The sequence below is a fragment of the Phacochoerus africanus genome, chromosome X, assembly GCF_016906955.1.
Source record: "Phacochoerus africanus isolate WHEZ1 chromosome X, ROS_Pafr_v1, whole genome shotgun sequence".
In the NCBI taxonomy this organism is placed as follows: domain Eukaryota; kingdom Metazoa; phylum Chordata; class Mammalia; order Artiodactyla; family Suidae; genus Phacochoerus; species Phacochoerus africanus.
The window spans coordinates 94,828,390-95,116,747 of NC_062560.1; the positions used below are offsets into that span (position 1 = coordinate 94,828,390).

Genomic DNA, 288,358 nt, shown 5'->3' on the forward strand with positions numbered 1-288,358 from the left:
CATAGGCCACAGTTCTGACTTCAAATGCACGTTGACCTTTTCCTTTCGACCAAACATCCTCCTCCTTCCCCATTGCATTGCATCAGAGGCTCCTCAAGCCTGTTGTCTTGCTCCAGGCATCCCCTTGCCTGTGGCTTGGGGTTAATATCTGGTCCTTTCCAATCCCACCCCATGTGATTGTGTCTTTGTTTCAGATCCAGGAGAGTAATCATACTCAGACTGGGCCTCCACTAGCCAAAGCAAAAGAGACATTTGAGGAAACAATTGGCCATTCCCTGCAGAAGGGGGTTTTGGGTTGCCTGACAACCAACTCATTGCCTCAATTCTCCTTTCTGCCTGACATGACCTTAGGGCCATAAATGGCTACTTTCCTTGGCACTAACAAGGCAAGCATACAATGACTTTGGTTGCTTGAGAAGAGGCCATATTGCAAGAGGGATATGCGACTCCAGAGAACTTATTTTCTTGAATTACCAAGTAAGAGGCTCCTGAGAACTGGGTTAAAAACTTTGCATCTGCCTTTCTCCAACTTCTGTCTTACTGCCACCTAGTGGCATATAAGGAGCGGTGGGGTGGAGGGCAGGTGCAGTCAATCAGTGGGTGCATTGTCTCTGGAGAATTTGAAAACAATAACAGAATCGCCTAAAAATTAGTCGGACTTATTGTCACCATGCTCCAGCAATTCTAAACAAAATGATCAAACAATTCTCAGTTTGATAGGCCACTGCCCGCACAGCCCCCATTCCAGCACCTAAGCAGTCCCCTCCTCCCCCAGGAGAGCCATACTAATGCTGACTTTTCAGGTAATACTTCAGATTTATATCTTTTCCTTCATCAAAATTTCCCTATCTTGTGCTTAGGGCTCTGCTATCTACTTTCTTTGGTGGAATTTCTTTCTTCTTCTTCTTTTTTTAAAGTATCTATATATTTTATTAAGGTATAGTTGATTTAAAATGTCGTGCCAATTTCTGCTGTATGGCATAGTAACCAAGTTTATATATAAACATAATCTTCCATCATGTTTTTTTTTTTTGTCTTTTTAGGGCCACGCCCACAGCATATGGAATTTCCCAGGCTAGGGGTTGAATCAGAGCTATAGCTGATGGCCTAAGCCACAGCCACAGCCACAGCAACTCTGGGTCCTTAACCCACTGAGCGAGGCCACGGATTGAACCCATATCCTCATGGATACTAGTTGGGTTCGTTTCCACTGAGCCACAATGGGAACTCCTCTTCCATCATGTTCTATCCCAGGTGATTGGATAGAGTTCCCTATGCTGTCCAGTTGGACCTCATTGCTTATCCGGATGTCCCTACCAGAAGCACCTACATTGTAACAAGGGTCACCTGAAGAATCAATGCTCTAGTCCACTGCTAATTCAAATTCTTTTAAAGCAGTGACACCTGGGAGTTCCCGTCATGGCTCAGTGGTTAACGAACCCGACTAGTATCCATGAGGATGTGGGTTCAATCCCTGACCTCACTCAGTGGGTTAAGGATCCAGCACTGCAGTGAGCTGTGGTGTAGATCGAAGACGCAGCTTGGATCCCGCATTGCCGTGGCTGTGGTGTAGGCCTGCGTCTACAGCTCCGATTAGACCACTAACCTGGGAACCTCCATATGCCGAGGGCGTGGCCCCAGAAAAGGCAAAAAAAGACAAAAAGTAAATAAATAAATAAAGCAGTGACACCTGGTTTTCAAACAAAATATGGTGTGGAACCCCAACCCCTAAGTCTTCTTTGACCCCCTCCTTTAATGTCATTTCCTCAAGGACATCTTTGCCCCTCTATGATGAGAACAAGCCCCCATGACCTACACTCTCATAGCACCTTGGACTGATTCTTTCCTCCCACCCATCAGATTTGGAATGACTAGTTCAGTGTCGGGATTCTCTGGTAGATTGTAACTTCAGTGGGTGCAAATGCCAGGTATCTTGTTTACTCTTGAAACCCCAGAACCAAACGTGGCCCTCTCTAAGTGTTCTGTAAATAGCTGATGAATGAAGGACTCTTCCCGTTGGACCCCATAAGCACATGAACACTGGAAATAACCAAGTCACATGTCACACTGTGGCTTTTATTGACATTATGGCCAACAACAACTCCAGACCATCTTTCAGGACCAAAAAAATGGCCCACTGGTGTTTGCTACCTTGTAGTCAGGTGATGACATCTGAAAACTAAAGGCAGCAACCACAGCTCTCAATTTCTAGTGGGTATACTTATTCTTCTGCTCCTTGGCACCAAAATCAGGTTCTTTCTTTCTTTCTTTTTCTTTCTTTCTTTTTTTTTTTTTTGTCTTTTTTAGAGCCGCACCTGCGGCATATAGAGATTTCCAGGCTAGGGGTCTAATTAGAGCTATAGCTGCCAGCCTATGCCACAGCCACAGCAATGCCAGATCTGAGCCGCATCTGCGATCTACACCACAGCTCACGGCAACGCTGGACCCTTAACCCACTGAGGGAGGCCACGGATTGAACCTGCAACCTCATGGTTCCTAGTCAGATTCATTTCCACTGCCCCACGACAGAAACTCCAAAATCAGGTTCTTGATCTTACTAAATCCTGGCTGATGTCCTATGGGGACATTCCCTGTCCTTTTCTATACCCTTTCTGTACCAGGGCATCCCCTCTCCTTTTCTCCTTTTAGCTCTCTGGGTGGGCAGTTCCTTCAAAACCAGGTTCTGCTCCACTTCCTGAAATAACCTGAGCATCTACTGCTTCCCCCTTTCTTTGAACTAAAAGATCCAAGAACAAATGGTTCATCTAAAAAAAAAAAAAAAAAACACCTGGAATTCACTGTGCATTTGTTACATGCCAATCATGATGATGGGCCTTTTACGTGCTCTCATTTAAGTCTCACCACAACCCCAGGAAGGAGGGATTCTTCTTACTCCCATTTTACAGATAAGGCAGCTGAGATTAAGAGATGTAGGAAGCAGGGAAAAAGGGAAGAAATGTGCATTGTTCACGTGTATTAGCTCCCTGTCTCCTCCTGGTTTCCTGATGGAAGTAGATCCCAGTAAGGTTTGAAATTCTTTTATTTCATTTTCTTTTTCATTTTGTCAAGTCTTTGAACAGAGGTAAACATCTTGATCACAGGATGGAAAATGGCTCAAGCCCTTCTTTAGTGTTTTCTCAGGCAGATACTCAGACAGGAAAGGTAGAAATAGGCTTGCTTGCTTTGTGCCACTTACTTCTCCCCCCCCCAACATCACCCCCCCACACACACACACACCCAACTCCCTCCTACTGCCTCCGTTGCCAGAGGTTTACACTTACCCAGCCCTCTGCCTGCAATTTTGGGGAATTCATTTCGAAGGTGATAAAGAGTAATAAAGTCTCCCAAAGTGAAAAGCTATCCGAGGGTTAGGCAATTCTCCCTCACTTCGCTGAACCTGCTTCCTTCAAAGACCCACCTCTGCTGAAGGACCTGAGGTTCTGATTGCTGAGTGAGGCTGGTAATGGTGGAACCTAAGGTTCTTTGAGGGGCAAAGCAAGCCTGGGTCTGGGATGGCAAAATGTGAAGAGGGGATGACAGGATGGGGGACCCAAAGAGTGCATGTGATGCAAAGAAGAGAGAAGGCTGGCAAGTACAGGCTTTACCTTCCTGGAGATTTTGCCTGGAGCCTGACCTTTGCCTCCCTCTCACCCATCTCACCCAGAAAAGGAAAAGGAAACTGCCTGCTTTCTCCTTCCTAACCACCTGTCCTTGCCCCAGGACAGAGCTTAAGCAGGTACCAATCAGTGTTCTACGTAACTTGACCAAATGCAGGGTTCAAGAGCTTGCGTGGACTGGCCTGGGGATCTTGAGCGTCAAATAGAAGGATGTTTCTTTAAGCGAAATGCATGCTGGTCTCTAAATGTGCGGCCAAGGAGTTCCCGTCATGGCGCAGCGGAAATGAATCTGACTAGGAACCATGAGGTTGCAGGTTCAATCCGTGGCCTCCCTCAGTGGGTTAAGGATCCAGCGTTGCCATGAGCTGTGGTGTAGGTCGCAGACGTGGCTGGGATCCCGAGTTGCTGTGGCTGTGGCGCAGGCCGGTGGCTACAGCTCCAATTAGATCCCAAGCCTGGGAACCTCCATATGCCGCGGGTGCGGCCCTAAAATATGCAAAAGACAAAATAAATAAATAAATAAATTTGAGGCCAATATTTCATTCCTAGATGGGAGACCACTTATACTCGGAGGCAACTCAGAACTCCTCTTGTCTACGTTAATTCGAAGCCAGGCCTTGGGTCTCTCATACTGTACTGTCCATCTTGTGAAGGCTCCATATTTGGGAGTCTGATTTTTCCAGCACACACAGAGAGGTAAGTTTTATATGTACTACAGTGATTCGAAACCTTGCATTGCAATATAGATAGTATATATAGAAATATAGATACTGCTTATCATCTATAATATTGACACCGAAGCAAGATCCTTCACAGCTGTGAGGTCGATACCACAAACGCAGGGACATCTTTCTTTAAGTACTAAAAAAACCCTGTGTGTAAATCCAATATTTATCAGTGATTTTAAAAGACACCTCATGGGAAATTGTTTTGCAAGGCAAACAAGCGCTTTTTCCTTTGTATTCGTTAACCCAGATTTGATTCCTTTTCCTTAGGGACAGAGAAAATGTCCTGAAGGCCGGCCTCGCCCCTGGATATTTAAGTAATCCCTGGACTGCTTTCCTTCCCAACTGGAGAAAGAATCTCATCACATTGACTATTCACTTGGCAAATATTTATTGAATGTCTGGAAGTGCTGGGCACTGGGTTCCTGCCCTCTCAGAGCTCTCCAGGCTCAGCAGGGAGATTGTGGCTGAACAAATGCTTCACATTTTAACACATGAAGGCATGTAAAAGGTGAATGCACTCTATGTCCTCGTCTCTAAAATAGGGGCAATCATGGGACCTATCACGTAGGGCTTTGGTGAGGCTTGACTGGGAAAACATGCATGTCAATTGATGACCACAGTGACTGGCACGGGGTAAGTGTTTTGGTTGTTATTTCCTAGGGGACCAACTAACTATGTCTGAAAGAGGTGGGCGAGGTCTGAGATGAGCAATGTGGAGTATTAAAAGACGAATCGGTGTTCGTGAAGTAGAAACATCAGAAGATGAATGTTCCAGGCAAACAGAGCTATGTGCAAAGGCACAGAAGTACCAAGGACACAATCAGTACCCAGCAAATGGATGTGGCCTGGTTGGAGGATACAGTGCATAGGGAGAAAGTGAAAATGGTAGCAAACCAGAAGGGGAACAGGCAAAGCTCCAAAGAGGAAGGGACATTTGGACTGGGTCTTGAAGGATGAGTAGGAGTTTGCCAGACAAAAGAGGGAAGATTATTCTAGTGATGGGAAAGCACAAACAAAGGCAGCAAGTTGTAAATGTGCATGAAATATTTGGGAGACAGTGTGCTATGGCTGGGCCTCTGCATTCAAGGACTTCTCTTTTCTGCTTGGAGGTTTCTGAGGTATCTAAAATTGTCTGGCAGACTGATGGGGTGGGCCCTCTGAAGTCAATTTGCATGAGGGATTCATTGGGGAATAAAAGTAGTACATATGCACCAAAGGAAAGAGGGCTGAGGGGAACGGCTCCACATCTGTCTTACAGGCTTATACGGGCAGACCTCAGAGATATTGCCAGTTCGATTCCAGACCACAGCAATAAAGCAAATATCACAATGAAGCAAATTACATGGGGTTTTTTTTTTTGTTTGTTTCCCAGTGCATATAAAAATCATGGTTACTCTATACTATAGTCTATTAAGTGTGCAATAGCATTATGTCTAAAGAAACAATATGCATATCTTAATTTAAAAAGACTTTATTGCTGGAGTTCCCATCATGGCTCAGAGGAAATGAATCTGACTAGTATTCATGAGGACGCAGGTTCGATCTCTGGCCTTGTTCCGTGGGTTAAGGATCCGGCGTTGCTGTGAGCTGTGGTGTAGGCCAGTGGCTATAGCTCTGATTGGACCCCTAGCCCGGGAACCTCTATATGCTGCAGGTGTGGCTCTAAAAAGACCAAAAAAAAAAAAAAAAAGACCTTATCTAAAAAATGCTAATGACCATCTAAGCCTTTGGTGAGTTCTAATCTTTTTGTAAATTACAAGTAATACCAAAGATCACTGATCAAAAATCACCACCACAAATAAAATAATAATGAAAAAGCTTGAAATATCATGAGAATGACCAACGTATGACACAGAGACACGGCATGAGCAAATACTTTTGGAAAAGTGGTGCTGAGAGACACGCTTGAGATGGGGTGGCCACAAACCTTCAATGTATGAAGTAGGCAATAGCTGTGAAGCGCAATAAAACAAGGGTGCTGATGTTCACCAGAGCGTCTCTATACCGGCAATTGAGCCCTGAGAAGAGCAGAGCATGGAATCTAAAAGGTTAGTTAGGGCTTGTTTCCGTGAAAAATTCCGGGAGACTCCGAAGCACAAGAAGACCATGCTTTGGTCGACATAATACGCACTCAACATCCATGCATTCGCTGGTTTAATGTAAGAAGGCAGAGGGTAGCATCGCAGTGGATGGCCATTTTCTCCAGCAGTGCCTCTCACGAGGGCAGCAGAGCAAGAAAGGAACAAAAAGGTGGGTAATGTGGTAGCAGGCGGGACTTGTCCTTGAGCCCGTAAGAGATGATCTTGGGTGCGTCCTGGGAATCACTTGGGGGGCGGGGGAAGAGACCCTAGGGAGGAAAAGCTCATAAAGAGGAAGATAAGAGCAAAAGGCAATACACACGGGCTGACCTTTCCGAGACCAAAGTGAAAGGATTTGGTGAAATGTGGATGTGATAATCAGGGAAAGGGAAGCGTGCCAGAGGAGCGAACGTGTCTGGTTTATGTGTGCTTTCCCCAGTGGAGGCAGAGTGATATTGGGATTTACAGCCATTATACATCATTCCAGAAGAACGTATGCCAGGTATAAAGAGGGACCAAGCAAGGAGAGATGACCAGAACTAGGTGCAGCTAATTACAGTAAGGGATTGGCAACCAAAGGCCAAAAATCGGCCCAGGTTGTCGGTCAGGAATTGTGGTTGGAGGGCTCAGCGTGGGGGCTTGGCTTCTTATGCACCCCACACAGTAGCCTAACCCTCCTTTCCCCTCACCTTCCATCTTTTCCTCTTTATAGGGTCCCTCCCTTTGGTATTCAGACATGGCCAAATAGCTCCCGTATTTATGACAAAACTTTCCTCTGACCTCCTCCTTCTCCAGCTACTTCCTTCATCTGCTCACTCCACTCTCGGTAACCGAGCCTCTCCAAAGGGTCTCCTCGAGTTTCCATCCTTCCGCCTCCACTTCTTCAAGTCCCCACTCACTTCTGGCCTCTGTGCCTATCACTTTCCTGACATTGTGCCACCAATGACGTCTGTGTTGCTAACACCAAGGCCTTCTTTTCTCGTCCTTATATTATGTGGCCTTGTAGCTCTCTTAGATGTTGGCTTCTGGGATAGCATACATTTAGCTCCTATTAGGGGTTTGAGGGAATTTAGCCTGGATCAACATACGTGATGACACTTTTGCCCTGCTCCGTGTGCAAAGTTGCCCCTGAGCAGCAGACCAAAACTCAAGCTTTTTTGTCTTTGCTAGGGCCACTCCCGCGGCATATGGAGATTCCCAGGCTAGGGGTCTAATCGGAGCTGTAGCCACCGACCACAGCCACAGCCACAGCAACGCAGGATCCGAGCCGCGTCTGCGACCTACGTCACAGCTCATGGCAATGCCGAATCCTTAACCCACTGAGCAAGGCCAGAGATTGAACCCGCAGCCTCATGGTTCCTAGTCGGATTTGTTAACCACTGAGCCACGACGGGAACTCCAAAACTCAAGCCTTCTTGAAATCCAAGTCTCCTTGAAATCCAAGTCTCCTTGAAAGCCAAGCCTTCTGTTCCCAAGCTCTTAAGGGGCTTGGCCTAAAGGGAGGCCAGAAATCAATGGCCATTCTCAGTGCCATGACATTTTTGAATATCCGTGGTCATGAGTGAATGTTCACTATGCACCAGACACTATTCTAATCACTTAACATGAACTGAGCCAATTAAATCTCGCTGCAAGCTTTTAAGAAAAGGGCGACAGCCCCACTGTTATCCCCATTCTACCGTCAGGGGGACAGACGCAGATGCTAAGTGTAGAGCTGGGATTCTGACGGCCAAGTTCTCACGCCTAAGCATGAGGCTGTAGTGGGAGAAGGATGTCAAGCTGAGCGTGCAAAAGCCAGGCCCGCCCGTCACCTGTGACCCAGTCCAAGGTCAGCAGTGTCCGCAGTCAAGCACTCACGCCACATTCCTGCACGGGATTTTTCCAAATTAACTTTTTTTATTAATTTAAAAATCCAGAAATGCAGTGACTACATAAATAAGTACCCCATTTAGGTACATGTCCTGTGAGAAGAGTGAGAGGGTAGTACTGTTATGTTTACTCTTACTTGTTTACATGCGTTAACTATAAAGTGGCTACGACTGCTAAATGGTGCTTATGGGCTTTGTTGTTCCAAGTGCTTATGGTACAAATAAATACACAAGAAGAACCACATCCAATCCTCTCTACTCACTACAGGCGGCTGGGCCTCTGTTCTCTATGTCCTACTCCCTACACCACACCGAACACTGGAGGGTTTCCACGGCGGCCTAGCATGGCTCCCCAGCTCCCGCTTCACACACACGCTTTGCAGAGGTGTGTCCAGGCACCTGGGGGCAGGAGTCTCTCTAGGGGAGCTCCCTGGGGTTTCCCTTTAGGTCGAGCTTTCAGAGAACACCTGGGTGGGAAGACTTGGGGGTGAGTCATCCAGAAGGGCGACATCACCGCTTCTCTTCTGGATCCGGTGGCTTGTTTCCACAGTATGGAAACACTGCCCCTCTGGGGGAGAGGTGACAGCTAAACATCCTCCACCCTCCTTGTCCCCAGTAACGCTCTGTGGCCTTTCAGCCTTGTATGTCCTGCTTCCTTTTCCCCAGGAGAACGTGTCTGAGGGACTGGTGGTTCCACGAAGGCCTGGTCATCAGGCCCCTGTGTCTCTTTTAGGAGGACAGACTCCTTTGTGTCAGGTTGCCATAAAGACTGAACGGTCCATTGTCCCCCACTGGTGTCAAATTAAGGAAGAACGGGACCTGTGGTCCCAGAGTAGGAAACATGGGATCGCTGGGTCCTTAAAATCTCTGAAGCCCTCACTAGAGTTCATTTCTACCTCTTCAGAGGAGATAAATCTAGAAAGCAAGCTTGAGATCCCTGCTGGGGAGAAGTCTATAGTTTCCTCACCAAGATGATTTCTAAAGCCAGGCCTCAGACTCGGTCGTGTAGGGCCCTGGCAGGAGGGCTGCAAAGAGACTTTTTCGGAGCAGCCTTCTCTGGGACTCAGGATTCAAATCCATGCTTGGTGGACGAGATGAGAATGGTAGGAAGGTTTAGAATTAAAGATGGTATCGGGACCCCCATCTGCCTAACCGAGCAACCATTCTCCTAACTGAAGCTCACGAGGAATGGAGCCCTTTTGCCAAGTAAAAGGCAACTCCGTTCACTGGAGGAAAAGAGGAAAATGCCTTTTTAAGAAGCTTCTAGGCTGTCATCACTGACCTGAAGTTTTTGGACTAGAGAACAGGAGCGAGGACTGAACTGTTAATGGGTGAGTTTTACTGACTTGAAAACACACGAGTGGCCTGGTTGACTTCCATCAACTCCTTTCCTCACCAATTCTTTTGTCACATACGGGTTCGGGTTCTGACAAATCTCCCCAACTTTGACTTCTTGATGGAGGCCCCAGAGGTTCAGCGAGAAACGGGAGGTGGTGTCACTTGGGGCAAGTTCTTTCCCGCCTTGAAGTGAAAGTGGCCATGACCCGGTGCGCTTCATCTTCGCCAGAACTGGTGACTTCCAGCAACCACACCACAGACCCAAGGGCACAGCCTTCCACTCACGAGTCCTGATTTACCCCCAGGGGTACCAACTGCCCCCAAACTACTTGCGCGCCAGGCAAGGCAAAAGCGGGGAGACTCTACACTGGCTTGGCCTCAGAATGAAGGCTGTAGTTTAGTGTGTGTGTGAAGACGAGGAGTTAATGTTTTATAAAAAAAAAAAAAAAAAACCCAAGACATTCTAAAATGTGAAGAGCATAATTTCATACAAATATTTTCTCTGCACTACAGAACTCCTACTAAGCAATTCCCTTCTCGTTCTTTCATCGGAATAACTTTCTAGACAGAAACCCGAGGGTTTTGTTAACTCTTTAACCTGTAAAGAAATGTGATTCTCCCAGAAACTAGAGCGGTGCTGTGGTGTTCTAGCCCTCTGCCTCCCGCAGACCATTCAAGACTCCTCTAAGTCTTTCTGGAGGAGATGTTTAAGGGCTGACACACCACTCCGATAAAGGAGCAAGTTATGCTGTGCTGGGCGTGAATAATTGACTGCATTTGAGTTGGGGGGTTTAGGGCACTGTTGACTTAAGCAAAGTAAGCCTGCAGTCCAGCTGCAGCTTGAATTTTCTTGCGTTACCCTATCCAACACGGTCTGTCTTGTCTAACAGTGGCCCTTTTCAGACCTTTCCAGGTACAAAACCTTGACCAAATCTTCGAGCTCTGTTCTGCACACGCGACTTGAACACATCTGGCTGATCTGGGCTTCTCCTTCAGTGAAGATCTTCCACTGGCCTAAAAGACAAACAGAAAGTAGCCCAGAGATGTAAGAGGAGAGCAGAGCCAATGAGGAGTAGACCCAGCATCCGCCGTCCTTCCCCACTGATGCACAGCCCCCCACCCCCGGGGGAGCTGGAATACAAGCATCCCGGACTTTCAGCAAAACAGCCCCCAAAACACTTTTCTGGGGACACACGTGGAAAATGGGCCATGGAGTCTTCTGCACGTGGCGTTTGTAAGCATCCCAAGAATAACACAGGCCTGTCTCCCCCAAGAGTACAACCTAAGTATTATTCTTGGGATGTTTACAGTCTCCTTAGCGTTTGCAAAAGTCTCCACTGTCAGGTTGTTAGGTTAGTATGGGGCTCACTGGGCGCCAGGTCAAATAAGGCGCTTTGGAGAACAGTACCTGGTACATTACTGGGGTTTTGCCTCCTCTTCGAGGCCTGGATATCAGTCTGGGCTACTTGATTATTTACTGCTTTTCTCCATTCCTGCTGCCCTTCGTTAAAAACTGCTCCCCTCTGCTTTCTCTTCTGCCCACACACTGTCCTCCGACCGCCTTCAGCAGCCCTACCCCACCCGGGCCCCCTGGCTCTTCAGAGAGGTCCACCCTCTCTGCCCTGGACGAACACGGCTGCCCCCCTTCTGTTCCCTGTGCCACCTGCTCCTGTCCCTTTCCAGGCCCTGTTTTCTCCTCCCCCTGGCCCCACCATGGAAGTTTCCATACTTCCTATCTATCCCTATCAACTTCCCTATCCCTCCTCCTGTCACGCTGACTGCGCAGTTTTTTGGTTTTGTTTTTGTCTTTTTAAGGCCGAACCCGAGGCATATGGAGGTTCCCAGGCTATGGGTCGAATCAGAGCTGCAGCTGCCAGCCTACGCCACAGCCACAGCAACGTGGGATCTGAGCCACGTCTGCAACCTACATCGCAGCTCATGGCAATGCCGGATCCTTAACCCACTGAGCGAGGCCAGGGATCAAACCTGTGTCCTCATGGATGCGAGTCAGATTTGTTTCCACTGAGCCACGACGGGAACTCCAGTCTGAGCAGTTTTTGAATGCACACCCCATGCTGAGCACTGGAAACCACCCGATATTGCTGAAGCATCCCTCCTCTAACTTTCCTGGTCCCTCAGCGGCAAGAGCTTCCTTCTAGCATCCTGCTCTGTCAAAAAGCCCTCCTAACAAAATACCCACCCCGGATGCCCTCTTCATCTCCCTTTTATTCCCGTGCTCATGATGTTGCAACCTGGAGAATGCCTAGTCCAAGGTCAGCAAGCTCTTCTTAATCCAGAATTGATGTTGAACCTCTTTTCTTTCTCTCATCACAGGAGACCATGACCCCTTCCTTGCAGCCTCCATCTGTCTGCTCTCTTCTCCCTGGGATTCGGCACCTTTCTCTATTCTCTGGGATCCCATGTGTGTGCCAAGATCTAATGGGCATGTGCTATCCAGGTGTCAGGCTTGTTCTTCTTTGTCCCCAGGTGACCCTGCAGATCATCTCATGATCCCCTTCCGTCAGCTGCACACCGTTAGTGTCACACACCATCTACTTACGTTATACACCCCAAATCCTGACAGTGAGGGGCAGAGTTGGTTTAAATCATCTTTCAAGTCCCCCCAGGGCCTAGTACGGCACCTTGCTCAGAGTATGAACAAAAACATGGTCTTTGAAGTTAACTGGTAATTTCAAAAGTCACATCATTGTAGCCGGGGATCCTAGACTCCACCTCCTTTATTCCTTACTCATAAGAACTCCCAACTCCTCCGTGCGAATTCTCCTAATGTCCAGTTAAGTGTCTACCCATGTCCTGCAGAATAATAATTGACCTCATTGACCCTATGTCCAGCTAGCTGCCTATTAGATAACCACTCAAATGGCCTTCAAGCATCTTAATCTAAACATGTTCCAAGTAAAACTCATTTTTTTTTCACCAGTACCTGCTCCTTCTCCAGAGTTTCCCACTGGTGAATGGTATTACTCTTCGGTCCATAAAGTTGTTACCACTGGAGTCACTCCAAACTCATTTCCTTCTTTGATACTGATCTTGATGATGTGACCTCAGAAATGTCCCTCACAGGGACCCCACCTCCCCTGTCTAACCGACTTAAGGCAGTATGACAGCTTCCTACAGACTATCACCAGCTCTCGCACTAAAAGCCCACCTTCCACTCCATACAGCAAGTACCGCTTTCTAAAACACAGATCTGAATGCATCATTTACTTGCTTAAAAAAAACCCACTGGGGTTCTCTGGCCTGGAGATCAAGTCCAACTTCTTAGCTTGGCATATTGGGCTCTTCAGAATATGGCTTCGTCAAAGTAGGTGCTTAATAAATCCATCTGACCGCCAAGAGACATCTTTCGGTAGCATCATTTTGATACCGATACGTTACATGCAGCACAACAACTGCAGCAACTACCCATGCGACTTGCCTTCTATGGGAACTTCTCACCAGCTTCTTCGGGGCCCCTGACTACTTCCTACTTCCAACTCTTCTCATCTTGCGGTGCACCCTATGTGGCCTTTGTAAATCTTCCTCACCCACACCCACACACTCACCCGCACCCACGTTTCTTGTTTGCTCCTGTCTGAGTCTTCTCTTAGGCTGCACCCTCTCCCTGGACTGATTTCCTGACCTGTTGCCCAGTCACACCCTTCTCTTTCAAAACTCACCTCCTCCCCGAAGTCTTCCCAACTAAGCCCACCTGGCTGTCATCTCATTGTTCTTTGCAGAGTCCCCTGAGCACTTAGGCATTTCACGCTTCAGAACTATACTAATTCAGAAGGAAGGCGTTTTCATGTTCCGTCTCGCCCATTAAAATTCCCTGTGGATAGACATTCTGTGCCTTTTATTCCTTCAGAAATGCTCCCCCTGCCCCACACCCCACGGCCCAGTGCCTAGCAGGATCTAGTCCCAGGCTCCATCTAGCGTAGAAAGTGGGAGAGCTGCAAGTATGTCTGAGTGTCTGAGTGCTTCGGAAGAAATGTCACCACCCGGGGCAGTCCCAAAGAGTAAACAGAGCTTTTTTTAAATTGTTAAAACCTTTTTGTCTTTTTAGGCCACACCTATGGCATATGGAAGTTCCAGGCTAAGGGCTGAATCGGAGCCGCAGCTCCCGGCCTACACCACAGCCACAGCAATGTCAGATCCCAGCTACATCTGCAACCTACACCACAGCTCACAGCAACGCCAGATCCTTAACCCACTGAACGGGGCCAGGGATCGAACCTTGGTCCTCATGGATACTAGCTGGATTCGTTTCTGCTGAGCCATGACCGGAACCCCTAAACAGAGCTTTGATACAACCCAAGAATCGATGTGCATCCATTTTTCTCTCTGTGTCTCTTGTACCCACCACTGAGAACACAGCCAAAATGTGAAGGCTCCACACACAGACCAGACCTCTGACCCTCTTGAGACTCTGGGGTTAGTCACCCAGACAGGAGAGAGACCATCTAATGCTGACATTGAGGGTTGTTCCTGTTCAGTGAGAACGTGGCAGGTACTTTATTTGGGACGCTGCTAACATTGAAAAGTAGATATGTTCTCCTGGGAAGAGTAAAGAGAGTCACCACTTACTCAGTGTTGTCCTGGTCACCAGCTTGAAGTGATGGAGCTCCTCAAACATCCTCTTGGAGATCTTCTCAATATGGAAGTGCTGGAGGATGCCTGGGGCCAAGCACAAAGTGGGGCAGGTGGTCAGGCGCTCTCTATTTGGAACCATCAACCCCTTTTTCTGCTCGGGCTGAGCATATCATTTCATTAGTGGGGCTTAGGAGTCTCGAGCTGGGCTGGGTAATGTGCTTAACCAGGAACTTGGACGGCTCGGGGGTTATAATTGACTCCATTTGGTTCCTTGGCTCACTGGCCTCCCCACTGGTTCTCCAGAGGATGGAGATAAGGGAGACAGAGCTGCTGACCGTGGGACCCGTTCCTGGGAAAGCCACAGGGAATCAAGCATGGGTGCTGGCTGGAGTTTCCTGCAGCCAAAGGCAGGATTAGACATTCTGCCTTTGCCCCAAGCCTGGGCAGACTATGTCCCTGCCCAGCCACTGGGCTGCCACCCACCCCTTGATTCAGCAGTGAGAGCCAGCCGTGGGCCTTGCAGACAGGTTGTTTGTGTAAATGGAGAAGCCATCCCTATTCTTTTTTGTTTGTTTGTTTTTGCTATATTTTTTTAGGGCTGCGCCCACAGCGTATGGAAGTTCCCAGGCTGGGGGGCAAATCGGAGCCTACACCACAGCGACAGCAACACAGGATCTGAGCTGCATGCTCAACCTACACTGCAGCTCAGGGCCATGCCGGATCCTTGACCCACTGAGTGAGGCCAGGGATCAAACCCGAATCCTCATGGATACTAGTCAGGTTCGTTTCTGCTGTGCCACGATGGGAATGCTGCCATCCCTATTCTTGAACTCACCCCAAAGCATGGTTTTCCTTTTGCTTTTCCTTAGAAAAATGGGCACGATGAAAATAAGTGGGCTCTGGCAGTCTCAACTTTGCCTGAATAACTTTAATCAAAATAACGTATGAACCACTGAAAACTGCCTTGCAGTTGAGGGGGCAACATGTTGCCAGCTCACTTAAATAATCCTCAAGAGGTCTACAGTGAGCAATGGGAGGAAGCCTGGATTTACTCTCTGTCTACTACGCACAGATTCCCCAGGGCTGGGAACAAGAGGTGATTTAGGGAGTTGGAGATGGCAAATCAACATTCCTAGGTCTAGAGCAAAAGTCATGAGATGAGATATATATGCGTGTGTTCTAGCATATTTTTAAGGAGCAGGGGGAACTCTTTCTTTCAGGAAGAAAGGTTGGTGTGAAAAGGGACAGAAAAAAAGGCCCACACAAATCTAGAGCAGGGGTTTCCCCAAGGAAGGGTCTAAAATGCCATGTGCCGGAGTTCCCTTCGTGGCTCAGTGGTTAACGAACCCGACTAGGAACCATGAGGTGGCGGGTTCGATCCCTGGCCTCACTCAGTGGGTTAAGGATCCAGCGTTGCCATTCGCTGTAATGTAGGTCGAAGATGCAGCTCAGATCCCGCGTTGCTGTGGCTCTGGTGTAGGCCGGCGGTTACAGCTCCGATTCGACCCCTAGCCTGGGAACCTCCACATGCCAAGGGTGCCGCCCTAAAAAGACAAAAGACAAAAATACATAAATAAATAAAATAAATGCCACCTCCATGAACATCACCTGGCTATTTGCTAGAGATGCAAATGTTGAGACCCTACCAGAGGCCGCCTGAATTCTCATTTCTCGGTCAGGCCAAGCAGCTGGGTTTTAAACCGGCTCCCTGTGTGATGCTGAAACTTCCTCAAGTTTGAGCACTCTCGAGCCTTAGGTGGGAGCCGGCTGAAAAAAGATGTGTACTATTTCCTCCTTGAAATCTGACCTCTCCCTCGGATTCCTAGCAAACTTGACCAGACTAGATCAGCCCTAGTCTCGTAGCTATGGGATGGCTTGAACAACTGTAGGTGCAGAGGACACAGAACGTGGCTTGCTGTGGCATCAACGTGAGGAATCAGAAAAGGAACTGGACATCATGACTGGGGTTGTCCTTCCAGTAAGACTATAATCTTTTTGATGACAGTGTTTTCAACTTGAGCAACTGCAAAGTACCGAGCATGATTTGAGAGACGCAGCTTCTCACTGAGTGAATGCATTCTCATGTTGTTGAGCTTCGGTCTTGGAAACCACGGTGGACTGCAGTTTGGTAGTTTACAGCCCTTGACTGCCCATTAGAATCACCAGTGGAGCTTTGAGACCAAACACTGTAGCCCAAGCCTCACGCCTGACCAATAAGTCAGCCTCTCTGGGGGTAGGCATTTGGTATTTAAAAACCTTTCCAGATGATTCTGATGTGCAGCCTGCATTAAGAACCACGCCACCAGCCCTGGTTGTTTGAGAGAAAGACAACAAACCCCAATGGCCAGTACTTACTTTTTAGCCCAGGCCATGGTTAAAGTTAAAAGCCACGATAGCAACTGTGTGAGTCATGTGTTAGTTTCTAAGCAATCAGGAAATCTTTGACCCAAACAGAGGAAAAAGTTGAAGCAAAGCGAAGGTGCCTTCCCTTCCTTCTCTGTGTCCCCCTTACCAAGAAATAACGGGAAATTAATGTCTGGCTCACCCTTTCGAATGGTCCAAACGTGGACCTCTACCTGAGGTGGTCTCTCTGTCTCCAAGGCGATTTTTCTGGTGGTCTCCCCATCCTCCATGAACACAGACTCATACACAGGCATTGTTTCTTCTCCACAGAAGTAGCCTTTGCTGTCAAGGCTTTGGCTGGGAAGTTCTTCTGGAATCAGGAAGCAAGTAGAGAAGTGTCATGGTTTTCCAAAACTAGAAGCAAACTCCTGCATTTACGTATCTCATGTATCATAGCACCTCACACGCATCCAAAGTGGACAATCAACAAGAACATTCCTACAGGGATGGAAATCCCACCCATATTTCACTGGTTCAACTTAGGCTGCCCCGGTGACAGCCACCAAGTCACAAAGGAGTACTTGACTTCTAAGTCCACGAGATGCCTGAATCCATGGTTCTACAGAACGCTGGCCCCAGAGCTATAATGGATCCGCCACCACCGCATGAGAGGTGTTCTTTCATGAAGAGGAGGAATGGGACCAACTACAAATCTGTTGGGCACTTAAGGGAACTTAGGATTTTCCATGCTCATGATTTGTCTAGTTCAACATTGCCAACAGAGACCCAAGGAATGGGCCGACAGAAGGCTTCGGTTAACTTCCCTGACGTCACTTAGGTATACTTAGAAAACATTTATGACACTCATTGATGTGCATATACTTGCCCAAAGGATCTCTCCAAATTGGCTTGACATTTCTGAATGCTCTTTGATTTGTTTGTAAGGGAAATGCTAATACCGGATCAACGTCAATGCCAAAACCTAGATGTCAGATTAGTCATATGTATGCTATGCCAAATGAAAGGTTGGAAGACACAAAAAAAAATTGGTCAAATCCCTCAACTATGGATCATTTAAAGTATGAACTAAATTGTTGGATTTCAGCTGCCAGGCATTAAAAGTACCAGTCCCCTCTTACTCCCCATTCTGCTTCACCCTCCTCTTTCCTCAGCCTCCTACTGAAAGAAGGTTCCCTTGGTTGGTTCTCTGTGAGTTAAGTTCCTTTTCTGGCCTTGTAATCAGCACCCTCTTCAGCTATGGGTGTAATGTTCTCACGGTTACCATGAGGGAGGGAGTGGGATGGAAAGGGAGTTTGGGGCTGGTGGATGCAAACGATTACATTTAAATGGATAAGCCATGAGGTCCTGCTGTACAGCACAGGGACCTATATCCAATCTCTTGGAATAGACCATGATGGAAGATAATGTGAGAAAAAGAATGTCTATCTATGTATGACTGGGTCACTTTGCTACACAGCAGAAATTGGCACAACACTGGAAATCAACTATCCTTTAACAAAAAATATATTAAAAAATAAAGTGTAATGCTCAAATCAGGAACAACAAAGAGCAGCTGAGAACACCCTAAAAAAGTCTGAATATGGACAGAAGCCATCTGGAAGAATATCTGTGGAAAGCATTGGGTGTTGAGTGCTTTGGACCTGTGACTCTAATTAGGGGGACTCACTGTTCGCCAGCCAGACGCATTTGGACTAGAGGTTGTCATCAAATTGCTATTGCATGTCTCTTGCTGACCTGATTAGCTGTCCCACCCCCACCACCATTTTGGCACCGTAAAGACAAAAATCCTAGTCTTCTCTGCATGATTCCAGGGCGGATCACTCAATGTGTAGATTATCCTAGAGTCAAGCTTTCTTTGTCTTTCTTTTTACTTATTTAATTACTCGGTGGGCCAGTCTTTTTTGGTGCAATGTTAGGTAATTAAGGGAAGTGTGCTAGCATTTTTCAAATGGGTGGGGGAGATGACTGAGTAAACAGGAACCTCTATGTATTTAATTACCAGAATGAGAGCCGGGGTGCATGTATTAAATCTTGCTCATCAGCCTAATCCTAGCTATAGCTATAATGGCCATATGAAATCCAGAATGATACTGGAAGTACCCAAATTATGCTAAATGTTGTCCCAGTGTCCTGAAGAGCCGTCCTGCACCATCACCCCTCCCCTCTAAGAGCTTGATTTACTCACCAGGAGGGATCAACCAACAACAAAATCCATTAGTGACTTGACCCCGGCTGGCACATGACAACATTACAAGTCAATACACAGAGCGTGTCTCTCAAACTACCTACTCGGGAACCTCCTCCATTCCACACTCTCCCCTTCAAAGTGCTTCCTGATCACTCCATGTTCACCTATTTTCATCTCCGTCTAGGGAAGCAGGCCACGCCTGAAGTCACTTCTGGCCATTCTCACTTCCCCTGAGAATGCTCCCATCCTGAGCCCTCCAGAACTAAGAAAGTGAGAAATCATTCCTTTTCATGCTGTAACCAAAAACCGGTGTCATTACAGGAAATCCAGGTATTGGGGTGGTATGACGGGGATAAGAGGTGAGCTGGGGAACTTTCTTACACAACCCAGCACATGGCCACTGATACACACAAGGCAAGGCCAGCCTCTCCCAGAGCAAATAGAAGAGGGCGGTGTGTGTGTGTGTGTGTGTGTGTGTGTGTGAAGCCCACTTCCTTTATTTTGGCCTTTGTTTGTTACTGGTGGGGCCTGCAATCTATTGACGCTCTTGGCTGCATCATCAGTGAATTTTAGGTATCACGTTTCCCTTCTCAACATGAAGAACTGAATTTGCTGTTCTTTTTCCCATCGATCTTCTTGCCACGCTTCTTTATTCCTCTTCCTGTGTGTCATTTTCTGAGCAACTGAGGATGTCATGACCTTTCTTTCTCACCCCTTCACATCATTCAGGTCTCGACTCAAACAGCCTTCCTCAGAGAAGCCGTCACTGACCAGTCTTTTTTTTGGGTGGGGGGTGGGCGCACACGCAGCATAGGGAGGTTCCCAGGCTAGGGGTCGAATCAGAGCTACAGCTGCTGGCCTCCGCCAGAGCCACAGCAACGCGGGATCCGAGCCGTGTCTGCGACCTGCACCACAGCTCACGGCAATGCCCGATCCTTAATGCACTGAGCAAGGCCAGGGATCGAACCTGCAACTTCATGGATATGAGTCGGACTTGTTTCCACTGTGCCACAACGGGAAAGCCTGACGAGTCTTCTGAAAGTGCTTCACCCTGCCTTTCCCACTGACTATCAGCGGATCCTATCTGTTTTTTTCTTCACAGTACTATCTCAACTGAAAATGTACCTTATTAGTTTAAGTTCGTTGTCTTTCTTTTCCCATTAGAATGTAAGGAGCATGCTGGCACGTAGCCTGTGTCTGCCTGCTTTATGTCTTTAGTCTCAATGCCTGGAACAGTGTCTTGAACACAGCAGGCACATAATAGGTGTTTCCAGATGGAATGCTGCACGAACAAGTGTACGACCCTTGAGGTACCCGGGCCTCTGTGGACAGTGACTCTTACAGGGCAGCATGGTCGTCAGGAGACTTGCAAATTGCAGACACCCATGAGTGGCTCACTGAGAGACAGGTGCACAGAATGGGACAGCCACTCTCTCCTTTCACATTGCCCAGGAAGTTCTCTCTCTCTACACCTCTGAGCAGCCTGAGAAAGTGGGAAAAGTCATTCTTCCAGAGAAATAGTTTTAGTCAATGAGACTCTTCAATATATTCCCAAGTGGGACTCTGAGGGCAGTTTATTAAAATAATAAGCTTTTTTTTGTTTGTTTTGGCCACACCCACAGCATACAGAAGTTCCTGGGCCAGGGATCGAACTTGTGCCACAGCAGCAACCAAAGCCACTGAAGTGATAACACTGGGTCCTTAACCCACCGTGACACAGGGAACTCCTTAAAATAATAGCTTTAATTACTTTTTTCTAATAACAAAGTAATACATGTTCATTGTTGGAAATTTAGAAATTATAAAGAAGAAAATAAGAATTACCCATAATTGAACCACCCAAAGGTGGCCACTGTTACATTCTGCCAGATGCTCTTCCAATCTCTCTCTCTCTTTTTTTTTTTTTTTGGTCTAAGCATATTATTAATGCTTAAAAAACACACACACAGGAAGTGGGATCATAATATACATATCGGGGTTTTTTTTGTCTCTTTTTTTGCTATTTCTTGGGCTGCTCCCGTGGCATATGGAGGTTCCCAGGCTAGGGGTCGAATCAGAGCTGCAGTCACCGGCCTACACCACAGCCACAGCAACGCGGGATCCGAGCTGCGTCTGCAACCTACACCACAGCTCACGGCAACGCCGGATCATTAACCCACTGAGCAAGGGCAGGGACCGAACCCGCAACCTCATGGTTCCTAGTCGGATTCGTTAACCACTGCGCCACGACGGGAACTCCCTACATATCGTTTTGAAGCTTCTCTTTGGACTTAGATATACTGCAAATACCTTTCTGTGCCATTAAATCGTGTTCTATGGTGATTTTTAATGGCCGTATAATACACCACAGTACAGATATACCATAATTTATTTATTTCCATACTGGTGGACTTTCATTTCTTTCCAATATTTCACTATTGTAAACAGCACTGCAACAAAAATCCTTGTCTATCTCTGCATGTCTCTGATTACTTTAGCCAAAGAGTATGATCATAAAGTTTTTTGGCTTTTTTTTTTTTTTGTCTTTTCAGGGCCGCACATATGGAGGTTCCCAGGCTAGGGGTCGAATCAGAGCTATTGCCGCCAGCCTACGCCACAGCTCATGGCAATGCCGGATCCTTAACCTACTGAGCGAGGCCAGGAATCGAACCCACATCCTCATGGATCCTAGTGGGATTCGTTTCCACTGTGCCATGACGGGAACCCCATGAACGTAAAGTTTTTAATAAATACCACCAACCTGAAGGATAATACCTATTCTGTGTCCTGTCCCCACAACTTTTTGATTCATTCACTCTTATTTGTATGACCTACCCCCATAGGATCCTAACCACGCAAAGAAATGGGATTGGGTCTAAAGGTCTGAGATAACAAATTGGGGTACTATACAGTGGGAGGGCTTATCTTACCTGGGTAGCTTAGGTAACTATGAGTTTGTGTCTAGAATTACCTTGTTGTATAACTTTTATGATTACAGGCGTTAGACCCCTGGCAGAAGAGAAAACTGTGTGGCTGGATCTACTTCTAAGTGAGACCGCAGACTCAGAAGTTGTAATAGGTCATTGGGGCTGGGTGGCCGCCATGTCCGTATCCTCAGAATGTGCTCTCCCGGGTCCTAGTGAGTACATTTCCTCATCACTTTTAATGCCCCAGTTCTCTCCTCCATATCAGATAGCTCCTGCCCTTCCTATCCACACCCTGCCTCCTGTTTACTCTGGAAGATGGTCGTAATGCTTGATTACCAATCCAGTACTCTGTCAATCCCATACTACAGACTGTATTTTTCTCTAGCTCGTGTGGCACAACCACCATTTAGCTAAGTTATTTTCCTTTTTTTTTTTTTAATCAGTCAACATTTTCCACTGGCCTGGAAAAAAATGGGCAGGAAGTGACCTGGGTTCCAAGCCTTGGTTCATCATTTATTTCCATGACTCTAAACAAGCCATTTCACTTTATATACAAAATAGTGATATTGTGATAGGATTTTAGTGTTGGAAGGAAGCTTGGAGATGAACGGGTCCAAACTTTTCATTGTACAGATGAGACTGATGCAGCCCAGAGCAGGCCTGGGTCACACAGCAACTTAGTTAAGACTACATCTCCTTCCACTGTACTGCACCTGTCCTGTCTCTAGTCCTGTCTGAAAGGGGAAATAGAGGTGATGGTGCTTTGATGAGTTAAACAGTGATACAAACTGAAGGTGCTACTGTCCTTCCTAATAATCACAATAACCTAATTTCTCGACTATTTAGAAAAGCAAAGCTTAAGTTCAGCTGTTAGGGCTACACGGGGTCAAAGGTGCAGGAGACACAAGCAAATCCTCAGCCTATTTCTGAGTCGGCAATTTCTTCCAAGCAACCATCTTATGAGTCCTTCAAGAGAGGAGTGAATGTAGTTCGTTATTAGTTATTAGTAGAGCTATTACCATTACAATTATATGGTAGGTTGTGATTACGTTTCTGATGCTCAAGGAACAGTGAGAATGACTATGTGAGGAGCTCCTTCAGCCAAAGGCAGGGCTTCCAACCAACGCACCTTTTGCCTTTTTACCTGGACACACCTTGCAGCACTTTCCATCTATCTTTTGAGGATACTTGCAGGGGTATCGATTGGGGCAGTGGATTTTCTTGCACTCTTGCTTGGTGACATTACAAGTGCACAGCACACACTCCACAATGCCAAATGCCCGGAGGTTTGGGTGCCAGGACTCGCCATGAGAATAGGTCTTTCCATTGGAAACACACACTGGAAGAGAACGCAGGACTGGAAATTAAAGGCTAGGGAGCTGAAACGGGCCTCTGTGCTCAGAACCCAAGCCCTGAACCCCTTAAGACATCAGGCATCCTTTGTTCTTGTCGTGGCCAGGGAGAGATGTTTACAGAGCAGCCTCTGTAACCAAAAGACAGCTTGGGCCTTGTTCGACTGTCAGCAACTATTCAGGTTCTTCGGCCGTAGCCTCTGGGTGCCCACAATGCCTGGCACATAGTAGGCCATCAATAAATATTTTTTAAATGGAGAAAAGAATGGATGCATGAAAGCAGAGTTCTATCTGTCCTGGGTATCTGATAAAGAACCTCTCTTATGGAGTTCCTGTTGTGGCTCAGCAGGTTAAGGACCTGACATTGCCTCTGTGAGGAGGCGGGTTTGATCCCTGGCCTTACCCAATGGGTTAAGGATCTGGCGTTGCCACGAGCTGCAGCATAGGTCACAGATATGGCTCAGATTCAGTATTGCCGTGGCTGTGGTGTACGCCAGCAGCTGTTCGATTCGACTCCTAGCCTGGGAACTTCCATATGCCACACGTGCAGCCGTAAGAAAAATAAATAAATAAATAAAAAAGAACCTCTGTTAGAAGGTAGTGTTCATACCTGCAGTTCCATAGTGGATTGGGGTGGCCCAAGTGGATGAAAATCTCACCGAAAGGTCTGCTGCCAGGGAGCCTAGAGGCAAACACTACTGCTCTTCTCAAAGGGCCAGTTTTTCCAGATCCTAAAGCAAATCCACTCAGAACGTCAAATGCCACGAGAATCAGATCTACTAACACAGATGGATAGGGAGCTTCATGGTGCCGGTCCACCCTCTGGCGTGGGAAGGTAGATGCTAAGACAAGATTGAGAGGGGAAGGACCCACACCTCCCAGGCAAGTGGTGAAAAGTCACCTTTCATGCCTCTAATCTGTAGGTAAGGTCCCGTGTCCTCATAGTGGCGGTAGGGATTTGGCTACAGCGAATCACTGCCTGCCCCACAGATACCCTTTGGTGGTCTCACACCTGTTTAGTGAGGAGAGGTCACTGGCTCCAGGGTTTCTGAGGGGCCTTGCAAGAGCAAGTGTCTGGGCTGCGGGCTGAGGGGTCTATGGAGAGATGCAGCCACGGGAACATCCTTCGCTGCAAACCAACCAAAACATATCAGGCTCCTATGGTCAGACCCAGGAGCTAGGCTCCAGCATAAGACCTGCTGCAAACGGGGAGGTCTGAGAAGGAGGTCTCTCCTTTGTGAAAGTGCTGAGACATTCTGGAGATTCCAAGCCATGACGGGCACTGGGTGTGTTTCTCATTATTCCCATCACCTCATCATACCCGGGGAGACCTGTCGGCCTCCCGATCAGCGACATCTCTCGGGTGGGTTGTATCACTTAAGGCGGGGCGAGGGTGGGAGAAAGAGCCCCACTTGGGGCGTTTCTAAGAACTGACTGATTTGGCTGCGAGACAATGGCCTCAGAAGGATGAATCATTGGGCTATTTCTTTCTCATCAAGTCCACTGGGTCACATTAGGAAATATGGACGATGTTGGCTCCCTTTTCCTGTTCCTTGCAAGAACTGCTAGAGTGCTAAGCACTCTAACAGGTCAATCCCTGTCCAGATTTCCAAGAACCTAAAGCAGAGAAGCTCCCAGTCTTACAGGAGATCGAATAGGGACCTGACATCGAAACTGTGGCTGGAATCCCAAAACAAGACAGACCAGATGTGTTGTTCTCTTCCTGCCCTCTCTCTCTTCTCTCTCCTCCCCAGACAGTGGCACTCCTTTCTAGAGAATGCGATCAGGTGGGTGCAGAGTCTGCTTCCAGAACATTTAGGCTGGACTCAAGTTAAAAATGGCGGGGTCCCCCTGCTTCTCCTCTTGGACTCTAGCAAGGGACAAAGTAGATGTATCCCAGAGGAACCCATCAGGCACAGGAGGGCTAAGGAGTGGGGCTGCCAGGACCCCCAGTGTTATATAGCCAAGTTCCCTCTCCCCTAAACATGTGGACCAAGGGAATAATCTGGAATGGGTGAGAGTCTCCTCTCTGAAGTGCAATAGGGTGAGAGCAATTCTCTAGGGAGAAACACAACCTTCTCTCCATCAACGAAGCCTCAAGATGATTTTGAGTCACCCAGCTGGGGCGGTGGGAGTTGGAGGTGGGGACAGTAGTAAGGTCAGGAGAGAGTGGCTGTATCCAAATCAGTGGGGCCAATGCATAAACATAAAGCTGGGGCTTTTGACGTGGAGAAATCAAGGGATACACCTCTGCCCTGAAAATGCAGAGGCCTGTGCAAATTAGGGGATTTGGGATTTTTTTTTTTTTTTGGTTTTTTAGGGTCGCACCCGTGACATATGGAGGTTCCCAGGCTAGAGGTTGAATCGGAGCTGTAGCTGCCGGCCTACACCACAGCCACAGCAACACGGGATCCGAGCTGCGTCTGCGACTCACATCACAGCTCACGGCAATGTCGGATCCTTAACCCGCTGAGCGAGGCCAGGGATCGAACTCACGACCTCATGGTTCCTAGTCAGATTTGTCTCTGCTGAGCCACAATGGGAACTCCATGGGATTTAGGATTTTCGAAGTCCATTTCCCCACACATTTTGTAAGGCTTTGAAATCCTTTCAGAGCAAATGGAATCTATTGGAGGCAATTTAGGATTGACAATCAAACTGCATCTTTACCCAACTCTTCCTCCTCATTTCATAAATTCATATCAAAACGCCTTGGAATTTAAAAATAATAAATTCCAAATCAAACCCAGATCGATAGTAAATATTTCCAATTCCTCTAGAACGTTACCATTTTTTATTAAGAGTTTTATTTTGAATGTTCCTCTTTTAAGCCTGTTAGTTTCAAAAGCAATTTAATTTTTTTTATCTGTAATCTGAAATTTACATCTAACTCATAACAGATGTGATCAACTAGCTTTGGCCTGACTAGCGTTGCTGAGATTTATAGTAGGAGTTCTTTGTAACGGATTGTTTTTCACCCCTGTTATTCAATCATTTGGTTTAATAATTTATTACTTTTAACCCATTCAGAGAACTGCCTTTGATTTGTTTTTCCTTTAAAGGAAACAAAACATGTTTGTGGTTTCATAAAAAGGTACCAGCTGAGCTTTTGCTCTGAAGAGCTGGTTGACACGATGCCTAAAAAAGTAAGAAGCAGTCAATTGTCTGATTGAGTTTCTCCTGCCCCACCCCTGCTACTGGAGGCCGGAGAACTCTATGCAGGAAGGAACGGCCGGTGGATGTGTGCGGGTGCCTGCTGCAGCCAGCTGGTCAGCTGAGTGGGCTGCATGGTGCCCAGCCAGAAGGTTTCTGGATTTCTTACTGGATGGCTCATATCAAAGGATAATCTCCCGCTATGAATGAGCATCTCTGAGCGTGGGGCCCGGAATCAGGACCTTTAGCAAGAGCCCCGGGAGCATCTGGGGTGCAATGAAGGCAGAGAATTGCTATTCCTAAGGTTTGGATAAGAGCTTTAGAAGCGTTGAGCACTGAGTACCTTTAACTATTGGGTGTGCTCCTGGAGAACAAACCACCTTTCATTCTGTTGAAGCCCCAGCCAACGTTCCCAAACGATCTTCAACCCCCAGGGGTAACTGAGAAAACGTTCGCTACTTTCTTGCCATTTGTCCAAAGTAAGGACAGATAGGTGTGAAATAGAAACGAGGCTCTCCGGGCTGTATTTAGGGAAGTTCTAAGAGTGCCCTGGAGTCACTTGTCCACATTGGCTTGCTAGATCCAGATGGTGAGTGATCCACCTGTGAACGTATGCTATGCACGGGACAAAGGGTCCATGGCCAGCTCAGCCCTCCAGAAATCAGGGCTGCTGCAGCCACGAGGTGGGTGTGGTGCCAAAGAAGCAGCCCCTTACCTTGTCCATGCTTGTGCTTGTTATTGATGACGATCTGAACGATGGTGCCCGACGCTTGCTGTGAATCCATGAGTGCTCCCCGGTGACTTCTGGCTCCGGGAAAGCGGGGCAGACTTCCGGCCGGTCGGCTTGGTGGAGGATCATAGTGAGAACGGTGGTAAGAATGTCTCTGTAAAGGGACAAAGGACAAATTCAGCCCTGCCTGCAATCCACCAATGAGAAAGCTGTTGGGTGATTTTCGGTGATGAGCTCTGATCTCGAACTGCTCGTCTGCCCACACCAAGAGGGACCATTGGAATGGAAAGGGAGAGCAGTGCTGGCCACACGTTGAGATTCTTCTCTCTTCTTGAAGAAGGCTGGATTCCCAGATCAAGCTCCTGAGGGAGAAAATAGCCCCAAAGGGTAAAGTGTCTTTCCTACTCCCCCGAATCTCACCTTCAGGCTTAAGAATTAAAGGAATCACCTGCAACACAAGGCAGACGGTGATAGAGACCACAGGAGAAACAGAAAATGCTGCGCAAATCAGGATGAGACAGACAGCTTCCGGCTGGGAAGGGTTTGTGACCTGGGCCACGAAGGGTGAGTAGACTTTTTACAGGCAGAGTTGGTGAGGAATATTCCAAGCAGAGATTTCCAAGTTGAGAAGGTGTAGCAGAGAACATAGAGTCCATAAAAGGGAAGAGCTGAAGGATAACATTCCAAAAGTGGGCTGGAGCCAGATCACGGAGGGCTTGAAACGACAGGCTAGGGGTGAGGACTTTATTTGGTAGGCAATAGAGGTGAGGGTGCAGAAGCCTTTGAGGGATTTTTTTTTCAAGGGGAAAAAAATCAGAACTGTGTTTCAAAGCATTGAGCCCGGATAATGTGCAGGGGGACGTGGATAGAAGGAAGAGGCTGCAAGTCTGGTCTAGATAAGAGGTACTGAGATTCTAAGAGCTGCCATCGTGGCTCAGTGGTTAACGAATCCGACTAGGAGCCAGGAGGTTGCCGGTTCGATCCCTGGCCTCGCTCAGGGGGTTAAGGATCCGGCGTTGCCACGAACTGTGGTATAAGTTGCAGACGTGGCTCAGATCCCGCATTGCTGTGGCTGCGGTGTAGGCTGGCAGCTGTAGCGCCGATTGGACCCCTAGCCTGGGAACCTGCCTATGCTGCGGGTACGGCCCTAGAAAAAACAAAAAGACAAAAACAACAACAACAAAAGAGGTACTGAGACTCCCAATGCAGTCCATAAAAGGGAAGAGCTGAAGGATAACATTCCAAAAGTGGGCTGGAGCCAGATCATGGAGGGCTTGAAACGACCATGGAGCAAGGTCACAGAGCATGGCACAGCCACCCCCGACATTAAATAAGCAGAAGGATGGGCCGTGCCGGGTGCTACTAGGATTGTCAGCTCCACAGAGGCAAGGGCTTTGTTGTTGTTCTTGGGCTCAGGGTTGAAAGGATCACTGCTGGAGCTCCAGTGCCTCCAAGAGGGCCTAGCGCCTAGAAGGTGCTCATCCAAGTCTTGCTGAAAAAGCTGTGGTCCCTCATGAGAGCTGAGAGTCTTGTAGTACAAACAGCCCATCACTGCTCTCTCTGCAATGGTTCATGGCACACGATGAGTCCACTATTCTGCTACCCACCCTTTGCTCAAGAGCTCAAATAGAGTGGGGTAGAGGAGGACCGCTCAAAGCCAAATAACGTTGTGTTTTAGGGGTAACTGTTAGGGATAAAATGGGGGACCCATGAAAAATCCTTTTACAGGCAATTAAAAAGGAAGATCTTTATATTCGGTGATAGAAATGGCAGGGAACATTGAGAAGGTAGTTATGTGGTCCCCTGACCCCATCATGCCATAAAACATCTATTACAGTTATGTTCCATAGACACATATGTTGCAAATTTAGCTCTGGGGATTATTGTTACTCTCCTGGTTGGGAGGGGGAGGCCTGGGTGGGAGAAAGGGAGAGTGAATGGGAGCTGGCCTGAGAGAAAGAGAACATTCTATCCAAGAAGATCCCATGCGGGTGCCTTGCTCTAAAAACTCACACGAATAAGAATTTGCATCCATTTATTATCATGCACACAGACAGGATTCTCAGTGCAAATATTTTTCATTCCCACAATGGCTCATATGTCTTTTTCGGCCATAATCACTCACATTCCACAAAGGCCATTACAGACTGTTCTATCCTTTCTGGAGTTTGGCAGAGTTTTGCCAAAGGAACACAGAGAGGATAGCTGGGCTGGTGGGTGTCCTACTGATGCTAAAAGGAGGGGGTTCGGCGGGGCTAGAATTTGAGAGGAAAGGTTGCTGACCCAGGATAAGCTGCAACGTACAAGGAGTTCTCTGATTCACGAGAGTGACCACAAAATGAAAAACTGTTCTTTGGTACCAAGGACTCAGATCCTGGACATTTGATAAGGGTAGAAAAATGATTCAAGGAGTTCCCGTCGTGGCTCAGTGGTTAACAAATCTGGCTAGGAACCAGGACGTTGCAGGTTCGATCCCTGGCCTCGCTCATTGGGTTAAAGATCCGGTGTTGCCGTGAGCTGTGGTGTAGGTCGCAGATGCGGCTTGGATCCCACGCTGCTGGGGCTGTGGCGTAGGCCGGCGGCAGCAGCTCTGATTAGATCCCTAGCCTGGGAACCTCCATATGCTGCAGGTGCGGCCCTGGAAAAGACAAAAAGACAAAACAAAAAAAGAAAGAAAAAAAGAAAAATGATTCAAGACAAAGAACTCAGGGGTTTTGATCAGAGGTCAAACCAGCCCTCCCCAAGCTTCACCTGAGTTAAATCTTTTGTTTTACAGACCGAGAAACTGAGGCCAGGAAGGAGAGGGGTTTGATCCAGGGTGACAGGTGAGTTTTGGGAGATGGCAGGAGGGTGGGAGAGCAGAGAAGGAGAGAGGAAGACGAACAGGAGGAGGAAGGGGAGGAGGACGTGGGAAAGATCACATCTGGTCAAGCTCAGGGGTCCATGTATATTTTGCTGGAGAGCTGCTCTAAAAAAAAAAAAAAATTCTCTGGATACAGAAGCCTGCTGCGGTGCTCACAAGCACACGCACAACTTCTCCACCTCTGCTACACACAGAATCGCCTGGGCAGCCATAAACACACTGACCCCACCCCCAGGGATTCTGATGAAATTGGTGTGGGGTGAGGCCCGGCTATCAGGATTTTTATCTCCTCCTCGGGGGACCCTAATTTGAAGCCAAGGTTGAAAATCACTGACATAAAGGATCTTCTGTTTCGGCCCTGGGGCTGGGGGTGGTGATGTGTGATTTTGATTTAGGAGTAATGGCTCTTTTAGAATCACCTCCCTGAACCAATGAAAGAGGTTTACCAGGGGCTGTTCAGACCTTGAAACTTACAGCGAAGGAGGAAAAGGCATTAACGCCTTGGAGTTGTAAGTGAAATTGGAGCTTATCTTTAAAACCAGCTGTGAATGGGCTGCTTGAGAGAGCAGGTCAAAACCAGTTAGGGAGAAACAATCATATAGCTGGGCTTTGTTTTAGTCTGCTCAATATTTTGGTATTATTTGGTTTACTGACTTAAAGGACTGACAAATATCTCAGGCTTTTGACATCGCGGTTACACAGTTCTTTTCTGGTGTTGGAAAAAGCCCCACCATTGCAGGCGTCACCCAGGAACTGCTTCTTGTTCTAAAGTTGAAGATATGAGGGTTTTATAGAGATTAGAAATGGTCTTAGAAGTGCTTTCATGGTTCTGATCCTGGGCTACAATTCTGCAAAATGTTGCCTTTGGGGGTAACTGGGTAAAGGGAACATGTCTTCGCTCTTACAACTGCAAGTGAATCTACATTTATCTCAGAATAAAAAGTTTAATTTTATTTCTTTATGTATTTATTTTTACAGCTGCACTTGTGGCACATGAAAGTTCGTGGGCTCAGGGTTGAAACTGAGCTGCAGCTGCCGGCCTACACCGCAGCCACGGCAACACGGGATCCCAGCTGCATCTGCAACCTACACCGCAGCTTGTGGCAACGCCAGATCCTTAACCCACTGAGCAAGGCCAGGGGTCGAATCCTCATCCTCACAGATATTATGTCGGGTTCTTAACCCACTGAGCCACAAGGAGAATTCCAAAAGTTTAATTTCAAACTTGTCTGTACATATATATATATATTTCTCCCGAAACTCATATATACATGTGTGTGTATATATGAATGACTGGGTCACCCTACGATACAGCAGAAATTGGCACAGCACTGCAAATCAACTATATTTTAATAATAACAAAGAAAACAGGAAAAAATGTCTTCAGAATGTGTTCTAATCCACTCAGCGATAAGCACCTCATATCTTAGTCGCAAATAACCCAGGACTATCCCTGTCTGGGAGATACTTAGGCCAGCTTCCTATCCAGGGTATTGTTCTGACAATGTGAATGAGACATGGATTTGTATCTGTTTCATATTGTTTCTATTCCAAATTCTTTCACTTTTCTAATGGTAAATCTCTGAGTAATCTATTGGGGACAAAAATCAGAATTTGGCTATTGTCCAAAACAAAATTATGCTTGCTTTCATGTTTTGGCTTTCCACCCTGTGCCTACTTCTCTCTCTCTCTCTCTCTCTCTCTCTCTCTCTCACACACACACACACACACACACACACACACACACACATTTCCCGCAGTGGTACAAGGAACAGTACATATGAAGTTATGAACTGGAAATCAAATAGAAACTATTTCAGGTTTTTACAAAGGAGTCATCATTGAACCACTGATTCTCGTGCACTTGGTAAAACTTGGTAAGCTGATGGTTTTCAGGCCACTTGGGAAAATGAATCAATCAACTGGGTTTCTGTTGACCTGAGGTTATGATGGTTCCCTGGGAATAAGAACAGTGTACTAGAGAGACCATCTACTGAGTTGGAAATGTGTTGTTAGGACTGCCCTTTTTTATTCCCACGTGGAAAGTTGGGCCGGCAAAGGATATTCAGAAGGGATTCACTTACCTTCTAATAAGTTTGAAGAATTTCTCTCTGATTTGGGACTAAGTGCTGTGCATTAATGTTAAGGAAACCCCCCCCCCACCCCGCTTCGCAACACACACATACATTTCATTCCACCTTTCACATCCATTCATTCAACATGTATTTCCTGGGTGCCTACTATGTGCCAGGTACATACTTTTCTATTACTACAGATGCTATTTATTACTTAAATCATATCCCACAATATCTATCCCTTGTAGAACAAAGGAAAATATTTATTTATAATAAAGTGGAACCATCTGGACATTTTGGCCTACCAGGCCCAAATGTTTGTTTCTAAAGATAGGCCTTGAACTCCTTTGAAAATCTATAACTTTTTCAAGGCCCTGCCTTCTATACCTGACCTCTTTTGCTAGGGAAAGTATCAGATGAAGTCCAGCAGTTTAGGAAGGACAGCGAGGCTGAAAGACAATAGTGGAGATGGAGGCAGCATGAGACAAAGTCCAGAAGAAAGGCTAATTCATGGCATTACCAGCAAGACCACTGAGATGGCCACGGTGCTTAGTGTTGGAGGCTAAGGCCCCCAGTTTAAGGTAACCGAGACCTAAATTTGGCTTCGAATGCCCTCTGATTGACAGCTACAAATTCAGCCACTTTTAACATCCTACCACAATTTAAAAAAAGAGGGCTGAGGAAAAGAAGAAATTCACAACACAGAACACAGGATCTGGAAGGAATCTCACTTAGTACAAAGCAGAGAGAGCTAGATGGAGAAAAATCTTTCCTTGAGATCTATATTAACCCACAACCTGGGAAGCCCAGCCTCTCTTGCGGGAGTGTTGTTTTTTGTTTTTGTTTTTGTTGTTTTTGAGATATCCACAGTGTTATTCTCCTCTCCAGCCACAAATCCTTCCCCCCTCATTCAGAAACAGTAATGTCTAGAAAAGAATATCACTAGAGAATAAAACAAACCAATCCTTTCATCTCATTGGGAGGGTGCTGGCCACCTGGGGGCATGCAAGTCAGAAGTGGCACATGTGATGGCCTTAGCCACACTGTGATGTTAGTACCAGTCATTCTATTAGGTCCTGGATCGACATCTTCTCCACATCCTTGCTATTCTCGGACCCGACCTATAATTCTGTAGACTCTTGCTTTATATCCAGTGTTTGTTGAGAACTAATTCCTCAGGTTTTAAAATAATTTAAATTTGATTTATTGCAAAAATAATTCATGTTCACTGGAAAACATCAAATAGCACACCCCTCCGAGAGTGTCACTCTTAACACGTTGGTATGTGACCTTCGAGGTCTTTTCATATGCATTTACATACATGCACACACAATTTTTACTTGAGGAAATGATAGTATAAATTGTATCCTGCACCTTGTTTTGGAAGGAATCTCACTTAGTATAAAGCAGATAGAGATAAATGGAGAAAAATCTTTCCTCGGGGAAAAGCATGTCTTGGCCATCCCTCCACTTTACTACATTTCAATGTACCACATTCTTTTTAACAACTGTATGGTGTCCCGCTGATTGGGTGTGTTTAACCCACTACTACAAAGAGCATTTAGGTTGTCTCCATTTGCCTTGCTTTTATGAAAATAATTCTACATCGAATGCTCTGTACACTTCTTTTGTACGAGGGTGTGATGAATGCCCATTTATGTGCAATGAATGCCTTGGTATACTTTGTACTTCTTATACTCTTGCCTAATTGAAAGATTCTTTAAATCCTATAGTGCTTTCCAATTTTCAAATGTTTCACATGCAGTTGCAAATACTACTGCAAGGAATATACAGCCAACACATGGTAGCAACCTAAAAGTCCATCGACAGAGAAATGGATAAAGACGATATGGTATACTATCATATACCATATGGATATATGGAATACTACTCAGCCATAAAAAAGAATGAAATAATGCCATTTGCAGCAACATGGATGGACCCAGAAATGATCATACTAAGTGAAGTTAGGCAGCGAAAGACATACATCATATGATAACACTTACATGTAGAAACTAAAAAAAGGATACAAATGAACTTATTTGCAGACTAGAAACAGACTCAAAGACTCTGAAAAACTTACGGTTACCAAAGGGGGAAAGTGTATGTGTGGGAAGGACGGACTGGTGGCTTGGGATTGGCATATGCACACTGGGGTATATGGAATGATTGGCCAATGGGAACCTGCTGTATAGCACAGAGAACTCTACCCAATATCCTATGACAATCTATGTGGGAAAAGAATCTGAAAGAGAATGGATGTGTCTACATGTGAATCACTTTGTTGTACAACAGAAATTAGCACAACCTTGTAAATCAACTATACTTCAATAAACTAAAAAACACATTTCACACACATGATTTCACAGAATCCCATATGGACTCATATAAAGTCCTTTAAATATGATAGATCCTTTGAACTGAAACATCTATCTCTTTTCCAGATCTCCTGAAGTTTGAAGTGTCACTCTACTTAGACCTATATTTCTTGGAGGGATTCTATTTTGTTAATTACTTCGAAATAAAAAGGAACAAGAGATGCTATTACGATATACAGAGAGACACCTACTCGAAAGGCTTATTCTGAGATTAGCACCTAGAATGGAAATGAGAAGATGCTGCAGGTTGAGGAAGGGAATTTCGCTGCTACCCGTTCTCTTTTCCAGCTGTGTGACTGAGAGCCTAAAGTGGAGGGTTTGTGTGGACACGTCCAAAGTACCTGGGCCAAAAGGATGAGCTGACCCACCTTCCAATTCCACAGAAGGTTCACACTGTTGAGGCTAGAAGTGATGGCTTGCCTTCCTTATAAAAGACAAAGATTTGGCAAGTCATCCTGAAAGGGTACCAACTTCTAATCTAGATGAAGGGCTACTAAGGGCTGGGCTATGATTTCTTTGTGTTTGGGTCCTGGCCCTGGTCACCAATGATACAATGTGCTTAAATGGTTACAGGTTGGTGATGATGGCATTCACAGTTCTGAGGAAAAGGGAAGAAAAATGGTGTTAGAAATGGGCCTTTTTATGGAGTTGCTGGGACAGTATCCATGGAGAGAGGGAGTCTGGCCTGATGCCGTGGCGTATTGAGTTATTTGAGCTATTCACACTTACTGCTTCTCTGTTGGCAGGTTGTCTGAAGATATCACCGTCAGAATGTTCCCACGACAATTCTCCATCCCCTGTTTATTAAAAAGAAATAAAGAAAGAGTCATACATACACAGAAGGGGAGAACATCACCCTTATGACCCAATAACACTTTGGGTTCAATGATCCCAAAGCTCCTTAGACATTTTGGCTGTGGTAGTTGTCCTTTAAGCAGCAATGCTAAAAGATTTCTCCCTGGGTGTGCCTCTTGTTTCAGGACAACTCCAAAGAAAGTTGCCACTTTCTAAAATAGACCATCCAGCCATATTACACAGAATCTGGAAAATAAAAGGGAAAATAGGAGTTCCCATGTGGCGCAGCAGAAACGAATCCAACTAGGAACCACAAGGTTGCAGGTTCCATCCCTGGCTGTGCTCAGTGGGTTAAGGATCTGGCATTGCCGTGAGCTGTGGTGTAGGCTGAAGATGTGGCTTGGATCTGGCATTGCTGTGGCTGTGGAATAGGCTGGCGGCTACAGCTCCAATTACACCCCTAGCCTAGGAACCTCCATATGCCATGGGTGCAGCCCTCAAAAGACAAAAAAAAAGGGGGGGATATTCACTTTCACTGTCATGTAGCCATCATTGTCGTTTTTGCCTATTTTATTCTGAAGATAGTTAAGTATTTTACAGGTCATGTGGAACTTGGGTTTAGACGACCCTTAAAAATGAGAGTTTTGTGGATTTGGTCTGTCAAGATTTATTAAATTCACCATTATGTCTCTGAAAAGTTATGACTTAATCTGAAAGTTAAGGTCAAACTTGTTATAGTTGGAGTATTTACATAACCAGTATCCAAGATGTATGCTTCCATTTTTGCCTGAGATGCCTTTCTCTGGGTCTCTATGACCCACTGTTTGAACACTAAATCCCTATCATTGCTGTCTTTCAGAGTAACTGATTTTAGGAGGAGAGTCTTCTTTCAACCTTGAGAAAAACAAACACAACAGATATGGATTTTCTTTAGATGGTTAAAGATAAAAAAATAAGAGGATACTCTCCAAAAATACTGCCTTGTATTATCTATGACCAAGCAAGAAGATGAGAAGAGGTTGGTCTTAGAGATATTTGCACCACTATAAATGAGTACACTGTGTGACTGTGTGTGTGTGTGTGTGTGTGTGTGTGTGTGTAGCTGGTTGAGAATAAACCCAATATCTATTCAACCATGTATTTCACAGGACAACAAAGAATACAAAGATGTATAAACATTAAGAATTTTCTATTCTAACTCACCTTCCAAGCTTTCAAAACCTAAATCTAAACAGTAACATGTTACTGGTTCAAGTACCGTTACTGATTTAGGGCTTGAAAAAGACCTCAAAATTAATTTGATATCAATATTATCAGGCAGTGACATAAAACAAAGCATGGCTTTAAACGTCCATGATTCAAAGATCATCTTATAGAAAAAAAATTGTGAATTTTGAAGATTTAACTCTGGTTGCTAAGTTAATCTTCCTAAAACACCACTTTGATTGTATAATTGCTATCATTTCCTGATCAAAACCCTCAGTGGGTTCCCATCTAAGACTCTCTATAATCAGCCCCCACATCATCTTCACTGAACACCTACCTCCTACCCAACTATCTCAGCTAATCTACAGTGGAAACCCTTCAACCTCCTTACTCTTCATTGAACATGTGGCTCCCATTCTTGCTTCCATGTTTTTGCTCATGTTATTCTTCTTCTGAAATTACCTTCCTCTCACAGCCCATAGCTCCTGTATGACTGTGAAAACCATTCAGTTTTCCTACCCTTACATATTTCCGATTGCCTAAAAGAATTAGCATCCTCTGGAGTTAGAGATGCATAGGACTTCAGGCGTAACTTGGTCCAACTGTTCCATTTAACAAGTGGAGAAACCAAGGCTCAGAGAGGCCAAGGAGCCAGTCACTCACGTAATGAGTTGATGAGAGTAAACACCCCAAATCCCAGATTTCCTGACTCACATTAGTGTATCCATTCTATAAAGACAGCGTTTATTATTTGTGTTATTTGTGGCTATATCACCATGATCTAGAACAGTGCCTGACACATAATAGTTACTCAGTAAATATGTATCAAATGATGGAACTGGGAGACCTTCTCTGATCATCTAAAATTTCAAATCCCTCTGATATTCCGTACCTCCCTTATTTGCCCTTAGCATATTCTTGGGTACATATCTGCTGCTCAGTATATGTACTCATTCGAAATTCAGTAAAAAAAAATACAGAATTAAGTGTTTAGCCAATAGCAGACTTGCCTCTTCCTGGTTATTCCATGTCTGAATAAGGATGGTAGACGAAGACTACATGCATCACATTTAGAATGGATAAAAACCAGGTCCTACAGTATGGCACAGGGAACTATATCCAATCTCCTGGAATAGTCCATGATGGGAAAGAATATGTTTAAAATATATATATATATATCTGAGTCTCTTTGCTGTACGGCAGCAATTGGCTCCACATTGTGAATCAACTATACTTTAGAAAAAAGAGCGACTACACAGAGACTATCTGGAAACCCTGACTAACCCTATAAGAGTTAAGATGCTTTCACCTGTGTTTGTGTCAAAAAATAATGTCCAAAAGTCAGTTAACATACATTGAACATTTCTTGGGTGGAGAACCTGATACTAAGGCAGACAGAGAAGAGAAATCAGGGCTGGACTCTTGCCCTCAGGACATGGAGAACCTGTTTGGAGGTGACAGGAACTCAATTTAGAAAAGAGCCTAAAAAATACACACTCAGAGCAGCAACTGGAAACACGAAGGGAATGTATGTGCTTAGGCAACAATGAACGTGTGGAGTGAGCAGTCATATGTAATCGTGGAAAGCATCCCCAAAGGACTGTTAGGTCGTGTTTTTAGAGGTCGATACAGCAGGGTATAAACATAGTGATACGGGCAGAAGGTACCTCAACGGGAGGGCATGACTTTTGCAAAGCACCAGAGCTTCGGAGCAAGTCACACACTGGACACAGCAAATAAGGTGTGGCTTGAGTAGAAACTTCAAGTGTGAAACAAGAGAAATGGGGCTGGTGGAGAGAGAGGAAGGGAGGGTGATGGGTTACTGAGGTAACATCGTGGTAAATAATTCCTGTATGGACTTGGAAAAGAGGCTGAAGAATTCACATTTGAGCATGTTACCAATTTTGATCTAGAGGTGCCGAAGGTAAAAATGATATTTGTGGAAGCTTATCCTGGCAATGGCGTGTTGGGGAGCAACTGGGATCTGGGAGGCCAACCAGGAAGCTGTGAGATTCACTACAACAATGGAGGAGAAGGGATGAACTAGACTACCACAGATAACAACAAGAAGATGATAAGACCCTGGAGTTCCCGTCATGGCGCGGCGGAAACGAATCCAGCTAGGAACCATGAGGTCGCGGGTTCGATCCTTGGCCTTGCTCAGTGAGTTAAGTATCTGGCCTTGCTGTGAGCTGTGGTATATAGGTTGCAGATGCGGCTTGGATCCTATGTTGCTGCGGCTGTGGTGTAGGCTGGCGGCTAAAGCTCCCACTCGAGCCCTTGCCCAGGAACCTCCATGTGCTGTAGGAGTGGCCCTAAAAAAAAGAAAAAAAAAGAAAAAAGGAGAAAGAAAATGATAAGACCCTGAAGGAAGATGTGATAATGGAGGAAGGAGTCAAAGGAAAAAGTATAAAATGATGCTAGAGCTGCATATCTGGAGAACTGGGGAATGGCGCTGCCCTTAACAGTAACCGAGTGGGGATGAATTTGGGTTTACTTTTTCCATTTTAAGCAGCAGTGGTGGGTCTAAGCTATGTCCTGAACCAAATGAATATAGGGGACCAGAGGGAAGATTTGAAACCAGAAAACATTTGCTAGCAAATGGCAAAACAAAACATAAATACTATAGTATGTGGTTTCAAGCCTAATCAAAGCAGCCGAGAGAGAAGGAATTATCAAAGAAAATGTTGGATTTAGAATGGATAAGCAATGAGATCCTACTGTAGAGCACAGAGAACTCTACCCAGTCTCTTGGGATAGAACACGATGGAAGATAGGATGATAAAAAGAATGTGTATATATGTATGTATAACTGAGTCACTACGCTGTACAACAGAAACTGACACAATATTGTAAATCGACTATAATTTTAGGTAGACTATAATTTTAAAATATTTTTTAAAAAATTGGAAGAAAAGAAGAAGAAAAAAAGAAAAATGATAGAATAGCTCTCCTCAGCAAATGCCCTTTTTAAATGTAGATTTAATGATTGGTATTGACATGTTTATTCAGCACAACCTTCTAAGAAGTTCAATTTATTGCATTTAAATCCTAGAGTCTTAAAAAGGCTTTTATTTATTTTTTAATTAATTAATTTATTTATTTATTTATTTTTGCGTTTTACGGCCACTTCTGCAGCATATGGAAGTTCCCATGCTAGGGGTTGAATTGAGGCTTCAGCCTCTGGCCTAGGCCACATCCACGGCAATGCCAGATATGAGCCACGTCTGCGACCGACACCACACCTCACGGCAAGGCCAGATCCTTAACCCACTGAGCAAGGTCAGGGATCGAACCCGAAACCTCATGGTTCCTACTAGGATTCATTTCTACTGCACCACGATGGGAACTCCTTAAAAGGGCTTTTAAAGAGTCTCTTTTATCAAACTGACAAGCTTTCGCACAGCAAAGGAAACCATAAAAAAACCCAAAAAGACAACTTACAGAATGGGAGAAAATAGTTTCAAACGATGCAACTGACAAGGGCTTAATCTCTAAAATACACAAACAACTCACACAACCGAACAACAAAAAAGCCAACAACCCAATGGAAAAATGGGCAAAAGACCTGAACAGACATTTCTCCAAAGAAGATATACAGATGGCCAACAAGCACATGAAAAAATGCTCAACATCACTGATTATTAGAGACATGCAAATCAAAACTACTATGAGGTACCACCTCACACCTATCAGAATGGCCATCATTAGTAAGTCCACAAATAACAAATGCTGGATAGGGTGTGGAGAAAAGGGAAGGAACCCTCCTGCACTGTTGGGGGGAAGGTAAATTGGAACAACCACTATGGAAAACAGTGTGGAAGTACCTTAGAAAACTATACATAGAACTACCATATGACCCAGCAATCCCACTCTTGGGCATATATCTGGACAAAACTTTCCTTGAAAAAGACACATGCACCCTCATGTTCACTGCAGCACTATTCACAATAGCCAAGACATGGAAACAACCTAAATGTCCAAAGACAGATGAATGGATTCAGAAGATGTGGTATAGATACACAATGGAACACTACTCGGCCATAAAAAAGAACAAAATAATGTCATTTGCAGCCACATGGATGCAACTAGAGACTCTCATAGTAAGTGAAGTGAGTCAGAAAGAGAAAGTCAAATACCATACGATATCACTTATATTTGGAATCTAATATATGGCACAAACGAACCTTTCCACAGAAAAGAAACTCATGGACATGGAGAACAGACTTGTGGTTGCCAAGGGGGAGGGAGAGGGGGTGGGAGGGACTGGGAATTGGAGTGAAGAGATGCAAACTATTGCCTTCAGAATGGATAAGCAATGGGATCCTGCTGTATAGCACTGGGAACTATATCTAGTCACTTACGATGGAGCAGGATAGTGTGAGAGAAGAGAATGTACACATGTATGTGTGACTGAGTCACCTTGCTGGACAGTAGAAAATTGACAGAACACTGTAAATCAGCTATAACGGAAAAAATAAAAATCATTATAAAAAAGAAAAGAAAAGAAATAAAATAGTCTCTTTTAAATACTTAATAGTCCAGTCAGAATCTTACTTATAGCAATACAGAATCTGAGAAGCACAATCCCTGTTAAAAAGCACCGAGGCAAAATGGCAAAGTAAATGAGGCAAATCATTTATCAAGCAGACTATTAAATACCCTGAATGTCACAATCACCTAAGCATTTGCAGTTATGTGTACCTAAATTTGAACTATTTCATCTCATTTTGTCGCCTATGAGCTTTCGAAGTCATTAAAAATGGCATTTTCTACGCTTGAATGTCCTACAAGTAGCTGCTAAAGGTTTCAACATTTTAGTGATTCTATGTATGAATCATAGTTCAACTTGAGTTATCTTCCTAGATGTTCACATTTTGTACAGCCTTAAGCGGGGCAGGGTCTGGCTGGAGCACTGAAAATAGGTTTGTCCATTTATAGTCTTAAATATTATACCTTAGACATTATAACTTAAATATAGCTAAGAGATAAAATATATAAAAGAAATGAGTACCAAAGCCCTAAAAAACCTGTTTCTTCGCTCTTTTCCCAGATTCACTGGACAAATTGTCTTGAGTGAGAGGAAGCTCTTTTTTCAGCCAAGACTTTTAAAAACAAACAAAACAAAACAAAAACAAAAACACAACAACAACAAAAACAGCGATTCTAATGGAGACAGATGGATTCTAGTTAATTCCGAGAAGCAACAAGATGTAATTTTAACCAATTTTTAAAACCAAAATGAAAAACAACTCTAGTGTACTGTATGTCAAACAATATTCATTTAACCTTAAAAGCCACATGTGTTGTTTATTCAAACCTCAATTATGCTCTGAGTGGTACCCTATGGAGATGGAATGGTTTGGCTTTCTGGTAATGGGAGAAATGGAGAACAAGTATTTGAAAAATGGTCAAGAGCTAGGCTAAAATTCAGACTGTTTATAACTCCCATTGCGCCCATTAATTTCTGGTTGGCCGGAGCAGGTCATAGAAGTAAACCCTGTCCTCGCACAAGGACCAAGTCTCCAATGAGATTACGAGATACCCATGAAGATAAACCTCAGACAGCAAAACTACGCCAGCATGTGGCCACTTCTGAACCACACACAGCATCACAAATAGGATGCTCATCAGTCCTGATTTATGTAGAACAGCCCACTTTTATGCCTGTTTTTCTGGCGGCCTTAAGTATTAAGACTGCCTCCCTCACTTTCAAAAGTGTCTCAGTTTGGACAATAAATTATATGGTTACCCTAATCGTAATGCAAAGAGAAATTTTCAATGAATCCCCGAGACAAGGGGAAGTGATCTCCGTGACAAGGAAAACTGATCTCCATATTTTCAGAGGAACAAGTTGCAATCAGCAGAATCAAGGCAAATAGTTAGGGGCTTTTGAGGGAAAGTGGGAGAAGGCAGAGAGGAAGAAACTGATAATGAAATCTCCACCCATTACGTGCCAGGTTCCCTGGTGGGCCACTTTATAGCCAGTACTCCATACCCAAGTAGGAATGAAAGGGGGAATGGAAGCAGATGACTCTGGGGAGGCTTCTGCCAGACATCTAATTGTACAAATTCTGTGGAAAGAGAGCAAGGCGCACTGAATTGGAGGAAAGCTTTACACAACACTGGCATACAGATTCGCCATGGATAGACATGTGAGCTTCCAATAATGATACTGCAAGAAGCCCTCCAGTGTCTTATAAAGTGGACAGTTATTTTGGTGGTGGGGGGGGAATACTTTACTGTCAAATAAAGCCCTTTATTGTTTGGGTTGTCAATACAAGTTCTTAGCATTTTAAACAAAATATCTGCTTGAGAAAATACTAAGACACAGACAAGGGGGGGAGGGGGACTCCTGCCAACAGTGGCAAGCCAAGTCTAAAGAGGAGTATAAAAATATTTATCCGGAAAAATCAGAAATATGTACTCTTTGAAACATGCATTTAAAAATGTTCCCTGGTGGCCTAGCAGTTAAAGGATCCGGCGTTGTCACTGCTGGGGCTCAGGTCGCTGCTGTGGTATGGGTTCAATCCATGGCCCGGGAACTTCTGCATGCCACAGGTGCAGCCAAAACATAAAAAAATACAAATAAATAGTGCATTGTGAGAGTGCACATGTTTGCAGGAAGGCATCATGGGAGAGGGAATAAAAAAACTTAGATGGTACCCACAACCCACACTCTGCTCTTTCAATGGAGATGTGGTTAAACAGATCCAAATTTACGCTTAGAAATGGGGTCTTTGTACCCCAGAGTAGTCTCAATGGATCTGCTGCAAGTGTTACCATATCTGGTCCCTGGGAGAGGCTTCAAAAAGTCTGCTTCTCCCAGTAGCCTCAGAGTTGCAAGCCTGAGTCCATCCCCGAAGTTGCTTCACATCCCTAAGCTGAGAGGCAGCAACGATGGCAAAGAAAACAGCCTGGAGCCAGACTGCTTGGGTCCAAATCCTAGCTCTGCCCCTTCTTACCTGTGTGACTTTGGACAAGTGAATGAACCTCTCTGTGTCTCAGTTTCCTTCTTGCTAAAAGGGAGAAAATAATACCTACCCAGTAGGGTGTGAGGATAAAATGAATTCGTATTTGCAAAGGGCTTAGAACAGTGCCTGGCACACTGTGTTATATAATTGTTAGCTATTATTTCCCCTCCTTCTTCTTCCCATCCTTTCCCTCCATTTCTTCCACCCTCTTCTCAAGAATAGCTCATATATGAGGAAAACCCAATCTCAGGGACCCTCATAAGTGTGCTATGCATTTAACAAAGGAAAAAGCCTGGATTAAATAAACAATAAATGAAGCTTAGCAGAAAGGAAAAAAAACATGCCCACACGTAGAAAACGAATAATTTCGCTTCTAAACCCAGGGTCCTGGAGACACCAAAACTTTTAAAAATAAAAATGGTTGCAGAGATTCCTTCAGCTTATTCCTTCTAAACTAATGGTTAGATTCTCTCGTCATTATGCTAGCCCTTTCCTTGTTTTCATCTTTATTTAGAAAAGGAGTTTACTTTTTAATTAAACCTCTTTTTCTCTCTTGGCTTAAAGTGACATTGGGAGGTCAGATATCTGCTTCTTTGGGAGACAGTGCAATTTACACAGTCATAAAGTGGAGTAGCGAAAATCCAAGTACCTAAATAAAAGCAGTCAGGGAACCTTCCTTCACTGTTGGTGGGAATGTCAATTGGTACAACCACTATGGAAAACAGTATGGAAGTACCCCAGAACACTAAATATAGAGCTACCTTGTGACCCAGCAATCCCACTCCTGGGCATATATCCGGAAAAAACTTGCCTTGAAAGAGATACATGCACCCCTATGCTCACTGCAGCACTATTCACAATAGCCAAGACATGGTGACAACCCAAATGTCCATCAACAGATGATTGAATTAAGAAGATGAGGTACATATACACAATGGAATACTACTCAGCCATAAAAAGAACAAACTAATGCCATTTGTAGAAACATGGATAGAAATAGAGACTCTAATACTGAGTGAAGTAAGTCAGAAAGAGAAAGACAGCCACCATATGATATTACTTATATATGGAATCTAAAATATGGCACAAATGATCTATCTACAAAACAAAAACAGATCATGGACATGGAGGACAAACTTGTTTTTGCTGTGGGGAGGGAAAGGGAGTAGGATGGACTGGGAATTTGGGGTTAGTGGATGCAAACTACTGCATTTGGAGTGGACAAGCACTGAGATCCTGCTGTGTAGGATCCAGTCACTTGTGATGGAACATGATGGAGGATAAGGTGAGAAAAAAACGTATACATATACACGTGTATAACTAACTGGGTCACTCTGCTGTACAGCAGAAATCAACTATAATTAAAAAATTAAAAATTAAAAAACTAAAAATAAATCTAAAAAAAAGCAGTCAGTTTAAGGTCCTTTTTCTGTCCATGAATACCACTTGGGCTTCTAGCCCTGTCCAAAGAGAACCGGACTCCTTGGTGGGAGGAAGGGATGTGGCTCTTGTTTTAATGGCCAAAGCCAAGGGGAAAGTGGATGTTGTCACCCCAGCAATTTGCTTAAACCAACTGAACAATTGTATCAACTGTCCACTTGGTCTGGGCTATGGAGACCTGGACTTTGTAAGTTCTTAGCTATAGTATAGGTAATATGCAAATATGATTTCTCTGCCTGACTTCGCTCCTCTTTCTCATGTTTCTTTTCCCTCTCTTTATACTGTCAGTCAACAAATCAGATTAATTTCCATAAATGTTGAAGTCTAGGCTCATGAAGACAGTTCTAATGAGAGTAATGGACATAGGCAGTGGTGTGTTTCTGGGGGGAGTCAGGGCATCCCTTGAAGCAGTTAGAAGGCTAAGGTTGAAAGAAGAGTAGCTTTAACCACCCGTGAAGAAATAATTGCTATGAAATGCTTCACTGGGAATTTCTTATTTTTATTATAGAACCAGACTCATATACACATGAAAAGCCCTCCAACCCAGCAGCAGGATGGGGCATTATTGACCTTGACAGGATATCCCAGATGGCCAATTAGGAATCATCACTATTAATTTGTTAAACTCAGTATGAAAGTCAATGCTGTGCCATCTACTGTCTGAAGAGCTTTCTGTCTAAGAAGAAACATTATAGACATAAAAGACATGCCAAGATGGAACTTGATAACCTCAGAGGAGTGGAAGTTGTGGGACAGTCAGCAAGCACATGGAGATGAATTCTAAGCACAAGGGATGGTGAGAGAACAAGAACAACCTGAAAGTTTCCATGGAAGAAGAAAGCTTCCAGTTGGGATTAGGAGGAGGAGAGGTAGGCCATCCTGCTGTGGCGCAGTGGGATCAGTGGCATCTTGGGAGTGCTGGGACGCAGGTTTGATCCCCAGCCCAGCACAGTGGGTTAAGGATCCAGCATTGCCACAGCTGCAGCTTAGGTTGCAACTGTGGCTTGGAACTGATCTTCGCTCCAGGAACTCCATATGCCTTGGGGTGGCCAAAAAGGAAAAAAAAAAAAAAGAAAAGAAAAAGAAAAAGAAGAGGCGAGGTAGACAAGGACAGAAAATCCCTAAGATGATCCCATATTCATGAACATTAATAATTCACTTTTTTTTGTCTTTTTTTTTGCCATTTTTTTGGGCCGCTCCCGTGGCATGTGGAGGTTCCCAGGCTAGGGGTCGAATCAGAGCTGTAGCCGCCGGCCTACACCACAGCCACAGCAACGTGGGATCTGAGCCGCGTCTGCAACCTACACCGCAGCTCATGGCAACGCCAGATCCCTAACCCACGGAGCAAGGCCAGGGATTGAACCCGCAACCTCATGGTTCCTAGTCTGATTCATTAACCACTGAGCCATGACGGGAACTCCCTGATTCACTTTTTGAAAAGGAATTACTAGTGGTGGTTAGATTCTTCTACAGCTGTGAAAAGATCACAGTGTTTTGATACATTTTTATATCTAGGTGAGAACATGCAAACTCAAAGATTATTGAGTTAGTTTTCATTTTTAAAGTAGTGATTCTCATTAGCAATGCTTCCTTCTTATCTTTATGACCAGGATATGGTAATGTTTCTGCAGAAAATGTGGGCAAAAACAATAACAGCTCTAGACTGGGATGTGAGGATCTATATCTGGAGTTATTTTTTCTCGTTTCCTTTGATTTTGAAAACTTTAGTAAAAATTTTCTGATGTTAAAACAATAAAATATCTCACATATCGCTTTCCTCAAAATCTCTGGGTTCCAGCCAAGATGGCATCTGAGGTCTAATTTTGCTGATTTTTGGAGACAGAAATCGAGAGTCTTAGGTAAAATGGCAGTTTTACCACTTGAACACTGACAAATTGCTTTTAAACACTTGCTCCCAATTTCAGTTACCTTGAAGGAGTTAGCAAAAATATCTCAATTTCATAACAAAGATTCGATTTTCATCCTAATCTCATGGGAGAGGTGTTGGATAAATGAGCGTGGGTTGAGTAAGTTGTGAGGTCAGTCATTTCTCCTGCCTCCTTAGCCAGGACTGCACTTGGAGTGCTTGTTGAAAGCTTTTCATAACTGTGGCTCTCTTTCCTTTTAACAAATCCATCACAGGCTGAATGCTTAATACTATGCTATGGGAAACAGAAGAAGATGGTTCCTTTCCTTATACAGTTTCCCAGTTGAGGAGCCAAGACCCATAAGACAATGAAACAACAAGAAAATACACAGACATATTTAAAATTTACGGCCCCATCCGTGGCATATAGAAGTTCCCGGGCTAGGGGTCAAATCGGAGCAGCTGCTGTGGCTTACACCACAGCCATGGCAACACCAGATCCAAGCCACATCTGGCAACCTATGCCACAGCTTGTGGCAATGCTGGATCCTTAAGCCACTAAGTGAGGCCAGGGGTTGAATCCACATCCTCACAGATACTATGTCAGGTTCTTAAGCTGTCAAGCCACAATAGGAGTGCCAAGAAAATACTTTTAAATGCTGTATTCTACAACCAGATCTAGCCCTGAAAGTGGTCAAAGAAGGAGGCCAGTGAGGACTGGACTGATCAGATAAGGCTATTTCAAAGAGGTGCAACTTTAGCTGGGGTCTTAAAAGATGTGTAGGAGCCTAGTTGGTAAAAGAGAGGTAAGAAGCTATTTCAAGCTTAAGACATAACAGGCATACAACAGAAGGTAGGATCAAGACGGCAACATAGGAAGATCCTGAACTCACCTCCCAAGGGCATACCAAAATTACAACGACTTACAGAGTAACCATCGCTGAGAGTGACCCAAAGACTAGCAGAAAATATTTTCCACAATTAAATATATAAAGAAGGCACCACGATAAGACAGGAAAGAGGGGTGGAGATGCTACCTAGTCAGGACCCACATTCCCAGCAAGGTGACCCGTAAGTGGGATGGATATAACCATGAAGGTCTTTCCCAAGGAGTGAGGGGTCTGAGCCCCACACTGGATTCCCCAGCCCAGGCGTCCTGCACCAGGAAGAAAAGCACCCAAAAATATCTGCCTTTGAAAACCAGTGGGGCTCATATTCAGGAGAGGAGTGCTATAGGTAACTGAGACTCCACTCTTAAAGCGTACACACAAAAACTCATTCACTCCAAGTACCAGCACAGAGGCAGCAATCTGAAAGCCATCTGACCCAGACCAACTTGCTGATCTTGGAGAACCTCCCAGAGAGGAGAAAGCAACTGGGAATTCCCTGGGGACACAGATGTCGATGTTAGCAATTTTTGTAAGCTCATTCTACTGTTGACACTGGCGCTGGCAGACACCATTCTGGAATCCTCCCTCTAGCCAATTAGTGCTAGGGACTGCCTAACCACCAGTACAACCATAGCAATTGTGAGCCACCATGTCATACAACCAGCCATGCCTAGGATCTGCTCTACCCACCAGTGAACTTGTAGCACTGAATATCACCAGGTTTCACAGTCATCCAGGCCAGGGGCCAGCCCTGCCTACCACTGCGCCAGCAGCAGTCAGCCTTGCCACAATAGAAGGGTACATACAGCCCACAGAGGGGACACCCCAGACCACCTGGCTCTGGTGACCACAGAGGAGCATGCTGCTGGACCCCACAGGACATCTTTTGTATAAGGCCACTTCTCCAAGATCAAGAGACATAAAGAGCCTACCTAACACATAGAAATAAACACAGAGAATTAGGCAAAATGAGGAGACAAACACGTATGTTTTAAATGAAAGAACAAGATGAAAACTCAGAAAAAGTAAATAAATAAAATAGATATAAGCAAGCTACCTGATAAAAGTTCAAGGTAATAATCATAAAGATGCCCACTGAATTTGGAAGAATGGATGGACACAGTGAGACCTTCAACAAAGAGTTAGAAAATGTTAAAAAAAAAAAACAATAAGAACTCAAAAATACAACAACTGGAATGAAAAATACACTAGAGGAAATCAATGGTAAATTAGATAACACAGAAAGATCAGTGACCTGGAAGAAAGAGCAGTGGAAATCAACCTAGCAGAACAGAAAATGAAAAAAGAATTTTTAAAAATAATGGTAGTTTAAGGTACCTTTGGTACAACATTAAGCATGCTAAAGTTTTCATTAAAGGGGCCCCAGAAGGAGAAGAGAATGAAAAAGAGGAAGAAAACTTATTTGAAAATATAATGGCTTCAAAGATCTTTGAAGATATAAAATTTCCCTAACCTGGAGAAGAAAACAGACATCCAGGCACAGGAATCACAAAGAGTTCCAACCAAAGAAAGTCACACCAAGACATATCATAATTAAAATGGAAAAAGTTGGGAGTTCTTGCTGTGGTCCAGTGGGTTAAGGATCTGGCATTGCTGCAACTGTGACACAGGTCACAGCTGCAGCTTGGATTTGATTCCTGGTCTGGGAACTTCCACATGCCATGGATGTGGCCATTAAAAAAAAAGAAAGAAAAAAGTTAAAGAGAGAATTTTAAAGGTAGCAAAAGAAAAACAACTAATCACATACAAGGGAAGGCTATCAGCTGAATTTTTAGCAAACTTTGCAAGCCAGAAGCAAGTGACAAGATATATTTAAAGTGCTGAAAGGAAAAAATTTACAACCAAGAATAGTCTGGCAGACAAGGTTATTATTCAGAATTGAAGGAGAGATCAAGTGTTTCCCAGACAAGCAAAAACTAAGAATTTATCATCACTAAATTGGACTTTCAAGAAATGTTAAAGAGTCTTCTTTAAGTGGAAAAGAAAAGGCCATGACTAGAAATCAGAAAATATATAAGAGAAAAAAAAGTCACTAGTAAAGGCAAATAAATAGTACAAAGGATCAGCCACTGTTAGAAATGACAAAGAAGGCGTTACATATGATAAAGGGGTCAGTTCAACAAGTGGATATAACATTCACATGTATTTATGCTCCCAACATAAAAGCATGTGAACATATAAAGCAAATATTAACAGACATAAAAGGGAGAAATCGACGGTAATACAGTAACAGTAGAGGACGTCGACACTTACCTTACATCAATGGATAGATCATCCAGGCAGAAAATCAATAATGAAACATTGGTCTTAAATGACACTTTAGTCCAGATGGACTGAATAGATATATCCAGAATATTTTATACCAAATCAGCAGAAAACACATTATTTCCAAATGAGCATGGAACATTCTCCAAGAGCAATCACATGCTAGGCCACAAAGCAAGTCAATAAATTTAAGAAGATTGAAATCATAACAATCATCTTTTCTGACCAAGCAGCATGAAACTAGAAATCAATCAGAAGAAGAAAAATGGGGAAAAAACACAAACATGTGGAGGCTGCACAACATGCTACAAAACAACCAATGGTTCAACAAAGAAATCAAAGAGGAAATTTTAAAATACCTTGAGACAAATGAAATTGACAACACAACTTATGAGATGCTTCAAAAGCAACTCTAATAGTTTACATGCCCACCCCCAAGAAACAAGAAAGTTCTCAAATAAACAATTTAACCTTACACCTAAAAGAACTAGAAAAAGAAGAACAAAATCCAGGGTTATTAGAAGGAACTAATAAAGATCAAAATGGAAATAAATGAAATAGAGATTTTAAAACACAATTTCAATTTGTAAAAAACATAATTATCTGTGAAAAACAATAAAACAAAGTGCAACAGGGAGTTCCTATTGTGGCTCAGTGGGTTAAGAATATGACTAGTATCCATGAGGATTCAGGATTGATCCCTGTCCTCGCACAGTAGGTTAAGGATCCAGCATTGCTGTGGCTGTGGCATAGGTCGGCAACTGCAGCTCTGATTTGACCCCTGGCCCGGGGACTTCCATATGTCGCAGGTACAGCCATAAAAAGAGAAAAATGATCTTTTGTGTGTGTGTGTGTGTGTGTGTGTCTTTTTGCCTTTTCTAGGGCCACTCCCATGGCATATGGAGGTTCCCAGGCTAGGGGTCTAATCAGAGCTGTAGCCACCAGCCTACGCCACAGCCACAGCAATGCGGGATCCGAGCCGAGTCTGCCACCTACACCACAGCTCATGGCGACGCCAGATCCTTAACCCATGGAGCGAGGACAGGGATTGAACCTGCAACCTCATGATTCCTAGTTGGATTTGTTAACCACTGAGCCACGACAGGAACTCCCAGAAAAAAACGTTCTAAGAAATGAGCAAGGGACTTGAGTAGACATTTTTCCAAGGAAAACATACAGATGGCCCACAGGCACATGAAAAGATGCTCAACATCACTAATCACCAGGGAAATGCAAATCAAACCACAATGAGATATTATCTCATAGCTGTCAGAATGGCTACTATTATCAAGAAGGTAAGAAATAGCATGTGGTGGCAAGGATATGGAGAAAAGGGAACGCTTGTGCACTGTTGGTGGGAACATAAATTGGCGCAGGCACTATGGAAAACATTATGGAGGTTCCTCAAAAAATTAAAAACAGAACTACCATATAATCCTGCAATTCCACTTCTGGGTATTTATTAGAAGAAAAACAAAAACACTAATTAGAAAAGATACATGCACCCCTTTGTTCACTGCAGCATTATTTACAGTAGCCAAGGTACTTAGTGATTGCTCAACAAATGTTTGCTGAATGAAAGAAGGTAGATATTTACACTCGGGCCTTTCTAAGCTTAGATGGAGAGAAGGTGTACCCCTGTGGTTGGGAGTGGGCAGGTTGAGGCTTTGATGGAGAAGGATGGGCAGTGGGGGAATGCTCTCGGGTTTGGCTGCCTATGTCAATGTGCCACGCATTGTCCTCGTGTTCCCTTTACTCCCCTGCCTTAGGACAGGCCCTCGTCACACCCCTCTGGATGGCTCCCACCAAAGAGCGGAACAACTTGGAACTCTAGAGCCAGGCCAATGATGTTAAATTCTAACTCTGCCACTTACTACCATGTATCCTTGGAAAATGAGTTCTCGGTCTCCATTGACTCATCTGTAAAATGGGGATAATTATAGTTCCCACTTTGTTGTGAGGATCAAATGAGCTACTACACATACGAGGGCTTAGACGACTGTTTGGCACAGGGTAAGTGCTACATGTGTACACGGTCTACCAAGCACACGCTTGGCTCTCGATACAGCCAGTAGCTTGCCCCAGATTTGTCTCTCTTGTCTAGACTCCAAGAACATAGCCTTCCCCTTTACTTTGGCAAGATAAGCAGAAGACAGGAAGCAGAAATGATAAACGGTGGAGGGAAGCCGGGACTGGGTTTGGGGTTGACGCCTGCCCGCCCGGAATGTGGCCAGAGTACAATCTCTGAAGAGATTTTTTTTTTTTTCTTCTGATAAAGTTTCCCTTCAGGTTCCAGTAGCTGTTTGTGCGGTGCTTCCAGTCCAGATGAGGTTTGCCGAAGTGCCAGCAATGACACACACCCTGCCAACACTCCCCTGACTGTCCTAGCCTCAAAGACACGTCTAAATGACTGAGGCTGGGGCTGAGATTCAGTCCACGGCTAAGACTGCCGTCTGACCCAGGAAGAAAAGAAAGGCACACATTAGTGTTCGGTGACAGTGCAGAGAGCCTGGTTCAATGGGGCCCTTTATTTTGAGGCTCGCAAGTTCAGCGCTCAAAAGGTTATTTCTTCAGCAGTATTTTGCTTGCAATTAGGGTGGCCAGCATAGGGGCGAAGTGTGGCTGGGTTCCCTGCTCTATGAGTGATACACTTATACAAGGTATACGTTTAGAAAAACATCATTTCAACAGAAAAAAAGAACCGGGGGCTTCACAAATTAGAACTTCAAAGGAGATGCAATCACATTATATACAACGGAAAGATGTAAAGAAATTAAAGGCAGAGGGGGAAAAAAGCATCAATTTTATGAAAGTGTAGGATTTAGTCTTTAGAGAGAAAGATGAAAGAGGGGTGTTTATTTTAGGCTGGAGAAGAGATGGCAAAGAAAGAACTTACTGAATTGTCAAGTATGTGAAGAGACAATAACTGATCAGGAATAACTAGCTTTTGTCTGCTGCGTCTGAGGACATAACAAAAAGGAAAGAAATTTAAATCGTGACAAGAGAACCGTTGAGAAGATGGTTAGTCCCAGGATCTGTTGGCACAGGAAGGACTGGAAATATAGCTCTGTATGTGGGGATTAAGTAAATTAAAAGGCAAGACTATGGGAGATAGCCAAGGTACAATTCTACTTAACCTCAGCATAATAAATGCAGTAATTATTATGTAAATATAATAATTATCACTTATTAAGCAATAACTGTGCTAGACTTTCTCCTAGCTTTCCATGTCACCTCGGTTAATTTTTACAACCTTTCTATCGGTTGCAGATATCATAATTACTATTTTCGCAGCTGAGAACCAAAGTCCTGAATAGTTAAATCACTTGCCCAAGGTAACATCACGAGTCAGCGGTAGCTCTGCCAGATCAAATCTAGGTCCTTCTGGCTTCAGAGCCTCTGTCCTTCGCACTACATTTCCGCTATCGATGCAATAATATGTCCTTTTGCCATTTCTTCTCTTTTACTAATTGTTCTTCAGTTTAGATTTCACATATTTTTCCCCAAACAAAATCACTTGCAGATACGGAGGGCCTGATGTATTTCAAATTTGTCCAGTTTTCATTATTGCACTCCATGCAAGACAGTGTCCTAGATCCTTTTCCCGCATTATCTCATTTAAACCTCATAACCATTTGAAGGTAGGTGCTAACATTGTCCTCACTGTAAAGATTGTTAGAAACCTGAGTACGTTCTGGCTCATGAGCATCCGAGCTAGCAAGCCGCAGTGCTGGGATTAGAATAGAGGCAGCCTGGCTCCAGGGGCCTCTAGTCTGAACCACTACTCTGCACTGTGTCTTCAGACCAGGGACCAGCCTTCTCATCCTAGAGAGATTGCTACACTCAGCTTCCTGGTCTCTCCTCTTGTCTCTCATATTTCCTCCCTCCAATCTAGTCTGAACACAAGAACCAGTGAGACATCAACTGGATCATGTCATGCCCCTGTGCACAGCCCTGCGATGGCATCCTGATGCCCATAAAACCAGAAGTCCAGGAGTTCTGGCTGTGATGCAGTGGGCGAGAATTGACTGCAGTGGCTTGGGTCACTGCGAGAGTGAGGGTTCTATCCTCAGCCCCATGCACTGCGTTAAAGGATCCAGCATAGCTGGAGCTGCAGCAGAGGTCGCAGTTGTGGCTCGGATTCAATCCTTGGCCTGGGAACTTCCATGGAGCCATAAAACAAAACAAAACTAAACTAAACTAAACTAAAAAAGCCCCATAAAAAGATGTGGTATATATACACAATGGAATACTACTCAGCCATAAAAAAGGACAAAATAATGTCATTTGCAGCAACATGGATGCAACTAGAGACTCTCATTCTAAGTGAAGTAAGTCAGAAAGAGAAAGACAAATACCATATGATATCACTTACATCTGGGATCTAATATGTGGCACAAATGAACCTTTCCACAGAAAAGAAACTCATGGACATGAAGAACAGACTTGTGGTTGCCAAGGGGGAGGGAGAGGGAGTGGGAGGGACTGGGAATTTGGGGTTAATAGATGCAAACTATTGCCTTCGGAATGGATAAGCAATGGGATCCTGCTGCGTAACACTGGGAACTATATGTAGTCACTTGTGATGGAGCATGATAATGTGAGAGAAATAATGTATACATGTATGTGTGACTGAGTCACCTTGCAGTACAGTAGAAAATTGACAGAACACTGTAAATCAGCTATAATGGAAAAAATAAAAATATTAAAAATATAAATACATACACACATACATACATACATACATAATAAAAAAGCCCCAGAAGTCCAAAGTCTTTCCCATGACCTTAAAGGTCCTGAGTGGTCTGGCTCTCCTTCACCTCTCCAGTCTTATCTCATGCCAGTTATGACCACAATCTCTATATTCCTGCCACACTGGTCCCTAGGCTCCTTGAATGCTCTAAGCTCATCCCTGTCTGGTCCTTTGAATTTCTTTTCTTTCTGCCTAGAATGCTCTCCCCTCAGGACCCTTGCATGGATGACTCCTTTTCATCTTTCAAGTATGAGCTTACTTTTCTTTATTTTTTTGGCTATGCCAATGGCGGGCAGAAGCTCCTGGGCCAGGGATCGAACCCACACTACAGAGTGACAAGGCTGTATCCTTAACCTGCTAGTGCTGGGCCACCAAGGAACTCCCAAGTCTGAGCTTAAATGTCATCTCAGAGAGGGATTTCTAACCCCTCAACCTAAACACCTTCACCTCTTATTTTCCAGCTCTGTCCTTTATTTTCTTCACGGTAGTTATGTGTTTATATTTAGATATTTGTTTGCTTGTTTTGGTCATTATGGGTTTCTCTGGTAAAATGTGAGTTCCACAAGAGCAAAGAACATATCTTGGCTGCTATGTAGGCCATGTATGGTTGTATAGGTTGTGTCCTGCACAAGGGTGCCTCAGCTAAGGAGGTATCTTCACAAGGATTTTCTGGTGAATGGCAGTCAAGTATCTTAAGTAAGGGGACCCTTTTTGAAGTTCACATAAAGATGCCCTGTATGTCTGCTATATTTACTGATGCTTTTTGGAGCTCACATAGCAGTGCCCTGTTATGTCTACTGTATTTAGCGATACATATCCAGCTTGTAGTACAGTGCCAAGCATAGAGTAGACATTGAATAAGCATGTCAACTGGATGGAAGGAAAGAAGACAAAAGTAGGATACTGCCAGAGGGAAAGTGGAAAAAGGGAGGAATACAGAGGACTGCTGACAGATTTGGGGAATGTGAAAAGAGGCAATAAAAGAGAAATGAGGGGAGTTCCCGTCATGGCGCAGTGGTTAATGAATCCGATTAGGAACCATGAGGTTGTGGGTTCGGTCCCTGCCCTTGCTCAGTGGGTTAACGATCCGGCGTTGCCGTGAGCTGTGGTGTAGGTTGCAGACACGGCTCGGATCCCGCGTTGCTGTGGCTCTGGTGTAGGCCGGTGGCTACAGCTCCGATTGGACCTCTAGCCTGGGAACCTCCATATGCCGCAGGAGCGGCCCAAGAAATAGCAAAAAGACAAAAAAAAAAAAAGAGAGAGAGAAATGAGGGGCGATGATGTTTGATCTTGGGGAAACTAGAGTAAAAAAAAAATTAGTGCATTATCAAAGAAATGGAACCCAAAGAAGAAAAAACTGGCTTGAGAAGGTGACAATTCCATTTGGGATATAATTTGAGAAGATGCGGCGTTCCATGTTGCTTGTATTGTGTTTGTCACCATTTTACTGTGGGAATTTAAAAACACACCTACATTTGCCCTGCACAGCCTTCAAAATGGCCACAGCAATGCTTTGTGAGGCCCATCCTTCCGTTTAAGGCTGTGTATGGAAATGCCCTGTGTTTTATGATACCATAATGTAGGGGCCAAGCTAGAAGGGATTAAGGAAGGAGAGATAAAGTCAGTCATTTTCACATTAGAGGGCTCTCACCCTGCTTTCCCTGTTGCCCTCCAGTGCAGTTTCTTTCAGGCAGTGGCCCTTAAAAACGGAGCTTTTATTTTTTCTTGTGTGATCCAAAGCACCCTTAAAAACTAAGGCTACCAGAGAAAATGCTCTTTCCTAGGACACTGGACAGGTATTTTTCCCTTCTAAATTCTGCTAGTCTGGATGGCGGCACCTGGGGTCTTGGGATACAGGATACCTACCTCTGCACACCCGGCAGCAGGAATCCGGAACGGAGACTGGGAACGCGCAGGTCAACTTGGGGCAAGTCTTGAGACCACAGTACACATTTCCCTCCTGCCAAGGAGAAGACAACTAAGGTCAGAAGGTGCTGGAATACTTGTAAAGGCTTTAGCTCAGCATCTGGGATGAGTAGGGGCTCAAACACGATACATCCTTTCCAGCTGCCCTTCCATAGCCTGTTCTAAGTAATTCCTAAATGTTATGATGCAGTATTTTTTTCTCTTTACTATTTCTCCATGCCAGAGACTAAGTCACAGAAGAGCTGACCATCCTTGTCATGTATCCTGGTCTAAGATGCAGCCAAGTAGTCGATGTGAAGGCTGCCATGAGCCTCCACACCACCAACTACGGTCTTGGCCCTCTCGTCTCTGTCCATTCTACACCTAGGTCCCCATCATGCCTGAACAGGATATTGGGGATTTGAGGGGAATGCAGATTTGCACAACAGGTGCCTTCTGTAACACTCACTAGCGTCTCCCTTCCAAACCCAGCAGAGGAGCTCTTTGGTGTGATACCAAACTATACAAGATGCTCTGAATGGACAGCTCAGTCCAGCACCCGGCAAGGCAGAGGGTCAAATTTATGTGTTGGCTATGTTTGCCCTTGCACGATGTTCATTCTCGAAAATTAATTCTGTGCTCCAAACATTATTCCTTAAACCTGGTTCTTAGTTCTTAGAAGCATATGGTTTGGGGGCTCGAACGGTTCCTGAAAGGCCATTAGGAAAGCATGGCTACAACCAAAGCCTCCCAAACTACTGAAAGTCTGTATTTTTACTGAAAATCCCTAAGCAAAGAGATTTTTTAAATCCAGTTAATACTGGCTTTAATACTCTTTCTAGGCACAAACGCTGTTTCTACATCTAACTTTGCCCCCTCATACGTCAGCATAAACAGCCATTTTACTCCACTTTCTGGTTCTATCTATGAGAGTCTCTGGACTGCATGGTTAGACCTTCTTCATGAAGTTATCAATTCTCGGCAAGTAATGTCACAGGAATCATCATGCTCAAGCATTTGTCGAGAGTGTTTTCATCGCAGGGCACCAAGAATGAACCGGTTGGTAGACTATTTCAGAAATAGGAACCAAGAGACACCCCGTTTTCTTGTGAATTGGACTGAGTGACCCTTGACGGTGCCAGTGGCTTTTCCATTCACCACATTTCCAAGGCTTCAAATGATTGAGTTCTTCAGACGAAGGCTTTGGTGGTGTCGTTATTGTGAAAAGGAGCACAGATCAAGACCATCAGCTCATCTTTGTCTTTTTAAGCAGTCCAAAAGTTTGAAGACCAGGATATAATGGGGTCTGACCTCTTCAACAGAGTTGTTCAGGGTGGATAAAGATCAGGGAGGCTTATGATTGAGATGCAATTCATCTTCCAATCAAGCCCCCCCCCCCCCCAGGGTGGGTTCAAACAAAAGATGCAAGTATGGAAGCGCTCTTATTTGGGCAAGGGATAGCAAGGGCATTAAGATACATGGTCTTACCGAACAGCTGCACTGGGTGCACTGGTTGGGTTGCCGGTTCTGAAAAAGCCCTTCAGCCATGAACAGCTCACCGTGTTGGTAAGTGGTCCCATTGTACTCGCATGACTTGCTGGTCACTTTATTGTTCGCTGGGGGTAAGGAGTCTTCTGGGACAGGGTGGAGAAAAATCACACGGAGTATTGGCATCATTGCAAAGAATTTCATAAATCCCAACAGCAGATGGGGCTGTACCACATAGAGGGAGGTAAAAATAGTCCCTAATTCAGTAGCTGACGGCTTAGATAATGTTAAAGCAGCCAGACAGGAATAACAACTGCCATGGTCATCCGTCCATTCCTTCCCTTGTTGGGCATTCATTGAGCACCTACTATGTACTAGGTGTGTGATAGGCACTACAGAGAGATCAGTGAAGAAGGACAAGGCCCCCGCCTTGGTAAAGCTAACAAGCTTAGATGAATAAAGAATTAGCTTGCCTGGAAGGAGGGAGTCCTTTCAGATGAGGAACCACCTATTACAACTACCCTGGTAACTTCACCCCCTCTCACGTTTTATATCACTTGTATGTTTGTATGCTTGTTCCAGCCTCCGAAGTCTTTGCTTATTTTTAATCCCTCCACCAAGATTGCCCCCACCTTCCCACTCTTTTCTACCTATTGAAGTCCCGTCTGATTTTGAAGGCTCAGCAAAAGTATCCTTTCCTCCGTAAAGCAATCCCTAACAGCTCCAGCCTATGATCTTCACCTCTCAAAGTGTCCGATGTCTGAAGCACGCAATTTGGCCCTGGAATACTACTGTAACTCATATTTGTGAATTATAGCCACCGAGCCAACAATTTACAAAGAGTTTTCACATACATTATTACAATGGAGCCTCGTAACAATGCTGCGAAGCAAGTAAGGCAGAGTCTTATCTTCATTTTTCTTTTGTTTCCTTCTTTTTTCTCGCCACAGCATGCAGTGGCTTGATAGGAGATCTCAGTTTCCAGACCAGCTGCAACCCAGGCTGCAGCGGTGAAGGTGCTGAGTCCTAACCACTAGACAACCAGGGAACTCGCTTTATCTTCATTTTTCATTGAGGGTGACAAGTCTCTGAGATAGAATGACTTATTTGAAGTCACAAAGGAGGTAGTCAGTGATGAAAAAGGGGAAATCTGGTCCCCTGCCTCTAAATTCCATCTTCTTTCTACCAACCCATGCATTCGTGTGTACTGTTTTTTTCAAAGACTGAGACTCTGCCTTATATGTGTCTTTCCCTGTGGAGTCTAGGACAGGGCTGGCATGCAGCAAATGGTCAAGGCACTTGGTGAGTTGATTCTAAGTGAGTGGTCTCAAGAAGTCTTTTCACTGGGCTGCCTTAAAGTGCATGCTATGTACAGACATATACCCACCAAATATCAACGAGCAAGAGCCCAGATTAATCGTCAGTGTACAAATTAACAACAGATACAAGCAGAGCTTGGAAAGCACCTGCTGCAAGGCAGCGGAAGAAGAGAAATTAGGGGAGTCGTGTGCTTCATGGGTGGGAGGTGCTTAAAGAGTTAGACCATCCTGGCATCCCTCTGTTGGTGGGAATATAAATTGGTGCAGCCACTATGGAAAACAGTATGGAGGTTCCTTTAAAACCTGAAAACAGAGCTACCACATGATCCAGCAATCCCACTCCCGACCATATATGTGAAAAAGATGGAAACTCTAATTTGAAAAGATATATGTACCCCTATGTTCATAGCAGCACTATTTACAACAGCCACGACATGGAAACATCCCAAGTGCCCATCAAAAGATGACTGGCTTAAGGAGATGTGGTGTATATACACAACAGAATATTACTCAGCCATTAAAAAGAACAAAACAGTGCCATTTGCAGCTCCATGAATGCACCTAGAAACTATCATACTCAGTGAAGTAAGGCAGACAAAGACAAATATCATGATGTATCATTTATATGTGGAAGCTAAAATATGATACAAATGAATTATTTACAAAATATAAACAGACCCATGGACATAGAAAACAAACTCATGGTTACCAAAGAGAAAAGGGAGAGAGGGGAGGGATAAATTAAGAGCACAAGATTTACACACACAAACTACTACACACAAAACAGATACGCAATAAGGATTTACTGTATAATACAAAGAACTATGTTCAATATCTTGTAACAACCTATAGTGGAAAATAATCTGAAAAAATATGTATATAACTGAACCACTTTGCCGTATACCTGAAAATAACACAATCTTGTAAATCACCTATACTTCAATTTTACAAAATTTAAAAAGAAGCCATCCTTTTTTTTTTTTCCCCATCACACAAAACTATAAGGAAAATGAGTCCATTTTATAGTGGGTAAATCATACCTGAATACAATGGTTTAAAAAAACAGAATGAAATTGTTCTCAGGATGTAGGTGAAAATGATAAAAGCTAATCACAATAACGTCCATCGTCATCATCATCAAAGAGTACTTACCATTTATCGAGCCCTACATAATACACTAGACACAATGGTGAGTGCTTTTCAATACATTATTTCATTGGCTCTTACTAATAACATTCTGGTGTAGATATTAAGGTTAGGCCCATTTTGCTGGTGAGGACACTAAGGCTTAAGAAATTAACTGACTCGCCTAAAGTCACACAACTTGGTAATGGTAGCACCAGGATCTGAGCTGATGTCTGCCCGATTCAAGAATCTTCCCCCCCAGGGAGCCAATCACTCAACCCTGTCACAGGGAAAGGACCATTTAATTTAATTTTTAAAAATTTTTATTTTATTTTCTTTTTTGTCTTTTTAGGACCGCACCCACGGCATACGGAGGTTCCCAGGCTAGGGGTTGAATCGGAGCTGTAGCCACCGGCCTACGCCAGAGCCACAGCAGTGCCAGATCCGAGCCACGTCTGCAATCGACACCACAGCTCACGGCAACGCCGGATCCTTAACCCACTGAGTGAGGCCAGGGATTGAACCCACGTCCTCATGGATACTAGTCAGATTTGTCTCCACTGAGCCACGGTGGGAACTCCAGGTCATTTAATTTAAAACTACAACCAACAACGTGAAGGCTGTGTTGTCCCTGTAAGAATGGCCTAAAATACCCACAACACTGACACTGCATTTTCTTTGGCTTCAGTGATTTGGGTAACTAACATAACTCTATACTTCGCTAGGTGAGTTGATCTATTTTCAATTTCTGAGTAAATCACTCCTTGGGTGTTAAGTACTTATTAATGACCTCTTGCAGGATACAGAGTAAGTACCTTAATTTCGCCTTAAAAAGAAAAAGGCTTAGCTCCTAGAGAGATTTTCACTCATACTAATTGGCCCTCTGGCCTAGGCTGAGTTCCTGCTTCTGCCTGCAAGTACTCACAACCAGACATCTGCAGCTGGGTTTCACAGGAGTGAAACCCAGTGGAGAAAGTACATGAGCAGGACCATTTGTCCCCTGGACCCTAATTACACCACATCTCAGCATTCTGTGGTAAAGGAAAACTAGGATGGCCTACAAAATACTATTTGCCATGACTTTTACAGGAGCTGGTGATTCTTTGGAACACTGAAAGAAAAAAAAAAAATGGGGATTTTTTTTGCTTCAAAAAAATGAAGACTGGAAGTTCTTGTGGTGGCTCAGCAGTAATGAGCCTGACCAGTATCCATGAGGATGCGGGGTCGATCCCTGGCCTCACTCAGTGGGTTAAGGATCCGGCATTGCCATGAGCTGTGGTGCAGGTCACAGACATGACTTAGATCCTGCGTTGCTGTGGCTGTGGTGTAGGCCAGCAGGTACGGCTCTGATTTGACCCTTAGCCTGGGAACCTCCATATGCCACATGTGTAGTCCTAAAAAGACAAAAAATGTGGACTGAGTTTTGAATTGTGTCTTCTACTGAGAGATCAATGGTGAGGCAACTGCAGGGTGAGGCTTACCAGTGGACCTTGACCCTTGAGAGTCTTTCCTGTAATAGTCTTCAGAGTAACCTGGAGTTGTAGTCTATCTACTCAATCAATAGGAGATGAGGAGGAAAGAAAGAGGAAGACAAAACAGAAAAATCTAAGAAAAGGCAGCCAACCATGGTCATGCTTAATGCTAGTTTTACACAATAAACTTATCTTAACATCTTTCCATTTATTATTAGTTCATTCTTCTGATATCCCTAATGGGGTAGGGGAGAGAATTATGAAAATGAGACTACTGCTACCTCAGAAGATTTGATCCATGTCACACAGCTATTAATAGAAGAGCCAACTCAGAAATATAGTTTTCCTGCCTTGAAGTCCGTGATCTTTTCGCACAGTGGGTGTTAAAATTGGAGGGCAGAAAGGAAATAAAATCCCTGGAAGAGATATCTGTGTTTCTGTGTTTATTGCATCCCATGTTTTTTGCACAATTATTCACAAGAGCCAAGACAGAGAGTCAACCTAAGTGACCATCCCATATCTCACATCCATATCCTTGGATGAACAGATAAAGGAATTGTGATAAACACACACACTCATAAACACACACACACATTATACACACACACAGTGGAATACTATGCAGCCTTAAAAAAGAGATTTTGCCATTTGCAATAACATGGTTGAACCTGAAGAACATTATGCTAACTGAAATAAGCCAGGTACAGAAAGAAAAAAACTGCATAATCGCACATATATGTGAAATCTAAAAAAGTCTCACATGTAGCAGCAGGTCTAGGCGGTTACCAAGAGCAGGGAGGTGTGAGAAATGGGGAGGTTTAGGGGACAAAGTTGCCGTTATGTACGATGAATAAGTCAAAAGGTCTAAAGTACAGCACAATGGCTATAGTTAATAATACTGTATTGCATACTGTAAATTTACTAAGAGAGTGGATTTCTAGTGCTTTCACTATAAAATAAACGGTAACTATATACGGAGATGATTTTAATTAGGTTAACTGTAGTAATCATTTCAGTATGTCTATGTATATTAAATCAGCTTGTTGTCTACCTTAAATATATACAATTTTTACTAAAGAAAAAATTTTTTTAAAAAACGGAGGGGGCTGGAATCACTGAGTCACAATCCCAGCTGGGAGATTCACCTCTCATAACCTTGCATGAGTCCCTTTACCTCTCTGGGCCTCGACTTTTCCAAGAATGGGTATGGAACTCAAATCTCTCCTGGCATCTTTGGAGAGCCAACAGAGCATGCAAGGAACCACAAAGGCAAGGAAAGCCACCTTGGACCCTGTGCCCTCCCTTCTCTGATTTTCCAAAGTGGCTGCGCTTCTAACCAACTATCCTTGGAACACATTCCGTATTCCTGGCCGAAACTGGCAGAAAATCAGACTGAAGCAAGGCTGGCTTCAGGGCCCCTCGGGGGACTGCTACAACAGAAGTGACAAGGCAACAGGGTTTCTAGCCTCCACCACCACCCGTTTCCAGTCAAATCCCACACGGCGCTCTGAGGAAGCAGGGAGGACGGGCACTGTCGGATGAGCAGATCAGCATTAAGCCACTGACTACAGCTGTGCTGCAAAAAGGAAGTGGTCCTTCAGCCTTGGCAAGGGGTGATCTTACATGTAAGCGGAGCTATGATTTCTGGGATGCACAGAAAACACCCCCTGATCCTGAATGTCTCTTACTGTCTTTTTTTCTCTCACTGCCACCTAAAATGCCATCATTAGAAGTCCATTCCTTTGGGTTAAGTGGTTGCCTTTGGACAATCAGATTTTATGATCCCGAAACTTCTCCGAGAGGATACATATTGTCCGTAACATCTTAGTGTGAATAACTGTGATGGGTTTTTTTTTCCCCCTCTTCAGAGCAACTGGCAAATTTTACCAAGAAGTCAGTGGTCCTTTCCCACTGTCTCTGGTACACCATTGCCTCCCCTCATGGCACTAGCCCTCTTCCCACCCTCCGGAAGCCAACGTCCTCATGCTGGTGGCTCTCTTCTCCATTCTCCCTACCCTCAAATTTCTATTTCCTTAGCAGACCAGCTCTTGGCTAGTCAGAAAGGCCACTGGTAAGTCAGGAGACAAATCAGCCCCAGTGGCTATGAGATAAACACAAACCTCTCCAGAGCTCCAAGGCTTGGTTGATAATCTCCTCGACCCCGAGCCCTCCCATCTTTCGCCATTGCTACTGTTACTCAGGTTCCAACTTTATATTTGATGGTTGAGCCTGATGCTCATGTTTCTGATCCTGTTCTCTCATTCTAGTGATATGATCCCAGCACATCCCTGGGCCATTTTGGAAGTGGTGGTGGAGGCCGGATATGGAGGTTAAGGTAAAAGGCTTAAAAGAAGATGTTAGGTTCCTTTAATTCCCTTGAGACAGACAGATAGACAGACACACACACATACACACACACACACACAAACACACACACACACGCCCATCAAAACAACTGGGTGAATGATTGTCCAGAAACACAAGGAAAGACCAGCACAAGGGTTGGAAACAGAAGCACTGTATTGGATGCTATTTGTAGGTATTGGATGCTATATTCAGCTCTGTATCTCAGTGATCCAAGTGAAAAGAATTGGGCCTGGTCGCTAGGGTCTGCAAACATTAGGTGCAAGGCCCAGCTTTGGCATGTCTTTGCCTTGGGATCTTTGGAGAAATACTTAATCCCTCTGCACTTCAGTGTCCTCATCTTCAAAATGAGCCATCTACCTTACCTGGCTCTGGGGTTTAGAGATAATTTCTTTTACACAGCCCCAAAGTATCTGGTACGTAACAAAGTTCAAAAGAGATGGTAAATGGTGTTGATCTAGAAGAAAGGCAGATAGGAGAAAGCTATCCACCTGAAGAACATGAAAGGATTTTCCTTGTCTCCATGAATGACTGGACAATTAATTAAAAGGTGTTCTCCTTGTGCTTTTGTGTATAGTTGGAGCTGTGGGGATAAAGACAGCTAAGGCGCCGTCTCCCTCTTGTGTTCTTATTCATTCAACACTTATGAAGGTCTTTGACTACACCGAGCACTATACCGTCATATACTGTCGTTGACTATACTGTGACAATAGCTGGTACTATGGTACGTTATAACTACAAAGGTAAAGAAGACATGTCCTGGACTTCAAGGAGATGGCTGCTCTCATTGGAGGGGCTGGCACCAAAAGGTATGAAATGGTAACATATTGAAATAACATGTAGAGGTTGAGAATGGAAGAAAGGTCATATTTTCACAAATTGCCAAACTATGTCAAGTGTGAAGGAGTATCAACCTCATTATGAAGGACCCAGATTAGACACTAGAAACTATTCCAAGCTGAAAGTGTTATTAGAAACTGAAGTCACCGGTCAACCAGCCAGGTAGGGCAGTCATTTTCAAACTGTGTTCTGTGCTGCCTTGAGATTTCTCAGAGGTGCCAGGGAGGCCTAAGGAAGGAACTCCCTTCCTCATTTCCACTTCAAAAGAGCAGCTCCAATTTTACTGGTGTATGTGTTTTATGATTTTTATGATTTCAATCTAGCAAAGAGCTTTGGGGCTAATAGACACTAAAACCACTGGTATAGAACCTCTTCAGAGAGTTGATTTTTTAAAATTAAAATCCTGTCTGTAATATATAAAGGGCTCCTAGAAATTGATAAGAAAAATACTGATAACCTAACAGTAAAAAATGGGCAAAGACTGTAGAGAGTTGACAGAAAGACAACTACAAATGGCTCTGAGAGATAAGAAAATATGCTCAACCTTATTCATAAGAGAAATGTAAATAAAGACCACACTAACTACTATGAAAAACAGTGTGCTCTTTATGTCCATGAGTCTGGCTTACAGGGAACTATATCCAATCTCTTGGGATAGAACATGATGGAAGGTAATATGAGAAAAAGAATATATATGTATGTATGACTGGATCACTATGCTGTATAGCAGAAATTAACACAGTACCGTAAATCAACTATGCTCTGATAAAAAAAATTTTAAAAACAGTGCGACAGTTCCTCAAAAATTAAAAATAGAACTACCATATGATCTAGCAATCCCACTTTTGTATATGTATCTGAAGAAAATGAAAAAAACGAATTCAGAAAGATACATGAACTTCCCCCCATGTTCACTGCAGCGCTATTTACAATTGCCAAGATATGGAAACAACCTGTGTCCATTGATGGATGAATGGATAAAGATGTGATGTGTGTATATACACACACACACACACACACACACATACTAATAGATAAAGACATGATGTGTGTACACACACACACACACTAGAATACTACTCAGCCATAAAAAAGAATGAAATCTTGCCATTTGAAACAACATGGATGTACCTCGAGGACATCATGCTAAGTAAAATAAGTCAGACTAGAAAGACAAATGCTGTATGATCTTGTTTATATATAGAATCTAAAAAAAAAGCTCCTAAATACAGAGAACAGGTTGGCAGTTGCCAGAGGCAGGGGGATGTGAAATGCTTAAAGGAGGCCCAAAGGACTTATGAAATAAATAAGTCATGGGGATGGAGTGCACATCATGGTGACTTTAGTTAATAATACTGTTTTGCATATTCTAAAGTGGCTAAAAGATTAAATCTTAAAAGTCCTCATCACAAGGAAAAGGTTTTGTAAATATATATGGGGCATATATTAACTAGACTTGTTGAGTTGATCATTTTGCAATATACACAAATATTTAATTATTATATTGTACACCTGAAACAATAAAATATGTCAATTACACCTCAATTTTAAAAAAATTTACACCAAGGAGTTCTCGCCGTGGCGAAGTGAGTTAAGAATCCAACTGCAGGAGTTCCCGTCATGGCGCGGTGGTTAACGAATCCGACTAGGAACCATGAGGTTGCGGGTTCGGTCCCTGCCCTTGCTCAGTGGGTTAACAATCCGGTGTTGCCATGAGCTGTGGTGTAGGTTGCAGACGCGGCTCGGATCCCACGTTGTTGTGACTCTGGCGTAGGCCATAGCAGCTACAGCTCCGATGAGCCCCCTAGCCTGGGAACCTTCATACGCCGCAGGAGTAGCCCAAGAAATAGCAACAACAACAACAACAAAAAAGACAAAAGACAAAAAAAAAAAAAGAATCCAACTGCAGCAGGTCGGGTTGCCGTGGAAGCATGGGTTTGAGCCCCAGCCTGGTGCCGTGAGATGAAGGATCTGGCATTGCCTGATTCAGGCCCTGGCCTGAGAGCTTCCATATGCCACAGGTGTAGCCATAAAATTTTTTTAAAAATTACACTAAGATACCATCTTTCTTACCACATTTGAAAAAATCCAAACATTTGATTAATAAACTCTCTCAGCAAGGCTGTGGAAAACAGATAGAAACACTATGGAGGGCAAGTTAGCAATGTCTATCAATTTTAAAATACATGTATTTTTGACCCAGAAATCTTACTTTTAAGAATTCATGCTACAGATATACTTGCACATGTAGGAAAAATCTAAAAGTTATTTCATTGCAGCATTGTCTGTGGCAAAAGACTGGAAACAACTTCAGTGTCCATCAATAGACAGCTGGTTAAATATGTGCTGGCTCATTAATACAATGAAATAGTATGCAGTCGTATAAAGAATGAATATGCTCTCCATGCACAAATACAGAAAGAGTACTAAGTGAAAAAATTCACAAAGTGCAAAATGATATGCATAATATATGGCCTTTTATGCAAAGAGAATATATTTTTAAGAGTGTATATTCATATTTGCTTATATTTTCATAATGAAAATACAGAAGGATACATGAGAAAATACTAAAAGTTATAGGAGGGACTTCATCTTGGGAAGAAAGGTAATAATTGGATGGCTATGGAAAAGGGGTGAATTAAACATCCTACTGCATACCTTTATAGATACCTTTATGTATATAAATATATATAACCATTTATACACATACATTCAGATTCTTTTGTTTCCTTTTTACAGCTACATGTGGCATATGGAAGCTCCCAGGCTAGGGGTCCAATCGGAGCTGCACCTGCCAGCCTACACCACAGCCACAGCAACGTGGGATCCAAGTTGCATCTGCGACCTACACCATAGCTTGCAGCAGTGACGGATCTTTAACCCACTGAGCAGGGTCAGGAATCGAACCCTTATCCTCATGGATACTAGTCAGGTTCTTAACCTGGTGAGCCACAAGGAAAACTCCTATGCATTCAGATTCTTGAATAATACAAATGTAACATAAACTTGAGCTTATATTTGAAAAAGAAATGCTACTTTAAGGTCAGGGGCTAGACTAGATGACCATTTTGGGTCCCTTCCAACCACAGAAAATAAATCTTACAGAGCTGTTCCAGAAGCCCAGCTCTATTCTTACTACTGGGACAGACCCTACCTAGGACTCCGTGTTCCCAGCATGACTACAATGAGGTAGTTCTCCCCTACGGACACTATTCAGCCCCTGTGGGGAGAGTGGGGGGCTAGTACATTGCTTTCTGAAACAAATTGTTTTAAATAAAGTGTGTAAATTTAGGCTGACATCTGGGCCTTTGCCCAGCTGGGAAGAAAACAGGCAAAGAAGGTTGCTAATGGGAAACCTCCTGTGCTCCACCGAGGAACACCGCTGTAGTGGAGGGAAGAACAGCTGGGTGCTGCATCTTGGTCACGTTAGGTCAAAGCACAGAGCAAGGACATGGCGCATCTTGCAGAGTCAGTACATCCAAAACAGTGGGTGTCTACAGTTCCCCTCCAAAAAGGAACACTGCTCACCCTCTGAGGCCATGTGGGTTCAGATGAGTTTTTCTTTAGGATGCTCACTGAAATCAAAGGCATTCCTTCAAATGGGTCCATCAGCTAAAGCAATGACACCTACTATCTGTATTTCCCCCTTTCCGTGCTCCAAACACTATCACTTCTTTTTGCCCTGAGTTGCTCAAAATGATGACTTGTCTAGATCTGCTTTCCTTAGGCAAACGTCTATGATTTCCCGATCTTCCCTCAAACTCTCCTCCTCCATAAAAACTTAACTCTTTTATGTCCCATCACACTGAGGCCCTGCTATGGGGTTTCGTGCTCAGTTCATTAACTAATTCATGCCAAGGTGCCAATGGAAGACAACGTTTGGAGATAAGTTCTTGCTCTAGATAAATAAATGGTAACTTGGGCCTTTCATGCTTTATCCATAATGAGGCTGTAGAGCACAGGGCAAGGAGTGTGAAACTTTCCAGAACTTAGGGCTCAACATGGGGGAGCTCACTGGAACTACAGCCTCTAAGATCTTTCCTACTGCGAGGCAAGGCCTTACTTCATTCAGGGTGTCCAACTTGTGCTCAAATTCCAGCTCCACTACTAGTTAGTTACCACTGGTTAGCTGAGCCAATCATTTAACGTTCCTGAGCCTTAATTCACCCACCTACAAAATGGGGCTGATAACAGTACCGACCTCATAGGTATTTGTGAAGATCAAATGCGATGAGACCCATAACATGCTCAGCGTAGTGCCAGGTGAATATGAGTCCTCAATAAATGCTGTTATTATTATAGTACTATTAGGTCTAAATGATGGGGATTTTGGAAGACAGAAAGTGGGTTGGTAAGGGAAGAGATGTGGGGCTGCCTAGTCTATAACAGTGCCTGTTAGAGACTGAATGTTTGTACCCCCTTTACCAAATTCATACGTTGAAAACCTTGGAGTTCCTGTCGTGGTGCAGAGGACACGAATCCGACTAGGAACCATGAGGTTGCGTGTTCCATCCCTGGTCTCGCTCAGTGGGTTGAGGATCCGGCATTGCTGTGAGCTGTGGTGTAGGTCGCAGATGCAGCTCAGATCTAGCATTGCTGTGGCTGTGGCGTAGGCTGGCAGCTGCAGCTCTGATTGGACCCCTAGCCTGGGAACCTCCCTATGCCACGGGTGTGGCCCTAAAAAGACAAAAGACAAAAAAGGAAAGAAAAGAAAACCTAATCCCCAATGTGATGGTACTCTGAGGTGGGGTCTTTGGGAGTGGAGCCCTCACGAGTGGGACGAGTGCCCTTATCAGAAGAGACAATGGAGAGATGATCTCTGCTCTCAGCCACACGAGAGTGACTACAAGTCAGGAAGTGATCTCTCACCAGACGCCAGATCTGCTGGCACCTTGATCTTGGACTTTCCAGCCTCTAGAACTATGAGAAATAAATGTTTGCTTTTAAGCTATAGTCTATGATATTTTTGTTACAGCAGCCCAAACTGACTAAGACAACGGTCTTTTACTGCCCCGTGGAACTTCTCAAATATTGCCAGGTTCTGAGTGGTGTCTTGAGAGTCACTGCTGAGCCATCATGTTCACTAAGAATCCTTATTTGCCTCAGCTCCCAGCTGACTCCACCTGCCCTATCCACCCATCCCAGTGGAGAGCCCACCAGGAGAGATTTCTTTAGCCAAGCTGGTGAGTTCGGGCCAGAGCCATCTACCAAACCTATAGTCTCTGCTTTGGATTTCCTGAGGGCCCCAGACAGGCGGATTTATGGGTCAGAAGGGTCATGAGTGTGTTTGTGATTGGGTAGTCCTACAGGGCAAAGAAGGAAATCTGAACTCAGCCAATTTTTCTATTGCATTTTGGCCATCATTTCCAGCCTCCTCTCCTGCTGCATGTTTTCTCGAGCTGCTAAACAAAAGTCATTGTTGATTGGTTTGACTTTCATCTCTGCTTTGGGGCAATCTCTGAGCTGTTCTCCGGAAAGAATTTCATATTTTTCAGTTTCGAATGCCTCTCCCCTTCCCCTTGCCTTCATTTTCCCTCTGCCCCCTTTATGGCCCAGCTCTCGCCACATGTTTTCAAGGAAGACTTGTCTAACCCTTCCGCACTCAAAGGTCTTTTGGGGGGAAGGGAAAAAGATTGATAGAGCAGACTGCTCCTCTATGGTAGAGTTTCCAAAAGTGGCAAGTTCACTCTGTCCCTAAACTCTCTTCTCTGCTCTGTCAGAGTGCCTGACATGGCCCCAACTTCAAGCATTAGTTAGAGTAGGGCCCTGTCTCTCCCAGAGGTTTAATAAGTTCACAGTAATGAATAATGAAGACTGGAACAGTCCCCCAGTAGAGAGCATGTGGGGGGCATGAAGACCACAGTGAGGCACCACTTCGCACCCACTAGGTCAGTTGTGACAAAAAAGAAAATAATAATACATGTTGGCAAGGACATGCAGAAAATGGAACCTTCATACACTGCTGGTGGGAAAGTTAAAATGTAAAATGGTACAGCTGCTGTGCAAAAAAAATTGGCAGCTCCTCAGAAGTTAAACACAGAGTTACCATATGAGCCAGTAATCCTACTTCTAGGTATATACTCAAGAGATTTGAAAGCAGGGACTCACTCATACAGACCCTTGTACACGAATGTTCAGAGCAGCATTATTCACCATAGTCAGAAGGGGGAAACCACCCAGTGTCTATTAAGGGATGAATTGATAAAGTCTGGCGTATCATACATTGCAAAATAATTCAGTTAGAATGGATGAACCTTGAAAACATTATGCTTAGTGAAAGAAGCCAGACACAAATACCGTATGATTCTCCATTTATGAAAAATCCACCATGAGCAAATCGATAGAGACAGAGAGTAGCTCAGCACATGCCAGGAGCTGAGGGGAGGGGAAAATGGGGAGTGACTGCTATCAGGTAGGGGGCTTCTCTTGGGGATGATGAAAATATTCTGGAATTAGACAGTGGTGGTGGTTGCAATATCTTGTAAATGCACTAAAACCAACTCAACTGTACTCTTTAAAAGGATAAATAGTATGCGAATTATATCTCCAATAAAGCTGTTACCCCAAAACCTAAACCACTAAACATCCTCCAACGTGGACACAAAGGCTGAGTATCAGTATGGCACAGGAGGGGGCGGGCCTGGAGAAAATGAAGATTCTGGGAGTTCCCGCTATGAATCGGTGGAAACAAACCTGATTAGGACCCATGAGGATGCCAGTTCGATCCCTGGTCTTGCTCAGTGGGTTAAGGATCTGGTGTTTCTGTGAGCTGTGGTATATAGGTCGCAGACACGGCTCAGATCCCGCATTGCTGTGGTTGTGGTGTAGGCCAGCAGCTGCAGCTCCAATTTGACCCCTAACCTGGGAACTTCCATATGCCATGGGTGTGGCCCTAAAAAGCAAACAAAACAAAACAAAACAAAAAAACCCCTCTATTGTACTGTGATGACAGGGAGGCAGGTAAAAAATAGAAAAGTGAATGAAAAAGAAAGGGAGGACCATAAAAGGGTCAAGGGGGTCAATCCCCAGTCGTAATTTCGTCCATGGGTACCCACCTTGGGAGATGGGGTTGATAGGTCGGCAGAGAGCTGAGCTGAAGGAGGGGACCACTGGGGGGAGGACTTTCTCTGTTTGGAATCTTCAAGGAGACTTTTCAGCAGGACAAGTGGCCTCCCTACTCAGACCCCCGGCCCAACCCCCAGTGGGGTCCCAGGCCAGGAAATTCCTGCAGCAGATTCAGCCGATCACTCTGCGGCTAAACAGACAGACACAACACTCTGTCCCAACCAAGAAGGTGCCGAGTGAGAGGAAACAGTCATCGGCTGGTCCAGCTGGAGAGTAGAGCGGGGCAGAGGGCTCTGCAAGCTCACACCCCCGTGTAATCCCATCACGTCCCCTCCTCAACCGGAACCCATCTGCGGGCTGTTTTTCATCCCACTTCCATTAATGTTTCAGCTGCCGTCAGTCAGTAGCTGACCCTGCCTGGAAATGCCATCTTGTGAGACAGATGTGGAGAAGCATGTCTTGAGGAGAGGCTATGTGCATGCAAGAGGGGAGCACGCCTCTGGGAGGCGAGGGGTGCTGCCAGGATGGGCACTGGATCTGGGGGAGGAAGCGGAGCCCGTGTGCTCTCAGCTGGGTTGGGTCACTGAATTGCTATGTCATGAGACCAGTGCCGCTCTGCATCTCTGGGCCTCAGTCCCAAAAAGGCTTTCTGCATCGGCGAGTATGTGTCTGCTGGGGACAATGGTTTCACTTGCTTCTCCTTCACAGGGACATAGAAGGGACACGCAGGATTCTATTTTTTGAAAAGGCCTGGGGAAAACTCCGAGAAGCTATCTGTGGCACAGACAATTGATTCTGATTATCTTCAGCTTAGCAAGGGCAGTCCATCTGAAGGCACAAAGAGGTGAATAATTGCGTCTGCTCCAGCAGTCCTGAGTCCAGAGCATACACATCCCATGAGGGTTCTACCAACTCAGAAAAGACCCCTCAGTTGGTGATTCTCAGCCTTTTGGGTGAGAGTTCTAGCCTCGCCACGTCAGTTGCCTGTCTGCAGGCAAGCACCCAGAGCCAAAGCTCTTATGTGTGGAGCAGCATCGCGGCAGGGCCCAGCCGGGGTGAGGAAGTGCATCTCAGAGACGCCCTCCTAGACTTCAGACCAGCCGGTCCTCGTCCCCACTGTGTCCCTTGCCAGCTCTGCCCTGACTCATGCTAGACCCACCCACCCCCACAGACTACCCTCTGCTTACTCATACGCTACCCGGCCCTCGCCAGCCGTCAAATGCACTCTGATTTCTTGCAGCAACGCCAACGCTCTTGCCTGTCTGTTCCCTACAGTTCTCTATGTCCTTTCCTATCCAAATGTCTAGCACCTGCTCACGAGCGGACTGCTTGCTAAGTGATCCACAAGTGCAAAGGAGGCAGCGTTTATGCCTCGGCTTGTCTACCTCCTCCTAGTTCTAGCATCAGAGGACAGGAACAAATATTCAAGTAGGAACATATGCTCGAAGGTTGAGAGTCTATTATTAATTTTGTCAAGCTATAAATGTGCACATCCATGGGCGAGGTGGTTCTTCATTAAAGTCCTGGCAGAGCTGGACAGAAATAAATATGACTCTCGAAAGTGATTCTGAAGTGAGTTTTGAGTGTATGAGAGTACATGCATTCTTCTGGGAAGAGGGTCCGTGGGTTCCATTAGATTCTCAAAGCATTCCACGACCCCAAAATAGTGCTGCCACTATTTTAACACAAAGCAAGGGGCCTAGGGTTTCACTTCAGCAGCATGGGATCTCTGCGGGCAGCTCAGTCCAGTTTCTGGGGCTCTAGGGCTACTATGCACGCTCATTTTCAGCTTTCTGTGTGCTGAGAGCAGTTCCTGGTAAAAGCTTCCCACAATCCAATCTTTGGAGGGAGCCTCTATGTTCTTCCCTGTCAAAATGTCTTCTTCCTCTTTAGCGAACAGCTTCATCATCAGCTCCATTACTCAGCCCATGGACCATTCCAATCTCATTACATAAGCCTTCCAGGGTCTCCCATGTATATCTCCAGGAGGGAACCGGAAATGGCCTTCTCTTCTGATGGATGGAGACAAGGCCCAGAGCTTCCAAGGGGACACCCTTATTTAGAGCCAAAGCCAAGATTCAAAGTTAGGATTCCTAATTTTACACCGAGCCACAAAACATGAGGGCATGAGAAGTCCGCTAAAAATCAAGTCCAACAATTGAGGAAGAAGATAAAACATAAATCCCTCTGGGTTTCGGGGCTAATTCTAGAATCTCAAATCTTCATCTGAACTTGGATTATTGTAGCCCAACACCTCCACCCATAAAAAAACGCTTCTGCGGTGGATCTGATGGGTTTCTCTTATTTTTTTTGCTACTACGCTATGGGTTTGTTTGTTTGTTTCTTTAATTTTTAATTATCCAGTGGTGTAATAAAGGGACTTCCAGTTGAGACGAAGATGTTAAATCAACTCTTCCACATGACACCTAATTGTTAATGACAGGTTTTGTGGTAGCGTGTATGTCACTCACTGCCCTCCCCTTCTCCCTAAATAAATTAAGAATGAGTTCTGCCATTACTTGGTTAGTTCTAATCCTTTGGGAACCAGACTTTTTTTTTGAAGGTCAATGACCCTTTGAAATGGACAAATTAGTCACTACCCTCAAGCAGCATTTACAGAAACAATGTGAGGCATCTGGCTGAGACAGTGGGGAGTGCGGTCAAGCATTCCTTTGTATTGCCTACACCAGCATTTCCCAAGTCCGCTCTGCAGAGCCCTACTTGTCCACAAGATGCTCTGTGAAAACAAAATTCTGTGCTTCAAATAAAGTTGGGAAAAGAGCCACAGTCTCTGCTCACAGTATCCCTTTCAGCGCGTTCAAGGAGCTTGGAAATCCCATCGTAAAGAAATCTGTTTAACTACCACCCAGCATTTTCTCCGACTTTCGTGAACCACCAGACTTCTTTTTTTCCTTTGTCTGTGTAACAGTTATGAACATCCCAGGAACAACCTTTGGGAAGCACTGCCCTGCACCATATCCAATAACTAGATATTCTGAGGATCTGGCTATTTGCCATCTCATGGACATTCTCAAGTTCTGAATTCAAGATGCCGAGCCCCCTTCTGGTCACTCGACCTTCAGCTGAGACCTAGCAGGTTTCTCCTACCGGGCTGCACAGCATCTCCTGCATCTTTGCTTTTGTTCACGAGCGAGCTCTGTAAACCAAGAGAAAACGCCCCCTGTGAAATACTGTAGAGTGCTGTTGACGTGAACCATTCAGTCTGGCCCCTGGATCTACAGCCCCATGACATTAGGCACTGGGAATACGCAGAAGTCAAGCCTAGGAGTTTGGACTGTTCCCATATTTGATGAGAAGCCAGTGAATTGATTTGAGCAGTGCGGTTCCTTGATGAGATTTACATTTCTGGAAGACTGTTCTGGGGTAACTAGAGGAGAGACCGTGAGCTTGGAGGCAAGACCTGTTAGAAGGCTAGTGAAAGAGCCTATTGCTAGCACATTACCCATCCAAGGAAGAAAAGAGGCATTCAGTACTTGAGGATTAATTGAGAAAACTTATCCCCAAACACGCTTTGCGTTGTGTTTGGAAAAGTGTTAGCAGCAGGCTTCAGAAAGTGGTCCCTGGGGGCCATTGGCAGAGGCTGCAGGGAAGGTGGTGGCAAGTGAAGCCTCCAGGCTGCTGGAGCAGCCCCGGGCTCTTGGGAAGAAGCGCTCCACCTCTTCCTGGAGACCAGAGGAGGCAGCGCATCTGCCATGTCACAGGACTATTAGAGGAAAAGAGAAAGTGTCATGTTTCTCCTCCTGGGAAATCTTTTAAGCACTGAAGCCAACATCCCTCCTGGGCAAAGAGTAACTTAGGTAAGTATTCATGATACAGAGCACAGAAAGGATGTGTTAGGGAGTCTAGATTTGAAAGGACTCCACCACTGACCGCCCTCGGGAAATGGGGGGGGTGAATAGTAAAGAAATGTCAAGGATTCATGCAAATTTCAGTTTGAAACGAGGATTCTTCTTTTGGCAACCAGGTGCTCTCGTATGATGGCTCCTCTCCTCCTTGTAAAGGGACGAGAAGGAAAGGTGATTGGAGGGGCCAGAGATTAAATAAGTAAATAAGGTTTGCTACCACCTTCAGATTTGCCAAGGCTGGAGAAGCAGTCTGAGGCTCAATCATTGCTTTGGACCCGAAATTCTCAAAACGGGACCTCAGTTCTCAAGTGGACCCTGGTCTCTGGTGGGAGAATTTCAAGTGCCACACATCAACCCACCCCAAGTGGGAATCACTGAACAGAGTGAGGGATGTCACTGATGAGAATGAGGCATACACAGGCAATTTAGAGGCAGAAAAGAATTGAGAGCCACAGCTCCAATAACTGCAATAACATTAGCAACTGATTCATTCCTGACTCCCTCTGAGGTAGGGACTCCCTTCCCAGATGAGGAAACTAAAGTTAGGAAGTGGTCAAACAAGAACAGGAGCCAAGATGTCAGACCCAAGAAGTGGAGCTCAATGGCACTGCTCTCAAGATCTAGGCTGCGTCATCTGAAACTACGTCTGAGATAAAATAGCCACCCATACAAAATCGTTTTTGTCACTCGAATTGATTTTCCTAAGTTCTTCTCCCTGTTGCCTGGGAAAAGGAAACCACTCTCTCTTTCACACACACAGGCACATAGAAGGTCTTAAAAAAGGAGCTGATCAAAAGGAAGCACTTGCCTACCTCATCCCACGTTTGCCTCGAATGGTGTGGAAGAGTAAGGGTGGGTGGGGAGGGGAGACTAGGACCCTGGCTTGTGCTTTCTTAAGACTCGTAGAAGGAGGGAATGCTTTAAAACCTCAGACTATCTTATTATTTACTGGGTCCATGGAATCTTCTTGGAACAGAACAATTCCCTCTACAGAACCTGAAGATGGCATCGGATGGCTAATTCCTCTTCTCTGAGACCACCAACCCTCTACTCAGACATGGTATGGGGAGCAGCAACATTAGTGTCACCGAGAGCTAGTTAGAAATGCAGAATCTCAGCACCCCCTCCACCAAGACCTCCTGCATCAGCTACCTGTCTTCCAATAAATTCCCAGGGATTCATCTGTACATTAAAAGTTTGAGAGGCACAGCTTTAGGGCTTCTAGTTCTAGAGCTCATTTTCTTCAGAACCTTCAGTAATGCCCTAGAAAGGAGATCGCTTCTCAAGATGAATGAGCATTGAGAAGGCTTTTTACTCCTAGTTCTGGACGTATGCAGATGGCGCTTGTTCCACGCTGCCTCTATCTATGCCCCACAGGAGGACAAATGCAAACAATCCTAAAACTGTGTTCCCTGACACCCATAATTTTTGTTTCCAACTCCCATGTCTACGAGAAATAGCAAAATACACCTAATTAAAGACCAGGATCCTGGGGAAGGGAGGGTATCTATGCAAAAATCACAAATACTTTGGGACTATGGCACTGGTTCCCAACTGAGTGTGATTTCCCCCCCAGGGGACATTTGGGAATGTTGGAAGACATTCTTCATAGTCATTAGTTGGGGGGATGCTACTTCAGAGCCCTCCCTCCCCACAGCACCCCGCACGTGGTGTCTAGGCACTGAGATGTTGGGATTATTAGAGCAATTCGCTTACCCTAATTTTTTGTCTTTACCCCCTCCTCTAAAATCATGACCCATAAGTTTCACATTAGCCTCTAATATTGAATTAATACCACATCATATCACTTCCTACCTTTCACTTTCCAGCCTCCTGCTTTCATCTTGACAACTGCTCTCCATAGTGCGAAGGGCATGGACTACCTAGAGTCAACATGCCAAGTCCTTCCTCTCATATTCAAGTTCCCATTAAGAACAAACCCAAGGGATTGTTATGATCATTATACAGCTACAGATGTGATAAATTCATTTGAGTAATAACAAAAAATTTTTAAAAAAGAACAAACCCAAGGAAAATCAAACCCAGAGGCATGACGGGCCCCATTGTTCTCAGGTCTGCCGCCCAAGGGCAATCTATCCTAGGATCCAATAGCACGAAGGACCTGGCTCAGGGTCTGACTTCATGGTCATGGCTAGTCTCCACAGGATTTCATGGAATGATTACCGTCCCGATGCTTTAGTTCATGAGCTCCCCACCCCCCCCCCACCCCCGCTATGTGTCAATGCCAATGACCAGCAGGGCTGAGGGAAGCCAGGCAGGGTTGGGCAAAAGAGACACTTGGGCCAGATCACCCCAAGTGGGGCCAGGCAAGGAAGGACATGAAGAAGAAACCTAGGAAGGGGTTCCTGGCGTGTATGGTGGTCATTAGGGCTAGTCGTCGATATTCCAATGCTCCTCCAGCCAGGAACAGGGCAGCACTGCACTCCTCTGTCCCCTAGAAGTCAAAAGCATGGCCACGTGGCTTGCTCTGGCCAATGACGCATGAGCAGAAGTAATCTGTGTCACTTATGGGCAGAAAGAAGTCTTTAAGAGCCAGGGCACAACTTGCTGTGTTCCCTTCCCATGCCACTGGAACTAATGGCCAGATGGCAGGGCTCTGTCAGCCAGGGTCCCTGGAAGAGAATGACATGTGCTCAACTGAGACACACCTGGAGTATGAGGAGGAATAAACCTTTGTTGGTTCAAGCCACTGAGATCTGTAGGATGTGACTACATCATAATTTAACCTATTCTGATGGTTACAAGGTATCTAACATTTGGTCAAGAATGGACTTTCATGTTGAAACTGGGATATATGAAAAAAGCTTACATCTCTTCCTCCAAAGAACTGAGGATAAAAGGGTAGGGTCCTTCCCCAAAGTGAAACTCATAGGCCCTCCAGTAACTGAAACCAGGTCTCCCTGCAAACTGGGCTTAGTCCATTGTGTCTAGAACAGAGGTCATGGGCCAAATCCGACCTGCCATTTGTTTGTAAAGTTTTATTGGTGCTGAGCCCTGCCCACTGCTTTCCAGATTGTTTGTGGCTGCTTTCACACTATAGTGGAACCGTTGTTGCAAGAGAGACTGTATGGTCCACAAAGCCTAAAATATTTACTACCTGGCCCTTTGCAGAAAAAAAAAAAAATTCCTGACCCCTACTTAGAAGAAGTCAAATGAAAATGGATCCATGCAGGGTCTGGAAAAGAAATCCAACACGCATCACCACTCAGAGTAAAGAGTGTGTACTCTTGGTAATTGTGGAGCCCAGAGCAAAACACAGAGCAAGAATAGGTACGGGTAGGATTTTAATTAGTACTCCAGGCCTTTTTGGAGCTAGAGGAGCAAAGGGAGCCCTGATACCAATGACTTCCAATAGGCGCATCTTTACAGCTCTGTTGTTTGGCATCCCCTCTCCCCCAGTATCGGGATGGGGACAGGATCAGAACAAAGGATATACACAGTATATGTCAGGATTAGTGAACCTGACAGTCCTCAGGATGACTCAGTGGAAAGTTGCTTAAGTGCTTGTTCAAAATGATTCACTGCCTAGAGATTCCAGAGCAAGGGAGATTCTTATGCTAAACTGGGCGGTACGGTTCGTCTGCCTCCCTGAACTCAGCATAGGGCGAGCTGGCAGGCCTGAAGTGAAGGAGCAGGCTCTTGGAGGGGCTGATGAGGGTCTCGGCCCGCTGGATGCAGCCTCTGCTGTGGCCACTGGCTGCCCTCTGGGGGTGGGGGTGTATATGGCGTGGCTGGAATGCTAGGAATTCTAGGCTGGCTTAGCAGGCACTCCAACTGGCTTGGTGTTCTACATGCTCCAAAGACTTTCTCCAGTGTCCTTGGCATCCAATGACTATACTTGGGCTTCAGATTTTTAGGGCTGGGTGGGTCCCTGGAAGCCTTCTATCTCAGTACTGGATCACTCCCTCTTTAGGTGGTACCAGCAAACGAGCTGGCCATTCCACTGCAGATGGGACACAGGCCATTTGCTCCCTTCCTCGGTCTGGCTCTTGGCAGGGTTGCCTGGAGGAGCCAGCTGCTTGGCTGCAACTCAGCTCTGGGTGGCTGTGAACAGGTTTTGCTTCAGTTCAGCTATTGCTGAGCTACCACTGGTGGCTCTGGGTTGGGGACAAAGGCCTGGGGTGGGAAATAGGGAGAGAAGAAGGGAGATGAATGGATACTTTGCCTGAACCTATGAGTTGAATTGTCTTCCCTTTCAGCAGTTGATTCTGAAGTGAGTTTGGACTGGGGGGTTTTCCTTCCATGTCTAAAGGGGACCAGTAGGATATGAGGCCCCAGTCCTACTCGTGGGGCCTTTAGTTCTTAGATAATTGTGTTTGGCCAGAGAAAAAGGGGAGAAGGAAAGGAGTTATTCCCAATGTTCCTGGTTACTGTGAAGTCTAGAGAATTCAGAATGCCTGGAGCCCAAAAGAGCTGTAGCATTTTCACTAGCCTGCCAGGCAGTGTCCAGAGGCTCTCTAGTCCATACGTGAACACCTGCTCAGGTCACGGCCCCATCCGCAGAGCAGAGGGCCCCGTCTCCCTGGACCGAGGCAGCCTGGGCACTGGCTAACTCAAATGCTAGGACCGAGACAGAAACCGATTTTCTTGGAAAATAGAGCATAAAGGATATTACATCACAGGAAAGACTTAGAGAACTAATTGATTCCACAAACATTTGTCCGGAGCCTACATTGTGCCTTGGCACATGAAGAGATAAAGACACTTGGGTTCCAGATCATTTTCAAAGATCAGGGGTTTATCTCGGTTATAAGCAGTGAAGAGAGTGCAAAGGAAATGGTTATTGGCTCTTTTGAAACTTATCTGCAAGGGAGATGGGCAGAAGCGCAGTCCGGGAGGCAGAGAGACCTTGGTTCCAGGTTCCCCTAATTATAACAAGCACTGTGATTTCGGGTAAGTTAGAGAGGCTTTCTCAATCTCCTCATTGTCAAATGTGAGGGGAAGGGGCTGGACCAAAAAAAAAAAACAAAACAAAAACAAACAAACAAACAAAAAACCTCTTCAGCATGTAATTTTCTATGGTTATAGAATATATGAATCCTGTCCTCAAACAAGTTTAGTTGCAAGACACAACAGACAGATGGACGGTACAAACTTAAATCCAAAGCAGCAGAAAAGTGGCCAATAATTGGTGCGGAGCCATGCCATCTACTCCAGAAGCCACTGGTCACATGTGTCTACAAAATTTAAACTAATTGACATTAAGTAAAATATACATCGCAGTTCCTCAGTCATACCCAAGTGGCCAACAACCAAGGGTGCCAGTCGCTGCCATATTGGACAGTGAAGATGCACGATGTTTCCACCCCTGCAAAAAGTTCTACTGAATGAACAGCACTGGGATAGACATCAGGTACCAAGGATGTCCAGCGAACACAGAACTTCCGTTCCCTGCCTCCCAGGCCCGGGCTCATGGTGGCTGTTCGGCTGTGACCAATGCTGACCTTCCCAGACAGAGGGACTCTGCTCTTCCGATCGTTCCCCAGGGCCCACGGGGAAGTCACAGCCACTCAGCCCTCTTATGAAAAATTCCCTTTGAAACAGTCCTATGAATAATCTAGATAATCTAGCAATTCGGGCATCTTTGAGAGCTCCGCGGGGCTTTTGCCCCAAGAGGTATGGTGTGCAAAGTCTGACAAAGGTCCGTGTGATTGATCACTGAAAGTCACTCTTGTATTTATCCGATGCGAGCAGCAAGCGAGGCCAGGACTGAGGAGAAAGTCCTTACATGCTCCCTCCACAGCGCTATTAATAATATGAAAAAAAATTATCCAATTTAATCCCAAAGACTGATTTCAAATCAAAACAAAGCAAGTGAAGGAAAGCAAAACAAAAGAACAGAGAGACAGGCACAAGGGCTCCCCAGGGCTCCTCTAGCTCGTGGGCTGGGTGTGGGTGTGAGTGTGAGTGTGTGCCTGAGTGCGGTGGAGTGTGTGCTGAGGGTCACGGGTGTGTGAGGGGGGCAGCGGGGAGGGCGGGCGGGCTTGGAGGGTTTGGGGGCGAGGGCTTTGGCACACGTGCCCTGACACGGAGGAGGGCTCTCGGCTTGCTTCTCTCTGTGGGGAGAGGAGAATTTAACTCGTGTCAAACAACCTCATGCCCAGTTCCTCTAAAGGGGGGCAGGGAGCACAGTGTCATAACACAGAGAGTGTTAATGGCTGCTATTTTAACAATCTAAACTCACCGCCCCAGGGCGCCAGCAGAAACTAAACAGTCTTAACTGCAAAGGGTGCAATTGCAAAAAAATCAAATAAATAGCTGAAGGCACACTCACACTGAACTTGTGCCCAACTCGGTGTCAATCAACAAGTTTCCACTGAATGCTGGACAGGCCACCCCCTCTTCCAAAGAGAACACAAAAAACATTGGAAGTTCAGTTTGGCAGCAGCTGGATGATCTTATGTATCCTGTCCTTCCCGGTTTTGTTGGGGTTTTTTTTTCCCTTTTGCTCCTTCCTTCTCCAGCTAAGACTTTTGTTCCCTCATCCAGCCCCTCCCAAGTTAATTTCTTTCTAATGCATCTTGCTGGCTCTGGCCCTCAGCGCTGGGCTGCTTCTATTTCATGTTCCCACACTTGAGAACAAGCCTGCTTCCCACCTGCCATGTGCCCCCGGCAGAGATGGAGAAAACACACCCAAATGGACACCAAATAATGGCTCCCCTTGCCAAAATGTACATTCTGATAAGCCACATGCTGGAAAATGCTGTTGTTCCAGGTCTAGGATGGAGCCTAGGCACATATTCGAAACTAGCCAGACAGGGCCACTAAGCCCTAGCATAAAATCCTCATCTCCACCCTGGCCAGTTTCTCCTCACTGAAGCCCCGGCCCCACACCCCAGCCCCCAAAGAATGATGAGAGCTTGCATTTATGGAGGCCTTCCTATGGGCTGGGCCCTGCGCTAAGCCCCTGACATGTACTAATTCATTTAATCCTCACAGCCATCCCGTGAGGTGGGAACAATTGTTATTCCTTCCCTTGCCCGCTCAGACACACACCTCACACATGCTCACGCTCGCACGGTGTGTTTATTGAGCGAAGCCTCTGTGCCGGCTCCCCCGTGCTCTGTTCTTCAAAGGCCCCTCCCCAACGTCTCCCCAACTGGCATCTAGAATTGTATCAGTTGTGACTTCTTTTAGTTAAGCATTCACCTTATCTGCTGATAAAGAAAGAAGCCCCCTGGAAGGGGTAACCCAACCTCCTTGCCATCAGGCGACAGTGACAAATGTGAGGGTTGGGTGGCTGGGAGAGGCGTGAGGAGGTGGGGGACTGAGAGAAAGAGGAAAGCGGCTGCAAAAAGATGTGTGTGGGTACTCAACACCAGGGTCACCTCCTCCCCATGTTTGCGGTGGGCTGGGTGTACAGAGCAATGCCTGGGCCTCCATCACCCTGACCTTTCCGGCCTCCTCCCTCCCGCATGGCCACGGCCACACCAGTCATGCCCGCCCGCGCCCCCGTCCCCACCACATGCTTTTGCGCATATGCCCCCCTCTGCCCCTTTCTCCACCTGGCAAAGTCCCATTCCACTGTCAGAACCCAGGTCTGATGTCCAATGTGGACTCCTCTCTGAGGGCCCTGGCTCCTGGCTCTCGCAGAGTGTCTCTCTCCCATCTCTGCCTGCCTGGTCCTCGTCCACCCCTCTACCTGAGAACTCATCACATTATGCTGTACTTATCTTGTTATGTCTGTCTCCCCCCAGACTGTGAGCTCCTCAAAGCAGTGACTCTGAAACCTCAGCACCATACATGGGACTTGGTCCAAAGCTTATACTCAGTGAACGATTGTGAAATGAATGAATGAGACACTGAGTGAATGAATGAGTGGACGTGCATCATCAACTCCCTTTCCTGGGCTTCTCTGGGTAAGGGTGCTGTCCAATGTTTCTCAATAGGGTCACCACTGGAATTTGGGGCGGGACGCTTCTTCACTGCATTGTGTTCCTCCTCGTTGTGGAACATTTAGCATCCCTGGTTCCTGCCCACTAAATACCAAGGATATTCCCCAATCACTGCGATGACCAAAACGGTTCCCCAACACTGCCGAAGCCCTGAGAGAAGTGGTGGTGGGGTGACCCTCCCTGGTTAGGAAGCAGCACTACAGCAATGGTTTCTTCCCCTAATCCCAGGGGTCTGTGAAGGCCCCCTGCAGTAGGGTCATGCTTCGCTCCTGCAATGAGGGGCTGGATGATGGACTCCAGCCAGAAGGTGAATTAGCAAGAAAACAGGGAGTGAAGCAGCCCTGGCCTGCTAACCGGGAATTACGGCAGGCTAATCAGCACACAATAGTACAGAGCAAAGAATCCTGTTCAATGTTTTTATGATGGGGACAGGTCAGGCCTGGTCAAAAAAAAAAAAAAAAAAAAAAAAAAAGAAAATCCCCATGCAGCTTTCAAGGCAGCCCAGAGAGTGTTACCTCGTCTCTGAGTACACTCTCAGCATTACCCCCACGTTTCTGCCAAGGGCTCGTTCTGCTATGAAAACATTACCATTACGGACATCACACTCACTCAGGGCACTGCTGACAATCTAATCGGGAAGAAATAGAAAAGAAAGGCAGAGGTGACGCCATTCATTTTATGCCTTCTGCCTGACACTCATTAAACCTGTCATCTGTTTCCCTTAGACGCCCCCGACACCCCCACCGCCCCGCCACAACTATTCCCTGAGGCTGGAGACAAACGGTCAGGGCCTGGGCATGGGGCTGCTGTCATTAGGATCTGCGGGGACAGGTACCAAAATGTCAGTTTCAGGCTTTGCCTGCATTCCCTTTTTTTTTTTTTTTGTCTTTTTGCCATTTCTTGGGCTGCACCCACGGCATATTGGAGGTTCCCAGGCTAGGGGTCTAATAGGAGCTGTAGCCACCGGCCTACACCAGAGCCACAGCAACGTGGGGTCCGAGCCGCACCTGCGACCTACACCACAGCTCATGGCAACACCGGATCGTTAACCCACTGAGCAAGGCCAGGGATCAAACCCTCAACCTCATGGTTCCTAGTCGGATTCGTTAACCACTGCACCATGACGGGAACTCCTGCATTCCCTCTTAATGATACAACCTGGGGACTTGGGGTCTACGTTCCTCCTTTCCCCTGATGCACGCTGCCTTGTTTCTACACACCTCTTTATACTTTCCAAAGCAATTTCTCACATCGACTTGCTTTTCACTGTCAGGGCAAGTGTTAGGAGAAGGTAGAAATTATCTCCTGCGTTTTACAAGTTGAGAGGACAGGCACAAAGATGCTAGCTGGCTCTGTGAAAATCCCACAGTGATTTGGAGAGGGCGGAGATCAGGGTTAGACCCCGTGTCTTTTCTGTCCCTGGGCCTTCCTTCTCCTGTGATAGCACAGCACAGCCTCACCTGGTGGGGACGGAGTCCCGGAGTGCACACCTATGGGACCAACAAAGCTCTCCCTCCTTCCCAAATGTGGTCCGGATTCAGGAAGCCAAAAGGGCCCTCTGGTGGGTGATACAGACCTGAAGCCAACATACTGGTGCACTCTGCAGCTTAGAAGTCCAAGTCCCAAATGTCCCCGAATGCCTTCTTACTAGTTCAAGGCATTTGTCCTCAAGGGCATACCTGGAGGACAGAGAGCATACCCTTCTCCAGGCTTCAGTACTTGTCTGTCTTGTGCAAAAACAGAAAAAAAAATACGAGGCCAAACCAAACCAAAGACCCAGAAGACCAAAACAATATAAACAATTAAACAAAAACAGTAGCCTCCAAACAGCCATATGCACATACACAATCTCATGCTTGACTGTAACATTTAAAGTTCTTCTAAAAGATCCCTTGCGGTGCAGCAGATTAAGGATCTGGCCTTGTCACTGCAGCAGTTCGGATGGCTGCTGCAGTTCAGGTTCAATCCCTGGCCTGGAATTTCCGCATGCCATGGGTATGGCCAAAACTTTTTTAAAATTTTTTAAAATAAAGGCCTTCTGGCCACCTTTTGCCTCTAATCATAATCATCCAAAACCAATGAAAATGTAGCATCATTTAAAAATACGTTATGCTGGGAAATCTAAACTGACACACCTAAAACATAAGTGTACAGGTGAACTGATAAAGCAGACACCCCTATAACGACATGCAGGTCAAGAAAGACAGCATTTCCAAAACCCCCAAAAGGCCCCGTCCCTCCCCACTGGAGGTAGCCACAATTCTGACTCTGGGGACGATCATCGCCTTGCCTTTCATTATAGTTTTGTCACGTTTATGCACCTCCCTCAACCATATAGTTTTGGGAACCTCCTATTAATAGAATTGCATTCTATGCATTTGTGCATGTATCTGTGTCTTGCTCTTAGTCAACATTAAGCCTGAACTATAACAGGTTGACTTTCATGAGACCTCGGCTCCCCTTATGTTTGCCTCAAAGTCCTTCCCTGTACCTAACTTTTTGATGCTGAAGCTCGTTTTTGCCCACTCTCCCCCTTTGGGGATGGAGAAAGCTGAGCAGCATCATATGTGACCATTTATCTTTCTCAAGTTTGTCGAAGTCCCTTCAGTCTCTCTTTTACCAGGCTGGGTAATTACACTTTTCCTCCAACGTTGCCGCATAGGTTTGATACTCTAATCCCTTAACAATCTTTCTAATAAAACCATACCGAATAGCTCCAGACATGATTGCCCTCGGAAAACAATCTCAGAGGAGGCCCTTTTGGAAATGGAGTTCTCCAGATAAAGGGAAACAGGGATCCAGTTCTACCCCTATGGATTTCTCCAAAAGATAACAGAACCTGCCAAGAATCAGTGCCTAATAGATGATGCTCTCTGAAGCTCCCTGGGAAAATTAATAAGCAATAGGTCTGTCTCTCTGAACCCAGAATTTCACACAGTCATTACTGCGAGTTACTGCTTGTCAGATCTGTCATTGTCAAAGACAATGTGGTCTCTGGAGTCTCCCTCCTCCAATGAGAAATATGCTCTGAAAACCCAACATTTGTTAGACTCTTCTAAGACCCCCCTCGATTATCTCCTGACTTCGCTTTCTCATCTCTACCAGCAGCCTCTTCTCAAATTTCCTTTCCATTCACTCCTGTATTTTTTCAAAAAGGCACGCTACAACAGGGATGAACTTTGAAGACATTCTGCCAAGTGAAATAAGCCAGGCACAAAAGGAAATATACTGTGTGACTCCACTTATATGAGGTACCTAGAGGAGTCAAATTCACAGAGACCGAAAGTAGAATGACAGTGGCCAGGAGCTGGGGGGAAGGGGGCATGGGGAGTGGTTTTTAATGGAGACAGGACGGAGTTTCAGTTTGGGAAGATGAAAAAAATTCCCCGTGATGGATGGCGGTGATGGTTGTACAACAATTGTATTTAATGCCATAGAAGTGTGCAATTGAAAGTGATTAAAATGGGAAGTCTTGTAATGTATACTTTACTCCAGTAAAATGTTTTAAAAATTAAAAAAAGAAGGAAAGGGAGTTCCTGTTGCGGCTCACCGGTAACGACCCCGACTGGTGTCCATGAGGATGTGGGTTCGATCCCTGGCCTCGCTCGGTGGGTTAAGGATCTGGCATTGCTGTGAGCTGTGGTGTAGGTCGCAGGCCATGGCTCGGATCTGGCATTGCTGTGGCTGTGGTGTAGGCTGGTAGCTGTAGCTCCGATTCCACCCCTAGCCTGGGAACCTCCATATGCCATGGGTGCAGCCCAGAAAAAAAAAAGAAAAGAAAAGAAAGAAAGGAAGGAAGGGAGGAATGAGGGGAAACAGAAACAAAGCAAGCCAGATTTCCCTGCCCCTCCTTCTCAACCCCCATTTCTCTCCTCTTAAAACAATAAAGGAACATAGCTTATGAAAGGTAGGGTCGGGAGCGTAGACTCTGATTTGGCTTTAGATCCCTGAGGGCACCATCTCGTGAATGTGAAGAAATCAAAGCTGCAGGAATTTGCGAAAGGAAAGAAAATAGAGTGCGTAGGGACACTTACGTTATCTCTGTTTTAAAAGTAACCTCTACTCCCAAGTTCAATGTCTTTCCCTTTCTCCCCGATAAAAAATATCCAACCAACGTTCTTCCTCCCCCTCCTGCAGACGACTGTGATTTATTCCTTTCTTTAAAGAATTAGTACATATAACTTCATAGCCTCTCTCCAATTCAGAGAGTACCGGTCTAAAAACAAAAACAAAAACAAAAAACCTGTTTGAGCGGCCACACATCTATTGCTGAAGCACTTCCCACTCTCTGGGTCTTAGCATATACGCAGGAAAGACAAGAGGCAACACATGAAGATATTTCTAAAACAGACTACTCTGATAGCCAGAAAAAAAAACAAGAGTCCTATGAGGAAGTGGATTTTGGAACAGATTTCAATATCTGACACCCTCAGTCTGCCAGTTTCTAAAATCACTTTTAGGGAATAGCTGACCGTGTAAAAATCTAAATACAAAAATCAGACAAAAATCACTCTAATAAAGACTGCTATTTATCTTAGTGGCTGCAAATGATCTGGTAAACCTTTTGGGTTATAGTTATTTTGCATCCACAACCCTCAAGTGAAACCCTTTGGCTCTAGGCAACAGATAGCAAGGATATTTGGTTACTCCTGGAACATACTGGTTTTAAATTAACAGCTCCAAAGTGAAAAACTTGAGAGCTGACAACTCATCCTAGAAACCACTGTGTCTTCTGCCATGAATAAAGAACTTATCCTTGACATTTGTGAAGAGGCTTGGTCTCCGCAGGACTGTGGGGAAGGTAAGGTCGGATTCCCTAGGCTCCTCCTTCAACCTCCCCCCACCCCTGCCGCTGCATAACTCTTCCAGGTACTCAGGTTAGTGGCCTGGGGATCTCCCCCCAACCACGAACCCAGCTCCCTACCATCAAACTCTTCTTTCTAGATCCTGTGCACTGCTTATATTAAAAATGATTAAGGAGTTCCCGTTGTGGCACAGCAGAAACGAATCGGACTGGGAACCATGAGGTTGCGGGGTTCGATCCCTGGCCTCGCTCAATGGGTTAAGGATCTGGCGGTGCCATGAGCTGTGGTGTGGGTCGCAGAGGCAGCTCGGATCTGGTGTTGCTGTGGCTGTGGCCGTGACTGGCGGCTACAGCTCCAATTAGACCCCTAGCCTGGGAACTTCTGTGTGCTGCGACTGCGGCCCTGGAAAAGACAAAAAGACAAAAAAGACAAAAAAAAAATTAAAAAGCATGATCACTTCTGGAGTTCCCTTCGTGGCTCAGTGGTTAACGAACCTGACTAGGATCCATGAGGTTGCGGGTTCAATCCCTGGTCTCCCTCAGCGCATTAAGGATCCAGTGTTGCTGTGGCTGTGGTGCAGGCCAGCAGCTATAGCTCCAATTCAGCCCCTAGCCTGGGAACTTCCATATGCCATGGGTGCAGCCCTAAAAAACAAAAACAAAACAAAACAAAAAAAAAGAGTTATCACTTCCAAAGAGAGATGAATTTATCAGGAATCAAAGTGTGAATTGAAAAGATGAAGCTATCATTGTAACCAAATTTCAGGTATCAAACAACTTGGCAGGGAAGTATGGTGGAGGGGGGAGGCTGATTGGACACGTCTCGGAATCATAGGTCACAGGAAATCAAGGTAATAATCTCCCGCTCTGCTTACTCAGAAAGCCAGCCCTGGCTATGGCTCAGCCTTGCAACCAGGCAGAAAGCTCACTAAAGGACGCTTTACTAATCCTTTCCTTAAAATACCCTGGATGTGACTCTTATTTCAAACTAAGTTGAAAACAGACTAAGCTGAAAACACTGATTTTATTTCAAACTATGTTGATTGCTTTTCCCTTTGAGAGTTTCATTTGTTTATCAGCATAAATTCCTGGGCCAATTCCGAGAAATGCCATTCATTTCTCGCCAACAACAAGTCATGGACAATGGGTGGGGTAGACGGGTGAGCTCCCCATGGAGGGGCCTTCTTTCTGGATGTGACAGCCAGGGGCCCTGAATGTGGAAGATGGCAGAAAAGAAGGGCTCTGGGTGGGAGCTCTGAGGAAGCAGGGAGGCCAGCCAGAGGGAACAGTGAGTACGTGTTACTGCAGGGTGGGTCCCGGAGAAGTGTCGCACAGGCAAAGAATGTTTCTGGGGGGCCAATGCACCCCTTTATCAGAGAATCAATATTGCCAGGTTGCCCTCCAGCCCTCTACTCCAATGCATCTGCACAGGGCCCTCTACTCCAAGATCTCTCTGCAGGCAGCGCTCGAGACCTCCTGTATCAAGATCTCCCCTGGGTCCTATCACCACAGTGCGGTCCCCAGTCCAGCTGCATCAGAATTACTTCAGGTGCTTGTTCAAAATGCAGAATACCGAACTATAGCCAAACGGAATCAGAATTTTTAGTGTAGGGCCCAGGAGTCTGCATTTTATCAAATCCCCTTAAGCACCCTGAAGTTTTAGTAACATTAATTTAGGGTCTAGTTCTAAAAGGGCTCGCTGCCTTAATGAATTTCTCCCAACTTAGATGCTGTATTTATCCAGAGCTTATTGCTACAATATAAATAACTTCTAGAAACGGAATGGCATAATCCATGTCTTCCTAAAACATATACTAGAGAAAACTAACCCACAAAAAACAGGTCCCACGGCTGAATAAGTTTGGAAAATACTACATGCCATCTACCCGCTTATAGATGCCTAATGCATATTAATATAGTAAAGGCTCTGAGAAGTCCTGCATTAAAAGAAACCTGTTTCACGTTCTCTCACCCAGAAACTCTAAGTTTATTTGACCATATAAATATTTTTTCATTAACCCTATTATTTATCCCATGAAATGGTGTCCCTTGCACATGGAAGATTTATTTGGGACGAATGGGGGTTTTCAGTATCCCTCAGTGATGTGCCACCTTCTTCACCTTGGCACGGGGCCAGCTTTGATTAAGTTCCATTGAAAGAGACAGAAGAGTTCTGCTGCACCATAACAGAAAGCTATGGTCCTCCTACATGCCTTGTTCTTGTATGGCATAAGGGCTTCTAGAAGACTAACAGGAAATCACACTCTTTTACAAAAACCAACTAAACACCCAGGGTTTACCTGAGACAAAGATCACCTCTCCTCGAAGAACGCAAGTGGGGGGCTGCTTTTCCGAAGAAGTTTTAACTCTTTATACTCTGCTCAGTGTTCAAGGACCAAGTGTATGAGGATGACAATGGAAATAGAACATGGAAAACAGTGAAAGAGATCTAAGTGGGAAGAGGGAAGTCAGTATAGACATGGAGGGTCTACTGATCACCAGCAAACCTCTCTGTGGCTACCTCTCAACAGTCAGTAGAAGAATACTAACAATGATAAAAAATAATAATAATACAGTAAAACCTCTGCTATCCAGAGACCCACAGTCCAGAATCCTCAGGCTTTTGGATAGCTGTGGACCCAGAAAGATTTTTTTTTTTTAAATACACCAATCTTTTGTGGGCAAAAAAAAAAAAAAAAAAAGCCTTTGATTGATCATCTTGTAGACTACGGTTTTTGTAGGTCCCTTACTGAAGGAAAAGAATATGCTAAGTAGCTGTGATCATTTAGAAGCAATTGCTTTTTTTCAACCAAATCCAAAAAGTGAACACAGAATTCAGAAAAGAGCAAAAGGAGCGAGCAGAGAGCAAGGGAGATCAGACATGGACGATAGCAATGGCAGCAATCAGAAAGAAGATGGCATGGCTTTAAATTTAAAAGAGAGGGAGTTCCCACCGTGGCTCAGTGGTTAACAAACTCGACTAGGAACCATGAGTTTGCAGAGTCGATCCCTGGCCTTGCTTAGTGGGTTAAGGATCTGGCGTTGCCCTGAGCTGTGGTGTAGGTCACAGACGCGGCTCGGATCCAGCGTTGCTGTGGCTGTGGCAAAGGCCAGCGGCTGCAGCTTAGATTCGACCCCTAGCCTGGGAACCTTCATATGCCGTGGGTGCAGCCCTAAAAAGACAAAAGACAACAACAACAAAAAAATTTAAAAGAGAATCCTCAATGAGTTAAACAGAATTACCATATGACTCAGAAATTCCACTCCTAGGTATATACCCAAAATAACAGAAAACATATGACACACAGAAACTTGAAGTCGAATGTTCATAGCACTATTCACAATCATCAAAAGGTGGAAACAACTCAACTGTCCATCAACAGATGAATAGATAAACAAAATGTGGCATATCCATACAATAAAATATTATTCAATCATAAAAAATAATGAAGTACTGATACATGCCTCGACATGGATAAATCTTAAAAACATGACGCTAAGTGAAAGAAACCAGATGCAAAAGGCCACATATTGTACTGTTTAATTTATATGAAATGTCCAGAATAGGAAAATCCACAGAAATAGAAAGCAAATTAGTGGTTGCCAGGGGCTGGGTTGGGGAGGTAATGGGGAGTGGCTATTTAATGGGCACAGGATTTCCTTTTGGAGTGGCAAAAAATTTCTGGAACTAGGTTAGTGGTAAGGCTTGCACAATATTGTGAATGTTCTTAATGACACTGAATTGTACACTTTAAAATCATAAGCTTTATGTTATATGTACTTTACCACAACAATAAATAAATACATCTCTCCCTTGAACTTTTGACCCTAAAAAAACACAGTGAGAAGGGGGAAAAAAGGCCTGTCTACTTGATTCCTATAACACTGGAAGTCACAGATTTGCATGCAGACACAGATGGGGTCCTAGAGCCAGACCCCGTGTTTATACACATGTACGGTAGCACAATGTGCAGACAGGCCAGCGATTACAGACCACGAAACAGATTCAGAGTGGTTGAATGACTTACAACCCTCACTCTGAACTGTCCAAGGCTACAGGCCATCTATCTACCGTCCATCTTCTGCAGTTTGCTTCTGCTGGAGCATAGGTTTGTGTGATCCAAACATTAACATGCGAGAGGTAGGTAAGGGAAGGATGTTGGTATAAAATAGAAACTGCAGTGGTTCACACATGATTGTCCCCAGCAAATTAATATTTTGCACCATCAAGTGACAGCAACGGAATGCCAAGTACACGAACACAACTGAAATCAGCAAACCATGAAGGAACGCAGTGCTCTATTCCTCTTCCTGTTCACCTTACACTCTTCCTTTTGGCTCCCTTATTAGGCCATACCCTCTGTCTTCGAAATGCTTACCACATGATTCTCTCTGGAGCTCCCATCGTGGCTCCGTGGGTTAAGAATCCGACTAGTGTCCCTGAGGACTCAGGTTCGATCCCTGGCCTGGCTCAGGTGGTTAAGGATCTGGTGCTACCATGAGCTGCAATGTAGGTCCATAAACGGCTCTGATCTGGCCTTGCTGTGGCCATGGTGGAGGCTGGCAGCTGTAGCTCCGATTCAACCCCTAGCCTGGGAACCTCCATATGCCGAGGGTGTGACCCTAAAAAGACAAAAAAGCAAAAAGCATTATTCTCTCTGATCTTTGTGCATTTTTCTCTTGTCTCTGTAACTCAGTAGCCTCAATCCTCCTTTATACCCCCTTTCTTCAAGCTAATGTCACCATTTTAAAGGATGAAGTCTATACTTCCTGTAATATTCTTTTATTTATTAGAAATCTAAAGATGCCTTTTAAAACCATGCTAGTAGTCTATTGTACAGGTGTTTTGTACGCTGGTTACAAAGCCGCATACATTTAGAGTTGTTTTCTCCAATCCTATTTTTTCCTTAAGCCCTGTTATTTTTCAGTGTACAGTGTTGCAGAATGGGAGGATTTTCAGAAAATGCACATATTGCATTATAGCAAAGATGCCCATTTTTCCTAGCTAGCTCACTACCCAACTCCGGTTGAGAGAGAAATGGCATAGGTCTTCCAGCATCTTCTTACGGGAGCACACACACTATAGCGCACCAGTAGAAAGGTGGTTCCCTTAACCTACCTGGAATTTAAAAGACTGGAGTGAGGAGTGCCCCTCTTGGCAAAACTAAACTGTCACCCTCCCTGTTAAAACCATATCACAGAACTAAACCTCTTCACATCTAGCCAAAAGGAAATACCGGCTTAAGGTCTCTGGTAACAGATCAAATCAGATAGTTTGGTAAATTTATAAGAGCTCTTTAATGACTTGGGCATGTTGGAATACCTCTAAGGGAACCCAAATGTATTAATTCTGAATAGCAGATTCTCAATGGAATGGCCATTGAAGAAAACTGTTAGATAATATTGTGATTTAGGCTCCTGGCCACTATAAAAGTCTTCTTTTGGTGAAAAAATTATACATAAAGAAAAAAAAGAAACAAGTCATATTCTTTCTCTCCCCTTCCTTCTCTTACCATGCTACTCCTCCCGAAAGAGGACATAGAATTCCATTCCTACAAATCCCTCATCAAGGACAATAGCAAGTCTATTAGCGACTGGGATGAATTTCATGACCTTTCTGACTTCCGTGTGGTCTTGACTTTTGCATTAAGAATGTGCTAGCCTCCATGTAGCACCGGCTTCTTTGGGCTCAGTAGAGCCCTGTGATATGTGACCAGGACTTGACCTCTACCATGGAGACCTGAGGAAGTGCTGGAGAAAAAAATTTTTCACTTGCTTTTCATGGGAATTGGTATCGATTTCTCTCTGGTAATTCTGGAAAAGCAGTCTGCATACCCTGATTTCCATGGTTCAGCAGGAGACAACTTCAAATGCAGGTGAGAACCTTAGAAATTTCTGGGGTTAGGGAAAGCAAGAGCCATGGGATACACAGAAACAAATCAGGGGTGTAGTGTCCACTGTCTTGTCCAAGGGAAGATGAGCTCTAGGCATGGCAGGTGGGACCTTCTCACCAAGTCCATCACAACCCAGTAAACACTCCTTGAAGTTGATACTGCTATAGGATCGTACATAAAACCAAACCTTGGATATATGGCTTCCTCATTTGTTTTCCCTTTTTGATATAGAACATGTTCATCATCTTGGCTTTAAATATTTTATTTTCAAGTGAAGACATTTTCAGCAGGGTGCCTTCCATTGGGTTAAGACAGAAAACTAGAGCCCCTTCTTTTGACCAAACATTCCTGTGGCCCTGAAGGCATGAGTTTCCTCATGCCTAATAATCATTGGGGTGGAAGGAATACAGAGGAGTCATCACATCCATTGCCCTGTCTCAAAGCAAAACTGTGCCAACTCTATCTCAGATGGGTGGGTACCTTTTTATTTCCAGAAATATGCAGTAAAGAGACTAAAATTCCCCTTAGTCATTTAGTCTAGGATTTAACAACCACTGTGTCCCAAAGTTCTCTCTTTTATCAAACTCTATGCTTCTCTGCTATGGTTTAAACCTGTTTATTCTTGTTTTATCTTCTCCAGAAAGAAAGAATAGCTGGTTTGCATTCCAGTTCAAGATGGCAGAGAGAGCACATGGGAAAACTCCCTGCTATTTTCCAAACAAAGACGAGAGATGAAATACAAAACTAAAAATAAGTAAATAGATCAAACTTTAAAACTGCAAAACCATTCTCAGAAACAAAAGGAAACTCACTATGAAATAAAACAAAGATGAAAGTACAGCAGTAAATATAGGCCAAAGCCATATGGTCCACTGGCAGCTAGGACCCAGACAGTTGGAGCCAACCAGCTGAGCAAGAACTATGGCCTACAAGTGGCTTCCTGTGTAAAGCTGAGGGTTAGGGTCACGCTCTTTACATGCAAAACAGGGGCTGACATAGCTCTGCCCACCCAAGGTGGTTCCCTAAAATGGACTGATTGCCCAGAATAACCAGCTGCAGCTCAGATCCCAATATAAGATCATTATCATGGACTAGCACTGCACAAGAAAACAGAGGTAGAAACAGACCATCTATCCAGGCATGAAGGCAAAAACCCAAGGTGGAACATCGACATATGACGTAGTTTAGAGCTAAATGAACTACAAGGCCTGAAACAATGCTACCACAAGAAAGGAAGGGCTTGTGCAAGAGAAAACCTCTGTGGATGATAAGCTTTTAAACAAAAATTTTAGAAGACAAAGGAAATTCAGACCTAAGAAAAACTATCAAGAAATCCAGCAAATGTGAGAAAGCACTTGGAAAATAAAAGGATATTTCTTAGTTCCCTGGTGGCACAGCATTGTCACTGCAACAGCTCAGGTTGCTGCTGTGGTGCAGGTTCAGTCACTGGCCTGGGAATTTACATATGCCACAGGCACAACCAAAAAGTTATATATATGGATATTTGAACAATCAGAAAAGGACTTTAAATAAATATTTAAATAACTTGAAGAAATAAATAAGAGAGTAAGACCTGAAGAAACAACAAGAGGGGTTTATAAAATGGCAACATGTAGATATTTTTAAATATAATTCAAAAAATAAGGGGAAATATGGTTAATAAAAATAAAACAACAAATAAAACCTAACATGCCTAAATAATAGGCATTAAAAAAAACTGGAGAAAGAATTCATGAATTGGATGACAGAACTGAAACAATATGTCATTACAAGGAGTATACCAATATATCATTATGGGAAAAAAATTAAAAAGACATTAAGAGACACAGAGTGTAAAATAAATGAGCTACAACGATATTCACCAAAGACAAGGTTAAGAATGAGAAAAAAGAAGAAGTAATCTTCACAAAAATAATGACTTAAAATTGAAGAGAAATTCGAGTCCTTCGGCTGAAAAAAAAAATCATGTGCGGAGCCGGCTAAATAAAAATAAATCACACATCCATACACCTCATTGTGTGCATCGAAGAAAAAGAGAAAAATTTTAAAGCTAAAAGAAGAAGAAAACAAGTTACCTATGAAAGAACTACCGTTAAAGAGCAGACGTCTTATTCAATGGCAGAGGAAGTCAAGAAACCATTTATTCATCTCCTCTTCAAAGTGCTGAGGGAAAATAAACTGGGCACTTCTAGTTTTATACCCAGCCAAATTATCATCCAAACATGAGGGCAATGGAGTTCCCTTGTCGCCGAGCAGTTAAGGATTCAGCATTGTCACTGCTGTGGCTCAGGTTCTTCCACACGCTGCAGGTGTGAGAATGAGGGCAAAGTAAAGAGATTTTTGCATCCAAGGATTAGGGAACTTTAGTACCACTACCCATAGAAAGAATGGTTAAATATTATAGTTAACAAGCAAAATGAACCCACAAGGAAGTGACCTGCAGGAACAAGAGGGCCAAGGAAATGAAGAGCTGGCTTCTGTGCTCCAGAAAATGGGCTTTTTAAGTCTTAAAGATAATGGTGTTGATTTCATTCCATTGTCTCTTTTCTGGGACTTATGACCTCAATGCTTCTAATACTTTATTCTTCTCTCAAGAGAATTGCTAGCTTATACTTTACCCTTTTCTCAGTACTCATTTCCTGTTATGAAGCTGGTGTAGGTGACAGCCCTCTTCGATGACTCCATGCGCTTCCACCCTATGCTCTGTGTCTGGGCCCTGACCCAACCTCCTTCCCAGGAAGAACAACTTCTACATAGTCATTTAGATAAATTCCTATGCCATTAGGCCATTTTTAGAGTCCTCTGGGATAAGAAATTTCTATAAGTCTATTTCACAGGAAACTTGGCAGATGAAAAAAAAAAAAAAAAAGAATCCTCCCGTACTACCTCCTTGTAATCCAGTTTATACAGAAGCAGCAAATAAACACAGCAATAAATAGTAAACCTCATTTAGGGATTTATTCCAAAAAGCTAACTTTTAGGTTGATCACAGGCTAGTCAATCTCTCATATCTTGAAGCACACACTATCGTCACCAACACTCAGAGTGATAACCTTGTGACATGGCATGATCGTCTGCCATCTGGGAAAGGATCTCAGATGTTCACTAGAGTGTGTTTATCAATGTAGGAAAGTATACACTATAAAGGCGGTGACCAGAAGGGTTTGGGGGTTTCTTCTTCGTAAAACAAAATCTCCATTCCTGTAACAGTTCAGTGAACTGACTTGTCACTGAAGTGCCTTCTTAGCCCCATTCCTGCTATTTTTGCCCTGACACTTTTAGTTTGTCTCTGAGAAGTTCTGGAAATTCCTCACTACTTTCCGAAAGCACCATTTATGGCAGAGACTAGTGGTTCTTTTTGAGGGTCACGTACACCCCTTTAGGAATACAAATAAAGCTACGGATCTTCTCTAAAGGAATTTACACATCTACATAGTTATGCCCCCCAAATGAAAACCGTTTTAAAGGGTTCACTGACCCCCTAAAGCTCACCCATGGGCCCCAACTCAAGAACCTCGGTCCACAAGGGAAACAGAATTGACTTACAGGGTGGCAAGGCTTCTGCCCAGAGGCCAAGAGGGTCGCTTAGCTTTCCCTAGGACTGCTGTGGGGCCCACAGGCATTCTCTGAATCCTTCCAAGCTTGCACGCCTCTGGTGCGGGAGCCAGGCCCCGGGTCCGACGTGAACAAAGTGTCATTGAGGTAACCCCTGCCTCAGACGAACAGCCTAGCCGCAAACCATGAAGGTAGACATCCTAATAGCCTTGTGAAAAAGTCTCTGCCGCCCCCTTAGAGCCGCTCTGAACAATGTATACATAATAACTGTACCGTCTGGAAGACGTGACCATTCAGCAGGCAGGCAGCTTTATACTGTCATAAACCTCCTTTGATTTATGAACAGCCCCTCATCATTTAGAAGCTATGCTCGGATGCAATTCCAGCACTAATTGCGCAGGACACGTGCCTCCTCGCTGCACCTCCCCTGGTGTCTGCTGCCCACGGCAGGAAGAAGCTGTTTACGGCAGAAAACTCTCTGGGCCACAGTTCCCTTCCCCCAGTTGACATCCACCTTCGAATGATTAAAAGCCCAATGAAAATCTGGTACCGGGTACCCAGTAACCTATTAGAGCCTAGAATGTGCCCCACTGGGGCTATAAACAGTATTTAGGGGCCGCTGCGGACTGCCTGAAAGTGTCCTATTGTTATTTCTGTCTGGAAGTTTCCCTTCTGGGGAATTAGGGAGATGGAGCGGGTTGGGTGGAAGACGGAGGAAGGAGAACCGCAGCTGGGGAAGAAAGAGGCGAACTGGTTTACCTGGGCAGCGAGGGCAGCAAAGATGAGGAACGTGCACGGGAGAGAGGCAGTGAAGGCTTGGACATCGGACTCGGCTGCAAAGCACATTCCCGTTCTGAAAGAGAGGAGGCAACAACAACCACCACCAAGTAACTGTCTTTGAAAGGTCTCTGGGATCGTGCCAGTTTGGGAAACAAGCCATGGAGGGACTCACCCAGACAGTGTATAACGCATTCCCAAGAAACTGAATGAAATCAGCATTTTCTTTCCTTCTCTCATCACTAGCGCCTCCACCGGGTTGGCTGATCTGCTTCCTGGCATATTTTTCTAACGCAGAGATCACTACGGCCTCAGTTTTCCAAGCCTCCCACAGTTACCGGGAGGCTTCTTCTGATGTGGCTCTGGGACATTTTTACCATTCCCCAGCTCTGCCCATCTTTTCCAAGAGCCTAGTCTGATTTCAAAATCACCTGTCTGACACCATGGAAGGAAGGGATAAGAAGCGATGGGTCCCCTGAGCTTCTAGCCAGCCTTGGGCAAGGAGATATTCCGAGCCCATGGATCCTGGATTCCACAGAACTCTGCCTTGATCCAGTAGGTTGAGTGCTTCCTCTCATTTCCCTTTCAAGTCCAAATTTTTCTGACAACAAGCTAGAGTTTGGAATTGAGCTGAATAGCTAGTCTGACTTGTGGAGGGGGTGACTGGGTAGCTGGCTGCTTGATTTACAATTACGAGACCCTTAGCTCTGACAGCTTTCAGCCATTGCTAGAACAAAGGAAGACTTTGGAAATCAATTCTCCATTAACATGTTCCATCTATAATTGATTTGAAGCAGGGGTTACTTGTATCTGTCAGGCTTTCGTGGGGAGAGGAAGATGAAGAGGATGAAGACAAGATGCCTAGCACTTGAGCCACTGGCCTTGGGATCATATTAACATTTTCACTGCCCCAGAGACAGTAAAGCCTCAGCCCCCAAGGGTTAGCTGTCCATTTCCAATGTGTTGGGTCAAGAATCTGACACAAGCATGCCATACCAGGCAGTTAATCAGTCTCCAGATGCTCTACGTAATAACTACCCTAGCCATTTAAAGAGGCAGGCTTCTTTTATCCGAATTTGAATCACCTTACCACAAATCTTTTCTCATGTACTTTCCAGAATAAATGTTTGGAATGTTGCATTTGAAAACACCAGAGAGCCTCCTGACACATCACACTCCTCAGAGCCAAGTGGTATCATCTTGAAGCGAGATCACCAAAACACAGCACAAACCACTCCACCTGGCTGAGATCTAAACATGTTCCTCCTTAGTGCTTCATACTGATTTCTGTCTTAAAGAAATAGAGTCATAAAAGTAATGATAATAAATAATAACCATAATGATAGTGATGCTACAACAGTTAGCATGTCTCAAATACTGACTGTGGCCAAGCACTGTTTTAAGCGATTGGGACGGAATAGCGAATTGAATCCTTACCATAACTCTATGAAATAGGTAATCTCATTATACCACTTTAAAGAGGAAGCTAAAGGACTCTCAGAGAGGTGAGATAATTTGTTTAATGTAACATGGCTCATAGGTGGCAGAGCCAGGGCTGGCAACTTGGTCTGTTTTGATTCTAGAGCCCTGAGCCTCTGAAGACCATCCGATGTTGCCTGAAGGTTAGACTTCCACATGCTCTAAATTCTGAAAGCCCCATTTTCTGTTCAAATGGCAGAAGAATCAGGCTTGCAAGTGACTGTTCCTCTTCCACCTGGGCACTAGCGAGGAGTTGCAGTTCCTCCATGAGGTCTCAAGGGAGAGGCTAGTCTTGAAAATTCTTTCTATGTGTTCAGAATTCTCAGTGCTCAAGGCCTAGGACAAGGCCTCCTTTCCCAGTTGGCCTAGTGCACTGATTCTCCATCAGGGGCCATTTTGCTCCCCAAGCAACTTTGGCCATATCTGGAGACATTTTTGGTTGTCACAACTGGGGTTGGTGCTACTGGCTTCTAGTGGATAGAGAACACGGGTGCTGCTAAATATCCTACAATGCACAGGATAGCTCCCCATGACAAGAAATCATCTGCGCCCAAATATCACTAATGCAGAGGTTGAGAAACCCTGGCCTAGTATATGACAGTAGGTAGGGGCTTACTCAAAAAGATGGACCATAGCTGTGGTCCTGGCTCAGGGCCACGGAAAGAAGAAGGGACCACCTGCTTTGTCTGTTGCAAAGATGGCTTTTAAGGTATCCAAAGGCTTCTTTGAGTGACTGGACAGGAGTTAAGGGCAAGCCAAGAGAACTCTAATCCTCACCAAGTACAGGCCAAGGTTTCACATCCTCAATCCCAATTACAGTTATCAGCTTAAACAACATAAAATATACTCTCCCAATGAACCAGTTTATAATCTGTCCTAATCTCTTCTCTAAATGCCAGTCTTGAAAATGGTATTCAAAAATGATGTTGACTTATAATCCAGGCATTATATCGAGCTTTTTCCTCTACTCCACTTTTTCCATGTCGTATATCATTTGGCTAAGAGAACAAAAGTATCTGTCTATAGCAAATACTCAGCAAGATCCCCTGAAAACCAACCCAAAAGACTACAGAAGAAAAAGATAGGAGATGTGTCTTTTTCTTTACTACCTGCTTCTTCTTTTAAGCTTTTATCATTCATGCTCCCTGGCCATCTAAGGATTTGAAAGCATCTCTGCATACTGAGAAGCAAAGTGGGAAGTCACATGCCATCAGGGATTGTACCTCTGAGCAGATGCAGTTCACACAGTAAACCAACCCATAAGGTTCCAGGTAAGGATGCCATCTCTCACCCACTCTGTACTTCTTGTCTTGAAACACACAGTATGTCTCTGAATCTGTGAGGAACGAGATGGAGAATATGCCCGTTAGAAAACATGGACAAAATCACAAAATCTAAAGGCAAGGACAGGTTTCATCCATTTTACTCTGTACATCAAGAGAAGAGGCATAGGAAATATTAACAGAACCCCTGTGACAGGCTCAGTGTTTTACATGATCCCTTATTTGATTGTACAATGACCCAGTAAGACAGGAGCTACTATTAGTCTCATTTTATAAATGAGACAAGTCAAGAGTCATACAACTAGTTAGTAACTGACATGAGACTCAAACCCAGGTTTACCTGAGAGTGAAGCCAAAATCTTGATTACTGCTCTATTATAATGGTAAGATAGGAGAGCATGCTGTGTGTCCTGCTGGAACATGCTGTGCTCCCTTGCTTTGGAAACACAAGCTAATGTCTGAAATGCTGATCTATTGAAACATTCGCAGAGCTGCCTGGTGGTGGGTAGGTGTGATGAACCAAATGTATTGTGTTAGGTCCCTATAAATGGCTTGGCTCACATATGCTAACATCATTCAATCATTAAACAACTCGGGATCCGAGCCATGTCTGCGACCTACACCACAGCTCATGGCAAGGCCAGATGCTTAACCCACTGAGCAAGGCCAGGGATCGAACCCTCAACCTCATTCATTAACCACTGTGCCACGACGGGAACTCCCAATAAAAATTCTGATAGCTCATCTTGTACTGTAGTTACTTCAGCACATATTGTGTTACTTGTCTTATTTTACATGTCTTATTTCTCCATTAAGGCAAAAGGTCCTCAAACGTAGGCAACATTTATTTTTCACTTTCCATCTATCACGTGGGCCAGAACAGTGTGGCCAATAAACATAAGCGACTGACAAATGGCTAATAAATGAATTTCCAAATCATGTGGTTTGCCTTCCAATACCATCCTCTTATATCTCCTGCTTCCCATCCTCCTCCCCATTACATGAGGTCAGAGTAAACCAAGACTTCTCTTGTTGCAAACACGTTAATTTCTCTCCATACTCCCCAGCAGACATTTTCCTGATGATCAAAATTGAAAGAATAAAGAAAAGACACAAAAGCAAAAAAGAGGGAGAAGATATTTCCAACAAGCAAAATACTAGTGTAAATACAGTATTAGTATCTGGAACATTTTCTAATCATTCAAATCAGTAAGTAAAGGATCAACCAATCCAGTATAAAAATGACTAGGGACATGAATAGCAATTTAGAAAAGAAATGAGAGCAGGCAATAAACAGGAAAAGATGTTCAACCTCAATAGTAATCAGAGATTCAAAATAAAACTACACTGAGATAAATCCCTCAAGTTGCTTACTGCTTCAAGGACCCTCTATGACTCTTTCCAACTTCCCGCAAGATAAATTCCAATTTACTTTTCAAATCTGTATTTCCACCTTCTTCAGGATGATAAACTGGGAGTCAGAAAGCCTTGGTTTGAATGCTAACTAGCTCTAGTTGTGTGGCATTGAGAAAGTTATTTAACTCTGTCAATCTTAATTTTCAACATCTATGAAATATGGATTATACATTTCTCAAGCAAATGTCGGAGGATTAGATAAAAGCTCTTTGTAAGTAATAAAGTGCTACAAAATGTAGAGTGTTATTTTATATGAACTGTTTGTTTTAATCAAAGGCAATGCATGCTCAGTGAATAAAACTGGAAAGCACATGCAAACACAGAAAAAGAACACAATACATAAAGGTATATAGAAAAAAAGAAATATTCCATTCAAACAATTCTAGCACAAGAAGAAACCACTTTTAATATGCTGGTGATTTATAAATATCCTGTGGATTGAAGGAGAAAATCAAAAGGAAAATCAGAAAGTATTTTGTACTAAAAGAAAATGAAAATACAGCATATCAAAATTAGCAGAACTCAGCTAAATAAGTGCTTAGAAGGAAATTTATATCACTAAGTACCTAAATTAGAAAAGAGGAACAGACTCAAATCAATGCCTTAAGAAACCAGAAAAAGTAGAACAAAATAAACCAAAAGAAAATAGAAGGGATGAATAACAAAAAAAAAACTGCTATCAATGAAACTAAAGACAGAAAATAATAGAAAAAAAATCAATGAAACCAAAACTTGGTTCTTAAAGATAGTCAATAAAATTGATAAACTTCCAGCAAGACTAACAATTGAAAAAAAGAGAGAAAATGACAATTACTAATATAAGGACAAAAGAGAGGACTTCATTATAGATCCTACAGATATTAAAAGGATAAAAAGGAGATATTATGAATAACTTTATACCAGTTAACATCTTAGATGAAATGGATGAATTATTTGAAAGACACAATTACCAAAGCTTACTCAAGGAGAGAGAGATAACCTACATCTTCTAAATAAAGGCAAAGGAAGTAGAATAGCCAAAACAAATTTTGAGAAAGACAGATACTGGAAGACATGCACTATGTGATTTCAAGACAATATAAAACTGTAATTTTCAAGACAGTTCAGTGTTGGCAAATGGATAGACAAATACATCAATGGAACAGAATGCAGAGTCAAAAAATAGACAACAGACCCATACAAAGGTTCAAAGGTCACTCAATGGTGCTGGACCATTTGGGTAGTCATATGCAAAACATAAAATGAGCTTTAATCTACATCTCATACATCTACAAAAATTAACTCAGGATGGATCACAGACATGCTTCAATGTAAACCCTAATATTTTAAAACTTCTAAAAGAAAATATAGGAGATTCTCATTGTGATGTCAGGTTAAGCAGAGTTCCTAGATATGATATGACAAGTACAATCCATAAGAGAAATTTTGAAAACTAGGACTTCAGCAAAATTAAGAACTTCTATTTTTGAAAGACAGTGTTAAGACAATAAAAAGAAAAGCCACCAACTGAGAAAAATTATTTGCAAATCACACTTCTGATAAAGGACTTTTATCCAGAATATACAAAGAAATCTCAAACCTTAAAAATAAGGAAACTAATAACCCAATATAAGGAAACTAATAACCCAATTTTTAAAATGGTGTTATAATTTGAATAGACACGCCAACAAAGAAGATACACAGATTTCACACATATCATTAGTCTTCCGGGAAATGAAAATTGGTACCGCTGCGAGCTGTGGTGTAGGTCGCAGACGCAGCTCAGATCCCGCATTGCTGTGGCTGTGGTGTAGGCCGGCAGCTACAGCTCCAATTCTATCCCTAGCCTGGGAACCTCCATATGCCATGGGTACGGTCCTAAAAAGACAAAAAAAAGGAAGGAAGGGAGGGAGGGAGGGAGGGAGGGAGGAAGGAAGAAAGAAAAAGAAAAGAAAGACAGACAGAATTGAAACCACAAGGACATATCAGTACTGACTTAATACAATGGCTAAACTGAAAATAATCTGGCAATACTAAGTGCTAATGAGGATGTGAGGCATGTTAATATACTTTAATAAGACAATAAAAAAAAAGAAATAGAGGAAAGAAAAATCACACATGATTCCGCCACCAGAAGACAACCACTTTTAACATTCTGAGAATACTCTTCTAATCTATATTTTCCTTTTTTAAATTAATAGACTTTGCTTCCTAGAGCAGGTTTAGGTTTACCAAGAAACTGAGCAGAAAGTAAACAAAGTTCCCATATATCCCCTCTTCACATCACCCCTACTTTTTCCTGGCACTAACATCTTGCATTAGTGTGGTACATTTGTTACAGCTAATGAACTGATACTGATATATTATTATTAACTAGAGTACATAGTTTACATGAGAGCTCACTCTTTGTGTAGCTCCACGCATTATGACAAATGCAGAATGACATATATCCACCATTATAGTATCATACAGAATAGTTTCACTGCCCTAAATACCCCATGTACTCTGCCTATTCATCTTTTCCCCCTTCCACTCCCACAACTCCTGAAAACCATGACCTTTTACTGTCTCTAAAAAGATGACTTTTGTCTTTTCCAAGATGACATCTAGTTGGAATGATAGGGCATGCAGTCTTTGTAGACTGGCTTCTTTCACTTAGAAATATGCATTAAAGATTCCTCTAAGTCCTTTCATGGATTGACAGCTCATTTATCATTGAATAACATTTTCTTCGTACGGGTGTACCCCTTGCTTATCAACTCACCTTTTGAAGGATATCTTGGTTGCCTCCAATTTTTAGAAATTGTGAATAAAGCTGCTAAAAAACTTGTGTGCAGGTCTTTGTGTGGCATATGTTTTCACCTCATTTGCAAAATACCTGGGAGTATGGTTGCTGTATTTTACAGTAAAGCTATGTTTAGCTTTTTAAGAAAGTGCCCAAGTGTCTTCCAAAGTGACTGTAGGAGTTCCCATCGTGGTGCAGTGGTTAACGAATCCGACTGGGAACCATGAGGTTGCGGGTTCGGTCCCTGCCCTTGCTCAGTGGGTTAACGATCCGGCGTTGCCCTGAGCTGTGGTGTAGGTTGCAGACGCGGCTCGGATCCCGCGTTGCTGTGGCTCTGGCGTAGGCCGGTGGCTACAGCTCCAATTCGACCCCTAGCCTGGGAACCTCCATATGCCACAGGTGCGGCCCAAGAAATAGCAAAAAGACAAACAAACACACAAAAAAAAATTCAAAGTGACTGTAACATTTTGCATTCCCACTAGCAATGAAGGAGAGTTCTTGTTGCTCCACATCCTTATTAGTATTTTGGCGTTGTCTTTATTTGGGGTATTAGCCATGCTAATAGATGTGTAGTGGTATCTAATTTGTTTTAATTTGCAATTCCCTAATGACATGATATTGAGCATATTTTCATATACCTATTTACCATCTATATGCTTTCTTTGGTGAGGTATCTGTTTGGCTCTTTTGCCCATTTATTGAGTTGTTTATCTTCTTCTTGTTGAGTTTTAAAAATTATTTGTATATTTTCAATATGTCTTCTATTAGATATGCATTTCCCAAGTATTTTCCCTCAGTTTGTGGCATGTCTTTTCACACTCTGTTAACAGTCAATCCCTGGTCTAGGAACTGAGATCCCACATCAAGCCGCTGCAAGCTGCAGCAATAAATAAATAAATAAATAAATAAATAAATAAATAAATAAATTTTAAAAATTAAGAAGTTAAAAAAAACAATGTCTTTTGAATAGCAGAATTTTTTACTTTTAATCAAGTCCAACTTATCAATTTTTGCTTTCATGGAGCATACTTCTGGTGCATCTGAAAACTCATTACCAAACCCAAGGTCATCTAGATTTTGTCCTATGTTATTTTCTAGAAGTTTTACAGATTTGCATTTTACGTTTAGGTCTCTGATCCATTTTGTGAGTTATTTTTGTTTATGGTCAGGTCTTCATTTATTTTTTGCATGCAGATGTCTAGTTGTTCCAGCACCATTTGTTGAAAAAAAAGTATCTGTTTTCCAATGAATTTTCCTTGCTCCTATTGTCAAAGACCAGTTGACTACATTTCTGGGCTCTCTATTATGTTCCACTGATCCATCTGTCTATTCTTTCAACAACATCACATTGTTTTAATTACTATAGCTTTATAGCAAGTCTTGAAGCTGGGTAGTGTCAGTTCTCTAACTTTGTTGTTGTTCTTCAACATTGTGTTGCCAAATATTGTATCTGGGTCTTTTAGGCCCAAAATTAAGGTTCCACATAAACCTTAGAGTAATCTTGTTGATTTCCACACAGTAAATTTCTGGGATTCTTATTGGCACTGCATTGAATCTATAAATTAAGTAGTGAAGTACTGCTATCTCAACAATATTGAGTCTTTCTATCCATGAACATGGAATCTTTTTCCAGTTATTTGATTTCTTTCCTGAGAGTTTTGTAGTTTTCTTCATATAGATCTTTTACACATTTTGCTAAATTATACCTAAGTATTTCATTTTTTGGTGCTAATATAAAGGCATTGTGTTTTCAATTACAAATCCCAACTGTTTATTGATGGTATATAGGAAAGCAATTGATTTCCATATATTTAATTTCATATCCTTCACCCTTTCTATAGTCACTTACTAATTTTAGGAAGGTTTTTGGTTGATTCTTTGGGATTTTAAAAATAATCATGCCATCTGCTAGCAAAGACAGTTTTATTTCTTCTTTCAAAATATGTATACACTTTGTTTCCACTTCTCATCTTAATACATTAGTTAGGATTTCCAGTACAACACTGAACAGGAGTGGTGAGAAAGTACATCATTTCCTTGCTCCTGACCTTAGGGGGGAAATAACTAGTCTCTCTCCATTAAATATGGTATCAGCTGCAGATTTTGTGTAGATGTTCCTTATAAAGTTGAACAAGTCCCCCTCTGTTTCTCATTTGCTGATAGTGTTGGATTTTGTCAAATGGTTTTTCTACGTCTATTGATATCATCATATAGTTTTTCTTTTTCAGCCTATAGATGTGATTTTTGAATGATGAAACAGCTTTGCATACCTGGAATAAATAAATCCCATCTGACTGTGGATTTTTCCTACATTGTTGGATTCAAAATATTGAATTCAAAATATTGCTAATATTTTGTTGAGGATTTTTGAATAAGAGATATTAATCTGTAGTTCTCATTTCTTGTAATGTCTTTGCGTGGTTTTGGTATTAGGGTAATGCTGGTCTCAGAGAATGAGTGGGGGAGTGTTCTCTCTGCTTCTATCTTCCAAAACAGACTGGAGAGTAATGGAATTATTTCTTCCTTAAATGCCTGGTGGAATTCACCAGTTCATCAACTGGGCCTGGTGCTTTCTGCTATAGAAGATTATTAATCTCTTTAATAGATATGAGCCTATTGAGATGGTCTATTCCTTCTTGTGTTAAGTTTTGATTGGTTGTATCTTCCCAGATATTGGTCAGTTTTTTCTTAAGTTATCAAATTTGTGGGCATATGTTCATAATATTTTTATTATGCTTTGGTAGTAGCGATGGTCTTTCTTTCATTTCTTTTTTTTTTTTTGTCTTTTGTTGTTGTTGTTGTTGTTATTGTTGTTGTTGCTATTTCTTGGGCCGATCCCACGGCATATGGAGGTTCCCAGGCTAGGGGTCGAATCGGAGCTGCAGCCACAGGCCTACGCCAGAGCCACAGCAACGCAGGATCCGAGCCGCGTCTGCAACCTACACCACAGCTCACGGCAACGCCGGATCATTAACCCACTGAGCAAGGCCAGGGACCGAACCCGCAACCTCATGGTTCCTAGTCAGATTCGTTAACCACTGCACCACGCTGGGAACTCCTCATTTCTGATATTAGTAATTTGTGTCTTCTTTTTTTTTCCTAGTTAACCTGGCTAGAGGTTTATCTATTCTACTGATCTTTTGCTCTTCTTTTTCTAGTTTCCTAAGGTAGAAGCTGAGACTACTGACATTAGGTCTTTTTTTTATATAATAAATTAGTTCTATGTTATTAATCCCCCCCAAGCACTGTTTTCACTATATCCCATAATTTTTATAAACAGTATTTTTATTTTCATATAACTCAAAATATTTTACAATTTCTCTTGAGATTTATCTGGCTTATGTCCTATTTGGAAGCACATCGTTTAATCTTTAAATATTTTGAGATTTTACAGGTATCTTTCTATTCTTGATTTCTGGTTTAATTCCAGTGTGTTCTAAGAGCATACTTTGTATAGTTTCTATTCTTAAATATTTGTTAAAGTGTGTTTTAGTACCCATGAATGTGAGCTTTCTTGGTGAACGAGTTGTGTGTGCTTGAGAAGAATGTGTATTCTATTGTTCTTGGATGAAATACTCTGTAGATGACAATTAAATCCAGTTGATTGATGGTGCTGTTCAGTTTAATTACACCATTACTGATTTTCTGCCTGCTGCATCTGTTAATTACTAATAGAGGGGTGTAAAAGTCTCTAATTATAATGGGGGATTTGTCTGTAACTTCTTTCAGGTCTATCAGTTTTTGTCTCATATATTTTGATGCTCTGTTATGTATTTACATAATTTTCCTTGCTCTGAAGTCTGCTTTGTCTGAAATTAATATAGTTACTCCCACTTACTTTTTATTAGTATTTATCAGCATGCTATATTTTTCTCCATACCTCTACTATTTTTTTGACTTTTTAGAGCTGAACCTGCAGCATATGGAGGTTCCCAGGCCAGGGGTCCAATCAAAGCTGTAGCCGCCAGCCTACACCACAGCCACAGCAACCTCGGGTCCAAGCCACATCTGAGACCTACACCATAGCTCACACAACGCTGGATCCTTAACCCTCTGAGCAAGGCCAGGGATCAAACTCACATCCTCATGGAGGCTAGTCTGGTTCGTTAACCGCTGAGCCATGACAGGAACTCCCAAACCTCTACTTTTAATCCATATGTATCTTTACATTTAAAGTATGTTTCTTATAGACACCATGTGGTTAGGTCTTGTATTTTTTAATACACTTTGATAGTTTCTGTCTTTTAAGGTATACATAGACCATTAACATTTAAAGTGTTTACTGATACAGTTGGATTAATATTGACCATATTTGTAATTATTCCCTATTCCTTGCCCTTGATTGTTTTTGTTTAGTGTGTCTGTGTTCCACTCTTTTTCTGCCTTCTCTAGCTTTAGTTGAGCATTTTCCATTATTCTATTTTCATTCTTCTCTTAGTATATCATTTATACTTTTTTTAATTTAATATTAGTCTTAGAATTTGCAATACACATTTACACTAATCTGAGTCTCCTTTCAAATAGCACTATACTGCTTCACAGGTACTGCAGGTACTTTATAGCAGAGTAGCCCCAACTCCTCTCTCCCATCCTTTATAAAATTGTTGTCATTCATTTCACTTTCGTATAGTCATTCAATATTGCTATTATTATTCTGAACAAACTTCTTCTGTTAGGTCAATTAAGAATAAGAAAAATGAAATATTTTATTTTACCTTCGTTTATTCCTTCTCTACTGCTCTTCCCTTATTTATGTAGATCTGAATTTCTGACCTATATCACTTTCCTTTTTCCTGAAGAATTTATTTTAACATTTCTTGCAAGGCAGGTTGATTGCTGAAAAATTCCTTCAATTTCTGTTTGTTTGAGAAAATCTTTATTTCCACTCACTTCTGAGGAATAATTTTACTGGATATAGAATTCTAGGTTGGTGAGTTTTTCCTTTCAACAATATAAATATTTCACTCCACTCTCTTCCTGCTTGCATGGTTTCTGAAGAGAAATTGAATGCAATTCTTATCCTTATTCCTCTATAAGTAATATGTTTTTTCTCTGGCATCTTTCAATATATTCTCTTTGTGCATTTGGAGTGAATAAGCAATAAGATCCTACTGTATAGCACAGGGAACTCTATCGAGTCACTTGTGATGGAACATGATGGAGGATAGTGTGATAAAAAGAATGTGTGTGTGTGTGTGTGTGTGTGTGTGTATAACTGGGTTACTTTACTGTAAGCAGAAATTGACAGAATATTGTAAATCAACTATAATTTTAAAAAGAAAAGAAAAAAAGATATTCTCTTTGTAGTTTAAATATAATATGCCAGGTGTATGTTTTCTCATATTTATCCTGTTTTGTGTCTCTGAGCTTCCTAGCTCTGTGCTTTGGTGTTTGTCATGGGTTTTGGAAAATTCTCAGCCATTTATTACTTCAAATATTTATTTTGTTCCTTCTCTTTCTCCTTATGGCGTTCCTGTTATATATATATATGCTACAACTTCTGTAATTTTCCACAGTTCTTGGATATTCTGTTGAATTTTTTGTTTTTTTTTTCTTTGTTTCAGTTTGGGAAGTTTCTCTTGGCATATCTTTAGCTCACTGATTCTTTCTTCAATCATATCCAGTGTACTGATGAGGCATTCTTCTTTTCTATTACAGTGTTTTTGATTTCTCACATTTCCTTTTGAATCTTAAGAATTTTCATCTTTTTCTTTACATTGCGCATATAGTCTTACAATGCCTACTTTTTCCATCAGAATTCTCAGCACGATAACATATTTATTTTAAATTCCAAATCTGATTTCAAAATATCTGCCATATCTGAGCCTGGTTCTTATGCTTGATTTGTCTCTTCAGATTGTGTTTTTTGCCTTTTAGCATGCCTTGTGATTTTTTGTTGTTGTTGTTGAAAAGTTGGACATGAAGTACTGGGTAAAAGTAACTGAGGTAAACAGAGCAGTAGTGTGAGATTTTATGTTAATCTAGCTAGGAATCAAGCTATTTTTACCCGGGGTTTTTTGTAGCTAGGGTGTCAGAGGCTAAAATCTGCCTAGTGCCTTTGTATATCTTCTCCCATTGTTTTTGAATTTCCCTAGATTCTCCTTCTTAAATAGTGTCTAAGGCTTGCAGTTCTTTCAATCTCCTGCTACTAAACATGCGCCCTATTGATGTGGTAGTAAATGGTGGGGGAAGGAGAAGTGTTCTATAATCGTTTAATTAGCTCTCAGTCCTTTAATGACCCATATCCCTGATATGTGACCTTCAAAAGTGCTAATTAACTTTTCTCTTTCCCACTGGTGTAGGTGAGACAGGAAAGCTAGTGGAGTTGGGTACATATTCCTTCTTCCAGGTTGGTTAGGCTCTGATAAAACCCAAGTCAATTAGGCTCTGCTAAAATCATTTCCCTTGAGGCCAGGCCTTAGCTAAGGAAAACAAAGAGCTCTGGGCTTATTTCAGAATGGTCACCTTTTCCATTCTCTGCCTGAAGCAGTTAGGAATTTTTCACTAAACCTGAAAACCTGAGGAATTTTTCACCAAAACTGAGAACCTGATGGGGATCCTGGAGGTAAAACTCACTAAAGAAAAGAATTTTTCTCTTTCTAGCCAGAGCATGCTCCTTCTCCAATAATTAGTCAATTATCCTTTTAGTGCTCCTACCAGGGTCAGTAGTGGTCATTGTATTCGTCTGTCTTTCCAGTTTTCAGAGTGAAAAACACAAGGCAGTTTGCCCTGTGACCTTGATTTTCTGACTGATTTAAGAGGAGTTATTGATTTTCATTTCCTTCGGCTTTTTTCTTATAACAATGGAAGTGACAACTTCTGAGCTCTTTACATGTCAGCCCAGAAACTGGAAGCTCTTTCCAATCTTTTTTCTATACATAAAAGTATACAAAGTTTTTTCATTATAAAATTAACAGCATATATAGTACACATTTTGTAAACTACATTCTAAAATTAACACATTGTGGACATTTTTGTGCCATTAAATATTTCCCCCATAGCACATGCCTAATGACATGATTCTACACTAACGCAGTTGAGCCATAATTTCTCAACCAATCCCCTATTTGGGGGTATTAAATTGTTTTCTTTTCTTTCTTAAGAAAATTCCATGATAAACACCCTTGTAATAAACCTCTGTATGCAACTCTGGTTATTTTCTTAATCTAAATTCTTAGAGATAGATTTATTGGGTCAAAGGTTTTGAATGCTTTTAAATTCTTGATCTATATTGTCAAATTGCCTTCCAGAGAAGTTACACTAATTTGCTTTCTAATTGCTATGTATGAAAAAGTCCAACACTGGTTATTTTATTTTATTTGGCTACTTTAATTACTTAAAACTTTGCCAATTTGATGAGGAAAAATAGAAGAAAATTTTTTCTTTATCAGAAAGGTTAAATATATATTAATTTTAGTAACTATTTTTATTTCCCCTGTTATGATATTATTATTAATATTGTTATATTAAGCTATATTCTTGGACTAAGTATAAATGTTCAAAGCCATTTATTAATTAAAAGAATGCAGAAAATGAAAATTACTTTGTGTAATGAACTTGTAAATCTTTCAGCCAAGTCTTAGGAATACAGTTTTCTTGGTATAAACACAAATTAGACTTCTTCTCCATGATGTTCTAGACTGGAGTAAGAAATATTTTAACAATCGCTGCATCTTTAACTGAGGAGAGATAATCATGAATTTCCCAAAACAAACATCTAAATGAGGTACAGTTTGCAAACTTCCATATGTTGGTGAGAGGACAGTGATTGTTTCTCTACAATAAATTTATAATCTCAATGACAAACACCTAAGTTATTTGTATTTCATATATACAACTTCCCTAGTCATTTCAGAAGGAATCTGAGTATATGCTTAGGAGTCTAGCATAAACTGTTCTACTTGTATGGCTCTGCAGCCATTGATACTTAAATGGAGGTAAGCTAGAAATTACTTTGTCGATTTAAATCCACATTGCAAAGTAAGATGGAACACTGTGGGAGTTGTCACCACAGCACATTGGGTTAAGAACCTGACTGCAGCAGCTCAGATTGCTGCAAAGGCACAGGTTTGATCCCTGGACTGGAGCACTGGATTAAAGGATCTGACATTGCCATAGCTATGGTGTAGGTCGCAGCTCTGGCTCGGATTCAGTCCCTGGCCTGGGAACTTCCATATACTGCAGGTGCAGCCGTTTAAAAAAAAAAATGGAACCTTGTGTATTATGCATTTGATTTGAATTATATTGCCAGAAATAATTAGCTCACTCAGAGGTTGACAGGAGATCTACCTACTTAAAATATGAAATTGGGTGAGCTTTCACTATCAGCTATGTGACTGCATGGTTAGGTGACTTATTCTTTTCTTGCTGAAAATGAAATGGCATATAAAAGACAAAGGCCTCTGAAAGAGGCCTTTTAAGCAAGCACTAAAATAAGACAAGCTATCAACATGTGGACTTCAAGTGCATTTACATATTTTTAAAACACATCCAAATTGTTAAAGGTTCTAACTTGTAGGAAAGCCTGTTTCCAAAGGAACAGTATATACTGATGCCACAAGGAGGGTATTCTTTACATACAGCTTTTAAGCAAGTTGCTGTCACTTCTCTAAAATATCTTTAAGACAGGTTATTTCATGGACACTATTAAATGGATCCTTCCAATATATCTGAGCTCACCATTATTTATCAAAACCACAGATGATACAAATGACTTGTTTCATCCAATAGATTATGTTTCCCCCAAATTCAGCCTCTAAAGAGTATTGCCAGACAATGTGTGAAAATTGAGTGATCTGAATTTTCCTGCTCCAAATTTGGCTCAAAGGCTGAAGAGGTGGATGATAAGTGTAAAAAGAAGCCAAGGAACCACATGCTGAAAAACATAGAGCCAAATGAGAACGATGACAATAGTAATAACAAAAACAACAAAATGTGTTGAACACTTCCTATGAGCTGGGCTCTATTCTAAGGGTTTTACATCTATGAACTCACGAAATTCTTCTAACAACCCTACAAGGTAAATTCCATTATTAGCCCCATTTTATATGTGAGGAATCTGAGACACAGTGAGGTTTGGTAACTTGCCCAAGTTTACATGACTAGTCAAGGCATGGTGGTGGGATTCAAACCTAAGCAGCCTGGCCTCAGAACCAAGGACTGGAACCACAACAGAATTTTGCCTGTCCTGCTATAAGATGCATGCCACCCACTTATAGAACTTGGAAGATAAAGGGCTTCCAAACATTCTTGCCTAACTTTCTCCCAAAATACCCTTCCACCTCTGAAACACAGCTTTGCTCACCTTTTAAAGAATCAGGTGTTGTCTGTAGTGAAGTCAAGTCAGCCTCAAATAGACTATGTGAAAGGACACAGCTGGCAGACTTCAATTTGCGTTTTTTAGTATCTATCACAGGGATAAATCAAAGTATGAAATAGTGCCCATGCTCTCAAGGACTATGAAATCTAGCTGGGAAATCACAAGTAACCCAACCACAAGTTCTTCATTTTTTTTTATACCTAACAACACTTTCTTCATAATACTCACATGCCATTTATCTGATATTATGGTACCAAGGTCTTAAAAACTATGCATCTAGAGGATGAAAATATCTTACCTAAACACTAACTTCCAATATATATCTGACCATAAGTCCAAACACAATGGTCTTTCACCAAGTACATTGGTCCTATTACCTCAGCAATATGGGATTTGGCTAACAATGCCCCAGACAGAAATTTACACATTTCTGGAAGAAGCAAATTCAGGAATGAAATGCAGGGATAAGAAGCTAAACATTAATGCCACTGGTGCTATTAAACAATGCTTCTGCAATTACTGACACTGATTTTTTCCATTACATAACAAAAGTAAACACTATAATCTAAGATATGTTTTCCCATGGTTGTCCAAGATTGAGTGGTTAGCACAATTACAGCTGATTTCTCCATGAATACACTGAACAATTATCACTTTGCAGAAACAACAATACAGTCCGTTTCAGCACATGCTTATGAGTCTGAACTTTTAAAAACTTTTTGACATCACCCAGGAGTGAGTTTCATTGAGTTACACAGCATCACTGACCACACCTAAAGTTCCAGTATATTGTCTTGGACAAGAAGCACAAATGAGACGATTTTAATGAAACAATGATGCCTCACCAACTTCAAGCAGATACAGGCAACAAAAACAGGCTTATTACTTGCCAGGATCTGAGAGATACCAGCTGGAGAATTCCTGATATACCACTAACTAATGGTATCTGCCGAGATGAACGTGGTCCCAAGGGAATTCCAACTAACATTTGAGATGGACCTTCAACCTGCATCATCATAGCTATTTTTCAATTGGTTCCGTTGGTCCTAAAAGCCCTAGAATTAAAAGTGGAAATCCCTGCTACTTTAGGGGCCCCTGTTAACAGAAACAATGACGACAAAAAGTAAGCAACAGAGATGTGCCACTGTGCCATCAATGCTTTGCCCAACCATTACTGTCCAGCACCCAGGGATAGGTCAAAAAGTCAGTAACTTTATCACCAGTCTAAAGGCATGAAAACATTCCCATGAACTCTTTTTGAGAAGAGCTATTACGGCAGAGACATCATCATGTAAGTACTACAATAATATTTATTTTATTATAACACATTCAGTGAGTAGAAAAGGAGAGATGAATTTTTGCTGTTCATTATATGAATGGACAAATCAAGCAAAAAAATTCCTTTTTAAGTATTTATTTTTTTAAAGGGCTACTATAATAGTGAAGACAAATGAAAAGCAAAAGTATTTCTCTTCTGGAGTTCCCATTGTGGAGCAGCAGAAACAAATTTGACTAGGAACCATGAGGTTGCAGGTTCGATCCCCGGCCTCGCTCAGTGGGTTAAGCATCCAGCATTGCCGTGAGCTGGGGTGTAGGTCACAGATGCAGCTCGGATCTGGCATTGCTGTGGCTGTGGCATAGACCGGCAGCTACAGCTCCGATTCGACCCCTAGCCTGGGAACCTCCATATGCCATGGGTGAGGCCCTAAAAAGAAAAAAAAAGTACTTCTCTTTTGTCATTTATCAAACTTGAAGCAGACAGAGGAAAGGTAAGATGAAGTAGTCACTACAGGGGGAAAAAAGTGCCCTATTTCTCTGGAAATTGGGTTTCTAGAATTGATGTCTCAGTCAGATTCCCTTGGGGCTTTAAGACTTCATTTCCAGGCTGTGGAAGTCAGTGAAAAAGGAAAGCCAGGAAAAAGCAAGTTTTCCACTTTGGGTATACAGCTTATTCCTCTTTATCTAGGACTTAATTATCTTATTCCTACTTGTTGGATCATTTTCCAAGATTAATTCAACTTATACACTGAGTGGCCAATGCACAACATGGCCCTCCCACTACCTGCCGTGTGTGTGTGTGTGTGTGTGTGTGTGTGTGTGTGTGTGTGTGTGTGTGTCTTTTCTACGGCTGCACCCGTGGCATATGGAGGTTCCCAGGCTAGGGGTCTAATCGGAGCTGTAGCTGCCAGCCTACACCACAGCCACAGCAAAACAGGATCCCAGCCGCGTCTGCGACCTACACCACACACAGCTAGATACCTAGGTACCGCCAGATCCTTAACCCACTGAGTGAGGCCAGGGATCCAACCCAAAACCTCATGGTTCCTAGTCAGATTCGTTTCCATTCCACCAAGACGGGAACTCCAACTACCTGCCTTTTCTACTAGCTTTTCTACTAGCAAGTAGGCAAACTCAATGAGAAGAAAAGGGTCCATATTTCAAAAAGTTTTGACAGTTGAGCAAGGCGACCTCATTGGCTAAGATGAGAAATGGAGATTTTTCCATGAAATTTCAATTCATTGTGCCCTTCAATCTCCCATTAGCATGGGTAACTGGGACTTGATGGTATTCTCATTAGTCTTTACTATGAGGCCATGGGAGATCCTTTTACAGAAAGGCTGCTCAGCTGGTGAAACCTGATCTGAATATTTTTCTGGCTAAAATAATCTCTTACTTGTCATCTGGCATAGGACTTTGGGCAAAAATCAAAGTGCTTGTTTGGAAAAACAAATTGTTCTTTCTCTCAGCACCTCAGCCGCACAAGTCTCTGCTAAAGGAGGTTGACTTTCCATTTGGTCAAGAATTCAAATCGTGCTCTTGAACTTTTCACAGCATGCCCTGCAACTGGTCTCTAAAATGTCCCGCTTTCACTTCAGACAACATGGGCTATATCTCCACCACTGGTGCATTTTAGAGAATCAGTTGCAATTGACATAATAAGCCAAATGGGTTACAAGACAGTGCTTCTTTTTTTTGGGGGGGGGGTGGCCACACCTGCAGCATATGGAGGTTCCCAGGCTGGGGGTTGAATCAGAGCTGTAGCTTCCAGCCTACGCCACGGCCATAGGAACACAGGATTTGAGCCATGTCTGCGACCTACACCACAGCTCACGGCAACGCCGGATCCTTAACCCACTGAGCAAGGCCAGGGATCGAACCTGCATCCTTGTGAATGCTAGTCAGATTCGTTAACCGCTGAGCCATGACAGGAACTCCAATAGTGCTTCATTTTTATAAAATAACATGTATGTATAGCTGAGATGGGAAAAAAAAAAAAAAGGACTAGGAACTCCTGTTGTGGTACAGCAGAAACAAATCCAACTAGTATCCATGAGGATTCAGGTTCAATCCCTGGCCTCACTCAGTGGGATAGGATGCAGATGCGGCTCGGATCTGGCATGGCTGTGGCTATGGTGTAGGCTGGCAGCTGTAGCTCCAATTCAATCCCTGGCCTGGGAACTTCCATATGCTACAGGGACAGCCCTAAAAAGCCAAAAAAACCCAAAGACTAGAAGTTTATATGCCTCCTTACACAAATGTTGAGATTACCAATGACTTATGTTTTCCTAATATGTTTATGTCCCTTCTGAATGTTTAAAAATGAGCATCTGGAGTTCCCATTATGGCTCAGTGGAAACGAATCTGACTAGCATCCATGAGGACACAGGTTCGAGCCCTGGCCTTGCTCAGTGGGTTAAGGATCTGGCGTTATCATGAGCTGTGGTGTAGGTCACAGACACAGCTCAGATCCTGTGCTCCTGTGGCTGTGGTGTAGGTCAGCAGCTACAGCTTCGACTGGACCCCTAGCCCGGGAACCTCCACATGCCTCAGGTGTGGCCCTAAAAAGACAAATGGACAAAATAAATAAATATTAAAAAATTTTTTAAATGAGCATCCGTTTTTAAATTTTAAAAAATCATGTTAATATAAAGTTTGCTTAGGGCATCTGATAAATGACTGTCAAGTCTACCAGTCATTTGTATAATATGTCCATGTTCTAGCCTTCAATGAACTTACATCATCCAGAGGGAAACTATCTGGACCACATTTCCTTAGCACTCGTAGAAAGACTTTTATGGAGTTTTTTTTGTTTTGTTTTGTTTTTTTTTGTCTTTTGTTGTTGTTGTTGTTGTTGCTATTTCTTCAGCCACTCCCGCGGCTATCGAGTTTTAATACTTGTCCTCTTCCTTTACAGAGGGTCAATAAAGAAATGCTGAGGTAGGAAATAAATCTCTGTAGATGACACTCATTTTCTCTTGCCAACAAATGCAAAGTCTCTCTCTCTCTTTTTTCTTTTTAGGGCCACACCCATGGCACATGGAGGTTCCCAGGCTAGAGGTCAAATCAGAGCTGCAACTGCCAGCCTACACCACAGCCACAGCCACAGGGGTTTGGAGCCACATCTGCGACCTACACCACAGCTCATGGGAACATCGGATCCCTAACCCACAGAGCGAGGTCAAGGATCGAACTGACATCCTCATGGATACTAGTTGGGTTTGTTACCGATGAGCCACAAGGGGAAGTCCCAAAGTTTCTCGTTTTATCTTTTCAGGAAACATAAGGCAGTTTGGACTGTGAATACTCTAATGCACTAACCAAGTGTTTAAAAACATCCACGCTTTCTACTTTTGTCAGATGGCCTCTATTTTTTGTTTCTTCTTTGAAAAAAGTTATCTTGCAACTGTCCTTTCATATATAACCTGAATCTGATCTTTTTAGAAGCAGGCAGGTTATAAACCTTAAATGAATAAAAATACCCTTAGCAATAATCTTGTGACAATGATAAATGTCCAGTTGTACTCCAAATATCTAAAGCCAGAGCCTTGGTTTCCCTTGTCCCATCTCCCTAGCCCCTATTCTGGCACCCTTATTTTGCTGTCCAGAAAGCAAGAATTCCTCTCCGTTCATAAGCAGAGAAACTTGAGTTCAGAGAGAGCATGAATGACTCAACCAATACCACACAGCGAATAACAGTACTGACCAGAAACCAAGTCTCCTGACTTAAAGCACAGTCCTCTTTCCATTAGACTACGAGGACATTCCGATCCTACTGAGATGTCAAGAGAAATCTAAGAAGCATGGACATAGAGGCACATATTTTAAACCTTCCTCACAGATTCCCTTTGGCTTAGCTTATTTAGGTTCCTGAACAACTTTGGTCCTAGTCTCTGCCTCTGGAGTCCCAAATAGCCTTTTGCCTCTCTTAGGAATTCCAGTGCCAAAGTTCTTTACTCATTCACCCGCCTTATCTGTTCTGCGTTAAGTGGCTGCCATGTGCAATGGACTGGGCTTCTGTTCAAGAGAATGCACAGGCTTCCTCAGAGAACTGCCAGAGCAAACCGGTGTAATGAATAGAACAATGAACTTGGAGACCTGGGTTTTAGTTCTGACCCTGGCTTGGACTTGCTGTCGGTCCTTGTACAAAGTCACTTGGCCTCACTGGGTTTCAAGTTTCTCATCTGAAAACAAAGGGGATAATATAGCTTGGCTTGCAAGACTGTTACTCTAGTGACTACCACTTATTAAAAACTGTGTGCCAGGGACTGTCGCAAAGCCCTAAGTGTGCACAATCTCATTATTCTTCAAATGACCATGTTGACATTGAATACGCCATTATTCCCCCAACTGCACTGATAAGAGCACTGAAGCTGGAGAGGTTCAGCAACAATCCCAAGGTAAATAAGAAAGACGTGGCGCTGGGGTTTGGATCTATGTGGACTCCAGGGCTTCTACACCCAACCTCACTGGCCCCCCAACATAAAAATCATTAAGAATATACCTTGAAAAGCATTAAGCTATCTCATTTTAAGGTATTCTTCATTTATCCTACTTCCACCTATTTAAACTTCTAAGACACGAATAGGTCTAACTTTTGCTCATTTCCTTTTGTTGTCAAATAGTCACCTTGAATGCGAGAACCTGGAGGTAGAAAACCCAAGGCTTTCTGGTTGGCTTTCACAATGAAGAGGCTCTGGGTGGCTCCCTTAAGGCCATGCTTCCCATGTCTCCAATTTTCTAGATGTTTTCTTCCTTTCCTTCAAACTTTTAGGGACTCGCCCTTCCCGGGAAGTTCAGAGGCCCATTTTCAGCCAAATACAAATGTTGGAAGCTTTTCTCCTAAGGAGAAAAGTGAGTGAGAATCGAGTTCCTTGGAAGATCCTGCTAGCTCACCTTATAAAGCAGGAATGGATGCCATGAAATACACTTTCTCCCCCCAGGATGTCTGCCAGCCTTGGCATAGGCTGGCCCATTTGAGATACATAATTGAACATCCTTAACGACTCAATTCTTCCACCTCACTTTGATTAATAGCTCATTACCTAAGTCAGATCTGCCAAAAGAGGCAAACTCTGCAGCCTGTTTGTCCTATATTTGTACGAATATCATGCACTGAATGTTACGCTCCTTTGAACTTCAAAAGAGCTTCCTGGCCTCTTTTGACTACAACTTTAACACCAGAGCATAATGGAGTTACAGAAAGAACTTTTCCCGGGTAAGACCTCAAACCTTGCTGCTTCTGGACAGTAACAAACTTTTATATAAGCCATAAATGGCCCATTCATCCACTGCAATGCACCAGCAGTATTTCCTGGGTTCCTAAGCCTGTTTTCCCTCCTGTGAGAGGCAAGGTCACTCTAGCTAGTCAACAACTGAGCCAGTGGCAGCACCCACTCCTAACTTTTCTTGTGAAAACAGCTTTCTGCAATTAAAGCGTCTTCTCCAGACCTCCTCAGACGTGACACCAATCGAGTGAGCATCTTTGCCCATAGCGGCATCCCCCCCTCATTCCACCCTGATGCCTAAAATAGGAGAGCAAACAGGCTACAGAGCAACTGCTTTGACCTAGAAGCTTCTATTCGAACCAGCTTGTGAAGGATCAAAAACCTTGGCTTCCTTGAGTAAAATGGTATCAGGCAGCAAGGAAAACACAAAGGTTTTTTTTTTTTTTTAATTAGAGTAGAGTTGATTTGAGTGTTATGCCAATTTCTGCTGTACAGCATGGTGACCCTTACACTTACCCATTTTCTGAAGTTTCTCTTTCTCCTTTCTCCACTCGCATACCCCCCTTCTCTAGAACTCAACAGCAGAAATATGGTAAACATGATGTTCTTTTACTTTAAGGGACTTTTCCCTGTTGTAAAAGTAACACTTGCCAATGATGAAAACTTTGGAATAAATAGAAGTGTAAAAAATGAACAAAAATAACAGTCATGAACCTACCACCGAAAGATAAAAAAATTAGTTTCCTATTGCACACCACACATGAATATAAATTTAACATGGAAACGAGAACTATAGGTAAAACCCCAAAGTATGGAAGCCATAGAAGAAAAAAGTAAGAATACAGAGTGGAGGGAGTTCCCTCGTGGCTCAGCAAGTTAAGAACCTGACATAGTGTCCATGAGGATGTGGGTTCCATCCCTGGCCTCACTCAGTGGGTTAAGGATCCAGCGTTGCTGCAGGCTGCGGTGTAAGTCACAGATGCTGCTCAGATCTGGCATTGCTGTGGCTGTGGCAGAGGTCTCAGCTGCAGGGCCAATTCAACCCCTAGACTGGAAACTTCCATATGCTACTGGTGCAGCCATAAAAAAGGGAAAAAGAAAGAAAAGAAAAAAGAATGTGGAGTGGGAAAGACCCTCCTAAGAAGAAGAAATCAACCAGCCATAAAGGACATGAATGACAGGTCTGACCACACAAAATTTAAAACTTCTGTATGGGAAAATACAACTTATACAAAGTTTAAATTGAATGGCAGTCTGGGAAAACAATGTATGAAATGCAAAGGGTTAGTAGCTCCCAATGTGGTGCAATGGGATCAGCAGCATCTTGGGAGCACTGGGATGCAGGTTTGATCCCCAGCCTGGCACAGTGGGTTAGGGATCTGCCATTGCCACAGTGGTGGTTTAGTTCGCAGCTTCGGCTCGGATCTGATCCCTGGCCTGGGAGTTCCATGTGCTGAAGGGTGGCCAAAACCAAAACAAAACAAAAGGTTAACAACAACATTTGAAATAACAAAATGATAATAAATAAGCTTTTGTAAATCAATAAGATAAGCACCCAACTGAAAAATAGCCAATTCAGAGAAGAAATATAATTGAATTAAAAATAATTGAAAAGACACTCCCAGAGTTCCCACTGTGGCTCAGTGGTAACAAACCTGAGTAGTATCCATGAGGATGCCGGTGCGGGTTCCATCCCTGGCCTTGCTCAGTGGGTTAACAATCCAGTGTTGCTGTGAGCTGTGGTGTGGGTTGCAGACATTGCTCAGATCTGGCGTTGCTGTGACTGTGGCAGGGGCCAGCAGCTGCAGCTTCAGCTCCAATTCGACCTCTGGCCTAGGAACTTCCATGTGCCGCACGTGCAGCCCCAAAAAGCAAAGAAAGAAAGAAGAAGGAGGGAAGAAGAAAAGACACTCCAGCATTAGGAAAATATTATAGCAAAACCGAAATATAATTTCTCTTAGTAAACTGTCCCTAAAATACAAAGATTAATAATATGTTTAGCGAAGGAATGAGGAATGGACACATGTAAAAAGATGGTGGAAATATAAACTAATAAAATTTTTTAAAGGACGATTTGACAGTTCTGACCAAAATTAAAACTGAACATACATTCTTACTAACAATTACAAAAACTTGCCTAAGTGCCATAAGGTGTTCATGAATGCCTTCCTTATCGTAATGGCAAAAACTGGAAATAAATATCTACAAATAGGGACTGGTTAAACAAACCATGGGCAAACGCACATAATTGGAAACTATGTAGGCATTAGAGAGAATATGGTACTGTTACACTGCCATGAATAAAAGCAAGTTTCAGGGAGAAAAAAAAAAGGTAGTATCTCATTTTTGTAAAAGAAAAAGATCCTATAGCCTTGTATGTATGTTTTTATAACACACAGAGGAAAGAGTTTGGAAGAACACATAACAAACTACTATGAATGATCATCACTGCAGAGTGGGATGAGAGTTGAGGGTTACACATACTCTATGAAGCTCAGATATTTTCACACCACTTTGTTCAACAAGTATTGTTAATTTTACAATTTAAGAAACTTTAAAAATAAGTCAATATAAGCATTTTCTAGGGCTCTCCAATTTTCAGGAAGCAGTGTCTGAATGATAGCATGATAGTACATTACACGGATCATTTATGTAACCATTCCTCACCGCTTCCAACTTCTCTTAGAGCTGTAATATCAATCTCTGCATGTGGTGTGTGTGTGTGTGTGTGTGTGTGTGTGTGTGTGAAGGTAACATACACAGGGCATATTCTTTGAGAGTTTCCTTTTATTATTATTTTTTTTTTGGTCTTTTTGCTATTTCTTGGGCCGCTCCCGCGGCATATGGAGATTCCCAGGCTAGGGGTCCAATTGGAGCTGTAGCCACCGGCCTACGCCAGAGCCACAGCAACGCGGGATCCGAGCCGAGTCCGCAACCCACACCACAGCTCACGGCAACGCCGGATCGTTAACCCACTGAGCAAGGGCAGGGACCGAACCCTCAACCTCATGGTTCCTAGTCGGATTCATTACCCACTGCGCCACGACGGGAACTCCGAGAGTTTCCTTTTACTGGAGATAATTTTGTAAATGTCTTTGCGACAGTTCGCTTGGTTGTGGCCACAAAGAATGATCCTGAACAGCTCATTCAGGGAATGACCATGACCTTAGCCTCATTATCTGACTATAAGCCTGAAAGACTAGACCAGAACCAGTCCCCTAGGCCATCTGTTACATAATCATTTTGACACCAATTGAATATCAAAAGAGCTTGGGACAAACTCATAGGCAGCAGGAAATGTTAGAGAGTAATAGTTTGAGGTCTGTCAATCGTTTTTCGATCGTATTTTTCCTTGGTTTGTCAATTAAGCGCTAAGTTGCTTGGACAATATTCCTTAGTTCTCCATGAATATGGAAGGCTTCCCAGAAGAGATAGTCGTCTAAGAGTTACAAGCTTCCCCGTGATGCCATAAGGCCATAAGGCAAGTTTCTCCCTGAGAGGGTGGATTTTTTTTTTTTTTCTTTTTTGTCTTTTTAGGGCCACACCCGCAACATATGGAAGTTTCCAGGCTAGGGATTGACTCAGAGCGGCAGCCAAGGGCCTACACCAAAGCAACACGGGATTCAAGCCTTGTCTTTGACCTACACTACAGCTCACAGCAACATCAGATCCTTAACCCACTGAGCAAGGCCAGGGATGGAACACACGTCCTCATGGATACTAGTCAGGTTCTTAAACTACTGAGCCACAGCGAGAACTCTCGACGGTGGTTTTTAAGTCCAGCTGCTTGTGAGCTGAGCTAAGAATGGACAACTTTGCTATCACATCCACTTAAATCAAGGAGGACTTCCGGAAAAGGAGGGTTCCGAGGTGGACAATACATTCAAGCAGAAGGAGAAGGAGATGGGTTGAGGACTACGAGAGGTGAGGCTGATCCGAGCTTCCTTGCTGATGCGGGGTCCTGCTAAACTTCCCTTTGTGTCTCCATCATCCTAACTATGACCACAAATCACTCCTGTTTAAGAGCCTAATCAAAGGCCCTATTCAGGAAGGAGACTCCCCCTACTATGAAAATCACAGTGGGATGGAAAGCCATGTAACAATGGGATAGGTTTGGCACTGTTCTCCCTGTCAGCAAGCCGCATGCCTGATATATTCAACTTATGCTGACCAAGGAGATAAATGTTTAAGTGATGGACTTCAGAGGCTGTGTCAGCTCCTACCAAGCATATTTTCACAGTTCCTTCTCATGAATAAGTGCAGTGGAGCAGAGAATGCCCCTCTTGGACCAGTTCCACTTGGTGCTTCTTTTCATGCAGCCCCAAAAGGGGGAACTAGAGCTGTGGCTTTTCCTTCAAATGTAGAGCAAAGGTCCACCTCCGAGGTGGCTGCAAGTGGCCCAAAATAGGTGAGGCTCGCACTGTGTGAAGGGCAGCAGAAAGCTCCTAACAGGAGCAGAGATGTCAAGGCTTACTCATAAAGCTCCCGAATGGGGCCACAAGGAGGGTTAATTACCCCCTCTCCTGCCACTCTGCTCTCCTCCAATGTCTTAGCCCATCACACGGATCGCTGACTTTCTAGAAATATTCCCTGGCTTTGCGGGGACGTTCCTTTCAATAAATGGCATCCAATTTGCTCACGGTCCCTGGAATCTCAATTTCCTCAAAGGATTTTTCATCTGAATCCTGTTCATGGGAAGGTTTTTTTTCCTTCTTCGTTTTTCAGCAGAAGGGACTAGGCAGAGCCTGCTTGATTTTTGCCCCCCCCCCCCTTTTTTTTCTTTTCTGTGTTATTCTTTTTCATAAACTGAAAACCTTTGCTGAAGAGTCTGAAATTTGGGAAAAAATCCAGCTCATCTGTCAGATATTTCTAGAATTACGTAAAATGGAATGAGATTTGTACAGTTTAGAACAGGAAAAGGAAAATAGGCTAATGTGTCATGTGTTCTACGAGATGAAAACTATATGATAATCAGAAAAACAGCCGCAAATTTAGTTGGCCCCATTCAAAGCTTTTATTCCTTTATCAACTCACTCATAAACCAGTAACATTCACTTTCTTCTCTTAGAATAATGGCATGGCCACATTTGGGCTAAATCACAATTCCTACAGATTATAACCACATTTTCAGAGAAATCAGAAGAAAATATCTTGTTTTTTAAACTCAAGACACTTACGTTTAACTTGCTCTGTCTTGCTTCCTTCTAGGAAAAGAAATAACAGCAACAAGGAAAAAATATAGCTCGTGCCTCCCATTTTCCACTTTTTTCTCATTCTGGCCACTGCAAAAGGCAACTTGGAACTTTTAGGACCTGGTATATTCAAGCTGCTGGGAAGAAAGCAGAAAAAAAAAGACTTAGAACAGATCCTCTGGAACTTGCAGTGGAGGGGGGGGATGCTGGAGAATTTACATAAGTGTAAGCATTGTTTTCCTGCTAAGAAAGAGAACTTGCCTCTCCTGTCCTGCAAAGATTGTGGGGGGAAATTCAAGCACATGAACATACATTCCTATCCAATACTAAGGGTAAAATCCTTACAGACAAGTCCTAGGAAAATAAAAATAAATTTTGAAATCCTCGTTTCAAAGGGAATTAAAGTTGATTTCTCAAGAGATTTTCTTTGGGAGAAAAGGGAAACTGGGGTTTGCAAAACGGCTACTTTGGCAAACACGATAAAAATAATAGGCAGTGACCCAAACAATTTCTGAAATGAAAGTTAACTGATCTTAGCTTCGAGACTACCGTTATTTGCATGTTTCAGGGATGAGGCACGAGCTGATCGATGTTTCTCCTGGGTCTCTTATGAAATCCATAAGGATCTTCAGTTTGGCTACTTAATGTTGGAAAAGATAGATGTAATTAGCAAATACATACAATTTAAACACCTGAATGGTTCAGACATGTTCCTCTCACATGAAGCGCCTAAGGAAATGGAAATTGAAAATGGGCCCATTTTTTTTTTGTCTTTTGTCTTTTTAGGGCTGTACTCACGGCATATGGAGGTTCCCAGGCTAGGGGTCGAATCAGAGCTGTAGCCATTGGCCTATGCCAGATCCAAGCCGGGTCTGAGACCTACACCACAGCTCACAGTGACACCAGATCCTTAACCCACTGATTGAGGCCAGGGATCAAACCTGCACCCTCAGGGATACAAGTCAGAGTCGTTTCCACTGAGCCACAATGGGAACTCCTAAAATGGGCCCTTTTTAAAAAGCTATTAGGCAAATTTAAATAGGTAGTGTGTTCACATTGCATCACCATGCAAAAGACCATCCAGAAAGCAACTACAATTCTTGAAAACATGAGATTTGCACTTCCAGTCTAAGGAGTGGAAATCTTAAACCTCTTGAGCCTTAAAACACAGACGGTTTGCTAGAACTCATACCGGCCACGGGTCATTTCCATAGACTTTAGAGCTGGTAGGACTCTTCCAATGGGTGATTTGAAAAGATTTAAATAATTCGAGAAACATATTTCAACCTGGGGTTAACCTGGAATGAGAACGGAGCGCATCGGTCTTTTCGGAGGGTCCAACCTAAATATTGAGGATGGAGAGCTGGACAGAATGGCAGATGCTCAATCTGGAGAACTGAATTGTCCTTGGGCCATGACGTGGATGCCACGGCTCTACTTTCAATGCCGTGAAGTTGGCCAGATAATTTGAAATCTATGGTTTCAAATTATGAGTATGGAACCAAAGAAGAACTGAGCATTGAGCATTGAGGAGAAGGCAGCACTGGTCTGCCTTCTCTACCTCCTCCCTGCTCCCGACCCAAGGACAAAATTCTCTGAGGACAGGTTCCTAGCCTTCCGAAGGCCTAGGTTCTGAGGTCTCGGTCCCCTCTGTGAGCTTTTGGCCCAACTTCAGTCACTCTGTCCTCTGAAAGCTACCAGGTTCCCTTGAAGCAAATCATTTCCATGAACAGTTTAATACAGCTCCCCTCCCCGGTGAGGTTCTTCCTGAGCCTACTTTAATAAGCTTATCCTCCAAAGCTTCCAAATGAGAAAGCTTTTTTTTTTTTAACTGCTGAACTCTAATGTATCACAATCACATATGGATCTCAGAGGCTATTTCCGAAACCACCGTTTTCGGGTCTCCCCATGTAAGAACCCACTGGGCTGTTTATCTTTTACAATGGTTGGGTGATTGGGTGAACAGTAGTATTGCTTCATAACTCAAGCTGGCAAGAAAACGGCTCTTAGAACTTCTTTGCTTTTCTTGAGTCTCGACTAATGGTATGAGCAAATAGAAAGTTGGTGACTAGAGAGCAATTAATCTCTGTTGGCGATCCTGTCATCTACGTGGCCTCCCAGGCTGTGGTAGCGAACATCAGAGAAGGAATCGCTTTATAAATAATCACTTTAGATTTACAAGATCCTCAAGTCCTGCCTTTGTATTCCGTGCAGAACTATAAACCCTCTCCAGGTCTCTGTTCAATCTCTCGTTATCCTTTAAAGGTTCTCTTTTGAGGGAGGGGGGCAGTTCAAGACATTTGTTGGGGTTGCAGCAATAAACACAAGCAAGCATTGCTCAGCAAACATGCCGACTCTTACACTTGCACAGAGCCAAACTGTCCTTAATTTTTCAAATTATACTTTGACCCAGTTAACTGGAGTTATTTCAGCATTAACTCTCTGTCTGCTTCACACAGGCCGTTGTGCCATTGAACTTGAACTGGCTCTTTTACAGGTTACTCGGAAATGTATCCATTGACATATTTTGGGGGGATCCAGGCCCCAACGAGAAAACAAAACCCCGGGACTAACACTGCGGAGTGAGGGAGGGTGAGTGGGCTTTATAAGAGCACCAGAAACATGTCCGAACCTACAGAAATACATGGATTAAGGTGCCCCCGTGAAACGAGCTTTCACATAGTACATTTCCATCAAGCAAAGGGACTAAGGGCTCCTCGCCCAGCTGAAACTGCAAGGCGTTCTGGGCCACCAAGTGTCAGGGGTCTGTTCATTCTCAGAAGAGGTCTCCCCGAGTAGAACAGAACCAGAGACATTCTGAAAGGAAGGCTAAGGGATGAGCATGTCAGCCAGCTCTTCACGCCCCACAGTGTCTCTTTAATCCTCCCGAGAGGCTTCACTGCCCTTGTAATCTCACATTCACTATCATCTGTGGGACAGCCCCCAGGGTAGTAATTCTCTTTCCAACACACAATAAGAAGACACTGGCATCTCAGGCCCATGTCCACTAGCTAAAATCCTCTCCCCAGACCTCTACCCAACAAGAAAAACTCAGTTCACTGGTGCTGGGTTGCCCCCCAAAAATGGCAGCTTCAGGCAAGGGTGTCTCTTATCAGAGTCCCGCGCAATGCCTTCTTTGCTGCTATGCTTGAGAAACAATGCCTCCCATTGGGTTTGCAAGATGCCTTGCTATCTATCATTTCATTTTATTCCCCACAACAATTCCACCTTCAAAATGGGCATCCTGGAACCCAGAGACCTCAACTGCCCATTCTCATAGTTAGTGGCAGCGCCAGCAGGGATTAGAAGGCAGGTTTCCCAGGCCCTATGTTCAGGGAATCCCACGTTGCTCCTGGAGCCTAGCGTCTCCAACTCTGACCCCAGTGGTCCCCGGGTGGAAAATGAGGCAGATGTCCGGAGGATAGAGGAGCCTCTCGCCCGCCCGCCCGCCCGCCCTGCTTCCTTAACTTTAGCACGTATGAACCACCCACTGGTCCAGGGCACTTCGGCAAGCAAGCAAAAAGGCTCCGGACACACGCGATCACCAAAGGAATCGCTGAACCCGTTAGGTAGCTACGAAAGTGGCCTCCCCGCAGCTCCAGAGCGTGGAGCTCTGCAGGCCGAGCAGGAGTGGCGAGTGGCGAGTTCGAATTCCGACCCCCGGTCCTCCCCGGGTCCGGCGCCCTGGGCCCCACCTCCAGCCAGGCCGCGGGCAGCTGGACCTTAGAGCGGGTTGGGGTGGCAGGTCGAGGGAGTTCGCGGCGCCCTCGGGGAAGATGGCCCACCTGTGCAAAGGCTGGAAAGGAAGGGAGGGGAAGCGGGCGCTGGGCACTGCTCACTGACCTGGCCACCGGCCTCCTCCGTGTTCCACGCGTGCGAGCGCTCCGAGCTCCCCGGGGCGCTCCTCCGAGGTCTGGGGCTCGCAGGTTGTGGCGAGAGCTAGAGTGCGCGCGAGGGGGGAGGGGGGACTCAAAAGTGGGTGGGAGGAAAAACATCACCGCCCTCACACCACGAGGGAGCAGCGGCTCGCTCGGCTCCCGGGGGCAGAGCCAAGGCGCGGGAGCGGCGGCCCGGGGCCACCTGCCCGCCCGCCGCCCGCTCCCCACTTGGCCCGAGAGGCCGGCCGCTCGGCGCGGGCGGGAAGTCGGCGAGCACGCAGCCGCTGCAAGCCCGCACCCCCTCTCCGCTCCGGCACAGCCGCTTTATCCCTGCTCCCCCGACCCGAAAGTTAAGAAATCGGGAGAAAGTGTGAGGCTCAGCCGGCGACTTTCCCATCACGCAGCGCCCCCACGGCACCCCCCTCCTCTGGCTAAGCGAGCGTTGGGGTCTTAAAGGGACCGCACATCTCCTCCGGCCCCTCCTCCCCCCTCTGCGCTGGATGCACCTAGGAGCTCCCTACCGTTCGCGCACCGTCTGAAGACCCCGGCCACCCTCTGACTTCCCTGCTGGAAGCCCGCAACCCCTGTCCTCCCGCACAGCGGGCCTCCGTGCGTGCACCCGGTCTGGTTCTAAACTGGTGCGCGGGACGCCAGATGAGCTGGCCTCGAAAAATATGCACTAACAGGCTGCTTATCATTTTGGGGCGTCTCCCAAATCCACTTCGCGGCTAGGAAAGTGACAAAGTGTTGGTGTTCTTAAAGGCAGGATGAAGATGCGGGGTGGGGGGGGGGGGCTGTTTAGAGGGAGAGGGGACGACTCAGAAACCTGCTTTCACCCTCAAAGAAGATTCCTAAGCCCCGCCAAAAGGGCCTCCACTGTTAGGGATCTTGAAGAAAACTTGCCATGGCTCTCCATACCCACCCCTGCTTCGGCAGTCCCTAGGACTCTGAGATGGGCCAAGAACTCAACCTTGAATTCCCAGTAACGCTGCTGATGGCTTGGTGAGCCTGAGACAGACTCATCCAAATGTGTGTTTATTCCATGAGCTTTAGTTACAAAGAATTATCAGAATCCTCTAGGGGCCTGAAAGTGTTGCCTTGACAGAAGGTACCCATTTATATTTTAAGCCCCTACATTTAGAGGAGAGCTGCAAGGGCTTTTTTTTTTCCACATAGACCTGCATGATATTGATATTCCTAACATCTATATGCCGCTTTACGGCTTACATACTTTCATATATATCATCATTACTTTTTAAACTCTCACAACAAACTGAATTATCTCTGTATGGCCTCAAGTGTTAAAGTTGGGAGGAGGGGGAGACCTTCTGGACCATTCAGCTCAACCTCTTCAGGTCACAGAAGAAACCGATGGAGGGAGGGGCCAGGGAGGTGATGTATCCAAGGTCACACAGCTAATAAATGATAAGTTTGGGATTCCGGTTCAGATTTCCTGACTTTCCATCCACTACTCTCTGGTTGTTATCTTCAGTCTATAGATGAGGCAATTGATGCACAGGGAAATTGTGGCTTGCCAAAAAAAAAAAAAAAAAAATCATGAAGAGAGAACAAAGGAAAATTAAAACAAGAATAACTGTCCCTGGAAATTACCTCCTTTTTCCTTCTCCACAAGTGTTAATATCATCCAACTAGCCCCTGAATTGCTGGAGATGTTTACTTCACTGTTAACAAAGAAAAGGGGGCCCTTTCTGAAATGTTGCCTTCAGGGCCCAAAATGTCTAGCTCCATCCTGCTGCTTGGGTAGCCATACATTACCACATGCATTCAATTTGTGCTGTACTGTATTAGTTTGAACTTGCTGATTTGTTGCCTTATAACTCTTCTCATGCCATTTAATGCACTGATGATTTGCCTCACTACACTGTGAATTCTTCAAGGGCAAGCATTGGTTGTTCAATTCCCTTTGTATCTGCCCCCCCCCCCATCCCCATCATCACTCCCAAGATGCTTAGGGAGTATTCAGAAAAATGGGTTTCAGGGACCAGCCTAGAACAAACAGGGATCCTAGCATTTAAAATCAGTAGACTCACTGAGATTTAAGGGCTCATCTATTTGGCTACAACCACTGGCTCCCCCTTGCTTGATGTAGTATTCTGATTTCTACATAACAAACCATCCCAAAACCTAGTGGCTTAAAAGCTTAAAATGATTTATTATGATCAAATGGCTCTTTTCAACCGGGCAGTTTTTGCTCAGGATCGCTTATACACTTGGCAACTGTGTAAGGGGGCTTCTGGAATTCTCCAAAAGGTTCTTCTTTAGTGTAAATGCTGGTGGTCCCTGTGTTAGTTCCAGTCTTGATTTCTGAATTGGGGACTTCAATTTGGGTCCTAACTTAGACTTTTTACTGGGTCTTATTCAAGCTAAACTGATGATTATCTCTGTGCCTTATGTTTCTCTATTAAATGGGGATTAGAGCATAAATCGTCTCACGCTCATTCTTAAAAAACATTTCTTTTGAGATAATCATAGATTTACATGCAATTGTAAGAAATAATTCAGAAGAATCTCAAATACTCTTCATTCCCAGTGGTAACATCATGCATAACCATAATATTTCACAAACAGGAAATTGACATCAATACAATCCATCCAACTTATTCTAATTCCATTCATTTATACGCACCCATCTGCCTATGCGTATAGCTCTAGGAAATTTTATCACATATGTAGGTTGATGCAATCACCACCACAGTCAACAATGCTGACACCGCAAGGATCTCCAGTGATGCTCTTTTATGATCGCACTCATCTTCTCTCCCATCTTCCTACTCCCTGGCAACTTCCAAACTGTTCTCCATCTCTATAATGTTGTCATTTAAGAATATTACATGGAGTTCCCTTGTGGCTCAGAGGATTAAGGATCGGGTGTTGTCGCTACTGTGGCTTCGGTTGAAGCTGTGGCATGGGTTCAATCCCTGGGGCAGGAACGTCCACATGCTGTGGGTGAGGCCAAAAACCGAAAAGAATATTACGTGGAATCATACATATGTAAACTTTTTTTTAAATGGTTGCACTCGCAGCATATGGAAGTTCTCAGGCCAGGGATTGAAGCTGCACCTCCACCGTGACCTGCTCTGCTGCAGTGGGGTTATTAACCCACGGCACCACAGCAGGAACTCATGTAACCTTTGGAAATTGGCTTTTTTTCAGTCAACATAATTCTCTGGAGATCCATTCAAGTTGTTCCAGTATCAAGAGTCTATTCCGGGAGTTCCCGTCGTGGCGCAGTGGTTAACGAATCCGACTAGGAACCATGAGGTTGCGGGTTCGGTCCCTGGCCTTGCTCAGTGGGTTAAGGATCTGGCGTTGCTGTGAGCTGTGGCGTAGGTTGAAGACGAGGCTCGGATACCACCTTGCTGTGGCTCTGGCGTAGGCCGGTGGCTACAGCTCCGATTCAACCCCTAGCCTGGGAACCTCCATATGCCGTGGGAGCGGCCCAAGAAATAGCAAAAAAAAAAAAAAGACAAAAAAAAAATTAAAAAAAAAGAGTTTATTCCTTTTACTGCTGAGTAGTATTCCCTGGTATGGATGTATTACAGCTTATTTAACCACTCATCTATTGCAGGACATCTAGATTGATTATAGATTTTGGCAGTTACAAATAAAGGGAGGGGCTATGAATATTTGTCTACAGATTTTACATGAACTTCAGCTTTCCTTCCTCTGGAATAAATGCCCAACAGTGTAGTTCCTAGGTTGTATGGCAAGTGTATGTTTAGTTTTGTAAGGACTGCCATATGTTTTTTCAGAGTGGCTATCCTAATATTTATATTCCCATCAGGAATGAATGAGAGATCAGTTTCTCTACATCCTTGTCAGCATTTGTTGTTGTCATTATTTTTTATTTTAGCCATTCTGATACGGGTATAATGATATATCACTATGGTTTTAAGTTGCATTTCCTGAATACCTAAGGATATCTACCATCTTTTCAAGTATTCATTTAACATCTTATTGTTTCCTTACAGTTGAATTTGGGGAGTTATATATTCTAGATACTAATTCTCTGTTGCATATGTATTTTGCAAGTATTTTCCCCCAGACTGTAGCTTGTCTTTTCGTCTTCTTCCCATAGGCTTTTATAGAACAAAAGGTTTTAATTTTGATGAGGTCCAGTTTATCAGTTTTTCCTCTTAGGGGTTGTTTTTTGACAATAAGTCTAAGAAACTTTGCCTAGCCCTAGATCCAAATTTTTCTTCCGTATTTTATAGTGTCATGGTTTTAAGTCTTACATTTAAATCTATGGTCCATTTAGAGTTGTTTTTTTTTGTTTTGTTTTGTTTTGCTGTACCCATGGCATGTGGAAGTTCCCAGGCCAGGGATCGAACCTGCATCATGGCTCTAACCAGAGCCACAGCACTGACAATGCCAGATCCTCAACTCACTGAGCCACAAAGTTAATTCCTCGAGTTAATTTTTATGTAAGGTGTGAGACTGAGATCAAGGTTCACTTTTTTAAAAAACTCTCTCTTCTCCATTGAACTTTTACACCTTGGTCAAACATCAGATGGATATTGTTTGAGTCTATTTCTGGTTTCTCTCTTTTGTTTCATTGATCTGTGTCTCTCCCACCATCGACAGCACCCAGCTTTTATTATTGTAGACATATAGGAGGATTAACATCAATTAAAATGGTTCCTCCTACTTTCTTCTTCTTCTCTAGATTGTTTTGGCTATTCTGGATTCCATACCTTTCTGAATAAATTTTAGAATAAGCTCATCTCTGTCTATAGAAAACCTTTCTCAGGTTTGGATAGGAATCATATTAAACCTATAGAACAATTTAAGAAGAACTGGCAGCTTTTAATGTGTGGAGACTTCCAATCCGTGAACTCAATAGATTTCTCCATTTCTGTAGGTCTTTTGTTGTTTCATATACCAGTGCTTTCTAGTTTTCAGCATATAGATCCTGTACCTGTTTTGTTAGATTCATACCTATGTGCTTCATTTTCTTCGGAGCAACCATAAATGTGATTGTGGGTTTTGGGTTTTGTTTTGTTTTGTTTTGTTTTGTTTTTTGTCTTTTAAGGGCCACACCCACAGCATAGGGAGGTTCCCAGGCTAGGGGTCGAATCGGAGCTACAGCTGCCAGTCTCCACCACAGCTACAGCAATACCAGATCCGAGCCATGTCTGCAACCTACACCACAGCTCACGACAATGTCGGATCCTTAACCCACTGAGCAAGGCCAGGGATTGAACCTACGTCCTCATGGGTACTAGTCAGATTTGCTTCCGCTGAGCCACGACAGGAATTCCCTGTTACGGTGTTTTTAATTTTGGTTTCCAGTGATCTTTGCCATTATATATTAATGCAATTGATTGGTGTGTGCCGATCCTATATACAGTGTGTTGCGGGACACACATGCTTATTTATTTTGTGCAGCTTTATTGAGATATAATTGACATAGACCATTGTGTGAGTTTAAGCTGTACAACATGAGGATTTGATATGTGTATGTACTGCGAAAGGATGACCCCAAGGTAACACATCCATCACCTCACAATTTGAGGGGTGAGAACGTTTAAGATCTACTCTCTTAGCAACTTTTAAATATATAATACAGTTAAATTATATACTTAATTATATGCTAACTATAGTCACTATGCTGTGCATTAAATCCCCAGAATTTATTTATCTTACAACTGGAAGTTTATGCCCTTTGACCAATATCTCCCCATTTCCCTCATCCCCCAGACCCTAGCAACCCCCATTCTACTCTCTGTTTCCAAGTTCGGCGCTTTTATATATATATAAAGAAAACCAATTCTACATGTGAGATTATACAGTATTCCTCTTTCTCTATTTGACTTATTTCACTTAGCATAAGGTCCTCAAGGTCCATTCCTGTTGTCGAAAGTGGCAGAAATGAATGTGAAAATGGAGGTACTACAGAATGAGTAACACTGACCAACATTCTGCGAACACAAATTTTAGCCCTTTAACTGCTTTTTATTCCGTTTAAACCTGGAAAACTCTGGTTTTTTGATTAACTTTCAAAAAATAACGGGACACATAAAGATTAATGAGGAGCATGTTATGGTGTACGTTCACTTTTTTATCAGACCGATCCTGAGTTTATATTGATCAAATACTTGACTCAGTATTTAGAAGTTAACCTTTTAGGACCCGTAAGCTGTATTTAATATGAGCCCCTTTATCACTTGTAGGTATTCTTGTTTGTTATTGAGTTTTTGTCTTTGTTATATTTTCTTCCGGCTAGTCATTTCTAAAAAGTGCTAGAACAGGAGTTCCCATTGTGGCTCAGCAGTAATGAACCTGACTCGTATCCATGAGGATGCAGGTTCGATCCCTGGCCTCGCTCAGTGGGCTAAGGATCCAGTGTTGCTGTGAGCTGCGGTGTAGGTTCCAGACGCAGCTTGGATCTGATGTTGCTGTGACTGTGGCATAGACCGGCAGCTGCAGCTCCATTAGGACCCCTAGCCTGGGAACTTCCATATGCCTCAGGTGGGGCCCTAAGAAGGCAAAAAAAAAAAAGGGGGGGGGGTGGGGTGCTAGATAGAACACAGAATTGGCTGCCATTAATGTGGTTCATCTAATATTTCCATCTTTCTTCCTTTCAGGTTCACGGTGGAACTTTGCCCTATTTCCTGCTATGGGGTTGAGCATGACCATCTGACCATCTGATTTGCTTTGGCCATTGAAATCTTAGCAAAGCGGATATGTTACTTCCAAGTGGAAACTAAGAGCTAGGGCATGATTTGCCCCATTCCCTTGCCACTGCTGTAGAAATCCTTGAATGCATACCCTGAAATGAAGCCTGAGTTTTTGAGTAACTAAGATGAGCAAAACCCCCAGCAGACTCATTTTGGAAATCTAAAGTGATAAATGAAATTCTGTGTGTTAAGCTTCTGAGATTTGGAGATTGCTTCTTTTTGCAGCACAGTGGCCCAAACCTGACTGATACCACCAGTCAAAACAGTTCTTTTTCCTTGCATTTTATGAAAACCAGAGAAGTAAACAGAAAGAGCAACTTATAGAACCCCAGATAAAGAGTTTATAGAAGCCATGACTTTCTGGTTCAATGTTAGTTAATCTATAGTTTCCATTTATGCCTTTCAGTTATCGTATCAAACAACAATAGCCCAAGGTATTTTTTAATTTGTGTTTTGTGTTATATCTGAATGGTATTTTATAGAAATAATTTTCCTTTTAACTGATCTAAGATATTTGTGGGAGCATTTTAAGTGATTCTTTTCTCAAAAGATCACACCTCCAGATTTATCATAAAGGCCACTGAAAAAGCGAGATTTGTTTTTTAGAAAACTTCTGGAACATTTATTTTAAAAATCAAGGTAAAGCCATCATAGTGTGCATGATTATAGTAAATACTTAAAGATGAAAAGGAGTGTATTCTTTGGTTCAAAATTGCAGGATGCCCGCAATTACCACTAATGAGTCAAATGGGCAGAGCATAAAATAAATTGGCTTCTGATTGAGGATTTTTCAAGTAGTTTAATTATGTTTTCAAGCATTCTTACAACGGGATGTAAAACTTGTTAATCAGGGACATCGTAAAAACAAACTGGTGATCTAATATGCCCAAGTGATATACCGTGCATAGAAAAAAGCAATATGGCAGAATAGAAACTGCCTCCCTAGAAGCTCTATTGCTCTAGAGCATTTAATCACTTTAAGCTGCATTTGCTTAGACAGCTTACTATAGGACCTCAAGGTCCCCACAGTTCTCACAGTTTCATAAACTTTGCCTTTACTCCAAATCTAGGCAGTGGGACTCTCCACTATTATTCTTTAGCAGAACCAACAGAAGTGACCGTCTCATTGTCTTAACCACAGCATCTAGCTCTCCTCAGGGATGTAGCATGATACACTCAAAAGAACCATGGTTTTAGAATCAAATATCCCTGGGTTTGAGTCCCAACAAGTCATGTAATTTTCCTGAGTCTGTTTCCTTATATGTAAAAAGGGGATGGGACTAATTCTGCCGTGGAGGTTCAATGGCCTAATTAATGCATATGGAGGGCCTGGCATCATGCCTGACATGTAGTAGGTGCCCGTTGGTTCTTTCCCTTCTCACTTTCCCTCCCCACCCCCATTCCTTAAGCCAAATATGAGAGCTACTCCACACTCAGTAAAGTCCTTTATTAGCAACTCAAGCTTCAGTTTGCCTGTCTTTAGAAGAGACAGGGGATAAAAACAGGAAGAGAAAACCAATAATTAGCCCAATTTCCCACCTGCTTCTTCTAGGCAGGGAGTGAGGTGGAGAGTAGAGTGCCAACATGCCTTCAAGTGGAACAGTCAAGAGACTGATGCCAAAAGGGAAGTCACTTTCTCCTCACACACAGGTGCATCAGCACCAGGTATGGTCATGGTACCAGGAGCACATCATAGACTGTTAGATGCAGATTTGGGCCTAACACCCTCTTCTCCAGTCTCATGGCACATGGACTGGAAAACAAGACACAAGCCAGAGAAGAATCATGAGAAGCCACCTGGATAGTCTCATTTCTGAAATCCCTGTTCTTTTGGGTCTCAAGGAAAGAAAGTTTGTTTCTCATTAGGAAAGGATGCCAATAACTCAGCACCGGAGTTATAACCCAGGGAATAAGAGCAGGAAACAGAGGCTCTAGAGAGCAAAGATGGTAATCTGCTGATCCCAAGGTTGAGGAGAGCCGGCACACATGTTTTGCTTAGACTGAACAGGGATTTTTTTTTTTTTCAAAATTTGAATTGGTTTCAAGAAATCTTAAATGTTTATTATTACGAGATTTTACACAAAACCTTGATTTCCAGTTCCTCTTGAAAAATTAGAATCGCTGGCAACACTGGGCTGACGTATCTGCATAGTCACATGGGCTGGAATGGAGGAGTAGCTGCTGCTTTGACATAGCATATGTGTTCATCCATTGCCACAGTCCCCACCACTCCCTGTTATGTCCCTTTGGTTACCTTCAGGCCTGCTTTACACATTCAGGTTATTTTTCTAGCCTCTAGAGCCATTCGAGTTTGAATTATGGTGGACAATGATAACTGCTTCACAACTGGCTCTGTAGGGAGAAAAATAATCCTGATTTGTAGCTATTTCCAATTTCTGTTATGTAAATATCCCCAACAGGGTCAATTTCAAACTACCAATGTGTTATCCCTTAATGCAGGAGCTGGTAAGAGATGTACACAATTGCCTCTCCCAAGCTGCTGAGAGAGCTCCAGAACACCACTGGCTCAAATCCAATCAGAAAACCTTCAGCAGTTCTCTTGTGGTGCAGCGGGTTAAGGACCTGGTGTTGACACGGCAGTGGGGTCACTGCTATAGCATGGGTTCGATCCCTGGCCTGGACGCAGCCAAAAAAACAAACAAACAAACAAACAAAAACCTTCAGCAAAGTAAGTGGGATGGTCAGGGGTGTGAGCCAGGAGATCTTATGCACAGGCTAATCATCAGAAATCAACCAGAAAAAGTCAGATTCAACACCTGACATGGAACCCATCATTAAGACAACACTACTTCCTTGTTCCCTACCTTTCTTAAAAAATCCCACAGGCCAATTATCCAGTTTAGGGGCCTGGGTAATGTGGGAGGTGGGGTGTGGAGTATGAAGGGTTGGCACTAGCTTGATGAAGTCAGATGAGAAAGTACAGGCCCCCTGACAGTCCTGCTGAGTCCTTCCTGTCAACCAAATACTGGACTCCTTTTCTCCTTATAAGAAGGAGACTAAGGGAGGGGTGAGGGAGGGAGGGCACTGAGCTGCCTGTTTAGAAGCCAAGTTGGGAGTGAAAAAGAAATAGGCTGTGAATTACATCCAGAAATCGCTTCTCACACTGGAACTGTGGGGCTGCTGACCTCAAATGCAGATGACAAAGGCCATAAGAAGGGGCCTTGTCTTCTCACATTCTGTGCTGGAAAATGACTGAGTGTGCATAGACTAGTATTCTAGAAAGTAAAAACTTTATGACCCTTAAAAACAACTTAGTCTAAATCTAATTAACTTAATACAAGGAGATACTGAGGCCTGGGGAAGGCGTAGGGGCCGGGGAAGTGGCTCAATTGGATCTGGAAGCCAGGTTTTCTGACGGCCAGTCTGAGACCTTTTTTTCCACCTCATACTGGCCTCTCAAGGAGTTAAAAAGTGAGGGATTCAGTCCCCAAGTGGGTTGTGTTGCCAAACCAGCAACATGAATAATATTTTTTGACTGAATCAACTGTCTGTTTAGGCATCATGTAGACACAGTCAAACACTCATCTCCAGTTTTCCCTGTGTTTGGATGGTTTTAAAACCTAGCAGAGAATCTGCACGTCCAGGGAGTTTTGCCAAGAAAATCTGAAAATCTAAACAGCCACTCTCACATTGGCCCTATAACCAAGTGTCCAAGTCTTTTTTTCTCCCCTTTTCATATTAGAGAAAACATGCTCCTGCCACAAGAGAAGCAGCATCAGAACCCAGATGGATCCATGAACTGAGAATTCAGATTCTGGGCTCTAGTCCTGTCTTTGCTTTGGATGGATCGTATCCTTACCTCCCTGTGGGCCTCAGTTTCCTCATTTGTTACTTCGAGCTCAATAGTCTTTGATTATAAAAATCCTCTTCCAGGTGCCCAGTCATTCAGCCTATGAGTCCCTTCCAACCGGGCCACAGAACATTCTAGAACCCAAGTTGCTGAGTCTCCAAAATCCTGCAAGACTTGGTTGTTGGACTTATTCTTCATAGCAGCTTATTTACACAGGTGGCCCCAAATGTCCCCCTTCCAGCCTGGCCACAGAACATTCTAGAACCCAAGTTGCTGAGCCTCCGAAATCCTGCAAGACTTGGTTGTTGGACTTATTCTCCTCAGCAGCTAATTTACTCAGGCAGCCCCAAATGTCTGTACTCATTAGGGACCCCTCTCTCAGTGCCTTTGAATTTTCCTGGTAACCTCTCAGTCATAAAAGCTGTTTGTAATCGAAAAAAAAAAATCTCTAAGAATCATATCTTTAAAAATAAAAAGCCTAAACCCAAATGAACCTTTTACCAGATTATGGGCTCCAGTGCTTATTCCTCAGGAGACTCTTGTGAAATCAGAGACAAAAACTTGAGAACAATCAGACAAAGAGAAATGTCAAACGAAGTTTTGGGTTTATTTAATTTTAGTGTTTTCACATCCACCCTGAGTTTGGGGGAGGATCAAAAAAAACACAGAGAAACCCCCTCCCAGCTGCAAAGTCCACGTGCTCAGCCATGCTTTTCTGTCACTTAGAGTTCAGCTTTCCCCAATATTAATGGAACTTAAGCCAAACAAGAGTTCCTTTTATGCTTTCTCCCCCCGCCACCCCTCCACGCTTGCTAAGTCCTGTGCAAACTTGCCACAGTTCCCAAGCACAAGGCTGTGAAATTATCAGGGCTGGACAAATGCCAGTACAAACCAATTTATTGGGGTCCTGAAATTAACTAAAACTTAGAAAGCCTGATTAATTGTGGCACAGCACAGCAAGGAGCGTTGAGGGGGGAGGCCATCGGGGCCAGAGCACACGCGGGGACTCTGTCCTGCCCCTTGATTTACGCGACACATAAAGAAGAGTTCCTTCTGTGGATGGGCTGGGCTGTTCTTACTACTTATTCATCCATAACCAAAATGCCGTTGAGTCCAGCAGGGAAAATGGTAGTTAGTGGGGTTTAGCTACCTATGTAATCAGTCAATCCCATAATGGTAGTTCTTGGGATTAATTTCATTGAATTTAATTATCATCTTCAGGCCGCCCATTTGACAAGCTCGACTTTTTTCAAAGCGACGTGGACTAAATATGCCTTTGGAGAGTCATCATTGAGAGCTGGTGCCACTGCAGTTTCTTGGAATAACTTACCACATAAGACAGGGAGAAGGACAGTGATTCTACTGCAAATCATCAGGGTCAAAAAGATAGCAGTGTCCCCCACAGACCGGTGTCTTTCTTTGCAGTTCCTATTCAGAATAGCACCAGACCACGCCGTTCCAAAAAAAAAGATTCCTTGTGGGAGTTCCCCAGTGGCCTAAGGGTAAAGGATCTGATGTTGTTACTGCTGTGGCTCACATCACTGCTGTGGAGCAGGTTAGATCCCTGACCCAGGAACTTCCACATGCCATGGGCATGGCGAAAAAAGCAAAACAAAACAAACAAAAGACCTCCTGATCTATGGGGGGGGATAAATTAGGAATTTGGGATTAGCAGAGACAAACTACCCTATATGAAATAAATAAGGTTCTATTGTATAGCACAAGGAACTATATTCAATATCCTATAAAAAGTGATAGAGGAAAAGAATCTGAAAGAGGGAGTTCCTGTCGTGGCTCAGTGGAAATGAATCTGACTAGCATCCATGAGGACATGGGTTCGATCCCTAGCCTTGCTCAGTGAGTTAAGAATCCGGCATTGCCACAAGCTGTGGTGTAGGTTGCAGACGCGACTCGGATCCCGCATTGCTGTGGCTCCGGCGTAGGCCGGTGGCTACAGCTCTGACTGGACCCCTAGGCTGGGAACCCCCATATGCCCCAGGAGCAGCCCTCAAAAGACAAAAAAAAAAAAAAAAAGAATCTCAAAAAGGAGATATATATATATATATATATATATATATATATATATATATACACACACATACATAGATATATATACACACACATATAAATATATATATATACACATATATAATATAATATAATCACTTTGCTCTGCACCTGAAACTAACACAACCCTATAAATCAACTATACTTCAATAAAAAATAAAAAAGACTCCTCATCTAAAAGTACTAAGTACAACGTCTAAAGACTCCTGAGGTGTTTAGCAGTCAAAGCCCCCGAAGGCCAAGGCAGTAGCAGCGAGGAGACTTCTCAACCTCGGCAACAATGTGTTGCTGTCAAGCACTCACTTGTCAGGAGGTGGGGGTTCCTGCCTCCGTCCAGAGGTCTTAGAACCCTGGCATAGGCACACTTGTCTAACATGTAAGCTTCTAGAATGCCAAGCCCACCTCTGGCTGGTTCTCTTCATCAGCCCCAGGCCTAAAGCCAGCCCTGAGCACACCCATTTAGCAGGATGCTCTGATGCAGTCGTACCATTGTGAAAGCACTGAAATACTTCCTTGCTGCTGGCTAAAGTGGTGCTGTCTCAAGCTTCCCCAAGTGTCCCCTGCAGCCTCCACTGCTCCTGCCCTGCCCCTGGGACCCCTGAGCTCTCTCCACGCTCCATAGCTGAAGGGTTAATGGCTGGCACAGCAGAAGGCCTTCAGTGCCCCATGCCCATGGGCCTCTGGCATCTGTTCCACTTGGTTATTGCCCAAGCTAGTCCAGAAATTAACTGCTTTGGAAATCATTCTAGGTACCTTACAAAATGATACCTTCATTGCTGGTGGTTGTGAGGAGAAGCTTATTAGGAAAAGCACCCCTGGGAGTTCCCTGGTGGTCCAATGGTTAGGAATTGGTGCTTTCACCACTGTGGCCTGGGTTCAATTCCTGGTCTGGGAACTGAGATTCCCACATCAAGCTGCTGTAAGCTGCGGCCAAAAAAAAAAAAAAAAGCAACCCAAGATCTTCATGAGAAAAACAGCAATAATTTATTTCATTCCGCACAACAGCTCCGAAGCCATGAGCACTGGCATTGCTGCGTCCTCCCTGAGATAGAGAGCATGGTACCGGGGCTGGCAGAGGGGGCAAGGAAGAAGGGACTTCTGCCCACTGGTGCAGCTGCTCAGGCCACTCTCTTTGGCTGCGATCTTCCTAAAAGGTAGACCAGCTCTAGAGGATTGAAATCTACCCCAGAGAGGCATCACCTGGGCTTTTGGATTGGCCCAGAATGGGGAGAGGATGGGTGGAAGAATACAAAGGACCAAAGCGACCCTCATCACAGTTCTGCCACCATATGCATGTGCCATGGGGTGAAAGGTCTTAGGGACCCAGCTCAGGAGAGCAGAACTCGTCCTGATGCTGTCATTAGCTGTGTGTCCTCAGACAAGTCCCTTTATCTCTCTGGGTCTTAGCTTCTTCAACTACACCATCAGAGGACTGAGTTCAGTGATCTCAGAGGTTTCTTCTAGCTTTGCTGTTCTGTAGAATAACCATTATTATTAATCATCAGAACACTTCTATGAGTTATTAGGTGTTTACTGTGTGTTGAGCAGGACGCCAGTATTTTACATGTATTCTTTTGAATGTATTTAAAATGCATTCTAAATGAATTACAATGGATTCATTTACATATATTCTAAATGGCCTCAGAACCGTCTTGTGAGATAGGTACTGTTATTGTCATCCCATCTTTTGCAAATCAGAAAGGTCACATAAGGAGTACCGCCAGGACTCGAACACATGGCTGCCTGAATCTAAGGCCCATGCTCTTAGCCCCTCACTATCCCTCCCTTCTGTGGCTCCATGTGTTGAAGACTGCAGGCTATGTGTCTACACAAGTCCTGGTTTGCACCACTGCCTCTATTTTCCTTCTCCCTCACACTCCCTGATAGTGAAGTCCCTGGCTCCCCGTTCCCCAGATTCCTCACTCACCACCTCCCCATCTTCATGGTGTTTCACAGGCAAATAAATAGCATAGGCAGGGAGCCAAAAATTATACACTGACTCCTAAAAAAAATAAATAGACCCATTTTCTCTCTTTAGAGGTTGGATTAGAAGAAGAGGGTTGTCTGATTATATTCCTGACCCTAGAAACCATTCTCAAGGAGAGACAGCCAAGCCAATAATATTTAGAAAAATAACAAAAAAATGACTGTATTTAGTTCTGCAGAGGAGTCCTGCTGCTTATTCGTGGTTAAATATTAACATCTCAGCTGTTTCTGGCCATCTGAGTGACATGCTGTAGATTTGGATAAATGACCTTCTACAAACTCAATTTGGCTGTCAGCTTCTTAGAAGAAAATAAGAGTTATCTTCATATTAAGAGTTAGTGAAACCAGGGTACATTGGCTGTATCTCGTGCATTCAAAGTCCAAAGAAGCCTGCGTGATTGCTGGAGCTAAAAAGAACATAGATTTCACCTCTCTCCCTTGTACTGCAGATGAGGAACTGGAGACCCAGAGGAGGAAAGAGACATGTGTGAAGTCACCCAGTGAGTTACTGGCAGGCTCAGAGCTTGTCCTGGGTTCTAGTCACCACCCTTATATGGATGAGACTGAGACCCAGAGGTTTGTCGAAGATCATACAGCAAGTTACTGCACAAAGGCCAGCCTCATCTGTGTGTTTGCCTCAGTACCTCACATTCCCCGACAACCAAAGAGATTGACAGGACAGCTTACACATGCAGGGGTTTCTTAGCTCAGGTCACAAGCTCAGTTGTGGAGGAAAACTTATTTTCTTAAATCTCCCATAACTAAACCGAATTTCTATATCAACACTTCCTTCAAGCCCGTAGTCATTGACTCTCAGTCTTAGTCACTTCCGGTCCTCTTAGTCATTTCCGGCCCTCTCAAGTCATTTCCGGCCCCTCCCCTTTTTCCTGTGCATTCCAACCCCCAGCACCCCACTGTCTCCCCTGCCAGCCCTCTCTGATATAACCTTTATCCTGAATCCCATGATCATCATGTTTTGCTTTCTTGTTGATATAATTTTAATACATTTACAAGTCTTACACAAAGTATTTCCTTTTTTTTTGGTCTTTTTTTTTTGTCTTTTTTTTTGTCTTTTTAGGGCCGCACCACGACATATGGAAGTTCCCAGGCTAGGGGCTGAATTGGAGCTACAGCTGCCAGCCTACCCCACAGCCACAGCAAGGCAGGATCCTTAACCCACTGAAGCCAGGCCAGGGATCAAACCCTCATCCTCATGGGTACTAGTCAGATTCTTAACCGGCTGAGCCACAGTGGGAATTCCCGGAAAGCATTTAATTTTTAAAATTATGGTTGTTTTTATTAAAGGGGTATCATGTCTTACGAAAATCTGTTTTGAACTTCATTTTGTTCACCTAACATCACGTTGCTAACTTCATCAACATTGCCGTGCATGACTCTGGATGGGTTACTTTCATGGCTGTCCAATACTCCATCATGTGAAGGCATCACAGCTTACTCACCCAGGCCTACATGGACAGGTAGTTGGTTTGTTTCTATGTGAACGTTAAAAGTCAACAATTGACTTTTTCCCATTATTTTGCTGGGATGTCCCTCCGTTGAAACAGTGGATGCTGGTGCTGAGTGAAACAGCCTGAATGGGAGAAAGGTAATGGAATAACAGGAAACGCCTGGAAGGAAAACACAATGTTAGTTAATATATCAAAAATTATGCGCCTACAAACTCCAAGGCTTTTCACCTAATCAAACCCTAAGTATGGCATTCCTTGGGCAAAGGGAGCAGACCCAGGGGAGGGGAGCGGAGAGTAGTTCTTTGAAGCTGAGCCCTGGTACTGAAAGAGCATTTCAAAGAACTTGTTTTGTAGAAACATAGTCTTTATAGTAAAAATACAGTATATCGCTTAGCCTACTTTCTCCCGATAGTTTTGCTCAGAAGTCAGGCTAGGTGGGGGTGGAGAAAATTTAAGAAAGAATGTGGTTCCTGGCTCGGCATTACCGTTAGGATCCTTTAGTCATGTTTTAGATTATCTCCCCATTTACTAAAAGAATATAGACTCTGCTAAAGTTACACCATCATTAGTGCCAACCCAACTCAATCTAGATTTCTTAACATATTTCCCTTTCTCTGTCACAATTAAGTACCTCATGATACTGACAAGTGCCACTTAGAGGAAAAACACTGAAAACGAAGACTTTTACTGGAGATTCTGGGTGTGAAGTATGTTTATAAGAAGAAAGAAGGTGGTTTATATGGTTTGTAAAATTATTTAAAGATGGGGTATGTTATGAGAATCTTTGTTCCTTTTCAGTCTATGGCTTGTGAACTTCGATTTAGGGGAAATATCCGGCAGCTTAGGAGTTCCCTGGTGGCTCAGCAGGTTAAGGATCCAGCATTGTCACTGATGTAGCCCTGGACGCTGCTGTGGCCCAAGTTAAATCCCTGGCCTGGGAACTTCCACATGCCATGGGTGCAGCCAAAAAAAGAAGAAGAAGAAGAAGAAGAAAGCAAATTTGGGCTTTGCTCATCACCCAAGGAACTGGCTGAGAAGTGAAAAATTAAATCAAAGACATGTTTTGACTATGTGTAACCAAGCAAAGAGGTCTAAGTGACTTTTTCATTGTATTGACTAGATTGTCTGGTTGTTTGTGTCTCAGGGCAGTCTCAGAAGCAATTTTATATCAGTTTTCCTATTTGTGTACCAGTTGGGTATCAACACATCAGGGAGACCATGCCACTAAAAATTCCCACTGAAAGTGGGCTCCCCTCCCCTCTCTTCCATTCCCAACATATATTTGGTGTCATATTTCATTTGAATTGAAAATATTCTAATTACAGTAAAACATTTGATCCTTATTTTGTACTTCCTTGATCTTATTTGCTTTCCCGAAATGTTAAAGATTTGATCCATTTTCCAGCTGCTTTAGAAGCATAAATAAAAATGCTGACCAGGGAGTTCCCATGTGGCTCAGTGGGTGACAAAACTGACTGGTATCCACGAGGATGCAGGTTTGATCCCTGGCCTTGCTCAGTGGGTTAAGGATCCAGCATTTCTGTGAGCTGTGATGTAGGTGGCAGATGAGACTTGGATCTGGCTTTGCTGTGGCTGTGGCGTAGGCCAGCAGCTGCAGCTCTGATTCCACCCCTAGCCTGGGAACTTCGATATACCATGGGTGCGGTCCTAATAAGAAAAAAATTGCTGACCATGTTATTCTTACCTGTTTCCTGCCCGATGTTCCTGAAAAGTGCATTTGGTATCTGCGTTACAGCTCATAAGTGCAAAAGAAAAAAAGTCTACTGGAGTTCCAGTCATGGCTCAGTGGTTAACGAACTTGACTAGCATCCACGAGGATGCAGGTTTGATCCCTGGCCTTGCTCAGTGGGTTAAGGATCCAGCATTTCTGTGAGCTGTGATGTAGGTGGCAGATGAGACTTGGATCTGGCTTTGCTGTGGCTGTGGCGTAGGCCAGCAGCTGCAGCTCTGATTCCACCCCTAGCCTGGGAACTTCGATATACCATGGGTGCGGTCCTAATAAGAAAAAAATTGCTGACCATGTTATTCTTACCTGTTTCCTGCCCGATGTTCCTGAAAAGTGCATTTGGTATCTGCGTTACAGCTCATAAGTGCAAAAGAAAAAAAGTCTACTGGAGTTCCAGTCATGGCTCAGTGGTTAACGAACTTGACTAGCATCCATGAGGATGCAGGTTCAATCCCTGGCCTTGCTCAGCGAGTTAAGGATCCAGCATTGCCACGAGCTGTGGTGTAGGTCGAAGGCCCAGCTTGGATCTTTCATGACTGTGGCTGTGGTATAGGGCGGTGGCTACAGCTCTGATTAGACCCCTAGCCTAGGAACCTCCATATGCCACCGGGGGCAGTGCTAAAAAGACGAAAAGACAAAAAAAAAAGAAGAAAAAAAGTCTGCTGATGGGCTTTAGGTATATGTTAATAAGCAGATCAATTTGGCTCAAATTGGAATTCTTTCATACATTAAAAATATTTATGCAGCATCTAATATGTATTTGGCAGTAGAGTTCTTTAAACTTCCAATAAATGCATATGTGTTTGAATGATGGCTTTTGAAATGATGATCATAATAGGAATATGTGCCAAGCATTGTGCTAAGTATGCTTTATTTCATTTACTCCTCACAATACCCCTTTTTTAAATCCCCATTCTACAGATGAGGGAATTCCGTCTCAAAAGCTTTAGTTAATAACTCAGTCCAGGTCATATAATGATAAAGCTAAGCTCTGAATGCAGATCATGGCTAAAGTTCTTGCATTGTTTACTACTTCATATACAAAGTCAAAGAACTTGGCTTATGGGAGTTCCTGTCGTGGCTCAGTGGTTAACGAATCCAACTGGGAACCATGAGGTTGCGGGTTCGATCCCTGGCCTTGCTCAGTGGGTTAAGGATCCGGCATTGCCTTGAGCTGCAGTATGTATAGGTCACAGATGCGGCTCGGATCCCTGCGTTGCTGTGGCTGGGGCATAGGCCGGTGGCTGCAGCTCCAATGAGACCCCTAGCCTGGGAACCTTCGTATGCCGTGGGTGCGGCCCAAGAAATGACAAAAAGACAAAAAAACAAAAACTTGGCTTCTGATACCTAGTTCCACTTAGGACAGATGTTTACTCAATCTGGCCATCTAAATTAGGACCCATTATCCTAACGGTTTTGAGCTGCCTTGACTATTTTGTTTCTTCACATTTGCAAACCATGAACGTTTTTTTTTCTTTTTTTTCTTTTTTTTTCCTTTTAGGACCACAGGCTAGGGGTCAAATCAGAGCTGCAGCTTCCAGCCAACCACGGCAATGCGGGATCCTTAACCCACTGAGCAAGGCCAGGGATCAAACCCACATCCTCATGGATACTAGTTGGATTCTTAACCTGCTGAGCCACAGGGGGAGCTCTGACACTTTTTCTTATTTGTTGGAAAGTTTAAATTACGAAAACAATTGGAGTTCCCGTCGCGACGCAGTGGTTAACGAATCCAACTAGGAACCATGAGGTTGCAGGTTCGATCCCTGGCCTTGCTCAGTGGGTTAAGGATCCGGCATTGCCGTGAGCTGTGGTGTAGATCACAGATGCAGCTTGGATCTGGTGCTGCTGTGGCTCTGGTATAGGCCGGCGGCTACAGTTCTGATTCAACCCCTAGCTTGGGAACCTCCATATGCCACGGGAGCGGCCCAAGAAATGGCAAAAAGACAAAAAAAAATTAAGAGAACAATTTATTTCACAGGTATAGGACTATTCAGAATTTTTGTTTGTTGGGTATTTTTTGTCATTTTTATTTTATTGTACTAAGAACCCCTAGATCAAATCCACCTTCTTAACAGAGATTTAAGGGTATAATACAATATCATTAACTATAGGCACGATGCACAGCAAATCTCTAGAATGTGTTCATCTTGCATTATTAAAACTTGATACCCATAGATTAGGAACTCCTAGGAACTCCCCAGTCTTCCTCACCACCACTCCTGTCAACCACCATTCTGCTGTTTCTATGATTTTGACTATTCTAGATATCTCATGTAATTTGAATCAGACAAAGCATGTTTTAGCCCCTTTTTGCAGACAATCTTATCGCTTTAATGAAGTATCTCACTTAAGGCTCATGTGTTCCAGTAGGAAACTGAGGCTCAGGAAAGTTAAGTAGCTTGTAGATTGACATACAGTTTTTTGTTTTGTTTTGTTTTGTTTGTTTTTAGGGCCAAACCCGTGGCACATGGAGGTTCCCAGACTAGGGGGTCGAATCGGAGCTACAGTTGCTGCCCTACACCACAGCCACAGCCACACCAGATCCAAGCTGAGTCTGTGACCTACACCACAGCTCACGACAACGCCGGATCCTAAACCCACTGAGCGAGGCCAGGGATCGAACCCACAACCTCATAGTTCCTAGTTGGATTCGTTAACCACTGCGCCACGATGGGAACTCCTAACATACAGTTTTAAGTCAAACAAATTCTAAGTGGAAACTGTTGCACAGTACCTTTAACTACTGTGATAACTGCCTTGATCCAAAAATAGATATCCTAGGTTTGATCTAGTTCATTTAGTAAAGATCAAGTGTCATTAATTAAAAAACCTTCTACTTCATTCATTCATCCTTTTAACAAGTATTTATTGGACACCAGCTATGTGCCAAGCATTGTTATAGGCTCTGGAGAACATCCATTACCAAAATAGAAAAAATGGACAAAAATCTCTGCCTTTATGGGGCACGCATTTTAGTGGGGGTGTGAGAGACAAATAATTGACAAGGTAACTAAGCAAAATAGGTACCATGTTGGATGGTAATATACATTATATTAGATCAAGCAGAAAGGGAGATAGCAGAGTTCCCATCGTGGCACAGCAGAAACGAATCCGACCAAGAACCATGAGGTTGCGGGTTCGATCCCTGGCCTCGCTCAGTGGGTTAAGGATCCGGCGTTGCCGTGAGCTGTGGTGTAGGTCACAGACGCGGCTCAGATCTGGCGTTGCTGTGGCTCTGGCGTAGGCTGGTGGCTACAGCTCCGATTCGACCCCTAGCCTGGGAACCTCCATGTGCAGCAAGTGCGGCCCTAAAAACACAAAAGACCCCCCAAAAAGGGGGGGGGAGATAGCAAATGTATATGATAAGAGTGAAGGTGGGGTTTGCAATTTAGGATAACCTTATTGAGAGGGTGACATTTGAAGAGGCCAAGAAAGTGAGCCATGTGAATATCTTGGAGAATAATGTTCCAAGCAGAAGGAGCAGCAAACTCAAAGGTCCTAAGTTGGGCCAGTGCCTGGTGTGGTCAAGGAACAGGAAGGAGACTTGTGTGGCTAGAGAGGATAGAGTGAGTGGGAGAGTGGTAGGGAGATGAAGTTAGAGACAGAATGGGCCAGATCAGGTAGGGCTTTGAAGGCCATGATCAGGATATTGGTTTTTAACTCTGAGGGAAATGGTGACCCATTGGAGGATTTTGAGCAGTGGAGTGTCATCTGACTCCCATTTTTATAGGATCACTATGGCTCCTATGTTGAGAATACACTTATGCTGGCCCAAGGCAGGAGCAAGAATGTCAGTTAGAAGCCTAGTGTAATAAACCATGAAAGATACGATGGTGACTTGGGCCAGGGGGGCAGAGTGGGAAGAAGTGGTCAGATTCTCAATCAGTTTTAAAAGTAGAGTTGACATATTTTCTGATCCATCGGATGTTACGGATAACCGGAAGATTTGGGGTCTTAGCAGAAGGAATAAGGAGTTGCCATATACTGAGATGTGAACGAAATAGAAGCATTGGGGAAGGAAGGCCAGGAAGTGAGTTTGGACGTGTTAAGTTTAAAATACCCAACTGACATCTAAGTGTGGATGTCAGATAGGTAGTTGGAATCGCCACTGTATTGATGGTTTATGAAAGGAAAACCCTGGGAGTTCCCTTCGTGGCTCAGCAGTTGACGAATCTGACGAGCATCCATGAGGCCGCAGGTTCGATCCCTGGCCTTGCTCAGTGGGTTGAGGATCCAGCATTGCCGTGAGCTGTGGTGTAGGTTGCAGATGCAGCTCGGATCCCACGTTGCTGTGGCTGTGGTGTAGGCCGGCGGCTACAGCTCTGATTGGACCCCTAGCCTGGGAACCTCCATATGCCTCAGGTGTGGCCTTAAAAAGCACAAAATAAAATAAAACGCTGAATGAGATCCTCCAGGGAACAGGTGTAGATAGAGAGGAGGAAAGGTACTAGAGCTGAGTCCTGGGTGTTCCCACCCTTAGAGGACAGGAAGATGGGGAGAAACCGACAAAGGAGACTGGGAAGAAGTGACCGGAAATGTAAGCAGATAAAGAAGGGAGCGTAGTATCCTTGAAACCAAGTGAACAAAGGATTTCAAGGAACAGTGAGTGACCAGCTGTGAAAAAGTGTGCCGAGGGGAGTTCCCATCATGGCTCAGCAGAAGCAAATCTGACTAGCATCCATGAGGACGCAGGTTCGAACCCTGGCCTCGCTCAGTGCATTAAAGATCCAGCGTTGCCATGAGCTGTGGGGTAGGTCACAGATGCAGCTTGGATCCCGCATTGCTGTGGCTGTGGTGTAGGCCGGCAGCTGGAGCTCCGATGAGACCCCTAGCCTGGGAACCTCCATATGCCACAGGTGTAGCCCTAAAAAAAACAAAAGACAAAAAAAAGAGTGGGCCGAGGACCTCGTAAGAGGAGAACTCAGAATTCATCCTTGGATTTAATAATGTAGACAAGTGACATCACCAGTGGGTGATCCCATCACAGCAGTTTTGGAGAAGTGGTGGAAGCCAATGCCTTATTAGAATGGTTATGATAGAGAATAGGAGGAAGGAAATAGGGGCCTGAGAGCCCAGATAATCATTTCCAAGGGGGGTTTATCTAAGGGGGAAAATAGAGCCATGGCTAGATGGGGGAGTGGAGTCCTAAAGAGATGTTCTGGTTAAAGATGGGAGAAATCCCATGATTCATGCTGTGAGGAACAATCCAGTGGAGAGAAATTTCTCAGCATCCTCATCTATCAGGTGTTTACTGGTTTGCGACAATTGTTTCAAGCCACGTGCAGAGGTTCTCAAGCTTTGCTGTATGTTAGCATTACCTGGGAGTTCTTCTTTTAAAAATCCCCATGCCCAGACCAATCAAATCAGAATCTCTGGAGTTGGAGCTTAGCGATTGGGGGGTGGGGGGGGCGGGCAAGCCCTCTGTTAGATGATTCAAGGGGCTCAAGAAAAGCCGTTTACCCTCATCTAGCTTCTTTCCCAACCACTAGATCTTCGGGGTTAAGATGATGTCTTGTCCAGTTGCAAAAGAGATAAAATAATATGTCATTATTGATCATTAACAGCTTAGAGGAAATTGTGCCAGACCCTTGCCAGTGTGACAGCTAGTGTAATATAGGACCTGACAGGGATGAGACAGCACAAACAGTTTTTGCTTGGGGATAGAAAGAATAACTCTGCATTTCTCATTCTTTTGATTCCACCTTATAATTATAGTTGTTCTTTTTTGAGTCAGAAGCACCCTTCGCTTTTCACCTGCCATTGCAAGCAGAATATTGAATACGTGTTAGAGCAGCCGGCAATGCCCAACCAAACTACAGTGCCTTCTCAGGGTTCAGGAGAGGAGGCTGAGGCTTGAGGTCTCTGCCTTTTTCCCCCTTGCTGCTGGGAGTGTGGATGTTCTAGTAGATGCGCAGTCCCATGGTGGCCCCTGAAGAAGCCACATACAAGGCCCAATATACTGTGTCACCTGAGAGGTCTAAACCAGGTGCTATGGAAGCCAGGAGGAAGGGGCCATTATCTCTGACAGGAAGACTTCATTCACATATTAATTCAAGAAATATTTACTAAGTACCTAGTAAATATTAAGGTACTATGCTAGGCACTCCTGATAATCAGCGAAAAAAAACCATGCCTTTATGAAACATATTACAATCAGGAAGACAGAAAATAAACAATAAGAGTTACCGTTGTGGTGCAGCAGAAACCAATCTGACTAGGATGCAGGTTCGATCCCTGGCCTCGCTCAGTGGGTTAAGGATCCAGCGTTGCAGTGATCCCCGGTGTAGGTCACAGATGCGGTTCAGATCCCATGTAGCTGTGGCTGTGGTATAGGCCGGCAGCCACAGCTCCCATTCGACCCCTAGCCTAGGAATTTCCATATGCCACAGGTGAGGCCCTAAAAAGAAGGAAAAAAAACAAAAAACAAAACGAAAAGAAACAATAAAGACAACTAGTTAGTAAATTTAATTGCTACCTGCAAATTTTCACCCTCCCTCTCTCTATCCTGCTGCCACGTGACTCTATAGTTCCTCCTACTAGATACATAGTATATTTTTGGTCTATATTATCCCATTTATATTGATTTTGGCCATGAGACTTGCTTTCACCAGTGGGATATTGGTGGAGGTGATCTGAAAAAAGGCTTGAGATGTGCTTGTGCAGTTAAGCCTGCTTCCTTGTGCTTCTGCCATAAGTTTGAGAAAGTCCCTGGTATCCGAGACTCTCAGAAAGGAAAGTAGCAAAGAGGAGAAGGTCCAAAATCTGTGTACAAATTCTTCCCAAATCTCTGTTGATCTCTGAACTTTTGAGGTGCAGATTGGACTCCAAGAAGTTGAGCCAAGGATAAAAGAATTGAGATCAAGCTGCCACCCGGGAGTCAAAATTTGCAGTTGAAGTCCAACCAATTTAATTGCTTGTTCAAATGAAAATGTCAACATTCTTCAAGGAAATATAACAGTACCCAGAGTTCCCACAACATAATATTTATGAAGCCCAGGTTAGAATCCAAAACTGGGTGATAGATGAAGTATCAGGAAAATATGACTCATTCTCTAGAAAGAAATCTTCAATGAAGACCAACTCTGAAATGACTCAAATTGGAGTTAGCAAGCAAGGATTTCTAAGCAGCTATTGTAACTATGCTCAATGAAGGATAATACACCTAAAATGAATGCCAATATTGGGAATCTCAGCAGAGAAATAGAAACTATAAATGAAAATATTGATACTGAAAAATACAATATCAGAAAATTTTAAAATACTAAATGGGTATAAAGACCTGAGTGCAGGAGCTCCCGTCGTGGCGCAGTGGTTAACAAATCCGACTAGGAACCATGAGGTTGCAGGTTCGATCCCTGCCCTTGCTCAGTGGGTTGACGATCCGGCGTTGCCGTGAGCTGTGGTGTAGGTTGCAGACACGGCTCGGATCCTGCGTTGCTGTGGCTCTGGCATAGGCCGGTGGCTACAGCTCCGATTGGACCCCTAGCCTGGGAACCTCCATATGCCGGGAGAGCGGCCCAAGAAATGGCAAAATAAATAAATAAATAAAATAAAGTGAAAAAGGCAAAAAAAAAAAAAAGACCTGAGTGCAGATGACAAAGGGAAGAGTCAGTGAACTTGAAGACAGATCCATAGAAATTATCCAGTCTGAAGAAAAAAGAAAATATGGGCGAAAAAAATGAACTAATACATAGCCTCAGGGATCAGTGCAGCAGTATCAAAGGTATGACTTATGTGTAACTGGAGTTCTAGAAGGAGAGGGAAAATGGAGCAGGGAAAAAAACCTTTTTGAAAGAGCTGAAAATATCTCAAATTTGGTGAAAGATATACATTTACACATTCGGCAATCTCAGTGAACCTCAGCAAGGATATTTACAAAGAAAGACATGTCTAGGAAAATCATAATCAAACTGATTAAGATCAAAGATAAAGAGAAAATTTTGAAAATAGCCGAAGAAAATGATACATTATATAGGGGAATTGGTGATACAAATAATCAAGAAGTGATCCATGGCGTTCCCGTCGTGGCGCAGTGGTTAACGAATCCGACTAGGAACCATGAGGTTGCGGGTTCGGTCCCTGCCCTTGCTCAGTGGGTTAACGATCCGGTGTTGCCGTGAGCTGTGGTGTAGGTTGCAGACGCGGCTCAGATCCCACATTGCTGTGGCTCTGGCGTAGGCCGGTGGCTACAGCTCCGATTCAACCCCTAGCCTGGGAACCTCCATATGCCGCGGGAGCGGCCCAAGAAATAGCAAAAAAGACAAAAAAACAAAAACAACAACAACAACAAAAAGACAAAAAAAAAGAAGTGATCCTTGGTGGAATTAGCAAAAAAAAAAAAAAAAAAACAGAGTGCAGAAGACAGTGGAATAATATCTTTAAAGTGCTAAAAGGGGGAGTTCCCATCTTGGCACAGTGGAAACGAATCCAATCCGACTAGTATCCATGCGAATGCAGGTTCGATCCCTGGCTTTGCTCAGCAGGTCCAGGATCTGGCATTGCCGAGAGCTATGGTGTAGGTCGAAGATGAGGCTTGGATCCTGAGTTGCTGTGGCTGTGGTGTAGGCCGGCAGCTGCAGCTCCCATTCCACTCCTAGCCTGGGAACCTCCACATGCCTCGGATACAGCCCTAAAAAAGCCAAAAGTAAGTAAATAAAATAAAATAAAAAAAGGAAAAAAGCACTCTTAACATAGAATTCTATAGCCAGATAAATTATTCACCAAGAATGAAAGTGAATTGAAAATCGTTTCACATAGAAGAAAACTAACAGACTTTGTGTCCAGCAAATCTGTACTACAAGAAATGATAAAAGGAGTTCCTCAGGTAAAGGGGAAATGATAGCAGATGAAAATTGGAATCTTCGAAAAGGAATGAAGAGTGTCAGAAATGGTAAATATTTAGTAAATACAAAATCTATTTTTCCCTCTTTTTTTTTTTTTTTTGTCTTTCTGTAGGGCTGTACCTACGGCATATGGAGGTTCCCAGACTAGGGGTGGAATCAGAGCTGTAGACACTGGCCTATGCCACAGCCACAGCAACGCCAGATCGGAGCCATGTCTGTGACCTACGCCAGCAATGCCGGATCCTTAACCCACTGAGCAAGGCCAGGGATCGAACCTGCATCCTCATGGATCGCAGTCAGATTAGTTTCCACTGAGCCACGATGGAAACTCCCCCTCTTAATTTTTTTAAAATGCATATAACTGTTTAAAGCAGAGACTATAATCTTATCATGTTGGATTTAAAAATGTGTGGAGATGTAATACATCTGACAACTACAGCACACAGATGGGAAGCAAGGTAAATTGACCTAAGCAGCTGAAAAGTTCTATATTTTATGTGAAAAGATAAAAGAATAACTCTAAGTAGACAGTGAAAAGTTAAGGATGTACATTGTAATCCCTAGAGCAATCACTAAAAGTGTAATACAGTGAAATATAACTAAAATGCCAATAAGTGGACTATAATTTAGAATGGAATTCTAAAAAAATATTCAGTGACACACCAAATATAATCCCATCTGGCGTTTTCCAGAAATGTACAGGCTAATTCGAAAATTTATTTCGAAATGCAAAGGACCTAGATTTCCAAAGCAATCTTTAAAAGAACAAAGTCAGAAAACTACACTTAACTTCAACATTTACTAAAAATATGGTAACCAAGACCGTGGTATTGACATAAGGATTGACAAATAGATCAGTGCAACAAAATACAGAGCCCAGAAATAGACCCACCCACACTTACATCCTTCTTTGATTTTTGACAAAGGTGCCAACACAATCGAAAAAGAAAAAGTAAAGTCTCTTCCACAAATGGTGCTGGAAAACTGGATATCCAAATTGAAAAAAAATGGACCTCCATCCCTATCTCCAGCCTTACACAAAAATTAATTTAAGTAGGAACATACATCTATTGTAAAAACTTTTATTTTTTTATTTTTTATTAATTTATTTATTTATTTTGCCATTTCTAGGGCTGCTCCCGCTGCATATGGAGGTTCCCAGACTAGGGGTCAAATCGGAGCTGTAGCCGCTGACCACAGCCACAGCCACAGCAACGCCAGATCCTTAACCCAGGGAGTGAGGCCAGGGATCGAACCCGCAACCTCATGGTTCCTAGTCAGATTCTTTAACCACTGAGCCATGACAGGAACTCCGGCTATAAATCTTTTAGAAGAAAACACAAGAGTATATCTCTATGACCTGGGAGTAGGCAAAAGTTTCTTAAATAGGACACAATAGAGAGCAATAATCACATAATTTAAAAATTGATAAATTAAACGTCATCAAAATTAAAAACATTTTTATGAAAAGATACTATTAAGAAAATTTTTTAAAAAAGAAAAACAGATAAGCCACACACTAGGAGAAAATATTCACAAAGCATATAGCTGATAAAGGACTGGTATCCAGCATATATAAAAAACAAGTAAGCTAATAAAAATGTTCAATATATTTGAACAGATTATTGACAAAATAAGAGATGGGAATGACCAATACACATATGAATATGTAGTCAACTGCATTAGTCATTAGGAAATTGCTAATTAAAATTACTATGAGATACCACTACACATCCACAAGAGTAGCTAAAATTAAATAGACTGACAACACCAAATGTTGTCCAGAATGTGGAGCAACTGGAACTTGCATACATTTTTTGGTGGAGTGTAAAATGATAGAACCACTTTGGAAAAACATCTTGCAGTTATTTATAAAGCTAAATATACAGCAACATTAATATTTTTAAAGTTCTATCCTCAGTATTTCCCCAAGAGAAATGAAATCATTAGCAAAAATTGTATATGAATGCTCATAGTATTTTTTTTTCTTTTTTCTTCTTTTCTTTCTTTTCAGGGCCACGCCTGGGGCATGTGGATGTTCCCAGGCTAGGGGTCCAATCGGAGCTACAGCCACCGGCCTACACCACAGCCACAACAATGTGGGATCTGAGCCACGTCTACAACTACACCACACCTCATGGTAATGCCAGATCCTTAACCCACTGAGCGAAGCCAAGGATCAAACCCATGTCCTCACAGATGCTAGTGGGGTTTGTTAATCACTGAGCCATGAGGGGAACTCCTATTTTTTAATTTGTTATAGTTTTATTGAAGTATAGCTGACTTACAAGGTTGTGATAATTTCTGCTGTGCAACAAAGTGATTCAGTTATACATATATACACATCCATTCTCTTTCAGATTCTTTTCCCATATAGATTATCAGACTATTGGGTAGATTTCCTTGTGCTATACAGCAGGTCACCTTTGGTCAATCATTCTATATACCTCAGTGTGCAAATGTCTTTATTCCTAATACCTCCAAATTGGAAATAGCACATGTGTTCCTCAATAGATAAATGGAAAAAAAGAAAAAACTGTTGTATAGTCATACAATGGAATACTACGCAGCAATAAAAATGAATGAATTACTGATACGAACAACAGCGTGAATGAAACTTAAAAATATTATGCTGAATGAAAGAATCCGTACACAAAAGAATATACACTGTATGATTCTATTTACATAAAGTTCTAGAATAGGAAAACAGTTAATCTATTATAAAAATAAATTAAAACAAACAAACAAAAAAACAGTGGTTGCCTGAGGGATTAAGGGTAAGTATTGACTGTAAAAGGGAAGGAGGAACTTTCTGAAGTTGTGATGTTCTCTATCTTGAAAGGGGTCTGGGTTACATGTGAGTCAATTTTTTTTTTTTTTTTTTTTTTTTTTTTTTTTTTTTTTTTTTGGCCAAAGCTGCCGCATGCAGAAGTTCCTGGGTCGGGGATTAAACCTGCACCACAGCAGCAACCCAAGCCACAGCAGTGACACCAGATCCTTAACCTGCTGTGCCACCAGGGAATTCCAGTATTAATTTTTCATAACTTACTGGTAGTTCAATTGAGATGTATGCTTCTCACTTTGTAACTTCTTTTGCTATTTTTTTAGGGCTGCACCCACAGCATATGGAAGTTCCCAGGCTAGGGGTCAAATTGGAGCTGCAGCTACTGGCCTACACCACAGCCACAGCAAAGTGGGATCCAAGCCGAGTCTGCGACCTACACCACAGCTCACAGCAACACTGGATCCTTAACCCACTGAGTGAGGCCAGGGATGGAGTCCTCATGGATACTAGTCAGGTTCGTTACCAATGAGCCATGATTGGAACTCCCAGTATGTGACTTTAATCTCAAAAAACCTACCCTAAACCAGTGCTGAACTATGGTTCATGATAGGCACACCGAAGGATTTCGGGAGAAGCGTATTGTCATCTGCATTTTACTTTAACATGTATCAAAATAATAAGATGAAATAGACAGAGATCGGAAGAAGAAGTGCGTGACAATGCAAAATACAATGTAAATTGTAGAATCTAGTTTTTTTGAGGTATGGATAGTCACTAGGAAACTCTTTCAACTTCTCTGTATGATTTTAAATATTGATAATAAAATGCTGGAGGAAAAATGATGGTGGTTGTGATTCATCAAGAAGTGTCACTTGGAATTCCCTGGTCCCTGGCCTTGCTCACTGGGTTAAGGATCCTGCGTTGCTGTGGCAGTGGCGTAGGCAGGCAGCTACAGCTCCGATTTGACCCCTAGCCTGGGAACCTCCATACGTCATGGGTGAGGCCCTAAAAAAGCAAAAAAAAAAAAATATATATATATATATATATATTATATGTATGCCTCCCAAACATCCAGAACCAGCTGGCTCATCCAGAACATCTAACTCAATGGTTCTCACTCTCAGCTGCACATTAAAATTACCCGGGTACTGATGTTTTTAAAGGCTCCCCAGATGCTGCTGTTTGTGCAGGCTAAACATGTTGGATTATTCAGTTAGGATTCACATGGTATAGCCCTACCAGTTGTGGAGCTATTGAGATATTCTTTCAATGAAGTTAGTAAATGCCCTGGGATCTGGGTGCCATGGACACCTCACCTCTTCCAGTCCAGAATCCCCAGACATCCCCTCAATCAATTACTAAATGGTTAATTCCTGCCCAGCAGGAGTCCTGCAGATTCCATTCTAATTAGTCAGTGCCCGGTACTGTACCCATTACTAAATATTTTGAATACCACTTCTACAGCCAATGGTGAGAAGCACTGATCTGGTCAATTCAGACAAGCATCTGAATCTTTTATCTTCATCACAGCACATAACGAGTCTGCCTACATTTCTACCTTTGTCTATGCATATCACTAGGTTTATGATCTTAAGCAAGTCATTTCCTCACTCTGAATCCCATCTAAAATGACAGGGTTGAACTAGGTCCTCTTCAAGCATGCTTCCAACTCCGAACTGTGTGGTGCTGTGATTCTATGAATCGTGAATTCAGCGAAGCCAAAAAAGTCTCCAAGAAAAGTGAGTGCCAAATAGATCCGGCCTCCTGTACGTTGACCCAAAGCAGCCAAACCCCATAGAAAACCCACAGCATGTGCTAATTGTATATTTTGCTCTTCTGAGGAGACAAGAACCTTTCTTAAAGCTGCACACCTCCCCCTACCCACCAACTTATGGGCTTGGCAACTGAAGCATGAAGATAAATTCTCCCTGACTTGGGCTGAAGATGCAAATGTTAGTAGGGCTGATGATGAAGTTATCTCATCCACTCTTAAAGTATGGTTCCAACATTTCCATTTACAGCTTCTTGAAGTAGTGACTTCCACAGAGGGTGACATGCTACAGGAAGACAGAATCCACTTTATGGGTTCCATGTTTATTTACCGTCGGTTTCATTGAGTATCCTCTGGTTTGTGGATTATAGGGAAGAGGAAAAGTCAGCTGGTTTTTATTGGTCCCTACAGAAATTTAAACAGCTTCAAGCTGTCCTCCTCCAGTCTGTGCTCTTTTGGCCAAGCGTGCCTTTGATTTTACAGTTGCATAGCAATCCTCAGTTCTATGGCTTTTCAAGCACAGCTCACTTTATCTGGATCTTTTCACTTTTTTCACTTGATCTTTCCCAAGGCAAGGTTCCCAAGTGGTAACTGGGACCATGTTTTCAATAATCTGAAGTGAGATGGTGACTTGGCAATTATGCAGTTCATGCAATCATTGTGGATGGGCTAAATTACCCAGATCACTGGTCTATACTGACAAATAGATAGCATAGTTGCCAAAGCATTTCATTTCATGGAGTGGAGGTATAACTTATCATCTATGCTCATGTGTCTGAAATATACATCTGTAAATACTGATCTCTGACCCCACACGAGACCAATATCTCTCAAAGTGGCAAGCTTTGAGACTGTTGTACCGTGCAAGTTCAAAGCAACACTCAGAGCCTTCACGTCCATCCCAACGGCCCTGTCTCAATGCACCAAACACTTCTCTGGGCCCCAGAACTGATTACTCCCCATATCTCCCAAGCCAGATGCCAGCAACCAAAGATGCAATCATAATATAAAGTGAAGGAAACATAGGCTCTATTTACCCAGTCAGGCCAAAGAAGACTGAATTGGAATGGAAGGAAAGGATTGGAGTCACGTTATCCATCCAAGGGCTGGTTGCACTGGGCTACTCCTCAGCCAACATTTTTGGGGTGCTGGCCAAATTGGTCTCCTTCCTTTTCTTTCTTTCTTTTTTTTTTTTTGGCCACACCCTCAGCATGTGGAAGTTCCCAGGGCCAGGGACCCCACTTGTGCCATAGCAGCGATCAAGTTGCTGCGGTGACAATCCTGGATCCTTAATGCACTGCCCACAAGGGAACTCCAGACCCACTTCCATTTGCATCCTCTTGGGACTCTACCCTCTTCCCAACATGACACTCCCTCCACAGAATGTATTTGAAATTTTTAATGTGTGTTCTGTGTAAAGACCACCCATAGCAGAACCACTGAAATACTATTTAAAATGCAGATTCCTGAGCCCTAGCGCAACCTATTGATACAACCTAAAGGTGAAGAACCATTGCTATTTATTTTTTATAGCAATTTTTATGTTTTCCATAATAGCTGGTTTACAGTGTTCTGTCAATTTTCCACTGTACAGCAAGGTGACCCAGTCACATATACATGCATACATTCTTTTTTCTCACATTATCATGCAGTGATGACAAAGCAAGCTTGAATCATAGACATTATCACAGCAGCATCTTTTTATAGCAAAATCTTCAAGCCCTTATCAGGAATGTACTCTTAGAAGGAAATCTGAAGGAGTCTGCAGAAATTCTGTTGCAAGAATCAAACACCTTGGAGTTCCCGTTGTGGTTCAGCAATAACGAACCCGACTTGTATCCATGAGAATGAAGGTTCAATCCCTGGCCTTGCTCAGTGGGTTAAGGATCGGGTTGCCATGAGCTGTGGTGTAAGTTGACAATGCAGCTCGGATCCCATGTTTCTGTGGCTCTGGTGTAGGCTGACAGCTATAGCTCCCAATTCGACCCCTAGCCTGGGAACTTCCACAAGCCATGGATGTGGCTCTTCAAAAAAAAAAAAAAAAAAAAAGAATCGAACACCTCGTAAGGTACCAATTGGAGTAAGACAGGCCCCAAACAACTCTTATTCTGGGTCAATTTTGCCCAGATCCATGAATTTCTTCTCCTAGTTGGAGTCCCAGAGACCACATGATATCTACCTGAAGCTTCTTTTTTTTTTAATGAGTCGATTTATAATGTTGAGCCAATTTCTGTTGTACAGCAAAGTTACTCTTTGTTGACGCCAAAGGAAGAAGGCTTCCACCTTCATTAGCCAGCAAGTGCCCTTCCTGATTACTAAGCAAAATCTCACACTGGAGTTCCTGCTATAGCTCAGTGGTGAACCCACCTAGTACCTGCGAGGGCAGCCTTAAAACAAAAAAACAAAACAAAACAAAAAAAAACAAAAACTCACATTGCTGGAGCACTTACTCTGTGCCAGGTACTGTTCTGAAGACTTTATCAGGTTTTCAAGCCAGGAAGGACAGCCCTGAGATTCAGATCCAGCCAGTGTGGTTGCAGTGTCCATGCTTGTAACCACCACACACTGCTAACTGTTGGCAGCCTGCAGCATCTAGACCGTGTGTGAAGCTGAAAGCGCTCTGCCCCAAAGAATCACCAAAACCTCTTTTTCTGTCATTTCTGCCAAAATGCTGCAAACCTGCAAAGCCATGAAAAAGGTTCCTGCTGCTACGTACATATGCAGTGAAAGAATAAAAAAAAAAAAAATCCAGGGAATGATAATCGCCCAATTTAGGATGGAGGGAACCTGGAGGAAAAGGAGGGGGAATTTGGTCAGAAAAAGGCACACAGGAGGCTCCAACTGCATTGATAATGGTTGATTTCTTAAACTGGGTGGTGGTTGAACAAGAAGGTACGCCTATCTTTTGCACATGTTAAATATTTCACAGTAGAAAGGTTAAAAGGGAGTTCCCGTCGCGGCGCAGTGGTTAACGAATCCGACTAGGAACCATGAGGTTGCGGGTTCGATCCCTGGCCTTGCTCAGTGGGTTAAGGATCCGGCATTGCCGTGAGCTGTGGTGTAGGTTGCAGACGCGGCTCGGATCCTGCGTTGCTGTGGCTCTGGCATAGGCCGGTGGCTGCAGCTCCGATTCAACCCCTAGCCTGGGAACCTCCATATGCCGCGGGAGCGGCCCAAGAAATAGCAACAACAACAACAACAAAAAGACAACAAAAAGACAAAAAAAAAAAGAAAGAAAGAAAGGTTAAAAGGACTCTTAGGGATTGTACTATCTTGGACAGAGGGGAAAGCTCAGCCTACAGCACTGCACCCTCTGTACTAAGGCCTGAAGAATTTAGAAGTGGGGTTGCATCAGTCTCGCTCTTCTCTGGCCTCACAAGGGAGGATCTTTCTATTTATAGGCTTTACTTCCTCTGGCCCATCCCAAATCTCTTTCAAGGTCTGGCAATGAGCAGTATCTTCATGTTACGTATACGCATATTCCCAAATCCTGCAACTTTATATTTTTAAGCCTGTGAGGGACTGGGGCCTGGAGGTGGGGGAGCAAGATGGGGAACCAGGCAGAGGGTAAGGAGGGAAGAAAGACTAGAAGAAGAGTAAATACTTGAATAAGCCCCAGAGATTGAGAAAAAGAGGCAGAAAGAGAATGAAGGGAAATAAGAGCACAAAATAAGGAGACTCATAGGGCCTAGAAACACACACACACACATACACACGTACAAATGGGCAGCGAGGCAAGAGAGAGAGAAAGAAGGAAGGGTATAGGGAGAAGGAAAGAAGGGGGGCAAAAACCAATGGGAGAAGATGTAAATAAGATAATAAGTAATTATTTCGGCCGCTCCCTTGGCATGTAAAAGTTCCTGAGTCAGGGATCAAACTTGCGCCACACCAGAGACCTGAGCCACTGCAGTGATAACGCCAGATCCCTAACCTGCTATGCCACAAGAAAACTCCAATAATAAGTATTCATTGAGAGGCTACTGTGTTTCAGACACTATGCTGAGTATTTTATAAGCTTTATCTCATGTGACCATCCCACCTACCCACCCCAGTAAACCCATGAGATAAGCATTAATAGAACCATATTCTACAGCTGACAAAAGTGAGATTCAGAGAACTTGAGAGACTTGTCTGAGGTCGCACAGCTCTGTAAAATGCAGTGTGACCCCAGACAGATCTGAGTGATCTTGCAGGTTGGGAGCTTAACCAGCAGGCTTACTGCCTCTCAACAGAAGCCACGAAAAGGAAGAAGAAAAGATATTGGAGAGGGGAATTGAGGGAGTTTCTTACTTGGTGCAGTGGAAACGAATCTGACTAGGAGCCATGAGGTTTTGGGTTCAATCCCTGGCCTCGCTCCATGGGTTGAGGCTCCGGCGTTGCCCTGAGCTGTGGTGTAGGTTGCAGACGCAGCTCAGATCTGGCGTTGCTGTGGCTCTGGCATAGACCGGCGGCTACAGCTCCGATTAGACCCCTAGCCTGGGAATCTTCATATGCCGCAGGTGTGGCCCTAAAATGAGGGAAAAAAAAAAAAAGAAGGAAATTGAAATCCTTATACCTACAGGGGCCAACATGGTAGCATATGTGGGGGAGGAGGCCCCAAAGAGTGTCCGCTTTGTCAAAGGCAGCCTGACTCAGCTCCACTGATTGCTGCCTTGCAGGAACGTGGGCCGGGTTTACCAAACAGTCTGTTTTTCAAGTAAAGTCCAAACTCGAGGTTTTTTTTAAAATCTCATGATTGTTTAATGTTAGCAAAAAAAAAAAATTATTAGAGAAAAAAACACCCTGTGGGCCAAACAAAACCCAATTATGGATTGATATTGGCTCACCAGTCAGCAGTTTGCAATCCCTGGATAAAGAATGGCAGAGAAGGGAGTTCCCATCGTGGCGCAGTGGTTAACGAATCCGACTAGGAACCATGAGGTTGCGGGTTCGATCCCTGCCCTCGCTCAGTGGGTTAACGATCCGGTGTTGCCGTGAGCTGTGGTGTAGGTTGCAGACGCGGCTTGGATCCCGCGTTGCTGTGGCTCTGGCGTAGGCCTGTGGCTACAGCTCCGATTCGACCCCTAGCCTGGGAACCTCCATATGCCTCGGGAGCGGCCCAAGAAATAGCAACAACAACAACAACAACAACAACCAAAAAAAAAAAAAAAAGAATGGCAGAGAAGGAGTTCCCTGGTAGCTCAGTGGGTTAAGGATTCACCTTTGTCACTGCTGTGGCTCCGGTCACTGCCAGGACTCGAGCTCAATCCCTGGCCCTTCCAACATGCCACGGATATACCCCCCCCCACAAAAGAATGGAAGATAAAACTGAGTTAGGAGATCAGAAAGAAAGAAGAGAGAAATAAATGATCAGATAACAAGAAAGAGAGGAAAAAAGAAAACAGGATAACAGGGGAAAGATTTTTTTAAAAAGAAGTCAGGGAGTTCCCTGGTGGCTCAGTGGGTTAAGGACCCAGTGTCGCTGCAGTTGCTCAGGTTGCTGCTGAAGTGGCTCAGGTTGCTGCTGAAGTGTGGGTTTGATCCCTGGCCTGGAAACTTTCAGATGCATTGGGTAAGGCTGAAAAAGAAAAAAAAAAGAGTGGGAAAAGAGTGAAGGATCAAATACAGAGCAATAAAAGAGGGAAAGGAGGGGGGGCTGTGGAAAGCTCAAGAAGTAGAGGGGAAGCAGAAAGCTAGAGGAGAAAGAAGAGAAGAACTCCAAAAAGAGGACGAACACAACACGGATGAGAGGAAGAGGGCGTGTGGAAGAGGGTAGCCCCACCCAGCAATCCTGGTGGGGGTGGGGGACCCTGGACCAGAGTCAGCCAGGGGCCAGAGAACGTGTGCGGATGGACGGAGACCAAGCCAGCCCCATTTCTCGGGAGAGCCCTCTCCCCTGCAAAGGTGGAGCTGTTTCGTCTCTCCGGAAGCCATTGCCCCTCCTCCAGGGATGCAAGGTGGCAGCAGCAGCAGGGACAGCGACAGCGGCAGGGTGAGGCCCCTCAGGACAGTCTCTCGGGCTGGACAGCAGGCCTTGCAGAGCCCTCTGCTGGCCGGCACGGCCTGACCCATGAAGGAGCTCACGAGGCGGGGTTAGCGCTGCAGGGAAGGGGCCGGCCACAGTCTGGCACCCACCCCTTCCTGGCATCAGCCCGGAGATTGTGCAATAGAGCGGTAGCCATGGCAACCCTGTGTGCTGCTACTCTGTTTGGATTCACAGAAGGGAGTTGAATTTTGCATTAGGACATCCACATTCAGAAAAGGCTCATCCAGTCTGTCCCAGCCCCCTGGGCCCCCCTCCCTCCGGAAGCCCCAGGCAAAACATGGAAAGAGGAATATTGGACAGAGAGATGCCTCCATCTCTAGTCCTTCCCTTTCCAGGGACCCACATTTCTCCCCCAGAGGGTTTTACTCAAACGCTCACTAGACCTCACGGTTAGAAAGGATCTCAAAAATCATTCCTGCCTCCAACTCCAACATCAAGCTCAAGGCCCCACACCTCCCAAAGCGATAGATTTTAGTATCACCTGTGGCTTCTCGGCTAGCCAGACTCGCAACGGCTATTTCCAAGTACTAAGATTCTTCCTACATAGATATTCTAAATACCAGGAGTTCCCGCTGTGGCGCAACAGAATCAGCGGTATCTCTGAAGCACTGGGATGCAGGTTCAACCCTGGCCTGGCACAGTGGGTTAAGGATTCGGCATGGCGTAGGCTGTGGCTCAGATCTCATCCCTGACCGGGATCTCCATATACCACAGGGTGACCCGAAAAGAAAATATAGAGTAATAAATGCCAAAGAGCTTGTTCAAATTGGGTTATATTTTCAATGTTTACAAGGCACGCAATTACACTTTGCAGTAAAAAAAAAAATGCATTAATGTGTTTCTATGTGCTCGCTAAGAGTAAATGATTAATGCATTTTTTTGACTGATGTCACAGTTTGGAATCTTTGCCCCTAATTAATGTCACAGGGTTTTTAACATAATAGCGACTATTATGCCAATTAGGGATTTGGTTCATGACCATGAATCACTCATAATCTATAGACTAATTCTAATTTAAGTGTTCCACCACAGATGGCAAATGTTCTACAATATTATTGTGCTAGTCACAAGATAATTGCCAGATTTATTTTAAAAATTAATTCATACTGCAGTAAGGTAGTGGGCTGAGTGATGAGACAGAAGTTTAAAGTAATATGATAAACATCTTCTTTTTGTCACATGACTGTGCACTGTACATTCATTCAGTGACAACTTCAAAAGTCTGAAGGTGAAGCCTTTTGTGAATATGATGATCAGGTCAAATGCCCTTCTTTCTTTTCCCCCACCTCCATCTCTTTAGGGGAATTGTCTACTTTTTAGAAAAAAATTATAATATCCTGGTTATTTTTTGCTGCATCCGTGGCATACAGAAGTTCCCGGACCAGGGCTAGAACCTCCCCATCGTGGCGACCTGAGCCACTCCAATGACAATGCCAGATCCTTTAACCACCAGGCCACCAGGGAACTCCCTGCATTAGCATTCTTGCTAGGTGTGTTTCAGATGATTTCTTTAAAACAAATAAAATGCCACTTTTAAAGAAAACCTATTGAGGAGTTCCCCTGGTGGCACAGGTTAAGGATCCCACGTTGTCACTGCTGTGGCACCGGTTCGATCCCTGGCCTGGGAACTTCTGCATGCCACAGTGCAGCCAAGAAAAAAGAAAGCCTATTGAGACTATTGAGTTGCCTGTTCCAGTATCTGTATACTGCTTATGCAGAAATACCTTTCATAATAACAGGGAGAATTTTTTAGCTCCTGCTAGGTGCCAGGCACTGTAATTTTTTTTTCTGTCTTTTTGGGGTCGCACCTGAGGTACATGGAGGTTCCAGCCTACGCTACCACCACAGCAACATGGGATCCGAGCCACGTCTGTGACCTACACCAGAGCCCACAGCAACACCGGATCACCCATCCAATGAGCGAGGCCAGGGATCGAACCCGCATTCCCATGAATACTGGTCAGATTCATTGACCACTGACCATGACGGGAATTCACAGGCACTGTACTTTTATGTAGATTTCTCTCAACAACCCTATTAAGTGGGTATGACAACCATCCCCAATTGATAGACAGAAAAAGACCCCAAGACTTCGAGAGTTAAGTTTCCCAAGGACACAAAGTGAAGGATTCTATTCAATTCTACAAATGTTTACTGAGTATGTATCATACGCCAAGCCAGACATGGCCTCTTTCCTTATCCATGGAATTTATAATCGAGTGGGAGTTAGGTCATAACAATAAAGATTACGGAAAGGACTATGAAAGAAATAAATAGACTAATGTCTTAAGAAGGTCAGGATAACAGAGAACAGAGTCAATGTTTGAACTCAGGTGACCTAATTCTAGAGTGTACATGCTCAACCCTTGAACTATAGAGATTCATGGGGGGGGGTTGTTTTGTTTTGTTTTTTGCTTTTTAGGGCCACACTCTCAGCATATGGAGGTTCCCATATGTGGGATCTGAGCCGAGACTTCAACCTGCACCACAGCTCACGGCAACGCCAGATCCTTAACCCACTGAGCGAGGCCAGGGATCAAACCCAAAACCTCATGGTTCCTAGTCGGATTCGTTTCCGCTGCGCCACAACGGGAACTCCGAGATCCATATTTTTAAGTTAGGTTTAGGATTGAGAGCGAATACAGTTAGATCTGTGGCATGTGGCATCCTTTTCTCTAACCATTAGGCTTCACGTCCTCTCCTTTGCCTTCATTTAAATTACTCTTTCTAGCATTCATCGCTTCGTGCTTATTTATTTTGCTTCTCGTCTTGGATTTTCCTGGTAGAACTCTCTTGGAAGCCAGCAGTCTTGTCACAGAGAGGGGTCTATAAAGCAGTCATGTTAGACTATCTTGCATAAAATAAAGTGGCCTCCCCCACCACAGCTAACAAGGTGGTACATATACTGAAACCTCCAAAGTCCCCAAGACCTAATTCATCCATCCTGTATTATAAAGGCATAAGGCTGCTTTCATCACTCAGTAAAATAATCGTTGAATGATTTTCCTGGAAACTCTAAAAGCTGGGAGGGAAAATTAAGTGGTTTGTGCCCTTTGGGGATATAATTAAATCTGCCAGGACGATTTGACTGGGTTACATTGCCCGAGGACCGGGGGGAAAATAAAAGGTTGATATTTTCACCCACGTCGGATTTGAGCATGTGACACATGTTTCTGAGATTCTCCATTTTGTGCCAGGATGGGGGTGTGCTTTTATTATAATCGGGTTATGCCTTTCACTTGCAATTTAATTTTATGCCACTAATGTGGTGGGTCTTAATGAAAGCGTCGATTTTTTTTTAATGTCTTTAGAAATAATGACACAGGAAATGAGTTGGGTGCCCCTATGTGGTAAGCAAATAAATTCGAACAGACTCCAGCCACGAGACTCTTTCTTTCCTGGTCTCGGTGCTGCACCTGCTCTGTGCCTGGTTTCTTGAGGCTTCATGGGAAAGAAAGGCAAAGGTTCTGACTGGTCTTCTCGGACTCACTATGTTTATTTGGGATGAGGGGGTGTTCTTTTTTCTTTTTACAGCTGCACCTGCAGCAGAGAGTTCCCGGGCTAGGGAGTCAAAGGGGAGCTGCAGCTTCTGGCCTACACCTCCGCCACAGCAACACTGGATCCTTAACCCACTGAGGGAGGGTAGGGATCAAACCCACCTCCTCATGGTTGCTAGTCAGGTTCTTAACCTGCCGAGCCACAACGGGAACTCCTGTTTTCTTTTGCTAAACAGTTTTTAAACATTGAGATGCAATTCCCATGGTTTTGAGTGTAGTCACAGAGTTGTGAAAACATCACCACTATCTACTTCCAGAAAGAAACCCTGCTACTGAGCGGCTACACCAACGGGGACACTACATTCCCCAGCCACCAGCCACCAGCCACCCCCGCCAACCACTAGCCTCCTATCTGTTTCTGTAGATTGGCCTCCTCTGGCTATTTCATATGTTCAGGCCTCTTTTCCCCTTTCCTTGACTCCTGGCAAAGTCGGGCTCCAGGAGTGCTAGGCTAATCCAGAGGGCAGGCTGAATCTGTCCAACACAGGCTTGCTTTTCTTGTTTTGTCTGCCCTGCTATGCCGCCTACCTTTCCTTACTCTCTCCTCTCTTCGTGTAAACCTACTCTCATGTAATCCATTCAAGAATAAAAAATAAACAAAAAATTAAAAATAATCCATTCATGAGTTTTGATTGAACACCAGGTACAAGTAACTAATATACTATATAAAATGGAGTACGAGTCAAGAAAAGCTGCCCTAACAACTGAACTTACGTTAACTCTTTGGATGCAACAACCGAATGAGACAGGTATTATTATTATCATTATTGTTTTTTGCTTTTGCTTTTTAGGGCCACACTTGAGGCATATGGAGGTTCCCAGGCTAGGGGTCCAGTCCATGCTCCAGCTGCTGGCCTACACCACAGCCACAGCAACACAGGATCCGATCCGCATCTGTGACCTATACATACCGCAGCTCAAGGCAATGCTGGATCTTTAACCCACTGAGCAAGGCCAGGGATCGAACCCGCAACCTCATGGTTCCTAGTCGGATTCGTTTCTGCTGCGCCACAACGGGAAGTCCTTTGATCATTATTATTAGCCCTATTTTACAGATGATTAAACTGAGGCACAGAAAGAAGAAGGGACTTGCACACAGCTAGTCAGCACCAAAGCCTCGATATGCACGGTGTTCCTTGCTGGGGGGGAGGAGGCAGAGGTGGCAGGCTGGGTGATCAAATAAAAGACAGAACTCCTGACCTCAAGGGGTTGGGAGAGGAAATAAACCACACACAAAAGCAATGTTGAGGAAACAATAGGAGATGGCGGCTTTCAAGGGTTAGTCTGCCTCAAAATCATCCGGAGGCTTGTGGAAACACAAACTGCCAGGCCCTCCCTCCAGAGTTCCTAGTTCCCCAGGTCTTGGATAGGGCTGGAGAAACTGCACTTTTAAAAAAGTTGCACTTATTGGAGTTCCTGTCATGGCTCAGTGGTTAACGAATCTGACTAGGAACCATGAGGTTGTGGGTTCGATCCCTGGCCTTGCTCCGTGGGTTAAGGATCGGGCATTGCCATGAGCTGTGGTGTAGGTCGCAGACACCGCTCGGATCTGGCGTTGCTGTGGCTCTGGTGTAGGCCGGCAGCTACGGCTCCGATTGTACCCCTAGCCTGGGAACCTCCATATGCCGTGGGAGAGGCCCTAGAAATGGCAAAAAGATCAAAAAAAAATTGTGTTTAATAAAGTATAGTTGATGTACAACATTGTGCCAGTTTCTGCGGTAAAGTCACCCTGTCAAACATATATACACATTCCCTTTGTTACCTTCCATCATGATCTATCCCCAAAGATTGGATATAGTTCCCTGGGCTGTACAGAAAGCGCACTTTTTTTTTGAGATATTTCAATTTAATTGTATTCCTGTGCTTACATAGTTTTTAAAAAATCATTATTAAAGTATAACTGATGTACAATGTTTCGCCAAACTCTGTTGCACAACAGTGACCCGAATACACACAGTTCCCTGTGCTGTACGGTAGGATCCCATCGCCCATCCATCCCAAAACCCCCACCCATCCCACTCCCTCCCCTCCCCCTCCCCCCCACCGGGAACCCCAAGTCTGCTCTTCCTGGTCATGATCTGTTTCTGGTTTTCGTTTGCTTGTTCGTTTGTTATTTCTAGATAGGATCATCTGTTCCATATGCAGCAACATGGACGGATCTAGAGACTCTCATACTCTGACTTTGAAGTAAGTCAGAAAGAGAAAGACAAATACCATACTTGTTTGTGGAAATCACACCTCTAATCTAACAAGCTTCCAGCACAGGCTGATGCTGCCCATCCAGGGCGATCACCGGGAAAATCACTTTCTTTCTTTCTTTCGGCGTAGTGGTCATAGTTAGCATCTGGGAAGGTAGCAGGTACAAGTACGCGTATTTAGAAAAAGTATGTGATGTCTGTGATGCCGGATGAGTTACCTGAACAAGTTGGTGAAAGATGGAGATCAGTATGGAGATACCTTAGAAATCTATACACAGAACTACCATATGACCCAGCAATCCCACTCTTGGGCATATATCCAGAGAAAACTCTCCTTAAAAAAGACACATGCACCCGCATGTTCATTGAAGCTCTATTCACAATAACCAAGACATGGAAACAACCTAAATGTCCACCGACAGATGATTGCATTAGGAAGATGTGGTATACGTACACATTGGAATACTACTCAGCCATAAAAAAGAATGAAATAATGCCATTTGCAGCAACATGGATGGAACTAGAGACTCTCATCCTGAGTGAAGTAAGTCAGAAAGCAAAAGACAAATACCATATGATATCACTTCTATCTGGAATCTAGTATAAGGCACAAATGAACCTTTCCACAGAAAAGAAAATCATGGACTTTGAGAATAGACTTGTGGTTACCAAGGGGGTGGGGGAGGGAGTGGGATGGTTGGGGAGCTTGGGGTTAATAGGTACAAACTATTGCCTTTGGAATGGCTTAGCAATGAGATCCTGCTGTGTAGCACTGGGAACTATGTCTAGTCACTTACAATGGAGCATGATAATGTGCGAAAATAGAATGTGTACATGTATGTGTAACTGGGTCACCGTGCCGTACAGTAGAAAAAAATTGTATTGGGAAAATAACTATTAAAAAATAATACTAATTTAAAAAGAAAAGAAAATAGGGAGTTCCCGTCGTGGCGCAGTGGTTAACGAATCCGACTAGGAACCATGAGATTGCGGGTTCGATCCCTGCCCTTGCTCAGATGGGTTAACGATCCGGCGTTGCCGTGAGCTGTGGTGTAGGTTGCAGACGCGGCTTGGATCCTGCGTTGCTGTAGCTCTGGCGTAGGCCGGTGGCTACAGCTCCGATAAGACCCCTAGCCTGAGAACCTCCATATGCCTCGGGAGCGGCCCAAGAAATAGCAAAAAAAAAAAAAAAAAAGAAAAGAAAATAGGAAAAAAAAGAAGTTGGCGAAAGGAAGAAAACACCTCCCATCGGGAGAATTCGATCTCTCCCCTCTTACAACCCTCCTGTGCTTCCGGGCCTCCTGCTCCTTGCATGTCAAGGTCAAGTTCACCCGAGACCCTTCACAATATGGCTCCTGGGGACCTCTCCAGCCTTGCAGTCCAGACCTCTTTGCAGCCCCCTATGATAGATACTCAATACGTGTATGCCGGTTCACGCCCTGTGGTTGTTTCCTCTGCCTTAAATGTCCTCACTCATGTCCCCCATTCACTCAAGGCCTCCTGGCTCTACCAGGCACTGCCACATACCCACCATGTGACCTTGGGCAAGTTGGTTAACTTCTCTGTGCCTCAGTGTCCTCATGGTACATGGGGATATTAATAGGACTGTTGCAGAATTCCTTGGTGGCATAGTGGTTAAGGATCCAGTGTTATCACTGCTGGGGCTGGGGTTTGATCCTTGGCCCAGGAACTTCTGCATGCTGCAGATGCACGCAGCCAAAAAATATTTGTAATTAAAAAAATAACAAGGTTGTTGTAAGGATTAAATAAGGTCATCCTTACAAAACACTCAGCACAGAGTCTAACACAGACTGCATATTCAAAAGTATGAAGTATTTTCACTATTATTAGTATTAGTATTAGTATCCATTTTACTAAACCCAGCTTAGGCATTACTTCCACCAGAAAGTCTTCCTTGTCACTCTCAGCCCATGCTTACTGACATGATTTGTGATTCTCTTTCCTATGCTTCCTCTGTACCTAATGCTTGCTTCTCGTTGAATTCCTGCTCCACCACTTGCTGGCTGTGTGATCAGAAGCAAGTCACTTAACCTCTCTGAACCTCGATTTCCCCATCTGCAAAATCAAGATAACAGCAGCATCCATCTCATGGAATTATCGTGGATATGAAAGAAGGCAACTCAGGAAGCAGCTCTTAGCACAGTGCTCAGTACTTGATAGATGCTCAATAAGTGTTTGCCGAAGGTTTTTTGAGCTGCATTAGGGCATTGGAAGAAATGAAGAGATTGTCCCTCTCAAGGTAAGACTGTGATGCTCTTATCTCAGGAAGTAGTTGGGAGGAGCAGAGGGTTTTAAATATTGGTTCCTATTATAAGATTCATTATTAAGGATTCTTATCTTGTGTTCTTCTCTTTTGTGTATATTTAGGTTGTTAAATGGTCCTGTGGGATTTCATAAAAATTGTTTTTGTTAGTAAAGCTGTTGACAGCAAAAGCTTTCAAGACATTATTCATGTGCTGTTTGTTAAAAAAAATTAAAAAATAAAAAATATTAAATATCAGTTCCTAGTTGTGACATTATTATTGAATTCCTACACTTGACCTCTACCTTCCCCGCACATCATACCGTGTTCTCTTATTGTGTCCAACAGCCCCCAACCTATGTCCTCAGCACACCCCACACTGTTGCAAGCTTTCTGCCTGGTGTGTTTCCTCTGCCCCAAATCCCTTTCCCCAAGTTCTTCTCTGGCTAGTATATTTCTTCAAGACTCAGTTTTTACTCATGGACTTGGAGAACACACTTGTGGTTGCCAAGGGGGAGGCAGGGGGAGTGGGATGGACTGGGAGTCTCAGGTTAATAGGTGCAAACTATTGCACTTGGAGTGGATAAGCAATGAGATCCTGCTGTCTAGCACTGGGAACTATGTCTAGTCACTTGTGATGGAGCATGGTGAGGATAATGTGGTGTGTGTGTAACTGGGTCACCTTTCTTTACAGTAGAAAACTGACAGAACACTGTAAACCAACTATAACAGAAAAAATAAAAATCATTAAAGAAAAAAGATTCAGCTTTCAGCATCGCTTGTTCCAGAAGGACTTCCCTGAGCCTCTGGATTGAAGTGGGTGCCCCATCACTGTGCTTATGATATTATCATATATATTTTTTGTTCAGGCATCAGCCTCTCCAACTAGACTGTGCCTTTCTCAAGAGCCAAGCCTGTTCCACTTCATCTCTGTACCGCCAGCATCTAGCACAGCATTTGCAACATAGTATGTGCTCAATGAGTATTTGAACTAAAACAGAGGTGACCCAGCTGTACAAGAACGGACTTAAGGTTTTTGTTCAAATGTCCACAAGTTGCCAAAGGCAAGTTACCTTTCCCAAAATTGCAGCTCGGAAAACGTCTGGACATTCTTCTGGTGGCAGGAAAGATGGTTAATCTGACCTCCGACTCGTGAAAAAAACAATGGCATTAAACAAAGCTTGCCTTTTATGCCACTCAAAGGTTGGAGAACGCTGCCATCTAGTGGTGGATCTCAGAGATGCTTGCGCATGAGCGGTGCCGTTCTCCACCTGGGCCCAGAGAAAACCACTGAGGCTACATCTTCATAGAGCAAAATGAAAGGCCAGTTTCTCTGAAAAGGCAGATATGTGATGTGCATTTTCACCCTGTATATCTTGTTAACTGAGAACAATAAAGGGGAGTTCTCTTGTGGTGCATCGGGTTAAGGATCCAGCATTGTCACCACTGTGGTTCGGTTGGATCCTAGCCTAGTGCTGCGAACGAGGCCAAAAAAGGGGGGAGTGGGGAGAACAATAAAGGTCTCAGTATCTCACGTAGCTGTCACCAAGTCCTATGGAGGTGGCTGACTGCTGATGGCATGGGGATTTCCCAGGAGAGTCCGAATGGAACCTATTTGGTCCTATTGCCATAATCAGTGTCAGACGATGTATTTTCTTTTTTCTTTCTTTTTTTTTTTTTTGTCTTTTTAGGGCAACACCTGCAGTATATGGAGGTTCCCAGGCTAGGGGTCGAATTGGATCTACACCACAGCCACAGCAACGCCAGATCAGAGCTGCGTCTGCGACCTACACCACAGCTCACTGCAATGCGGGATCCTTAACCCACTGAGCAATGCCAGGGATCAAACCTGTATTCTGAGGAATACTAGTCGGATTCGTTTCCGCTGAGCCACGATGGGAATTCCTATTTTGTTTTTTCAAATGGAAAGTATGATTGGCACAGAGCTGCCCTTGAGCCTTATACAATCTGATTGAACACAAGAAGCAATTAGGGAATAAGATACCACTCAACTTGCCTCAGGTCACTTCTCTGGCTGTGTGTGTCAAGCTAACACACCCAGATGTATATGAGTACTCACTATCCTCCTGGGGTTCTCTGTACTTTTTCTAGAAACTTTCAAAGAATTTTGGAATATATTGCCCTTAGAATTGTCCTGAATCTGTTCTAACACTAATAAGAAACATACCAGCAAGTGAACATGCACTGCATTTGGAGTAGCTCAGATTGCTGCTCTATCACTTAGTAGCTGTGTGACCTTAGCAAATTACTTCACCTCTCTGTGTCTCAGTTTCTTCATCTGCAAACTAGAAGTGAAAACAGTCTTCAGCTCACGTGGGTTTTGTGACCATTAAGTGAGCGATATGTAGAATTTGAAACAGCATCAGGCACTTTAATAAGTGTTTGCATTTTTTTTTCTTTTTTTTCTTTCTTTTTTTTTTGAATTTGATAGTCTATTTATTAGAATAAGAGTTTAGATTTGTTAAACATCTGGATTAAAATGGTAAAAGGATTTTCATACAGTTTTTAGGCACTATACACACTTTTGTTTACAATAGCATCAGTACTTAGATTTGGGGAAAGATAAATCTCATACATTTTAATGCCTTGATCCATTTGTAACATTCAAAGTAACTCCACCATTTTAGAAACACTAATTCAAACTTAAAGAGACATATCACTAAATATCCCACACAGTATATTTAAAAATAAATATAGAAATACAACCAGAAGTCTACAAATCATCACAGTAGACAGACTGGTGAAGCCCCAGCTATCATGGCAGTGAAGGGCTCTGGCTAGATTTTGATGGAAATTGCTGTTCCATGGAGTTCCTGGGCCAGGGATCTGATCGAGCCACAGTTGCGACCTAAGCCGCAGCTGCCACCATACCATATCCTTTTAACCCACCGTGCCAGTCTGAGGATTGAAACCTGTGTCCTGGTGCTGCCAACCCCACTGTGCCACAGCAGGAACTCTAGTGCTTGTATTTTTAACAAACAGTTTGCTACCACCCTTTCATTCTCCTGAAATGAAACAAGGTAAGTCGTGGACAATGTAATACACTTACTATACACGTAGTTTTGTGTACTTGTTTTTTTGTTGTTGTTCTTGTTAAAGTTGATTTCCAGTGTTGTGCCAATTCCTGCTGTCCAGCATAGTGACCCAGTCATACATATATATACATTCTTTTTCTCATACTTTCTTCCATCACGGTCTCTCCCTAGAGACTGGATAGAGTTCCCTGTGTTGCACGGCAGGACCTCATGGCTTATCCATTCTAAATGTAATAGTTTGCATCTACTAGCCCCAAACTCCCAGTCCATCCCACTGCATCCCTACCTCATTAGTAAGAGCAAGTCTGAGTCTGAGTCTGTTTCTGTTCTGTGGATAGGTTCATTTGTGCCATATTTTAGATGCCACGTATAAGTGATATCATATGGTATTTATCTTTCTCTTTCTGACCTTCTTCACTTAGTATGAGAATCTCTAGTTCCATCCAAGTTGCTGCAAATAGCATTCTTTTGTTCTTTTTTATGGCTGAGTAGTATTCCATTGTATATATGTACCACATCTTCTTAATCCACTCATTTGTCAATGAACTTTCAAATTGTTTCCATGTCTTGGCTATTGTGAATAGTGCTGCAATGACATAGGGGTGTGTGTATCTTTTTGAGAGAAAGTTTTGTCCAAATACATGCCCGAGAGTAGGATTGCTGGATTATATAATATGTTCTATATTTAGTTTTCTGAGGAACCTCCATACTACTTTCCATAGTGGTTGTACCAGTTTACATTCCCACCCACAGAGAGGGAGGGTTCACCTTTTCTCCACATGCTCTCCAGCATTTGTTATTTGTAGACCTGTTATTAATGGCGATTCTGACCAGTTTTACGTATTTGTGTGTGTGAGAGAGACAGAGACAGAGACAGAGAAAGACTTCAATGTAGTGTTATGGAGAAATAAAAGGAAAGTGATTGTAATTGATCCATCTGTAAATGTTCAGGCCACACCAAGCCAGAAGACCTAAGAAAACAGGCAGAAACTTGCATGATGTAGAAATACCACAGGCGAAAATTGTGGTGTAAACGCAGACCCTTACAGAACATTGCATTAGTGACTCAATTACCATGAGCAGCATTGCCATCAGCAACTTGATCTTCAGAATTGCTAGGAGTTCCCTGGTGGCTTAGTGGGTTAAGAAGTTGTCACTGATATGGCACTGGTCACTGCTGTGGTGCGTGTTCAATCCCTGGCCCAAGAAATTCAACGTGCTGAAGCACAGCCAAAAACACAACAACAACAGAAAATGTTAAACGACTCTTGGGAGAGTTCTGAACAAAACAAAGTCCAATTATCTTTCAATTTACATAGTAGTTGTATTCCTGGAAATTTTAAGCATATGCTACAACCATGCAAAAAATATTTCGTTTTAATGTATAAAGCAGAGTTATGTTCTAGGAACAGATCATTATGAACAGATATTTTTTAACCTACATGAATAACTGGGTAGCAGGAAGTGGCATTCAATAGTGAGGCAGAATCCAGAGCATTCTTTTTTTTTTTGTCTTTTTCTAGGGCCGCTCCCGCGGCATATGGAGGTTCCCAGACTAGGGGTCTAATGGGGGCTGTAGCCGCCGGCCTACACCACAGCCCCAGCAACACCAGATCTGCATCTTCAACCTACACCACAGCTCACGGCAACACCAGATCCTTAACCCACTGAGTGAGGCCAGGGATCGAACCTGCATCCTCATGGATGCTAGTCAGATTCATTTCTATGAGCCATGACAGGCACTCCAGAATCCAGAGCATTCTTCACAGTGGGGGACTGTCCAGCAATGCTGGGGACATCTGACCTCTGACCACTAAATGCTAGTAGGGCTACCCATCTTGTGGAACCCATCTCTGCATGCTCAGATGCACACACAGCACTACATTCAAGAATCCCTTGACACAGAGTTTCAGGAGAAAACTTGAGTCCAAGCCTGGATGCTTGATATTCACATTTGTTACAGGGCAAGCTTGAAAGAGAAGACTCCAGGGATGGAGACTCAGTGTTGGATGGGAACTGTTCAAGAAAGGTCTTAAAACCTGTAAACCGAGTCCTGTAAATTGAAACTGTATGTTGAGTCCTGAGTCTGGATGGAACATGGGGCGGGGGGGCTCTGAGGGGGAAGGAGTGGTGAGGGCAATGGCAGGAAGGCAGTTATCCAGACACTGAAGATTGGAGAAAGGCTGGAAGTCATGGCCACGTAGGCAGCCAGGGTCAGAGCCTAAGCCACAATCAAGGCTCCAGAGAGGCAGCAGATCAGGAAGCATGAAGACAGACAACAAGCAGGATTGAACTAGCTGGTGGAGCAAAGGAAGGGGGTCAGAACACTGCTGACTGCCTTCCATCCAGCCAGTTAAAAGCACAGACATGGAGTCAAAAAGACCTGGGTTCAAATCCCGACCCGGCTACTGACCGTGTGGCTTTGGGAATGTTGCTTCAAGTCTCAGAAGCTCACACCCCCTTATCCATAACGCAAGCACACTAACCAGCAGCTGCCTTCTCCCTGGCGTGGTGTGTGCACCACGGATGCCCGCTGTTATGACTCTTCCCTGCCAACCTGCTCCTCCTTCTGTGCCTGCATCTCAGTGAGTGGCATCACTATCCACTTCTGGGTCACCCACCCTGGAAAATGATCTCTGGGGCGTTCCCTGGTGGTCTAGTGGTTAGGATTTGATGCTTTCACTGCTGCAACCTGGACTCAATTCCTGGTCTGGGAACTGAGATCCCACAGGAAGCTGCTGCAACCTACAGCCAAAAAAAGAAAAAAAAAAGAAAAAAGATATTTGAGAAATCCTGGAGATGCTTTTTGACCTCTTGTGTCTCACGCCTCACAATCTCGCTGATTCTTCCCTCAGAAATCCCTCTTGTAGCTGCTGCCATCCTTCCTTCCCCACTGCCAGGATATAATGGCAGATATAATGCCAGTTCAGCCCCTCACCACCCCTCATCTCTGTTGGATCTGCTCCAGGGAGCTCCGCTACACTTGGGGGGCAGGATGGGAGAGGGGAGAGAAACCAGTTCTGATTCTTGGGTAGAGTCTTGGCTGGGTGGTGATAGGCAGGACATTTAGCCAGAATGGGCAGGAATAAATGAGACGCAAGGGGGCGCTGTGGGCTAGAACGTAACAGGGAAGTCAAGGGCATTGTCAGAAGCATCCCATAGCATCCTAATTAAACCCTTGCACTATGGCGCCAGGCTTCCTGGGTCTGAATTTGGACTCTGATGCTTACCAGCTTCGGACCTCAGGTGAGTTACTTCACCTCTCTGTGCCTCGGTTTCCTCATCTCTAAAATCAAAATAAAAACAGTACCCCTGTCAGATAGTTGTTATTAAAGATAAAATGATTTATTATATGGATCAGGCTTAGAATTGTGCCGAGCACATAGTCATCATGAAAAGTATTTGTTAAAATACTTAAGTATTTAAAAGGGTTAAGCACAAAGCCGTAAGGTGGTAGATGGCTCCTAGGCTATAAACAAAGTGTGGGGAGTTCCCTGGTGGCCTAGTTGTTAAGGATCCAGTGCTGTCACTGCTGTGTCCCGGGTTCAAACCCTGGCACTGGAATTTCTGCATGCTGTGGGTGTGGCCAGAAAAAAAAATAAAACTAAGCGTGGGGCTAGGATGGCATTGCTAATGGGTGACAGTGGCCCGCATGAGGCAGAAGCTGCCAGCTGACTTGAAGGCTTCAGGTTGCAATGGGCAGGAGTGCACGTCTGCCACCCCCTCGCAACCCCAACCCTCCTAAGGGCAGCCTTTTCCAGGTTTGCATGATAGAGGGCCAGAGCCCTCTCCAGGGAGCTCTTTACCCCAACTAACTTGCTTCCTGGCACTTAGCAGTAGTGGGCCAGCAACAAAATAGTGCCCAGTGGAAAGTAAGGATTGCTGTATATCCTCCAGGGTTCAGAGAGACCCCATTCCAAATGAGTGGATTTCTTCCTTACCTCACTCCACGCAGATGCCCCGGGCAGGTAGCAAATCGCCAGGGACCTCTCTATTGGTCAAATGTTCACGTACCAGTGTGAGGACTGCTCTGGCAGGTCCAGGGTTGGCTGAACCAAGGACTTGATGGCATAGGAAGCAGTAAGGATGAAGCCTGGATACTGAGAGTCTCATGGCACCTGGCTCATCAACTATTTGAAAAGCTGAGATGCTGTGCAAGCTGCAGGCCGTGCTCAGACACAGGAACTCTCCAGAACAGGTCTGAAACAGTGAAGGTTTTTGATCAGCCTCCTGGATTTGATCAAGAGTGTAGATGATCTGGAAATCTAGCTTTGCATTGCCTTGGATTCCCTGGGAAGCTGGGAATTACCAAAATTGGGAAGGGTTCCATGTGGTCACAGAACTGAGACTGCAGAGTCCTGGCAGAGCTAGAGTTCTGGATTTTTCTTTCCACAGAGTGCTGAGTCCCTGCAGAGGATCTGATGAAGTCTGGCAGAAATACTCAACCGGAAGCTGTGTAGAGGCAAACATGAGCAAAACCCTGAGATGTACGAGCTGCAGTAAAAGTTTGGCTTTGTAGTCGGGAGAGGCCAGGGGATAAGAAACAGAGTGAAGCTGAAAGGTAAACCTGGCAAGTGACATTATGTCTGGTCAGGATATTTGCGTAAGGCCATGTGTGGACTCGTGCATGTACCCCAGTGGTTATTCTTTTTCTCAGTCATAATGTGGGCAGGGGCTGGCTTAAGTTGGTTCGACAGAGTCCACAGAATTTTCCAAAGCCCCTTAGTCTATCAGAAATCTGGAAGTAGCTACCACAGATGTCCTGGAATTTGCTGCTGTCATTCACTGTGACTTGAGGGAAGGGTGCTAGGGCTCAGTCAGGGTCCAGAGCAGGATCCACCTCGGTTATCCCTTTGCCAGCAGGCAGCGCGGGGCTTCCTGATCGGCAAACTACATCAGGGGCACAGGACAATTTCAACTTCAAAGACCTTATCTAGAATTTCACAATCAAGAAACCTAGAAATGGGGAGTTGCCGTTGTGGCACAGCAGAAACAATTCTAATTAGTAACCATGAGGTTGCAGGTTCGATCCCTGGCCTTGCTCAGTGGGTTAACGATCCGGCATTGCCGTGAGCTGTGGTGTAGGTCACAGACCTGGCTCGGATACCACCTTGCTGTGGCTCTGGCGTAGGCCAGTGGCTACAGCTCTGATTAGACCCCTAGCCTGGGAACCTCCATATGCCTCAGGAGTGGCCCTAGAAAAGGCAAAAAAAAGACACACACACACAAACCATAGGAGGGTAGAACCAGGTTTTTAAATGCATGAGACAAATATGCAGAAATAAAAAGGGAGTTCCCGTGTGGCTCATCAGGTTAAGGATCCAGTGTGGTCACTACGGTGGTTCGGGTTGCTGCTGTGGCACAGGTTTGATCTGGGAACTTTCACAGGCCGGAGATGTGGCCCAAAAAAAGAAAGAAAAATAAAAGGAAAGAAAGAAGGAAGTATACTGAAATATAGTTAGCAAAATATTAAAAATGAATTTATGATATAACAATATATATATGCATCTTTATCACACATTAAATAACAAGACCTAATGGCAGGTGTCATTACTACCGTAATTTCGAAGCAGTGATGAGCATCAACATTACTTGAAGAGACCGGTGGCTGTTGTAATGCGACAGGCAACCATCTGTGACTTCCACTGATGACACAGTCACAGTTACCGCTAATACCACCGCGAGGTGTTGCTTACGTATATAATTGAAGGAAACGCTACATTGAATTAAAGGAAACTAACGTTAGAGAGTAATAATGACAAAGATGTGTTTTCTGCATCCAAATTCTTAGATCCTCTCTCTGGACGAACCCCCTGTGTGAAGGCCAGGTTAAGAAGCCCTGCATTGGAGCATCGATGGGCCAGGGGACTGGAATGGCAGCCCTGGCTAACCGCTCAGGCAGGCCCTTAGAAGAGGAGGCTCTGGAAGTCCCCAGAATGCCCTGAAAGGGAGCTGACCAGCTGCTAGAGCAACACCCCCTCTCCATTTCCTACTCCTCCATGTTCAGGCTCCCCCACAAAGCAGGACGGGATAGGGGGCCAGACATTGCTACAGTTTTCTCCTCCTTTTTTCCTGAGATCACTTCCTCTTTCCTCCAGAGGGTGGCGTAGGGGCAGGGTTGACATTCCTCCACAGCTGCACCCTGAGGCATCACCACCCACAGAGGAGCCGCTCTGGCCAAGCCATGGCCAATTTAGCTGCTAGAAAGAGCATCTGTCAGGAGAAATCAGCCTTTTCCTTCTCCCCCAAAAGCACAGCTCTACAAGCACAGCCTGAGAGGGAGGCAATGTGTTTGAGTCCCCACTATGTGGCATTTAGTGGCTGACCACCCCCCCCCACCGCCCCCTGGGGAAGAGGAGAAAGCAGCCAAGGTTGAGGTTTGGTCCTGCAGCGCCAGAGGGAGAGCGGACATCCTATGGAGACCAAACCCGGAGGACCAGCCAGGGAAGGTCCCTTTGGAGCACAGTAAAGATGGGCTACTAGACTCAGTCCTAAACCCAAGTTTAAGGTCCAGAGTTGGCACAAGAAGCCAGTCAAGGGATCGAAATACTGGAAGGCCATAGTATAGCTGAGCAGCCGGCTGGGGAATTACCCCGAGGCATCTGGGTCAGGCGGCTGCCCGCTGCCGATCAGCAGGAGTGTCAGCTGGGCTCAGAGGTTTAGCGTGAAGGACTCTGGGGGTGCAGGCAAGCATTGAGGGGGGTGCAGGCAAGCATTGAGGGGGGTGGGGTGGGGGGAGTGCTGGTGGTGTCAAAGTTACTGTGACAGGGGATGTTCTAGCTAGGAGACACCAGGAGTGAATTCAGCAGTTGTGAGGTCTGAAGCTTTAAGACTTTTTTTTTTTTTTTTTAGGGCCTCAGCTGCGGCATATGGGAGCTCCCAGGCTAGGGGTCAAATTGAAGCTACAGCTACCAGCCTATGCCCCAGCCACCTATGACACAGGATCCGAGCCGCATCTCCCACCTACACCACAGCTCATAGCAACACCGGATCCTTAACCCACTGAGCAAGGCCAGGGATCAAACCCACATCTTCATGGATACTGGTCAGATTTATTTCTGCTGCACCACAACAGGGACCCCAACTGTAACTCTCTTCTTTATGTGCTCCTTCTGCCTAAGAAGGCCACATACATTGTGTGTAAGCATGCTGGCAATGAAGCCTCACCGCCCAGCTTCATATCCCAGCTTTGTTACCAGCTGTGTGATCTTGGGCAAGTTGCCTAACCTCTCTGTGCCTCTGGAAAATGGGGATAAAAAGAATACCGATCTCCACGGATTATGATAAGAGTTAAAATTAGGCAATGCAGGCAAAGTAATTAAGATAGTGCCTGGCACATTTTATAAACTGAAAATATATTAGCTGTTATTATGGTAAGTTGCCAAGAGGAGGGAGAACTCAGTGGTTAAACATGTCGGCACGGCGGAGTTCCCATTGTGGCTCAGCAGGTTAGGAACCCGACTAGTATCCATGGGGACACAGATTCGATTTGTAGCCTCGCTCCGTGGATTAAGATCCGGTGTTGCCGTGAGCTGTGGTGTAGGTCGCAGACGCGGCTCGGATCTGGCGTTGCTGTGGCTGTGGTGTAGGCTGGGGGCTACAGCTCCGATTCGACCCCTACCCCTGAGAACGTCCATATGCGCGGGTGTGGCTCTAAAAAGGAAAGGAAGGTAGAAAGAAAGGGAAAGAGAGAGAGAGAAAGACAGACGAATGAGTTGTTAGTAATTACGGGCCATCTGTGATCACTTTATACCTTTTCGTATCACGAGGGAAAAGCCCATGTGTTGGGGCCTCTGGTCAGAGCGTTTGAAGACTTCGAAGCACACCCCGCCCGGTGAACAGCGCGCTGTGACCAGAGCTGAAGACATCCGCGTGCAGGGCGCAGGGGGCAGGGAAGGCGTGGCTTGTCTTTGCATGGGTGTTGATGACACACGCTGTTTTGTGGCCGGGGAATGGTCTTAACCTTTTAGACTGTCCAAGATGGGAAATCTCCACTTATGAGCCGTAGACCAGCTGCAGCAGAATCTCCTGGAGGGGCTGGTTGAACCCCACCCCAGACCCTCTGGATCTGTAAGTCCGTGGTTTGGGCCCGTGGACCTGTACGTATAAACTAGGCATGCAGGCCATTCGGAGCCACCTTAAATCACAAGACCCACGGATGTCAAAGTCAAGAGCAGAAGTTTTGCTTCAGACAGCTCTGAGCGCATCCCCCAGTTCAGCTCCTCCCTTAGCTGTGTCCAAGACCCCACCTCTCAAATGCATCACTGCCAACTTGCTGCTGGGGCCCAGGACCCCCACCCCCACCCCCCGTCCCAACTGCACATCTCCCCCCGACTCTGTTCTGGGCAGAGGAAACCCTCCTCTCCCCCTTACTGCGCATGCGCGGTTATCACGTGGCCGGCCGGTTTTTGTCTCCTTTCCTCCCCGGGCCCCTGTTGTGAAACCGCTGCTGATCCTCTTCCACAAACACGGTTGCTAGGTGGCTGGAATTCACTGCTGTCACCAATCAGGGGACCGGTATTGTTTGCTTGGCTCTTGCTTCCTCCAGCTCACCCCTTGTAGCAACCTCTACTCAAGTGCCCACATAAACCCCGGTGCGAAAACCTCTCTGGGTCTTAGGGTGTTGGGGGGAATCACAGGAGTGCCTAGTTAACGAGATTGTCGAGATTATGACATGCGGTAATCCATATAAAATGTTGAGCACAGTTCCAAGCTCTATTATGAGGTCATGTGCAGGGAGCCCTTTCGTGTTGGAGCTGTGGCCTTTCATTATTTCCCTAGGCCGTTTCCCTATCTGGGCCTCAGCTGCCATGTCCCTAAGGCCATGAGGGAAGCTAGGTGCCTATGATCTCTGAGGTTCCTCTCCATCCTGGCTCCTTAGAATTCTTTATGAGGGAGTGCCCCAAACACAACTTTGAATTGGCCATAGGGAAGTTGCTGAGGTCAGTGTCAGGCAACGGATGCTTCAGAGCAGGGTCTTGAAGGATGAATAGGAGTCTGCCTACACATACTGCTATCAGAGCAGTTCCTGCCCAAGTGGCCAAAAGTTGGCAGATCTTGCTGGGGCCCTGAAGCTGCTTAACTACATCCTCTGCTCCACCTGCACAATGGCCCTTATTCTCAAAAGTAGTTCTCAGAGTTCCTGTTGTGGCTCGGTGGTAATGAACCTGACTAATAGCCAAGAGGATGAGGGTTCCATCCCTGGCCTTGCTCAGTGGGTTAAGGATCGGGCATTGCTGAGAGCTCTGGTGCAGGCCACAGATGCAGCTCGGATCCCGTGTTGCTGTGGCTGTGGTGTAGGCCAGCAGCTGTAGCTCCAATTCAACCTGTAGCCTGGGAACTTCTATATGCCACAGGAATGGCCTGAAAAAAAAAGTAATTCTTTCAAAGGCCTTTTCCATGCACGCTCTCACTAATTAATGTGGACATCCCTTCTCTTTCCATCTCCTGATTGTGCCTTGCAAAGGACAGGGAAGAGCTATTTCATCTATCCAGCTAACTTCTAACCAAGCAAGACCCTAGGGGACCTTCCCAAGACAGGCCCTTGCCCACATCCTCTGTTTCAGCTCCTCTCTGAAGTGTCTAATACGCATTCCTGGGTTGTTTTACAAGTGTAAAAACCCCCACCAAATAGAAAGATGTTGACTACGTGTTGACCATGAGCGCACAGCCCCCAGAGCCCCCTGGAGCCTAAGGACTGATCAAGTTCACCCCCGTGACACCACCTGTCCCCTCACCATCAGCCAGTCAGGGAACAGTGCACCAGCTAATCTCATACCCTGCGACTGCCCCTCCTTCACCTGGCCTTTAAAAATGCTTTGCTGAGGAGTTCCCGTTGTGGCTCAGCAGAAACGAACCTGACTAGTATCCGTGAGGATGCAGGATCGATCCCTGGCCTCACTCAGTGGGTTAAGGATCCAGCGTTGCCATGAGCTATGGTGTACGTCACAGATGCGGCTCAGATCTGGCATTGCTGTGGCTGTGGTGTAGGCCGGCAGCTGTCGCTCTGATTTGACCCCTAGCCTGGGAACCTCCATATGCTGCAGGTTCGGCCCTAAAAAGACCCAAAAAAAAAAAAAAAAAGGCTCTGCTGAAAACCCTTAGCAGAGTTCGGCATTTGAGGGGTCGGTGGGGGGGGAGCATGAGTCACCTGTCTCTCCTGACCCTGCAATAAACCTTTCTCTACTCCACACCCTAACATCTCGATTTGGTTGGCCTCACTGTGCATTGGGCACGCCCACTTGCGCTGATGACAGGATCATCCAATGACCTGCAGACTTGAACTTGCATCAGAACCCCATGAGGGCGTGTTCAACACGTGGATCCTTGGGCCCCACCCCAGAACTTCCTCAACCAGTACCTTCAAGGGTAGGGTCTGGACATCACAACGCCAGGTGCCACGAAGTGTGGTCGGTCCATGGGAAAAACCTACATCCGGACCACTGGAGTGCTTCCTTAAAATGGAGCTTCCTGGCCAGGCCCCAGATCTCCTGAATCCGATTCCTAGGTTAGGGATGATGACGTGATTGGACTAGAGCAATGGTTCTCAAAGTGTGTCCCCCAATTCCCCAGCAGCTTCCTATCCCCTGGGAACTTGTCAGAAATGCACATTGTCCTGGGAACTATGTCTAGTCACTTATGATGGAGCATGATAATGCAAGGAAAAAGAAGGTATGCATGTATGTGTAACTGGGTCACCACGCTGTATAGTAGAAAAAAAATGTATTGGGGAACTAACAATTGAATACAATTAAAAAAAAACTGAAAAAAAAAAAGGAATGCACATTCTTGGTCTCCTAGTCCAGACCTCCTGAATCAGAAACTCGGGGAGTGGAGCTCAATCATTCGAATTTTCACAAGATCCCCACCCCCCAAGGGATGCTGATGCAGGCTCAAGGCAGAGAGCCCCTGTGCTGGGGTGTCACCCCTTCCACAACCTGTCCCTTCAATGCCACTTCAGAATGATTTGGAGCTCTCACCAGTTGCTGCTGGGCATAAAATCAGCTACTGCTGCCTCCTGATGAAATGCCAGCAAAGTTAGACTGACAACATTTGCTGGGACGGGCGCTCTCGAGGATTCCCTTGTGACAGGATGGTCACTATAGCAATAGGGAAGGTGTCATGGGTGAACCAGGTCAGGGTACACAAGGATTGGGTGGAGGTGAATAGGCTTCAGACATAGCTGGAGTCAGAGGAAGCCCCATCTCTTTTTCTGGAAGGGTGTCTAAACTAGGAAAATGGACAAGACCCCAACCGCCCCCCCAGGAGATACCTTATAGACCCCCAAAATCTGTTATTCCTTTGCTCATTCAGGAATCTTGCCATTTTTCATCCAAGGATGCCGTGCCCAGCTGCAACCAGCCATGGCCGAGGAATTCATCCTCTGTGTTTTCAAATATGCATTTTGGAAAATATTTCGTAATTATTCACTTAGAGTCCACTTATACTTTCCATATGCGAAGAACTATACTGAGGGCTCTACCTAGATTATCTTATTAAAATTCTTACATCAGCCCTGTGAGTCATGCAAGAAATTGAGGCTCAGGGAAACTTGGCCAAGGTCACACTGCTACTAAAAGTAGCAGAGCCGAGTTTTTTTTGTTTTGTTTTGTTTCGTTTTTGCTCTTTTAGGGCTTCACCTGCAGGATATGGAAGTTCCCAGGCTAGGGGGTGAATCGGAGCTACAGCTGCCAGCCTACGCCACAGCCACAGCAACGCAGGATCCGAACAGAGTCTGCAACCTGCACCACAACTCACGGGAACACCGGATCCTTAACCCACTGAGTGAGGCCAGGGATTGAACCCACGTCTTCATGGATGCTAGTCGGATTTGTTATCACTGAGCCACAAAGGGAACCCCAAGAGCTGAATTTTTTTTTTTCTTTTTGTCTTTTAGGGCCGCACCCGCATATGGAGGTTCCCAGGCTAGGGGTCAAATCGGAGCTGTAGCCACCAGCCTACACCACAGCCACAGCAATGCGGGATCTAAGCCACATCTGCAACCTACACCACAGCTCATGGCAACACTGGATCCTTAACCCACTGCGCAAAGCCAGGGATCGAACCTGTGTCCTCATGGATGCTAGTCAGGTTCGCCAACCACTGAGCCACGACGGGAACTCCAAGATCTGAGATTTGAAATTAGGTTTTTGTCTGACTCTAAGGCTCCTGCTCGTAACCATTCATTCAGTCATCCATTCATGTATCCGTTCCCTTGTTTGTTGCACCCCTACAGTGGGACAGACATGATCTAGGTGTTGGGTATGCAGAGTGAACATGAGCCAGACATAAAAGTCCCTGCTCTTGTGGAACTTTCCCTCTAGTACAAAAGACAGACAGTAAACTAGATAAATAAGTAAAACACATGTAAGTAAGATAATCGTAAGTGCCAAAGAAAAAATTCCAGCAGAATGAGTGGTGATATGACATGTTCGGAGGTAAAAATAGGGTGGCCAGGAAAGGTCTCATTGAGAACCTGACATTTAAGCAAAGGTCAGAAGGAAGAAATGGAGCAAGGCAGGCAGCTATCGGGGAGAAGAATGTTCAGGGCAGAAGAGCAGCACGTACGAAAACGCTGAGGCGCAGGAATACCTGATGTATTAGAGGAATAGGGAAGTGGCCATTGCGACTGCAGCAAAGTGAATGCAGGGGAAAATAGCAGATGAAGCCAGAGAGGTAACTGAGGGACCAGATCATATACAGCTTCGAGGATTTTGTCTCTTCCTCCAAAGGAGACTAAGAAGAGACATCTGAATTAGGTTATAATAGAAACGCACTGTCTACTGGTGCAAGAATAAACTGAAGAGGAGTGTAGGAAGAAGTAGGGAGCACAATTAGAAAACTTTTGAAGGGAGTTCCCGTCGTGGCGCAGTGGAAACAAATCCAACTAAGAACCATGAGGTTACGGGTTCAATCCCTGGCCTCGATCAGTGGGTTAAGGATCCAGTGTTGCCATGAGCTGTGGTGTAGGTTGCAGACACGGCTCGGATCTGGCGTTGCTGTGGCTGTGGTGTAGGCTGGCAGCTGTAGCTCCGATTGGACCCCCAGCCTGGGAACCTCCATATGCAGCCAGTGCAGCCCTCCCCAAAAAAATTAAAAAGAAAGAAAGAAAGAAAGCTGTTGAAATAATTCAGGCCAAAGAGGATAGAGTTAGAAAACAGCCTGGCATGGGAATTCCTGTTGTAGCTCAGTGGTAATGAACCTCACTAGTGTCCATTACAACTCGGGTTTGATCCCTGGCCCCACTCAGTGGGTTAAGGATCCAGTGTTGCTGTGAGCTGTGGTGTAGGTCGCAGACATGGCTCGGATCTGTGTTGCTGTGTTGCTGTGGAGGTTCCCAGGCTAGGGCTCGAATTGGAGCTGCAGTTGCTGGCCTGCACCATCCAACTAGAAACCATGAGGTTGCGGGTTCGATCCCTGGCCTCGCAGGGATCCAACCATGGTGCAGGCCAGCAACTGCAGCTCCAATTCGAGCCCTAGCCTGGGAACCTCTGTATGCTGAGGGTGTGGCCCTAAAAAGACAAACAAAACAAAACAAAACCAGCCTAGCATTTTCTCAGATTTACCACATGACCCAGCCTTTCCACTCCTAGGCAGATGCCCAAGAGAAATGAAAACATATGTCCACACAAAAACTTGTTACTATAAATGTTTATAGTAACATTATCCACAATAGTCAAAAAGTGGAAACAACTCCAATGTCATCGACAGATGAATGGAAAGACAAAATGTGGTTTATCTCTCTAATGGAATATTACTCAGGCATAAAAAGAATTTAAGTATTGGAGTTCCCTGGTGGCACAACGGGTTAAGGATTTGGCATTGTTGCTGCTGTGGCTCAGGTTCGAACCCTTGCCTGGGAACTTTTGCATGCCACAGGTCCCACCAAAAAAAAAAAGGGGGGGAGGACATAATATCTATCTCCAGACAGAGGGAAGTGCTATAGGAGGTCACCACTGCTGCTCCAAAGAGATCCCTGGGGACCTGCATTTCTGCCTGGCTAGATGGACTCTGTGAGCACCTTGGGTGACTTATGTGCACAGTCTGCAGCAAAAAGCTGAAGGTCTATAAGGCCAGGACCCATGAGTGACAAGGACTTCCAATTAGGAAAGGCCAGTTCCCAAAAGCAGAGATGTTGGGTTAAGGATAGTTCCAGATACTCAATATGTTCTCTAAGTTATATGCTTCTTAAGGGCTAGGACTGAGTCTTAGTCATTTTTATATCTGCGAACATCCACTCTTAGTGTTAGCCAAGGAGCGCTGGAGTCATGAGGAACAGACGACTCTTCCCTTCCTCACCCTGAGATAGTCAGGAACACAGAGGACCAAAGCAGAGAGTTCAAGTCTATGGAGTGCAGAAGCTCAAGCCAAGGAAACCAAGTATGGATTTCAATCGCCAAGGGTAAGAATGGAGCCCAAACCAAAAAGCAGTGTTCAAAGTCAGAATGGCACTGACTTGGCAAACTTGGGCCAACTCTAATGTCCAACCCAAGTCCCCCAGGCACCACCATCTGGGTCTATCACATCTCTCCAGCCCTTACCCATCTGGGGATGAATCCTAGACCCAACGGTAAATGTACAATAGGGAAGAAAAAGGATAAGAACTCATCTTCTATTCCAGCAACATATGGGGACTCATTAAATTCTTCCACTGGAACACAAACCACGTCTGTGCCTTTCATGAGTCCTTTGTTAACCAGGTAGTGAGAGTTGAAAAATAGGAATCCAGATAAGGGTATCTAACGATGCCTAAGGATCAATGAATGTCTTTTCTAGACAAGAAAGGACCAAGAATCTTCCATGATTCAATGTATTTATACGCGTCCCTTGTCAACCTGGTGGAACCATCTAAGTAAACACAAACAACACATTTCATTAAGGACTCTGATAAAGGATGCCGATATAGGTATTGAAGAGGGATGAGGTAGACCCAGAGGAGGAAGTGATCCCTTCTCTTTGGGGATGCCAGCAGCTTCATTGAGACTTGAACTTTAAGTTTTGTGGGTTTTTTTTTTTTATTACTCTAATGATTTTATCACATCTGTAGTTGTATAATGATCATAACAATCTGATTTCACAGGATTTCCATCCCACAGCCCAAGCACATCCCCCCACCCCCCAAACTGTCTCACCTCTGGAGACCATAAGTTTTTCAATGTCTGTGAGTCAGCATCTGTCCTGCAGATAAGTTCAGTCTGTCCTTTTTTCAGATTCCACATGCCAGTGAAAGCATGTGATGTTGGTGTCTCATTGTATGGCTGACTTCACTTAGCATGATAGTTTTTAGGTCTATCCATGTTGCTAAAAATGCCGGTATTTCACTCTTTTTAATGGCTGAGTAATATTCCACTATGTATATGTACCACATCTTCTTGATCCACTCCTCTGTCGATGGACATTTAGGTTGTTTCCATGTCTTGGCTATTGCAAATAGTGCTGCAATGAACATCGGAGTACGTGTGTCTTTGCAAGTCGTGGTTTTCTCTGGATAGATGCCCAGGAGTGGGATGGCTGGATCCAATGGTAGTTCTATGTTTAGTTTTCTGAGAAATCTCCATACTGCTTTCCACAGTGGTTGCCCCACTGTACAATCCCACCAACAGTGTCCTGGGGTTCCTTTTTCTCTACATCCTCTCCAGCACTTCTTGTTTGTAGACTTTTGGATGATGGCCATTCTGGCTGGTATAAGGTGGTACCTCATCGTGGTTTTGATGTGCATTTCTCTAATAATGAGTGATGTTGAACATCTTTTCATGTGTTTCTCGGCCATCTGTATGTCTTCCTTGGAGAACTGTCTGTTTAGATCTTCTGCCCATTTTTTTGATGGGGTTGTTCGTTTTTTTTGGTATGGAGCTGCAGAAGGTGTTTATAAATTTTGGAGATGAATCCCTTGTCAGTCGATTCACTTGCAAAGATGTTCTCCCATTCTGTGGGTTGTCTTTTCGTTTTGTTGAGGGTTTCCTTTGCTGTGCAGAAACTTTGAAGTTTGATTAGGTCCCATTTGTTTATTTTTGTTTTTATTGTTCAATAAGAGGTGGATCTGAGAAGATATTGCTGTGGTTTATGTCAGAGAGTGTTTGGCCTATGTTTTCCTCTTAAGAGTTTTATAGTGTCTGGTCTTATATCTAGGTCTTGAATCCATTTTGAGTTTATTTTTGTGTATGGTGTTAGGGAGTGTTCTAACTTCATTCTAGACTTGAACTTTAAGTTTTGAAGAAAAAGTGTCCCACAGGTGGTGGGGAAAATACAACTAAAGTTGAGATGGCATAGCATAGGAGGGGAACTATGATGAGCTTAGTGTGGTTTGAGGGACTGGAGATCAAGTTCAAATCACACAGCACTGGATTTCCCATCATGGTTCAGCAGTTAACGAACACTAATATCCATGAGGACATGGGTTCAATCCCTGGCCTTGCACAGTGGGTTAAGGATCCGGTGTTGCCGTGAGCTGTGATGTAGGTTGCAGACACAGCTCAGATCCCAAGTTGCTGTGGATCTGGTGTAGGCCGGCAGCTACAGCTCCGATTTGACCCCTAGCCTGGGAACCTCCATATGCCATGAGTGCGGCCCTAGAAAGACACACACAAAAGAACAAATCACACAGCACTTTTTTTTGTTTGTTTGTTTTTTTAGGGCCGCACCCATAGTATATGGAGGTTCCCAGGCTAGGGGTCTAATTGGAGCCACAGCTGCTGGCCTAAGCCAGAGCCACAGCAACACCAGATCCGAGCCATGTCTGTGACCTACAACACAGCTCAGGGCAACACCAGATCCTTAACCCTCTGATTGAGGCCAGGGATCGAACCCGAAACCTCATGGTGTCTAGTTGGATTCGTTTCCGTTGCACCACGATGGGAACTCCAACACAGCACTTTTTTTGAACTGCAGCTTGTAACCATTACTATGTTGTGAAATCAATTTGGTAAGTCATGACCAACATTTTATTCAATGATAAGGACTAGAATAGAGTAGAAAATATAACGCATTGCCTATAGTAAAGGTTAAAATTCTTTTGTGGAAAATTGTAAGTTATTTATATACATATTTATAGGGGTGGGTACTGGGTTGCCATGTAAAATCTATTTTGTACTGAGGGTCACAGTTCAAAATGTTTGAAATCCACTGTCACAGAGGAATGTGTCAACCCTGCTAACATGTTTGGACATTTTCCTGTAGGCCATGGCAAGCTATTGAAGGATTTTAAGCAAGGTAATGACATGATGCAATTTGTGTCTTGTCAAAAAGTTTAACCACCTTAGATCAAATTAGCCATGGAAATGGTGTTGGAATCAAGTTAAGTACAGGTTGACAGCTGATCTTTTCACAATTAAATGTTCAAGCTAATTTAGCCTACACGTCAGAAGGAAGACACTCTGCATTATACACATTCATTTATTGGAAAAATATTTTTTGGAGAGCGTTTCGAGTGGCAGGCACCGTGCTGGGCACTGAGAATACAATACGATGGTGAAGAAAAGTCAACATGTCGCCTCCTTCATGGAGTTCAAACTAGTGAAAGCAACAGTAAACAAACAAAATCTGGAATTTCCTCTCTGCTCTAGTGGGTTAGTGATCTGGCTTGTCTCTGTAGTGGCACCTATTCAATCCCCAGCCCGGTGCAGTGGGTTAAGGATGCCTGGGCTGCAGCCTAAAAAAAAAATTAATAATAATAATCAAAATCTGAATGAATGTGATAAGTGCTACAGGGAGAGAAGAGTGGAGTGGGGGTATGCCAAAAAAAAAAAAACTTATTTAAGCCACAGGGTCAGAGATAGGCTCTCTGAGGAAGTAATTTATTTTGGGCTGTTCCCACAACATGTAGAAGTTCCCAAGCCAGGGATCAAATCCGTGCCACAGCAGTAACCCCAGCCACAGCAGTGACAATGCTGGATCCTTAAGCACTATGCCACCAGGGAACTCCCTCTGAAGACGTCATTGTTAAGCTGAGCTTTTAAGGATGAACAGGAATTAGAAGTGTGTGGGGCAAGAGGGTCTCAGGAAGAGGACAGCACGTGCAAAAGCCTGGAGGCAAGATAAGAGCTTGGCATGTTCAAGAACAAAAAGGAGACCCTTGTGGCCAGAGTATCATGTTCAAAGAGAAAGAGGGGGGAGTTCCCTGGTGGCCTAGTGGGCTTAGGGATCTGGTGTTGTTGATGCCGTGGCTCAGGTCACAGCTGTGGTGTGGGTTTGATCCCAGGCCTGGGAACTTCCATAGGACGCAGGCATGGCCAGAGAGAGAGGGTGAGAGTGGCACTGGATGAGATGGGAGACATAGGTCCAGCCAGCGAGGCCACTATGTGAGCTTTGAGCTTTGAAGGCAGGATTAAAACCCGGAAAAAAATTGGTTTGCATTCAGACACTTGTCAGGGCCTTTGGCACAGACATGCTGGGAGCAGTTAAAGGGACTGATCTAAAAAGAACACTCATTCTTTACGAGCTTCTGCTGCACGGGGAATGAGCCATCCGTCTCTCAGAATTTGCCTGGTTTAAGGTTCTAAAAGTGTCTGGGAGGATCCAGAGATTCAACCCTCTGCAAATGTAAAGTCATGCTGTGTACTACCCAATGCCAGGGGCCCCATTCCTGCTCTTTGATTGTTTCTGCGGCCTTTACCACTTTCTGGGTGCCAATTCCTAGAGCTCTTCTTGAACTCAGCACCGTTTGCTTAATAAAGCCGCCTATCTTAACTCAGATATTTGACCACCTGCTGGAGTGCTAGCAGCAAGGCAAGACTAGTTGGATATGCAAAAGGGAGGTCAGCTTGAGCTGACAGACCTTGGACTTGACAACCATTTATTGCAAAATGATCCCCACAATAAGTCTAGTTAGCATCTATCATCACACATAGTTACAGGGTTTGTTTTTTTTTTTAACTTGTGATGAGAAGTTTTAAGATTCACTCTTTTAGCAAATTTCTTTCCTTTTTTTTTTTTTGGTCTTTTTAGGGCTGAACTCACGGCATATAGAGGTTCCCAGGTTAGGGGTCCAATCGGAGTTGTAGCCGCTGGCTTATGCCAGAGCCACAGCAATGCAGTATCCAAGCTGGGTCTGCGACCTACACCACAGCTCATGGCAATGCCAGATCCTGTGTTGCTGTGGCTGTGGCCTAGGCCAGCAGCTACAGCTCCAATTCGACCCCTGACCTGGGAACCTCCATATGCCACAGGTGCGGCCCTTCAAAAAAAAAAAAAAAAAAAAAAGACAGAAAGAGATATGGGAACCTAGACATCTGGGCTCCAGAAGCAGGTCTGCTTTCGTGATAAATTACTTCCAAGATTCCAAACAGCTGACAAAAAAAAAAGAAAAAAGAAAAAAACCCACACACACAATCTATAAGTTGAGAATTTTGTTTTATTTAGTGGATTTTCTGAGGACTCAAGTCCAGGAAACAGCCTCTCAGATAGCTCTGAGGGACTGCTCCAAAGAGGTAAGGGGGGAGCCAGGTATATAGGAGTTTTTGCAACAAAAACCAGGTAGTGGGAACCTCAAAACATTACCATTAAAGAAAACCAGACATCTGGAGTTAAGGAATTTAGTGCTTTCCTCTGTACGGAAAGATGCAAGAGTCTGGCCCCTTGAAGTTATTCCTTTGATAAACACCTTAGCTCTCTTGGGCCAGTATCCTATTCTCTTCCATCCTGGGTCCCCTCAGGGTGCACTCTTGGGGGGGTTGCACAGTGGCTGAGGGCTTGGCAGCCCCATTGTTTCCATCCTGAGTTCCCTCAGGGCTCACCATCAGGGCAGGAGGGGTAGCTCATGGAGTGAAGGCCCAGAAGAGACAGATAAGATAGAACCCAGAATAAGGGTAGGCAACAAAAAGGAAAGAATATGGTGGTTCTAGAAAGTGGCTTAAAGCTGTGGGCTTCTAGCACCAACACCCTGAAGGACCAAGGGGAAAGTTGGATGGGGGGCAAAATGGAGTTTTTACTGCCAATCCTGAAAAACCTTTGAAAGCTACTGTCCTATGGGGCCTTGGGAGCTGTATGAACTCCTTTGGACATTTCCACATAAGCAAGGGTGAGCTATTGAAAGATTTAAGCAGAGTGGTGGATGATCCCGATTTGTGTTTCATCAAAAGTTTAACCTTATTTGATCAAAATTGGCCATGAAAAATGTCTTTTCATGTGCGCCCCCATTTTCACCTTGATGTACCTATCTTGGGGTCCAGAGGTATGGCCATCAAGGGTTGTCTTGTGATTGCTAGGCCCTCATAGGGTGGCTGGCGGAACAGGTTATTAGTTTACAGACACAAGGAATGGCAGCCGTGCTCTAGGTACCCGCAGAAGACATAAACAGATAAACTGTAAGCTGGAAGGTTAGGGGGCCCTGGGAGAAAGAGAACCAAGAATGGCTTTCTTAACATAAGAGAACCCATTTTGGCCTAAGCCATTTTGTGATCTAAGCCTGCCGGCAATGCTTGCCCTTGAACAGGTCTCAGTGATTAATGATCTAAGGAATGGAATGCAGAAACTAAGGGAAGAGCAATCAAGAAACAATAGTGCAGCCTTGGGTCAAGGGTCATGGTTCCTCAAGGAATATACATAATAATATAGCTTGAGTACTGCCGGAACTGAGGCTCCCACCCAGGTGGAGGATGGAAAGATACTGTAGACCCTCCTGACTTAGTCAACTACTGCTTGGACTCAGTCAACTTTTGCCCCAATTCTTTGTTGTTGTTTTTGTTTTTTTTGTCTTTTTGCCATTTCTTGGGCCACTCTCGTGGCATATGGAGGTTCCCAGGCTAGGGGTCTAATCAGAGCTGTAGCTGCCGGCCTACACCACAGCCACAGCAACACAGGATCCGAGCCACGTCTGCAACCTACACCACAGCTCAGGGCAACGCCAGATCCTTAACCCACTGAGCGAGGCCAGGGATCAAACCCGCAACCTCATGGTTCCTAGTCAGATTCATTAACCACTGCGCCATGACGGGAACTCCCCCCATTCTTTGTTGAATTCTCCTCTGCTCCAGCCCTCTCATGAATATGCACGTACCCTTAGCGTAGAACTTCCCCAAGTTGTCCTGTTCGGGAGACACTGCTTTGGAAGAGATGCCTGGTGTTCTCCTCACTTGCTGCAAGTAATAATACATGCATCCTTCTCCCTATCTTTGGCTTGGATGTGTCTATCGGCTTGATACCCACCAAGAGGCGACCCTAGTTTTCCGGTAACAAATGGTACTATAAGCACACTCGGCTTCAATATTTGCCAGCAGGAAGCCATAAAAGGTCTCCGGTTCCAGTGGTTTCTCCAGGGCAGATTATGGTACCCTTGAGCATGTGGTGTGAGACGCATCTCATATGCCTAGGCTAGATGCTGGGGCAATAGCACTTCTCACCTATGTTTTTAGGAGGCTTAGTCTATAGTCAGGAACTGGAAGTGATAATATCTAGTGCTATAAGGTGACTAAACACAAAGGAGTCTGGATGAAAACTGGAACCCAAGATACAAGGTTGCCAAAAGAAGGGACAAGACAGCAGGTTTGCAGAGGCAGAAGGGAGGCAAATCTGGAAGGATTTTCCTTCTTTCACTCAGTAGCCTTGTATGCAGTGCTGTTGCCCAAACTTGGCCTCTGTCCACCATTGCTGAATAGAAACAGAGACAGATTTTTGCGTGAAGGAGAAAAAAAGCTAGCTTTATTGCATTGCCAGGCAAAGGAGGCCACAGCAGCCTAAGGCCTTAAAGACTGTGCCCCCCTTGGGAGAGATTAGGAGGTGGTTTTATAATTTGGGGAGTGGAAAAATAGGGCTGCAGGTAAGGGTCGGGGCAGAGGCAAGCTTGCATCGTCTTTCGAAGCCGGTGTTTAGTGGCCCCCCAGGACTGGTTCTGACGGTCGTCCTTCTTCCCAGAATGAAGAAGGCTTCGTCGAGTAGTTAACATCTTCCTTTTGCTGGGGCTCTTAGTTCTGCAGAGAGAGGCTCCAAAGACGTTGTTAGGTAGAATCCTTGAGGAGGAACCAGGATCCTGCGGGGGCCCCGCCCCCCGCCGAGGCTGCACTTTGTCTCTTGATTGCTCTGCCCCGGTCTCTGCATCCCCTCCCCTCCCTGATGAGCAACTGCCCTTTGGAACTCAGGGAAGGTCACGGAGGCTGAGGCTCCTTCCCTAAACACAAGAAATGGAGGACACAGAAAGGCAGGTGTGCCTGGGAGCCCCACAGGGCACAAGCTCCGTTAAAGTGCCCATGGTCTTTACTGCTGGCTATATTTAGAGGGGATGCAATATTTTTTAAGGTTTTTCTAATTTATTTTTTATTGTGATGGATTTACAATGTTGTGCCAATTTCTGCTGTACAGCAAGGTGACTCAGTCACACACACACACACAAAATCTTTTTAAATGTTATTTTCCATTATGGTCTATCCCATGAGATGGGATATAACTCCCTGTGCTGTATAGTAGGACCTCATGGCTTATCCATTCTAAATGGAATAGTTTGCATCTACTCACCCCAAACTCCCCATCCATCCCACTGCCTCCCCCTCCCCCTTGGCAATCACAAGTCTGTTGTCTATACAGAGTGGATGCAATATTAAAGGTGACTGTGGTGTGTCTGACTCCTCTCCTGTACTGCAAGCATGGCTGGGCATGTGACAGGGACAAAATATGATTGAGAGTAGGGATTCTGAAGTCTAATGAATCTGGGCTGGAATCCCAGCTCCGTGTGTCTCTGTCCAGCAGCCTGATCTTGGCAAGTTACTTCACCTGAGTGAGCCTCCTGTTTCCCATTTTTCAAATGGGGACAATAATAGTATTGCGTAGGAGTTCCCATTGTGGCTCAGCGGTTAATGAACCTGACTAGCATCCATGAGGATACAGGTTCAATCCCTGGCCTCGCTCAGTGGGTTCAGGATCTGGCATTGCCGTGAGCTGTGGTGTAGGTTGCAGACGCAGCTGGGATCCTGCGTTGCTGTGGCTGTGATGTAGGCCAGCAGCTGTAGCTCCAATTTGACCCCTAGCCTGGGAACCTTCACATGCAGCAGGTATGGCCCTTTAAAAAGACGAAACAATAAGGACAGTAATGCATAGGGATTTTTAAAGATTAAATGAGATAATGAACATAAAATGGTTAGCACAAAGCTTGATACTTAGTAATTGCTCAATGAGTATTAACTCCTCCTCCTGTCTCCTTCCTAATTGTGGTTATTGCACTGAATGGAGTCTAGAAGTTACTTGAAAAATTGTCCTAAGGGAATTGCAGGTCAGAGTCTTGTGGACAGTCCAAAATCAAGTTTGTAATCCACACCGGTGTAAACGGAGAAGGGCAGGGAAGATAATCAAGATATGGATTTGAGGAAGATAATAATCCAAGAATATCAGAGAGAAAAATTGTGTACAGAGCAAGGGGATGGGAAGGAAGCCTGGCACAACAACTATGCTAGAATACAAATGACTTCCGTGGGTTTTCACCAGGTCCCATAACCACCATCACGGTTCTCCAGGGAGCATGAAAATGGATGACAACAGAGTAGACATTCTATTCTTCCAAACTTCTTCTGACAGGGCTGTATACCAGGAGTTTCCTGCCCCGGCCTTATGAGTTCTGGCCTGTTGCAGACCAGAGGTGCGAGGTAGAATCCCAAGACCCGACCCTGGGCTATTACTCTCCCGTCAGGCCAGGTATAGGTCTGGCCATACTGTCTACATGAATCCTAGACCTTCTCTTTCTAGGTTATCTGTGAGGGCCACCGAATGCAAAATGGAAGATGAGATCTTAGTGGGTCATGTCTAGATGCTTTGATGCTCATCAAAGGACATGGAGTCAGACAGATAGTGTGTCAGAGAGTTCCAGGGTTGATTTTATACATACATACATATATATATATATATTTTTTTTTTGCTTCATCTTCAGCATGCAGAAGTTCCCAGGCCAGGGACTGAACCCGTGCCACAGCAGTGACCCAAGCCACAGCAGTGTCAAAGCCAAGTCTTTAACCTCTAGATCACCAGGGAACTCCAATAATAGATACTTTTAATAGTTTACAAGCAGTGATCCCTAGCTTCCCTGGTGCATGGATGCCTAGAGGCAACCCAGACATTGCCTTCCATATCAAGTTTCCCATCAACCCTCTCCCACCCCATGCTCAGTATTAGTAGGTCTATCCTATGAACTTGTCTTTGGCCCACCAGAAGGTGCCCTTTCTAGGCATTCTACCTCCAGGGTACAAATCATCTATAAGGATGTCTCTGATGCAAGAAGTGCAAAAGTAGTGAAGGCTAAGACTGTAGTAGTTATGAAAGCAGGTGCTTCCAAACCAGGAATACAGTGAGAAGTTACGGGCAACTTCTGCTGCGGTGAAGTAGGTGGATCATGTGGCTGGTAGGCGGAATAGCAGCAGAGAAATTTTTCTAGCACTGGACTGATGAAACTCTTTGACTCAATCTGTAGGTGGATGGTACACAGATGGATGAAGCTGGGCCAGATGGCTGGGAAGTCCACAGAGGCAGAGGATCCTGTAAGATAAACAAGGTGGGGGGGGCCTCTGCCCACCTTTACATCTTCACTTTGTACCAGCCTCCCACTCACTCACCATACTTCTGCGTCTTCTTTCTGTCCCTGAAACCTAGACCCTTTCCTGCCACTGGGTCTCTGCGCTTGCTTTTCCTTCTGCTTGCATTGCTTGCATGTTCCTTACATGGCTTGTTCTTTTTTTTTTTTTTTTTGTCTTTTTAGGGCTGCACCCATGGCATATGGAGGGTCCCAGGCTAGGGGTCTAATCAGAGCTGTAGCTGCCGGCCTACACCACAGCCACAGCAACGCCAGATCCTGAACCCACGGAGCAAAGCCAGGGATCGAACCTGCAACCTCATGGTTCCTAGTGGGATTCGTTAACCACTGAACCACGACGGGAACTCCATGGCTTGTTCCTTTTCATCCTTCAGGTCTTATCTCCTTAAAGAAATCCTTTCTGATTCCATTGACTAGAGTTGACTCGTGTCAATTACTTTTTTTGCACATCACTCCATTAATTTTCTTGGTGGAATTTATCAACCTCTGCAGATGGATTTGTGTAACTATTTGTTTACTTGTTTCTTTTCTCCTCCTGCCCGGACTATAATGTTTATGTGATCATGTCATTCCTTTTCAATACTGTTTCTATAATTCCCAGAATGGTAAGCACCTACTACATTTTTTAAATTTTTAAAAATTTATTTCCCCAATACATTATCATTTTTTTTCTACTGTACAGTATGGCGACGCAGTTACACATACATGTATACATTCTTTTTTTTTTTTTTTGTCTTTTTAGGGCCACACCTGCAGCCTATGGAGGTTCCCAGGCCAGGGGTCTAATCAGAGCTGTAGCCGCCAGCCTACACCACAGCCACAGCAATGCGGGATCCAAGCTGCATCTGCGACCTACACCACACCTCACGGCAACACCGGATCCTTAACCCACTGAATGAGGCCAGGGATCGAACCTGCAACCTCATGGATCCTAGTCGGATTCGTTAACCACTGAGCCATGACAGGAACTCCATACATGCATACGTTCTTTGTTCTTCCATTATCATGCTCCGTCATAAGTGACTAGACATATTTCCCAGTGATACACAGCAGGACTTAATACATATTTATCGAGCAAACGAATAGCTGTCATGAATGGGAATCAGAGTCAGGATATAATAATAAAATATCTTGTTGGGGTACCCACTGTCATCATAAGGAGGGCTTTGCAGCAATGGAAAAGGCCAGGTTGGGAAAGAACTTGAGTGTGATGGTGTCCCAGGAACATGTTGGTGTCAGCAGTGGGAGAAACTGGTCTTTGAGTTCCTTGGGTCTATCTTTGACCTGGATACAGGTATCAGAGTTCATGGTATCCTGGAGAGTGTCATACCAGTTGCAGGGTTTCCTGTAGGCCCTGGATTTAGGCTTGGGATGTGCCACAAACCACTGGACAGTTGGTATAATGTTGGTAAGTGGGCACTCCTCACTTCCTACGGCCATTTATGAGTGACCCTGAGATTCAATGAGGTACCACTCTACATAGTCGACTCTTTGTGGGTCCTGGTAAAACACCTCTGCCAAATCCCCTGTTACCCAAATTTACTTGGGTGAAGTTGCCTCCCATCTCACAGGACTCCAGATGCTAGGCTCGCCTTGGAAGTCCTGGCTGCTTGGGATATAGCAGATGGCAAGCTCTAACCACTTGAGTAACAATGGCACACAGGGGTTAGATTAAAACCTTTAGAAACCCTAAGCACAGAAATCTATATGTCCCCCCACTTATAACTGAAAAATATAGGAGTTCCTTAGAGCAGGTTAAGGATCTGGTGTCGTCACTGAAATCGTTCAGGTCGCTTCTGGGATGTGGGTTTGATCCCGGGCCCAGGAACTTCCACATGCCAAGGACATGCCCCCCCCCCGAACAAAAAGAGAGAAAGAAAAGAAAAGAAAATACAAACACTAACAAACTGTACATAGAGAAGTCCAATGAATTGCAAAATAGTTTGGGATTTTTTTTTCTGAGATGCTGTTTTAGGGCTTTATAAAAAATATATATATATATAAATTTTTTTTTTTTTGCAAATACTTTTCTTAGTTTATTGGAACTACTCCTTCATTAGTGTCCTAGATCAATGCCTACTGTCCCTAGAAGGTAAACCAGCAGTAAGCAGTCACTGTGTTTAAATTGCTCTAGACTTCAGTGATCTGAGTATTCTGGCACCAAGCACTGGGGCCCTTGAGAAAGTGCCAACATACCTCTCAGAGAGTTCTGATGATCGGTAGCTTTCTTTTGCAAACTGAGGCACTGATGAAATCCACAAACAAGCTTCCTGGAGTATCGGACAGGGAAAGTGGACACAGAAGAACCCCACACAATGATGCTAGAGGAATCAGCTTCACTAAGTTATGGCCTAGCTGGAGAGACCAGAACCAGAGCAGAGGTAATCAGTCTTTATGGCCATGGCTATGGTCATAGATTAGAGAGGAGCCCATTCCCCTGAGGGAGGAGGTCACCCATTAGCCACGTCAGGGCAGAGATGTGGTGGATCCATTTGGGGAACTTCAGGCATCTACAGATAATGCTGGATTGGACCTAAGGGGTAATGACACCTGAATGGTTGGCATCTAAGCCAGACAGGATTTGGTTCAAGAATTCTACCTCTGGAATCTAAAAAAGTAGCACTCAAAGAACAAAAGAGGAGAATGGTGGTTAATGGGAGCTGGGGGTGAGGAAAATGGGGAGATATTAGTCACAGTCTACTAACTTCCATTTATGAAAGGAATATGTTTGGAGAATCTACTGTACCGCATGGCGACTATAGTTAATCATAGTGTACCGTATACTTAAAAGTTTTCTGAGAGTATATATCTTTTGTTCCCACCTCACCAAAAAAAAAAAAAAAAATCGCTGTGAGGTGATGGATGTGTGAATTACCTCAATTGTGGCAATCATCTCATAATGTATATGTATATTAAACCGTCATGTCGTACACCTTAAATATGTACAATTTTTTTCAATTATACATCAATAAAGCTGGGGGAAAAAAGAATTCCACCTCTGGATTTTGGAATCTTTAGTGTGGATTCAAGAATACTGCACCATAGGCGGTACTGAACCTGTCAGACCTACACCTCTTTGTTTCCTTTTGCTTTGTTTCCAAAAGCAGGTCAGCTAATAAAGTATGGAGAACAGACTATCAGTGCAGGAGGTCATATAAGTTGTTGATCATTAAAGTAAGGATAACATTTACTGAGTATTTATTATGTCCCTGGTCCTATTCTTACCCCTATATTGTAGATGGCAAAACTAAGACAAAAGAAAGCTTATGTAACTTACCCGAAGTTATAATCGTACAGGTAATGATTGGAAGAATTGGGATTTGAACCAAGGTAGTTTGACTTCAGAGGGCATGCTCTGAAAACCTATGCTAAAACACTCTCAGAGTTCCCACTGCGGCTCAGCGGCAATGAACCTGACAAGTATCCATGAGGACGCAGGTTCGATCCCTGGCCCGGCTCAGCGAGTTAAGGATCCAGCGTTGCTGTGAGCTGTGGTGTAGGTCACAGAAGTGGCTCAGATCTAGTGTTGCTTTGGCTGTGGCGTAGGCTGTCAGCTGCAGCTCCAATTGGACCCCTAGCCTGAGAACTTCCATATGCTGAGGGTGCGGCCCTAAAAAGACTAAAAAATAAAAAGTAAAAATAAAAATTTTTTAAAAACCCCAGCATTGTCAGATGATGTGCTCTCTTCCCTGTTACTGTGTGCTAGAAGATATTCTGGAGGTTGCTTAGGCTAAATCACATTACGGCAAATTTGCCTTGGCTGAGGTGCAACTTCTATTTGTCACCTTCCAGGAAATGAACATACCTGTAGGCCTCCAGAGGTCCAATTTCATAACGATGCCTCACACAACTGGTCCCAGAGATTGGAAATTCGCATGCGCAGCAGCGGTGCCCACATCAGGATCATTGTCATTCAGGTAAAGGTAGATTTCTTCATTTTCCCAAGTTAGAAAGAAAGCGGGGGTCTCATGAAGGGAAGCAAATGAATCCCTGTGGCAAGTGGGTGTCTCATCTTTGGGCTCTAACCCGGAATATAAGAACTGAGCAGTGACCTGAGCCCTGAAGTGCCTGTTGAAAGGAACGGCTGTGCCTCTATGTAGGGACAGTTTCTCCACTTACTTCCCCCAAACCCCTCAGGGTGGCCAATATTCTGTGTGAACCAAGGATGAGAGCGTTATTTTGTTATAAATTGGAATGCCTAGAGATCACTCGTGGCATAGCAGGTTAAGGATCCACTGCTGTGGCATGGGTTCAATACCTGGCCCAGGATCTTTTGCATGCTGTGGGCACAGCTGAAAAATTTTTAAAATAATAGTAATAGGGAGTTCCCATCGTGGAGCAGTGGTTAACGAATCCAACTAGGGACAATGAGGACACAGCTTCCATCCCTGGCCTCGCTCAATGAGTTAAGGATCCAGCAGATGTGGCTCGGATCTTGGGTTCCTGTTGCTGTGGTCCAGGCCAGTAGCTGCAGCTTCAATTCGACCCCTAGCCTGGGAACTTCCACCTACCACGAGTGCAGCCCTAAAAAGCAGAAGTAATAATAATAATAAATTAATAGAAAAGCCTGAGTTTTGAAAGAGATAACCACTTGGAGGACATCGAGCCACAAAAAGCTGAGCGCTCAGGGGATCATGTATCAGGCCCTGGGCACTTTCTCCCATTTGCAGCTAAAGGGAAGGTCTCCATAGTAACTGATTCCTCCTCCAGGCAGTGCCTATCAGGGGTGTCAATAATAACAGCAATAAGATGAGAATGTAAACTGGTGCAGCCACTGTGGAAAACTGTATGAAGGTTCCTCAAAAAACTAAAAATAGAACCACCATATGATCCAGCAATTCCTCTCCTGGGTATATACCCAAAGGAATGAAACTCAGGATCTCAAAGAGACATCTGCACTTCCATGGTCATTGCAGCATTATTCACAGTAGCCAAGATATGGAAGCAACCAAAACGTCCATCGACAGATGAGTGGAAAAAGGATGGTATACACATGAAGTGGAATATTATTCAACCTGAAAAAAGGACAGTGGTGACAACATGGATGAACCTGGAGGACATTATGCTGAGTGAAATAAACCAGACCCAGAAGAACATTTCATTCTTTTTATGACTGGCTAATCCATTGTATAAAAATACCACATTTTCTTGTAGTTCCCGTCGTTGCTCAGCGGAAACGAACCTGACACGGATCCATGAGGTCGCAGGTTCGATCCCTGGCCTTGCTCAGTGGATTAAGGACCTGCATTGCCGTGAGCTGTGGTATAGGTCGAAGACGGGCTCGATCCTGCATTGCTGTGGCTGTGGTGTAAGCTGGTGGCTACAGCTCGGATTAGACCCCTAGCCTGGGAATCTCCATATACCATGGGTGTGGCCCTAAAAAAGACACAAACATAAAAATACCGCATTTTCTTTATCTATTCATTTGTTTAGGCTGGATGTTCAGGTTGCTTCCTTGTCTTGGTGATTGTAAATAGCGCTGCAATGAACATTGGAGTGCACGTAATTTTTGAATTATGGTTTTCTCTGGATATATGTCCAGGAGTGGGATTACAAGAGACACAGAAAAAAAATACCGATCCCACTCATATGAGGACTCTCAAATAGTAAAACTTGAAGAACTGGAGAGGGGAACAGTGGTGACCAGAAGGGAAGGGAGGGGAAAGTTCAGAGATGTAGGTCAAACGTACAGTTTCAGTTATGCAAGATAACTAAGTTGTGGAGATCTACTGTATCACATAGGGCCTGTAGTTACCTATACTGTAATTGTGTACTTGACATTTTGCTAAAAGGGTAGTTTATATGTGAAATGTCCTTATTGCAAAAGAAATTTTTTTTTAATTTTTAAAATAAATTTTTAAAAGTAAAGGGAGCAGGAGTTCCCGTCGTGAAGCAGCGGAAGCGAATCCAACTAGGAACCATGAGGTTGCAGGTTCAATCCCTGGCCTTGCTCACTGAATTAAGGACCTGCATTGCCGTGAGCTGTGGCGTAGGTCGCAGACGCAGCTCAGATCCTGCATTGCTGTGGCCCTGGCGTAGGCCGGCAGCTGTAGCTCTGATTCAACCCCTAGCTTGGGGAACCTCCATATGCCACGGGTGTGGCCCTAAAAAGCAAAAAAAAAAAGTAAAGGGAGCAGATGGGGGGATGCACTGAGGGTTTGGGATGGAAATGCTATAAAATTTGGTTGTGATGATCATTGTACAACCATAAATGTAATAAAATTCATTGAGTAATAAAAAAAACTGAGACAAAAAATCATAATAAAACTTTATTTAATTTATTTTTGTCTTTTTGTCTTTTTCAGGGCTGCACCTGCAGCATATGGAGGTTCCCAGGCTAGGGGTTGAATCGGAGCCGTAGCCACCGGCCTACGCCAGAGCCACAGCAACGTAGGATCCGAGCCGCATCTGCAACCTACACCACAGCTCACGGCAACGCCGGATCGTTAACCCACTGAGCAAGGCCAGGGATCAAACCCGCAACCTCATGGTTTCTAGTCGGATTCGTTAACCACTGAGCCACGACGGGAACTCCAATAAAACTTTAAAATACTTAAAAAAAAAAAAAGTAAAGGGAGCAGAGAAAACTTTTGGAGGTGATGGATAAGTTTATGGATTTGATTACTGTGATGGTTTCATGGGAGGATACATATCTCCAAACTCATCAAGTTATATACATTACATGTGTATAGCTTTTTTTCCCCTTTTTTCTATTTTTAGGGCTGCATATGGAGGTTCCCAGGCTAGGGGGTCGAATCGGAGCTGCAGCTGCCAGCCGACACCACAGCCACAGCAACACCAGATCCGAGCCGCATCTGTAACCTATGCCAAAGCTTGCTGCAATGTCGGATCCTTAACCCACTGAAGGAGGCCAGGGATCAAACCCGCAACCTCATGGGATACCAGTCAGGTTCGTAACCTGCTGAGCCAAGACAGAAATGCCAAGTGCTTTTTGTGTGCTGAACATACCTCAGTGAAGTAACTTGAAAAATCAATTCTTTTTTTTGTCTTTTTGCTATTTCTTTGGGCTGCTCCCGCGGCATATGGAGGTTCCCAGGCTAGGGGTCTCATCGGAGCTGTAGCCACTGGCCTAAGCCAGAGCCACAGCAACGCAGGATCCGAGCCGCGTCTGCTACCTACACTGCAGCTCACGGCAACGCTGGATCCTTAACCCACTGAGCGAGGCCAGGGACCGAACCCTCAACCTCATGGTTCCTAGTCAGATTCGTTAGCCACTGCCCCACAATGGGAACTTCTGAAAAATCAATTCTTAATAAATACCAAATTTTAAAAAATAATGGTAACAGTAAGTGGCATTTATTGATTGCTTACTATGTGCCAGGCACTGTGCTCAGCACTTTACTCGAATTGTTTCATTTAAGCCTCATGATTACTCAAGTTGCTTGTTCTACAATTATGCGTAATTTAAAGATGAAAACTTAAGTACAACCTGCCGCCTTAACCACTAGGATGGAAGGAAGCCTGGCCCATTCCTGAAGCAGGGTCTTTGCACTTGCTGTTCCTCCTGCTTGAAACAGTTTCCCTTGAATTGTCACATGAAGACGTCCTTCTTATCATTCAGCTCTCGACTTAAATGACGCCCCATTCAGAGATGACTTTCCTGACCACCCAATCTAAAGTAACTGCCTCACAGTCCCTCAACCCGATGTGCGTGTATCTCATGACTACATGAACTCATATTATTTATATGTTTTCTGTTTGATTGTTTATTTTGGTGCAGCTCCAGGACATTGCTTCAGACCATATCCTTAAACCATTATGTCTGTTGCTGACTCCAGGCTCTTTCTGCATTCTTTCTTTTCTCTCCTTTTTTTTTTCTTTTCTTTTTTTTTCTTTTTAGGGCTGCACATGCGACATATGAAAGTTCCTAGGCAGGGATCGAATCGGAGCTACAGCTGCTGGCCTGCACCACAGCCATAGCCATACCAGATTCTAGCTGCGTCTGCGATCCGCACCACAGCTCACGGCAATGCCGGATCCTTAACCCACTGAGCGAGGCCAGGGATCGAACCCGCATCCTCTTGGATCCTAGTCAGTTTCGTTAACCGCTGAGCCACGACAGGAACTCCTCTTTCTTCATTCTGAAAGCTGGGCAAGTACAGGTCTTGTAGGCCTGCACAGTGCAACCTAATATGCTCTTAAGTTGATCATCTTTTTTAAGGGCTTCTGGCAGCCAGCCTTCAGTTGGAAGCAAGGGCAGAAGGAAGCTGGTCAACATTATTCTCGTTTTCATCCTTATCCCACCGAAGGGGGAGCCCAGAAGTTCCACTGGTTGGCCTGTCTATCCTCTGGGTTCTGGCTGGCCATTGGAGTGATGGAAGTGCCACATAGAAAACTGGTGGCTCTGAAAGAGGGTCTTCCTCTGGGGGAAATGCAGTGACTTTCTCTGTGTGAATCTCCTGTCCACTAGGATGGGAAAGGTCCCTGATGTGCTAGGGGGCGTAGTGCAGAGGGATGCCTCTGAGAGCCCGTTTAAGGATGCACCTGGCCACCTTCGGATGGTGATAGGTGGATGCAAACATGGAAGGCTTTGAATAGGACCCTCCAAAGCTGGGATACAAGCGTGGCTTTCTAATGAGAAATCAGGTAAATGTCAAGCCCTTGGAGACGGAAATTTCCCTTGATGATTTTGGTAGCAGCAGTTGATACAGCTGGGGTACCATGGGGTTGCTGGTTCGATCCCTGGCCTCCTTCAGTGGGTTAAGGATCCGGCATTGCCGTGAGCTGTGGTGTAGTCTTCAGACACGGCTTGGATCCCGAGTTCCTGTGGCTCTGGTGTAGGGCGGCAGCTGTAGCTCCGATTCGACCCCTAGCCTGGGAACCTCCATATGCCGCGGGTGTGGCTCTAAAACAAACAAACAAACAAAAAAACCAAAACCAACCAAACAAAAAAGCACCAACAATAAAACTGTTTCCTAATCCCAGTTCATTAGTGAGGTTTCGTAAGAAACTGGCTCCTGCAGCAAATAGGTATTAGTGGCACGTGAAGAGCATGTGGTAAGTTGTATCAAGGCTTCATTCATAAATTTGTCCAATAGCCAGGAGTCTTTTGGGGCCCAGACATGAAGGCAGGTGCCACTGCTTGTAACTGCAGGAATCAAGCAGGGTGTAAGAATGGTCAATGATTAGATCCAGCCAGTCCCACAAGTTAACACCTCTTCTGTAGCTGTTCCATATGTCAGTCCACCTCCAGCCCACAGTTTTAGTAGGTGTTGTGGCTGCAGTAAAAAGGTGTTGGTGTGGGAGTTCCCAGTGGCTTCACCGTTAAGGATCCCACATGGTCAGTGGTGGGGCTCAGATCACTGCTGTAGAGATGGTTTGTTCCCTGGCCTGGGAACTTAAACGCATGTGTGAAGTTCTGGGCTCAGCCAAAAAAAAAAAAAAAAAGACAATGAAAAATTGTTGGTGGGTGACACCATGTGAAATAACACCATGAGAAATCTCTGACTTCCCGAAAGGATGAGAGACTTAGGCACATTGTTGCTCCATCTTACAGTTCAGAGGCCCTCCTAGAACTGGGTCTTCTACAAGCTATTTTTAGTTGCTCAGGAGGCAGAATTCACTTCTGTGTGGGACTATTGAAGGAACCTTTGCTTTCAGCCTAGGCTGAATCAGCAGATTATGATGTTGAAACTCTTAACAGATGAAGAGTAGCCACGTGCCTCTCGGGGTTTATAGGAAATCCTTTTAATCCTTCCCTGAGCAGTCCATTTCTAGACTGCGAGAGGGCCATGCTTCACCGCTTCATTTCGTCTGCAAGATGTGCCAAGGAATGCGGCTTTCTCAGATCCTCACACAAACCAGCCAGTGCATGTACTCATATAATGTCTCCTGTCAGCTCTGGGTTGGGGTGCGGTGTCAAGGGGCCTCGACGAGGCATAGGGGTAGATCGAAGCTTGCCCCTGGTGATGGGTGGTATTTGAAATGCCAGCCAGGTATCCAACTCTTCCAAAGACTGAAACCTAGTGCATGGCCCATGTAGGTGGCGAAGCCATGGAAGACTGCAGAGGGAGAGAGTCCAGGTACGAAGGGAACCAGTCAAGGGCGATAGGCCAAGGCCATGGTGGGAGTCAGAACCTGAGGGAAATTTCCCCACCCACCACACGTATTCTCCCAACCAGTCCTAACATCCCAAGGTCATAGACTCTTACTGACCCCATAAATTCTAAAACTGCGTCTACAAGGAAGGGTTTTTACTCAAATCTACCTTTAGAGGAGGAGGGATTGAATGGAGAGAGAATATGTTCCCAGTCCAGTTAATAATATGCTAGTCACTCATATGGTCCGTAGTGGGTTGGGTTCTACAGGGCTGAACTGGAGTCTTCCTATCACAGCTAAGGGTCCCAAGAACTAGGGGGGCAGCTAAGCCCCCATTCACTGGGAAGAGTTAAAGGGTTTTTTTTGGGGGGGGGGTCAAACCCGTAGCATATGGAAGTTCCCAGGCTAGGGGTCAAACTAGAGCTGCAGCTGCTGGCCTATACTGCAGCCACAGCAACGTCAGACCTGAGCCATGTCTGTGACCTACACTGCAGCTCTTGGAAGCCCCAGATCCTTTAACCCACTGAGCAAGGCCAGGGATCACACCTGCATCCTCATGGATACTAGTCGAGTTCTTAACCTGCTGAGCCACAATAGGAACTCCCAGAAGAATTGAAGGTTTAATGCCACAGGGACCAGACCCAATGCCTATCAGAAATCAGGATAGTGGTTGGACAATAATGGGAATTACTTAAATCTACTGCACTGTACACTTAAAAATGATTAGAATGGGGAGTTCCAGCTGTGGCACAACAGGATTGGCGGAGTCTCTGCAGACACAGGTTCAATTCCTGGCCCGACACAGTGGGTTAAAGGATCAAGCTTTGCCACAGCTGCCACGTAGGTCACAACTGCAACTTGGGTCTGATCCCTGGCCCAGGAACTCCGTGTGCCGTGGAGTGAGTGGTCAAAAAAGAACAAAAACTATTAAGATGGTGTATTTTCTGTTGTGTATATGTTGCCGCTATTTTTTAAAATCCCAAGGAAGGAAGAATGTCAACGTAGATGAGGAGCAGCAGGGTTTAGGATTTTCTTCTCTTTTCCTCAATAGTTCAATAACACCGGAGACCATTCTATGTCCTTTCTCACCACAGAGAGCTGTATACACACCCGCCACCCTCTAGCTCTTGGTACCTAATTCAGTGCTATTGACTGCAGTCTAACTCTGAAATAAAATGGCCTTCCATTTCAGCTGATTAATATAGATTTCCTCAGTGCCTGCGAATGCAGTTTCGAGATATGAACCTTGCCATTCTCAGGAGCATTCAATTCCCCGAGGTCTTCTCCTGTTTTATAGACAGCAGCCCGTGTTTCCTGCTACAGTGAACACAAGCAGAAGTGGTTGAGTTACACGGGCCCTGGCAGGCGCCAGCTCCTTTGGATATTAGCAAAATGCCAATCACTCATTCCTGGGCTCCAAAGAGACCAACAAAAGACACTCAAATCCGCTTTATACGGCTTGGGCCAGTCATGGCCTCTGTGATTCCCAGGGAAAATGTGCCTTTAAATAAGGTGAGGTGTTTTGGTTTTTTTTTTTTTTTTTTAATATGTTTGGTTGGTTTTTTGTTCCTTATGAAGTAGGGTGACTTAGGTTACATAAGAAGGCTGGCTGGAGTTCCCATTGTGGCGCAGCGGAAACAAATCCAACTAGTAATCATGAGGTTGCGGGTTTGATCCCTGGCCTTGCTCAGTGGGTTAAAGATACAGTGTTGCCGTGAGCTGTGGTGTAGGTCACAGGCGCAGCTCAGATCCTGAGTTGCTGTGACTGTGGCTATGGCCAGCAGCTGCAGCTCTGACTCGACCCCTAGCCTGGGAAGACCCATATGCTGCAGTTGCAGCCCTAAAAAGCAAAAAAGAAAAAAAGAAGGTTGGCCGTGGGCATCAGGGTGATACATAATGGTATAAATGGGTGTGGTAGGGTGAGAGGGATAAGACAGATGCTTCTGAACATACATGCAGCATCATTTCTGGGCACAAACAATCCCCACCCTCCATTTTTTGTCTTTTTAGGGCCACATGTACAGCATGTGGAGGTTCCCAGGCTAGGGGTCGAATCGGAGCTGTAGCTGCTGGCCTACGCCACAGCCACAGCAACATGGGATCTGATCCGCATGTGCAAACCACACCACAGCTTATGGCAATGCCAGATCCTTAATTCACTGAGCGAGGCCAGGGATTGAATCCGAGTGGACACTAGTCATGTTTGTTGCTGCTGAGCCACAACAGCAACTCCACAATTCCCGTTTTTTGTGTGCCACCCCCCACCAAAGCACAATTCTGTTTCTTTCCATATTTATTACTGACTGTTTCCTAGACATCCAGACCAGTGCTAGGTGCTGTGAGGGGTATAGAAACAGATACCTGATCAATCTTGCTTTCAATAGCGTTATTATTTACTTGGGGAGTAATCCAGGGATGACTTCAAAGTAATCCATTTTCAAAATCTCAAATACACAAAGAGTTCTTGGGAGTCAAAAGGAGAAGAGACCTGGGAGTACCCTGGTGGCCTAGTGGTTAAGGACTTGGCATTGTCGCTACTGTGGCTGGAGTTCAATCCCTGGCTGTGGAACTTCTGCATGTTGCCGCAGGTACGGCCAAAAAAGGGGGGGAGTTCCCTTCGGGGCTCAGCAGAAATGAATCTGACTAGTATCTATGAGGACGCAGGTTCGATCCCTAGTCTCACTCAGTGGGTTAAGGATCCAGCATTACCATGCGCTGTAGTGTAGGTCGAAGATACGGCTTGGATCTGGCATTGCTGTGACTGTGGTGTAGGCCAGAGGCTACAGCTCCGATGTGACTCCTTGCCTGAGAGCCTCCATATGCCGCGGGTGCAGCCCTAAAAAGACAAAAAAAAAAAAAAAAAGGGTGGAGAGCAGGGGAGAGACCCTTGAGGGTTGAAAGTGATAGGCCTGGAGCAGGGCCACTGTAGAAGATGAAGGAGGTGTCTCTTGCTGGAAGGGAGGTGAGTGGGAACTGAGATCACTCTGCAACTCCCATTGCCCAAGTTCTGTGCTCTGGCTTGGGGCTGCATCAGCCCTGAGGAAGGGGCGTCGTTTCCTTAGTTTATCCTCCTTAGCAGGGCTGCCTTTTCGTAAATCACCCACTGATGGCATATGTGCTGGTAGAGACCCTGGCTTGGAGAGAGATGATGGCATTTGCCCAAGGCAAAAAAAGTGGGCAGAGCTGGGAAAATCAGGAAGCTGTTTTTTGGAGGAGGGCTGGCATGCAGACTAGCTGATTTACAAAGGAAGCCCTTATGCCACTAGGACTTCCTTTTTGCATAGTGAAAATCAGCATGTCTACAGGTGGTTTATGTTTTTCAAGCTAGCCCAGAGCACCCCTTTGGGCGAGCGACAAAAAGACTTCTCCCAGGTGAAAAGTCCGCTTCCACTAGCCTGATGAGTGGAGCAAAGGCTTTGTTTCTGTTCCAATCCGCCCCCTGTTCCAACTTGGCTGGCTGCATCTGTGGAATGCAAGAAATGCACATCTATTTGTGGTGGCCCTGGCTAGCCTGCAGCCAAAAGTGTGGTGGCGAGGGCTTTCCTGGCCTTATGTTTAGCCATTTAAGACAATCCAGAAAGAAGCTGAGGAATGTCAATTCTTTCTTCTGTGCCCAGGGGAATACATTGTTAGCATAAGATCTAAAGGGTTACCCCTGGGCTCCTGGAAAGCATACAGAAAAGAGCTCCCTGGGTTTACATGGTGGGGAAGCTCGGCATCATAGAGATGGCTCTAGACTCTAGCTTCAGACAGGCCTGCATTCAAATCCCACAGCCTCGGCTCACTGGCTGTACAAACCTTAGGCAGCTTTACCACGTTCCGCTGAGCTTCGTTTTCCTCTTCTGTGAAATGGGTATAATATCGCCCAAGATTGTTGGGAGGATTATATAAGACAATGTATAGGAGTCCCCATCATGGCTCAGTGGTTAACAAACCCGACTAGGAACCATGAGGTTGTGGGTTCGATCCCTGGCCTCACTCAGTGGGTTAAGGATCTGGCATTGCCGTGAGCGGTGGTGTGGGTCACAGACGCAGCTCGGATCCCAGGTTGCTGTGGCTCTGGTGTAGGCTGGTGGCTACAGCTCCGATTCAACCCCTAGCCTGGGAACCTCCATATGCCATGGGAGCGGCCCTAGAAAAGGCAAAAAGACCGAAGGAAAAAAAAAAAAAAAAGACAATGGATAAAGTGCCCAGCACGTAGTAAGCACTTGAGAAACATTAGCTATTGTTGTTTTCCTGGGATTTCTCCCAGCAAGTTATACAGTAAGGCACTGCCACTTTTACGATGAATGGTATATTTCCATCCCAGGGGAACCCAAGCACTGACAGGCGGAGGCTAGGGAGAACTCTGTGTGTCACATTCTCACATGGGACTTTCTCTCACTCCAGTTAGCACATGCCATATGGCAGGTGGCGGGGTGCGGAAGATTCGATTGCAGCCTTCTTCCCCCAGCACTAGGAGAGATTGTCACCCGGCTTGGCAGAAACGTCATGCTTCTTTCAGGCTGGGGTCTCCTCATTTGGTCGGTATTTACTCTAGCAAAGAAAAGGTGGCAAGCTGATTTCCAGATGTTCTCCTAGGTTGGGTATGAGTCGCACGTCAGATCTTATTTCAGCAGCATGGTCCGCTAACTCTGGAGGGTTGAGGACTTTTTTTCTTTCACTCTTCAGAAAAGCATTTCTTGCTAAAAAAAAATAAAATAAAATTTAAAAAACCCACGAAAGCCCTATATTTGTGTCAACAGCTTTCAAACAAAACTGTGAGTTAGTTGAAAACTGTGTCTTTGGCTGCTTTGCACTCTCCCTTTCCATTTCTCTTTTCTCCCACATTCCAGGATCCTGTGGTTTATTCCCACAAATCCTTAAATTTATTTATTTATTTATTTATTTATTTATTTATTTATTTATTTATTTATTTATTTATTTATTTTTGGCTGTGCTTGCAGCATGTGGAAGTTCTTGGGCCAGGGATCAAACCTGTGCAACAGCAGAGACCTGATCCCCAATCACCAGGCCACCAGAGAACTCCCTTAACCTTGGTTCACTTTTTCTTTTAAACCTAACCTGCAGGTTTATACATTTTTGTGGGGCTGTACCCTTGGCATATGGAAGTTCCCAGGCCAGGGATTTGAATCTGAGCTGCAGCTGCAGCAACCTGGATCCTTAATCCACTGCGCCACAAAAGCAACTCCCAGGTTTATACATTTTAAGATGTGGCCCCTTGGAGTTCGTTACGGTGCAGGGGAAACAAATCCTACTAGTGACCATGAGGTGGCAGGTTCAATCCTTGGCCTTGCTCAGTGAGTTAAGGATCCGGTGTTGCCGTGAGCTGTGGTGTAGGTTGAAGATGCAGCTTGGATCTGGCATTGCTGTGGCTGTGGCATAGGCCGGCGGCTACAGCTCGGATTTGACCCTTAGCCTGGGAACCTCCATATGTCGTGGGTGCGGCCCTAAAAAGCAAAAAGAAAAAAGAAAGGAGTGGCATAGGCCGGCGGCTACAGCTCGGATTTGACCCTTAGCCTGGGAACCTCCATATGTCGTGGGTGCGGCCCTAAAAAGCAAAAAGAAAAAAGAAAGGATGTGGCCCCTTTCAGATCTGTTTTCCCAAATAGCTTGCTAGCTGATGGGAGAAATCTGTGAAGTTATAGTGCATACCTATGTGTGCCCCTAGGTCTGGGAGGCCCTTCAAATGACCTCAAGAGTTACCCACACTGCCAAACTCATGCGAGGTTTGGACTCCAAAGCAAATCCCATTGTGGGCCCTCCAGCTTCAATCCCTGGCTCCACTTCATTTTTTTTTTTCCTTTTAAACTCAAGTGCAGTGGGTCCCATGAAACCAGAAGAATAAAATAAATCACCGATTGCAAAGCCCAAGGGGGAAAAAAGAGAAGGGCCCAGTGGAAACTGTTGATTAGGATTTCTGGAGCAAATACCGTGACTCAGGAGATGCCCTTGCCACTTCCTCACTCACTCCTCACTTTATTTATTTACTTTTTGTCTTTTAGGGCTGCACCCATGGCATATGGAGGTTCCCAGGCTAGGGTTCGAATGAGAGCTGTAGCTTCAGGCCTACACCACAGCCACAGCAACACAGGATCTGAGCCGTGTGTAGTACCTACACCACAGCTCACAGCAACACTGGGGCCAGGGATGGAGCCCAAATCTTCATGGATATGAGTTGGGTTCATTACCCCTGAGCCATCATGGGAACTCCAACGCCTCATCTTATTTAACCCTGCCAGCACCCTTAGGAGGTGAGTACTTTCATCCTGATTTTATAGATGGGGAAATTGAGGCTCAGATTAACTGTTAAGTGCAGACCCAGTATCTGAAGCCCAAATGCAGACCTTGGGCCACGAGACATTAGGCAAAGCAGGGCATACTCGCTGCACTGTATCTTACAAAAGGCAGGCTAGGGGTTGAATTGGAGCAGTAGCCGCTGGCCTACGTACGCCACAGCCACAGCAACGCAGGATCCGAGCCACGTCTGTGACCTACACCATAGCTCATGGCAACGCTGGATCCTTAACCCACTGAGTGAGACCAGGAATCGAGCCTGCGTCCTCATGGATGCTAGTCAGATTCATTTCCGCTGAGCTGCGATGGGAACTTCTCATCCGCATTTCTTTTCTTTTTTTTTGTCTTTTTGCCATTTCTAGGGCCGCTCCCACGGCATATGGAGGTTCCCAGGCTAGGGGTCGAATCAGAGCTGTAGCCACCGGCCTATGCCAGAGCCACAGCAACGCGGGATCCGAGCGGCATCTGCAACCTACACCACAGCTCACGGCAACGCCGGATCCTTAACCCACTGAGCAAGGGCAGGGATCAAACCCGCAACCTCATGGTTCCTAGTCGGATTCATTAACCACTGCGCCATGACGGGAACTCCCCTCATCCGTATTTCTTGAAATTACTCTATGCCAAACGCTGTGCTAAAGACCAGGTCCACTACTTGAATAACTCAAGTCAGCCTAGGATGACCCACCCCTCCAGTTCACTCAAGGCGTGTGGTGTTGAGTGCTAAAACTTTCAGTGCTAAAAACAAGGCCCTGCCTTCCAATCACTTACAGGAAATAACATTCTTTGCTCTGAACTCTGGTTCAGTGCCATCATGGTGATAATCTAAAATCAACCATGGTCAGAGGATTTATTCCACATAAGTCACTAAGCTCTAACATCAGCCCGCCCCCCCTTTTTCTTTCCCAAGGGAGCTCATTATGAAGCATTTTTATCAGCATCTCATTGCTTACAGTCTAGTAGGAGACGCGTGCACATGGATATACAGTGTCTCCATCTAATGCGGTGTCTCAGACCCTGTAATAACAAGGGCTAAGATGTACTGAGAGCCTCCAAGGCCCTGTTCTGAGTGCTTTAGCTATATCAAATTCTTTAATCCAATCTTTGCAACAACACGGTGAAACAGGAACTATTGTTATCCCCGTTTTACAGAGGAGGAAACTGAGGCTCGGAAAACTTAGCTACATTGCCCAGAGTCATACAGCTACAACATGAGCCAAGCCCAGACGCAAATACAAATGCACCTGCTTCCAAATCTGTACCCAGCGTAGCCTGTGAGGACAGAATATCCCCAGATGAGCAGAGTAATTGTGTCTGATCCAGGTAGACCCCTGAGACAGAGAGGCAAGGAGCCAGTTTCGTGACAGAGTGTTTGAAGACACACACATAGGCATATTACCTAAACCAGAGCATGGGACATACCAAGTGCTGTATCAAGGGTTTGTGTCATTTATTATTGTTGTTGTGTTGGGGTCTTAAAAGAAAAGGAGGTCAGCGTTGAAGTCCATGATAACAGAGGCATGGGGCAGAGATCGCTTCCTCCTGGAGCATAGTTATTGCTGTAAGGGCATATTGAAGATTGCTGCTAGAGTTCCCCTGGTGGCTCAGTGGGGTAGGGATCTGGGGTGGTTACCGCTGTGTCACAGGTTCAATCCCATGGGAACTTGTACATGCCACCAATGCAGCCAAAAAAAAAAAAAAAAAATTTCTGGTTTGGAGGTGATGGCAAAAACAGGCAATGAAGGTTGTGTCTGGGTCATCGAATGAGCTACTATCTGCACAAGTAGCTTCTGGAGCCTGAGGTCGTGTCTCTCTGACTCAGCCATACCAAAATCCCTTCAACCCATTAAAACCCAAGGTCTTCTTTCACCTTAACAGCTCCAGGGCCCTTCGTCAAAGGTCTGGACCTACTGGGTAGACCCCGTTATTTCCAGGAACTAGAGCGGACCTAGAGAGCTTCAAACTTCTTAGGCCTCAAATTTCTTTGACTCAGCTAATTCAGCTTCTCAGAGTGAATTACCTTTGGCCCTTGGCTTCTGCTGGCTGGAAAATCCACATTTCATCCCCTTTCACTAAGAAAAGTCATATTCTTCACTTTTTTTTTTTTTTTTTTGCCACCCCAAGGCATATGGAGCGCCCAGGCTGGGGATCAGATCTGAGCCACAGCTTCGACCTACGCCACAGTTGCGGCAGTGAACCCACTGTGCCAGGCTGGGGATTGAACCTGCTTCCCAGGGCTGCAGAGACGCTGCTGATCCCATTGTACCACAGTGGGAACTCCCCATATTCTTCACTTCATTTACCTGAACATGTGGGCCCAGGGACGTTTGAGAGCACGGAGGAAGAATTAGCGCTGCCCTGTCATGAATGTGATTGGAGACCGTCCCAGCACTGAGGGCTCATTTATGTATCAGGCACGTACCCCTTAGACTCCAACACCTTGGCCTTCTGCACGGAGCAGCCCACTTGTTGGAGGGCTTCACCAACCCTCCTAACCCCTCGCAAAAGCTCTGTGGTTCGTTGTGAGAAAGAAAAACAGGTTATGACACCTCTGCCAGGATTCCTGCAGCTGTGATACACTTAACGCCTCTGATCGCCCACCCCTCAGAGCACAAGGCTGATGAGGAGCCATACAACGTTGACAGAAAGAGCAAGACGTGGAGGCCAACGTTCCCCAAGAACCTTGGTCAGTTTGAATGTTCTGTTCTGTTGGTGGCATGTGGGAGGCCAGATCCATTATGTATATAGCTCAGTGGTTGACAGAGGTCGACTGTGGATTCAAATCCTGGCTCTGCCACTTCCTAGCTTTGCAACCTTGGGCAGATTATATAACCTTTCTGTGCTTCTGTTTTAACAAAGGTAAAATGAACTTCATTACAATGTTGGCAAATGGGAATACGTGTGGTTAATCCATGTCAACTTCTCAGAAAGATGCCCAGGTATATAAGTACTCAATAAATATTAGCTAGAATTATTTATTATTACTTTTATTTATTTATTTATTTATTATTTATTTATTTATTGTATTTTTAGGGCCACACCCGCAGCATATTGAGGTTTCCCAGCTAGGGGTTGAATCTGCCGGCCTAGCCACAAGCCACAGCAACACCAGATCCGAGCCGCGTCTGTGACCTACACCACCGCTCAGGGTGACACCAGAACCTTAACCCATTGAGAGAGGCCAGGGATCGAACCTGCGTCCTCATGATACCAGTCAGATTCGTTTCTGCAGAGCCACAAGGGGAACTCCTATTACTACTTTTATTATCACACAGAGGTCAGCAAATTGTTCTTCTCTGAAGGGCCAGATACTGAATACTTCAGGCTTTGCAGGCCAAGAGCAAATTCAAGTATATTATGTAGCTGCTTACATCATAAAAAAAGTAAAAGTGTTTCTACAAATTTTTAGTGAAAAAAATTCCAAATACAAATAACGATTGGGTATAATTTTTGATATTATAAGCCTATTAATGAGAAAAATTGAAAAAAAAAATTGGGGGCATCCCCATTGCGGCTCAGTGGGTTAAGAAACTGAATAGTATCCATGAGGATGCGGGTTCAATCCCTGGCCTTGCTCAGTAGTTTAAAGGATCTGGCATTGCCACGCAGGCTGCAGCATAGGTCATGGATGTGGCTTGGATCTGGCACTGCTATGACTGTGGTGTAGACTGGCAGCTATGGTTCCGCTTCAACCCCTAGCTTGGGAACCTCCATATGCCATGGGTGTGTGTGACCCTAAAAAACACAAAAAAATTTTTTTTTGGAATAACATTTCATGTAATTGGGTTTTTGAGTTAGCATTACCTACCATCAATGAATTGCAAATATTTATCTGTAAAAATGATTCTTGGCTCATGGGGCAAAGAAACACAAAGAATGGCTCGATTTTGGCCCATGAGCCATAGTTTGCTGACCGTGGATATTATACAACTTCATTGACAGAAGGTTTGTTATCTAGCAGGAGGACATCCTAATTTAGTCACATGATTTGACCTCAAAAGAACCCCAAGTCTGGGCAATTGGGCCGTCTGAAATAGCACCCTCTCTGGGAAGACCTTGAAAAGCCCTGACGTGACCTTTTTGAGCAAAGGTCTTAGCCATGCAAGTTGTCTGCATAGTGCCTGATGCAGGGCCAGCCACACCAGATTGGGTCCCGCAGGTCAATCAAAGTGGTCTGTTGACATCTGAAGGTTGTGGAGAATCACCGCTGCCTTCCACCCCATTTCCCACCCTCACTGACCCCCAGACTAAGCTTCTCAAGAGAGGAGAGGGTTTATCTTGTTCTCATCGGGGCCCTAGTCTTCTAGCAGCTGGAGCCACTTTTCATCTCTGACCTCATGCTGGCCTCCTGGACATAGATAGCCCTATACCATTCAAACCAATGGCATGGCAAACAACAACTAATGCCTATCTAACTTAAGAGAACCCTGACTGCTTCCCTGCCATTTTATGTGCCTGGTTCTTGCAAGAAATATCTTTTTCCATCCCTCACTTTCAGCTTATATGTATCCTTTGCCCTAAGGTGAGTCTCTTGTAGGCAGCAGATTGTAGGCTCTTATTTGTTTATCCTCTCTGCCACGCTACGTCTTTTGAGTGGAGCATTCAGTCCATTGACATTTAAGGTAATTGTTGATCAATGTGCTATTTATTGCCATTTTAAACCTTGTTTTCCAGTTGGCTCTATGTTTCTTTGTTTCTTCCTTTTTTTTTTTTTTTTTTTGTCCAATGCTTTCCTTATATTTTATGCTTGTGTCCTCTTCTTTTTACTTTTTGTGAATGTATTCTTTGGTTTTGATGATGTGCCTGGTTCTCTAGGAAGGAAGCATCCCTGTCAGTGTCTCACAAACTTTGTGCATGTGTAACAGGCATTGGCCATCAAAGCTAACCAAGAAACCTAGAGATGTAACTTCAAGAGTATCCAGCACCCATGGCTGATGGTCCTAAACTCCAGTAGGCTAGAGCCACTGAGACAGACCCAGCAGCTCAGCCTTTCAAGATGAAGAAGGTCATCTTTCTTGAGCAGTTCAGTGTCTCCATTGTGGATATATTGGGTCACATTTTGAACTCTTCCCATTTGTCATTATATATCAGCCATCCAGGAGAGCTGGGAGGATACTCTGTCTGTACAAGGTGAGTTGATGCCCTTGCGAGCTCCTTCTGCTCATGCTGTGGTCAAAGGCATCTTATAAGATGTGTTTGTGTGTATGCTCCACAGCTCAAGGAATGTTCCCAGGCTTTTTTCTGCCCCCCTTTAATAACACCTAACATTCATTGAGAACTAACTGTGTGCCTACCTCTATATATACTAAGTACTTTATAGAGATCACTATATTTAATCCTCACAAGTACTCTATGACTTATGTGTTCTTTTTAATCACACAGATGAGGAAACTGTAGAACAGAAAGATAAGTAATTCATCCAAAGTCAACAGCTCAGGAAGTGGCTGAGTCAGAATATAAACCAAGTTTAATTAAGATGCTCGAAGTCATTTAACTTGTATATAGTGGAGTTGGGTTATAACCAAGCCCTCTCTGGCTCTTAAGTATTTTCCCACTTTCTGTGACCTAGATCACAGAATCTCCTGTCCTACCCAGCCTATTTGGACTGACATCTACATTGGACTATTTGCCAGACTTTGGTTTCAGTTTTTCCCCAGAATGTTGCCTCTTGGATTGCCCATCTCTGTTCCACTTTCTGCAGGCTGCATTCCATCCCATCCCACCCCCGTGGCCAGTGCAAGTTTAAGGGACAGTACATTCCAGTCTAAATCCAGTGCTTCAGAGCTCTACTTGTCTGGTAGGAGTAATCTAACATTATCTCAGAAAAAAAAAAAAAAAACAGAAAAAAAATAGAGCGGGGGAGGGGGGAATGGAGGCAGCCTCATCCTGGTAGGTTCTCCAACAGACATGGCTTATGCAGACCCAAGGAAAGTAATATCCAGTGTTACTCCTGCGCTCCAAGCACTGGGATAAAGGCTTTGCACAAATGATTTCATTCAAATCCTCATAACAATGGATGTTCACTGAATTTATTGTGACAACCATTTCATGAGGTATGTAAGACATTATGCTATATAACTGGAACATTTACAGTGCTATATGTCAATTGTATCTCATCAAAACTGGAAGAAAAAAATACCAACAAGCAAACAAATCCTCATAAGAACCCTTTGAGGTTAGTACTGTTATCATCCCCATTTTGGAGATGTGGAAACTGGTTTTGTTTTTGTTTGTTGGTTGGTTTTTCTTTTTAGGGCCACACCCATGGCATAAGGAGGTTCCCAGGCTAGGGTTGGAGCCGTAGCTGCTGGCCTACACCACAGCTACTGCAATGTGGGATCCAAGCCGTGTCTGCGACCTACACCACAGCTCACGGCAACGCCGGATCCTTAACCCACGGAGCTAGGCCAGGGATGGAGCCGGAGACCTCCTGGTTCCTAGTCGGATTTGTTTCCGCTGCGCCACAACCGTAACTCCTGGAAACTAATATTTAAAGAAATTTAGTGACTTGTCTAATTTTTTTTTTCTTTCTAGGGCCGCACTCACAGCATATGAAAGTTCCCAGGCTAAGGATTGAATCAGAGCTACATCTGCCACCTACACCACAGCTCACGGCAATGGCGAATCTGAGCCACATCTGCCACCTACACTGCAGACTGAGGCAATGCCGGTTCCTTAACCCACTGAGTGAGGCCAAGGATTGAACCCTCATCCTCATGGATATTAGTTGGGTTCTTAACCCGGTGAGCCACAATGGAATCTCCAACTAGTCTCATTTTGAAGAGCTAGGTTTTGGATTCAGATCTCTAAGGGTCCAAGCCCTACACCACTCCACCCACCAATTAGTTAGCACGATCCAGAGTAGGCTGCCGCTGGATGCCTACTCATGGTAGCACCTGGATGAGATCCAGGCCAGGACAGTGACAGCCCTGAGAGGCACAGAATATTGGCATTGCCTACTCTATGAGAGTGGGGGGTTACATTTCCTAGCTGGAGAAGCTCTCACACAAGCATTTCTCTTGTCCCATGACCCTTCCCTGATGGCCACTGTGATCCATTCAAGTCATGACCTTGAACATGGTGTTTAGTAGTGGCTCCATCACTGCCACAACATTTCCCATGAGTCATCACTTGTGGTAGCTACCTCTAAGTCAGGGAGGAGACGAGGAGATCCAGAAGTCTTCTGCATCCACTTTAGATTCCCCAAACACCTCTGGGAGAGTGTCTCAGAGTCAGCTATTCCTGGCATATTCCCTATTCATAAATTCACAAACTCCTCATAGTGGCAGATGTACTGAAAAATAAATCATTCATTGTATCCCCAGCACCAGCTCCCTGTCGCTTCCAGCTATGATTATTTTTTTTTTTATCAAAAGAATCTTCTGGCTCCAAATTATCCAGCTACATGGTCTCTGATTATTGCTGTCAATCATCACCTGATTTTGGCAGGCCCTGTTAGGGTCCTTCACGTTAGCATCCGTTTGTCAACTACCTACTGCTGGCAGATATAGGGGTCAGATTGAGAAAGAATATTAACCAAGTGCTATCTAGAGAATTACCTCTACTGTTTCACCTTTCACTAACCTGCTTTCCCTCCTCACTATGCCCCAGTTTCCTCACAACTCATCACATTCCTTCAGCAAGAAATATTTATTTTCTTTTTTGTCTTTTTAGAGCCACATCCGTGGCATATGGAAGTTCCCAGGCTAAGGGTCGAATCGGAGCTTCAGCTGCCAGCCTACACCAGAGCCACAGCAACCCAGGATTCAAGCCACATCTGCAACCTACACCACAGTTCATGGCAACACCAGATCCTTAACCCACTGAGAGAGGCCAGGGATCGAACCTGAGAACTGATGGATACTAGTCAGGGTCATGACCACTGAGCCATGACAGGAGTACCAAGAAATACTTATTTTCATAGGAAGTATGACTTCCACACTCACTGCTTTCTTCACTCTCCCATGTTATATTGGACCCAAGATTGTAAGCTACCAGCATGCTGAAGGTCAGAATGTGAAATAGATTGGACAGTTCTGGGTCCTTGGAGAGAATATCACCATGGAAGACAATTGCACACAACCAAACATGACCATATGGGACACGCAAGATAATGAACCTCATCAACGCAATAGGTTTCTGACTCTGGCAACCCCTTTATGTGAATCTGCCTCAACCACCACCATTCTTTGCTATATCCAATCCACTGAGACTTCTCCCCTGTATCAATGGCTATGTCGTCAGAGTCTATGAAAGCAAAGTCAAGGATCAAGGGAAGTTGGAAGTGGCCAATGGATAGCACTATCCAGCTACACCCTCCTATCTACTTATCTATGAGGTGATATTGAGGGTTACAGGGCTCCCAATCAGAAACACCCATTGGGGAGTTTCTGTAGTGGTGCAGGGAAACAAATCCGACTAGTATCCATGAGGACGTGGGTTTGATCCCTGGCCTTGCTTGTGGGTCAGTGATCCAGTGTTGCTGTGAGCTGTGGTGTAGCTCTCAGACATGGCTCGGATCCCTCATTGCTGTGGCTGTGGTGTAGGTTGACAGCTACAGCTCCGATTCCATCCCTAGCCTGGGGACTTCCATGTGCCTTGGGTATGGCCCTAAAAAGCAAAAAAAAAAAAAAAAAAAAAAAGAAAGAAAGAAAGAAATACCCATCAGTGGGCAGTCGTTCCCATGATGATGAGTATGAATTGAGTGGGCATGTGGGCATATGGGCTCATTTAATTTGGGTTTGGTCAGCTAAGCAGCTTAAGGGCCCTGAGTCTATCCTATCCTTGACAAGCTGGACCACCATGTATATTTCTTGGATTAGTTAAGAGACCCAGGCAGTTTCTGAACTTACAAGAAGTGTAAACTCTACTCACCTACATCTATAGCCAAATAGGATATAAGGAAGTCAAGAAAAACAGCTTTCAGTGTTCACTTCATGGCTCAGATGTTAATGAACCCGACTAGGGTCCATGAGGATGCAGTTTCGATCCCTGGCCTCGACCAGTGAGTTAAGGATCCGGTATTGCCATGAGCTATGGTGTAGGTCACAGTCGCGGCTCAGATCCTGAGTTGCTGTGCCTGTGGTATAGGCTGGTAGCTATCGCTCTGATTCAACCCCTAGGCCGGGAGCCTCCATATGCCACGGGTCTGGCCCTAGAAAGAAAAAAAAGAAAGAAAGAAAGAAAAGCAGCTTTCTTTGATTCTACTGCAAAGGATGGCTGAATATCTTCATATACAGAAGCAACATTTGGATCCCCAAGCTTGTAGCATGAATGTCTATCAAGCTAAGACATGTGCCAACTCAGTGACCAAAGCTTTATCATAGTAGCTGATAGATAAGCCAAAGAGAAAGTTGCCGTCTAAATATTGTCTGATGCTCTTCCCATGATGAGGAGGCGAGGAAGGAGAGCAACCCAGTGAGTTATTCCCACAAGACAAGGGTGAGAAACAAACGATGCTTCTTCCTGAAGTCCTTGGTCATGGATCTTGATGGAGGAAATAACAAAATTAAGCCCAAAGGAAAAAACTATCTAAAATAAGTGGTGATGCTATGGTGTGGGTTCCATCCCTGGCCCAGGGAACTTCCATATGGCATGGGTGCAGCCACCAAAAAACCAAACCAAACCAAACCCCACAATAATCCAAAAGAAGGTAGAAAAAGAGGAAAAGGAGAACAAAGATATATTTACAATAGCACAAAAACATGAAACACTTAGAAATAAATCTGAGAAAGAGATAATGAAAGACTAGTACTAAAAATCACTGTGGAGATAAAGATATTTTAAATAAATGGAGAAATATACCTTCTTCATTGGTGAAGTCTCTATATTTCTAAGATCTTATCAAGTCTTCCCAAATTGGTTTAGAGATTAAATGCAATTACAATCAAAATCTCAGCAAGCTTTTATTTTTTCTGTAGAAATTGACAAGCTGATTCTAAAATTCATTCGGAAGTCCAAAGGACCTAGTAGAGACAAAATGAATCTGAAAAAGAAAAATGTTGTGACAACCCTAAATGATTTCAGGACTTTATTAAGCTACAGTAAACAAAATGGTGTGGTATTGGCATAAAGAAAACTTGAACAATGGAACAGAATAGAGTTCAGATATAGACTCGTACATATACTATGGCTAGCTGATTTTTTTTTTCTTTTTGTCTTTTCTAGGGCTGCACCTGCGGCATATGGAGGTTCCCAGGTTAGGGGTCCAATCGGAGCTTTAGCCGCCGGTCTGCACCACAGCCACAGCAACGCGGGATGCGAGACATGTCTGCAATCTACACCACAGCTCACGGCAACAACGGATCCTTAACCCACTGAGCAAGGCCAGGGATCAAACCCGAAATCTCATGGTTCCTAGTCGGGTTCGTTAACCACTGCGCCACGACAGGAACTCCCGATATATTTTTTTACAAAGGTGCAAAGGCAGTGCAGTGGAGAAAGGAGAGTCTTTTCAACAAATGGTGCTAAAATAATTGGATATTCACATGGAAAATGAGAACTTCAAACAATATACAAAAATTAAAAGCAAATCACAAACCTAAATCTAAATCTGTAAGGTTAATAAAAGAAAACATCAGAAAAAAAATCTTTTGATCTTGGATTAGGCAAGGAGTTTTTGAATACAGCACCAAAGATGCGATCCAAAATAGAATACATTGAAAAATTAATTTCATCAAAATTTAAGACTTTTCTTCAAAAAAATCCTTTTTTTGGGGGGGGGGGAGTCTTTTTAGAGCTGCACCTGCAGCACATGGAGGTTCCCAGGCTAGGGGTCGAATCGGAGCTGTAGCTGCTGGTCTACCCCACAGCCACAGTAACTCGGGATCTGAGCAGCGTCTGTGACCTACACCACAGCTCACAGCAACACCGTATCTTTAACCCACTGAGCAGGGCCAGGGATCGAACCCGAAACCTCATGGTTCCTAGTCGGATTCGTTTCCACTAAGTCACAATGGGAACTCCCTCAAAAAACATTCTTAAGAGAATGACTGGGGAAAGAAATCTTCATAAATCACATATCTGAGGAATGACTTGCATACAGAATATATAAAGAACTCTCAAATCTCAATATAAGAAGACAAACAATTTGGAATTCCTGTGGTGGCTCATTGGTAACGAATCCAACTAGTATCCATGAGGTCACACGTTCCATCCCTGGCCTTGCTCATTGGGTTAAGGAGTTGGTGTTGCTGTCTGTGGCTGTGGCGTAGGTCGGCAGCTACAGCTCTACTTACACCCCTAGACTGGGAACTTCCGTATGCTGGGGTGGGGCCCCAAAAAGACCAAAAAAAAAAAAAGAAAAAGAAAACACCTCAAAAATGGACAATGAGCGAGGATAAATGTATATGCATAAGCTCTTTGTGGTTTTGTAGCAGGATATAGTGCATTTGGAGGCTAATTTGGTAAATTCAAAAAAATTAAACATACTTTACTCTTCAATACAGCAAGTCCTTTAGAAGGACTGCGATTTTCCTGGAAAATTTCTTTCTATGTACTCAATGGAAGGCATGTACGCAGATGTTACTGAAGCGTTGTTTACAACAGCCAAAGATTGGACACAGAATCTAAGGGTCCAGCAATAAAAAAATGATGAACAAATTATGATTCATCCATCATCCACATTACACTATAACACAACAGCTGAAATGAATGAGGTAGAGCTATGTGTCCTGACATGAAAAGAATTCTGTGTTCCATTGGCAGATGAAGAAACCAAGCTGCAGAACAAAAGCATAATGTTATCCTAAACAAAATAAAACCATGTATTTGTATATGTACACATAGGTGTGAAAACTTATTTAGGAGTTCCCTGGTAGCTCAGTGGGTTAAGGATCCAGCATTGTCACTGCTGTGGCTTGGATTAGACCCCTGGCCTGGGAACATTCAGATGCTGCTGGTGCGACCAAACAAAGAAACAAAAAACCCTTATTTAAAATGATCTAGAATGACATACTAGACTCCCTACAAAAAGGAGGGGAACGTGGAGTTCCCGTCGTGGCTCAGTGGTTAATGAATCCAACTAGGAACCATGAGGTTGTGGGTTCGATCCCGGGCCTCGCTCAGTGGGTTAACGATCCAGCGTTGCCGTGAGCTGTGGTGTAGGCTGCAGACGCGGCTCAGATCCCGAATCCCATGTTGCTGTGGCTCTGGCATAGGCTGGCGTCTACAGCTCCAACTGGACGGACCTCTAGCCTGGGAACCTCCATATGCTGCGGGAAGTGGCCCTAGAAAAGGCAAAAAGACAAAAAAAAAAAAAACAAGGAGGGGAACATGAACACAGGTGATTGTGAAGCGATCATTATACTCTATATATTTTATAACAGTTTTATAGAGATATGGTTCACATAAAATAAAATTCACACATTTAAATATGATTTCATGGTTTTTAGTATACCCACAGAGTTGTGCAATCATCACTACAGTCAATTTTAATTTTTACTTTTTGTCTTTTTAGGGCCGCAACCATGACATATGGAGGTTCCCAGGCTAGGAGTCTAATTGGAACCACAGCTGCCGGCCTACACCACAGCCATAGCAACTCGAGGTCTGAGCAGTGTCTGTGACCTACACCACAGCTCACAGCAATGCCAGATCCTTAACCCACTGAGCAAGGCCAGGGATCGAACCTGAATCTCCATCGATACTAGTCAGGTTCTTTAACCACTGAGCCATGACGGGAACTCCCAGTCAATTTTAAAACATTATCATCACCTCAAAAAGAAATTCTTTACCTATTAGTAGTCACTCCCAATTTCCCCTAGGCAACCACCTGCTTACTTTCTGTCTCAATGGGCTTACTATTCATACAAATGGAATCATACAGTATGTGGTCTTCTTTCACTTGGCATAATACTTTTAAGTTTCATCCATGTATCAGTGTGTTGTCTTTTTATTGCTGAATAATATTCCATTGTATGGATATACCACATTTTATTTATCCATTCATCACTCAGTGGGCATTAGGGTTGTTTTCACTTTTTAGCCATCATGAGTAATATTGCTATAATAGTCACATACAAATTTTCATTCATATGCTATGTATTTAAAATTTTTTTCTAATTTTTTCCCCATGAGAATATATTCAGAAGTTCCCTTGTGGCATAGCAGCTGGATTGCTGCTGTGGCATGGGTTTGATCCTTGGCTTGGGAATTTCTACATGCCATGGGGTGGTCAAAAAAAAGAGGATATATTCATATATTATTTGAGTAAAAATTAAACATGTAAAGAAGAATGTTTTACACATATTATTGCATGTAATTCTATAAAGTAGGGACTGTTGTTATCTGCATTTTACAGATGAGGAAACTAGGCTTAGGAAAGTTAAATGACTCACCCAAAATCTCAGCTTATAAAGGAGAAAGCAGAGGAGTTCCCATCATGGCTCAGTGGTTAACGAACCTGACTAGTATCCACCAGGGCACCTTGCTAAGTGGATTAAGGATCCAGCATTGTCGTCAGCTGCGGTGTAGTTCGCAGACACGCCTCAGATCTGGCATTGCTGTGGCTGTGGTGTAGGCCAGCAGCTAGAGCTCTGATTTGGCCCCTAGCCTGGGAACTTCCATAGGTTATGGGTGCGGCCCTAAAAAGGCAAAAATAAAATTAAAAAAAAAAATAAAGGAGTAAGCAGAGATTCAAACCACTGCCCTCTGACTCCCATTCTCCTAATCATTTTGCAACACTGCCAGTTATGATGGGCTTCTGGTTAGAGTATCTACACTACACTGCAACTAAGATAGTATTGCGATCATGGAACATGGTTTTTTTTTTTTTTTTTTTTGGCTTTTTAGGGCCGATGGTGTGGCATATGGAAGTTCCCAAGCTAGGGGTCAAATCAGAGCTGTAGCTGCCAGCCCATGCCACAGCCACAGCAACATGGGATCCGAGCCTACACCACAGTTCATGGTAACCCATTGAGTGAGGCCAGGGATCAAACCAGCATCCTCATGGATACTAGTCAGGTTCATTACTGCTGAGCCATAACAGGAACTCCTGGGAGTAGGTTTATGATCAGTCCCATGGTGATGGTGTCAAGGGTGTGTTCATGAGTTGGTAATGAGTATGCTAGTCCGTTGGGCTTTTCAGATTTTTTTTTTTTCGTTTTTATGGCTGCACTTGCGGCATATGGAAGTTCAGGAGCTAAGGGCTGAATCAGAGATGCAGCTGCAGCCTACGCCACAGCCACAGCAACATTGGATTGGAGCCCTATCTCTGACTTATGCTGCTACAGCTCACAGCAACCCCAGATCCTTAACCCACTGAGTGAGGAAAAGGATCAAACCTGCATCCTCACAGAGACAGCATTGGGTCCTTAACCTGCTGAGCCACAGTAGGAACTCCTCTTGATCAGAATCTAAATGCTCTAAGTGCTGACGACAGATAAGGGGACATCATAAGTCCTTGCATTCAAAGTTTCAAATAAGGCACCGTGGCAGCTAATGCTCCTACCAAGATGTATTGCCAGCATGTAGTTAGTACTGACCCCTCTATCTCTATTGCATTCATTAGAATATTCTGGCCCCTCACCAGTGCTCCTGTGTAGGGACATCTGCCTGTTGTCTGTTTCACTTGTCTCAATCAGATGCACCTGAATACAATGACGATAAAACTCCCAGGTCCAGAAGTTCCCCTGTGGTGCAGCCTGTTAAGGATCTGGCTCTGCCACAGCTGTGGCACAGGCTACGACTGCAACATGGGTTCGATCTCTGGCCTGGGAACTTCCACGTGCCTCAGATGCAGCCAAAACATTAAAATAAATAAATAAATAAAACACCCACATTAGTGGCTCCCTTCTTGGCTGCATCTCTCCTTACTTGACTGGGCATCTTTTCAATAGGAAAGAGTGGATGTGCATATTCTACCTTTTTGAGAACAGTGCCATTTCATCTGGTAAAACTGAGCAAATAGTGAACCTCAACTAGGGACATCTTCCCTAAGAAAGAGGCACAAAGGTGGAAGTACTTGGGCTGTGATCTTCTTATAACAGAATCACTCTAACTCAATACTGGAGGTGTTAGTTTAAATTATGTAAGGACAGGTTGGCTCAGGTTAGGCCATGATTGAGGCAGAAAGGTTTTTAACTGTTTTATTGAGGTATAATATAAAAATATATGACACAAACTTCAAATAATTACCATTTCTTTCTTTTTTCCCTATTGCTTCTTATTATTTGTCTCGCTGCACTTGCTGGAACCTCTACTGGCTGAACAGGGGTTGTCCTAGGAGGCATCTTAGTCTTGTTTCTGATGTTAAAGGAAACACTTTCAGCCTTTCTCCAGTATGACATCTGCTATACTTATTGGCACAGATGCCCTTTCTCAGGTATAGGAAGACCGCTTTTATTCCTAGTTAGCTAAGGGATTTTTAAAATTATAAATCAATGTTAAGTATTATTGAATGTGTTTTCCATATTAGAAAAGTGATCATATGGATTGTTTTCCTCTTTAATCTTTTTTTTTTTTTTTGGTCTTTTTGCCTTTTCTTGGGCCGCTCCCGCGGCATATGGAGGTTCCCAGGCTAGGGGTTGAATCAGAGCTGTGACTGCTGGCCTACACCACAGCCACAGCAACGCAGGATCCGAGCCGTGTCTGCAACCTACACCACAGCTCACTTCAATGCTGGATCCTTAACCCACTGAGCAAGGCCAGGGATGGAACCCGCAACCTCATGGTTCCTAGTCGGATTCGTTAACCACTGCGCCACGACAGGAACTCCTTCAATCTGTTAATATGATGTTATGTTAATTAATTCTCCATTCATACCAACCTTGCATTCCCCGTATAAATCCAACTTGGGAAATATTCACTATCTTTTTCTACATTGCTAACTTTAATCTGCTGTTTTAAAGTAATTTTTACATCTATAACCATGAATAAGAGTGACTTGTAACATTCTTTCTTATATATAGTCCTGGTCAGATTTTGTTACCAAAATAACTTGTGTGTTACTAATTTTCTTTTCTCTGGAAAATTTTGGATATTATTGAGTGATGTTTTCCTTGAAAGGTTGGTAGAACTGGCTTGTCAAGCACTATGGGTCCAGCATTTTATTTGTGAGAACAATTTTCTGTACCGATTCATTTTCTTTAGTGGTTAGGTGACTTTTTTGTCTTTTTTTTTAGGACCACACCCAGGGCATATGGAAGTTCCCAGGCTAGGAGTTGAGTGGGAGCTGCCACTGAGGCCTTCACTACAGCCATCAGATCCGAGCCACGTCTGCAACCTACACCACAGCTCATGGCAATGCCGGATCCTTAACCCACTGAGCGAGGTCAGGGGTCAAACTGGCAACCTCATGGTTCCTAGTTGGATTTGTTTCCACTGCACCACGACGGAATTCCCACTACTTGGATTCTTAACCCTGCTGAGCCACAATAGGAACTCTAATATATTTAATTATTATTTTCAAAGATATAACTCTTGATTTTGTTGATACTACCATATGCTTGTTTTATATTCCACTGACTCTCACTTATATCTTTATTATTTCCTTGCTTCTGCTTTCCTGAAGATTAGTCTGAGTTTTTTTTTTTTTTTCTTTTTAGGGCCTCACCCGCGGCATATGGAGGTTCCCAGGCTAGGGGTTGAATCAGAGCTGTAGCCGCTGGCCTACACCACAGCCACAGCAATGAAGGATCCGAGCCAGATGGATCCCTGACCCACTGAGCAAGGCCAGGGATCGAATCCACATTCTCATGGGTACTAGTCGGATTCGTTTCTTCTGTGCCACAGTGGGAACTCCTAGTCTGATATTCTTTTCCTAATTTCTTAAATTAAATGTTTAACCGAATAGTTCTGAGACTTTTGTTTCCAGTAAAAACTTTTAAGTCTATTCACTTCCTTCTAAATATCATTCTAACTCATCTCACAAATTTTGATATGCAGTATTTTCATTATATTTCACATCTAAGTATTCAGTTCCAATTCTAATTTTCATTATGATTTTACTTTTACCTATAAGTTGTCTAATAATGTGTTTCAAGTTTCCAAACAAATGAATTTTTTCTTGTCACTTGTTTTTTTTCATGGCCTCACCTGTGGCATATGGAAGTCCCTGGGCCAGGGATTGAAAGGGAGGCAGAGCTGTGACCTATGCTGCAGCCGTGGCAATGCCAGATCCTTTAACCCACTCTGCTAGGCTGGGGATCAAACCTGTGCCTTTGCAGCCACTCAAGCCACTGCAGTCAGATTCTTAACCCACTGCACCACAGCGGGAATTCCTCTATCCATCTTTTTACTATTTATCTATAATGTAATTGTATCGTAATTAGAGAAGGCAGTCTGGTATGATACCAAATCTTTGAAAAGCGATGAAGACTAGCATGTAGTGAATTTTTGTATGTGCTCCAAATGTACTTGAAAGTAATGTATAATTTCTATTTGTTTTTTAAAATTATATATATACATATGAAATCTCCAGCTTGCTAGTTATGCTGTTCAAATCTTTTATAGCTTTACTTTTTTTTTCCCTGCTTGATCTATCAGTTACTAAAAAAGATGTGTTAACATCTCCCACTCTGATAGGGGGTTTATCAAATTCTCCTTGTAGATCTGTCAATTACAGTTTGGGGAAAAAAAAACTCTGGCCACATTAATAGGCAATTACACAGTTAGAAATGTTATATCTTCCTGGTTGAATTTACTTTTTCCATTATGAAGAGATTCCTTTTTTTTTTTTTTTTTGTCTTTTCTAGGGCCGTACCCGCAGCCTATGGAGGTTCGGAGGCTAGAGGTCTAATCGGAGCTGTGGCTGCCAGCCTACACCACAGCCACAACAACACCAGATCCGAGCCTCATCTGCAGCCTTTACCACGGTGCACGGCAACGCCAGATCCTTAACTCACTGAGCAAGGCCAGGGATTGAACCCGAAACCTCATGGTTCCTAGTCAGATTCATTAACCACTGAGCCACGAGGGGAACTTCTGAAGTGATTCTTATCACTTCTGATGATGCTTTTGACTTACTTTTAAAATATATTAAAATAGCTAATTTATATTTCCTTTGGTCAATTTTTGCCTAGTAATATTTTTCCATTCTTTGCCATAAAGTTTTTCTATGACCTTGTATTGAAGTCTAAATGAAATTATTTCTCTCATAAACAATATATAACTAGGTTTTGTTCTTTTATCAATGCTGACAATCCTTGACTTTTTTTTTCCTTTTTTCTTTTTTGGCCACAGGTGTGGACCTGTGGCATCTGAAAGTTCCCTGGTCAGGGATCCAGTCTGAGCTGCAACTCCGGCAATGCCAGATCGCCTTAACCCACTGCACTGAGCCGGGGATAGAACCCTCACAACTGAAGAGACAACACTGGATCCTTAACCTGTGGTGCCACAGTGGGAACTCCCTTGGCATTTTAATTGAACGCTTTAGCCCATTTATATTTGGAGTGATTACTGATACATTTGGATTTATTTTTACCCTTTTATTATGCGATTTTTTATTTGTCCCTTTTACTATTTCATTTCCCTCTTCCTCTTTTTTTGGCTTCTTTTGATTTAAGCTTTTTTTTTTCTTTTGTATTCCATTTTTCTCTTTACCAATTTGGAAGTTATATATTTCATGTCTATACTTTTGTTGATTACTCTTGCAATTTTAACATGCATACATTAAATAGTCTAAAATTAATCATTTCCATTTGCTTTATATATTTAACTTTCAAAGCACCATACGCATTATCCACATGCACTATAGTTTACGTTCAGCATTGATACCTGAAAACCATGGATTGTGTAGCAGTCTTCCCACAAGCCTTCCATCTTTCCCAGTTTTGCAAGGAGATATATGCTTAAAAAATTACCAATCTTGTAGATCAAGAAATTGGGTCCTGGAGTTCCCACTGTGGCTCAGAGGCAATGAAGCCAACTAGTATTCATGAGGATATGGATTTGATCCTTGGTCTTGCTCAGTGAGTTAAGGATCTGGCATTGCCATGAGCGCAGTGTAGGTCAAAGATGCGGCTTGGATCTGGTGTTGCTGTGGCTGTGGTGTAGGCCAGAGCTATAGCACCAATTTGACCCCTACCCTGGGACTTCCATATGCTCCCAGGTGTGGCCCAAAAAAAGCAAAGAAAAAAAAAAGGAGAAAAAGAAAAGAAAAAGAAAGAAATTGGGTCCTGAAACAAAGAACTTGTCCACAGAAACAGGTCACCTAGGAGTTTCCGTTGTGGCTCAGTGAAAATGGATCTGACTAGCATCCATGGGGATGCTAAAAAAAAACAAAAAAAGAAATAGCTGATCTAATCAGGAAGGGAAATCAGGCCTCCTGACTTTTTCCATTATGGAATTCAGGAGATTGCCTGGGGAAACTTTTTTTGCCACACTTAATTTTTAAAAATTTTGATATACATTGCCACCTTGCCCTCCAGAGAAGTTATATACTAATTTATATACAGCAATAATTGAAATCCATGATCAATCCAATGCTGAGTTCCTTCAGTTCTCAGAGAACAGGGACCATGCCATTTTTTTATACTGGTATTATAGAAAATTTCAAACATACATAGGAGTGGAGAGACTAGTTAATAAATTTTGAGATAACTTTTTTTTTTTTTGGTTTTTAGGGCCACGCCCATGGCATATGGAAGTTCCCAGGCCAGGGGTCGAATTGAGCCGTGTCTGCAACCTATACCACAGCTCACAGCAATGCTGGATCTGCAACCCACTGAGCAGGTCTAGGGATCGAACCCGTGTCCTCATGGATACTAGTCAGGTTCATTACCACCACGATGGGAACTCCTTGTAATAGCTTTTTAATCCCAAGTAACTGTCAACAGCTTAAATAAGAAACATGGCAATAAAATAGAGGAAAATAAAAATAAATAATATTGGGGTTTATGTTCTGTTTTTTAAAGGTCAGATTCTTTTAAATCCTTTTTGTAGTTTGAGATTATAGTAAAATTTAACTACAGAACCCCAACAAACTGGAAACTTTCAATAACTAGATTCTTTCTTGGAGTTCCCGTCGTGCGTGGTGCAGTGGTTAACGAATCCAACTAGGAACCATGAGGTTGCGGGTTCCATCCCTGGCCTCACTCCGTGGGTTAACGATCCGGCGTTGCCGTGAGCTGTGGTGTAGGTTGCAGACTCAGCTCGGATCCTGCGTTGCTGTGGCTGTGGTGTAGGCTGGCGGCTACAGTTCCTAGGGAGCCTGGGAACCTCCATATGCCACGAGAGTGGCCCAAGAAATGGCAAAAAGACAAAAAAAAATATTCTTTCTTGGTACCTTATTAATTAATTAATTAACTTATTTATTGTTTTTTAGGGCCACACCTGCGGCATATGGAGGTTCCCAGGCTGAATCAGGTTGAATCAGAGCTACAGCGGCCGGCCTATGCCACAACCACAGCAACATCAGATCAGAGCCTCATCTGCGACCTACACCACAACTCTGGCAACGCTGGATCCTTAACCCACAGAGCAAGGCCAGGGATTGAACCTGAAACCTCATGGTTCCTAGTCGTATTTGTTTCCACTGCACCACAACAGGGACTCCTGGTACCTTATTTTGAATGGAGGATCATTATAATATGTTCAGAACAGGGATTTATTCTAAAGATGCAAGACTCATGGAATGACTCCTACAGGACCAATGGGCCAATGAAGAAATCAGTGGGAAATTAGAAAATACCTTGAGACAAATGAAAAGGAGAATACAACATACCAAAACTTACGGGATACAGCAAAAGTGGTATTAAGAGGGAAGTTTTAGCCATAAGTGCCCATATTAAAAAAGAACTCAACCAACCTAACTTCACACCTCAAGGAACTAACAAAATGAGGTGTATTTATCCCGAAGTTAACAGAAAGAAGGAAATAATAAAGATCAGAAAAGAAATGTACAAAATACAGAATAGATGGAGTTCCATGGTTGCCTAGTGGTTAAGGATCTGGCATTGTCACTGCCATGGCTCAGGTTGCTGCTGCAGTGCAGGTTCAGTCCCTGGCCTGGAAACTTCCACATGCTGCAGACACGGCCAAAATAAATAAATAAATAAAGTGTAGAAACACAATAGAAAAAAAAAATGAGACTGAGTTTTTTTAAAAAGATAAACAAAACTGACAGACTTAATTAGATTAAGAAAAAAAGAAAACTCAAATGAATAAAAATCAGAAATGAAGAGACAGAACAACTGAAGCTGTAAGAATAAAAAGGATCATAAGATGGGGAATTCCCTGGTGGTCTAGTGGTTTGGACTTCGCGTTTTCACCACTGTGGCCCGGGTTCAATCCCGGGTCTGGGAACTGAGATCCTACATCAAGCCGCATCACGCCATGGTTAAAACAAAAAAAAAAAAGAATTATAAGAGACCATTGAGAACAATTATAAACCAATAAACTGGCTAACCGAGGAGAAATGGATAAATTTCGAGGAACATACAACCTGCTAAGGCTGAATAATGTAAAAATAGAAAATCTGAACAGAATTTTAACTAGTACGGAGGTTAAATCAGTAATTAAAACTCTCCCAAGAAAGTAAAGCCCAGAAGCAGATGGCTTTACAGGTGAATTCTATGAAACATTTATAGGAGAATGAAGGGCCATTCTTCTGAAACGCTTCCCAAAAAAATTAAAGTCGGAAAAATGTCTAAATCCATTATAGGAGGCCAGCATTACCCTGTTACCAAAGCCAGACAAGAAAAGAAAATGACAGGCCAATTATCCCTGATGAACATAGACGCAAAATTCCCCAACAAAATGCTGGCAAAACAGAATCAACGGCACATTAAAAGGATCACATATCATGACTGAGTGGGATTGAGTTCTGAGATACTAGGATGATTCAACATAGACAAATCAGTTCACACAAGGCACCACATTATAAGAATGAAAGCTAAAAATAACACTATCATCTCACTAAATGCAGAAAAAGCATTAAAAAAATTCAACATCCTTTCATGATAAAAAAAAAAAAAAGCAAACTCTTAACACACCAGGAATAGAAGTAAATGATCTCCTTTAAAGGGTCCAAAGTTTCGGTTATGCAGGATGAACAAGTTCTGGGGCTTTAATGTACAGCATGGTGACGATAAATAATACTGTTTTGTGTACTTGAAATTTGCTAAAGTAGAACTTACGTGTACTCACCACACACACAAAGAGAGGTAACTATGTGAGGTGATGGATGTGTCAATGAGCTTGATTGAATTAGTCATTTCAGAGTGTACACAAAACTTCATGTTGTACACATTAAATACATCCAATTTTTAACTTGATTACATCTTAATAAAACTGGGGGGGGGGAGGAAATCACCTCCACATAATAAAGGCCATATATGAAATGCCCATAGCTAACATTATACTCAGTGGTGAAAAACACCAGGCTTTTCTTCTAAGATCAGGAGTATGGCAAGGATGCCAACTCTGGCCACTTTTATTCAGCATAGTACTGGCAGTCCCAGCCAGAACAATTATGCAGAAAAAAAAAAAAAGGCATCGGAATTGGAAAGGAAGCAGTAAGATTATTTCTGTTTGCAGAAGACACCATCCTATATGGAGAAAACCCTAAAGACATCCCCTTTTCTGCCCAGTCTGTTAGAACTAAGAAGTGAATTAATTCAGTGAAGTTGCAGGATGCGAACTCAGCATACTCAAATCAGTTGCATTTCTATACACTAGCTATAAACTCTTCCAAAAGGAATTTAAGAAAACAATACCATTTACAACAACATCAAAAATAATAAATTGCTTAGGAATAAACTAAACCAAAGAAGTCAAGGGCTGGTACTCTGAAAACTATAAGACTTTGATGAAAGAAATGTAAAAAGACACAAATAAATGGAAAAAAAAATCTTGTATTCATAGATGAAAAGACTTAATGATGCTAAAATGTCCATATAATCCAAAGTGGCCTACAGAGTCAATGCAATCCCTAGCAACACCCCAGTGGGTGCCAATATCCAGAGAGTAGCATGGTGGTTGCCAGGGATGGGAGAGGGGGGAATGAGAAGGTGCTATTCAGAGGGTATAAAGTTTCAGTTATGTAAAATGGTTAAATTCCAGAGATCTACTGTACAACATTGTACCTACAGTTAACAATAAAGTATGGTATACTTACTAATTTTTTAAAGGGTAGATCTCTTTAAATGTTTTTACTACAACAATGAAAATTTGAAAAAAAGATTCAGGAAGTAACCAGGACACTGTCCACCTAGTCTTATACCTGTAATATCATTTCTAGTGTCAGGTGCCTGGCATCACATAGACTATTCTGCATGTCAGACTTTGTTTTGGCCATGCCCATGGCATTTGGAAGTTCCTGGGCCAGGGATGGAACCTAAGCCACAGCAATACTTGAGCCACCGCAGTGACAACACAAGATCCTTAGCCTGCTAGGCCAACAGGGAACTCCTGGTATCAGTCTTGTTTGAATAAGCTTTTAGGAAAACAGTCACTCGTGAGAAGCAAGCTAAAGCAAGTGAAAAAGAGGACTGCTGCACCTTCATTTTGACCCTCTATTCTTATTTTCATGCTATTCCTATGTACTTGGGATAAAGTCCCAAATATCCGTTCTAAGCAATTATTCCTGGTTTCCTTCCCAGCTGATGGAGTAGGACACAGTAGTGGAAAAAGCTCTGGGCTTGGAAGTCAAGTCCTGGTACTCTTTCTTGGGAGCTATGTGGTCTTGGAAGAGTCATATAACCTTTCTGAGCCTTGGGTTAATCACCTGTGTAACAAAAAAGAGTTGAACTGGAAATAATAATGAATGCCTCTTGCTGATCCGGGTTCCTGTTATGATGTGAATTTACATTTTCAAGATCTGGTCTTATTCATGGAGAGTCTCAAGACCTAAATGTTATGAGGGCACCCAAGGTATCTTTACCACCCAGAATGCCTGAACTTGTACCATTAGTGCTCCATCGCATTGGCTCTGGCATCGTTTTCCCCTGCTAGTCTACCACTTCAGAAGAGTAGCATGTGAAAGCACTTCATTGTAAATGACTAAATCAGGTCACTTTTTCCTGGTTGGTAAAGGCAGAGATTTTTGATGTCCAGAGATTTTACGTGGGAAGATAAGGATGTAACACAGAGGGAGGGTGTCAGAGACAGATTCCACCTCCTTCACAATTTTTCTGCAGCTTGGCTCCGACCATTGTTATGACTCAACTTCTCTTGGCACAGCTCAAACAAGAATAATCTATTTGGTACCAAATCAGAACAGGGAGTCCCTGGCTAAACGTCAGATTCAGGTATTTCTGATAGATTCTGAATGGAGTTCTTTGCTAGGTCTTTTGATAAACAGGAAGTGGTTTAGAAGAGCCAAAACACCCCTTGGATGAAACCATTTTACATTGCTACAAAACCGTTAACAGGCCTGTACTCCCAAGACATGAGAGTAACTACAAGCAGCAAGACCCTGGGTCACACTCCCCCGCCCAATCCCAGATTCATTCAAGAGTTTCAGCATCCTCTTCAGATCCAGGCTGGTCTTCGGTCGTTGCAGAAAATCCCTCATCTCTCTTTGTTTAGCGTGCCTCTCTCCCATCACCAGCAGTCCATCTTTCCCATCCTGGGAAAAAGCAATCTCTTCCTCTGTACTCCCGCGATGTTGAGGTACCACTAGTAATAAACGATTTCCGCTTTTAATGTAGAAAAATCCATGGATGTAGCTGTTGCTTTTCTTCTAACTATAATACGTATCCTTTATTGGGCCTTGCTCTGTCTCAGGCACTATATCACTCCATGTCATTCTCACACCTCACCACTTATTCTACAGGTGGACCATTGATATTAAGTCATTCTTCAAGACTTTCCAGCGAGGGCTGTCTGGCTTTGGAGCCGAGCTTTTGCCCACTACACTAGCCTGCCTCTTTTGCTTGATACCCATCTGTGTCCTCTTGGGATGGCCCAGGCTACTGTGGGGGAGACAGGTTTCCTACCCTGGTGGCAAACAATGATGCATTCTTATGACTTGAGACAAAGTTTGGAGATCCTGTCCTGGCGCAGCGGAAACGAATCCGACTAGGCACCATGAAGTTTTGGGTTCGATTCCCGGCCTTGCTCAGTGGTTTAAGGATCCGGCGTTGACATGAGCTGTGGTGTAGGTCGCAGATGTGGCTTGGATCCTGAATTGCTGTGGCTGTGGTGTAGGCCGGTGGCTGCATCTCCAATTTGACCCCTAGCCTGGGAACCTCCACATGCCGTGCGAGCGGGCCTTAAAAGACAAAAGACAAACGAACAAACAAAAACCCCACAAAACCGTTTTGCCCTAAAGATCTGAAGACCTGAGTCCCAATTCTGGATCTGGCACTTATTAGCCTGTAATATGAGGCTAAACCACTGAATCTGGCTGAGTGTCTTTCCTCATTTGTAATATACAAATAATCATATTGTCCTCACCTAATTCACTGTGATGATAGATATCGTAGGGGTCCTATTTTATTAAGAAGTGCTAGAGTTCCTGTCGTGGCACAGCGAAAATGAATCAGACAAGGCGTCATGAGGTTTTGGGTTCAATCCCTAGCCTCACTCAGTGGGTTGAGGATCTGGCATTGCTGTGGCTGTGGTGTAGACTGGCAGCTTAGCTCTGATTCGACCCCTAGCCCGGGAACCTCCATAAGTGGAGGGTGCAGCCCTAAAAAGCAAAAAAAAAAAAGTGCTTTGTGAGTCCCACAGTTCTCTACAAGCAGAAACCATTAGGAAAGAGGAAGTGGAATGCTCAAAAGGTCACGAGTGGGAAGGACTTTCAGCATGACTCCAAGCAAGGGCATCATCAAGGACTCAATCTCGGGGGAAAATTCTACCTCTCACAACCGGTCTCTCTCTCTCTTTTTTTTTTTCCTTTTTTCTCTTTTTGTCTTTTTTTTTGTTGTTGTTGCTATTTCTTGGGCCGCTCCCGCGGCATATGGAGGTTCCCAGGCTAGGGGTTGAATCGGAGCTGTAGCCACCGGCCTACGCCAGAGCCACAGCAACGCGGGATCCAAGCCGTGTCTGCAACCTACACCCCAGCTCACGGCAACGCCGGATCCTTAACCCACTGAGCAAGGGCAGGGACCGAACCCGAAACCTCATGGTTCCTAGTCGGATTCGTTAACCACTGCGCCACGACGGGAACTCCACAACCGGTCTCTCTTTAACGTTAGGGGTGCAGATCCAAGTTGAGTCTCCTGCGTGATGACCTTCAACCCTCTGACTTCCAGGAAACCAGTTTTGGCTCTCATCTAAACTGAGTGCCCCCCTCCTAGAGGGGGAGCAGCATGAGGATTCGGTGACCCCCTTGACTCCTGTGAAGACAGGGATCTGGATTATACTGACTGGGTAAGCAGACTAAAAAGTAGGGAATTGATTGTAGGCCATCTTGGTTACAAGGGCAGAGATTTTGCAAAGGACGGAGAGAGAGGGAGAAAAGACATAAGGTAGATCCTGTACAAAGTTATGGGCACCTCAAGTCCTGAAAGTAAATCCCAAGTTGGAACGGAAATTGCCTTCTGAGTAGCCCAACCCAGCAGGGAGCATAGTGTGAGCGCTCAGTACAATGTGATTGATGGTGATGGTGACCTGTCCTTGATCCTTGATCTCTTTCTATTCTCCTTAGCTATAGGCTTTCCAAAGATACACGTGTATGTAATTTACCAGTGCCCAGGAAGAAGGCTGAAGGCAGGGACGTTAATGGCCGGCCTGGCCCCCTAGTACTGAACCCCTTCTCCCCCATCTCCTCGCTGCCTCACCCCCACCCCCCATCCTCGGGTCCGCACTCACCCCACCCCCCATCCTCGGGTCCCGCACGGTCAGCCTGAGGAGACTGAAGGGATTTCACTTCCGCCTGGCTGCAGGAACCGCAAATTCCAGACTAGATCGGAATTAGAATAAGCAGAGACAAAATACACCCAGATGCTCTTACACACCCAGACGCGCGCGCGCGCATCTCCGGGCCATGGAGCGCACGTGAGCCCACGCCCCGCGCACCCAGCCCTGCCCCTCACCAGAGCATCCTCAGCAGCTGCCACAGAAGCTGCAGCTGCCGCCGCTGCCTCCTCCTCCTCGTCCTCCACCTCTTCCTCCTCCACCACCACCACCTCCTCCTCTTCCTCCTCCAGCCGCCGCCACCGCTGCCCCTGTGTCTAGTATCCCCTCTGGTCCTCCTTCCTCTCCCAGTTCCTGCTCCTCCTCCTCCTCCCACCCCCGGCGCCAGCTGCCCGGCGGGGAAGGGCAGAACCCGCAGCAGCGGCTCGCCCTCGCTTGGTCCACGAAGAGGCTGGAACAGGTCTGTGTCAGGGGCGCTTTGTTGCAGGCTCTTGGAGCGTCCGTGGCTCCACCAGCCGCTGGGAGGGCACGGGGCGGATGGAGGGGTAGGTTTTTTCTCAGGGTTTTTTTTTTTTTTTTGGTCTTTTTCTATGAATAGATAGGGTGCGATGGGGCGGGAAGGCAGCTCGATCCCTCTGCCAGTTCGCCGTCCCTCTGGGGCTTCATGGCGAGAGAGCTCTGAAGCTGCCTGGACTCCCGCCCCCGCCCACCCCTGAAGCTCTCTTTCTTTGCGCCCCCGTTCCCCGCATCCACTTCCTAGAGCCGAGCTTTCTCTTGTTCTGGGAGCTCATGGATGGGGGCGGGGAGAGATGGATGGAGTCGAGCCAGCGGGGCACCTGGGTGCATGGGGCTTTGTTATGTACAACAAAACCAGTCCTCACCAGCTTCCAGTTCCAGGCTGGGCTGCAGTCTGCTGGTAGAGTGGGGTGTGGGCCGGGCAGTCTAGGGGAGTGAGGGAATATGAGGGGGCACTCTCTGTGGGTGGTGATTGGGCTCCCAGGAATGCAGATGTGGGAGATGGTGCAGGTTTTGTGTGGGATTCAGTGAGTGTGAGTTGGAGTGTGGTGTGTGTTTGTATGTCTGTCTGTCTGCCTGTCTGCACCGCGGGGCTGGGTTACTCCTGGGATTACATGTCCTTGGGTATCATCCCCTGCCAAGCCACATTGCAGTAACGCGCAGGCAGATCCGGTCCTACCTGTTCTGCCCACATTGTAAGGGTAATGATGGTTTCAAAGTGATGGAAATTCCCCCCACCCCCCACCCCGGGCCAGGACTGTTGCTTAGGACATTCTGGATGGGGGATTTCTAGTCAGCTTGGCCAAGTCCGACTGGGCATCGTTATTGTTCCTCCAGAGATGCCCAACTTTCTTAGCAGGCTTCTCTCTTTTAGCCAATGAGCATACAAAGCTCTTACAGTGATCCCTGCAGTAACTCCCCCCACTCCCTCACCCCACCCCTTTAATTAGTGGATCCTCGTGTCTTCTTTATTGCAGTGATAGTTGTAGTGGTGGGTTTGGATGTAGCTGTATATTTGGAGGAAAAGGGACATACCCAAAGCACTATGTATTTGTTGTTTGATTTATAGGTTTGGAGATTTTTTTCCTTGATTCATAAGGTGTGAATTGGCATGGTCTTTTTTTTTTTTTTTTTTAAATCAAGGAGAGACGAGATCGACAAAAATGGCCAAGGCTGGTAAACCTTCTCTTTGACATTTTTAATTTATGATGTTCATAACGCGTTGTTTTTCAGGGTCCAAAAATGTACAGTTAAGGGCAGGGATCTTTCCGTCAAACAACGGACTTTTAGTAAACGCCTACTATGTGCCTGTGGTGTTGGGTATTGGAAGGATAGAAGTGAATAGACCAATCACACATCATCTCAGCTCTCAAGGAGTACACAGTTTGGTAGGCAAGACGGAATGTGCAAACAGATAATTACAGTGGAGGATGACCAGGGTCAGGCAGGGGACTGAGATGCAAGAGGGATGCCTGGCTGGGGGCGGGGTAGATGATCAAGGAAAGCTTCACGGGGGAAGTGGCATTTGAGTGAGTCTTGAAGAATTAATTCGCCAGGTGGCTAAGTTGAAGGAACAGCGTATACAAAGGCAGAAGGATCATAGTTGAGTAAGATTGCCAGGTGTCGTTGGAAGTGTTATTGTCACCTTCTCGGAATGAATCTCCATGGACTGGGATGATGATTAATGGTAAATCCAAAAGGAGCCAGTAATGCAGACCGCTAAGCATCAGAACACATCCCCGGAGTTCCCCTCGTGGCTCAGCGGTTAACAAATCTAACTAGCATCCACGAGGATTCCAGTTCGATCCCTGGCCTTGCTCAGTGGGTTAAGGATCCGGCGTTGCCTTAAGCTGTGCTGTAGGTCGCAGATGTGGCTCGGATCCTGTGTTGCTGTGGCTCTGGGATAGGCCGGTGGCTACAGTTCCAAGTCGACCCCTAGCCTGGGAATCTCCATATGCCATGAGTGCAGCCCTAAAAAAAAAAAAAAAAAAAGAGAGAGAGAGAACACATCCCCATCTTAAGAAGTGTCTGGCTCATTTATTAATATTACTGTGTTTTGCCTTAACCAAATCTGATATGTGTAAATATGGATTTACAAGACAAATGAACTAGATGGACAGTATTCGCGCAGCAGAATTTGTTGCTTTACAAAAGGATTTGTAATCAGATCACCTTAAATAGCAATGCCCCTGTCACCTTTACAGTGGATATTTCTACCCCAAATCGCTTTACACAGAATTGTTCACATAGCCAATGGATGGACAGAGAAAGGTCTCTTTGTGTTACATTTACTTTTCGCACACAAATTTACCAATTTCAGTGGAGGCCTTTTCCCTCATGGTGTGGATGTTTAATAAGTACAAAAAGAAATCCTGAAAATGCCAGTAATAAGTACTAAATCCATTGTCGGCGATCTTTTATCATTTGAATTGTATATAAAATACAAATTAATCAGGACAGGGTCTTCAGGGAGTTTTGCATTTTAGTTACTTTGAGTAGTGTCACTGGTAATTAATCACAGTACAAGATTTCTGTGCTGTATGTTAGTTCTGAAATGGATGCATGATGACTACTCTGATACTCATGCAATGAAGCCAGAACAGGGGCACGTCCCGAGTCTCCTGTTCTGTTGCATTGTTGCCGATGGGATAGGCTGATGAATGGCGCTGGAAATGAACCTAAGAGATGGATGATTTCTATCAGAAGTGCCTGGTGGGTACAAAAATTCTGCTAGTTAAGAGTGTGGGCTCTGAGGGTTTGGACCAGCATCCTGATCATCTCCTCCCTTAAATGAAGACCCCCGAATAGCCCCGGTTCTATCTGAAAGGAATGTCAGCAGAAGTAGGTCAGCTTGAATCGATGTCTTCCCTTCTCGCTGGTGCCCTGCTGCAGAGGAAATGATGGCCCGGGGTCCTTTGGGCACATCAAGGTCCTTTGTTCCCTGGTGGTCAATACCGGAAGTTATCAGGCAATAGCTCTAAGAAACATCCCCTACAGCTTGGATGGCATTAGTTTGTTGCTGTGCTGATACTCAGATTAGTCTAATGGTTAGGACAGTGCTTCCCAGTGTGGGTTCTAAACAAGAGTAGCTCCGCTGGATGTTAGTAGGTGTGACCCACAGCCTTTTTTTTTTTTTTTTGTCTTTTTGCCTTTTCTGGGGCGGCTCCCGTGGCATATGGACATTCCCAGGCTAGGGGTCGAATTGGAGCTGTATCTGCTGGCCTACGCCAGAGCCACAGCAATGCGGGATCCGAGCCGTGTCTGCCACCTACACCACAGCTCATGGCAACGCCGGATCCTTAAGCCACTGAGCGAGGTCAGGGATCCAACCCTCAACCTCATGGTTCCTAGTCGGATTCGTTAACCACTGAGCCACGACGGGAACTCCGTACACACAGACTTTTGTGCTCAAGTTTACTTTGAGAAGTCCTTGCCTAAGCAGATACAGTTTTGTCTATTGCAGGGCTCCGACAAGCCTTTACTCTTCTGGAGAATAGAATATGCAGCATTTCCCAGATATATTTGCCCACAGAACCTGGTTGTGCCAGCAAGCATTTGGCTGGGCTGGTGTTGAGAAGAACATTCTTTGGGCAGTGCTGGGCAGGAGCATTTCCCGAAGAGTTTGGAGGCTGTCAGTGTCTCGCTGGGTAAACTCGGATGACTCGCTTCAGCCCTCGAGGCGTTCCTTCCCCCATGTGTAAAATGAGGCTGAAGGCTGATAATAATCATTGCTCTCACCGACTGTGATGGTGTGATGACAACGAAGATAATATCTCTGCAAGTATTTTGAGCTCCTTAGCAGAAAGGCTCTACATAAACTCAAGGTTATTATGAAAGGGAAGTGAAGAATTAAGGCAATTATCTTGATGGTTCGGGCCCCATTCCTGTTTTTCGGCGGTGTTCTTGGGCAGACTGGCTCAGTTCTCTGCTCTGCTTTGACTGCAAAGACCTGTCCTCATTCAACCTTGGGTGACTCAGTTCCCTGGGCTTATTTCCTTTTGCATGGTGACAATTTCAGTGTGGCCTTTAATTTCCTGGTCCAGAGGTATCATCAGTACTGCCGCGAGAAAAATCCTATCCATCTGAACACACCCTGCTGACCAAAGAACTGGGAAGGTGGGAATTAAATGTAGTTGGAAGGTTACTTTTATCCTTCAGATTCATCCTCTTGCTGAAGATGTTCTAAAGGACCATCTTGGGAGTTCCTGTCATGGCTCAGTGGTCATGAACCTGACTAGTACCCATGAGGATGCAGGTTCGATCCCTGGCCTCGCTCCGTGGATTAAGGATCCGGTGTTGCCATGAGCTGTGGTGTAGGTCGCAGACACAGCTTGGATCTGGCATTGCTGTGGCTGTGGGGTAGGCCAGCAGCTGTAGCTCTGATTCGACCTCTAGCCTGGGAACCTCCATATTGCACAGGTGTGGCCCTAAAAAGCGGACAAAAAAAGGGGGACCATCTTGGAAGCAGGCTGCTCCACGGCTCATCTCCAATGGCTCCAGTGCCCAATCTGGGCCAGAACCCTGTTTGTGGGAGAGGTTTTTTGAGCACAGTTTCCAGGGTCCATGTGGCCAGGAGCAAGGCTGTCTTTAAGGAAATTCAAAGGCAAAAGCAGACAACACTCTTGTGACTATTGACCCCTCCTGATTCCCTTGACGCTTATTATTAATTCCCTCTTTTCTTTACAAGCAGCCTTGAAAGCAGAATGGAGTTCTTGAGAATTAACAGCTAATAATCACTGCAGACTGGGTTTGGGGTAGAGACGGATGCGGAGGCATTAGAGTTAGTCATCTACATGGACCAGCCGTTCTCGGCATGAAAGCGACGGGCTGCAGTTGCAGTAGGAAGGGCTTCGGTTGAGGCACAAGAGAAAACTGTGGCTTTAAGCTGGGATACTGCAAAATGAGAGTCAAGACCTTTTCTGTTCTGGAGAGCTTAGTGGAAACGCCTGTCCGAGAGGGGAGATTTGTAGCATGGTGAGGCTGCAAGTGCCTTGTGACGTTCATCTGGTGCAAACCTTCCATTTGGATGAGGAAAATGAGGACCAGAGAAGTGCAGTAAGCTGCCTGAGGCCCCACAGCTTCCCCATGACGGAACAGAAGTCATTCTAAAAGCTAAAACTCAGATCAGCTGCCTCCTTCTGTTCTTCACACTAGACCCAGCTGGGTTCTCGTGTAGTTCAGGGGAGGGTGGATTGGCCCATTCTTGGAGGTCATGTCCAGACCTGAGTTGTGTGTGCTTTATGTGGCAGCTGGAGCAGAGGGACAGGTTTCTAGTGGAGCCCTAAAAAGCCATGCGTCCCTGTATCTCTCTATCTCCATTTGTCTTTTTTTTTGTTTGTTTTTTTGTCCTTTTAGGGCCGCACCGGTGGCCAATGGAGATTTCCAGGCTAGGGGTCAAATCGGAGCTGTTGCTGCTGGCCTATGCCAGAGCCACAGCAACACCAGATCTGACCTACACCACAGCTCACGGCAGCACCGGATCCTTAACCCGCTACTGAGCGAGGCCAGGGATTGAACCTGCAACCTCATGGTTCCTGGTCAGATTTGTTTCCGCTGCACCACGACGGGAACTCCTATCTCCATTCCTCCTGAGTGGCCGGTTTTCTGATTCACCGAGACCTGCAGCCAGCTGGAAACCTGAGGACTGGGTGATGTGCATAGATACTCAATGGGTGATTCAGTCATCCAGTCTCTCTACCTTGGTCCCTTGTAGATGCTCCCTAAATACTAAAGATTCCCAGAGCTGGAACTGTCAGCCTTATCTTGGAGAGAATTGGAAATACCGGGATAACCCTTATGTCAAATAGACTAGGTGGAGGGGGGGGCGTTTTGAGTGAATTTTTTTTTTTTTTTTTTTTTTTTTTTTTTTTTTTTTTTTTTTTTTTTTTGCTTTTTAGGGCTGCACCCATGGCATATGGAAGTTCCCAGGCTAGGGGTCGAATTGGAGCTGTAGATGCCAACCTACACCACAGCTCACAGCAACACCAGATCCTTAACCCACTGAGCGAGGCCAGGGATTGAACATGCATCCTCACGGACACTAGTTGGGTTCATCAACTGCTGAGCCATGACAGGAACTCCCTGGAGTGGAATTTCTTTAGGATCAAAGAGAAGGATTGAATCCTGGACTTCAGGCAGAACAAAAAAAGGATTGAAAGGAGCTAGCCATTTCCCCTTCTCCCGTACTTATGCAAGAGCTGGGGGGGAAGGAGGCAGGGCAGGAAGAATTCCCACCAGAGACTTGGGAGGATGGGAGAGGGAGGTCGTTTTAGAAAGCGTGTCAATCACGCCCACCTTTGCATGAAACAAAACTCTTCGAAGAGAATGCAACAACCCTTCCACCTCTTTCCAGCTTTTCTCATCCTAGTTCAACTTCTAAATAGCAAAAGCTCATGGCTTGGGGGATTAGAAATTGTCTCAGATGCTTGAACACCATGTCCTTGTAGAGGACATTTTTAGAGGCTGGGAGTGGGAGCTGGACATTGTGGGGGAGTGGCACAGCTTGCCTCACTTCTTGTTTAAAAAAAGCATTTTTTGCCATCAAAATAATACAGGCTCATGCTTGTAAAAATAGGAATATGAAGTAGAATGTTCCTGGCCTCTCCACCACTGATCTGCCACTTAGTCACAGTTTGGTATGTATCATTTTATGTGTTTTCATGAGTATTCGCATATGTATTCAGTGTCCCTAAAATAATAATTGAAGTTGTGACTAAGACTCCACATATTCTTCTACAACGTGTGCTTCATTGGACTATGTGTCTGGCGGTCTTTTCCTGCCAGTGTACCTCATTCTTTTTCACAGCTGCATAGTATTCTGTTATATGGTTGTGACCTAATTTCTTTAATCCAAGCTTTTCTTTGCTTCTTTTTTTTTTTTGGCCAGACCGGGGGCATTTGAAAATCCCCCAGGCCAGGGATTGAACCTGTGCCAGTGACCCAAGCTGCTACAGTGACAACTCTTCAGTGCATTTCTTCTTCTGCATTGCCATTGCCTATCCTTTGCCTGCTCTTCTTTTGGGTTGTTCTTTCTCATTTTGATAACTGGTGTCTCATTTTGATAACTGTATTTTGAGTAGTAATTATTTAATTGTTATCTATGTTGCAGATGCAGGAAGTAGTCTATTGTTTCTCTTTTGACTTTGATTTTAGTGTCTTTTACTGCACAGAAATGTTTATAATTTTTAAAAATAATCATTGTCAATCCATTCCTTTATGGGCACTTCAATAATGCCACAATGAGTGTCCTTGGACTATATGATATGCCTTTGGCTCATTATTTACCTAAGAGAAATTCCTAGGACTAGATTTGTTATTTTTTTCCTAGGTATTGCCAAATTGCTCTCTAAAGTTTTTTTTTTTTTTAACCAATTTTCACTCCAGCTGCAGTGGGTAGACTTCTCTTGATGTCTTCTGATAATTCAAGTTTTGCTTCTTAACTTGAGGGCTAGGCTAAGCAAGAATTCATATTTGGCACCACAAAAGGCTTGGAGCAGAAATCCCTAACTGCACATGAAACACATGTAATACACGTTTCACCTTCAATTATTGAAGCAAACATGTTTTTTAATTCATCTCCAACTAGAACTGTGTCGAAAGCATTTTGCAACATCAAGTCCCTCTAAATTCACTGTGAAATGAATGGCTATTTAGGGTCATTTCTGCTGGCAGCCGCCCGATGCAGCAGACAATGGCAAATGAACTTTAGAGGTCTACCTTGTAAGACGCTTGGGAACAAAGCTACTGCTGCCTCTTTGCTGCACTCTTCGCTGCACCAGCTAGATTGGTTCCAGAGTTTTCCAGAGGCTGAGGGCAGAGTGGGAGTCAGCTTCTCTCCGACTTGCCTTCCTGCAAAGAGGACAAGTTTGAGGCCCTCCCATGAGAAGGTATTCTAATAGAAATAAGCAGTGATGTCACCCTCTGCAAGGGGAATAGGGACAAACAGGTACAGGTGCAGCTTCCCCCCTCACTCTGCCTCGGCTTGCTGCGTCTTCTTGTATCTCTTTCCTGCCAACATCCAGCTATGGTCAAAGGAGTTTTGGTGTTGGCTATAGGCCAAGGGGTAGGATCCATGGTTTGGGGGAAGATCGAGGTCAGAGCGGTCGTCTGTGTGGCTAAAGAACTATCTTTTGTCTGAAGGTTGCGACAGTAGCCAGCTTAAAGTCCCTTAGGATGGCTGAGTTGGGAGGGGGGGATGAGAGAGTGGTGATAATTGTTACCCATTTTATAGATGGAAAGGACACATCTGGAAAGGAGAAAAGCTCTGAGATTTGGACATTGCTGGAAACGACTCCTGACATAACTGCGGACACTTGCTAGCTGAAAATCTGGCAACTTCTCTCCTCTAGGGATGGATATAGGTGCCTTTAGAGTGCAGCTTCTTATTTTAATATATTTAAACATACCCTTTATGCTTACCCATCATTCACTTCACCTAGTGTGGTACTCACCTCACCCCTGGGATGCTTTCGAGCTGTCGGAAGATGGGTGGGTTATTGTCCCCAAAGGAATAATTTGGATTATTCGAACTATTGATGGTTATTTTTTGTGGTTTCCTATTTACCTCAAAATCTTGGTATTTGGAAAATGGCTTTAGATCCTATCTAATATTTGTGAGGTTTTTTTCCTTTTAAAGGTTTGGACTAGAATAAGGATCTTTCACAGGGGAGCTGATGACCAGATAATGTAGTTATTAATCTTTGCTGCCTTGAAAAAAAAAAAATTCCTTTGGTGGTTAAGTTAGTGAAGGTCCCATCTTAAAGCTAGGATGTCTCTTCTTCCATGCTGAATAATTTAAAACTGAAACATTATAGCCACAAATACAGTTTCTACACATAAATCATGTGATACCTTCCTCCTTATGGATGGTCAGAAGGGGAAAGGCCATATTTTCTTTTCTTTTTAAAACTATGCTTGACGCTTTTAGTGGAACCGAGGATTGTCAGCTTTTGTTTTCTAGTGAATTATTCCGCAAAGGTAACGTTGCTATTTAACTCCGATTAGCACCAGGAGGGGACATCTGTCTGCATACTTAAACTAGAAACGACAATCTCATTAAGAGGCAAAGAGAGTCGGTGAATGGAGCTTACAGGGAATTGGGAGGCAGCAGATCCAAATTCCAATTCTGGTTCGTTACTCATTAGCTGCGTGACCTTGAACAAGGGCTTCAAAGTCTCTGAGCCTCAGAGGCCTCGCATATAAAATGGGGACGGAATTAGGAGTAGATAGATGGTCGGTAGCATCGTGCCCTCCATTTCAACAAAGCATCCTTGTTTCCATAGCCAGAGCTTGCCTGGTGACAGAATCATTTGGGGTCACTTGAATGTGTTGGGGTCCCCATTTCAAACAACTGAATTTGACCCTCCAAGAGTGGACCCAGGAAATCTGTTAACTGGCTCCGTGGATGATTCCAAGAAGGCTGGAATTAGCCTTCCTTGGGAACTTTCAGGGGAAAAGATCCCCCTGGGCTTTCTGGCCTGAGGGAATGAAACCCATTTGCCCAAGTGGAATGTCCACATCTCCCAGTAGCGCTGGCTTAGAAACTTACGATGTGGGACCACATTTGGGGAGGCTGGTTTTTGACCTACTTCCCCCAAGGGCTGGTTTTTGCAGAGGTGAGTGGAGAGCGGAATGTTCTTTTCCACAAGTGAGAGTCTGGATGACCAAACCCACCAGTTATTCAATAAGGAGCATGTTTCAGGTCCTTTGGTCCCAAATCTTCGGTGGAAGGATTTCTTTTCTTTTTTTCTTTCTTTCTTTCTTTCTTTCTTTCTTTCTTTCTTTCTTTCTTTCTTTCTTTCTTTCTTTCTTTTTTTGGTCTTTTTTTGTCCTTTTAGGGCTGCTACCGTGGCATATGGAGGTTCCCAGGCTAGGGGTCAAATTGGAGCTACAGCTGCCAGCCTACGCCAGAGCCACAGCAACACGGGATCTGAGCCACGTCTGCGACCTACACCACAGCTCACGGCAATGCCAGATCCTGAACCCACTGAGCGAGGCCAGGGATCGAACCTGCAACCTCATGGTTCCTAGCCGGATTCGTTTCCACTGTGCCACGACGGAAACTCCTTCAGTGGAAGCATTTCTGAGAAAGGACAAGGTGGTTCCTAGAATGCAGACCCTTTCTGCCCAAGCTCTCCTTTGAATCCCCTATGGAATTCCTATCCCTCCTTTGACTTTGTAAACTTCTGTTTCTCTTTCCTTCATTCAACCCACATTGTTGCAATGGGTTGTCTCTCTCTTTTTTTTTTTTTAATTTAAAAATTTATTTTATTTTATTTTTGCTTTTTAGGACTACATCTGTGGCATATGGAAGTTTCTAGACTAGGGGTCAAATCGGAGCTACAGCTTCTTGGCCTGTGCCACAGCCACTGCCACCAGCCATGCCAGATGTAAGCCACCTCTGTGACCTACACCGCAGCTCCTTAACCCATTGAACGCGGCCAGGGATCGAACCTGCATCCTCATGGATACTAGTTGGGTTCGTTACTGCTGAGCCACAAGAGGAACTCCTGCAGTGGGTTCTCTTGTTTTGTGGGATTTCAACACTCTAGCTCTGTAGGCCCTTCTCACCCCCCACCTCCACCCCCACCCCACTTTAAACACCTTCTCCCCACCCATCACCCACCCCTTCATCACATTCCTGATTTCCTTCAGCCATAGGTCCTCTCTCAACACTGTCCTGGCTTCCGAGTACCAGAAGGAAAAATGTCAGCATCAGTGACACCTTTGCCCTGCTTCTTCCCTTGTGTCTCAGCCACTACATTACCGGGGAGACCGGAGCTAGAGAAATGCTTTTCCGAGACAAAGTCTTCCTTTTTATGTATAGCCACCATTTATTGAGCCGTGTGCCAGGCCCTGTGCTATGCTCTTGAAACACATTATCTCATTGAATCCCTTGCACCATTCCATCAGGTCGGTATTCTTTGTATTCTCCTGTCACAGAGGAGGAAGCTGAGGCTCAGGGCAGCTAAGTGACTTACACAAGTTCAATCAGCTGGTGAGTAGCAAGGTGGGTCCTGAATGGTTAAACATAATATTCTGCTATTAAGGGTTTCCCATGGCGCTATAAGACTGGGTTGTATCAAAGGAGGTTGTATGAAGCAGCAGCTTTTCTTGGGTTTGAAGAGTCTGATCCAGCCCTAAAGAGTCTGAGTTAAGTTTAAATACCAAGAAAGAAGGGGAAGTTTTTGGTTGTTTTTTTTTTTTGTTTTGTTTTAGGGCTGCACTCGTGGCATATGGAGGTTCCCAGGCTGGGGGTTGAATCTGAGCTGTAGCCGCCGGCCTACACCACCGTCACAGCAATGCAGGATCCTAACCCACTGAGTGATGCCAGGGATCAAACCTGTGTCCTCACGGATGCTAGTCAGATTCGTTTCTGCTGAGCCACCACAGAAACTCCTGGAAGTTGGTTTTAATGGCAGTGTCATGTTGCCAGGGTTATTATGTATCCTTGTAGGGGTGGGCCTGGGAGACCGGTTTTGATCCTTTGAGACTTGAAAACTGAGTAAACCTGCAAATGCTGGCCTTGAGAATTACACTTCTGAGACCCCTGTGACTCTTGTTAGTTTCCTAGATCAAGGGGATGTGAAACATGCTTGTTATTTTCTTCCTCCCACTCCCATCTGGAAGCCAGCAGGTGCCAAAGTTACAGATGACCAGAGGTAGGAAATGACTTCCTGGGTGCTCTCAGCTAAAAGCAGAGTTAAAACAGGGAGGAGGGCCCAGAATAGGCTGAACAACGGCCTTGTTGGCTTGGATTCTTGGGTTTCCAGCTCACCCAAGTCCTTCTGGTCTGAGTCTTTTTACTCAAATTTTCAGCATGAGTCAGGGAACAGACTCATTGAACTTGGACTGATATGATCCAAACTCACGAGCCCATCAAATCCATGCACCGAGATTTCCAAAATATACCCCTGGGATCAAGTTCATCTTCACATCGTCCACGAAGATCCTATTTGAAGGAGCCCAAGGTTTCACTTTGACTTCAGTGCACGGATTAATTTACCATTACCATTTCTTTTTCTTGGCTCTTTCCTGGAAAGATCTTACATTGGCTATAATTTCTCTAAAATCGCCTTTGAGTTGGAGCCACCGGATGAAGACTTCCACCCATTTGCTGTAGCATCTGTCTTCTTGAGTGTCATTTCCAGTCATGAGAGTCAGTAGGCATCAGGGTCTTGTAAGGTCTCAGTCACTTGTCCCATGTCTAATGCACGACGAGTCGCATGGCCTCGCTAGGCCGCGGTTCTCCCATCTGTAATGATTCTTTTTTTTTTTTTTTTGTCTTTTCTAGGGCCACTCCCGTGACATATAGAGGTTCCCAGGCTAGGGGTCCAATCGGAGCTACAGCTGCTGGCCTACACCACAGCCACAGCAACACCAGATCCGAGCCGTGTCTGCAACCTACACCACAGCTCACGGCAATGCCAGATCCTGAACCCACTGAGCAAGGCCAGGGATCGAACCCGCAACCTCATGGTTCCTAGTCAGATTCGTTAACCACTGCGCCACGATGGGAACTCCCACCATCTGTAATGATTCTGACTCTTCCCTTTTCCGTGGCGATATTAGAGTAAGCAGATCATCGAAATGGTCCAAGATATATGCTTGTGGTCATCTTCAGATTTTCCTGGTTAAGAGAGCTGTTTTGGAGAGAGAGAAGGTAGTGCCAATTGCTGCTCTACCTCCTAGTATATGATCTTGCCAAGTGTCTTAGCCACCTCATTGCCTTAGCTCCATAAAATGGAAAGGGTGATAACTGTGCCTACTTCATAGAGTTGTAGCGGGGAATTGAAGAGATAATATATGTTGAGGGTCCTCCCCATAGTTAGTGCTCACTAAATGGCAGCTGACTTTTTTATTCTGATGAGCGTGTGAAGGTCTGTGGAGAGGTGTGAGTCCCGGCCCAAGTCCTTTGGATAAGCCACTTAGCTCTTTAGACTTCGGTTTCTTGGAGTTCCCTGGTGGCTCAGTGGGTTAAGGATCTGGTGTTGTCACTGCAGCGGCTCATGCTGCTGCTGTGGCATGAGTTCGATCCCTGACCCAGGAACTTCCACATGCTGCAGATGTGGCCAAAAAAAGAAAAAAGAAAAAAACCGAAACAAAACAAAACCCCTCAGTTTTTTTCACCTGATTAATGGGCGTAATAATGGTACTTACCTCATAGGGGTTTTTCTTTGAGGAATAAAGCTCACTCCTGCAAAGTTCTCAGCACACTATCTGGCACATAGATGTGCTCAAAAAACTATCATTATTATCAGTCAGGTGGAAACGCAGTGACCCTGTAGGCCCTTTGGTCCCTGGCTTCTGGGAATCTGGGCCACATTTGGGCCTCATTCCCATGCCAGCAGGGTTTCTAATGCCTGTGAGTTATCAGAAGTCCCATCATTTGGGGGCCAGCAGAGGACATGGCCTTTCTGCATGGGGACCTCCTGAGACTGAGAGGGCTTCCCGCCAAAGCTCTGCACAGTGTCACACAGGCCGCCTCTGGACGGCAGCGGATTCCCAGGCCCCCACATGGTTCAGAAAGTGTCAGAAGTGGGGATAGAGCCAACCTTGCTTAGCAATTCCCCCAGGAGCTGCACAAAGTTTTGTCAGCTGCCCCTCCCACACCTCGGCTGGCAGCGCTGCCAGGCCAGGCCCGTATTCCCTTCCGGCAGTCCCCCAAGGCAACATTGCCCCAAGCAACACGTCAAGTCAGGCAAGCGGATGCTGCCATAGTGACAATTCCTACCTGATCGATAGAGCTGGGAATTGAACCCTGGTGACAGGGCCGGCCTGGAGGGGGGGCCACCTCCCAGGGCATCACCTGCCTCAGCCTGGTGGCCAAGCAACTGGCCCTGCCCACCACTGGCTGCGTACCAGTCTCGGGGCCTTTCTCCCTACATTCCTCCCCACATCTGGGGCCCCACAGTGAGGGACCAGTTCAGGCGACCCCTGCCCTCTTTGGATTCCTCAATGTCTCTGCCTTAGCTCGGCCCGTGTTATTTCTTTCCCAAACGACTCAATAGTATGGGTTACTGCTGCTGTCGAAGCTATTAATAACAGTAATACCAGCGAACATTTATTGAGTGCTTATTGGGTGCTAGCCTCCATGCTAAGTGTTTATGTGAATCCTCTCATTGAATAGTCACAACAACCCTGGGTGGTAGGCGCTATTAGTGCTCCCATTTTATTTATTTTTTAATTTTGGGTCTTTTTAGGGCTGCAGCCGTGGCCTATGGAGGTTGCCAGGCTAGGGGGCGAGTCGGAATTACAGCTGCTGGCTGACAGCAGAGCCACAGCAACGCCAGATCTGAGCCGCATCTGTGACCTACACCACAGCTCATGGCCTCAACGGATCCCTAACCTACTGAGCGAGGCCAGGGATCGAACCTGTGTCCTCATGGATACCAGTCAGATTTGTATCTGCTCAGCCACAGTGGGAACGCCTAGTGCCCCCATTTTATAGAGGAGGAATAATACTAATTAGCATGTATGAGTGCTTACTGTGTGGAAGGCCCTCTACTAAGTACCTTATATGTATTTTCTCATTTCATCCTCAAACAGACTTTAATAGTAGGCATGATTACTACTGCTAGAGACATCTGTCAGCCTTGAGTGGTAGGGGTCCAGGTAGGAACTTGGATACTTAGGAAATGTTCACAAGGGGTTGTGTGGAGTTCTCATCATGGCTCAGTGGTTAACGAACCCAACTAGGAACCATGAGGTTGCGGGTTCGATCCCTGGCCTCACTCAGTAGGTTAAGGATCCAGCATCGCCGTGAGCTGTGGTGGAGGTCGCAGACGCGGCTCACATCCCCCATTGCTGTGGCTGTGGTGTAGGCCGGCAGCTACAGCTCTGATTCGACCCCTAGCCTGGGAACCTCCATATGCCACAGGTGTAGCCCTAAAAAAACAAAAGACAAAAAAAAAAAGAAGAAGAAGAGGAAGAAGAAGGGGTTGCATGACCCAAGAGGACTTTTGATGTACTTTGGCGACAAGCCCTTCCTCCCTGCCCCGTCCACTTTCCCACCAGCTGCATGGGTACAGCACACGCTGCTCATTCCGAGTCCTGCTGGGCTTCTGGCCATGGCTGGAGAGGTAGGGGCCACACCACCCCTAACTGCTTGCAGCTGATGAGAGGTGGCGCATGCTGCCCAGCCTGGGTTGTTTGGGGGCTCACTGGGATCAGGCTAGGAGAGCCACATGGTGAGAATTACCAAATAGAAGTCACACGGCTTAGCCCAGAGTTTTAGGCTTCTTACTATATGACTATCCATGATGATAACATACATTTTGAATACTTACTACGGACCCTAGACTCCTGCTACACGGGGCTACCCTCATCCCCAGAATACATCTTGCATATAAATACCCATTTCCATGCCTTTGTTCATGGTGTTGTCCTGCCGAGTCTTCTCCCAAAATCCTCCTCAGACTGTCTCGCTTCTTTACTCCTTTCATCCTTTCATCCCAAGGACACATATGGAACATTTGCTATATACTAGCTGCTGTGCTAGGCACTTAGAATAATAAACCAGACAGACATAGGCTCCACCCTCATGAAATTCACAATCTAGTAGAGGAGATAGGTATTAAACAAACCAACACAGACATATCATTATAGTTGACCCTTGAACAGTGTGAGGTTTGGGGTACCAACCTCTGTGTAGCTGAACATCTACGTATCACTTATAGTCAGCCCTCCTTGTATGTGATTCTTCTGTATCTGGTGTTTCCATCCATGGATTCAACCAATCAAAATCACATCGTGTGATTTACTGCTGAAAAAAAATCCACAAAAAAGTGAACTTGCAAAGCCTAATCCCATTTTGTTCAAGGGTCAACTGTGTAGGCTGCAATCAGTGCTGTGAAGGAGAAGAAAGGGTGGTATGAGAGACAAGAACAAGGGAGACAATTTCGGTGGGAGAGAATGAAGAAATGTCTTTCTGGAGGGGAAGTGACATCTAAGCTGAGACCTGAAAGATGGATTAATAATAACAAAAGGCATCCCATGCAGAGGGAACAGCTTGTCCAGACACTTGAGGTGGGTGCTTGCCATAGTCAACCTACTAAAGAATGAGGAGGTGGTGCTCGGTGAGGTTGGAGACGAGGCAGGTGCTTGCAGGTCACGGGGATGAGTTCCCTCTTTATGCTGACTGCAGTGGGAAGTCACTGATGTGTTCAAGTGGGAGATCAAAATAATCTACTTTATACGTTTGAAACAGTGCTTCGATGCTACACCAAATTGGCCTGGAGAGTGGCAAGAAGGCAAAGAGGGAGGGGTGAGATGGGAGGCTGGGATGCTAGTCCACGAAGATAGATGCCGGTGGCCTGGACTGGGGGTGGCAGTGGCCACAGAGAGAAGTGAACTGATTGAGGATATATTTTAGAGCTAGAGCCAAAAGGACTTGCTAGCGGACTGGATATGGCGGATGAGAGGAGGGAGCAATCGAGGAAGACTTGCATGTGTCTGGCAAGATGGGCAGCAGTACCACTGAGGGACATGGAGACGTATCCTTAAGGCGATTTAGAGTTTAACTCTTCTGTGTCACATTCGGTCTATAGTGCTTATGTAGCATATAACCTGTACTACTTTGTCTTAATAATAGTTAACATGAGTGTATTTGTTGTCTCTCTGGGTAGGTTTTAAACTCTTTGTGGACACTGACTATGTCCGGCTTGTATCTGTATTCTCCAAAGCACCCAAGACATGTATGGAAGACTGACTGATCAATTAAGGGAAGGAACACGTTTCTCTTTCTACTTTACTCTTCTCACTAAGGCATCAGACATGATTCTGGATCAAGCTTTTTTTTTTTAAAGAAAAACGTATGGCAGGAGTTCCTGTCGTGGCTCAGTGGTTAACGAATCTGACTTGGAACCATGAAGTTGTGGGTTCAATCCCTGGCCTTGCTCAGTGGGTTAAGGATCCAGCGTTGCCGTGAGTTGTGGTGTAGGTCACAGACGTGGCTCAGATCCCGCGTTGCTGTGGCTCTGGTGTAGGCTGGCGGCTACAGCTCCGATTCGACCTCTAGCCTGGGAAGCTCCATATGCTGCGGGAGCGGCCCAAGAAATGGCAAAAAGACAAAAAGACAAAAAAATATATATATATGACATACTCCTGAAGAGATATGTGCTTTGATAAAGACCTTTAGCTGCATTCAATCATTAATCACCTTTTGAACCATTGCTGCCGTGTCAGTGTGATACAGAGCACATCTAACCTTGGTCCTTAGAACATCCTTCAGCGGTGCAGTAAAGGCCATGTGTTCACAGTTGCATGGCCTTACAGGAGAGTTCAGACTAGCTCAGCCTGGGCAAAGCGGAAGACCAGCAGTGGCCTAAGGGCCTTAGTCACTCAGGCAGGTGTGGGCTTTCGTGGCCATAGATCAGCACACACTATGGAGGGAGTACCATGGACCTTAGGTCTAGTCACAAAATAGACAAGATATAGCTGGGTTACCACATCTAAACAAGAGAAAACTAAAAGGTGGTGTCCTGTGGCTTTTTTTTTTTTTTAATGTTTTTTAGGGCTGCACCTGAGGCATATGGAAGTTCCCAGGCTAGGGGTCAAATCAGAGCTGCAGCTGCTGGCCTACACCACAGTCACAGCAACGCAGGATCTGAGCCACGACTGTGACCTACACCACAGCTCACGACAATGCCGGATCCTTAACCCACTAAGCAAACCTGCGTCCTCATGGATGCTAGTCAGATTCGTTTCCTCTAAGCCAATGGCATTTTTTATGTGATTCTTTGCAGAGGTTCTACAGAGAGTTGTCTGATCCTGCATTTCTGAGGTGGGAGCTTAGGAATCTGCATTTTTATAAGCATCTCAGGAAATCTTGGTCCAGGGAAGCCCTGGATCACACTTTGAGATATCCTGGCTTCAGAGATTAGCCCTGAAACTGAAAGCACATCCAGCCAGTCCCTTGGGTACAACCCAGCTCATCCCAGCTCCCTCCTTAGAGGAAAGTTCAGAGTTATTCTCAGGAGCCGCAGGAACTGCACACACAGCTGTAGATGTGCATGAACGCCCAGATGAGTCACTAGAAAAGAGATGTAACAGGAGTTCCCATCGTGGCGCAGTGGTTAACGAATCCGACTAGGAACCATGAGGTTGCGGGTTCGGTCCCTGCCCTTGTTCAGTGGGTTAAGGATCCGTCGTTGCCGTGAGCTGTGGTGTAGGTCGCAGACGCGGCTCAGATCCCGCGTTGCTGTGGCTCTGGCATGGGCCAGTGGCTACAGCTCCGATTCGACCCCTAGCCTGGGAACCTCCATATGCCGTGGGAGCGGCCCAAGAAATAGCAAAAAAAAAAAAAAAAAAAAAAGAAAGAAAGAAAGAAAATAAAAGAGATGTAACAGTCTTGACCACCACAGGGGGAAGGTTCAGGAGGCCAGACTTCATAGCTTTTCCTCTGCTGCACCTGGGAGCTGACTGGTACTGCAGGTCCATTTTAGGGAAGGCCTCCAGGGGGCGCTTTGTGGTCTGAAGAGGCAGCACCCTGGCCAGTGCCCACAAACTTCTAAGGTTGCTTATCAAAGGGGAACTGAAACGGGCCTTGCCCTGTGCTCTTAACACCCAACCAGGGGTGTTGGAGGAGGATGGGTATGGATTTAGCATCTCAGTGGGATTAAGGGTACCTAGCAACTCCCTGCCTCCAGGTTCACACTCTCAGCAAGCTGATCCTGGTGTAGCCAACCCAGATCACTACTTTTTTTTTTTTTTTTGCTTTTTTGTCTTTTTAGGGCCACACCTGTGGCATATGGAGGCTCCCAGGCTAGGGGTCTAATTGGAGCTATAGCTGCCAGCCTATGCCACAGCCACAGCCACGTGGGATCTGAGCCGCGTCTGTGACCTACACCACAGCTCACGGCAACGCCAGATCCTTCACCCACTGAGTGAGGCCAGGGATCAAACCTGCAACCTCATGGTTCCTAGTTGGATTCACTTCCGCTGTGCCGCAAGGGGAACTCCCCAGCTCCCTACTTAACCAAAACAGCCTGCATCCATTCCCTATAGTCTAAACAGCATGGAAACCACCTTCCTCCAAGTGTCCAGGGGGTTCACTCTAAGCAGCTCCAGCAGTTCTCTGCTCTTCACTTCCCTCACCTTCCACCTCTCCCGGTGGAGACCCAAGACTGACCTGGTCATCAATTGCAGAACACCCAGCCTGCAGCAATGAACATCCGGGGGACCACCTCACTTCCGGTTTTCCAAGGCCACCAAGAGAAACCTGCAGGCCATAATCACATCCCCGCCCTCCACTCCCTTGGACTTGGTTGTACCTACTGGCTTCCCCAAACCTAGAACTGGCCCTGGGTGGTAACCAGCACCTCCCTAGTTGGTTCAACTCTGAGACAACCTCACCCAGGGACTTCCTTCCAAAAGGAGACTGCTCAGAATTTTGAGACCTCTTCACGCCTCTCCATCTGTGCCATCCTCTGCCATTGCCCTACATGTAAGCCCCTTCCCCTCTCCTGGGGGGATTCATCCCCCGCACATGTTTGTGCTTTCTCTTCACCCTCCATCGCCTCTCCTAGGCTTTCATCTGTGCCCTTTGAGACCCATGTCGCACATCAGCAAACTCCCCAGGCCCTTCCCTCTTGCAGTGTCATCTACCTCAGGGCATCACAGCCCTGGCTACACGTTAGCATCCCCTGAGGAGCTTTTTAACAAGGACCAGAGCCTTGGACTCCCTCCCTCGTGATTCTGATTCAATTGGCTTCAAGTGGGGTCTGGGCTTCTCTAGTTTTTTATGAGCTACCCTGAGGTGATGCTGATGCGCAGCCAGGTTTACAAACCACTGACACCGGCTTGCCCTACCCGACACATCCATTCTCTCTCAGCTGCTCATTCTCCTGGGCTGCATACACCACAGAGCTGAGGGCTGCTGCCCACACTCTCTCATTCATTCCCTGGCACTGGAGTTCCCATTGTGGCTCAGTGGTTAGCGAACCCGACTAGCAGCCATGAGGATGTCAGTTCGATCCTGGGCCTTCCTTTGTGGGTTAAGGATCCAGTGTTGCCGTGAGCTGTGGTGTAGGTTCAAAACTCGGCTCGGATCCTGCGTTGCTGTGGCTGTGTCATAGGCCAGTGGCTACCACTCCCATTGGACTCCTAGCCTAGGAACCTCCATATGCCTCGGGTGTGGCCCTAAAAAGACAAAAAGACTTTCCCTGGCACTATTTTCAGGGTTATTATTTTTTTTCTGTTTTTTTTTTTTTTTTTTTTTTTGGCCATCCTTGCCACATGGAGAAGTTATTGGGCCAGGGATTGAACCCACACCACAGCAGTGACCAGAACTACAGCAGTGACAATGCTGGATCTTTAACCTTCTAGGCCACCAGGGAACTCCTGTTTTCACATCCATCCTAAAAAAAAAAAGAAACCAACAGAGAATAGAATTAAATAACAACTAAATTTATTGTTTCTTGTTTTAAAAAATAAAATGAATTTTTATCACCTTGCCCAGATGGGTGATAGAAAGGGAAGAGGAAGGAATGTAAAGGTTTATAAACTGTCAGAAAACCAAAAAACTGGAGTCAGACTCTTGAATAAATTTTGCCCATAGCAAAAAAATAAAAAAAGAGTTCCCTGCGGCACAGCATGTTAAGAATCTAGCATCGTCACTGCAGTGGCCAGGGTTACTACCTACTGTGGTGCAGGTCCAATCCCTGACCTGGGAACTTCCATATGACGTGGACTCCACTAAAAATAAAAGTAGAATTAATAAATGCTGCTTTGAGCCACATGCCACCAAGAGCACCCACTGTTCTTTTGGTCAACTCTTTTCCTCCTCATTCACCCACACTTTTCTGGGACTTTTAATAACCCGGTTTATTACCTTCCTCTCGAACCCGATCCCTGCTTTTATCCTGGATGCCTTTAGTGCCCCAATCCCTAAATCCATCCAGCATCCTGGACTCATGACTCATTCCTTGGATGAATATTTATGGAGCGGTGCAGTGTACGGGGCACTGGTAGAGGTGTGGTGTGAGCGATATAGCAGTGAATGAATGGACCACAATCCTTGCCTGCAAGAAGGTGACCATCAGGAGGGCAGGAGGGGCGGGAGACGATCAGCCCATCAGTAAACAAATAAATAAGAATTAACACATAGGATGTCAGATGGGAAAGAATTAAGTAGGGGGACAAGGGAGGAAATAGTGAGAGAGAGAGGAATCACTTTGTTTCGTTTCGCTTTGTTCTTTTGCTTTTTAGGGTCACACCCATGGCATTTGGAAGTTCCCAGGCTAGAGGTCCAATCAGAGTGACAGCTGCCGGCCTACCCCACAGCCACAGTGATGCTGGATCCGAGCCACATCTGCGACCTACACCCAGCTCACGGCAATGCCGGATCCTTAACCCACTGAGGGAGGCCAGGGATCGAACTCTCAACCTCATGGTTCCCAGTCAGATTCGTTTCCGCTGCGCCACGACGGGAACTCTGAGGAATCACTTTTATATATGAGAGAAAGAATTTCAACAAGGGTAGTGCCGAGACCAGCTCAGCAGATTAGGGCTGAAGAACGGGCTCTGGGAAACTTAAGGAAAAAGTTAACATAAAACAAGACATAGAGACATTGATCTTAATTAAAGGTGGGAACCAGGGGACTCAAGGTCTCAGGGACCAAGAGCGCCGCCTCAAGAAACCACACTGCTTTTATTGTGCTCTTTGGGATGACGTCAAGTGAGGAGGGGTCTATGCGTGCAGGATATAGGTTTTTTTTTTTAAGTTATTTTATTTTATTTATTTATTTATTTATTTATTTATTTATTTTTCCCGCTGTACAGCATGGGGACCAAGTTACACATACATGTATACATCTTTTATTATTTTAAAAGTCACATAGCTGGTAGATGGTTAAGCTTTTACTCTGACCTTTAGGCATTTAACAGTCATTGGCATTTGAGGAAGCTTGGGTTAGCTGTCTATGCATAGCATCTAGAGAATCATCACTGTGCTATCTGCGGCAACCCATGCCTAGGTTTGCACCTTGGTTCTCTTTGCTAATGCATATTCTGCTAACGACCCCTCATAAACCACTTGAGGCCCTGAGGTTCCTCTTTCTCTTATTCTTATATTCTTTTTTTTTTGCCATTTCTTGGGCCGCTCCTGCGGCATATGGAGGTTCCCAAGCTAGGGGTCCAAACAGAGCTGTAGCCTCCGGCCTACGCCAGAGCCACAGCAACGCAGGATCCAAGCCGCGTCTGCAACCTACACCACAGCTCACGGCAACGCCGGATCGTTAACCCACTGAGCAAGGGCAGGGACCGAACCCACAATCTCATGGTTCCTAGTCGGATTCGTTAACCACTGCGCCACGACGGGAACTCCTCTTTCTGAAATGTTAAACTCAGGTGTTTATGATAGCATCACTTAAACATTCATTCTAACAATGCTTTCTCTTTCACCTTATCTGAATCTCTCGTCTGACTCTACTAATTCTTCATGGATATCAGGCCTTCCGCTTTCTTTTCCTTTCTCTCTTAAACCCCAAAGTGCATCCTTTCCAGCAATTCTCATGTACCAACTTGATGGTCTGGTTAATAGTTCAGCAAAGCCCAAACCATCCATCATTCCAGTGGCTCTTCATCCCAGCTGCACACAAGAATCACATGGGATGCTTTAAAATATGCTGGTGCCTGATTTCATTGGTCTAGAATGCGGCCCATATGTTGGTCTTTTTAAAGCTCCACTGGTGATTCTGATGAACAACCAAATCCAGCAACTGCCTCTTCCCTTCCTATACTTCTGCGCCTGGGCAAGAAGCCAATCTTAATTGTTCCCTTAAAATGACTTAGAAATTGGAGTTCCCCGGTGGTCTAGCAGTTAAGCATCTGGCATTGTCACTGCTGTGGCATGGGTTTGATCCCTGGCCTGGGAACTTTGGCATGCTGTAGGTACAGCCAAAAAAAAAAAAAAAAAAGGCAGTTGAGTTGTTTCGGGCTATTACAAATAAAGCTATCACGAACTCATGTACAAGTATTGTACACACATATATTATTTTATTTCTCATGGCTAGGAATGGATAGTCTTATGAGAGGTTTATGCTTACTTTTTTAAGAAACTGTCAAAACTATTTTCCAAAGTATTTGTTTGCATCATTCTAGATTTGCACCAACATCTTACTTCCCATTGGCTCCCTTCAGAACCTCTACAGTGGCTTTTATCTTTAAAGACCTTCTCTTCAACGCTATATCCTTCCTCTCTGACTTCTGTCCTGTGTTTCTTCTTCCCTTTGTAGCCAGGCTTCTTGAACGAGGAGTCTACATAGCCTGTCTCCATTCTGTCTCCTTCCATCGGAACCTGGCTCTGTCCTCATCGTGCTCCTGAAACATCCTTTGCCATGAGACACCAGTGATTTCCCATCTGACACAGCTAATGAATATTTCTCACTCTTTTGACTTACTTGGTATTTCTGAGTCATTAAGTTTTACTGCCTGCCTTCCTGAAAACTTGTTCTCCATGTTCCATGACTCTCTTCTTTCTTGATTCACCTCCTACTTTTTCTTTTCTTTTCTGTTTTTTTTTTTTTGTCTTTTTAGGGCTGCACCTTGGCATATGGAAGTTCTCAGGCTAGGGGTCGAATCAAAGCTGTAGCCACCGGCCTGCGCCACAGCCACAGCAACGTAGGATCTGAGCCACATCTGCGACCTACACCACAGCTCACCACAGTGCCGGATCCTTTAACCCACTGAGCGAGGCCAGGGATTGAACCAGCGTCCTCATGGATATTAGTCAGATTCATTACCGCTGAGCCACAACAGGAACTCTACCTCCTACTTCTTTGGCTGCTTCTTGAGCTTTGCTTTCCTCTCCCGAACCCCAAATGTAAATGTTCCTAGGAAGCTCTTTCTTTTTCTTTTCTTACTGCTTCCAATTTTGCTTGGAAAGGTTATCCATGCCTGCGACTTCTGCTCTCACCTTCCTGTTTACAACTCCCAGATGTACACCCCCCCAACGGATCTCTCTTCTAAGTCCTGGATCTGTTTATAAAGCTGCCTACAGGCTGCCTCTGCCTAGAAATTTCACTCGATGTGTCCAAAACTGAACGTGACCTTTTGTGTACTCTGGCTTCACTAAATCAGAAACCTGAGTCATCCAAGATGCCTCTTTGATCTCCGTCACTTTCCAAAATTACGAGTTCTTGGAGTTCCCGTCGTGGCTCAGTGGTTAATGAATCCGACTAGGAACCATGAGGTTGCGGGTTCGATCCCTGGCCTTGCTCAGTGGGTTAAGGATCCGGCATTGCCGTGAGCTGTGGTGTAGGTTGCAGATGTGACTCAGATCCCACATGATGTGGCTCTGGCGTAGGCGGGTGGCTATGGCTCCGATTAGACCCCTAGCCTGGGAACCTCCCTATGCCGAGGGAGCAGCCCAAGAAATGGCAAAAAGAGAAAATAAATAAATAAACCAAAAATAAAATAAAATAAAATTACCAGTTCTTCCCAAGTCATATCTTTTAGACATCTCCTGTCTCTTCACTCCTTTGCATCTCGACTGGCCCTTGTCTAGATTCCTTTCCTCTCTCACCTGCACCATTACAGTATCTTCCTAACTGGAGCGCCTGGCTCTATAGCAACCTCCTTACAGCTGCCCTCCAAACCCGAATAATCTTTCTACCATGCAAACCTCATCATGTTACTGCCCTGCTCATATGCCATCATCAACTCCCAGTGCCATATAGCAGCAGTTTTCAAGTTTTCCTTTCTGGATCCCTGTCTGTATTCCCGAGTGAAGATGAGGCCCTGTGGGCTGAGTGGACTACACACCACGGCCAAACTCCTTAGTTTAATTAGGGCAACTATACTTTGTGTCTGTTTATCATCCTGGGCAGTGGAGGACATTTTCCATTAGAGTGAAGATTCTGTAGCCAGAAGAAAAAAAAATTTTTTTGGCCACTCCCACAGCATGCAGAAGTTCCCAGGCCAGGGATTGAACCCACGCCACAGCAGCAACCTGAGCGAGGGTTGTAGGTCGCAGACGAGGCTCAGATCCTGCGTTGCTGAGGCTCTGGCATAGGTTGGAGGCTACAGCTCCGATTAGACCCCTAGCCTGGGAACTTCCATATGCCGTGGGTGTGGCCCTAGAAAAGACAAAAAAAGAAAAGAAAAAAAAAGGACAGGGCTTGGGGGGCAGAATCCACCTCTGACAGACTGTATTGACGGGTCTTGTCCCTACCTTTTTTATCTTCTGTGGAAGTTGTTTTATTTAAAAGAATTTTTTTTTTGGCAACACCCATGGTATACAGAAGTTCTTGGACCAGGGATCGAACCTCAGCCACAGCAGTGAAAACACCAGATCCGGAGGAGTTCCTGTCGTGGCTCAGTGGAAATGAACTGGCTAGCATTCATGAGGATGAAGGTTCGATCCCTGGCCTTGCTCAGTGGGTTAATGATCCGGCGTTGCCGTGAGCTGTGGTGTAGGTCACAGACACAGCTCAGGTCCCATGTTGCTGTGGCTGTGGTGCAGGCCGGCGGCTACAGCTCCGATTAGACCCCTAGCCTGGGAACCTCCATATGCCACAGGAGCAGCCCTAAAAAGACAAAACAAACAAACACCAGATCCTTAACCACTAGGCCACCACAGAACTCATCTTTTTTTTTTTTTTGAAGTTGTTTTAATGACAAAAGTCATTTGTGTTCGTTTGGAATTCTAGTGACATTATAGAAAAAAAATAAAGGAGAAAAAAAATAATCTACAACTGCAGAACCTACGGATAATTACTATTAACATTTTGATGAATTTCCTTTGTCTCTTTTCCATGTTAATTTAGTGACACACGCACTCCAAAAGGGTATCACACTCAATATATTTTGTAGCTTGCTTTTCTCACTTAATTATCTATTATGAACATGTTTTCTTGGCAATAAGAATTCTCATAAAACATTTAAATTTGAATGCCACTGTTGGTCCCGACCATCTTCTCATTTTTCTAAGGAGAGTCTCTCTTTCCTTTCTCTCCTTCTCCCTCTCCCTCTCCTCTCTCTTCCTCCTTCCTTCCCTCCTTCCTACTCCTTCCTTTCTCTGACATACTAAGTAAATCAAATTTACAGGGATAACAAGAGATTAATCTCCAAAACATATAAACACCTTCTGCAGCTCCATACCAAAAAAATGAACAACCCCATCAAAAAATGGGCAGAAGGAGTTCCCGTCGTGGCGCAGTGGTTGACAAACCCGACTAGGAACCATGAGGTTGCGGGTTCGATCCCTGCCCTTGCTCAGTGGGTTAAGGATCCGACGTTGCCATGAACTGTGGTGTAGGTCGCAGACAGCGGCTTGGATCCCACGTTGCTGTGGCTCTGGCGTAGGCTGGTGGCTACAGCTCCGATTGGACCCCTAGCCTGGGAACCTCCATATGCCTCGGGAGCGGCCCAAGAAATGGCAAAAAGACAAAAAAAAAAGGCAGAAGATCTAAACAGACAGTTCTCCAAGGAAGACATACAGATGGCCAAAAAACATAAGAAAAGATGTTCAACATCACTCATTACTAGAGAAATGCACATCAAAACCACTATGAGGTACCACCTTATACCAGCCAGAATGGCCATCCTCAAAAAGTCTGTAAACAATAAATGCTGGAGAGGGTGTAGAGAAAACAGAACCCTCTTACACTGTTGGTGGGAATGTAATTTGGTGCAACCACTATGGAAAACATTAAGGAGATTCCTCAAAAAACTGAAAATAGAATTACCGTTTGATCCAGCAATCCCACTCCTGGGCATCTGTGCAGAGAAAGCCATGACTCTAATTAAAAGACACATGTAGTCCAATGTTCATTGCAGCACTATATACGATAGTCAAGATATAGCAACAACCTAAATGTCCATCGACAGAGGAGTGGATCAAGAAGATGTGGTACGTATACACAAAGGAATATGACTCAGCCATAAAAAGGAATGAAATAACAGCATTTGCAGCAACAGGGATGGACCTAGAAATGATCATTCTAAGTGAAGGTAGTCAGACAATGAGACACAAACGTCATGTGCTATGACTTATATGTTGAATCTAAAAAAAGGATACAATGATATTCTTTGCATAACAGACGCTGACTCACAGACTTTGAGAAACTTATAGTTACCAAAGAAGACAGGTTGTGGGGTTTGGGATGGAGATGCTCTGAAACTGGGTTGTGATGATCCTTGTACAACTATAAATATAATGAAATTCATTGAGTTAAAAACAAAAAATATTAAAAAATAAAATGATAAAAAAAATTTCAGGGATAAAGCTTTGCAGGAGAGTAAGCAGTAGGCCTAAGGAAGGTGTAGATTGAAGGGGAGGAGATTTGGTAGGTAGAGATGAAAAGCAGCTCTGGGCATCAACCCTGGTCTGCTCAGCCAAGTGGCAAAATGAGCTGTCCTATGTATGCCCCTTTGTGAGTGAGTGAATAGAGCTGGGGCCCCGGGGGGCAACAAAGACCAGCATTCTTTCCATGACGGAGACTCCAGCGGTGGAAACCTATTTTCATATTAGAAAAATATACTTTTTTTTTAGGTGATATATATTTGGCCATTCATTGAAACAGTGAGGCTCCATCAGATGATTGAATGATAACCACCTTTACTGACCAAAGATTTACACGTGCTGGGCACTGTGCTCACCCCTCTACTTACATGAGTTTGTGCAGTAAAACATAGTGCTTAAGAGGTGGCCTCTGGGAGTTCCCACTGTGGCTCAGTGGGTTAAGAACTTGACGTAGTGTCCATGAGCATGCGGGTTCCATCCCTAGCCTCGCTCAGTGGGTTAAGGATCTGGCGTTGCCGCCAGCTGCGGTGTAGGTCGCAGACGCGGCTCGGATCTGGTGTGGCTGTGGCTGCGGTGGAGGCTGGCAGCGGCAGCTCCAATTCGACCCCTAGCCTGGGAACTTCCATGTGCCGCAGGTGCAGCTGCAAAAAAAGAAACAAAAAAAGAGGCGGCCTCTGGAGCAGGCTGCCTGGGTTCAATGCTCAGCTCTGCCCCTTACTGGCTCTGTGGCCTAGGGCAGGTTAACCCTTTTGAGCCTTGGGTTCCACATACGAGGATAATATGAGTATCTACTACATAGGGTTCTATCGAGGATTTAGTGAGTTGCACTACATGAAGTGCTTAGAGGAGTGCCTAGGCCGTGGCGGGGGCTTCTCAGTGTCAGCTGTCATTGCCGTCGGTAATCAGTCTTCCCAAGTAGCTCCATGATGGAGGTACTGTGGGTATCCTTCTGTGAGATGTGATGCAACTTGGTGGGGCTTGGAGAAATCAGATGATGGCCTAAGCTCCATGGGTAGCTAGGAAGGGGTCAAAATCTGGATCCAGGTCGCCTCCCTCTGGATCTGGGCTCTTAACCACAGTGGCTATAGGTCTTCTGTCTTTCTGTGAATGGAAGCTGATTTTCTTGTTCCCAAAGCCTGGCGCTGAGGCTGAACCGAGGAGGAAGGCAGCAGTGATAGCCAGCTGGCCTTCCCACACCCTGGGCCACCTCAGCAGACCTCAGCGCCCCCTCCCTCCTGGAGGGGGAAGGGGCTCAAAGCAGCAACGCCCAACCAGAGAAGAGAAGCTGGGTGGTATCTCAGTAGGTTTTGATGTGCTTGGGGACCGTGGGCTTAAGCCCCCAGCCCTCCGACCCTTAAGCACTTCGACCTGTCCCCAAAGAAATACTACCTGGATTTTCTGATTTTCCTCTGTCCCATTTCCACTTCAATCTCACCTCCTCCAGGCCCACATGGCCTTCAGGGAAATCAGCTTCACACTGGCCAGAAGAGACAGCTGTCTCGAGGCCGGCCCCTTTGTTCGGGAGAAGCTGGAAAATCAGCAGTAATCCCTGATTCATAGTGATAATCAGCTCCGTGTCTGGACAGTCGGGGCTGCACAAAATAACAAGTGGGGCCGCACCTGTTCTGGGGGGCTGGCACTCATAAAGCAAGCTGCAATGAATGGCCCAAGCCCCCACCGGGTAGCAGCTGCAGCCTGGAATCAGGGCTTTGTTAGCATAAGAATGGAGCCGGCCCGCCAGCCAGCCAGCGAACCAGCCAGCCAGCCAGCTTCTTTTTCTCCCTCCTCCCCAGCTTGTCTCGAACACCAAATGGGCCACCCTCATTGTGAGCAGACTGCCTTTTTTCTCAACTGTGCTGATCAATTTTTCATTTGTGGGAGAAAGAACCCTTTGCTTTCTTCAGACTTGGCCCAGGTGGATGAGGAGTCTGTTGATCTGCTCGCTATTCATCAAGTTCTCACTTGAGGGGGCGGGGGCGGGGGCGGTTATCCTAGTGGGGAGAGTATAATGCAAATGGTGCCCCCTGGAGTTGTGCAGGGCACAGCCTGTGTGGCCCTGGTCCAAGGGCAAATGGAGACCAGCGGATTCCTCTAGAAAGGCCTCTAGCGCCTTGCTACTCAGTGTGGTCCATAGACCTGCTACATCAACAGCATCTGGGAGCCTGTTAGAAATGCGGGAGTTCAGGCCCTACCCTAAATCAGCAACCCGGCTTTAGCAGGATCTGGTGATTCAGGTGCACGGTTATATTTATGAAGTACTGGGCTAGAAAACAAGGCCCTGAGTTTCAGATTTTCACATACTTGAAAATCCTTGAGTTTTGTTGGTTTGTTTTGTTTGGGTTTTTTGGTTTTTTTTTTTTTGTCTTTTTAGGACCGCACCTGCACCATATGGAGGTTCCCAGGCTAGGGGTCCCACAGCAACGCCAGATGCAAGCCGCCTCTGCGACCTATACCACAGCTCAAGGCAACACCAGATCCTTAACCCACCGAGCAAGGCCAGGGATGGAACCCGCAACCTCCTGGATACTAGTCAGGTTCATTACCCCTGAGCTACAATGGCAAGTCCAGTGCTTGAGCTTTTGGATCAGAAAAAAAAAATCACGGTTCAAATCTTAGCTCCGTCAATTACTAGGTATGTGACCTTAACCAAGTCATTAAACTTCCCTGAGCCTCGGTTTCCTCATCTGTAAGAGGGCAAAAATGAGAACAATGACAGGGTTACCGTGAGGCTGAATAACAAAGATGTGTATGGAAGTCACTCGCATGCTGCTGGCGTACGGTCACGTCACAATAAATAAGACCTCTTCTTCTTACTTTGCTCCCCGATAGACAACGCTCTTCTGCCAACTTCAGATGATTCAAATGCTGACTTGCCCAGTTGTATATTAATCAGGAAGGCCCCTTACTTCTGCTGCTATTATAGGAACTTAAAGCAGTAGGTTTAGGAGTTCCCTGATGGCTCAGCAGGTTAAGGATCCAGCGTGGTCACTTCAGTGGCTCAGGTCACTGCTGTGGCACAGGTTCCATCCCTGGCCCAGGAACGTCACATGCTGTGGGTGCGGCCAAAAAAATAAATAACATCCCATAGCTATATAGCACTTTGAGCTTTTCGAAGCATTTCCACACCCATTGTCCCCTGGCACTGAAGACTCAGCATAGCAGAGCCAAAGGGGATCCGAGAGATCATCCGGTCCAGCATCCTCCTCGTTCGGGTGAAGATTGTTCAGTGACTTGCCCAAGGTCATACAGGACACGGGTGGCACAATCAGCATTAAAACCTGATTGCCGGTTCCACACTTTTACTATTAAGCAGCTCTAACGAGAAGGTTTGCTTAGGGAGAAATGACACCAGAGGCTCAGGTCAAGCCAGGGTGTGGCTAGAGATGACTCACCCACAAACACTCTCAAAACTAGACACGTGAAGACTATTCTACAGCATAGCACTAGGAACCACCAGATTTGCCCATGCCAACATTCCTTTTTTTTTTTTTTTGTCTTTTTGCCTTTTCTAGGGCTGCTCCCATGGCATATGGAGGTTCCCAGGCTAGGGGTCGAATCGGAGCTGTAGCCACTGGCCTACGCCACAGCCACAGCAACTCAGGATCCGCAGCCGCGTCTGCAACCTACACCACAGCTCATGGAAACACTGGATCCTTAACCCACTGAGCAAGGCCAGGGATGGAACCCGCAACCTCATGGTTCCTAGTCGGATTCGTTAACCACTGCGCCACGACGGGAACTCCCAAAATTCCCTATTTATAAGTGAGAAGGTGCGTGTTCCTCTTTCCTGAAGGCCCATGAAAAGCCTCCAGCCTGAACTCAGTCCCAGTTTGAAAGAGCAAATAAAGGCCACTGTCCATGAGCTGCCCCGAGAGCCAAGGTCATGGGCATCCAGTTCCCACTGAGGTCACAGCATAGGGCTGGACAGGGTGTCTTAAAGTTCTCCCAGTTCTGAGAAAGGGAACAGAATTTCATTTCACAAAGTAAACATGTAACAACCTTTGATTCAATGAACCCTTCTGCAGCTTTTAAAAAAGACTCTTTAATCTTTTGGAAAGATACTAGAGATAGTGTCAAGTAGAAAAAATGCAAGTTATGGAACAGAGTGTAATTTAATATCTGAGGCTGACCAAGGCCATGGGGGTTCTTCAGGCAGAGTTTTTTTTGTTTGTTTTTTGTGGGTTTTTTTTTTTTTTTTTTGCTTTTTAGGGCCGTATCTGTGGCATATGGAAGTTCCCAGGCTAGGGGTCCGATCAGAGCTCTAGTCGCCAGCCACACCACAGCCACAGCAATGCGGGATCTGAGCCACGTTTGTGGCCTACACCACAGTTCACGACAACACTGGATCCTCAATCCACTGAGCAAGGCCAGGGATCGAACCTGCGGCCTGACGGATGCTTGGCAGATTCATCAACCGCTGAGCCACAGAGGGAACTCCCAGGGTTTTACTTTTATAAGCCATCAATACAGTGGCGATTCCAACTACCTATCTGACTGACATCCACACTTAGATGTCAGTTGGGTATTTTAAACTTAACACGTCCAAACTCAGTTCCTGGCCTTCCTTCCCCAATGCTCCTACATCTTTCACATCTCAGTATATGGCAACCCTGTGAGCTACAACCCACTGAGTGAGGCCAGGGATGGAACCCGCAACCTCATGGTTCCTAGTCGGATTCGTTAACCACTGAGCCACGACAGGAACTCCAGCCCTGTCCTTAAGAGCCATGATTATGTCCTGCATGTGCTTCCAAACAGCATTCCTTGTGTGCAAGGCGATGCTAGACTACTCAGCAGGGGCTCACAGAGCTTTGGGGCATATGCTCGGCTCTCCTTTCCGAGTGTCTAATCTTCCTGCCCAGATAGGCAGGTAGGAAAGGAGAGTCCTGACCTATGATGGGCCCATTTAGGACACCCCGTGTCCCTGACAGTGGATCGGGAAACCAGTGGTATAGTTAACATGCTGAAGGCTTGCTGTAAGGGGTAAGAGCTGGAGCAGGGCTGAGGAAGGAGGGGGGACAAATGAGTGAGGGAGTCGGAGCAGATAAAAGAAAGATCAGGCCTAGAGCTATCTTTCCTGCACTTTAGGTTTCTCACTCGGGGTTCCTGTTAGGGGCATAGCTGTGTTAGAAATGAGTAAAAGTTCAGGAAGGCAGAGGGTTGAGGACAAAAGGCACAACCAGAGGCCACAAACTCAGATGCCTTTAGGGGCCCCGCCAGAAGCATTAACAGCTACAGGACCTGGATGGGGACTGTGATGGCTGGAGAGAGCAATTCCCACATAAAAGAGGAGTGGAAAGCCTGGCAACGTGGGCCAGCGATTCCATGTCTTAGGATGTTTCAAGAGAACATGGTAACTTGGTCCCCAAGCTGTACAGCGGAAAAAAAATTTTTTTTTTAATTTCAATTAAAATAAAGCTAAAAAAATAAAAAAATTAAAAATTAAAAAAAAGAAATCCAGATAGTTATACAAAATCTCTCAACTTTTTTTTTTTTTTTCTGATTCTAGGTTTTATTTGTGGGAATGGTTTCCCCCCCCCCCCCCCCACTGTACAGCAAGGGGATCAAGTTATCCTTACATGTATACATTACAATTACACTTTTTTCCCCCACCCTTTGTTCTGTTGCAACATGAGTATCTAGACAAAGTTCTCAATGCTACTCAGCAGGATCTCCTTGTAAATCTATTCTAAGTTGTGTCTGATAAGCCCAAGCTCCCGATCCCTCCCACTCCCTCCCTCTCCCATCCGGCAGCCACAAGTCTATTTTCCAAGTCCACGATTTTCTTTTCTGTGGAGATGTTCATTTGTGCTGGATATTAGATTCCAGTTATAAGTGATATCATATGGTATTTGTCTAACAACTTTTTTTTTTTAAACTGGCAAACAAGACGCATATACAGACCTCATATTTGAGATTTTAAATTTTTGAATAATGAAAGAAAGATTCATAAGAAGTTGTAAAGATGTTACCGAGGGGTCCTGTGCACCCTTCACCCAGTTTCCCGGAAGGATTACATTGTATATAACTATTGTACAATATGGAGCCAGGAAAATAGACGTTGGCACAATGTGTGTATAGTTTTGTCTTTTTTTTTTTTTTTTTTTTGCTATTTCTTGGACCGCTCCTGCGGCATATGGAGGTTCCCAGGCTAGGGGTCCAATCGGAGCTGTAGCCACCGGCCTACGCCAGAGCCACAGCAACTCGGGATCCGAGCCGCGTCTGCAACCTACACCACAGCTCATGGCAACGCCGGATCGTTAACCCACTGAGCAAGGGCAGGGATCGAACCCACAACCTCATGGTTCCTAGTCGGATTCGTTAACCACTGCGCCACGACGGGAACTCCTGTGTATATAGTTTTATGTCAGTTTAGCACCTATTTGGTTTTATGTATCCAACACCACAGTCAAGATACAAAATTCTTCCATTACAGCAAAGATCTCCCTCCTGCTACTTCTGATGAGTTACACCCACTTTCCTCTCCCCATCATCCCTAACCCCCCGCAATGACTATTCTCCGTCTCTATACTGTTGTCATTTCCAATGTTATATAAATGGAATAATACAATATGTGATCTTCTGAGATTGACTTTTTTTTTTTTACTCAGCATAATGCCCCAGAGATCCATCCAAGTTGTTGCTTATATTAATAATTCATCCCTTTTTAGTGCTGAGTAGTAGTTCGTGATATGGAGAGATCAGAGTTTGTTTAATCATTGACCTATTGAAGGACATTTTTACTGTTTCTAGTTTTTGGCCATTATAAATAAAGCTGCTGGGAACAATTGCATACAGGATTTTGTGTGGACAGAAGTTTTCAACTCTAGGATAAATGTCCCAGAGTGTGATTGCTGGGTCGTAAGATAAGTGCATGTTTAATTTTAAAAGACTCTGCCAGGAGTTCCTGTTATGGTTCAGTGGGTTAAGAACCCAATGTCGTCTCTATGATGATGTGGGTTCGATCCCTGGCCTCACTCGGTGGGTTAAAGATCTGGCATTGCCGCAAGCTGTGGTGGCTGTGGTGTAGGTCACAGATGCTGCTTAGATCCTGTGTTGCTGTGGCTGTGGCATAGGCCCCAGCTGCAGCTCTGATTTGACCCCTAGCCTGGGAACTTCCATATGCCTCAGGTGCAGCCCTGAAAAGAAAAACATTAAAAAAAAAAAAAAAAAGAATATGCCAAGCTTTTTTCCAGAGTGGCTGTACCATTTTACATTCTGATGAGTAATATAAGAGCGATCCCGTTTCTCTGTATCCTTGTCAGCATTTCGTGTTGTCACTAATTTTTTAGCTGTGCCATCCTCACAGGTGTGTGGTTATATCTTACAGTTTAAATTTGGGTTTTCCTAGTGGTTAATGGTGTTGAACATTTTTTCATGGGCTTATTTGCTATCTCAATATCCTCTTCAATGTCATGTCTATGTCTTGTGCTCATTTTATAATTGAATTTTGTGTTTTTTACTGTTGAGTATTGAGATTTCTTCATATCTTCTAGATATTGGTCTTTTGACAGATACCTAGTTTGAAAATATTTTCTCTCTCTCTCTCTCTCTCTTTTTTTTTTTTTTTTTTTTTTTTGCTTTTTAGGGCCACACTCCTGGCATATGGAGGTTCCCAGGCTAGGGGTCTAATTGGAGCTGCAGCTGCTGGCCTACACCACAGCCACAGCCACAGCAATGCCCGATCCGAGCCCTGTCTGTGACCTACATCACAGTTCACGGCAATGCCGGATCTTTAACCCACTGAGTGAGGCCAGGAATTGAACCCAAAACCTCATAGTTCCTAGTTGGATTTGTTTCCACTGCACCACGAAGGGAACTATTTTTCTTTTTCTTTCTTTCTTTCTCTCTTTCTTTCTTTCTCTCTTTCTTTCTTTCTTTCTTTCTTTCTTTCTTTCTTTCTTTCTTTCTCTTTCTTTCTTTCTTTCTTTCTTTCTTTCTTTCTTTCTTTCTTTCTTTCTTTCTTTCTTTCTTTCTTTCTTTCTTTCTTTCTTTCTCTCTCTCTCTCTCTCTCTCTCTCTCTCTCTTTCTTTCTTTCTTTCTTTCTTTTCCAATATTTGACTTTCCTTTTCACTTTTTTAACAGAATCTTTAGGGAGCAAAGTTTTAATTTTTATGAGCTCCAATGTATTGCTTTGTTCTTCCGGATTGTGCTTCTGGTGTCGTGCCTGAGAACTCCTCACCAAGCCCTGGGTCCCTAAAAGATCTTCTCTTATGTTTTCTTTCAAAGTCTTCTATAAATATACATAGTTTGTAAAACTATGCAAAATCTATCACCTATTTTGAGGTAATTTTTGCGTAGGATGTGAGGTTTAGGTCAAGGTTCTTTATTTTATTTTTTTGGTCTAATGGATATCAAATGACTTCATTATCATTTGTTGACAAGGCTATCTTTCTTCCACTGAATTGTTTTTGCATTTTGTCAAATACCAGTTGGGCATGTTTTGTGGGTCTATTTCCATTGGTCCCTGTGTCTATCTTTGTTCTGGCAATAATGATGCTCTTTGATTTCTAAAGTTATATATAGTAAGCCTTAATATTGGGTAGAGTAATTACTCTCACTTTATTCTTCTTTTTCGAAATTGTTTACCTATTCTAAGAAGTCATTTGTTGGAGTTCTTATCATGGCTCAGCAGTTAATGAACCCGACTAGGGTCCATGAGGATGCGGGTTCGATCCTTGGCCTTGCTCAGTGGGTTAAGGATCCAGTGTTGCTGTGAGCTGTGGTGTAGGTCGAAGACGTGGCTCGAATTCCAAGTTGCTGTGGCTGTGGCTGTGGCTGGCAGCTGCAGCTCTGATTAGACCCCTGGCCTGGGAACCTCCATATGCTGTGGGTGTGACCCTAAAAAGCAAAAAAAAAAAAAAAGCAAAAAAACCCTCATTTGTCTTTCCAAATATATTGTAGAATACTGTTGCCTAATTCCATGAAAAATCTGATTGGTGTTTTGATAGGAATTGCATTAAACATGTATATTAACATTGGGAGAATTGACACTTTCACTATATGGAATTTCCCAGTCTATGAACACAGTATGTCTATCCATTTATTTACATCTTGGATTTCTTTCACCACTGTTTTTTGGTTTTCAGCATAAAAGACCGTTTAAGTATAGGTTTTGTTAGATTTAAAACTAAGTACTTCAGTTTTTTTGAGTGATTGTAAATGGTATTTTGTATTTTTAATTTTGGTTCTCACATACTTTTTATCAGTATATAGAAACAGCGTTGATTTTGTATGATGATATTGTATCCCACGACCTTACCAAACTCCATTATTTAATGAAGGAACATTTAAAATTTTTTTTGTTTTTATTCATTGAAGTATAGTTGAATAATAATGTTCTCTTGGTTTCTAATACACAGCAAAGTGATTCAGATATCACTGAATTATTTTCATATTATTTTCCATTATGATTTATTACAGGATATTGAGCATAGTTCCCTGTGCTATATAATAGTAGTTTGTTGTTTATCTATTCTATATATAATAGTTTGCACCCACTAATCCCAAATTCTCCACCCTCCCCTCCCACACCCCCCTCCCCCTTGGCAACCACAAGTTTGTTCTCTGTGTGTATCTATTTCTGTTTCGTAGATATGTTCATTTGTGTCATATTTTGTGTTCCACATATAAGTGATATATGGTATTTGTCTTTCTCTTTAGAATTTACTTCGCTTAGTATGATAATCTATAAGTACATCTATGTTACTACAAATGGCATCATTTTATTCTTTTTTATGGCTGAGTAATATTCCTGTGTGTGTGTGTGTGTGTGTGTGTGTGTGTGTGTGTGACATCTTCTTTATCCATTCATCTGTTGATGGACATTTGGGCTGTATCCATGTCTTGGCTATTGTGAATAGTGCTGCAGTGAACCTAGGGGTGCATATACCTTTTTGAATTACAGTTTTGTCAGGGTATATGCCCAGGAGTGGGATTGCTGGATCATATGGCAACTCTACGTTGAGTTTTTTTTTTGTCTTTTTTTTTGCCATTTTTTGGGCCGCTCCCGCGGCATATGGAGGTTCCCAGGCTAGGGATCAAATCAGAGCTGTAGCCACCGGCCTACGCCAGAGCCACAGCAACTCGGGATACGAGCCGAGTCTGCAACCTACACCATAGCTCACGGCAACGCCGGATTCTTAACCCACGGAGCAAGGGCAGGGATTGAACCCGCAACCTCATGGTTCCTAGTCGGATTCGTTAACCACTGCGCCACGACGGGAACTCCTCTAAGTTTAGTTTTTTAAGGAACCTCCATACCATTTTCCATAGTGGCTGCACCAGTTCGCATTCCCACTGAAGGAGTATTTCTTAATAGAGCCTTTTATATTTTCTATGTAGAGGATCATGGCATTTGCAAATAGAGACAGTTTTCTTTCTTCTTTTCTAGTCTGTAAGCATTTTATTTCCTTTCTTGTCTTATTGCACTGGGTAGTATTGTGTTGAATTTCAGTGATGAGAATAGAAATCCTAGCCTTGTTCCCAGTCTTAAAAGTATTCAGTTTTTCATCATTAAATATGATGTTAGCTGTGGCTCTATACTTTTTATCAGCTTTATTGAGATATAATTCACATGCTATACAATTCACCCATTTAAAGTGTACAACTCAATGGCTTTGTGTATATTCAACAGATCTTTGCATCTGTCACCACAATCAAATTTTTTTTTTGGTCTTTTGTCCTTTTAGGGTCACACCTGCAGCATATGGAGGTTTCCAGGCTAGGGATCGAATCAAAGCTACACCACAGCCACAGCAACGCCAGATCCGAGCTGCGTCTGCGACCTACACCACAGCTCACGGCAACGCCGGATCCTTAACCCACTGAGCAAGGCCAGGGATTGAACCGGAAACCTGACAGTTCCTAGTCAGATTCATTCCCACTGTGCTACGACGGGAACTCCATTTTAAAAATATTTTCATTATCCCCCCAAAAAACCATACAGCCTCTAGCTGTCACCACCCAATCTCTCATCTTTTCCAGCCCTAGGCAAACACCAGTCTACATTCTATCTCTATAGATTTGCCTATTCTGGAGCATTTCATATAAATGGAATCATACAATATATGGTCTTTGAGACTGGCTTCTTTCATTTAGCATAAATTTTTCAAGGTTCACCTGTGCTGTAGCATATATCAGCACTTCATTTTATTTTTATTGCTGAATAATATGCCATTGTATGTATATAACACATTTTGTTTATCCATTCATCAGTTGATGGACATTTATGCTATTCCCACTTCTTGACTGTCTTTTTTTATTGTTAATGGTTCTTTAATATTCTAGATAGAAATCTCTTATGAGATATATGATTTACAAATGTTTTATCCCATTCTGTGTGTTGCCTTTTCACTCTCTTGATGGTGCCCTTTAAGGTACTAAAGTTTTTAGTTGTGATGATGCCCAGTTTGTCTGTTTTTATTTTGTTGCCTGTGTTTTGGTGTTACATCTAAGAAACCATTGCCTGATCCAAAGTTACTAAGATCTATGTATGTTTTTTTTCTAAGAGTTTTATAGTTTTAGTTCTTACATTTACATCTTTGATCCATTTGAGATAATTTTTTATATGGCATGAAGTAGGAGTCCAACTTCATTCTTTTGCATGTGGATGTACAGTTTTCCCATCAATATTTGTTGAGAAGACTACTCCTTCCTCATTGGAATTTCATGGCATGCATGTTGAAAATCAATTGGTCTTAAATGTGAAGGTTTATTTTTGGATTCTCGATTCTATTCCATTCCATAAATGTGTGTGTGTGTGTGTGTGTGTGTGTGTGTGTGTGTATGTGTGTATCTTTCTTTCTTTTTTTTTTTGTTTATTTTTAGGGCCACACCTGTGGCATGTGGAGGTTCCCAGGCTAGGGGTCCGATCAGAGCTACAGCTACCGGCCTATGCCACAGCCACGGCAACACCAGATCTGAGCTATGTCTGTGACCTACACCACAGCTCACAGCAATGCCAGATCCTTAACCCACTGAGCAAGGCCAGGGATTGAACCCGTGTTCTCATGGATGCTAGTCAGATTCGCTTCTGTTGAACCATGATGGGAACTCCAGTGTGTGTGTATCTTTCAATCCATGAACATAGGACGCCTTCCTTTTATTAGGGTTAGGTTCCATATATGTAGGTCTTCTTTAATTTCTTTCAACCAAGTTTTATATTGTACAGACTATAAGTTTTGTACTTAATTTGTTAAATTCATAAATATTTTATTATTTTTGGTGCCGTCATACATGAAATTGATTTATTAATTTTGTTTTGGCCTGCTATTGCTACCGCGTAGAAATGAAATTTATGTTTTGTATATTGATTTTGTATCTTGCAACCTTGCTGAACTTACTAGTTTTAATTGGTTTTTAGTGAATTCCATAGGATTTTCTGGATATAGATTGTGTCATCTATGATTATCATTTTACTTCTTCCTTTCCATTCAGGAGGCCTTTTATTTCATTCTCTTGCCTAATTGCCCTGACTAGAACCTCCAGTACAATGGTGAATGTAAATGGCAAGGGCAGACATCCTTGGTTTGTTCCTAATCTTAGTGGGAAAGCTTTTACTCTTTCACCATTAAGTATGATACTAGCTGCGGGTTTTTCATAGACGCTCCTTACTAGGTTGAGGAAGTTCCCTTATATTTGTAGTTTGTTGAATATTTTATGATAAAGGGGTATTAAACCTTGTCAAATGCATTTTTCTTTATCTATGGAGATAAACCTGTGGTTTTTGTCCTCTATTCTATTAAAGTGTAATTCTATTGAATTACATTAATTGGTTTTTGGATGTTAAGCCAACTCTGCACTCCTGGAATAAATCCCAGTTGGTCATGGTATATAATCCTTTTTAAATATTGCTTAGTTCAATTTGCTAGCTGTGGGGGTCTTGTTTGTTTATTTTTGCTTTTTTCTAGATGTTCTCTATCGAGTCTAGGAAATTCCCCCACTATTCCTAGTTTTTCTGAGAGTTTTTTTTCCCCCCATGAAGGAAATCCTTTCATTTTTAATTTTTTAAAATACATTTTATTGGAGTATAGTTGATTTACAATGTTGTGTTAGTTTCAGGTATACAGCAAAGCGATTCAGATATATATATATTCATTCTTTTTTGGATTCTTTTCCCATATAGGTTATTACAGAATATTGAGTAGATTTTCCTGTTCTATACAATAGGCCCTTGTTACCTATCTATTTTATATACAGCAGTGTAAAAATACGGAACACTTCATGAAATTTACATGTCATCCTTGCACAGGGTCCATGTTAATCTTCTGCGTATCCTTCCAATTTTAGTATATGTTCTGTAGATGCGAGTACAGAGGTTTTTTTTTAATTATGAATGGGTGTTGGATTTTGTGGAATGCTTTCTTCCATCAGTTGACATGGTCATATCATTTTCTTGTGTAGGCTGTTGATACTTTGAATTTTCAATGTAGCCTGTTGTATGTTCATTTTCATTCTGTTCTCTAAGTTAGAAGTCCTAGTAGACTTGACAGGGTTTTCTGTTCGAGATGTCAGGCTGGCCGGGCTGTTATCTAGAGAGTCTGTGGATGACTCAATTTCCAAGCTCATAGAGGTTTTTGGCAGAATTTAGTTCCTCGGGGGGTATGTTTGAAGTCCCCATTTCCTTGCTGCTGGTTGTCAGCCAGGTGTCACTCTCTGCTCCTAGAGGCCACCCACATTCCTTCTTACATGGCCCCTCCGTCTCCAAAGTCAGTGACTGAGCAACCTGGCATGCTTCAAATCTTTCTGACTTTCTCTTCTGCTTACTTGCCAGAGAAAACTCTGTTCTATTAAAGAGTTTGTGTGATTAGATTAGGCCCATCCAGATAATCTCCATTTTGCCATATAATGTAATATAATCATTGGAGTGATTTCTCATCAAATCGATAGTTCCACCCACACTCAGGGGAGATTATACAAGAGCAAGGGTCATTGAGGATCATACTTAGAATTTTGTTTACCGCAGAAATGAAGTTTAAAGAGTGAGTTATTTTATTTTATTTTATTGTTTATTTTTGGCCTTCCCCATGGCATGCAGAAGTTCCTG

At 44.4% G+C, this 288,358-nt stretch overlaps 1 protein-coding gene and 1 non-coding gene across 8 annotated transcripts; both read right to left on the minus strand.

Moving 5' to 3' along the window:
* Window positions 1-8,299: 8,299 nt before the first annotated feature.
* CHRDL1 (chordin like 1) lies at window positions 8,300-131,042 on the minus strand. 7 transcript variants are annotated; one of them, XM_047764918.1, is made up of 12 exons: window positions 130,635-131,037; window positions 126,777-126,928; window positions 101,535-101,647; window positions 98,815-98,908; window positions 57,836-57,981; window positions 56,309-56,402; window positions 34,961-35,028; window positions 26,901-27,069; window positions 22,825-23,019; window positions 16,768-16,935; window positions 14,217-14,306; window positions 8,300-10,643 (listed from the first exon to the last, which is right to left on the minus strand). In XM_047764918.1, the coding sequence occupies exons 1-12, from the start codon at window positions 130,784-130,786 to the stop codon at window positions 10,513-10,515; spliced, it is 1,572 nt and encodes a 523-aa protein (XP_047620874.1). In that variant the 5' UTR covers window positions 130,787-131,037; the 3' UTR covers window positions 8,300-10,512. The 7 variants fall into 7 exon arrangements, with proteins under 7 accessions (XP_047620874.1, XP_047620869.1, XP_047620871.1 ...); XM_047764913.1 differs by having other exon boundaries at window positions 22,810-23,019; window positions 130,635-131,036; XM_047764915.1 differs by having other exon boundaries at window positions 22,810-23,019; window positions 126,777-126,925; window positions 130,635-131,035.
* A 156,475-nt stretch (window positions 131,043-287,517) lies between these two features.
* LOC125119062 (U6 spliceosomal RNA) lies at window positions 287,518-287,625 on the minus strand. Its single transcript, XR_007133016.1, has one exon. It is a non-coding gene; the product is annotated as a U6 spliceosomal RNA (small nuclear RNA).
* Window positions 287,626-288,358: the final 733 nt, after the last annotated feature.

What these genes read in the sequence shown, in the direction of transcription:
- CHRDL1 (XM_047764913.1), bottom strand. Translation starts at nt 130,786, where the DNA reads ATGTTTTTCCTCCCACCCACTTTTGAGTCCCCCCTCCCCCCTCGCGCG. An exon ending in CAAGCACAAGCATGGACAAG is followed by an intron (nt 23,020 to 26,900) that starts GTAAGGGGCTGC and finishes GTTCTCTTCCAG; the next exon opens with TGTGTGTTTCCAATGGAAAG. An exon ending in TCCAGGTAAAAAGGCAAAAG is followed by an intron (nt 16,936 to 22,809) that starts GTGCGTTGGTTG and finishes TCCTGATTCCAG; the next exon opens with AAGAACTTCCCAGCCAAAGC.